The sequence below is a fragment of the Abramis brama genome, assembly GCF_963993115.1.
Source record: "Abramis brama genome assembly, chromosome: 1".
Taxonomy (NCBI): Eukaryota; Metazoa; Chordata; class Actinopteri; order Cypriniformes; family Leuciscidae; genus Abramis; species Abramis brama.
This window is the reverse complement of record NC_139963.1, coordinates 11,206,444-11,428,195: the sequence shown is the minus strand read 5'-3', so window position 1 is coordinate 11,428,195 and position 221,752 is coordinate 11,206,444. Positions and strand designations below refer to the sequence as shown.

The 221,752-nt window shown below is 39.4% G+C and overlaps 4 protein-coding genes across 7 annotated transcripts; 1 reads left to right on the top strand and 3 right to left on the bottom strand.

Moving 5' to 3' along the window:
• The first annotated feature begins 2,664 nt into the window (after nucleotides 1-2,664).
• Nucleotides 2,665-39,091, top strand: radil2a (Ras association and DIL domains 2a). The gene is made up of 16 exons (XM_084118719.1): nucleotides 2,665-3,186; nucleotides 4,523-4,831; nucleotides 6,308-6,543; nucleotides 7,898-8,226; nucleotides 12,533-13,207; nucleotides 14,297-14,334; nucleotides 15,779-15,954; nucleotides 16,113-16,225; nucleotides 21,173-21,392; nucleotides 21,912-22,084; nucleotides 29,299-29,443; nucleotides 30,099-30,277; nucleotides 31,698-32,046; nucleotides 34,904-35,031; nucleotides 36,915-37,054; nucleotides 38,154-39,091. The coding sequence occupies exons 1-16, from the start codon at nucleotides 3,059-3,061 to the stop codon at nucleotides 38,239-38,241; spliced, it is 3,426 nt and encodes a 1,141-aa protein (XP_083974845.1). The 5' UTR covers nucleotides 2,665-3,058; the 3' UTR covers nucleotides 38,242-39,091.
• A 4,711-nt stretch (nucleotides 39,092-43,802) lies between these two features.
• On the bottom strand, nucleotides 43,803-122,080 carry LOC311086380 (NACHT, LRR and PYD domains-containing protein 12-like). Its single transcript, XM_084119246.1, has 10 exons — nucleotides 121,995-122,080; nucleotides 117,687-118,157; nucleotides 107,092-107,214; nucleotides 91,027-92,961; nucleotides 88,339-88,512; nucleotides 87,140-87,301; nucleotides 82,786-82,959; nucleotides 67,654-67,815; nucleotides 59,316-59,362; nucleotides 43,803-44,351 (listed from the first exon to the last, which is right to left on the bottom strand). The coding sequence occupies exons 2-10, from the start codon at nucleotides 118,100-118,102 to the stop codon at nucleotides 43,804-43,806; spliced, it is 3,741 nt and encodes a 1,246-aa protein (XP_083975372.1). The 5' UTR covers nucleotides 118,103-118,157; nucleotides 121,995-122,080; the 3' UTR covers nucleotide 43,803.
• A 6,727-nt stretch (nucleotides 122,081-128,807) lies between these two features.
• On the bottom strand, nucleotides 128,808-206,199 carry LOC311085971 (NACHT, LRR and PYD domains-containing protein 3-like). 4 transcript variants are annotated; one of them, XM_084118590.1, is made up of 11 exons: nucleotides 206,091-206,199; nucleotides 202,138-202,595; nucleotides 196,490-196,612; nucleotides 187,059-189,023; nucleotides 183,880-184,053; nucleotides 183,183-183,344; nucleotides 182,804-182,974; nucleotides 173,859-174,032; nucleotides 144,693-144,854; nucleotides 133,203-133,249; nucleotides 128,808-129,637 (listed from the first exon to the last, which is right to left on the bottom strand). In XM_084118590.1, the coding sequence occupies exons 2-11, from the start codon at nucleotides 202,557-202,559 to the stop codon at nucleotides 128,907-128,909; spliced, it is 4,131 nt and encodes a 1,376-aa protein (XP_083974716.1). In that variant the 5' UTR covers nucleotides 202,560-202,595; nucleotides 206,091-206,199; the 3' UTR covers nucleotides 128,808-128,906. The 4 variants fall into 4 exon arrangements, with proteins under 4 accessions (XP_083974716.1, XP_083974717.1, XP_083974719.1 ...); XM_084118591.1 differs by lacking the exon at nucleotides 173,859-174,032; XM_084118593.1 differs by lacking the exons at nucleotides 128,808-129,637; nucleotides 133,203-133,249; nucleotides 144,693-144,854 and adding an exon at nucleotides 182,275-182,380 and having other exon boundaries at nucleotides 173,904-174,032.
• Nucleotides 190,846-192,748, bottom strand: LOC311097294 (uncharacterized protein; the record flags this gene model as incomplete). The annotated part of the gene is made up of 2 exons (XM_084136887.1): nucleotides 190,846-190,978; nucleotides 191,548-192,748. The coding sequence occupies one exon, from the start codon at nucleotides 192,746-192,748 to the stop codon at nucleotides 192,149-192,151; it is 600 nt and encodes a 199-aa protein (XP_083993013.1). The 3' UTR covers nucleotides 190,846-190,978; nucleotides 191,548-192,148.
• Nucleotides 206,200-221,752: the final 15,553 nt, after the last annotated feature.

The following is a 221,752-nucleotide window of genomic DNA, read 5'->3' as shown; positions in this document are numbered from 1 at the left end:
CTTTGACTTCCCATATTCATTAAATACTTTTTTTTGGGTACTATTTAAATTAAGTACCTTTTTTCTCCAGTGGGGAGTTTGCAGGTCTGGTGTGTCAAAAACAAATAATTGATTATGGTATAACGTGTTTTTAATGGTAAACTGTATGGCTCAAATCATTTTTCTGGTTCAGTTAATGAGCCTGTATTTGTTTTACACTAAACAAATGATGAAAAATGAGCCACCAAGTGGCTCATAACACAAAGTACTTTTTTTTGGTTCCTGACTATGAGTCAAAGATACACTATAATGGACAAAAGTATTGGGACACACCTATTAATTATTGACTGGAGGTGTTTCAATCAGACCCATCACCACAGGAGTGTAAAATCAAACTCCTAGACATGCGGTCTGCGTTTACTCTGATGGGCGAGTCTGGATTTGGCGGATGCCAGGAGAATGTAAAGTTTGGTGGAGGGCTGTTTTTCAGGGGTTGGGCTAGGCCCCTCTCTTCATTTTGGACAATGCTCTTTCCAACTTTATGGGAACAGTTCAGGTATGGCCCTGTACTATTCCAGCATGACTGCTCCAGTGCACAAAGCAGGGTCCGTAAAGACATGTTTGGATGAGTTTGGTGTGGAAGAGCTTGACTGGCCCGCTCAACCCCATCCAACACATTTGGGATGAACTGGAACAGAGGTTGTGAGCCAGTCCTTCTCGTCCAACATCAGTGCCTGACCTCACAAACGCTCTACTGAATGAATGGGCAAAAATGGCCACAAAAACACTCAAATCTCGTGGAAAGCCTTCCCAGAAGTGCTGCAAAGAGGGACCAACTCCATATTAATGTCTGTGTACATGTACACACAGCTCTTTTTATACATGAATAATGTCCAAAGCTTTAAGTGTTGTAAGCTGGGCAAATTACAAGGCATTTTTGGGGATAGTTTAAATAGAAGCACGTGTCATTTATAATAATGTAATAATTATGTGCGATCTTAAATCACACTTAAGCAAGCATTAGAACCGCAGTTCAATGACGTCGTACACCTTTGTCACGCATTACTCTTCTAAGTGCTGTAAAAGGGTGGACCAATCACAGTCGTTCGTGGTTACTTTGGGGTTTTACTTAAATAACCTGTAAATGACTTGGTATGGAATTAATAGCCCTAAATGAATGAATGATTTCAGTGTACAAATACCTTCAATAAGAGAAACACCTGTGGGTATTTGAATGCTGTCCAGTGGAGAATTGATTGGTTTTCTGAGGTTCAAAGCACCCCTTGCTGGAGGAAACGGACCGTCCCATGGGAGTTACAGCTTCTGCCACTAGATGGAGGACACCTCATCTCTGCTATGTGGATTAAAACGGGGCGTGTGGAAGTTATACACACAAATACTTGAAGAATGAGCTAATATTATGAGAAAGCGGAGAAATGGAATATTTTACGTTGTTGAGTTCTTTCACACCCGGGCAAGGGAAATCCTCTCCCACCCTTCCCTTTTCCTCTTGGGAAAGTTGTACACCTCACATCAGATCTTCTGCCTGTCCCCGCATTTTCACATACGGTGAAGGTATTAATGGCATAAAGCATATCTGTATGTATATTATAATTGAGTATGCCAATCATTTCAGTGATGATACTACAGAATAGTTAAGGTCTCTGCTGTGGTGAAGTTTGTGCCCATAATTTCATGTTGTACACTCTTGGGAAAAATAAAATGGGCCAAGCTTTTAATGGTCTTAACCATGAATTATTGACCAGGAAATTAGCTGAATGTAAGCAAATGCACAGCTTAACTAATACTGTTTCAGAGAAACATGAAAGACAGAATGAAGTTTCTGTCAGATATGGGAAGGGAAGTGGTGTGTGGAGTGATGAATCACAGTGAAACACGAGTTGCATGGTGAAGCTCCAGACCAGTGACTTTGGAAATCTGCTGAGAAATATAATAATAAATGAATCTCATAGTGAAACTCGAGGAAGAGGAGTCAGCTGCTGCTGGTATTGGTAAGGTGCTTCCCTGTGAAAGGTCATTTAATGCTTTCGAGTACATGGACATATTGCAGAATGGCTTATTTCCCATAAATGAAAGAGGAATGATCAGATTTTTCAACAAGACAATGATCCTGCCCAAATTGCAAAGAAAACCCAGAAGTGGCTTGAGAACAAGTCCATCAGGCTCATGTCCAGATAAAGTGAATCTTTGGTCTCACATTAAACTGAATTTTCAGCTACTCAACTGTTTGAAAACATTGAAGAACAACATTGCCTCTAATTCCTGTAAAAAGCAGTCTGTAGATGTACCCTCATGGCTTAAACATTTAAAGAAAACAAATGAGAATTTTATGTACTTTATGTAGGCCTACAGTATTTGTGCAATTCCTGCTAATTTCCTGACCAGTGATTTGAGATTAAAGTGGTCATTAAAAGACCAGTAAACATTTCTTTTTTTTTTTTTTTGGCTTGGCCCTTATTTTTTCCCACTACAACTACACCCTCTTGAACACAGGAGTGTGTGTTGTGTTCAAGCTGATGATTCCTCCTCGTGCGTCCAGTCACATAACCCAATATTCATGAGCTAAACCCACACCATAGTAGGATTCGACTTCCGGTTAGAGTTCCCAAACGCCCTCGTGACGTCAGTATAGTATAGTAGCGCTTAACTTTTCAAACGGGACCCAAACACACACACACAATCACACGGGACAGGACACAGTCAACACGGGCAGTGAACGCTGTGGTTTACTGTATCGGATTATCTTTCGTTTTAATGTCTAATTAAAGAGGACTTCTTCAAACCGTACTGGATAATACAGCAACAATATTTTTTTTTTATTTTTTTTCATAAACGTCGCAATGGAATACGTTTATAGAAGCGTTCACAGGACATGAGACAGGACGTCTGGTGATGTTCAGCGCATAAAGTTTCTGTGTATTCTAGTAGCGCGACTTGTTGGCGCAACATGTGTTTCACTGACGCGGGTTATTCTGACAGCGCGCGCAGCAGTCATATATAGCTTTGGGAAATTATCTTGGCATTTGTAATAATACATGATATTTGTGCACATGTTAAAATGATCTCGGAGGAGAGAAGCAATCACATCTCTAAGCAAGCTCTCGGCTTCCCTGTTGGGTTATTGATCCGCTCGCCCAAGAGACGCCTGGCGATGCTGACCAGAAAGCCGAGCAACGGATCTCTACAGTGAGTTATTAATATACTCTCGTGCATTGATTGCATTCATTTACTTATAAAACAAATAAAGTGACCTCTAAAGTATGTATGGGGATTAAATCACACTTAAACATGTATGTGATAATCATGGCATTAGATAAGAAAATAACAAATCAAGTGCCATTTATTTATTATTATTTCAAAAAAATATTTTATTCATTATTTATTTCACAAAAATGCATTTGTTAGAATTCAATTATGAAACACACAGATATAGTCTAGAGAATGCACTGTCTCTGGCCCTTGACCTGGAAAACGCTACTGTAAAGTTATAGAAATTACTGTACATTTGAGACCTGGCACTAAATTGCTATATTTGTTGCCTTCTGTAATAACAGAACAAAAATATAGGCTATACACCATTACAAATATAGCCATCTTTTGGTATAAGAACTGAAACATACAGGTGTACTACCAGTCATAGTAATATTAAAATATTTACATTACATATGAGGAAAAACATAATCAATCTGATTGATCAGAATGTCACATTGGCTTATGTTACATAAAAACCCTACAGAATCTCACATAAAAGAATGCCTTAAAATAATATGATTATTATATAATAATAATTTCATTTGTTAACGTTACTTTAGGAATTAGTTAGCATGAGCTACAAACAATGTAAAACTGGATTTTTAATAATTAACATCAACAAATGTTTATAGATGCTGTAAATATTTATTGTTCATAGTTCAAGTTCACATTAACTAATGTTAACAAATGAGTATTTTTTTATAAAGTGTTACCAATTTTTTTAATACTTATTCATATTTAATATTTATACATATTTTTTATTAATTTTATATTTCTTTAATGTAATATTAATATCTATGTATAGTTTTTGTCTTTATAAAGTATGTATTCCTTTGTCTGTCAGGAATAATACAAGTTTAAAGCAAACATCTATTACTAAAATACATGAATTAGCTGATGAGTAAAAACAAAACAAGAAAAACATTGTCCGATTTTTAAAAAGTGTTATAATTCACCCAATCTAGTGATAAAGTAAGCATCTGTCATTCATGTTACATTATAACCAACAACCTAAAGATAAAATTGATTCAAGTTTAAATTGACATGCAACTTAACTGTAGACATCATACGAAAAGTCTCAAAACTTAATATATATTACATTTCTAACAGTATTAAACACTCACAGCTCTTTTTCTCAAGCTGTGAACTGTCTTCTTACCAGGGGTTTGTATTTGATCTGCCGCCTATTCAACTCAATCTAAAGTTGACTGTGTGCAGATGTGCACATCTTTACAGTGATGTTAACCGTGTGTGTGTGTGTGTGTGGCAGGTCCAGCGCGTCTGACAGCACGGCTCAGTCTGTGGAGAGCACCGGAGTCAGGCAGCCGGCCAAGAGCAAGATACGCCGACACAACAACAAACTGACCACGGTCTTCAACCGGAGTCCTATTCTGCCAAACGGTGGACAGGAGGGCAGGACCCTGGAATCGGATGACCCTGCAGAGCTGTCCAGTCAGAGGACCGTCCCAGGGATACTCAAGATATTTGGCAGTGACATTTGTCAGGGGACCCACTATAAGAGCGTTCTGGCCACCGGTCACTCCAGTGCCAAAGAGCTGGTCAGAGAGGCTCTGGAGAGGTGAGGATGAAGGGTCAGATGAGTCGGTGCATTGTCTGTGCGATTGGGTGTCGCATCAATACACTCTTAAAAATAAAGGGGGGTTTTCACAGAGAAGTGCCATTTTGGGTTCCCCAAAGAATATTTCAGTGAACAGTTCTTAAAAGGACTATTTTTAATCATCTAAATCTACCATAAAGAGCTATTTGCGGAATGGAAGAGTTCCATGGAAGTTAAATATTCTTCATGGAAGCATAAAAGACCATAAAGAACCTTTGTTTTTAAGAGTGTATGTGTCGATGTAGTGATGCGCTTAAATGTTTTTTTTTTTTTTTTTTTTTACCAAAACACTGAAACAGAAATTAAAGTTTTCATTTAGCTAAAGAAATCGAAAGGATACGTCTACATTAATCCGGATACATTTGAAAATGGCGTTCATTTCAAAACTATCTTCGTCCAGACTAGCGTTTCCTAGCGTTTTCCAAAAGTTTCTCATCCACAATGAAATGTCAGAAAACACTAAATTCACCTTACTGCGCATATACGTAAACCCTCATAAAAGCTCACTAAGATGATACAGACGAACAAGAAATAATCAAGTTATCACGCAATTCTTCTGACAGGATAATTTTATTTATTTAGCACAATATCTCAGCATTCACTGATGTGTCCAGGCCGCTCTCAGTCACCATTATATGTTTGGTCTAAAACTCGACTGCGTTCATGATGTATTGCCGCAGGACAGCAAATGGGAGGAAATGTTCTGTCATGCAGGACTGTGATATGAAGAGCGTACAAAGAAACATATATTTAGCAACAGTGTGAAAGTGAATAGCACATAACAGGCACAATAGCAGTATAAACATAGATATCTATTGGTTTAATATGCGTCACATGACTAAACATGCGTCATCGTTTTCAAATGCCTCCGTTTTAACAGTCCACACTACAACGCGAGAACGGCGTTTTCAGATTTATCCACTTGGGAAAGCATTTTCAAAAAGCTGTTTTTTCAGGACAAAAACACCGTCTCAGTGTGGACGGAAGGCCAAAACGGAGAGAAAAAGGTGCATTTTCAGACAAAAATGTATTAGTGCGGACAAGGCCGAAGTTTCTGTTATTAAATTTGGGTAATTGGATAATGAGACTCTACGACTTTATAGACCTTGAGCTTTTAAAGTGGCAGATGACATAACTGCACCATGCGCATAATATTAAACAGAACATTATCATTCATTGGTGCGGATGCTAATATAGGCTAGTTATCATTCTTAGTGTGAATGAACCTTATCTCTTTCAGTCCATGATTTTGACCCTTCAAAACTATTTTGGGCGACACCGAAAAAGAAAAACTGAATATTTTCGGTTGCTGAAATTTCAGTTCAAACCCAAGGCCAGAAATGCTTGCAACCTCAAGTCACTGGTCGCTTCCATTGTTCCATGACTCGTTGTTAGTCCAGCCAGCGAGTTCAACTGAGCTGTTCTCCGGTCTCACAGGTACTGCTTGGAAAAAGAAGACCCCAGTGCATATGTGCTCTGCGATGTGATTGGCCGAACTGGGTTGGACCACGAATGGAAGACTGAGTGCATTCGGGTTGTCGGCGACCATGAGAAGCCCCTCGTGTTGCAGTCGCTCTGGAAACCCAAAGAGGGATTCTCCAGGCGTTTCGAGATCCAGAGAAGAGCAAGCGTGGAGGCGCAAAGTGCCAAGGATACAGACACCATCACTGCAGGTACTGCGGCAATATCAGTTTGGCTGAGTGAGTGTGAGTGGTACTTTCAATAGTTTAAGGCCCCTTTACATCAAGGATGATAAATAGGGCTGCACGATTTGGGGGGAAAATCTAATAATAATGTTTAAAGCGACTCAAATCTAGAACAGATGCAGAGAGGGAATTTACGTGGAGCAGCATTTCAAGTGTAAAAGAACACAGTGCCGCATTTCATGCGAAAACACATTGCGTATATATTTATTTAATTAAATCACAGCCTTTGCAATTTGTTAATCATCATTCATATCATGATTTTAGTTGTATTTAGATTAATCCTTAGATTAGCCCTAACGTTAACTATAACTATAAAGTTTTAATAAACGTTGTAATTCTGTGAATATACGACTATAATGATAACAAACACAGAGAAACAATATCATTGGAATCACTTTCAGACTGATTTTTGCCAAGACATTGTCAGCCATTCAGAATTAACCTGACTTTAACGAGCTTGAGCTTTTAAAGATGACATAACAGCACCACATTGCAATAAACAAAATGGTATTGTGTACTGGTGTGGACGCTAACATAGCTATCATCATAGTTATCGGCATTGGTGTGATTTAGAGATGTTTTGACTAGCTGACTTTTGATCTATGTTCCAGTTGACACAATTTAGGAATGTTTTAACAGTCTGAGGTGCCTCGTAGCTTATCCCAACAAAAGCTCGTCAGCAAGAAGCTTAGTGAAATTGCTCTCTCTGAAGTATGTTTTATTGGGATAGTCCTATCAGCACTCACACTGCGCTTTCCCACCGCGCTCCGGCCGCCAGCATCGAAATGGCTGCTTGTTTTTCTTTTCTGAGCGTGTTTCCTGCACTCTTGAGGGTGTTTTTTGGCGCGGGGCTGTGCTGTTCCACAGGGTTCTCTTGAGAATCGGTGACGGGGGGAAGCTGTGTGTTCTGGCAGAACAATGTAGACGACCGCCCATTTCCACAGCTGATAACGCCCAGAGTGCCGATGGGTGTGAAAGCCTGACCTCTGAGAACCTTTCACAGCACTTCAATGCTGTTTATGTTTACGTCACTACCATCCAACCAAAGAGTCATCTAATAGCCGAGCATCTGAAAGAAATGTACAGCTATATTTAGAAGAATGTATGCAAGCATTATCTCAAAGCATTTAATAGTATCTCCCTCATCATTTAAGGCAGTCATGACATTGCTCATGCAGTAATAAGTCTGACTAAGCCATAATCAGTGCTATTATCCTCTTCAGCAAATATGCTCCATATTTTGTCATTATGACACTGTGAGAATGTACGCATTTTTTTCTGTGCAAATCATAGTTTTTATTTGTTTTATTTAATCCCCTAGGCCTCAATGCCCAGGCCCGAAAGCTGCAGCACGCCCGTTCGCGGGTCACCTCCCTGTTTGTGGATGGGACGAATGAAGGGGTGGATGCTCTGGATATCTGGAGGAGCTTGAGTGAAATGGATGTCTCCACTATGGGAAAAGAAGCCAGTGAGACCCATAATGCACCTCAGCAGGAGGATCCAGAGGCAGAGGCTGATAAAGAGGCTCACCGCCTCAACGCAGAGAAAGAGGAGACGGAGAGCAGCGATGACAACAACACGCAGTACTCCGTCCACCTGCCCTTTGATTTCCCATATTTCCTTCTGCTGCAAGGATACAGCCACAGACAGGTAGGACAGTGGCTCCTTGGACCTTCAGTGATGTTGTTATTTGGATTAGGGTGCTAGTTATGGTTCTGAAACTGTAGGTAACCCCGGGTTCAGACTACACAATATCTTTGTCTTGTACGATAGTAACTGTGTCGGATTATGCGATTTTGACTCCTAAATTCTTGTTGTGTCTTCGACAAGATACATGTCAACTACACGTTGCTTCCCGACCAATCATCTCTTGAGGTCTTTAATGATGTGCATGATGTCTCGAGAAGGTGGAACTAGCGACTGACTTTTGGAAACAAGAGCCTAAAACAAACTATGGTTGTACTAGCCTAATGCTAGTACTTCACCGGGTTGCTGAAGCGCCTCCACTATCGTTCGCCAGTATTTATCTTTTTTCACTCTTTTGAGGTTGTCCCTCAAGGAAACACCATAAAGGTAGGAGTATTGTGGACATACTGTTGACATAAGTCCACCTAGCAGCACCAATACCAATCTCTCTTTCATTTCGCCATGTTTGAAAGAGCTTCTGTGCTTCAACCTGTTTTTTTTTTAAACATGCTAGGTTTTTAGTCGTGACGTCGTGAAGCATATGCGGCGCCACTATACGAGATAAAACTATCAATTCTTGCGTCACCACGGCCATTGTCGTTTACGAATCACCATGAAACCCTACATCAAACATTGTGCCAAAATATCATGTAGTCTGAACCCGGCATAAGACTAGCATAACTTTTTCTGGTACTTGTACTCTTATTTAGGATTTTTTTTCTATAACCTTTAACCTAAATAATCGAACTTTGGAACGCAGCTCTTCCCACACAGTTGGCATTATGGACATTGGTGATTTATCCAATCATGTGGCTCAATGTAATTTGCCATGTTGAAATGACGTGATCCGCAGTGTTTTGCTAAACGTTGGAAAGAATCCTCATGTTCGTCTGCTGCCACATCCGTAGATACGCTAGTAGCGTAGTGTTGGATGCTAATGCAACCAATTAGGGTCAATTTCGAACCAAATAGGCATACAAGGGCTAGTGACCAGAATATCATAGAGTGTTGAGAATATAGGCTCTTTTTATTAGAGCCAGTAAGCAACTACATAGCAATTTTTTAAACTGAGGCTTGTGGCTTGTTTTTTCAACAATGACTCAAGTGTAAAAACCCTTGAAGAATAATTGTTTGGCAGCAGCTATTGTTTTTGCACACCATTGAACCATTTCAGTGTTATTAGCCTTGATATCTTTGCAGCAGCAGTCTGAAATGCTACATTGCTACACATGTTTCATATAATGGTCAAAAATCACAGTTTTTGTCAAAATAATGATTATAATGCTCTATGTGTATTCTGCTAGTACAAACCCAACTAAGTGTTGCGGTTTTATTGTAAATGAATCAAAGAAAGCACAGTATCCCTGACAGCAGATCTCAAACCTTACATAAGACATTGGCACATTCATCCCTTGTTGATGACAGTGGTGTAAAGTCTTGACTTAAGCACAGTTTAATCTGGAGCCACTCACTGTGGAGAGAGTGTGTGGTGTGTGGTAGTTTTCTATAGGATTAGCCCAGGTCAGAGCAACATGATTTGGACAGGCAGGCGGACATATGGACGGCAGATGATCCATGTGTCTCAAGGCATCCTGGGACTGGCCATCAGTGAGTGAGAGCTAAACTGGAGCTCTGCTCAACATGAGCTCTCACACAGGTGGAGAAGATTTGAAGAAACCACAACACGCCAAAGTGCGTGAGACAAACACTAAGAACACACAGAATCCCAAAAGCTCTTAATAAACCCAGAGATCCAACAGATTAAAGGCAACAGTGAAGGGAAAATTGAGTTAGGCCTGTTTCGCACATCAAATGTCCACATTTTGAGTTCTTTTTGTGAAATTGTTTTTGCATGAAAAGTGTGCTTGTGCCATTTGATTCCATCACAGAACCAAGATACCACAACAAATCAATATAATCAATTAAATTACAAACAAAATCAGTTGTTCATACAACTAAAAAAAAGGACAACGGCGTCAAAACCAACTACAGTAGTTTTTCTAGTGTTTGTAGAACATTTTAAACATCTCTGTGGAAAACTGTGTGGAAAAGCCACACATGTTTTCAGAGACAGGAAATCTGCTACCTGGCTATTCCTCACAGTCAGTGTTGCTGAGTACGCATTGTCAAGGGTGTGTGAGTTTTTGCATGTACACACTAAACTGGCAAACTGCAACCTTAGAACATAACCACATTTTTTAGCCTTTTCAATGCGAAATATTCACAGTTGAAACAGAATGCTCAATGATAATCCATATACAGTTGATTGGATTGTGAAAAGTGGGCATTACACACCAGAGCAGAGACTGTGATATCACCCAGAAAAAATTAGCAGAGGCAAAAAAAAAAGTTATTATAATTTGTTAAAAGATTATGAAGACAAACATTTAATTCGCTTGCCGAAAACATGCATGGGAGAAAGGAATAAACAAGTTTGCGGTTATAGCAGTAATTATATGAGTATTGTCTCGTTAAAATGCTGAACTATAATCAGGAGTAAAAATTCCAGTGCCATGAGGATACGTGCAGCACTGCAGTTTACTGTAGGTAATAATCAGCATTGTTTACTAAGTCTGCGGTCAGTCATGGCAGAAACACAACTCACTCTGCCACGCAGTAAAGTTTCTCTTTATTGTTTTTGCTCTTTGTCCCTTGAGTCTCTACATTTTTAGCTGGAAATGTTATGCACAGTGTCTTTTCTCCCATTATAGAGTGCAACAGTCGGGTTCCGGAGAGTAAATACTCCATTAATTTTCTCCATAGGGAAATAGATTTTTAATGCTAACTTATAAACCGTTAAAGACAACCCTACTGAGGTTGTTAATCTATGGTATTTGCTTCAGTTGAAGCTGCCAGCCCGCATAAATTCAACTTCTTTTTTAAAATAATCATGTTCAGCAGCAGAATTAGTGGTGGAAAACTACATTACCCCTGTGGGGAATGTTCCACCAATCGGAGAGTCGACACAAACAAAACGCACAAAAAGAGCGCTTTAGCTCCGCCTACTCCCATGAAGCACTCCAAATGACTTTTGAGGGATTGTAGTTATTTCCCTCACTTAGGCCGTTAAGTACACAGTCTTGTACCTCTGAATTTGTGACTAATTTTCAATTACGTTTTGATTGGAATCAAAGTTTGTAATGTTGTGATTCACCTCTTAGCTGGTTTGGCTTTCATGCTTTATGACGCTTTAGGAAAGACCTTTTTAAAAAATCCCTATGGGAGAAATTAATGGAAAAAATATTTCAGGAACCAACAACGCTAAAAATGTGCAATAATGTACTCTATAATCCGCAGAGCACTGTACACCGGAAACTTGAAGAGATGTGTTAAATTAAAATAAAATATACATAATACATTCAAGTCACATATGAGGTTGTTTTTTCCCCCACACCATTTTATTACTGTTTGTATATGAATTCAAGGAAATGTTGATCATATGACTTTGATATCAGTTATTATGTTCCAACAGCTAAAGTATAATGAATTATGATGATTAAGTAATACCAAAGGATAATTCATTGTGCATAAAAACTCTTGACATTTACACTGAACCTGGCCTTAAACATGGGCTTTAATTTTGGTCTACTTTAGCCTCAGTCCTCAGTCCATTTCCACAAGAAACGAGTGACGAGTAGAGCGTTGTGAGTGACAGATGTTGCTCTGCTCATCACATGTTGCTCATGTCAAGCAAAAGGGTTTTATAAAGGGGTGAATGAGAGTGAGTTTTTGGCCTAAAGCAGGTGCTTGGGAGATTATCTCTGGTTAAGGGACTTAGATCAGCTCTATGTCAATCACTTCTCATAGTGCTGAGAGGTGCTTCTTTCAGATCAGAATAATCATGTGGTTTAGCAGCACTAAGTGGATCAATCTATTAACAGTGCGGTCTGTTTTGACACCACAATAAGCAGATGAAGAATTTAGATAAGACCGTCCTCACTCAGTTCACTCATATTACATAACACATTGATTCTTGAGACATTGAACAATGCATGTCCCACACCTTTAACTGCCATGCGTTTTGAATATAACAGAGAAAATGAAAGATGCAGGAAGTTTCACCAAAACAAAGGTGAATACATGTTTTACAGATTCATCCCAATATCTCTAATCCTTGGTATATAAATAATTTTCCCTCATACTGTTTTGTCCCAGTACTCAACCATTAGTTAACTCATTGCTTGTTAGTTTGGTTTAAGATTCTGTTAGCCCAAAGTTATCTTGTTTAATTTAACGAAATCTCCTGTTTCTTCTGCTAATCTCTTGTCAGGACTTTCTGATCTATCTGATGAGTGGGAACAGTTGTGTGTTTGGCTGCTCCAGTGAATCCTCCGCTGGTAAGAATGAGGAGACCCTGAAGGTGGACGTCTTACTCTTTGCCCCCGACATCCTACCTCAGCATTGCTGCGTACAGCGCCTAGACGCCGCCAAAGACCAAACTGAGGGCGGCAGTAAGATGCAAACCGTGCTCAGACCCCTCCACAGCGCATGTGTAACACACAACGGCGTCCCTCTTGATGACGAGGTTGAGTTGTGTCCAGGTGACTTGGTGGGGCTCGGTCAGCACTATCTCTTCATGTTCAAGGACCCTACGGCCTCAGGAGCCTTCCAGACCCCGTCCTGGATGGCCACCCTTTGTCCCCCTGCCACGTCGTCACCCTGTAAACTGTGCGGGACGTCTGTCAGGAGGAGGAGGACTCAAAAAATGGCCGCCCGCTGGAGGGACTTGGATGGTAGGGTGGTGTCGCTGTCCTATCAGGTGCAGCACGAAGATCAGGTCTTGGAGAAGATTCTCAATATGGTGGATTCAGGAGGGGAAGAACCCAAACTCACTCCAGCCTTTCTACTGTGTCTGTGCATTCAACACTCCGCCACCAACTTTGAGTTGGCTCACCTTCGAAAATTGCTGCTCTCTATCGCCAATCAGATCCAGCTCACCATGTGGGTGAGTGAGAAAAAAAACACATGCCAAAAACAAGAAAAGCACACTATTATAATGTTGTACCACAAGTAATTGTGTTTTTTGGACATATACCATGGTAGTCTTTGAAATAACTTTGAGTACCACAGGTACTGTAGGGCTTTTCACACTGCACTTAACCCTGTGTAGAGGACCATTTCACACTTATAATTTATAAGTGGAATTAACCCCACATTGTGGTGCGAAATATGTATGGTGTAAAAGAAAAGTGGTGTTAGATTGTTAAGGCTAGATGCTTAGCCACAGAAAACCAGTCGCATGCTTTATATTCACATGCTTTGGACAATCACAGAAACACAGCGCTTTGTATAAACAGTAGTTTCAGCATTTGAGGAGAAAAATGTCAAATGGTGACAGAAAACACCACAATTGAATTGAAGAAGAAGATGTTTAATTCTTACCTTCATAGTCTGAAAAGTCCATTCAGGAAAAACTTGATTGTACAGTCGACAATTTACATTATGATGATGCGCAACACTAGAGCCTTTGTGTAAACAGGTCACCTGCTGCGTTCATCAATGACACTGACACCGCAAATATTAATGTTAACCCAGGGTTTAGGAATGTACTGTGTGAAAAGTCAGCGCATGGGTTTGAGCTATTTGTACCATGATTAATTGTTAACCCAGGTCAATTTTGAGCAGTGTGAAATGTGAAGCGAGATAACTCAGGGTCCCATTTACCCAAGATGTAGATTGACCCATGGTGTACTATTTCAAGTGTGGAAAGCCCTTCTGTTTATGTTTATAACTCACTATGTGGGGTGGTGGAATAGACTAGGAAACAGCCAACAAGTCCACTAACTAACAAGAAAGTACAGTGAATTGCATGAAGCTTTGGAGTAACATATATATATAGTCCATGATGATGATATCCATATGATGCATATTTACATTTACCAACAAAAAAGAGTACTGGACACAAGAACTTGTCCTGTTTGACACCCTTTTGGAGAGCTAAAGTAGGTCAGTATTGTCATCAGGGGATTAAAGGTTGTGGCACACTTAACAGAGCTGTTCTTCTGAGATTCTTCTTTTTTTCCCTCCTCCACAGGAAAGAACAAAAGAACTTGCAGCTCTGCAGCCAGACATGTGAGAGAGCTTATTTCTTCTTGAAACCATTCTTCTTTCACACGCCTCTGAAATAAGAGCAGGGAACTTAAAGTACGGCTTTAACTAGCGTATTATCACCCATGGTGCTGTGTATGTTCAATTCACTTTTGTTTTCTTTGTGGTGCCCGATCTCGACCCGGGACAGGGCCACTTGAGCATGTCATTAACTGTTGATTTGTACAGTAATAAATCTGTCTGCTGACAGACAGCAGTGTTAAAGCGTTTCAGGCTCTGATTGTCTTGTGTTTAAATTGTGAATTTGGCAAGCAGAGAGCTGGTATTTTCTATCAGCTGGTATTTTCCTCTCAGTCTACATCCTGATTTTTAGTCATTTCCCTCCATATTGTGGTGAGATTAGTATTTAAAGCGTAGGTATTAAAGGGGGAAACTTATCCTCAATTCCTCAATGATTTGAACTTTGATTTGGCTTGCTGCTATTCAAAGTATTAAAGTGAAAAAAAAGACAGGTTTTACAAGCATATAGGTTTAGAAGGTTGTGAATCCAGTGATATCATTGGACCATTCAGTTGTTAGGATGGTTGTTTGGTTGGACATTTAGACAAACAGACAAATGTATGGACAGACAGACAGATGGTTGGTTGTTTGGACAGACAAATGAATCGGTGGATGAATGGTTGGTTGGACAGACAGATACATAAATGGTTAGATATGGTTGGTGATTGCTTTGTTGGTTGGACAGACATGTAAAATACAGAAAGGTTGATGGATGGATGTATAGTTGGTTGGTTAGACAAACAAATTGATATGATACCAATGTTATGTATGATATGATAATTGATACCAATGCTGGGTGATTGGTGATTGAACAGACCAATGAATAGGTATTAGATGAATAGAGATTGGTTAGTTGGTTGGTTGGATGGACAGACATTTTAATGGATATATAGATGTTTTGTTAGACAGAAAGATAGATGGATAGTTGTTTGTTGAGTTGGTTGGACAGGCAGATAAATAAATGGTTAGAGAGATGGATGTCAGGTTTTTTTTATTATTTGTTTTTTTTAAATGAATATTTAGACTAACAGGCAAAAAGGTAGATGGATGGTTGGCCAGAAAAATGGATGGATGTATGATTGTTTGTTTGAACGAGCAAGCTTATACATAGGTCTATATAGACAGAAAGATGGTTGGTTGGTTGGTTGGTTGGACAGATATTTTTATGGATAGACAGCTGGTTGGTTAGTCAGACAGATGAAGGGATGGTTGTTTAAATGGTTGGTTGGTTAGTCAAATTAATCGTTGGGTTCTTGTTTGAGCAGACAGATAGATGGTTGTTTTGTTGGTCGGTTGTCCTGATAATTAATGGATTCTTGGCTTGTTGGATAGGCAGACAGACAGATGGATAAACTTGTGTGAGTCTATATTTTGATAACATGTGAACACTGTGCTCTTTATGCAACAGAAGCTCCAGTGATATGTCAGCAGAGCTGCATGTGTTGAACATGAAGGATCTGATCCCAGGCCTGGAGCCGCTGGTACTGTGGATGTCCAACTCCATTGAGCTGCTGCACTTCATCCAGCACGAGGTCCCTCTGCTCTTAACATGGAGACAGCAGGACAGACAGGAACAGGACAAAGGTATCAGCCTATATTATTTGAAGTATGTGTTAGATCACTGGCCTCGTTGGCTCATTGCTTTAGTTACTGTTTCATTATTTGATCTTCCAGCCACTGGTAGATCTATACTTAGAAGTCTCTTGCGAATGTGCAGTAACATCATGTCTCCATCTGCTCAGAATCATTGGATTGTCAGATCCAGTCCACGCGTGTTGCCAGTGAGGAGGCCATGACGGTCCTAGAGGAAGTCATCATGTTCACCTTCCAGCAGTGTGTCTACTATCTCACCAAAGTAAGTATAAATTAAAGGCCATTAGGTCTGCCAATTGATTTAAATATTTGCATATATTTCTTGTGGTTAAGTACTATATTTATTATATATTCATTCCAAATATGTAATGTTTGTTTTACATATGTTAAATATTATTAAATATTATATATTTAAATATGTTCCTCATATCCCTGAAAGGATGTAAAATACGTGAAACAGGACATAACCGTGTAAACAGCATTTTGTACTTCCAGTCTGTAAGCCAAAGTAAAGTCATAACAAAGCAGTGGAGACACTGGGATTGGCCATAGCTATTGGTGAGCGAGATAACTTGTCCTCTCGTTCACAAAGAATCAAAAACAAACACATTAACAGTGTTTTCTCAAGGCTCAAGTTAATGGCAAATCCCTGCCCCTCTCAGATGAGCGGGAATGTTTTGGAACATTTATTTTCTTGCTGGATTTGTCTGTTGCTGTATGTGATGAATGTCTTAAAGGAATAGTTCAATCAGACTGAAATTGTTATTTTCTGTCCATTGTTATTTTCTCAATGGAACATAAGGAGAATTGTTTACTTTTCTATGAATCTTTGATGTGCCTCCATGGGAACCTCTCAAGGAAACCAGTCTTGTTATGGTTTACTCTAAAATAATTAAAAATCGCCAGTTGAAAATGAAAGGAAACATTGTGAAACTCATTCTCCATTATATTATATCAATGTTACATCCGTTTCGATTGGTGCGGAAAATCCACGCAGTGAAGTCACCTCAAGTTGGAGACAAGAAATATGTGACGTGTTTGTTGCAGATTAACTTTGTGGATAAATAGTCAGTGGAGAGGTTAAGTCCTTCACGGTTCAAACACTCCAGTCCTAAACTAGAAAACAACCGGCATGTAAGGGGTTAAGAGGCATTGTAGCGGACAGGAAGGACAGAGGTACCCATCGTCTGCCTGATGGGGAAGCAGATGTGCACCTCCACATTTCATCTGTTTCCTGACCAGGAAATATTCTGTTCTCATCACCAGAAAGGGAGATGAGTGTCCCGTTAAAGCAATCATTATGCCTACCAGAAAGTTAACGGTTATCGGATAATTAGCATGTAAATGTTATTTAACAAGCCATAAACTCTGTCTTTTTCTCTTGCCTCTGATGTCAGACTGTGTAAGGTGATTGGTTGGTGTTAGGAAATTGTATTTTTTCCTGTTAAAAGAACGTACGTAATATTAAACGGGTTATAATAATGAAAATAAACTGCTTTCCTGTTGACACATGTTTTAAAGGTCTATGTTTCATCATGCATTTAGATATTTCAGTCATATCGATTGTTAATTGTTGTGAATGGTGCGATTCTTCCATGTCTTATGCCCATGAATGCTGTGATGTCATGGATGTTTGAAAGGCAAGAATGTGTCATTCAGTGATGAGTCATCGGAGGCGGGACCTTTGGCTCTGGTTAGTTCCTCAATGACCTCATACGACTGAAGTGCGTTGAGTTTGAAGCACTTATTTCAGCTTCATTAACTTCTGCTGTGCCCTGACAGACTGGCAGTGTGTTTATGTGTGTTTCAAAGTCGGCATTGAAACGGAAGTTACGATAATCTTTTGTGACGTATATCTGAGTGAAACGGCTTCTAAAACAAGAACAAATGTAGGAACTTTTGTCCATGGGGAGTTAATTGAACGGTTGGATGCTTGTGGTTGGCTATTGGTGGATCTCATGTGAGTGACAGGTTGTCCCGCCCTCGCCCCAGTAAACACGTCATCAGAAAAGAGAAGAGATATCACTGCAAGTTATTCTGATTACAAAGGCACATGAATTAAAAAAATAATAATACGTGCATAGATAAAATCATTTATAATCAATACTGCAATATTCCTTTAAAAAACAAGAACTGTCCATTATGATTTCACAATGACTTAAAGAATTGTGTTAGGTGCAGTTGCATTTACGATTGTTCAATGAATTTTCACAAGCGAAATGCAGTCATTTCAATGGGAATCCACACGATGGAGAATTTCGTGTGAGGGCGAAAGATCTCAGATTTGCCGCATTTACCGACAGAAAGACTTCTGTGTGAGCTGTGCTTTATACATAACTGCACTATTGATAGTAGACAATTGTTAAAATTTCGCCAACATTTTGCCAGTGTCACCGCATCTTTAAATTTAAATCTGACGTTTTATTCGCAATGGATGATCACAGTGATGATGAGTTGTGCTTCACACATTGCTACACTGTTAACAATAGACAATGTATTTTTTGCCCATGAAATTTCGCCAAAATTGTGGTAATGTGACCACATCTTTACATTGAAATCTGACGTTTCCTTCGAAAATCAATGGTTATGAATCAATGAGCTGTGCTTTTTACATAAATACACCGCATAGTTCATTTGGTTGGCAATTTCGCCAACATTTCGGTAATTTGACCACACCTTTAGATTGAAATTTGGCATTTCTTTCGCAAATCAGTGGCCATAATGATGATAAGCTGTGCTTCATACATCGCTACAGTTCTGACTATGGAAAATGGGCCATTTTTTCTCATGAGTTTTAATAATGAGCTGTGCTTCATATATTGCTACACTGTTGATAAGAGACAATGAACCATTTTTGCTTGGAAAAATTTAGTAATATAACCGCACCTTTAAATTGAAATCTGACGTTTTATTGGCAATGGATGATCACAGTGATGATGAGTTGTGCTTCATAAATTGCTACAGTGTTAACAATGGACAATAGATGAAGTTTTGCCAACATTTTTGTAATGTAACCACATCTTTACAGTGAAAATTGACGTTTCCTTCGCAAATCAATGGTTATAGTGATAGTGAGCTGTGCTTTATACATAAGTACACTGCTGATAACAGGCAATGGACCATTTTTCTCTTGCAAAATGTTGCCACAATTGTGGTAATGTGATCATACCTTTACACTGAGATCTGACGTTTCATTCGCAATGGATGATCATAGTGAAGATGAGCTGTGTGTCATACATCACTACACTATTGACAATAGATAATGGACACTTTTTGCTCATTAAATTTAGCTGAAATTTTGCTAATGTGCCCATACATTTAGTTTGAAACCTGACGTTTCATTAGCTTCTATGGATTGTCATGATCTCTAAAACATTTAGACATAAATTGGCAAATCCTTTGTCTTTTCTTGTGCTTAAATAATCATCAATATTTTCCTTTATTTCAGGGTTATAGTTCAGGATGCTGTGTTTTTGTCAGCTTTGTGATAAAACACCGTTCCCTGTAGGCTCTTAGCCTTTCCCGAGTTCCCGTCTGGCACAGTTATCTGCATGGCCCTTATTTGTTTACAGAATCCTTTTATCTCTTCCAGCAGTGGGAAAATTGAGTGTGGATGTGAGATTCATCTGCTGGTCTAGTCTTATCTGAATGATTCTCAAGACTCTCACTGGTGCTGTAACAATGGCCAGTCAGGGCTGAGACATTCTCCAGAGTCCAGTCACAGTCACATATCTCCCGCTGAGGGGAAGCCGGCCCGTGCCGCTCTTCCTGTCGGCTCAGACGGGACGCTCAGTATGTCCTCTCTACTGAAAGCACAAAAAATGTGACCTGCCTTAATCTATCCTGTGTTTTCTCCTATGTTTTAGGGTTGCATTTGCACATTCAGCATTTACAAATATATATTCGTAGTTACATATGTATGTATTCCGCTGCACATTCAGGATTTATAAATAATTATTGAGCTTTAAACTTTATATTCAGATATTCAGAATTTATACATGTACACTCCCGTTCAAAAGTTTATTTGATAAAAAATACGAAGAGATTGGCATGATTTTATTTCAGTTAGCCTAAAAGCTAGTTTGATTTGCATTGAGAGATGATCTTATGGAAAGTACCCCATGCCAATCTCTAGGTATGGTGAAGGCTATGTGATGATGTGGGGCTATTTTAATTCCAAAGGCCAAGGGAACTTTATCAGGATGCATAGTATCCTAAATTTTTTTTTTTAAAAATACTTAAAAATAAAAATCTGCCTGCCTCCATGGGAATTTAACATAGGGGTGTACTCACTTATGCACCATGTATTTTAAGGAAGAACATTTATTTATTTACGATACATTATTCATTCACAAAGAAAATTGGTGTCCTTAAAGGTTGGATTTTTCCTAATTTTTTTAATTAAGGCATTAAGTTCAATTTCCAAAATATGATTTTTTATTCCTCTTTTTAGTCAACTTTAGCATGGGTGTATTCACTTATGCATTGCACTGTATATATTTCTTTATTTCTTTCTTTCTTTCTTTCTTTATTTATTTATTTTATTTTTTACACAGAGATGTTTGTAACATTATAAATACCTTTACTATCACTTTTTAACTTCAATGCATCCTTGCTGAGTAAAAGTATTAATTTTTATTAAAAAAAAAAATGTTTTTAAAAATCGTACTTATCCCAAACGGAACAGCAGCATATATTTAGATTTACTATTCAACTATAAAAGATTTTCAAATATAGATATTTTACAACTTATATTTTACATTTACAATTTGGATAAAATTTGGGATAATTTTATTTAGATATTTTCAGGGTTTTAAATTATATATAAATTTATAAATTATATATAAATGTATATTAAAACTTACAACTCTATACATACATTTTTCTTTATGTCCTGTGTGCCTCCCATGAGATATATATATATATATATATATATATATGTTGTAGATATTATATGACTGCATTGTGCGCAAAATAATGCATGCATAATTTTCACTTATTATAACTACACCATTCACGCTCAAAATACAGGGTATATACTTCAGGAAACAATGTGTTATATATGGGGTGGTCCTCTTAATAAAGTTGTTTTTGATAAAGCTACTATTTAGCAAGTATTTAAGCTATTATAAGATTCTGTACAGGATACACCAGTTAACGGATTGTTAAGCACATTAATCAAACATTATGTCCCCGTCCCCTCTGTTAGAGTATGTATGCTGTGTTGCCGGAGCTGCTGGACAGTAACCCTTTCTCTGAGAGCGGACAGCTGCGCACGCCTGTGGGAGTCAGCCAAATCCTGGACGTCCTGAAGGAGGCCCTGACACTGCTCAACACTTTCCTGGTGCACCGCGAGATCACGTCTCAACTGCTGACCTACCTGTTCTTCTTCACCAACGCCTCGCTCTTCAACGCGCTCATGGAGAGAGGTGAGCACATGCGCGCACTGTCCTTCTGAAGACTCAACAAAACCTGATGGTGATTCACACTCAAGAATAGAGTAAATTTACTGTGCGTGAACTCTTTGATTTTTTTTAATGCAAATCACCACTGAGGTTTCGATGCAAGTTATGTGGATTCACACACCAAAATAAGAGCGCAAGAGAAGACGAGAGAGTGCGTTGTAAACTACTTTGTAGAACCGGCTGTTCTCACCCCAGTGGTCTTGCTTCTCTGGTGGGACGTGTTTCTCACAAGGGTGTGAATTTTACAAAGTGAATATTTGCATCCAGGTGTAAATATCATTGGCCACACAGAAAAGCTGTTTGCGCGCATTAGTCTGCTGAAGCCAGACAAAACTATGACAGAATGTAAACTGGTTGAGTTCAAATCCTACATGTGACTTTTGATGATTATTGAAAAATAAAGAGAAGCTTAATATGATGAACATGTTGCCACTTGCACTAATTGGGAGTTCAGAATAAATATAGTTGTGGTTGTGTTTGAAGGGTCTGGCGGTGGTTTCTACCAGTGGTCTAGAGGAGTGCAGATCCGGGCCAACCTGGATTTGCTGATGGACTGGACTCAAAGCATCGGGCTGGGAGATTTGGCTGCTGAATCCTTCCAGAAACTCTCGTCAGCCGTCAACCTGCTCGCGACTCCCAAAGAGACCCTGCTGCAGGTCAGAAACCCCAGAGCTGCTCCACAAGTGCTTGCACAGATGCTAAAGGGTTGTTTTAGGGATGATTCCAGTGCCATGCTCATGTACTTGCACACAATAAAATGTTCTGGCACAAAAAAAAAAATAAATCAGATTTTTACAGGATTCAAACAACATTCAGTTTTATAAACTCGGAGCTAAACAGTAAAAAATACAATATTTGTACATTTAGTAAAGCTCTATTTGGCATACAGATATAAGATTAATAATGTGCCTTAACCTGAGTTCATCCATTCATTCATTCATTCATCCATCCATTCATTCATCCATTCATTCATTCATTCATTCATTCATTCATTCATTCATCCATTCATTCATTCATTCATCCATTCATTCATCCATTCATCCATTCATTCATTCATCCATTCATTCATTCATCCATTCATCCATCCATTCATTCATTCATTCATTCATCCATCTATTCATTCATCCATTCATTAGTACAGATGAGAAAATGAGAATTTGGGGAAATTGTTTCATTTTCTAAAAGCTAAAGATAATTTTATATTTTATATAATTTCTCTTTAAATTTTGAGGCAAAATATGATTTGAACCATCTGAGGTGAATCTACCCAATATGTTGTTTCCTATTGTCATGGAAAACCTGGAATTATCTAGGACTTTTAAAATGGTGTTTTCCAGGCATGGAAAAGTCATGGAAATTAATTAAATCTAAGGGTGTGTTCACACTTGTGGTTGGGTTCTCTTGGTTCGTTTGATCCGGATAAAAACAAAGAAGAAGATACATTTAGTCCTGGTTTCGCTTCGTGTTTTTAACAACACACATAAAGATACAAAACAACAACAAAAACAGCTTTTATGACGTATATTTTACGATGGAACTTACCAAACATCCAAAACAATGCTGTGTTTGGGGATAAATGTGCTTGTTGTATGTGCGTACACACAGTATGATGGTATTTTGACCAGCTGAGAACTTGTGAGGAGCTTGTGTCATGTGGCAAAACAGTGGCAGGAATCCCTTCGTCACACACACAAACCAAGATCTGCTTCAAGAAGACTGTGTTTTTGTGCCTGAACTGAACTGTGATTGTCAACATCACGACTATGATAAGATAAAACAGGTTTGCTTGAGCATTCTGTCCTTTTAAGGGTCACATCTTGTGTCATCAGGACCTGTTTTTGGTTCATTTAGATGTCTTTGTTCTGTGTTGAGTTCATATTTCACTTCGAGAGTTTGTTTAAAACGAATCAAACCTGCCAAGTGTGAACACACCCTTTAAACATCATGGAAGTTTCTCTACTGAATATAAATTTCTAACATTTCACAATAATGTCCTATTATAACATTACTTAATACATTAACTAACAATGAGCAATACATTAGTTAAAACATTTATTGATCTTTGTTCATTAACAGATACAATTTTTTGTTAAGTAATGTATTAGTAAATGTTAAACTTAACCCTAACTAAAAATAAATGTTTAATTGTTAGTTCATGTTAGTTATACCAGTGATAACAAATGGCACCTTATTGTAAAGTGTTACCTGTACATCTTTGTTGTTACACACTGAAATATTCCATCAGCTATAGATATTTCTCTTGTGTAGAGTAAACGCTACTTGCAAACTATAGTGTTGTGAGAGAAACTTTATCTTGAGTTGTTCCCGTGAATGAATAAGTCAAAACAGTTCACAAATCAGTCTGAATGATTCATTAGTGAAGGCTAAATCATTTTAAAGGCCCTCATCCAGAGATAACAATTCACCAGAAAGGAAATGCTCCGGCCATAAAGTGAGTGCACCCTTATATTGTTTGTTCAGTTCACTTGACAAACAGCTCGATCGAGTTTCCTTGTGAATAAATAAGGAAATTCTTCAGTTGCAAAGAAGAATTAACTTGGATTTGACAGCAAGGTGTGCTGGAGGTTGTGATCTGGGTTTGACTGCTGATTGGACAGGTGTGACTATCAGTTATAGAAACACCAATAAAACCCTTGGAAACGACATAAAAATGACGTGATGTTCCAAGAAATACAGAGCAAACCTGTTTCACAAGCCAAGTTAATTCAATATAACCTCATGATGGCATCAAACTCATGACAAACGTCATATTTACTTCTTGAGTCATGCCATTTTTCCGTTCACCACGTAAAAAAAAACCCGTTCAGCTTGCCACAACATGCCACCACGTTCAGCCTGTCATATAATCCTAAATAATATGCATTATTCAAAGTTGAATCATTTTGTAAATACAATGTAGACGGAGCGAAGCTGGCAGGAGGGACTTTAGGACCTGATGAACAGGACATGGAAGAAGTCAAAACTGCTGTTTGTCTGGTCTTAAACCTGTTAACTTTCTTCAAAAGCCATTGATAGTGGGGAGACGCATTGTTTACTCTTTTGTGCATAAGGAAGTGAGTTTCACTTAACTTATCATACCATAAAAGAAAGGCAGAATAACAGAGGACAGTATAAGGTTTACAGCACGTCACCCAAACACATCCTGTACCGTGGGGGTTTACAGGTCTCGTGAAGTCTCTGCAGTAAATGAACTTTGACCGGTAAGCCTCTTAGCCTATCAGAGAGCTGGATTACAGCTCTGGGTGGGAGGGGCTAGTATGATCTCATGTCTTAAGTGACTGAGTTTACTTTAAACACACTCCAAACAAACATATACATGACTCAGTCTGTCACATGATCTCTGTGTTTATTTGTCCTGCATTACGCAGTCAACCTTAACAGTAAATGAAGGAAATGTAAATATTTCAAAAACTGAACCACATTTCATTCCCAATTGGATTAAGGGTGTTTCTCCATTATTAAAACTATGACGGACTCGGAAAGATAGCCTTGTGAAAAAGAAGTACACTTTAGCTTACTTTTAAAAAGAGTACTTATTACAGAAATAATGTAGTAAAATAATATTTTTAATTGCATGTTTGTATATAATTTATTAATACAATATACATTAATAATACAAGATCTTTTTTTTTTTTTTTTTATGTGGCAGATTTTAATGTGCCAAATTGGCAAACATATTTCATCAATAGTCGCTAGGAATGTTGAACTTATTAACAAAGAGTAAACAAACAAACAAACAAACAAACATTCTACACACAAATACAAAACTACAATACCAGAATGTAATTTACAATTGAATGAAAATGTGTTATAGTTTAAATTTAAGTATGACTTAAGTAAACCTTTATATGTAATTTCATATTTTTTTTTATTGCCAGGTTAAAGTGTACTATTGAATTTACTGACAAGCATTTTTTTGTAAACTAAAATATATTTTAATGAATTATATTCATTTATATTGAAACTTGTATATAAATTTATTTGTAATTACACTCTTAAAATTACAATTTTGAAATTAACTTTAAAGATAATTTAAACAGTTAAAATTATATTCAAGTACTTTATATGTGCTTTAGTATGTTAGTCAACACATCAGAATAAGTGCACTTTAAAACATGACAAAATATTATTACAACAATGATTTAAATGTTCTTTGACGTAAAAATGTACTAGCTTTACTGAAGTGAACTTTTAAAAGTGTACTAAAGTGTGTACATAGTGCATAATATTTCATTAATATTATATTATCTGCAAGTAATTTAACACGCTTCTTTTTCAGAAGGGAATATAACCCGTGTAAATATTTATAAGCACACATACTGATATTTTATAAGTTTGTGCTAAGACTTGAATCTGCCAAACTCAGCACAGTCTTTCAGCCTGTTCTAACACTGTATGCTTTATTTTTTTATAACTGATTGGACTTTCTCTGATTCTGTCCATCTAAGACTTTTCACACTACATGTTGGTCACATTCCCAAAGTCGCTGCTGTTACATACAAATACGTTAAGCGGAGTATCTGTGCTTTTCTATAAACACCACCTACTGTCAGAGAGAGAGTTTGCATTTTCATTCAGGCCGTCTGCTGTTCGCTACGAATTGGTCGGAACAGAGAAATCACATGTGAATATCAGACCGAGTTTTTGTGTTTGTATGAAAAGGCTGTGACTCTGGGTTAACGTCTATTTATACCTTAAGTGAAGGTGAAATTTAACTTTGGGTTCAGCAATGTTTCACACATTTCCACAGATTCCATTTAAACCGGTTGCGTGCTCGTCGAGGAATAGTTTACCTAGGATTTTAAATCATCTAGGATTAACAATTGTAAGTGTGAAAAAGTAACCTAAAAACACCCTATCAACCTCTACGGAACACCATAGCTACAACACAGACAACCGTACCAACCACTCCGAACACTCAATCGATCTAACCCATAATACTGTATTGATTTGAAACTTTTAGGTCAAGCCAACATCAAAGTTTGTCTTGAGGAACTGTACTTTTCTGGCTAATAATATGATCACATGTAGCACTTGTTGAGAGTAAAGAGACAGCATGTGTCTGTCAGAATCATCCAGTGTGCAATTAGAGAATGTTAACTTCCTCTATCCGTCAACAAACAATGGTTGCATGTCAAAGTTGCTGGGAGACTGGTTGTTAAGTTTCCACCCATGGCATGAGCGCACAGTTTGTGGTTTGTAAAACATCCATTTCTGCACATAGTTGCAGATGTCTTTTCCCCTTTTCCATCCATCTATTTTGGGACAGCCATTCTGACTATTCAGTCCAGCCTTTTGTGGGTGTCTATAGCAAAGAAAAAGCACAATATGACACAAGTTCTCTCAACAGTCTCTTAAACTGTGCTTCACAGATTTGTCACATATTCAAAATGCAGTCAAAATCAGAGATCTCCAGCATTTCTCATCAAATTATTCCAGGACCAGATTATCTGAGCTTCTATCCACATTCATTGCCATTTGTCTCATTTGTGTTTTTTTATTATTATTTTTTTTTTTTTATGTTTAAGAAAGCTTAGGAGTAAGATTTGAAACAAATTTGATATATTTCCATTCATTTCCATTTTTGGTCTCTGAGCAATATTTTATTTAATGGTGAACCAAGACGTAAATCCAACATCTACACCAGACCTGTTTTACTCATGGGACTGGTTACTTGTTTAGCCCTTTTACAGTCAAATCCTAGGAGAAACCAAAACCAGACCTGGCTACGGATAGAAGGGAAACGCAAATAATTTGCACATTCAGCTGAAGAAAATGAGTTACTCATAAACATGCGTCTGATGCACATGCACGACTGTGTTGTGGCTTTATTAGCCGAGAGTGAGTCCTGCGGTCCGACAGATCACAGCCCCTCCCAGACTCATGTAACACCACCCATCACATGTGTTTGAGGCGTCTTAAAATGTCTATGCATCAGCTAAATGATTTATGAAAAATCTCTCATGCTTCATTTCAGGGTATAATAGTGAATCTTGCCACGTGACATTTCTTTCCCAAATCAAAATAAAGAAATAAGAAGTAATATTTAGCAATGTTTGCAAACTTATTATCATAGTGCTACAGACATTGTAACTTTCTCTCTACTTTCACCCTAAATATATTTCATTACTTTGATTTATATTTAATTGGTAAATTAAATTAAGTAACTATCAGTATAATTGGCATTCAACCCTCAAAAATGTATTAGTAGGTATTTAAAATAGGTTAATGCTTTCATGTTTTCAGATTTCTTTAGTGTATAATGTTGCTGTTTGAGCATGAAAAAGCTCTGCAAAGTTACAGTGTCACTCCAGAGGGAGTCTTGAGTTTTCTTCAAGGAACAAACCTGTCAATATTCCTCATTTAAATAATTCCCACCCAAGGCATACGTAAAATAAATGAGTATGTTGAAACTTGCGGTTATGGTATCAGGCATGGCATTTCTGAAACTTTCGGAAAGGAGAGGCTTCATAACTAAACAGAGTGTTACTGACAGACTAGGAAGAGAGGTGCTGCAACAACGTAAAATATGTGAAAAATAATGTGTCTTTTGAACTTTCAAGCATGAAAACCTTTTCTAGAAGACCCCAAAACCAAAATCAAGACTTTGTAAAAGAGCGTTATAGGTCTCCTTGAAACTTTGTTTTAGTTCAAGGCATATGGACTCTATTCTGTATTCAAATTAAATGAAACTAAAATAAACAAACCTAAACAAAACTCTAAAGATAAACTCTCTGTTGAATGAAACTAAGCTGTAACTGTAAGGAAATGCCTAACATATCCTGTCAGGTTCAGCAAGAGTCTGTTGTTCTAGTGAGTTTGTACAATGTTCATTCCCAGCCACTGCTTCCTATATAATTTTGTGAAGAGATTGGTTTAATTACATACAAGTAGTGGATGTTATTTTGTTCTGGATGTGAAAAAAATGACACAGAAGAAAACACTACTCTGTTATTTAGACAGGCTATTCACAAGACACCAGTAAAGGAGAATGAAACAATAAATGTGGAGTGATATTTGGTGAGCTGTCTTTTGTTCAAGTGTTTTGGCTGTATTTCCTTTGCGGTATTTTAAAGATGTTTTGTTTGGTCGACAATAGAGTTTACTTGTCATGCGTTGTCAGAGAATATGTACCCTTGAGAAAATAATTTTTTCATCAAAATACTGGAAACTGTTGCGTCCACCCAATTATTCTCCTTACTACATAGAAATGTACTAAAACATTCAGACCAAATGATATTTGACCAGGGTTGCATATCTCTGTTAGTGCTACTTGAACTAAGTGCTACATTTGACACATTCATTTTACATTGTGTTGCCATTTCTGGACAGACACTAACCTAGTTTAGATTCTACCCGTTTGTATGTGTAAATGTGATTGTGTAAAACATCTTTTCGATGGTAAAGGAGGGTACACCACAAGGCTCAGTCTTGGGTCCTTTGCTATTTTCTTTGTACATGCTCCCTTTAGGTGCTATTACTAAAAATGTATTTTCATTGTTATACAACACAACAATTTCATCTGAACTGATTTGTGAGATGTGTGAATGAGTAAACTAACTGAAAGCAGTTTTTCACCAACAGTTACCGTTGCTAAATCATGCTGGGCTGTGTTTCCCAAAATCATTGTAAGCCATATACAATTCTGTGCCCATTGTGTGCTGCAAAATCAAGATTACAATCTATGTGACCAACTGTGAGTCAACACATCTCTAAAGACATTTCACCAGCACATTTCTCCTGTCCTGAATAGTTAGCTAACCCTGCTGAGAAATCTGGCTGGGCCCAAAAAGCTCTTTTAGTTTTATGTGAATTTTTCATTCTTCTATGCATCTGTGTGTGTTTACAGGCATCATGGTCGACTCTGAGAGCTGAGTTTGTTCATCTGAACCCTGCACAGCTGCATCATATGCTGAGAGAATACAACACAGCCCGTACGTGCCCTCCATGCTGGACCCCGGCTCCAGAGGATGCAGCGGCGGCCCTCCATACATGTGAGCTCAAATATGAACACACACATCATCCTGTAATCACAGATGAACAGTGACATTTGACCATTGTCAGTTCCATAATATAGTATACCTACAGATTAAATTGATTAAATACTGTTTTATATGTGTATTTTAAAAGGGTTGCCTTAAGACCCTGATATACTCATGCCAAAGTTATTTTTCTTTATTCACTTGGAGGTAAAAAGAAGTTTGAAATACCTTTTCAGCAGTATAATTTAAGCGAATGTCCACGACACCACCCAAACAGAGCAGTGTTTAGATGAATATGTTATATGTAATGTGTGCTTTTCTCTCAGTAACAAAATAAACATACAACAAAAATGACAGCAGTGAGAAAACAGCAGTTAAGAAAGCATCTGATCATAGAGATGTGGATATATTTGCTCTGCAATTCAACTCTCTAGTAAAGTCACATCACATTTATTTGTATATCGCACATTATAAAATTGATTGGTTTAAAGGAGGAATCTTTAAAGTAATAAACATTAAAATACAGTGTCAGTGTTGCTTTCAACTAACCTTTTTAGCATTGGGTGATTCATTATCAGGGGAGGCTTACGTATAAAGGGCTCAAATGATGTCTTGAATGCTCGCTGAGATTCTCTGTGCCTGACAGCAAAAATATTTTTTGTCTTAGCTAATATCCTGGAAAGTTTCGACAACCATCCTCCTCTAATCCTGCCCAGCAGCATCTTTCATCTGGAGCTGGGAAATCCCATCACAGAGCCAGGGCTGTTCCCGCCATTGCAGAATCTGCAGGAGTTTATCCAGTCTCTCCCAGAGAGCCAGACACAGTCTGATCATCAGCCCTCACAGGTAAACCTCCTCCATGCTGTGAACACTCTAGACGCCACACAGAATGCACAGACATTTAGTGCAATGGTTAGTTGAAGGGTGTAGAGGTTTTTATTTAGTATATTTTGAAATGTTGGCCTATAGTTTAGAAACAAATAATTGTCAATTTTCACAATAAGGAACGCCATCACGTTATAGTTTTTCTGCCTGTACTCAGAGACTTTACTAAATGAAATTAAATCCATAACCCATATTTCTCAACACTGTTGGTTAAATTATGGTTAATTTAATAATAAAATATTTAACTCGCATAAAACTCTTTGACAACTGGCTATTTTTCACTTAAGACAACCAAATCATATCTTCAATGATGCTTTTTGAGAATTGTTTAGTCTTGTTTACAACAAAACCAACCAATATTTAAATCTCCTAATAAAACAAAACTGAACAATATTAAAATCTCTTAATAGAACGATACTGACCAATATTTAAATATCTCAGTAGAACAAAACCGACCAATATTTAAAGTGGCCCTATTATGCTATTTTTAAGGTTCCTTATTTAGTTTTGAGGTCTCCTACAATTGGTTTACATGCATCCAAGTTAAAAAAAAAAATTCGTAATATACATTGCACATCACTTCATTTCTAAGAGTCTGAAAACGGTTTGTTTGAAGATTTGGTCTCACTAAAGCCCTCCTTTTCGCGAGCCTACTTAAGATTGGTCAGATGGCCCAGTCTGTCGTGACTGGTCTACTCTGCTCTGATTGGTCAGGTGACCCAGTCTGTTGTGATTGGTCTACTCTGCTCTGATTGGTCAGGTGACCCAGTCTGTTGTGATTGGTCTACTCTGCTCTGATTGGTCAGGTGACCCAGTCTGTTGTGATTGGTCTACTCTGCTCTGATTGGTCAGATTTCCCAGTCTGTTGTGAATTGTTTTACTGAGCGGTTCGGTACGGTACAGTACAGTACACACTGCGTGAAGAGTAATATTGGGTTGTAATATGCCTTGCCTTGCCTAATATTCTAAAAAGCATAATAGGGGCACTTTACATCTCGTGATAGAACAAAACCAACCAACATTTATATCTCAAGAACAAAATTCAAAATCGTGATAGAACAAAATTACACATATTTATATCTTAATTGCCTTTGAGCGCTCAGATGTCATTATGCCACTGATATATGTGCTAGACAACACTACAAATACAATATAGATGGATCTAAATCTGGGGGATCACCTGAATCCTGGTTTTATATTGTCATATCATCCAAGATCACTTGATTTATGGTAAAGCACAAAGGCATTACTGACATACCAGTATGACTTTTTCCAAAGCTGCTTTGAAGTGATGCATAATCTGAAAAGTGCTCTACAAATAAATCGAGCATGTCTTGAAATATGGGCTGATAATTATTTTTGTCATTTTGGATTAATTCAGGGCTCCAGCAGTAACTTGAATGAAGAGATTGAACCAACGACTGAACCAATCACCTGCCAGGATTCAGAGGCAACAGATCAACAGCCCGCCACCATGACACCTCCTCAGCTCCGGGAGTCTCACAGCAACCTGAGCTCGTGTGAGGCCGTCCTGACCCAGAAACTCAAGAGCCTGGAGCTCCAAAACAGCTTGTCTGGGAGTACAGACCTGGGCTACCACAAGAGTCTGGCCCTCGACCCCTCCTGCCTGCTTACGCCTCCCAACACCCCTCAGAATCTCGACCAGGCCGAGCTGGAAACCGGCCCGCTGGAGGGGGCGACGCAGCAGACGGCACGCCAGCACAGGAAAGGTAATCCGCACATCTGTGAATAAAAAAAGGTCCCTGAAGGACCTCAGCTTTGTGAAATTTAAAGTTATAAAAAGTCTTTAATATCTAAAATAGTATAGCTAACGTAAATTTGTGGATGGAAAAACCAAAGGCAAACATTATAATTATATATATTACATAAATATAATAAATATGACACGTTTCAATGTAAAAATGCACTTTCTACAGGCTTGTGGTTTCAGAGTCTCAAACAATGAACACCGCACATTTATGCCAAGCGATTGCTTATGATCTACTGTTGATGAATGAAGATTATGTTTACATTATGGTGTTTATATTGTAATATGATGTGGATGGCTGTAGATGGTTGTAAGAGTGCTTATTTTATCTCCCTCGTCTTTCTGAATGAGCAGCTGGCAATAGAGCCCTCTTTTTCAGTGGCACTGGTTCCCAAAGTATTTTTTCCCCCATTCATTTTTTCCCATAGGGATTTTTAAAAAGTCTTCATTAAAGAGTTATAAGCCATGAAGCAAAGCAACCAGATACGAGGTGAATCACAACACCACAAACTTTGATTTAAAGTAAAAAACAAAAAGTATTTGAAAATTGAACAAAAAGACTTAAGTCTGTGTACTTAACGGTTTAACTTAACGGTTTAACTTAACTTAACGGAGTCTGTATACTTAACGGTTTTTGTGAGGGAAATTAATGTCTGAGAAATATAAAACTTAAAAATGATCAAACTCAATTTTCTTATGGAGAAAATTTTTGTTTACTTCTGGAACCAGACTGTTGCACTCTATAGTAAAACATAAACATTTCAAAATAAGTTTTATTATAAATAAAAGTCCATTATGACTAAAGTTTTTCCTGGTTACCGGTATTATTGGTATTTTGGTTACACAATAAACTGTATCTGGCATTAAAGTCAACGCAAATTTTTGTAGCTTTTGTCTCGGCTGACCTGTACAATTATACATTTTAAGTAGGCCTATAAAAAGATTCAACTTAGGAGCAAATGTGGACCTTGGGAAAAATGTAAGCATCAATCCCTGACTTGACCATGATCAAGCAAGACACCAAGACACTTGCTGATCTGCTTTTCTCCACCAGATTCTGGATAAAGGTCTGTTTTGTCACTAGGGTTGGAAACAACAACAGAAAAAACAGCGTTCCTTGCATATGCATGATTTTACACTGATGTAAAGCTATGAAAAGAGATGTAGCTCTTGTGCTACTTGTCTTCTATTAGTTTGTGAGCTGTACTCTGAGAAACACCTCAGACATGTTCACCCTGTAGTGTGTTCCCTGATTTCAAAGGCAGGGTGTATTGTCTTTGGAGGCGTATGGGTTGTGCTGGTGTTGATGTGGAGTTGGGTTTGTGTGCTCTGGCTCCATCGGGTGAAGAAGCTGGAAACCAGCATATCTCCTCTCCAGAATGTTTTTCCCACGCATAATATATTTATAATATGAGCAATGGTCAGGTGAGAATTAAAAAAAATAACCTATTCGGAATTAAGCAATCCAAATTGTGCCTCAATCTCTCTCTCAAGATCAGGTAAATCATAGAGTTTCTTCAGCGCTTTAACACTTATTGTAGCGGCAGTTGGAGGAATATGTTAAACTCTTGCGGTTTCATCAAAGACGAGGAATGATTTCCATGATATCAGGTCATACATTTTTAAAGGATGAGAATCCAATCAACAGGAAGCCTTTTTTTTTTCTGTGTTTTAACTTGCACGGATTAATTGTTCACCACAAGACTAGTAATATGCGCTAACAAAGTAAATAAGGGTCCATTTTGATTTCAGTTGGACTTTAAATGAAACCTAAGAGATTTTGTCCTCCATTAAAAGCCCATTCCAACAAAACTTCAAAAATGTCATAAAGTCATTGTAATGGTTGGACTCCCATTGACTCCCATGGTTGAATCCAGATCTTATAAAGCAATGCAAATGCTTTGTATTTGTAAAAGAAAAAAAAGAAAAAAAACTTTTTATTCACAAATGATCTCAACTTCCACAGAGTTTATCTCAGATGTGTGTTGTGTTGACGTTCTCTCCTATATGGCTGTTTATGTTGCCAAGCAAATTGTTGCATTTAACAACAGCTTCAAACACAGTCCAATCAGAATATAGAGCTGAAACAAAGAATGAACTAAAATAGTGTGTAAACTGGACATTTGTACATTTAATATATAGTTAATGAATGGAAAGCTCTACATGTGGCACCCCGTTCCCACTGGTTTCCCGCCTCCTCTCTCTGAAGACTAGTGTGGGTTTTCCTAATCAAAGGGACTCTGCTCAGATCACACTAGTTTTGGCTGCTTTTTTTTGGTACTGGCACAAATCCTATAATCTGGTTCAAGAATTACAGAGAGGTGGTGATGTCAGGAGAAAAAAGAGCAATGGATAAAGCATGATGGGAATTTACAGTTGACTTGCTGGGTGGAATCTTAATCGGGACGGGCATTGTTCAGGACGCGGGCCGGGTGGCCGAGCGCTGGAGGAAAGCCCTTTGTGTTTCCACCAGCCCACAGCAGAAGATCTTCATGGGAACAGGAAAACAGTCGTTCTTGTATCATCATCATGCAGAATTATCTGATGTTTATGTCAGTTCAGTTGTTTACGGGTGACTTTTGACCTTTCCCATTTGGCCTACAATTCTGATTTCATTTTGACTTTAATGCCATGAAATAATCACTATGATAATAATATTGATAGTCCTGAAAACAACCTGCAAAATATAATTCTTCTGATTTTGGGATGATGTTTGGGATGACCTGGACGTTCAGTGATATTTGAGTTTGTTTATGCTTTATTTGATCGAGTGAAGACCTTGAGCTGATTATATGATGTGTTTGATGTTGTTTTCTCAGTAAAGAACGGCCTGGAAGGAAACACAGACCAAAGAAAGGAGGAAGATGAGGAGGACAGAGACGAGGTGTTCACCGTAGAGCTGATGAGAGGACCTCATGGTCTTGGTCTGGCACTGGTGGATGGAATGGTGAGAAATATCTTTGTCCTATTTTTATATTCTATACTTGTCTACTCTTTCTACAGTGTATAGTATGTAAACTTTTTTGTAAAATGTTTGTGCTTTGCGGTAATGGGAATTTAGCAGGAAAATATGGAAGCTTGTTTCCGCCACTGAATAATAAATAAATAATAATAATTGCGACTTTTTTTCTCAGAATTGCATGTTATAAAGTCGCAATTGCGAGATATAAAGTCAGAATTGTGAGATATAAACTATTCTGAGGTAAAAAAAAAAAAAAAAGTCATAGAATTTTTTTTCATAGAATTGGACTTTATATCTCACAATTGTGTGAAAAGATGTCAGAATTGCGAGATATAAACTCACAATTATGTGTTATAAAGTCAGAATTGCGTGATATAAAGTCGCAATTGCGAGAAAAAAAGTCAGAATTGTGACTTTATTTTACGCAATTCTGACTTTATATCTCGTAATTCTGAGCAACAAAGTCAGAATCGCGAGATGTAAACGCAATTGTGAGATAAAAAGTCGCAATTATCTTTTACATTTCTTTATTTTGTGGCGGAAACAAGCTTACATAGGAAAATGACCTGGACAAGTTTTGTTTAACACACACTCTCTATTTACTGTAGACGATGTAACATTTGAAGCTGATAAATAAATGATGGTTCCTCTGGTGAGTTGATTGGCATATTGACTGTAATAGTTGGTCCTTCATTGTGATCATGCTTATGAAATTACCCTGTTTTATATATAGAAGGTATTTCATATCCATTTCTCTGTAGACACACGGCTGTATAAGTCGAATGCAAACTGTAATGCCATTTGAGCTGCACAACACCTTCAAATCAAGGCCAGTCAACAGCTGTTATGATTAAAAATAACAGGGCTAGATTAGATCCGGACATGTAGTCTGTGCTCCAAAACCTAGAGAGCTGCCTACATAGACAGCATCCTAATCTTTGAAGGGAAATACACCCCAAAATTAAACCCCTGTCAGCATTTACTCAACCTCATGTTGATCCAAACCCAATAAGTATTTTGTGTAAATGAGGGATTTCCGTCCTTCCATTGAAAGTCCATTCACCCAAACCTTTCATAACGTTCATAAAGACCTCATATAAGGAATCCATATAAATCGAGTGGTTTAATCCACGTCTTCTAAAGAGACGTGATCATTTTATATAAACATGTTTTGTGTAAAATAGACCTTTTTTTATTATTATATCTGGCTAGATTTGTTCACTGAACTTGTTGCGGTGCATTATGGGATTGTCTTCTCTGCAAAGGATACACGTGTTGCTACCTTTGGTTTTGGTCGATGATGTCTTGGACGGCAGGACAATGCTTTTGCAGATTTTGCATCATGTGAGACCTTAAAATACTGCCTACATAGGCAGCTTACTATGCTTTGGAACAGAGCCATAGTTACTTTGAGCTATTTTGTTCACTTGCTCAGAGACTTTGGCCCTGTAAATGACTTGGAATTGCTGACTTAGGTGTTAGCTATGAGGTACACATGTGGGGGGTTACATTTACGAGAAACTGCTCAGTAGGGGACGAATGGGTTTGCGTTGGCCACACCGATCGTCTTTTGAAGCCAACAATGAGTCCAGAGCTTGAGTGAACGTGAGATCTCCTGTGTTTCCCAGACATTGAGGTTGATGTTAACAATCAGATGAACTGAGAAAGAACCTGATGACTGTGTGGTTTAGCATTCAGAGACAATAAAACATCTACTTTCTCCATGTGACTCAGGGCGCTCTCAAACAAATGCATCAGTGGTGATTAAGGTGATACAGAAACCAATCATTCACTTCCTGCTGGTGCAGATCCTCATCTAGTCATCGCTAATCTCGAGTCTTCTCTTTGTTTTGGCTTGTTGGTAACAGAAAACTCCCCTGCGAGTGAGCGGGATCTACGTGAAGTCAGTGGTGCCAGACTCCCCAGCAGCGCTCAGCCAGAGACTGCGAGTGGGCGACCGGATCCTCGCTGTGAACGGAGTCAGTCTGGTGGGCGTGGACTACCACAGGTGAGCACTTCACTTTTAAGAGACAGACAATGTTCATGGTATGAAGTTATCTTTGAAAATCAAACATGGAGATGAAAAACAAGGATTGTTGCTGCTTGCATTGCTAAATGCTAAACAATCCATAGTTGCAAAAGACTACCTGTTACTCATTAGATGAACACAAGTTTTAAGTTGACTTTAATATGAGCAAATCCATAGAGTTAACTTCAAGTTGAGTGTGATAGTTTGCCTTATTTATAAAAAAAAGTTAGCTCTACTTTTGTTTTTACAGTGCAACTTATCAAAACATTTGACATGCTGACCTACCGTCATCTTGTCTCCATTGATTAAAAAAACAAAACATTCCCATTGTTTTTGACTAAATTTTCACTGATTTTGAGACCAAATATATAGAATATTGTCAAAAAGCTGAAAAATATTGTATTGTTTTAGTAATATGGCCCAGTCATAGGGAGGGCTACTTGTTTTATTTTTTGCAATTGCCACTAGTGGTGCAAAAATTACATATTTTAATTATATTATAACTTCCATTATAAGAAACAAAGCATATTTTAGGACCGTTAAAATGTTTTGCATTTTGACATTGACAATTAAGTGCCAAAATTATTGATTTTATAATGTTTCTGATTGTTGTTGTGTTTAATTTGTTCTCATTTCACACTATTCTTACATTCTTACAGTAGTTTTTAATTCATTACCACTTGTATATAAATCAGCATTAAAGCCAGCACAACTAATTACTAGCATGTGTAAATACTCAAGTTCCCCATTTTCCCACAGTCTGTCTTTCTTTTACTTCCCAATTTAAACTATTATTTTTCATTATTATAATCATTATTGTTTGCATTATAGTACAAAAATTCTAAGTTATTATTTTCTTTAAGCTAAATTTTCTTTTTCTTTCTTTTTGAAGAGAAATAATGTCGTATGTATGTATGTATGTATGTACCCAGAGCTCCTGAAATTCTGAAATAAGAAACTTGAATATGTTCATAAGATTCACTTTATAAGATTTAACACAGGTGTTTGAGGTTTCACAGACGTTCTTGACTCTGAAACGGACAGAATAACCCTCCTCTGCTCTGTCTTTCCCTGTCAGTGGAAGAGAACTCATCCGGACGTCCAGCGATTCGCTGCGATTACTGGTGGCCAAAACCCAATCCAGGAGCTTCATCACCAGATGCTGAGAACCAGAACAGACTCGCCTGGACGCTCGACTCCATCATTGAGCTGATCTTTCCTCATTGATCCATTCAGACAAATCTGCAACTCTAATATTGTGCAGAAACCAAAGTAAAGGCGATTCAACTGGATTCATTCATGCTGTTATTTAAGTTGTTCTTGTTGTTGCTTCTGCTGGCAAACTCTTTGTCTCAAAAGGCCAGAATAATATGTTGAAATCTCCCATTCACAGTAGCGTTTATTTCACACTTTTCTTTCTATCTTTAATGTAATATAGTTTAGCACATGTTTTAAACCGTTGTTTACCAGTGTTTTATTTTCGTTCAGCATCTGTCCGTCTGTCATCTTCTGGTTTCGTGAGAAATAGTTGTGGTCCTGACAGGGTTATTTCAGTTTCCTTAAAGCTCAAACTGGAAACACACAATTACAGCTTCATTCTGTTCATAACATCCAAACACTGCTGTAAATATCAGCCAGAACTACATTAGTGTTAATATTTAACCAAAGTATCTCTATGAAAGTGCTGTTTTAAATGGTTCATGTTGCTGATGTTATGAAACCGTTTTCATATTGATGACATTTCATATTGATATTACTTGTGCGGTTCCTGATGTCTGTCATAAATGATGATATTCTCCCTCAGTGCCAGAGAAACAGTGTTATAGTGTCATCTGTGTTCATGATGGCATTAAAAAACAATCTGTTGTAATATTTGTGTTATTGTACAAGTGTAATAAATATTATTTTGATTTCTTCTTAAAGAAAAGAGGTAAACTGTGTTTTTCTGTCTAGTGAACGGGAAGTTGTGTGTCGCACAGTCATAACAGCTTTCTGGCTTTAGGGATTTTAAATAAATGTGCAAAAATATAATTTTGTCAATGTTTTGGAGAACACAAGCATATCAATGGCTTCAAAACTAACAGACATGGACTAAAAGCCAGAAAACTCTAGTTTGTCGTTCACAGGGTGTTGAACTGAGTCTCGTCCTGCTCTGCTGGGTCTGTTAGTCTGAAGAGGGTTTAGAAATGAAATCTAAATAAAGTAACAGCACACTTGTGTGTGAACGAGGAGTCCAGCTGCTGTGAGGTGTGTGTGTGTGTACGAGGAGTCCAGCTGCTGTGAGGTGTGTGTGTGTGTACGAGGAGTCCAGCTGCTGTGAGGTGGAGTAGAAGAACATGAGGAGCTCAAGTGTGTGTGCGTTAGAGATGCTGCTCACCGCAACACTTTAAAGACATTTATAGAGTATTTAATGACTGAGTTTCCACTGCGACACACACACACACACCATATACAGGAGCTCATGCTGAGACATTATGCTTGAACATGATCTTTACACACGTTCATCTCTTTAAAGAGATTTAACAAATGCTGCAAAGCTGCTGAGTCGAGTTAGTTTGATTATTCAGAGAACAGTAGAGCTAAACTCTCTCTGTCATCTTGTTTTCTCTCGCTCTCCTCTGAGTGTTCAGATCCTGCTGGTTTATTTACCCGTATTTTCCAGACTATAAGTCGCATCAGTCTAAAAAAATGCGTCATGAAGAGGAAAAAAATATATATAAGTCGCATTTATTTAGAAATTTATTTCACAAAATCCAAGACCAAGAACAGACATTTAATCTGGAAAGGCAAGTTATTCAACTACACAGTAGCACACAGAACAACAGGCTGAATAGGTGTCCGGTATGTTAACGCAACACATTAACAGTTCTTCAGCTACACAATAGCATAAAGAACATACACCTGGGAGGCTGAATAGGCTAAATTAACATAAGCCAGCGAGTCCAACAAGCAAGTTACCAGTAAACAAGTTCACCAAGCTCCCGCGACCTCATTCCACATCATTTTCTTCATCCTTGGTGTCGCTTCTGAACAACTCCGCCATAGAGCGCCTCTCGCGGCTGTAGACGGTAATGTTTTCTCTTGGTTCATCTCAGTCTGAATTAATTTTGATATATAAATCGCACCTGACTATAAGTCGCAGGACCAGCCAAACTATGAAAAAAAGTGCGACTTATAGTCCGGAAACACAGACATTGGCTTTTGTGGCTGTCACTCCATGTCTGGTCCAATATGAACATAAGAGTTACATCCACTTTTTAATAACTACTCTTAATATACAGCATGTGAACTCGTAGCACATTTTCTGTTTGGATTATTCAAATGATCAAATACATTTGCTAGAAGAGCCCACTGAACTGAATATACTAATGCACTGTGCTTGACTTGGACGATTGGCAAATTTTTAAATTAAATAAAAAAAATTTAACTCGAAACTGAATAATGCAAAATAATTAATTTCCGAGATGAAAACTGGACTCTGAATTAAATATGAATTATAATGAGGTCATGTGACAATATTCTACTTTTTGAAATGTTTATTGTCGAATAATGCCTACTGATTCACTTAATAAAATAGTATTATATTATATTATTACACATTCCTACTTGATTTGTTGGATTAAAGCGAATGGAGAGGAACTGCCTCACTCGAGCCTCAGTGACGGCAGGATAGTGGAGCTCATGTTGTGTTTCTCTAGTATTCGCTGCTGTGTGAATAATGTTTGTCTCCCTCTGCTGGATTGAGTGGATCAAACCTTCAGCCCGATCACACACTTGAGATTGAGGACTGGAAAAGACACCAGGAGTGACTTTACAGTTTATGATCATGGCAAATGCTTTCTTACCGATGATGAACAAAAGACAAACGCAAGACTGTTAAAGCAACAATCATTGCTGGAGAAACAGAGACTGAAACTGCAGAATCACAAGGAGAAGAGACTCATCATTTATAGTTCAACTACAGCAAATCTACCATTTTAGAAGATACTAACAACATTTACACCAATATCATTTAAAATATATAACTATTGGATGGATAATGAAAGTTATTTCTGCTATGAAAGCTTAATATAGGATGAACATTTATATTCACACTAAATACATCTAAAACATCTAGAAAACGTATTCATATTTATAACTAACATAAAGTGTAGTGATGACAGCAGAACATTTATTTGACATTTGGTATTTATTAAACATAAAAAAGTGTTAAGCGTGTTTAATGATTAGAGAAACAGAAAATAAAGAGATTGATGCAGTGTGTGTTTCCAGCTGAACATCCAGTCAGACGGAGTTTGATCATCATTGACTCTCCTGCGCGCGCACACACACACACACACACACACACACACACACACACACACACACACACACACACACAGATGAAACCAAACCAGAGCAAACAGAGACTGATCCAGAGTCAGAACACACTCATGAGCTGTTCGTTTAAGAAAGTCTTCCTGCTATTGGAAATAACAAATCACATCTGTTAACCTGAACAATCACTTCTGTACAGAAACTATTATACATATTATAGTTAGTTTTATATGTGATTCAGTGAAAGAGAAAGAAGCATTGTCGTCTTTTTTCTCAGTGTCGTCACCGGAGTAGATGAAGTATGTTATGAATGATGTTTAAAGAAATGCATTTAATAAAATAAGACATCTGATCTCTCATTAAGAGCATTTCTCATTTATTTCAGAGAAAAGAGAAACACTAAATATAAAATACACTTGAGACACTGATTAATATACAATTTATTATAAAGTTTCAAACGGAAATACATGATGACTGCTATATAGATTTGAACTTAGTTTTAATAATTTTTTAGAATGTTTTAACAAAATACTAGACAAATCAAGTTTGTAACGTATTAATATATATTTTGTCAAATTTAAATTCTTCAAAGGAATGAATGTGCAGCAAGAGTCAAATCAGATTTAATACAGTCTAGAGTTCAGTCATAAACACGTGTTTCTCTAGCAGTGCTTCTGAATGCCTGAGACCCGCAGTGACGGATTAATTGACAGCTGCTGTCAGACTCTAAAATGGAGAGTGGCTCACAGGGTCGCAAGACGACGTAAAGTACAACTGCTTCTGCATCTGATGAGTTTTATCGAGTTGATGTCAATAGCGCGCATATTCATATTTTTCTGCTGTGTGGAAAAAAATCCAGCAAAATGCGCCGGCGCGTTTGTCGACCCAAGATTAACTTTAGCCTAACCATAAATTGTGATTATGTATATGATCACTCACATCAAGACGCCGCTGCGGTGGTGGAGTCCATGCAGGAGGAGTAGCGTTTGGCACTGCGTCGCTTTTCAGCGCGAGCTGTGTGGAGAAGCCCATTTCCACCTCAGGTTGCACACTTGAGCTCCACTGGCGCCTAATTTCCAAGTCTTCTGGAAAGCTATGCAGTCCAGCAGTGCTGTTGCAACCAGCAACACTACACCTACGTACCCTCCTGACCACTGTACTATACAGATAAATCTATGCTAACTTGAAGCTATCCTAACTCATGCAATACTATGCGTGGTGAGCTCGTACCAAGGGAGGGCGTGGTGAACTGGAACCTGCCTATGTCACGCAGCACCGCAAGCATCCAATAGGAAAATTCAACTGCAGTAGCCACCATTCAACCTGAAGAGGGCAGCACAGACGTTTTTACACCATATATTGTAGAATTAAAACACTTTATACCCAAATGTCAAAAAAGTTACTCGAATCACTGAACAGCACTAATAAAGCCCCATTCTTACAGATCATTAACTAAAAAAAGTTGGTTTAGGGTTTAGTTACCCTTTAAAGAAACAGCAAAAACCCAGAAAACATCCTGCTGATATTCTTAATATGATCAACAAGATCTTCAAACCAACATCAACAAACATTCAGACACAACACACACACACACACACACACACACACACACACCCACAACAGGACAGTGAGTTTATACACTGATCACAGAAAACACACACAAGAAAAGAAACAACAAGAACAGCAACACTGTTTTTTAATGCGTGTTACACCGTGTCCTAACTACACGCGACCCGACGCCGCGACACGCGATAAAAGGTATCTTTTCCATGTTAATCAGAGTTTTTGTCCTAACCAGGCGCGACGGCGACACGCGACGTTTCTAATTTAGAAACGGTTTCTATTTTTCTGCGACGTCGCGCTGGAACAACAAACACAATGTGCGGCAATGATAATCTCAGGTACTGTTTATGTGCTTTATTTAATGTTAAAAGCGTGAAATGTGACTTTGAATATCATTTAGTGCTCCAGCTTTGTAGCTGTAAAAGCAACAATGGACATATTTCACCTCAGATCTTGAAATTAAACAAATGGAAACATGAACGTTAAAACTGTGAACAAACAAGTGTATTATTTGACAAAGATTGTTTTAGTAACTCAGTAGCCTATGCATTTTTAAATGGTGTAACATTTGTGAATTAGATTGTGTAGCTACTTATCCATTTTCTTGCGAGTGCCGTCAAGTTTACTCTCTAGTGTTGTGCACTTGCCGCGAGACTCCGCCCACACGCTGTTCTGATTGGTTGTGATTTTTGATTGACGTTGTGGCGTCTCACAGTCGCGTCGCGTCTAGTGTGGACAGACACACTGCCTGTCGCTGGAATTTTATCGCGTCGCGTGTAGTTAGGACACGGTGTAAGTCTGTGTTTGTGTGCCAGTGTGTGTTGTGTGTTTCAGTCAGTGTGTGTTAGTCAGTTGTGTGTGTGTTTAATGTGACACAGAGACACTGAAGAGTTATTAAAAAGTCTAAATCCAGCATAGAGGGGTTCGGTGAATGTGTGTGTGAATGTGTGTAAGTGTGTGAGTGTGTGTGTGTCAGAGACACTGTAGAAGGACAGAGTGCCGGCCGACACGTCCACACACACTCCTACTCTCTTACAGGATCCTGAACCAGCAGAAACAGCAGTGGAGTTATTATTGTGACGGACAGTGAATCTGTGATCAGAGCATTCAAGACTCCAGGACTTCTGATTATCTCCAAACCCACAGTCACTCCATCCTTTTCTCTGGATTCCTTTATATGACACTGATATTCCAGGATAAGCTCCACTCCATTCAGCCTCCCAGTAACAGCGTCCAGTCAGACTCTCTCCACACAGAACCTGAGGACGCTCTTCAAATCTCTCTGGATGATCAGGATACGACTGACTCTCTAACACACGCGTCACCTTTCTGTTCTCCTCAGACAGAACGAGATGAGAGTTTGCTGTGTTTGGATCCAGTGTGAGATCAACGGCATCTGAACACAAGAACACACATTACAACAGCAACATTTACAACTAGATCAAAAAGTTCAAGACAAACTTTGATGTTGTTGACATATGAAAGACTGGCCAGAAAGTTTTGAAGGAAATGATAGATAGATAGATAGATAGATAGATAGTTAGAACTATCATCAGCATATAGATGAAAGGATACTCCGTATTTATTAAAAATGGAAGCCAGAGAGGTAGCATATACAGGGTAAACAATACCGGCCTGAGGATTGATCCCTGTGGGACTCCACAGTTTAGAGGTACACTAGAGCAGGGGTTCCCAAACTTTTCCATGTCAAGGCCCCCCAAATACCACTAGGTTCTGGCCAAGGCCCCCCGTATTGAACCCATCGACAATACTACGGCACGGCACATGCAGAAATAAATAAATAAAACATCTAGGTGAACATCAGATTATGTGATGGTGTTTGATACCAGCCAATCAGAAAGATGAGATGCACCGATTACAATTTTCAAGGCAGATTACGATTTTTCATTGAGTTTGACCTGCCGATACAGATTTAAGCCGATTCTGATTTCATTTTTTCTAACCACTTTACAGCACACACAAATATGTATTATATATATATATATATATATATATATATACCCAGCCAGCACAGCCATGTGGGGCCCAAATGGGTTTGACCTGGGTTATCTAACTGGGACCCAGCCAGTTTTGCACCCAGTTTCCATGTAGGCCCCACATGGATTTGCCCAGATGAAATGAACACTGCTTAGTGTGCACACTAAAGGCTGTTTAATGTAACACTTAATCAGTGTTGGAGGTAATGAGATAATTAAGTGATTGAATAATGATTGTGCATTATTGATGAACACCTGCTGTTAACAAGCATAATCACTGAAGGAAAGAGAAACACAAGAACTACTTCCAGCCACTGCCTTGGATGAAATCAACTGAAGATAAAATACATTACATCTCTCAAGATCGGATTAAACAACTCCACAAACAGCATTACCAGCTTCACTTATTACTAACCAGACTGACTTTATTTCTGTCAGACATCTACAGAAGTTCGTATTAAGAATTAAGAAGAGGCTTAGATGTTGATTACTTATTTAAAAGTAATAGTTTGATTTGATGTTACCATTGTGGCGATCAGTGTGTGCTTTAGTCAGGCTCTTGACTTTTTAACATTAGTTTTTCTCTGGCAGTTGTGTCTGTTTGTTATGGCGAGAACAGCAAGAGAAAATATAATCAGATGCTGTAAGCTGATTGATGATAAGAATATAATCATCATATATTGGCTTAACTCATTGATATTATGTTGGAGGTTTATACGGGTAGTATGTTATTAGTTCTGTTTTATTGTTGTGATTCTACAGCAAGAGAATAATAGAATTTAATCAGAACATCAAACAATTTTTAACACACCATTTACATATTTTGGGCTCCTGTGAGTTTTACTCGCACACAGACATCAAGAATCAGCATATGAATCTCAACAATGGTGACATGCTTCAATGGTGCAATGCATTCTGGGAGCCATGGATAAGTTTCGTATGATGCACTCAGAATGCATTGCACCATTGAAGCATGTCACCATTGTTGAGATTCATATGCTGATTCTTGATGTCTGTGTGTGAGTAAAACTCACAGGAGCCCAAAATATGTAAATGGTGTGATAAAAATTGTTTGATGTTCTGATCAAATTCTATCATTCTCTTGCTGTAGAATTAAAATAAATAATAAAACAGAATTAATAACATACTACCCGTATAAACCTCCCACATAATATCAATGAGTTAAGCCAATATATGATGATTATATTCTTATCATCAATCAGCTTACAGCATCTGATTATATTTTCTCTTGCTGTTCTCGCCATAACAAACAGACACAGCTGCCAGAGAAAAACTAATGTTAAAAAGTCAAGAGCCTGACTAAAGCACACACTGATCGCCACAATGGTAACATCAAATCAAACTATTACTTTTAAATAAGTAATCAACATCTAAGCCTCTTCTTAATTCTTAATACAAACTTCTGTAGATGTCTGACAGAAATAAAGTCAGTCTGGTTACTAATAAGTGAAGCTGGTAATGCTGTTTGTGGAGTTGTTTAATCAGATCTTGAGAGATTTAATGTATTTTATCTTCAGTTGATTTCATCCAAGGTTGTGGCTGGAAGTAGTTCTTGTGTTTCTCTTTCCTTCAGTGATTATGCTTGTTAACAGCAGGTGTTCTTCACTAATACAAAATCATTATTCAATCACTTAATTATCTCATTACCTCCAACACTGATTAAGTGTTACATTAAACAGCCTTTAGTGTGCACACTAAGCAGTGTTCATTTCATCTGGGCAAATCCATGTGGGGCCTACATGGAAACTGGGTGCAAAACTGGCTGGGTCCCAGTTAGATAGCCCAGGTCAAACCCATTTGGGCCCCACATGGCTCTGCTGGCTGGGTATATATATACATATACATATAATTATAATAAAACACCACTTTTACCCAAACTGGTTAATAAAAACAAGTTTAAATGGATACATTCTCTATAAAAAATTTTGTCTTCATTTTCTTTTCTGACATAGCCTACTCCTTGTTAAAACACACTATACATGTAAATTATGTGAATTTTTTTTGAGTGAAATCATATTTATTTTGTCCATCAAAAGTGTGCTTTCACTTTAACTGAGCGTGAGCAGCGCTACAAAAATAGACTCGGCGTCGAAACCCTCCGTTTCACTGCTGCTCATGCGACGCTCCTGCTTGATGCTCACGCGCTGCTCCAGCTCGCGGTGTGAATGCACTCACTGAACATGCACGGCGAAAAAAATTCGGCTGCTCACGCGCCGCTCGCGATCTGAAACGTCCATAATTCACAAGGTTTCCTACATGTGCGTTCTGTGTGCATGTGTGATGTTGATGTTGCGCGATGTTATTCATGCGGCGCCCGAGTGCATTTGAATCGGCATATGTCAGACTGAAAATCACTTGAAAATCGGCCAATTCTTGTCACTAGCCGATCAATCAGATATCAGATAGGCTATGCAACAAATTATTATAATGTTTTTTCATAACAATACTCATATTAGCAAATATTTATTTTTTAACTTTTTTTAACTTTTTTTTTTCAACTTGCTGCGGCCCCCCTGGCGCCCCCTGGCGGCCCCCACTTTGAAAACCCCTGCACTAGAGGATGACTGATGACCAATACAAACACTAAAACATTTGTTGGTCAGATAAGAACGGAACCACTGTAAGACTACGCCTCGAAAGCCCACAGATATCTCCAGACGTCTCAACAGGACCTCATAGTCGACTAAATCAAATGCAGCACTCAAATCTAATAAAACTAAAGCCATTGATTTCCCAGAATCAGTTTCTGTGAAAATATTGCTTGAAACTCTTAAAGATTCAGATTCAGTACTGTGTAAAGCTTTAAAAACAGATTGAAACGTTTCGTGGAGAGAATTTACATGTATGATTGTAATTGAGTCAGTGCAACTCTCTCAAGGATCTTCGAAATAAAAGGTAAATTAGAAATAGGACGGAAGTTAGAGAGAGAGGAAGGATCCAAATGAGTTTTTTAAAGATATGGCGTCACCACAGCAACTTTAAGACTGTTAGGGAAGGAACCAGTAGACAGGCCAGGACCAACTGTGTCCATAATTTGTCTCAGGAAAAAAGGTGGAATAATATCCTGAGGACAGATACAGTAGGTTTTAAGTGACCAACAATTTCATTACATGAGTCCAGATCAATCGGCTCAAACTCAGACCAGATGGAAGAACATAATGGAACATCATGAATAGTATATACAGAGTTAGACAACTGAGATCTTAAAGTTGTGATCTTATCAGAAGGCAAGGCAAGGCAAGGCAAGGCAAGGCAAGTTTATTTATATAGCACATTTCATACACAGTGGCAATTCAAAGTGCTTTACATAGAAGAAATTAGAATAATAAAAAGAAATAAGAATAATTAAAACAGTTTAGAAAAATAAAAATAAAATACAGTACAGTACAAACAGTCGGACGAACATTGGCACAGTGCTCATTCATTAAATGCATAGCTAAACAGATGTGTTTTGAGTCTGGATTTGAAAGTGACTACTGTAGGAGCACATCTGATCTCCTCTGGAAGCTGGTTCCAGCTGCGGCTGGCATAATAGCTAAAAGCGGACTCGCCATGCTTAGAGTGAACCCTTGGTATTTCTAGCTGATATGATCCTAGTGATCTGAGTGATCTGTTGGGTTTATATTCAGTGAGCATATCTGCAGTGTATTGAGGTCCTAGGCCATTGAATGATTTATATACCAGTAATAATACTTTAAAATCAATCCTAAATTTAACTGGGAGCCAGAGTAAAGACCTGAGGACTGGTGTGATATGTTCATATTTTCTGGTTCTGCTCAGAATCCTGGCGGCAGCGTTCTGTATGAGCTGCAACTGTCTTATGGTCTTTTTGGGAAGGCCAGTGAGGAGTCCATTACAATAATCCACCCTGCTGGTGATGAAAGCATGCACAAGTTTCTCTAAGTCTTGTCTGGAAACAAAGTATCTAATTCTTGCAATATTTTTCAGATGATAGTATGCTGATTTAGTTATTGCTTTGACATGACTACTGAAACTAAGGTCTGACTCTAGTGTCACACCAATATTCCTGACTTGATGTTTAGTTGTTAGACCCCTAGAGTGAAGGTATGCGTTCACCTTGAGAACTTCATCTTTGTTTCCAAATGCAATGACTTCAGTTTTGTCTTTGTTTAACTGAAGAAAGTTTTGACACATCCAACTGTTGACTTCGTCAATGCATTGGCACAGGGAGTCAATGGGGCTGTAATCGTTAGGCGATAGGGCTAAGTAGAGCTGTGTGTCGTCTGCATAGCTGTGGTAAGCAATTTGTTTCTTTCTCATTATTTGGCTCATTGGGAGCATATACAGGTTGAACAGGAGTGGCGCAAGAATTGAGCCTTGAGGGACTCCGCATGTCATGGATGTCCACTCAGACTTATGATCTCCTATACTCACATAATAACCTCTCCCATCTAAGTATGACCTGAACCATTTTAGGACTATCCCAGAAAGCCCCACCCAGTTTTCCAGCCTGTCAAGAAGTATGTTATGATCGACAGTGTCAAATGCAGCACTGAGGTCGATTAGTACCAGCACTGATAATTTGCCTGAATCAGTATTTAAGCGAATATCGTTTATTATCTTTATGAGCGCAGTCTCTGTGCTGTGGTGCGGTCGGAAACCAGATTGAAAATTGTCAAAGTATCCATTCAAGCATAAGAATTTGTTCAGCTGGGTGAAGACAACTTTTTCAATGATCTTGCCTATGAAAGGAAGATTTGAGATCGGCCTATAGTTGCTTAATATGGTCTTATCCAGATTGTTCTTTTTCAGGAGGGGCTTGACAACTGCAGTTTTCAGGGAGTTTGGAAAACTCCCAGAGAGAAGTGAGGCATTTACCACTTCTAGAAGATCTGCTTCTAAACTGTTTAACACACTTTTGAAAAATGATGTGGGAAGTGTGTCAAGAGCACAGGTTGATGTTTTAAGGTGCTGTACAGTTTCTTCCAAAATTTTGCCATCAATTTCTTTGAAGTCAGACATAGTAACAACTTTCTCAGGTGGTTTGATGATCTGTCTGACCCCAGGGCAACTCAAGGATGTGCTGATCACCTTTCTGATATTATTGATTTTCTCAGAGAAGAAAGAGGCAAACTCACTGCACTTGTTGTCTGAGAGCATTTCACTGGGAATCTGTTTTGGGGGGTTTGTCAGTCTCTCTACAGTAGCAAAAAGAGTGCGTGTGTTGTTTAAATTACTGTTTATAATATTTGAGAAGAAAGTCTGTCTAGCTTTGCCTAGTTCCATATTAAAAGCATGAAGGCTGTCTTTGTAGATGTTATAATGGACTACAAGTTTTGTCTCCCGCCACATGCGCTCTGCTTTTCTGCATTGTCTTTTCATATTTTGCACTGCTGTTGAGTTTCTCCAAGGTGCTTTTTGTCTGCCACTCTTCTTCCTGACTTTCACATGAGCAATATCATCAATTACACTTTTAACTTTTGAGTTAAAAGAATTAAGGAGAAAATCAACAGAGTCTGCAGATATGCTTGGTGTTAAGGATATAGCCTTCATAAACAGTACACAAGTGTTCTCATTTAAGCATCTCTTCTTGACAGACACAGATCTAGCTTCAGTGGCAGGAGAGATCAATATATCAAAGAAAATACAGAAATGATCAGACAGTGCTACATCCTTAATAACAATCGATGAAATGTTTAGACCCTTACTGATGAGTAAATCTAGAGTGTGTCCACGATTGTGTGTGGGTCCATGTACATGCTGAGTCAGATCAAAAGTTTTTAAAACAGTATTGATTTCTTTTGCCATATTGGTTTCTGCATTATCTATATGGATGTTTAAATCTCCAGCAATGGCAAAACAGTCAAACTCTGATGTAATTGTTAATAACAGTTCTGTAAAGTCCTCAGCAAAGGCTGGAGAGTATTTTGGAGGCCTGTAAATAATGATAAGTAAAATGCGTGGAGCACCTTTTAACACAATACCCAGATATTCGAAAGACAAGTAATTCCCAAATGATATTTGCTTACATTGATAGATATCTTTAAAAAGAGCAGCTAAACCCCCACCTCTCTTGACAGCTCTGCAGACACTCATAAAAGTAAAGTTCGGGGGGGCTGCTTCATTGAGGATTGTTGCACTGCAGCTGTCTTCTAGCCAGGTTTCATTTAAAAGCATAAAATCCAGATTGTTTGTGGTTATTAAGTCGTTGACTAGAAGTGATTTATTTTTAAGTGAGCGAATGTTTAAAAGTGCTAACTTAACAGACTTACTTTTCCCCACAGCAATATTAGTTTGACGTGTAATAGGCACCAGATTAGTTAGGTTTGCTGTACGGCTATTGAAGGCCTTAGACTTTCTATCTTGTAATAGAACAGCAAAAGAGGAAGATACAGGCACACTGGGTTCCCGTTTGTTCTGTAAACATTTGAGAAAGTTACGGTTATCAAAACGGGGACCCGACACATAACACTGAGAGCTGGTATCAGTTGTTTTTGGTTCACCTCGAGCAGATGGAGGAGGGTGTGGGCCCTGGCGTTGTGGCAGAGGCCGAAGAGCTCTCACAGGAGGGGTAGGGAGAGCTGGGCCCGCAGGCTTTGCTGCAGGCTTCGAAGCGGGTGGTTGAGGTGCTTGTCTTTTTTTGGTTGGTATCTGAGGGCTTGCAGCAAAAGAGTGGGATAGTCTGGTTCCAGCATACACCAGTTCTTCCATTTTCTGTGAGAAGCACAGGAGTGGAGTTGCTGGAGAGAGGGAGAGAGTGTCTGGTGAAAGTGGCTGTTGCTCCGGTGTTATCGGAGGTTGTGATATGCTGTCCTGGCTTCCCTGGCTGTTTTCCAGGAAGTCGTCCTTGGGTGCTGAATCTTCAAGCAATTCTGATATGTCACAGTCTGTCTGTGGTGAGCTCTGTGGGCAGGGCTCAGCTGATATTGAGTCCGTGAGCAGAGGTTGTTGTGGCGGAGTGGTGTTATCATGTCCATTTTGCTGCTGAAGTGTCCCGTCGTCATTCATACTGTGTCCAGGTGTGTGTGTGCCGTTCAGATTGAGTGGATTGGCACACACTGCAGAAGGATGATTGAGGGAGAAGTAGATATTGTCCTTTAACACTCTTGAACCAAGTTTGTTTGGGTGATGGCCATCCCGATGAAACAGTTGTCTCTGACTCCAGAAAAGATTGAAATTGTCAATGAAGTTAACTTCTTTTATATTGCAGGTTTTTTGCAGCCACGTATTAAGCCCAAGCAACCGTGAAAACCTGTTTGTTCCTCTTGCTGGGAGAGGTCCACTGATGAATGTTTGAACTTTCAGTCTTTTAAGTGTTTCAAAAAGTTCATTGAAATCCTTCTTAAGGAGTTCTGACTGCTCTTTATGAATATCATTCTTCCCCACATGAATGATGAGTCGATTTGCAGTCTTATGTTTCATCAGAATGTTCTGAAGTTCCCTTTTTACATCAGATGTTGTTGCTTGTGGAAGGCAGCACGTAGTTGTATCTCTGCTGCTAATGTTTCTGATTATGGAGTCCCCCACTATCAGAGTCCTGGGCTCGGCTGTGCTCTGTGTCGCTGAGTGCCGCTGTCTGCTCGACCTTGAGCGCCAGTTAGCATCAGTGTTAGCCACTGGCCCATTCAGTCTGTGTTCGATCACATTCATCACGTTTGGGGATTCCTCATTTACATTCATTAGCACTTCAAATCTGTTCTCAAGATGTATAGGCGGTGGTAGGAGACCAGTGTTTGCAATCCTTGTCAGAGCTGTATCTGGGGTAGAGGATGCTACTGCGGCAATATGTGATGCTCATGACAATCTGATGTCTCGAGTGCCTTTGGGTCTCGCTCCCTGTTTGTGCCATCGATTTGTAAGTCGATCGGCTTGTTTCTCTACCTGTCGAGGAGCACTAGTTTCATGGGACTCACCGGCTGTATGCTGAGGGTGTCCATGACGAAGCTCTGTTGTGTGCTCCGTCTGGTTTGGTTGTCCCGTAAGTAACTTTGTTTCAAGAACTGCAATCCTTTGTAAAAGTCTGTGGCAGTTGGTGCAGCAAGTAGATTCCAGAAGAGGCATTTTCTCTTATCCTTGAGGCAGTTGTGTTTTCCTTTCCCGGAATGTAAGCTGGTCGGGTAAAAGAATTCTCAGTTTTTGTAGTAATCCAAACTTTGTCGTCTGAGCACTGTGCTGATTTGCTGAAGTTAAAATTAGGTGATAAAAGGAAATAAAATAAAGGAAATAAAATTTTAAAAAATAGGAGATAAAATCTAAAAGCGATAGAGCAAAGCGCGGAGCAGTAAGCAAGAGCGTCCGAACAGTAGCTGAGCAGGAAGTGTGCGAGTGTGTGTGTAGGATAAGAAAAAACTTCCCAAAGTTATCACAGAGAGCAGTAGAGGGCTCAAAAATAGAATGCACAGAAGGATTTAAAACAGAGTTAATAGTAGAAAAGAGAACTTGAGGTTAATGACAATTTTTTGTTATGAGTTCAGAAAAATATTTGCATTTTGCAGCTTTCTGAAACACCTTGTAAGATCAGCAAACGGTCCTTTTTCCATTGGCGCTCTGCCTGTCTACATACCCGTCTAAGGGTACGTGTAGTGTCAGTGTGCCAGGGCACTGGTGCAGGCTTGTGATTTTTGTACTTCAAGGGCACAATAGAATTCATAATATCTGCGCAGGTGGAATTAAAAAGATTAAGGTGTGCATCAGCGTCCAGGTAATGCATTGTCGTCAGACTCCAAACAGTTACGTACATCATGGTAGGCTGCAGAAAATTCTTCACTAGAACGTTGAGTAAGACAGCGAGTTAAACGTGCCAGCGATGGATTTCTGAGTATACGTCCAGTGAGAGGGACAGTAAAGAGTACAGGCCTGTGGTCAGAGAAAGATGCGCTGCTGATTTCTATGGTCGAAATAGAGAAACCATGGGTTAAAATCAGATCAAAGGTGTGGCCATGGATATGTGTTGGACCAGAAACCCACTGAGTAAAGTCAAAAGACTCAATCAGATTTAGAAATAAATATGGTTTGGAAGCACAGCAAACATGAATGTTGAAATCACCCAGCAGTAATATTTTGTCATGCCTGGTGACTTAATCACCCATTAGTGCAGCAAATTCACTTAAAAAGTCCCCGTTTTGCTTAGGAGGACGATATATTAGAGCTATAGTAATGGGGTTAACTAAGACTAGTTGTAAGAGTTGCACTTCAAAATTGTGGTATGAGCCAGTAGGTAGACGTCGACAGTGGAGAGTGTCTTTAAAAACAGTGACAAGACCCCCACCGCGGCCAGACAAACGCGGGGAGTTTAAAAAGTGACAGCCGCGAGGCACCATTTCCGAAAACTGAAATAAGTCGCCAGGCTTTGTCCAAGTCTCAGTGACACACAGAAAATCCAGCGCTTGAGAGGTAAAAAAAGTCTTGAAAAAAGAGAGGTAAAATTAAAGTTTTGTTTACCATAGACCGGGCATTAATGAGAGCGAACTTCAACCGCAATGAAACAGTCGCTGGCTGTGTTTCTCGGCACAGCGGACGAAGGTTGTAAAGATTCGCTCCACCACTGCGAGGATGATTGAAAATCCGAGCAGGTGCAGAGAGGAATATGGGGAGAATAGGGCGCAGCCATCGATAAGGGCCATACAGGGAACGCTGGCCAGCTGTGAATTGGTGAGCAGAATCAGATCCCCATCGAAGAGAAGCGTGTTGCGGATCATAAGTCCGTAGCAGGGCTGATCTGAGTCGTACAGCGATACCACCGCGCTTGCCGCGCCTTCTCCGGCGTCTCCGGCGAGGTAGATCCACTTGGAACCGGCACAGGTATGCAGGGGGGAGAGATGGACAAGGTGGAAGGCCGAAGCGCGGTCCACAAACATCGCACCTTACGTTAGGCAAAGCAGTGACCGTACTACGAATGTTTAAAAGTAATAAACGGTCATAGACCAATATAGCGTTACAATATAAAACTAAATGAGACATATATAAAAACATAGCAAGTGCAAGAGATAACAACAGGGAGGACCGCAGGCGGCATGCCACAGACATCTTCTTCAAGTCTAAGCATTAAGTCTGCATTATGTTCTGGTGCTGAAATAGGGCTTATTCGTGATGTTATATGGTTGCTAAGGAGCTCTAAATGGTTGCTAGGATGTGGCTAGACAGTTAGCAGGGTTAAACTAATAAACTGGTAGAATTATATTATAGATATAGTGGGGAGAAACAAGTATTTGATACACTGCCAATTTTGCAGGTTTTCCTACTTACAAAGCATGTAGAGGTCTGTAATTTTTATCATAGTTACTCAACTTTGAGTGATGGAATCTAAAACAAAAATCCAGAAAATCACATTGTATGGTTTAAAAAAAAATAATTTGCATTTTATTGCATGATAATATTGCAAGACATAAGTATTTGATCACCTACCAACCAGTAAGAATTCCAGCTCTCACAGACCTGTTAGTTTTTTTTAAGAAGCCCTCCTGTTCTCCACTCATTACCTGTATTAACTGCATATGTTTGAATTCGTTACCTGTATAAAAGACCTGTCCACACACTCAATCAAACAGACTCCAATCTCTCCACAATGGCCAAGACCAGAGAGCTTTGTAAGGACATCAGGGATAAAATTGTAGACCTGCACAAGGATAGGATGGGCTACAGGACAATAGGCAAGCAGCTTGGTGAGAAGGCAACAACTGTTGGCGCAATTATTAGAAAATGGAAGAAGTTCAAGATGATGGTCAATCTCCCTCGGGTCTGGGGCACCATGCAAGATCTCACCTCGTGGGGCATCAATGATCATGAGGAAGGTGAGGGATCAGCCCAGAACTACACGGCAGGACCTGGTCAATGACCTGAAGAGAGCTGGCACCACAGTCTCAAAGAAAACCATTAGTAACACACTACGCCGTCATGGATTAAAATCCTGCAGCGGATGCAAGGTCCCCCTGCTCAAGCCAGCGCATGTCCAGGCTCGTCTGAAGTTTGCCAATGACCATCTGGATGATCCAGAGGAGGAATGGGAGAAGGTCATGTGGTCTGATGAGACAAAAATAGAGCTTTTTGGTCTAAACTCCACTCGCCATGTTTGAAGGAAGAAGAAGGATGAGTACAACCCCAAGAACACCATCCCAACCGTGAAGCATGGAGGTGGAAACATCATTCTTTGGGGATGCTTTTCTGCAAAGGGGACAGGACGACTGCACCGTATTGAGGGGAGGATGGATGGGGCCATGTATCGCGTGATCTTGGCCAACAACCTCCTTCCCTCAGTAAGAGCATTGAAGATGGGTCATGGCTGGGTCTTCCAGCATGACAACGACCCAAAACACACAGCCAGGGCAACTAAGGAGTGGCACCGTAAGAAGCATCTCAAGGTCCTGGTGTGGCCTAGCCAGTCTCCAGACCTGAACCCAATAGAAAATCTTTGGAGGGAGCTGAAAGTCTGTATTGCCCAGCGACAGCCCCAAAACCTGAAGGATCTTGAGAAGGTCTGTATGGAGGAGTGGGCCAAAATCCCTGCTGCAGTGTGTGCAAACCTGGTCAAGAACTACAGGAAACGTATGATCTCTGTAATTGCAAACAAAGGTTTCTGTACAAAATATTAAGTTCTGATTTTCTGATGTATCAAATACTTATGTCTTGCAATAAAATGCAAATTAATTACTTAAAAATCATACAATGTGATTTTCTGGATTTTTGTTTTAGATTTCGTCACTCACAGTTGAAGAGTACCTATGATAAAAATTACAGACTTCCACATGCTTTGTAAGTGGGAAAACCTGCAAAATCGGCAGTCAAATCAAATACTTGTTCTCCCAACTGTATATTATATTATAGTATATATAAATAGTATATATTATTATAGAATATATACTATTAGAATAAACTAATAGACTGGATGTCTGTCCACATCAAAAGAGCCAAATCCACTCGTCTCTATGATGTTCTGATTCATACATGCACTGTAAACAAATAATCTTTCAAAAACTGTCAATGACTGACAAAAAACGTGAAATTACAGTAAAATATCCATAAAGTGAATAAAACTTTTCTAAAGTGCACAAGTTTTCATTAAAAGTTTTACAGAAAAACACTTATTTTACAGGAATTTCCTGAATTATTAATAACAAACACATTCACTGTAAAATAAAACACACACATGCATGAATGAATGCAAGTATAATTTAGTGCCTGTGAAATAAAGCATCATGCAGAATATCTAGGGTTGCAAAGGGGCGGAAAAATTCCGATAAATTTCCAGAAAGTTTCCGGTAAATTTCCATGGGAAGTTAAGCTGGGGAATTTTGGAAATTTTGAAAAAATGTACCCATTTAAACTTGTTTTTATTATTCAGTTTGGGTAAAAGTACTACATGGTGTTTTATAAAAAATAAAAAAAAATGAGTAAACTAGTCAGAGTATACACTACAGTATAAGCTTTCTTTTAGTTTAATTTACTTTTAATTTCCCACACCAGGAGTAATTTATATAGTTACATTTTATAGCGATTATCTGTTCAAAAAAAATTTCTATGTTCTATGCAAAATGTTCTATTAAAGACAAGATAGAAAATAAATATTTGTGGTGCTGTAAAGTGGTTAGAAAAAATTAAATCGGAATCGGTTAAAATCGGTATCGGCAGGTCAAACTCAATGAAAAATCGGAATCAGCCAAGAAAATTGTAATCGGTGCATCTCTAGTAGCTAGCATCTGCCTTATGTGGTAAATAAAGTTATGCTAGCTTATTTAGCATCTAACTTATCAGCTTGCTATCTACTAGATGAATACATTTGTATGTGATATTTGCAATTTAAACATTTAATAAATATATTTCCCCATAATATCATCAAAACTTACTTCACTTTGTTTAGTCCACATGCTCAAATGTGTGCCTTCAATAGTCTTATGCTTTGGGTTTCTGTACATGTGATGGAGGCATGCACAGTGCCAGTAGGGGGTGTGGTCTCAATAGCCATGCAGTAAGCAGTGTGCTATGTGCATGTGATTGAGGAATGGCATGGATATTCAAGTGTATTTGAATGGCATCTGTTTGTTTTAGTCAAGATTATGCTAAAATATACTTTCCTCAACTATATTTAAGTTCCCTATGAAGAGCCAACCTTCAACTTTGAAAATTCCCAGTTTATTCCCGTTTATTCCCATAAATTCCTGTTAATTCCCTTAAATTCCCATTAATTCCCATGGAAAGTTTCCATCTTTGAAAATTCCCAGAATTTTGCAACCCTAAGAATATCATCAGTGTTTCTCTCCTGAACTGAAGCTCAGGCTCGACTCTTCAACACAATGATGACAAACACAACACACACACATACAGAAACACTTTAAACCCCATCAGAACATTAAACACTCTGAACAGAACAAGAATAAAAAAATAACTATAAACAAGTCAAAACAAAATAATTTAAAAGCGAAAGTGAAAGTAAGCACCGTTGGGCTCACGTATCTCTCTCAATAGATGCAAAATGTTTCAACATTCGGGATGTATTTGGATGGTAAACTATTCTTTATTATAGGCTTTGTACTTCACTCACGTCCCAATATCGACGGGAAAAAAATCATCCTCTTCACTTGCACAAAAATGTGCTTGGAAACATCATAGTGGAGCTGTGCTTACGCTGAATGGTACAAATTGTATTACTGACTATTTAAACAGAGCAGTGTAATTTTTATATGTTAGGTTGACTATTTTATTATTATATTTTATTACGGCTATAATGAACAGGCTGCGATGTCAAGATTGCAATGCTGGAATATGTTGTGAGGCGCGGGCACGATCGAACAGTGGAAACATAAAAACATACTACGTCATGTTCATACAAGACATCATTCAAACTGCAAAGTGTTGCAAGACGTTGGAGGATATTTTTCAAATAATTTATTTAATATGTTTTGTGACAGTTTGTTTTAAGAAGTTTCAAAGAGTTAGTAAAAGAGTAAAGAAAAAGTTACAACTTTTTATTTAAGTATCTATTTTTTATTAAGTATTTATTTTGTATTAATACATAACCTCATTGTATTAATTTATAATGTAACATAGCATGACATTTGTGTCAATAATCGTCAAACAGGTGACTCCGCGTGGTGGGAGGGGGCCTCCAAATCAAATACTGCTTAGGGCCCCCAAAAGGCTCGGGCCGGCACTGTGTGTGAGTGTATGTGTGTGTGTGACTGACTCTGTGTGTGAGCGAGAAGGTTCCTAAGGCCCTGCGTCTGTGTGTGTGACTGTGTGTGTATGTGTGAGTGAGAGTGTGAGTGTGTGTATGTGTGTGCTAGCTTCGCAAGCACCACTAATAATAAGTAAAATAGCATTTCATTTGGCTTTCTGCAAGCCAATATAACAAAACACCAAAAACTAAAACTGTGTGTTTGTGGACTTACATCTGCGTGGTCCTGCTGACATCCTGATCTCTCCTCCGTGATCCACACTAGAAAACAAACAAACAGAAACACACACACACACACACACAGTATGTTTCATTATATTAGGACATTGCATAGACCATTGATTTTATATTAACAGTTAATGCAATATTCTATGGTCTCAAGCCTCACTCCCAAACACAGAAACAAAACAGAGAGAGAGAGAGTATAAAGACAGTAGAGCTGCACTATTAATCTTTAAACAATCTCGATTCAAACACCCACGTGATCTTATTCCTAAATGACAAAAACTTCACACCAGAACATTCAAATCTTTTTGCGCTGTCGCTGACCCAGATAGAGCAGTAAACAGCTTTACTTTCACAGTCTTTTCAACAACACAGTGTCGATATTTCTGTTACAAATATTCAAATGATCACAGAAGTACTGAGATAAAAGTTTATAGTTCGAGAATAAACACTGACCACTGACTGTCTACGGTAGCAACCAAAACAGAGTAAATCACCTTTTGAAAGTCGCTTCAAATAATGAAAATTCGCATTAGAATTTTAAAAAAATGTATATAATGAGCATACATCATGAATGCCTTTTTTCAAACCATGTTTTTGTCTTATCCTGAATCACTACGGTAAGCCTGCAATAGCCGTGTAGACTCGGGCTACTTTACACTGGTCGGTTCGGCACTGCTGCGGAGTATCCCAGTTGTACCTGCGTGATGTCTCTTACCCATAGACATAAACATAGAGAAGTAGCTCCGGCTACAATGTTCTTCCGCAAGACGCATGCAGTTCTGTTTATTTAACTGCTAGAGCGCTGATTCATCCAGTGATGAAACAAGTGACGTCTTTATGAATCATTCAAACCGATTTTAAAAATATTATGTTTCACCTGTCTGGATATATCATGTGTCTTACATGATGTAAGCATAATTCTACCCCTTCATTCTCCACTGCTGGAGATACAATAAGTAGGAGAGGTCCCAAATTATCCTTGAGAATGTAGAAATGTTTTTTTTTTCCTTCAGAAAAATTTATTATTTTTGCAAAAATTGCTAAATAATATGTTGAATCTGTTGACATTTCCAGTCTGTTAAACTCATTTGACAAGTATCAGAAATAAACACAAAAAGGATTGTGTATTTTCCCCTTACTACTATTTTTTATTAGTTGTTTTAATAATTTTTATTGAATGGGAACCAGAACGAAACTGGAATCGTTTGGCGGAACCGGAATTGGAAGACAGCCGAGGTGGTGTGATTAGACTGGGGACCCCATTCGTCATCACGACGTAACTCGTAGTGACCACGAAAGGGAACGTTTCGGTTACGTATGTAACCCTCGTTCCCTGAGTAGGGGAACGTCTCCCTGCCACTTCCGCTGTACCGCTGGAACGCCAGAGTTCAGTCTCGGCTCCTCAGCAAAGAAACATATCTGCATGTTGCCAGCGTACTTCCTTATATACCCACGAGGTGGGGCGGAGTTATGCTATGCAAATTCCGCAGACCTATGGCATTTTCTTGCCATTGGCTTGTTTTGTATTCTCGAAGGTGAGAGGCTTTCTAAGCGAAACCCCATTTGTCGCCACGTCGTAACGTCTTCGTTCCCTACTCAGGGAACGAGGGTTACATACGTAACCGAGACGTTAGTGTGTAATGTTGCTGTTTGAGCATAAACAACATCTGCAAAGTTACAACGCTCAAAGCAAAGGGAGATATTTTCTTTTTTTTAAATCACTTTTTAAGGACTACAACAAACGGCTGGAAGGCACTACATGACATTCCTCCCGGGTTAGTGACATCATGAACCTGAGAATTTACATAAACCCCACCCCCGGAACACGATTTATAGATTATCAAGACAGAATATGCTAATCAATGACTAGAAGATAATTACACATAAGCTACATAAATTCATCAACTAACCATTCAGAAATGTTGTCTACATGTTGTCACTTCTTCTTGAGTCTCTCCATCTTTTTGACTTCGGTTTGAACATAAAAGGCTAAAAGTTTTTGAAATATTCAGTGCATGTCTGTATGAGTGCAAGCTTTTGAAGCTCCGCCCTCTGTGCCGGGAGCAGTAGCTAATTTGCATTTAAAGCAACAGACACAAAAACGGTGCGTTTTTGCTCACCCTCAAAAAGTGACAATTTTAACATGCTATATAAAAATATCTGTGTAATCTAAAATATCTGAAGTTTTAGATTTTGATCTAAAACTTCACATGCACACTCTGGGGACATCAGAGACTTATTTTACATCTTGTGAAAAGGTAAACCACCCCTTTAAAAAATTGATGTAATGAAACAAGTTGCTAATTATTTGAACTTTGAGCTCCACTTTTCAAAGCTCAGCTGACCAGCAATGCGTCGCATGGTTAACGCTGAAGCCGATGCTTCCAATGGGAGACCAATGGCATTGATTCAATACATTGAACAGCGCTGCCGCCATTCATGGTAAATACCCTTAAATGTTAAGAGGATTATACAACAAAGATTTCACTTTCCTTAGACACGGCAACCTTTTCACAAATATATATGACTTGACCTCAAAGACAGATGCAGGTAATCGCACGCGTTCAATCGATCTCTCTCATTCACTGTCTGTTTAGGCTTGTTAACTGCAAATCCACAAAGCCTCTGTACAAATCAGCATGATAAACACAGTCTTGTTATCATTATTAACTTATTTAACATTCAATACACATGCACAAAGTTCAAAACAAGAAGGATATATACTTATGAAAAAAGGAAACGCGTATATCACGGTTGCTTGCATTCCTGTGCAGTTTGCTTGTCAGTATCGCGGCACTACAATATTGCGGTTATCACGACAGCCCTATTTTGAAAACAAGTAGTTAATTCAGAACTAAATGAAGCACATTTTAGGTTCCCTGAGAAAACATTTTATTTTATAGTGTTGTGTTAACGGTACCATTCTTTATAATATATAATTAGTACAGTCAATCGATTAAAAAATTAACTAGATTAATCAAGTTCAAGTTTCAAGTTTGTATTTATTTATATAGCACATTTAAAAACAGCAAACAAGGCTGACCAAAGTGCTGAACAATACACAAGATGAAGAACAAGGACAAACCACACATTCATGACAAAAACTCACAATGAATTAAAAGCTAAAAAATAAAAAATAGGTTTTAAGAGAAGATTTAAAAGCAGTTAAAGACTGAGCCGCTCTGATGTAAACCGGAAGGCTGTTCCAGCCTAGGACCAGCAATAGCAAAGGCTCTGTCTCTTCTATTCTTAAACCGTGATCTGGGGACGGACAAAAGACTCTTATCACCAGACCTCAGGTTTCGTGTGGGATTGTGTGGACAGAGTAGCTCGGACAAATAGCTTGGTGCCAGATTATTTTAGGATTTATAAACAAGGAGAAGAATTTTAAACTCAAAATGTACAGGTAGCCAGTGCAGCGATTTTAAGATAGGAGAAACATGATCAAATTTATGTTTTCTTTTCAGGAGCTTTTCAGCAGCATTCTGTACTAATTGGAGACGAGCAATAGAGTATTTGGAGATGCCATAGAGAGAGTTGCAATAATCCAACCGCAATGTAATGAGCGCATGGATAGCAATCTCTAAGTTTTTCTCAGAAAGAGAGGATTTGATCTTAGAGAGAAGACATAGCTGGAAAAAACAAGAACTAATCACCGCATTTGTTCATCAAATTTTAAGTTCTGATCCCAGGAAATACCTAAGTTCTTAATGCATGATGAAGTAGAAGGAGAAAGGTAATCCAGGTCAATGTTACTGCTCTTAAAGTTTTCATGGGGGCCAAAGACTATAACCTCGGTTTTGGATTCATTCAGAAATAAGAAATTGAGAAAACCACAATTTCACTTCATCTAGGCATGTAAAAAGAGATTTCAGAGCAGCATGTTTGTTGCGTTTCAGAGGCAAATAAATTTTGGTATTATCTGCATAGCAGTGAAATGATTCACCATGCTTTCTGAGAATGGAGCCCAGAGAAGTAAATACAATATATGTACACAATAAAGGATAAGGACACTTTTAGAAAATTTAGAGAAAACGACACTTATACAGCAAGACAATATAAATGTAATTTCAAAAAGCAAAAATTCACCCTTCCATCCTTTAAATGTCCGTGTAAAAGAGCATGTTTGGCCATTTACTGAAGCTGATTGCTGTAGCCTATGGGGAAAATTTACTAAATGGCAAATTAGCGTGAGAGCGCAGTTTCGAAACAGTGCCGATGGAAGTGGAAAGTTCTGTGCGTGATCTACTGACGACACGCAAATTAAAGAACACAGACACAGACAGATCATTTCCATAATAACCAACGCAATCTACCATTAGCAGTGCAAATTAGCATCTGGTTAAGATGTAGTTGTTTTCGGCAGTAAATAATGGTGTGAACACCAGTACATGGACGAGCGCAAACTTTAGTAAATCACCTTGTGTGAATCATTTAAATACTCCCTTCCTATAATTTTTGCATCTGAAAGGGAAACTCCATCAAATGTATATGCAATAAAGTCAGCCGCAAAAATAAATGTATCCACACCTTTCAAAGCTAATTTTTCACTGCGTGTCTTTAGTACATCCTGACAGTAGTTTTTTAATGCCAAAAGTGGGTTTGCGCTGGCGCAAGCTGTTAGTAAATCTGGCCCTATATCTTAGCTTAGACTATAGGTCTTCTCTAATTTTGTAGCTGTTGTGATCAAATATTTCTACTCTCCATGGCACATCAGTGCTAGTTAAACCTAATATTGACATCTCAAAGGAGGCTAGCCTCCTCTACCATGTTACTTTTCTCAACACTTCTAATCGCTGAAAGTGAAATACTCGATGGTGATTGGCAAAAAAAAAAATTCAATGGAGTTACACTTAAAGAGGTGAAATTACACACAATAAATACAAATTCTGAGACATTTTCACCTCAAAATGTTGGGTAGGCTGTGCCTCCCCTAAAGAGCCACCACTGGTTCCCTTTGTTCCTTGATTAACATTAATGACAGACAGCATTAGAGGCTGCTGTCACTTTAAGACCAGCCGCTGCTGCACATGATGCAGATCTCACACGAGTCTCATTCTCTCACTCTTTATGTTCATTTAAGACTTTATTTAACTCATTTAAGACTGCTCTTATGAGGATACTTGACAAAACTGACATTTTGGCATAAATGTGTGTAACTGCGCGAAAGAGAAGTCGATTCTGACGGGTTGTCTATGCGCATGATACTGGCGTGCGTCTTTCTATGCGCGTGTGTAAGGACATTCACAGACAGCCCAGAAAAAAACAGATGCTGCCTTAATTGCTTTAAATATTTTGAGTTAATGTTGACAGCACTAAATATAATATAATATAATAATATAATATAAAAAGCAGTTACACTGAGATGCTTTGAGACAACGTGTTTTTGTATGGTTAATTTTGTCTACAGACCGAATTCAACCATCAAAATTACATTTATTTATTTTAAATAAATTTGATAAATTGTCTATATTAGTGGTTTTTAAACTTTTTAATTCCAAGAAGCACTAAACATGACAATCCCTTTGAGAGATCATTGAGACTGCAGGTTGGTAGATCTCCAGGAACAGGATTGGACACCCCTGTTTTAAAGGGTTAGTTCACCCAAAAATTCTGTCTGTAATTACTCATCCACAAGTTGTTCCAACCCCGTAAGACTTTTGTTCATCTTCAGAACACAAATTAAGAAATTTTTGATGAAATCTGAGAGCTCTCTCACTGCTTCATAGGCTGCTAGGCAATTTCATCTGCTGGCCCAGAAAAGTTAGTAAAGACATCGTTACAATAGTCCAAGTGACTACAGTGACTCAAACTTAAAGGTATAGCGGAGGATTTTTTTACTTCCGGGTGGAATGCCTATACTATTGGTCCTCCTAATTGTCAATCATTCTGGTGAATCAATCAAACTTTTCAAAAAGTGGAGAGGGCGGGTCTTATCTAAAATTCGGAAAGATCCTCCGCTATACCTTTAAGTTTATCAAGCGACGAGAATACTTTTTGTGCGCAAAAAACAAACAAAAATAACGTCTTTATTAAACCATCTCTTCTCTTCCATGTCATTCTCCTGTTCATGTCTGTGGCACACTGCATTTCTACTATGGCAACGTCGCTGTCTACGTGCTCGCAACATTGTAACAACGCAGAATTGTAAGACGCGACAGGGCTGTAGCAACGTTGTTGCGCGACATTCAGCAACTGAGAGACGACATTCAGACAATTTATTTTTTTATATTCTAGATATAGATATCCCCCATTTAACATGTTATGTTTTGAGGTTACTTTTTTAATTAGTCAGATGTTAGATAATTATATACTTTTTAAATATTGATTATCCTTATTATCATTTAATGGGCCTAACAGTAAATTAATTATAATCAACACCTGCAAGTGTACACTTTGAAGAGAAAAATGACAAAAGGTTAAGTTAACTTTATTAAAACTGCATATAGTAATAAAATTGCACTTCCAAAATTCTTTTTTGAAAAAAAAATATATATAAAAAATAAACAAATTTTAAGTATAATAAATAAAACATAAAAAGAAAAGAACATTTAAAAACCGGGTTCTGTACATGGCAGACAGGGGAGCGTAGTCGAAAGCTGGGCGATAAAGGTCGGTGACTTAACCGGAATCATTCCAGGAAACATCAACAATTGTCTGGGGCTTCAAAGCGCACCGTATTTCTAGACTACATGTATGTAAACCAAGGTCGCTGGGCAGATTAGGCCCACCAAACTTCCAGCATTATTATTGGGCTATGAACTGCAGAGCCTTTTCACATTGGAAAAAATCTCATCTTTCAAAGCCTGCAGGTTACAAACCACTCTCTTTCTTCTCTGCTTTATGCGGTGCCTGTGCCACCCATTACAGTGGCAAACACAAACTTTATTCTTAGAAGTTCTCTTAAAATATGGTGTCAGATCCGGAAAGGGTTTAAGTTACCGTCTACTGCACTGTCGACCCAGATTGCTTACAATACGCCTTTAAGCCATCACTCCAGACTCCACATTTTTGGTTTGGTCCAGTAAAGGAATGGTCACCGTGAGAGACTTATACATTGTTGGTAAATTTGCCACATTTCCTCAGCTGAAAGAGAAATTTTATCTTTCACCTTCACATTTGTTTTAGATATCTACAGCTAAGAAATTATGTTTGCACATCTATCTCACACTTTGAATTACTCACAGATGAGAATGAAATATATATTCTACTTTCTGCCTCTCCTGATGCCCCTAGTTTGATTTACCATTTTACGGATGTCTTTACCAGTCAGCTTGACATATCTACCTTATATCTAAAAGATTCCTGGGAAAAGGATTTAGGTATTCAGATAACTGATGAGGAATGGACAGACTCTATCAAGGTCATAAAACATATTCTCTATTAACTCAAAGCACTAACTACTTCAATATATAGTACTACATAGGCTTCATTATTCTACCCCTCCATCTCCTCTAATTATAACAAAATGTGAATCTGCCGAGGGCTCCCTGGGACATCTCTTCTGGTCATGCCTGAAGCTTAATGAGTTTTGGAGTGAAATGATCAGATTCTACTCTGAGGCATATTCATATGACCAAGCTGGTCTAGCTCTCTTCATGGCTTCGGCCATCAAATTCAAAAAGCCGTCCAATATGGAATGGTGGTAGCTAAAAAAAATCATCCTCTGTTTATGGAAAAATACATCAAAACCACTTTTTAATTCTTGGCTGTCTGAACTCTGTACCACTTTGCATTTAGAGAGACTTAGACACAACCTTTCAGGTAACATTGCTGGCTTTGAGGCCACCTGGGAACCCTTTCTTAATCATCTATCAAATGTAAAGGATAACAGTTTAAATGTTTGATCCTTTTATTGTTTGCATGATCACCACATTGCTTATGCCCACTGGCCCAGAAATATATGTATGACATTATAAAAAAAATATGTATAAAACTGGAGGAAGTGATGTAATTCAACAGTTGTAAAATCACCCTTTTTTTTCTTGTCGTTGTCTTTTTGTACTGCTATATGTTGACCTTAAATACAAAATAAAAACATAATATTAAAAAAATATTTATACACTGATAGATTTTTACCAAACCCTATCGTATACTCCCAGAACAACTGAAATATACGACACGTGTAGCATCAGACCGTTCTCTGATACTTTTGCTTCTTTTTAAAAAGTTTGATGCTGATTCTCTTCCAATGTGTGGATGAGCACGAGCAGTAATTATTTTTTTAAATTCTCCTTTTGTGGTCAGAAAAGAAAGAAGGGCTAATAGCATTAGAATAACACCAGGTTGAGTAAATGATGACTTCATTTTCATGATCAACATACTTGAGTTTGTGCAGATGGTTGAGTGTATCAGAAAGCAGCTTCAGTCCTGATTCTCCTGGGTGATTGTAGCTCAGGTCCAGCTCTCTCAGGTGTGAAGGGTTTGAACTCAGAGCTGATGCCAGAGCAGCACAACCTTCCTCTGTCACCAAACAGCAAGATAATCTATAACAACAAGTGTTTATATTATTGTGCTTCATTTTTACAAATGTTTTAGATATTTTTTCTAGGATTTATTATTATTATTATTTGTGATACAGCGGCAGGAATGCAGGATATGGGGATACTGAGGGTCCTGCAGCACCCCTTATACAGGACTGTAAATACAACACTGCAAAATGTTTCAAAAACAAATCAATAAATTATTTTATGTTCTAACCAATATGCAGGTTTGTGGGCATAATTTTATATATATATATATATATATATATATATATATATATATATATATATATATATAGATAGATAGATAGATAGATAGATAGATAGATAGATAGATATCACAGTATAATTATTTTCACTTTAAAAGAGTCCTATAATGCCCTTTTACAAAGTCTTGATTTTGTTTTTGGGGTGTACTAGAATATGCTTTCATAATTCATTTTTATAATACATTTTTCACATATTTTACATTATTACAGCACCTCTCCCCCCTAGTCTGGCCCGAATGCACCGTTTATTGCTAATATTAAGATGTCTCTTACCTTAGTGAAAAATGTAAAAAAAATATATATATATATAATTAAAAAGAAAAACAATTTAATAATGGGAAGAAGAACATTAAAAGATGTCTTTTGAAGAAAAGTCTCGGTTGCGTGTGCAACCCTCGTTCCCTTAAGGAGGGGATAGAGACATAGTCGACGTTCGACTGAATGGGATCACGCCAGGGAGCCAGTAATCTTCGAGTACTATTGAAAACGAGCCAATGGAATTGCCGTGCGTGATTTGCATCACACACTCCGCCCCCGCGGCACGGGTATAAATACGGATGTGGATGCACGCACTAATTGCTTTTTCGCTGAGGAGCCAAGCGTTACTCGGAGTCAGCTGTGGTCCAGCAATAGTGGCAAAGGGACTACGTCTCCGTTCCCTCCTTCAGGGAAAGAGGGTTGCATACAAAACCACAATCCTTTTCAGTTGTTCATGTTCGATGTAGTTGACGTTCGACTGAATGGGATCCCCATGAAAACGCCACTAGTGCTGCCACCTTCCAGTGCCTAGACAAAAGCCTCCTGAGCCCCCCACAACCTGAGGCGGAGATGGGACATGGCTTAGGCAAGGGACAGGGACAGGGTTCCCACACCTTTGTTAACTTCAAATTCAAGAATCGTTCAAGGACTTTCCAGGTCCAATTCCCTCACAATCAAGGACTTAATGTGGGGATATATTTCAAGTGAGAGCAAGGTTACATTGTGTTACTTTGTAAGACACATTGTAACAGTTTTCATGTCAAACAACTACGCAAAAAAGATTTTTTGTGCATTAATTTTTGGCCATATGACAGATCTGATATTCTTTTTGTTGTATTTCTGTTTTGCATAAAACTGAAGAATATTCGGTAGATCCTGTTAAAAAAAAAAAAAAGATAATAATCAAATCAAATATTAAATAAAATAAAAATGGAACTGATTATTTCAACATGAAAATTTACAGCTCAACAATAAACCATGAGAAAACATGAGATCAAGTATGTGAACTTGCAACACAACACATTATTATTTTACATTTGATTATTGTATTTATTTCTACATAACTCTTCAGTATATGTTGGCATGCCTTAAGCAGTCATTCTGAGACAGTAATCATGTTTTTGTAAATTCTACAGGGATGGGATAATTTTTTCCATTTTTTATTTATTTACTACTTAAATTATGACTGCAGTATTATGTAATTATTTTTCACATATTTATTTATTCATTTTAAATAAAAATGTAAATGCCATAAATTGTGTATGACAGATAGGATCATGATTAATATTTATAAACGATAAATTAATAAATAACATTAATTATAATCTATTAATTATTCTGTCTAATAACGTCTACAAATATAATAGTTACCCGTCTACCAAGCTCTGAAAATGTATGGAATATTATATCTGGAGAAAACGTGAGCTCGACATGAGTTAAAAATTTTTTTTTACATTTTTACGGCGCATGTTCTCTAGACTCCGTCGTTATGGAAACAAAGACGCTAACATGCAATCACCCGCAAATGAATGTGTGGGTCTATGTAAAATACAAGACAAATCGTGTCCCATATTGATTTGATACGGGACGCATCATTTTACCTTCAAATACGGGACAATTCCGTATTCGACGGGATGGGTGGGAAACTACAAGCCATTCTTTGTAATCTTTTTTGGTGAGCCAAATATCTTGAAACTTGCATTCTCCAGGCATCATGTTTCAGCGGTTTCAGCCTATTTTTGCAATGCGTCACGGTGTGTTTGTGAAATGTTGAGGTACCATCCTAGTAGTTTTGTGCGCGTGTGAATGTCATGGCAACGTACAACACAAAGTACCTCACGCGGGAAACACTGAACACAATGTGTAAATGCGTGTAACTAAAGTAAATCAGTAAGCTAGTCAGGGCTGTACGCAGGGGTTAATAAATACTGATGTCCCAAAAATGATCTTACTAGGGTGGTTCGGTGGCATCCCCCCCTGAGAAAATTTAGATTTTCCTGATCTCAACATGTGCATTTTAAGGTGCTTTGAAGGACAAAAAAATTGGACACCAGTAGCTTTAAAAGCATGTCAGTGGGCAGTAGCATGAAGTATTTTATCAGATATTTTTAAACATGAGAATCAGTTTAACCCTCTGGGGTCTGAGGTGTTTTTGGGGTCCTTGAGATGTTCTGATATGCTCTTACATTTGTGCTTTTTTCAGTTGCTTATAAACATATTAATGGCAAAGGTGTAATTACACTATTTAGAACAAACAGGTCTACCATAATATGTTTCATTTTTGAGAGAATAATGTTTATGCATGGTTATTGAAAAAACTAAAAATGAACGTTTCTGAAATATGTGTCAATAAGACTTTTAACTAATGGATGTCGTCGCCTAGAGTTTTTTATTCAAAATGATGTGAAAATCATCCTGCCTAATCATTCACATAAAACGATACATTGATTTAAGTTTTGTGAAACACTTAGTTTGGAAAGCCAATATGCGGATGGGGCGTAAACGCTCCAACAGCATCATGCATATTTAGTAGTTCACACCTGATGAGACAATGCCCCTGCATACTTAATGAGCCATTCATTCAGGTGTGTCACCTATAGCTAACTTAAATATACAAGCTTCATAAAAATGATCATTCTAGAAGAAAATTTCAGATGGCATTTAGAGGCTTTTGCATCTGAACTCTTCATATATATATACACACACACACACACACACACACACACACACATATATATATATATATATATATATATATATATATATATATATATATATATATATATATATATATATATATATATATATATATACATATACACTACCAAATTGGTTCACAGTTGGAAGCGTCGCAATTTTTTTTATTTTTCCACAAATTTCGCTTGCAAATTGTATAATATCCTAGGTAAACATGTCTAGTAATTGTGCAGTTAATTCTCATACTGTATTTTCAGTTTTGGAATATTTATCCTCTCCCCAAATTTGTCACTAATAAAACACAATACAAATTATTTAAAGAAAAAGAACAATTACAACAACAATTCAAGTGTAATCTTTCTTTGTAAAAACTTAAGTATACAAAACGTATTATTTGATGACTATTTTTGACAAAACATACTATATTTAACATATGAGCAAAATTGGCAAACAAAAGCTTATTTGATGTGGCAGTCTATTATACAGTAAAAACTTTATAATCTATTCAAAACTAGTCAACGTCTTTCAAAACTAAAGTATACATTTTATCATACGTATTTCAAAGTAAAGGATTCATTAATTAGTTGATGACTTTATTTTTGACAAAACACATACAGTATATATTCCTCATCTCAGTATAGCAATAGAGTTTGCTAAAAGCTGTTCATTCAATACAGCAGTATTTGAAAATCGATAATATTTTGTAAAATTACATTTATATTTGCATTTATGTCAAAACCTAGACACTTTTAAACATCAAAATGACATTTATTAATATGTATTTGTGTCAAAATGACATATAAACAGATTTTCCTATTCAATTTTGCATGCAAACGCTTCCAAGACGCTTGCGTGTCGCGTGAAAAATAGGCGTCGGTTCTATTTCTAGCATGCACGCGTTTTCCGCGCGGCTCGTGCCATGCATGAGACGCGCGTCTCACGCAGGCAGTGTGCAAACTCTAAACTGTTAACATGGGAGCCAAAAAAAAAACGGACACGCCACGCAGCTGAGACGCTTACGCCACGCATCCAGTGTGTCACCGGCCTTATCCAGCTGATGTGGGCGTTTCACAGGTTTGTATGGATCGCCTCACATTTGCGTTTGTATAGCGCGGTCTCAGTGGGCGGAGTCACATTAAAACTTAATTAGCTGAGATGAGAATGACTGACATCTCTCTCTTTACATACATATTACATAAACTGTGAATATTTGTTTTTTATAAGTTACTTCATTTAAAAGAAGAGAATTTAAGCTTCATGCCTGTGTGTCTGTATGCCTGTTTGACTGAGTATTCGCTGAGTTAGTTCATTTTCGGACGCGTTTCAGAATTGTGACGACCTCTGCTGTAGGCTTGTTGCGATAGTCGGTGTTACCGGTGATACACGGTGTTTAACCCACCTACCGGTCATAGCACTTGACCACCGGCACCGTCACCATCGTGTTGAAGTTTTAGCCTATAGTAATAAAGCACTTAATTCAGTTAGTGACTACGTGCCTTCGTAATTTAGCGTAAGCGGAACGTTCACATATCGCGCCTAAAAACGCATAGAAAACGCTAGGCGCGCCGCGTTCTCCTTTTTCCAAAGCGCTCGGGTGGTTGCGCTCCGGAGGCATCTGTCGTTGCTAAGCTTGGTTCTTGTCACGCGACCTGCGGTGCGCTTGCGGCATTCTGAAAAGTTGAGATGTTTTTATCTCGATGCGGCGCGGACGCGCTTGGAAAAAACGAGCTTCCATTATGAGCGCGCCTACATTTGAAATAACGAACTTGCGCGCGCAAAAGACGCGATATGTGATCAGGCCTTTAAGCAGCAGGTGTCCGATTTCATTTATCATTTGAGGAGAGTGAGGCGAGCTAACTGGCAAAGGATGGCGGAAGATCTGGTTTCAAAGAGAAATGCAAACGTGAGTTTAATTTTTATATTAGTTTTTTTTTTTTTTTCACTTAAGTGTCCAGTGATTATTCGGGTAGGCTACCTTATTTAACGAAGTTTTTGATGTTTGTTCGTTTCATATTCGATGGTTGTGCGGTGTTTTTTTTTTTTTTTTTGCTGAAAAAGGCAGGCACTTTATTTAACGAATAGTGATTTTTTTTAATATAATTTCTTGTTTGATACTTGCACGATGTGTGCAGTGGTTCGTTTTAATAAATGCACTTTAAAGGTGTTTCATAAGTGCTTTTGTTTAGTTTTTACATGGTGTGTTAAGTTATTATTCATTTTGCAATAAAGATGTGTGTAATACAAGCGAGTGTCTTATTGTTTTGTGTATTTTTATTAAGAATAAAATAAATTAACCCATGATTAATTCAAACAAATGCTACTGAATTGCCGCTAATTAAAGTGAAAGTAAAATTGAGACGTGTGCACGTCCGCATTTTCGGCCACCCGAAATCCCTGACACGCAACCCCGGTGACACCGGGATTACCGGTTTTTTTACACGTCGATTAACCGGTGGAAAAAATCCGTCACCGCAACATCCCTACTCTGCTGTTGATTCTGAGAATTGCTGTTGCTACCTGAGCCCACTAATTACCTCAATTGACAGTCAACTGGAAGCACCTGTGTTTGTGCCTTAGACGCGGCTTAAGAGATCACCAATTCACCGGAGAGAGTCTTCTTTGGGTTGTTGGATTTGGGTTGCGTTGTATTTGGTTACCTTTTCATTTGCATTTGCATTTACATTTTTACTTCAACACTACATTACATTTCAACCCTGCATTTTGCTTTACACACTGACTTTACTGATGAATACAGAAACACTGTTATTTTCTTTAATTGATTTTCATTTTATTATTTAGTGTTGCCTTATTTTGTAATTAAATAAATATTATTTTTGAGCCTATAATTTGGTTTTCGTGTGTCCCTTGTTTTTGTTGCTTCCCTTGAGCCAAGGGTCGTAACAAATTGGGGGCTCGTCCTTGCTTAGGTTATTTGATTGTGCTAAAGTTTTGTTTTCGTATAGTTTGATAATTGATTTATTGAATTTTTTTTGGACATGCGAAAATTTGTTTGTACCGAAGTCAATTAGTTCACCGTGTAAAATCACCAGTTCGTAAGTACATGTGCAATATTGTTTTTTTGAACGTGAGTTTTCTCTGATAGGTATAGCGGCATGTTTCTTTTGAGATGTGTCGGATTTGTTATTTTTCTGTAGTGTTGCGGTGAAAGTGGGTAGAAGTAATTATCTCGGGAGCACATCCGTGGTGTTGAAGGCGTCGCTGGTTTGACCAGTTGCGTTTTTCACCCAGCGGGCTACAGTGCATAAATACCCCCCACCGGTAATCGCATGAAGACTAGGGTTGAGTTAGGTAGAGGTATTGGAAAAGTAGGTAGAGGGGAAAACTCGTTATTTGATTGCACTGTACTGATTAAATTATTCTGGTGATTTTTAGAATGGCTGATATTGATGAGTTTGTTAGTTCACCGTCGCATGAATTTTTGGACAGGTGTACTAAAGAGCAATTATTAAGTATTGCCGAACGTTATGAAATTGTGATTAAAGATAAAAGGCTCAAAGAAAATGTTAAAATAGCTTTGAAAATTTAGTTAATTGAAAAAGGTTTATTAGACACTGAGATGAAGGAATATGTACCAGTTGCATCTGAATTAAAAAGTAATTTGTCTTTTGAACAACAAAAAGAGCTGCTACTTTTACAGATGGATCACGAGAGGTTAAAACTGCGTTCTGAAGAGGGTAAAGTGGAGTTAGAAAAGGCAAAATTGGATTTGGAATTTCTCAAGCTCAACCTGATGAAAGAAGGTAAGCTTTCTAGTTCTGGTCAGGAGCAGAGTGTGTTTTTTTCGATCACTTCTAATCTAAAACTTGTTCCCAAATTCAATGAGGAAGATCCTGATACTTTCTTTACTCTATTTGAACGCATGGCAGAATTAAGGAACTGGTCAGATGAGAATCGTGTTGCACTGCTGCAGTGTGTGTTAACTGGGAAAGCACAAGTAGCGTTCACTTCGTTGTCGGTTGATGATTGTAAAGATTATGATATAGTTAAATCTCTCATATTAAAGGCATATGAATGTGTACCCGAAGCATACAGACAGCACTTTCGATTGCAGAAAAAAGACGAGTTGCAAACAAACTTAGAATTTGTGCGTGATCTGAGAAAACACTTTAATCATTGGTGTAAAGCATTAGACATTAAAACATTGGAGGATTTAATTCATTTGATGGTGTTGGAACAATTTAAAAATTCAGTTCCGAACCGTATAGCTATGTATATCAGTGAGCATAATGTTAAAACGCCAGAGGAAGCGGCTATGTTGGCCGATGATTTTGTACTGACGCACAAAACCACTTTTGTTGATTGGCATGCTCGTGATGTTCAGTATGCAAAGTCTCCGTCTACGTATAACCGTGTTTTCACAGGAAAATTTGACCCAAGCAAGATTTGCAATTACTGTCATGAGAAGGGACATTGGAAAGCAGAGTGTCCTGTTCTTAAAAATAAATCCAAACGTAATACACAAAGTTCACATGCTAAGCCTTCTGCTCTTGCGGCACCAGTCCTGTCGGTAGGGAGTGAAATAGTAGAAAATCAAAAACTTGTTGATGTTGATTTCTCTTCTCACTCACCTTTTATTACAGAAGGGCATGTATCTCTGGTTGGAGAGAAAGAGGAAATCCCCGTTAAAAGGTGAGCGTGTGTGGGCTGATACTTCACTGTTTCCCATAGTGACCACTGATAATAAAATTGAGACTGAACTGAGTGTTTTGTGCCAGGATTCATCATGTGTCGTGACTCGTGCAATGAAACGTGCCAATGAGGATGAAGTGTGTGATCAAAAAGAGATTCAATCTGATAAAGGCTGTACTAAGTTGTTTATGCCTGACTTGTCTGCCTTGTCTTTTCCTGTTTCTGCAGAGGATTTAGGAAAGGAACAGCGAACTGACTCCTCTTTGGATGAACTCTTCCAGAGTGCTGTTCTTCCAGTAGAGGAGTGTAATGTTGCCCGTGGATATTTCGTTCACAATGGAGTGTTGTTGAGAAAATGGAGTCCTCACAAAGATTTCGTTGGGGATCCTGTTTTTCAAGTAGTTGTTCCTACTAAGTTTCGACAAATGATGATCGAAGTTGCGCATGATCAGTTAGGTCACCAGGGGATGCGTAAGACTTACGATCGCCTGTTGCGATATTTTTTTTGGCCGCGTTTAAAACGAGATGTCTCTGCTTATATTAAGAGATGTAAAACCTGCCAGTTAACCAGTAAGCCGAACCAGGTGTTGAAACCTGCTCCATTGAAACCAATTCAGGCTACTGGTGAACCGTTCGAGCATCTTGTTGTCGATTGTGTAGGGCCACTTCCCCGTTCGAAGTCTGGTAGTAGTTATTTGTTTACTGTGATGTGTTTGAACACGCGTTTTCCTGCGGCATATCCACTACGTACAATTACATCTCGTTCTGTTGTGAAAGCTCTAACCCAGTTTATATCTGTTTTCGGAATTCCGAAAATCATCCAGAGTGATCAAGGTTCAAATCTTACTTCGCATCTTTTCCAGCAAGTGTTAAAACAGCTGCACATTAAGCATAATCAATCTACTGCATTTCATGCACAAAGTCAGGGTGCATTGGAGAGATTCCATCAGTCATTAAAGTCACTTCTCCGTGCGTACTGTGTGCAGCTGGATAGAGATTGGGAAGAGGGTTTACCATGGATGATGCTAGCTGCACGTGAAGTAGTGCAGGAAAGTATGGGTTTCAGCCCTAACGACTTGGTCTTTGGCCATAATGTTCGTGGACTGTTGTCTGTATTTCAGCAGGTTGGTAAAGCTGTAGAGCCTCCTAAAAACTTGGTGTCATATGTTTTGGGGTTTAAAAACAGACTCATCCAGGCTAGAGAACTAGCAAAATTAAGTTTCGGAAAACATCAGAAAAACATGAAACGATTGTATGATCGTACGGTTGAACGTCGAGTGTTTGCACCAGGCGATCAAGTCTCAATGCCATCGCGGAAGAAGTCAGTTAAACGGTGCCATGTAAATCTATTAAAACCCTATTATGAAAAAGAAAATTAAACATCTTTGTATCCAGCACTTTCGGCCGTTTCCATCGGTGGGGGTAATGTGAGTTTGGTGGGTGAGGAAGAGGAGACCATTTCGCCCGATGATTGTGTTTTCCGGGGTCGTTTGAATAATTCTGAGTCATTGCACAACTTGGAGTTTACCCCCCGTCATTTATCTCATGTAAGATGTCAGGAGTTATGTGACTTATTACGTAGTTTTCCTGAATTATTCGGTGACGCACCATCGCGTACTGATTGGGTTGAACATGATATCGATGTGGGGGACGCAAAGCCTATTAAGCAGCATTTTTATCGTGTTGCACCTGAGAAACGGGAATTGATGGAGAGGGAAATTAAGTATATGCAGGACCACAATATTGCAGTACCTTCATTTTCTGATTGGGCTTCCCCATGTATTTTAGTTGGAAAGTCAGATGGTACTGTGAGATTTTGTATGGATTTTCGCAAAGTTAATGCTTTAACAAAACCAGACTGTTTTCCTCTGCCCCGCGTCGAAGACTGTGTGGACCAGGTTGGTTCAGCCAAGTTCGTCAGCAAGTTTGACTTGCTGAAGGGCTATTGGCAAGTGCCTTTAACCAAGAGAGCACAAGAAATTTCATCTTTTGTCACTCCGTCAGGGTTACATTCTTACCAGGTCATGAGTTTTTGCCGTCTATTTGGGCGACTTGGTAGTTTTTAGTGACAGTTGGGAGTCTCATTTAAAACGTTTGCGTTCGGTGTTGAGACGTTTGGCTGATGCTCGACTTACAGTGAACTTGGCCAAATGCGAGTTTGCGAAGGCGACAGTGACATATCTCGGGAAGGTGGTGGGGAACGGCGAAGTGCGTCCGATGCAGGCTAAAGTGCAGGCCATTCAGAACTTTCCTTCCCCAACAACAAAGAAAGAGCTTATGAGGTTTTTAGGGTTGGTCGGATACTATCAATCTTTTTGTCGAAATTTCTCTACTGTGGTGGCACCGTTTACAGACTTGTTAAAGGGAAAGACAAAGTTTATCTGGTCTAACACTTGTGAATTGGCTTTTGAGAATGTGAAATCTTTGCTGTGTTCAGCGCCCGTGCTTATGGCTCCGTGCTTTGACAAACCTTTCACGTTGCACGTCGATGCCAGTAATGTGGGAGCTGGAGCTGTCCTGCAGCAGTCTGATGGGGACGGAGTATACCAGGGATAGGCAACTCCGGTCCTGGAGGGCCACTATCCTGCAGAGTTTAGCTTCAGCCCTCATAAAAACTCACCTGCCTGTATCTATCTAGTAATCCCGAAAACACTGATTGCCTTGTTCAGGTGTGTTTAATTAGGGTTGGAGCTAAACTCTGCAGGACAGTGGCCCTCCAGGACCGGAGTTGCCTATCCCTGGAGTATACCATCCAGTCAGTTTCTTTTCGCGGAAGTTTAACACATACCAATGTAATTATTCTGTTGTTCAGAAGGAAGCATTAGCCCTTATTTGGGCAATACAGCATTTTGCGGTTTACCTCAGCTCGAGTGCACCTATTGTGATCTACACGGATCATAATCCATTAACTTTTTTGAATTCTTTGCAGTGTCCGAATCAGAGGTTGGTTCGGTGGTCCTTGTTCCTGCAATCCTTCTGTCTAGATATTCGACATATTCGAGGATCGGAAAATGTGGTAGCTGATGCGCTGTCACGTGCCCCAGATGCAGTTTAATCTACTGGATTTGACGTTATTCCTTTTTAGTGTTTTCGGGAGCTGTCTTTGGTTCTGAACTTGAGTGTACCCTATGACTGAATTCTGTTTTGTTACAGGGATCTTTGTGGGAGTCCCTGTCTTATGGGGAGGGGTGTGACGACCTCTGCTGTTGATTCTGAGAATTGCTGTTGGTACCTGAGCCCACTAATTACCTCAATTGACAGTCAACTGGAAGCACCTGTGTTTGTGCCTTAGACGCGGCTTAAGAGATCACCAATTCACCGGAGAGAGTCTTCTTTGGGTTGTTGGATTTGGGTTGCGTTGTATTTGGTTACCTTTTCATTTGCATTTGCATTTACATTTTTACTTCAACACTACATTACATTTCAACCCTGCATTTTGCTTTACACACTGACTTTACTGATGAATACAGAAACACTGTTATTTTCTTTAATTGATTTTCATTTTATTATTTAGTGTTGCCTTATTTTGTAATTAAATAAATATTATTTTTGAGCCTATAATTTGGTTTTCGTGTGTCCCTTGTTTTTGTTGCTTCCCTTGAGCCAAGGGTCGTAACAGAATTGACTTCACTGACGGAGAGTAGGCAGAACTCGCATCATGTTTATTTTTCTTTATTTGGTGAAAAGCACAACACTTTGTTTTTATTATGAGTATACACAAAAAAATACACACTAAACAGGATCGATTGATGTATAACACAAGCATATAAGATAAAAATTAATATTAGTATTTAGATTTTTTTTTTTGCACTGATAAGGAAAAAAACGAGCGGCGCGATAGCCGACCTCAGGGGGTTAAATGTCGCAATGAATGATCCACACAACAAAATGGAAATGCAGAATGTTTATGCTTATTGTTGACAATACACAATCAAATATTCCAAATGGGAATGGACTTAAATAAGAAAAGATTCAAGGATTATTTTGCATAGATGTTACATTTCAAACAAACACCAATGCAATCCTTCTGTGTCCAGAGGCATATGAGCAATTAGTATGAGCATCAAAGATTAGTTTCAGCTACTTTTTCTTTCCTAAATGAATAAATGTTTTTGGACTAATCTGTTGATTTAATCAATGGTTCAATTGCTCACTCATAAAGACAGTCACTTGTCGCCACCTTCTGGCTTAATGATGCAAGTTGCACAAACACAGACAAGCGCAGTGATACAAACAGTGAAAGGTCCCAGTGCTGATACTGGGAAAATATTCGAACACATTCGAGGCAACGTTATACAAATATATTTATACATTAATAATGGCAATATATTTAACAGGGTGCTTGTGCTGTTAAATTGAGCTTATAGTTTCCACTGTCTTTGATCAAATTGATTATTTCTGTTGGTCACTTAAAACTTCTATCGAAAAACAGCTGTTTAGTTCAGCTACTTGCATCTTATCTCACACTGTATGATCGTTAACTGAAGCATGAAGCGTCGCGTTGGGATTTGAGTTAATATTAGGCAATTATTTCACAACTATAATTATATACACTCAAAAAAATTACTGCGGTCCGGACCTCGGGGACCTCAATGGTGTGTACGGCCCTCAAGTTAGTATGCATAGGCCACAAAGTGTTGGCGAAATAAAACATTAGCAAACCAGATAGAATAATATGTTGTTGTTTTTTTGAGAAAACTTGATAAATTCAAACACTTTCAAGGACCTGTATCGATGGATGTTCATTTTCAAAAACTTTCCAAGGCCTTGAATGTTTTTTTTTTTAGATTCAAAAAATGTCAAGGATTTTGAGGACCCGTGGGAAACCTGCAGGGAAGTCACTGCTGTTCCACAGGACCACTGGGAAAGCATACCCTATCAATGGAAGGAAGGGACGCTGCGGAAGCCACATCCTGCCCGAAGGGAGGTAACCCTAACCCTAACCCTAACCCACCCACCCTTTGACGGGGGGGGACTCAACCGAGGGAAGACACAGGGAAGAATCCGTGGAAGAATACACATATGGGATCGCCATAGGGATCACAACATATGGACCCAGCCAAACACAGGTTCCACCAGTGCATACAAGTGATAGGCCTGGCCTCGGACGTTCCGCCACGTCCGTTGCCGAAGGGTATGGAGGAACTCAACAGGGTTCGGCAAATAAGAGGATTCAGTTTCCTTGCTCCCCTCAGGAACCTGCGATCAGGAAACTGACGATCAAGTCGTGCTTCCCACGGATTTGTATCTATTGCATCATGATGTTCGTCAATACAGAGGCAACAACATTTTGAGGTGGAGGAGACAGCCCTCACTCCAACCCATTAGCAGGAAAGAAGCACTGAAGAGATCAAACACCTTTGAGATCTCCTCACGGAAAGAAGACTCAATTCAACAAATAGGTTACACTTCTAAGGGGGAGCATGCCTCATTTGAGTGGGTGTTCTCACAGAAGTGATGGTCTCTATGGCATAAAAATTATTGCGCTAGTAACCAGAACCTCCGTGTCCCGTTCTTTTCAAAACCAGACCTGGAACTCTCCAAGGTCTAAATGCGGGTGACATCATGCCCCACCCCTGAGAATGTACTCAGAGCTTCCTCTGCCCTAATGCCCTTTGTATTGAAGTCAGGATGGCTGTCGAGAGGAGAGGTCCGGTTGGGCAAATAAGGGGCAACTAGCAAGACATGGTCCATCTCTTCCCTGACTTTAGCACAGTTGTGTGCAAGAAAAATAACTGGGGAACGCATTTCTGCGGGGGCCCCAGGGCCAGTTGTGGCCAACTGTGGCCAGAATTTTTTCTGTGTCGAGGGATGTCCACTCAGAGCGGAGAAAAAACAACTGACGGAGGGATGAGTCCGGAGGGGCAACAGATGTAACTGTGCGGCCCAGAGGGTGTCCCAAAAAGCTGGAGCGCCTGGGGACGGAGACTCCACTCTCCCTGGGCCAAAGGCTGTCGTGGGGCTCGTCAGCGGCACGATTGAGCAGGCCGGAAGTAATAAGTGTAATGAAGCAACCTCAGAAGCTTCTGACTCCGAGGAGGAGGTGGCGGGCGAGTTGTGACATGCGAGGGAAGCGTAGCGCAACGGTCACAATGTTGTCTTTTCAGACCAGTACAAATTTCGCTGAGTAGCGGTGTCTCAAAGCGAGATGAACTGCAAGCAACTTGAGGCAATGGATGCCAATGCAGTCGGAGGGCCGCACCAGACCTCCGTTACTGCATGCCCTTTGTATGTGGCCCCTCAGCCAGTATTGATGGACACTCAATCTAGGGAACGTTGCCCCGAAGAAACAAAAGGTCTGTTACGGACTGAGGGTTTCACACGGAGCGTGCCGCTTTGCCACGGCCACCTCGGGACTCGGCCGTGAGGTCAGTGCTGAAGCGGTCTTCATATGGAGGAAGCCGAGCGGCTGCGTCTACCATATGCCCCAGGAGCCTCTGAAGAGTTTCAGTGGGACCCTTTCTCACTTCTATACAGCACTAACCATCCACACACTCTTTTTCAGAGATGCGGTTGACCAAATCCCTCTCCAAACTAGAAAAGAGATCCTCAGCCCGTGGACGAGTTTACTCTTTCCCAGTTGACCTGAGCACCCAACTGGCTATGAGCACTTGAAGGGTTTGCATTTGGAAATGCATCTCTGTATAACAAAATGAATGAAGGCTTTAGAAAAAGGGCCCGTCTCAATTAACACAGGGGCCAAGATGGTCGTGACCCACCTCTCTAGGGTACAATGAAGTACGGGCTTATAGAAGCCGGCTTCATTTCAGCTGGCTGGGCATCCTTACTGCGGCCGGCTCCATGCTGAGGCCGGGCTTGGAGGCTGCTGCGAATGCCCAGCGGGAGCAGCAGCAAGGGAACACCCTCGTTTTCAATAGTACTCGAAGATGACTGGCTCCCTGGCGTGATCCCATTCAGTCGAACGTCGACTACGTCGAATGTGAACAACAGAAAGGGAACCCCACTTACTTTCAGGCAATACTGTTAAAGTGGGACACTTGGATTGTCAAAGAATAGTTTATTTTTCTTCTAAAAAATTACAGACAGGGAACTGTTCTTGAATATTAATATACTGAATGAATAAATGTGTAAGTCAAACCTCAATATGATGAGTTGACAGTTTGGACTCTTTAGTCCCTTACAGAGCAGCTTCACCCCTGAATCCTGCAGGTCATTGTAACTCAGGTCCATCTCTCTCAGGGGGGAGTTTGGTGATTGTAGAGCTGAAGCCACAATTTCACAGTGCTGATCAGTGAGATTACAGGCTGTTAATCTGAAAAAGGAGAATAGTATTAATTTGGTTGAAAATGAAATCAACATATAACTGCAACAATGTACATAGTATTTTGCTTGTGAATACAAACCCATAAATGAATCAGTAAAACTAATAACTAATTCTTACAAATTATGTTCACATAGGGTTGGTCAATATGTCCAAAAAAATACAAATATATATATATATATATATATATATATATATATATATATATATATATATATATATAATAATAATAATAATAAAATAATATATATATATATATATATATATATATATATATATTCTACTTTTTAAAGAAATGTCTTGATTAAAAAATATATACATTTCAAATTGTTTTTGGAATGCAGGATATGGGGATACTGAGAGTCCGGCAGCACCCCTTATACAGGAATATAAATACAACACTGCAAAAGGTATTTTAAAAAAAAAAGTCATTAAATTATTTTATGTTCTAACCAATATACAGGTATGTGGGAAGCTAGGGGTGGGTGATATATCACAATATGAGTAAGTTTAATTCACAATAACTATATAAATCACGATATAGCTATTTTTACTTTAAAAGGGTCCTATTATTCCCTTTTACGAAGACTTGATTTTGTTTTTGGGGTGTACTGGAATATGCTTTCATATTTAATTGTTCAAAAAAGACCTTATTTTTCACATATTTTACATTATTACAGCGCCTCTCCCCCCAGTCTGGCCCGAACGCGCCGTTTATTCATAATATTAAGATGTCTCTTACCTTAGTCAAACAACAAATTTGAAAATGCTGGAAGCATTTGTAAGCCTTTTTTCACAGAAACTGCAACCACAGCTGCTATTTTTTTAACGTAAATTTAACACTAAAATTTTGATATTTTCAATCCCCCGTTGTTAAAAAGTTGTTTAGATAAAACCAGATTAAAAACTTAGCATTTATACCCAAAAATTGCCATAGCAATTCAGATTTACCTCCTATTTAATGCCTTTATTTTCACGCTGTGTTTCAGCAACGTGTAGATTTACTGTAAACAGTCACACAACACACGTTCAAATGAAGATGTTTTAGCCTACTCATAAAAATTCAAACTTTGGATTAATTATACATTTTTGTTTTGCAAATTTTATTGTTTATTGTTCGCTACTGTGTTGCTATTTATTCAAGTCTGCCCATTTCCTGAAAAAAATATTATAATCATTATCATTAATAATGTTATTATTTTTTGGGTTCCTTTAACCAGTGTTATAAAACCAATACATGAGTAATACAGCACTATTGTGACTGCAAAGTGTCCCACAACAAACCTTTTGTCAACGCTACACTTTGACTAAACAGATAAATTACATATTTAAAATAACTAGCCAACTTGGAACTTTATACTACGGTCTGTCTGAATCCTCAGTTCTGATTGACTGAATGGTGTGTGTTAAATCCATTTAATGCACCGTTTCCAGTCAGTCACCAGGCAGTTCCAGAAGCACATGCACACATTATACAGACAGTCACTCGCACACACAGAGATGACCATGCACACACTGAAACATTAAAGGAACACGCCAAATTTTTGGGACTTTAGCTTATTCACCGTATCCCCCAGAGTTAGATAAGTCCATACATACCCTTTTCATCTCCGTGCGTGCCATAACTCTGTCTGACGCACCCACCGCTAGCCTAGCTTAGCACAAAGACTGGAGGTTATCGGCTCCAGCTAGCATAATGCTCCCAATAAGTGACAAAATAACGCCAACCTTTCCCTATATACATGTTGTGATTTGCATAGTCATAGCGTGTACAAATAACAAGGTCACATAAGACACAACCATCTTCTAAACGTATACATACTGGGAACTATATTCTCAGAAAGCGAAGCACTGCTACTTCTGCGGAGTGATTTGCTCGCAGCACCTGAGAAGCCCCGTGGTGAGGAGCAGAGAGTTTGCTCAAGAGTGTAACGCTAATCACTCTGCCCAAGTAGCAGTGCTTCCACCATTGTGTGAATGAGCACAAACAGGATTTTTTCAAAATTCTCCTTTTGTGGTCCGAAAACAAAAGAGGGGCTAACAGCATTAGAACAACACCAGGGTGAGTAAATGATGACTTCATTTTCATTTTAGGGCAAACCAACTCTTTAACCCCCTGAGGTCGGCAAACACGCTTAGATTTTTTTCACATAGCAGCAAAATAAACTTACAATACTCTGTAATTTATGGTCATACAGACTTAAGAAATATGAAAAAATAAACTGTTAAATGTCTACTTTTTTATGTATCCACTTACAAGCGAAAAAAAACATTGTGTTTTTGTAAAATAAAGAAAATAAACAGGGTGTGCTTTCTGCCTGTCCGTCTCGGTGAACTTTTTTTTTGGAGCACGTCTCTAAACTTAAACAAAACTCAGCGAATACTATTCACCCAGGCATGAGCAATATATCTTTATAATCATTCAAGTGTGTACTTTTAAATGATCTAATTCAAAACTAAATCAAACATTCTCTGTTTATGTAATCTGTGTGAAAAGAGAGAGATGTCAGTCGTTCTCATCTCAGCTCATTATTTTTAATGTGATCCCACCCACGGAGAGTGCGCGCTATTCAAACGCAAATGATCTGAGGCAATCCATGCAAACTGTGAACGCCCCCATATCAGCTTGAGAAAACACATCAAGTTTAATCAGATCATTGTACTTGTTTACACCGTCTCGCGGCGCTATGAGGAATACTACTATCGTAATAATAATAATGGAAAATGTACCTTATTCCTTACTGGAATACTGTACTTTTCTTTTCATTCTCAAGTGAATCGCGTTTGTGTGTGTGAATGAATGAACGGCAGAGATGCGCGCTGTTTACCACAGCTCGCAAAAAGACGTTTAAATTTGAATTGCGTTTCTGTGTGTGAATTGACCGGCTTTAACAAACTATTTTGCTATACTGATATGAGTAAAAATCGACTGAAATATGTTGAAATAAAATGTATTTGTATAAGCAACGTATTAAATTGCAAACTAGCATTTATATTCCCTATAATAAAAACGAAAGACCTATGTTACAGACATATGAAAGACAACATTTTGTTGACTAGTTTTGGATAGATTATACATTTTTACTGTAAAATAGACTGCCACATCAAATAAGCTTTTGTTTGCCAATTTTTGCTCATATGTTAAATATAGTATGTTTTGTCAAAAATAAAGTCATCAAATAATATGTTATTATAGTGTTTGTTCCAATGTAGGCTATATTCAAAGTAATGAATCCTTAACTTTGAAATATGTATGATAAAATGTATACTTTAGTTTTTACAAAGAAAGATTACACTTGAATTGTTGTTGTAATTGTAACCTTTTTAATAAAAAATATATTTACAAGGTAGATGTAAACAAACTATTAAAAGGTAAATATAAGCATTTTCTTTAAATAATTTTTATTGTGTTTTATTAGTGACAAATTTGGGGAGAGGATACATATTCCAAAACTGAAAATACAGTATGAGAATTAACTGCACAATTACTAGACATGTTTACCTTGGATATTATACAATTTATAAAAATTGAGATGCTTCCAACTGTGAACCAATTTGGTAGAATATATATATATATTATGTGGGCCATTGTCTCCTCAGGTGTGAACCACTTATTATTCATGATGGTGTTGGATTGTTGATGCCCCGGCGCATATTGCCTTTCCAAACAGAAAGTGTCTTACACAATTTAAATCAATGTATTGTTTTATGTGAATGATTAGGCTGGATGATTTTCAGATCATTTTGAAGAAAAAAACTCTAGGCGACGACATCCATTAGTCAAAATTCTTGTGGACACATATTTAGTATGTGTTTTGTGGCCTTATTTCAGAAACTTTAGTTTTTAGTTTTTTCAATAACCATGCATAAACATTATTCTCTCAAAAATACAAACATGTACATACGTGTTGCTCACATATTATGGTAGCCCTGTTTGTGCTAATAGAGTGTAATTACACCTTTGCCATTAATATGTTTATAAGCAACTGAAAAAAACACAAATGTCAGGGCATGTCAGAACATCTCAAGGACCCCAAAAACACCTTAGACCCCAGAGGGTTAAAGGTAGTTGGATTTTCTGTGAAAACCAGAAAAAAAAAAGTCTCTTGACAACCACAAAAACAATGAAATACAACCATTCTCATACACACAGCAGACATGATCAACATACTTGAGTTTGTCCAGATGTTTGAGTGTATCAGAGAGCAGCTTCACTCCTGAATCTCCTGGGTGACTGTAGCTCAGGTCCAGCTCTCTCAGGTGTGAAGGGTTTGAACTCAGAGCTGATGCCAGAGCAGCACAACCTTCCTCGGTCACCAAACAGCAAGATAATCTAAAACAACAAGTGTTCATATTAGTGTGCTTCATTTTTACAAATGTTTTATATCTTTTTTCTAGGATTTGTGATACAGCGGCAGGGATGCAGGATATGGGGATGGGGATATCGTTTCGGGAGATAAGACCCTTATTTCTCGACTGGGATCGTGTAGAGACTTTGAAGCTGCATTGCGACTGACATTTGAACCTTCTTTGAACATTGGAATAGTTGATTGCAATTGAAGTCCATTCTGTGTAGAAAAATCCTGGAATGTTTTCCTCAAAAACCTTAATTTCTTTTCGACTGAAGAAATAAAGACATGGATATCTTGGATGACATGGGGGTGAGTAAATTATCAGCAAAAACTTTTTTGAAAGTGAACTAATCCTTTAATACAGGACCTGCACCCCAGTCTGGCCTGGATGTGTGATTTATTGCTAATATTAAGATGTCTCTTACCTTAGTCAAAAAGAAAAGAAAAAAAGTAAAAAAAAAAAAATTAATACTGAGAAGAACATTATAAGACATTGTCACGTTGTCAGTTTGTTTTGATTTCTGTTCTTATCTGGGTTTTGTTAAACTGATAATTAGTGCCATTCTGTCTTTCTCCGCCCCCTGCCTGTTTGTTTCTATGGTTTCTGATTTGATTTGAGTTTCAGTTCAGATGTGTCTCATTAATTAGTCGCATTAGTTCCCTGTTTTCTGTCTATTTGAGCCTTGTGTTTCTCTCTGTTCTTTGTCAGTTCTACATTCCCTTGAATTGTTTTTTCTGTTCTTGTTCTATAGATTATTTTGTGAGTTTGAGTTTGTTTTTGATAAAGCTGCTGCACTTAAATCCTGTTTCATCTCTGCTGCAACCACTGTGTAACATACGTCTTCTGAAGAAACCCCAATTACTTTCATGCAATACTGTTAAAGTGGGACACTTCATTATCAAAGTGGAAAGCTTTCATTTTTCCAATTAAAAATTATATACAGGGAACTGTTCTTGAATATTAATATATTGAATGAATACATGTGTGTAATATATTGAATGAATAAAAAAGTCAAACCTCAATATGTTAAGTTCACAGTTTGGACTCTTTAGTCCCTTACAGAGCAGCTTCACCCCTGAATCCTGCAGGTGATTGCAACTCAGATCCAGCTCTCTCAGGGGGGAGTTTGGTGATTGTAGAGCAGAAGCCACAATTTCACAGTGCTGATCAGTGAGATTACAGGCTGTTAATCTGAAAAAGGAGAACTAATAGTATTAATTTGGTTGAAAATGAAATCAACATATAACTGCAACAATTTATATAGTATTATGCTTGTGAATACAAATCTATAAATTACTCATTAATCTAATAACTAATTCTTACAAAATATGTTCATATAGGGCTGGGCAATATGGCCAAAAAATATCTTTTCTTTTTTTTTCTTTTTTTTGTGACAAATTACAATAGTCACTTTACAGCTAATTCTATTATTAAAATACATGTACTTGTAGGTTTAAAGTTCAACATTTGCCACATTTAATGTGCACAACAAATATCCCAGAAAAACATATGGTGCTCCTATTCTGTTGCGCTCTGTCTGTTTCGTGTGCAGCAGAGCTCGTTCACTGAAGTCTGTGAAGTTTATTATAGACTCGATTGCATAAGGTTCGTCCACTCCTGATAGCTAAATATTTTTGCATGACCTTTCAACATTTACAGATGGAGAAATGCACTACTTACATCTACTGTGAATCTACATCTACTGTGGCATTTTGAAATATTTCTGTGTTTATTTGGCCGTTTAAGCGCGCAACCGGAGACAAGGACTACTATGCTTGTCCGTGTTGCGCTCGGAGCGCAAGCACAGCATCCTGTCAGTATAATTCAGTTCTCTTTCGTGACTTATCATGCTTTTACTATTTCTTTTCAATATAAAGCGCATCCTGCTCTTTTCTTTCTCTTTCATTCATGATTTGTTATTAATAACTTTAAACAGAATCGTCAACTGAAATCTGCGGGGATTATCAAAAATACGACACATTTATAGGACATAAAGGGTCTCTGCGGCAAAAGTGAAAGTAAAAGCAAAGCACCCATTTCAATAAAAGGATATATTAAAGTTTATACAGCCTACTTTTACATTTTTGCTGCTATTCTAAAGTGATTTTTAGACCTTAAACAAGCTGTAGCTGCTTGAATCCAGTGCAGGAGCTGTAGGTTACAATTTACCACAGAAATGTTAACAGTTAGTTAATTGTTGTGGTGACTCGTGACACTTGCGAACAGCACTGAACATGCACTTTTGCCGGTAAAACTTGAATATTATTATTATCAGAAACTTTCCATTAACTTCGGTAGGCTGTACAACAAGGGCATTGTAATTGGGTGCTTTTTCTGCAGAGAGCCGATCTCTGTTGATGTGTCTTAACTAGGGCTGAACGATACATCAAATTTTCATCGTCATCGCGATGAACACATCGCAACAGACAGCCTGACACGATGAATAAATGCCTGGTTCAGATTACAAGATTTTTGTGTCTGTTAAGATAGTCACGGTGTCAGATTACACGATTTTGACTACTAAAATCTTGTCGTGTGTGGACAAGAAACGTCACTACACGTTGCTTTCCGACCAGTCATCGCGTGTCACAAGCACACATTCACTCGCGCACACGCGCACACACACACACACACACACACACTGTCCCTCGCTCACTCACTCCCTTGCGCTCGCTCACTCACTCGCACACACTCGGTCCCACACACACACTCACTGTCCCTCGCTCACTCACACGCGCGCACACACGCTCACTGGCGCACACACACACTTACTGTTGCTCGCACTCTCACTCACTCGCGCACACTTACTCTCGCTCACTTACTCAACCCGTTGTGGAGGACGTTAAAAAATTAAACATGCTAGTCTTTCTGTCGTGATGTCGTGAAGCATCGCAGACGCGACGTAGGTTGTCGCCCACTATGACACTATACGAGATGAAACTATCGAATCTTGCGTCCCGATGCCCGTGGTCGTTTACGAATCCCCACGACACCCTACGTCAAACGGATCGTGCCAAAATCGTGCTAAAATCGTGTAATCTTAACAAGCCAGGTAATAAACGTTTGACCTATCACGCAAAGAACCTATTAAAGCACTAAGACATGGGAACAGTATAGCTAACATTCACATTTGAATATTTATCGCAAGTCATATCGTCATCGCAATATTAAACAATGTTATCGCATATCTAAGCTTTTCCTCATATCGTGCAGCCCTAGTCTTAATTTTTTTTATTGTTTGTTGGTAAAGGGTGAGAGACATTGCGAGCCACATGATTTTTGACAAAGAGCCAGGTATGGCTCGCGAGCCATAGTTTCCCAACCACTGGTGTACACGAATCAATAGATATACATGACCCAGGGTACGGGGCGTGGCATCACGATGGTGGCTCTCCATCATGATATCGTCCATCGGCACAACCCTAGTGTTAAACTATATACATTTACTTTATATTAAGGCCTTCCAAATAACTCATAAGGTTTTTTGGTTTTGTAGGTTTGTAACAAATTGTATTTTGCATTTTTCTTGCAGCAGCTCACTCTGTGTTTTTTTCAGATGTGCTCGTAATATCAATCTAATGTGTATCAATATAAACAGTGTTTCATTCTATATAGTTTATAAAAATAAATAAATATCTTGTACAAACTCAATATACCGCCCAGACCTATGTTCATACTGTAATATTTTTATATTTTCACACTCACAGAGCTTTTCTGCAGTTCCTCACAGCAGGAAGCAGTCTCCATTTACCCTCTTTTGATTTGATGTTCTTCATGAAGTCTAGCTCATCCAGTGCCTCCTCTGACATCAGGATCATGTTTGCCAATGTTGAGCATTGTGCAAGAGAAAGACTTTTTCTTTTTGTTTCAGAGCTTAAAAATACCTGCATTTCTTTAACAACAGAATGATCCTTCATTTCAATCAAGCAGTGTGACAGATTCATCCATCTTTCAGGACTGATATTGTTTTTTTGACCTCGTTTGAGGTTCTGGATTATTTTCTTGATGCTCTCTGGGTTGTTCTCTGTGTGAATCAGGAGATCCTGTAAGAGTCTCTGGTTGGACTCCAGTGAGATGCCATGAAGAAATCGAAGGAAAAGATCCAGGTGTCCATTTTTACTGTCCAAGGCTTTATTCATTACTCCCTTCAGGAGCTCGTCCAGAGGAACATTCTCACACTGAGTTCTGGACTTTTCTGTCAGGAACATTTTCAGAACTTCACTGTTCTTGTGTAAAAAGCAGGAAAACACATACAATGCTGCAAAAAACTCCTGAAAGCTCAGATGTACAAAGCTGTAAACCTTCCTGTGATAAATCACAGATTCCTCTCTAAAGATCTCAGTGCAAATCCCAGAATACACTGAGGCGTCAGTGACGTCTATGCCGCTCTCTCTCAGGTCCTCCTCATAGAACATCACATTGCCCTTCATCAACTGATTGAAAGCCAGTTCAGCAAGTTTCACAATCACGTCTCTGTTGGACTGCAGGAGTTTCTCTGGATCTCTCTCTTCATACTTCTGGTTCCTCATATGAGTTTGAATGAGGAGGAAGTGTATGTACATTTCAGTCAGAGTTTGAGGGATTTCTGCACTGAGATCTTGTTTCAGGATGTTCTGAAGCACAGTGGCTGAGATCCAGCAGAAGACGGGTATGTGGCACATGATGTGGAGGCTTCTTGCTTTTTTGATGTGTGAGATGATTCTGCTGGCTTGATGCTCATCACTGATTCTCTTCCTGAAATATTCCTCCTTCTGAGGGTCATTGAATCCCTGAATTTCTGTCACACGGTTGATGTAGTTTGAGGGGATCTGATTGGCTGCTGCTGGTCTGGTGGTGATCCAGATGAGAGCAGAGGGAAGCAGATCTCCTTTCATGAGGTTTGACATCAACACACCCACTGATGAAGTCTCAGTCACATCAGAAACTTTCTCACTGTCTGAAAACATCAGTTTCAATCTGCTTTCATCCAGACCATCAAAGATCAACAAAACTGTACATTCATCGTACATCTTTGAGTCCAGATCTTGAAGTTCAGGATGAAAGTCCAGCAGAAGTCTGTGAAGACTGTACTGATGATCTTTAATCAAGTTCAGCTCTCTAAATGGAAGCACAAACATGAAATCTACATCCTGATTGGCTTTTCCCTCTGCCCAGTCCAGAATTAACTTCTGCACAGAGACGGTTTTTCCAATTCCAGCGATGCCTTTAGTAAGAACAGTCTTGATTTGGTCTTTCTTCTCTCTTCTCTTCTCCTCATATCCAGGTTCAGGTGAAGGATCAAAGATGTCATTGCAGTTGATTGGAGTGTCTTGGAGTGTCTTGTAACTTTTCTCCATCTGTAGCACCTCATGTTCTTCATTCACTCCTTCACTCTCTCCCTCTATGATGTACAGCTGCGTGTAAATCCTGTTCAGGAGGGTCTGATTCTCTTGTAGTTTGATTCCCTCAAAAACTATCTCATATCTGTTCTTCATGCTGGTTTTGTGCTGGTCTTTGACTCTCTGAAGATCATCATGCACTGGTTGGTGAGAATCGAGCTGCAGGGCTGCTTCTGTGTCATGATGACTGATGTGTTTCTGACAGGAGGAGGATGAGCTGGTCTGACAGGACACATATCTGATCTGGTCAGATCTCCAGTCACTGAAAAAAAGATTGAGAGACAAACAAAAAAGACATTTATCAAAATAGAGAAAATATTTAAATATCTTTAATATTGAAATATGTTATTTAAAATCATACCACAACCACAATGATAAAGAAGTATTTGTTTAATAAACCTCTTTTACGCATTATAAATCTATTGTGGCCAGTTGATTTCATGACATAAAGTTCCTCAAGGTTATGTTCCCCCTCCAATATTGCACAATTTGTACGTCTCCCCCCTTACAAAACAAACATGTATGGCAATATACTACAAAATATAATATGATATATTACATAAAACATTTCCATATATGGGAAACTAGTGCTCATATATTTCAATAAACTGCAATATATCCATTGGCCATGTATGGCTATATATTGATACATATAAAACTTTCCACTGAGTAAATGTGTCTTTAGCCCTATTCGGACAGGACTAGTTTTCCATGGGGACGTTAGAGAAATTTGTGTTTCACAGATGTACTTTGCGATTATAATCATGTACGAATCTGCCATGTCTCTGTTTTTCTCACACAACTTTCCAAAAAAATTCTATGGAAAATTATCTACTCATGGCTCCAGACTAACTTTTTTTATTAGGAGTAGGGCTGGATGATTTTGGAAAATAATCTAATTGTGATTTTTTTTTACCAATATTGCGATTGCGATTTAATATGCGATTATTTTTTAAGCTCTTTATCTTTTCTATTATTCAACAAAAACAAGCAATAAATCATTGTAAAATAGGGAAGGGAATCTTTAGGCACCTCATGAGCCGATACATTTTTTTTCTTTAATTGATCTTATTAATAAAACTTAAAATATTTAATTACATAATTATAAGTAGGCCTACTTATAATAATTACACATTAAAAAAATAAATTAATACAATTACATGTTAATAATTTTAACAAATATAGCTTCAAAACAAATAACAAAGAGGGAAAAAAATATTACAAGCAATAAACAAAGAGTGCTTTCAGTAGCCTATTTAAGAGTAGGCTGTCTGAACTTTTTCATCTCTTTTGAAATTATAAGATGTGGTTTGTCCTGTCTGTTTAATAACTGACTGTGTCACATTAATTTCGCGTCATAAAAGCATTTTGAGATGCTACCACGTAGACAGAGTCGCTCACAGCCGCATGCTCAAACGCTCTTCGCAAAACGCACGCGAGTATTTGAAATTGAAAGCAGCTTCTGTCGGTGATTTTCATATTTTTAATATATAAGCCAACTGCATTCCAAGACATATGATGCCTTCGTAGAACAATTGTAAGTAAAATACCGGCGGGCGAGACCGCGCACACTACAAAGTAACATCACGCAGACCGCGCGTATCTCATTTCTTGTGCAATGAAGCCCGCGAATGTCCTTGTAATTCGCTTCAACTTTTCCGAACTTTATTAAAGAGTATTTCTCGTAAGGTCCGAGTGGTGTCGCGCGCGTGTGTGTGTGTGTGTGTGTGAGACAGAAGCAAGCAGAATACGATTGTTTATAAAGCACGCGCGTCGTCACGTCTGTGTTTAAAACTAAGCTCAGACATAAATCTGAAATCATCTTAATCGATAAAGAATCGTTGGAGAGAATCTATAACACAATATCACATAAATTAAACATAAACTTATTTCCTGTAGCCAGGTCTATATGTGTCGCGTGCCAAGTTGATGCTTCATTTGCAATACAGACTGGTTTACTCTCGCGTCACGTGACCAGACTATAATCGCAGCTTTGCTGTTAAAAAAAATCGCATTTCATCATATCGCGATATTATCGCAAATGCAATTAATCGTTCAGCCCTAATTAGGAGCGCTGTAGCCCCTGACTTAAAATTTTAGGAGCGCAAGCAGAAAATTTAGGGGCACACCTTAAATCATCTTGCAATGCAATTATTCATATTTTCCTCCCACATAACTGTATTACTGACAAATGCTTTGATAATAAATAGACTTAACATACAGAAATTACAATGTGCAGTGCAATGCGCAGGACTCCAGACTAACATTTTAGGGCAGCAGCACTAAGTTCTACAGAAAGTATTTGGTAGCACTGTGGGATGACAAAGCACTGAGCTTAAATGAGTGACAAAATAGCTATTAGGGAGTGAAAATAGCCAATAAGCGTCCTCTATGTTTACAATGGTAATTTAATCTTTTTTTTTTTTTTGGTATTTTGAGTTTTCCTACTTCTTGAAACTTTTAGTTTTATAAATAGGGACAATTTTTAAAGGATGAACAAAAAATTATTTGGTCAACACATTAAAAATAACATTTAAATATGATATTATATAGTTTTCAAGTGTTGGAAAAAGATGTGTGTAGGCTACTGTTATAACCATAGTTACAGTTAGTGTTACTACATTAAATCCATGGTGAATGATGCTAATCTGTGGACCTAAAGCCTTCTATAACTTGTTCGTTCATGGCACAATGTTTCTCCTGGTTTCCACGTCAGCGCTGTTTGATCTGATATGGTTTATAACAGAGAATTCTGCGACGAATCTGAATGTTTCTCACTGGATCTCGCAGCGATGTTATTAATTCTGTCGCGAACTCAATGGTTTTCTTCACTGGATCTCCACGATGTAACAGTTTTGCGTGATCGAGATCCGCCCGCGACTGGCAAGAGAAACTCTGCACTCTCTATTATTGGTTCGAATTATTAAACGGTCTGTGAAGCAGAAATGAGCAGCGCAGTTTTTTTCCACTTTCATTTTGTTTTGATTTATTAACATGTCACGGCATACTCTATGCTTGAGGCTGAGATTGTGTCTAACTAGCGTATTGTGTTTAAACTGCAAAGTGCCTGCACTGTCTGCGTGTTCCCCGCAGTTCTGGGGTAGCGACTGCAACATTCGCAGTTCATTAAGTTTGTCTCCTTACAGTACCTCAACCAGTTGAATTCTCTCAGCCAGTCTTCCCGAAAATGGTGGGTTCAGGACTTTATCACCTCACAAACCTCTGACTCTGAATCATCATCCGACTGTGTCTGTGATTTGTCTCCGTTAGTCTGTTTCCTTCCCACAAACGTTTACGCACGCTGGATTATCTCTAGGACCCTCCCCCTCCACACATTAGCCAGTTACAGTGGCCATTCCCTATTCTTCTCACACTCGTCATCATTGGCCTGCTACACATTCCGGATTCATTGACGCGCCCCTTCTACGTTTAACGTTAAAAAATATTACTGGTCGCACATGTGCGACTGGATGTAAAATTCAGTCGCACACTCTCAAATTTTGGTTGCAAAATGCGACCATTTGGTCGCAGTCTGGAGCGCCCTGCTACTGTTTTTCGGCAAACTGAACGGTCCTCTGAGAAATCTAATACTGTCAAATGCGAAGGTCAGTGATTGCTGACATTGTATTATACTAACGCTTCTCCTCATTTGCATGCTTTCTTTTCATTTCAACATGGATGGTATCTCATGAAAAAAAAAAAAAACTATAAAATTAATAAATAGAGCCAAATCGTGGAAACTGCAAAGACTGCCCATTTTAATATCAGTGTCACATACTTATTATCACATACATCTAGAGTCACATCTACACATCTAGATGTCTCTGCTCACTTATATGGGTTTATTATAAAGATACACTTCTATAAAATTACACAAAGTATATTAAATAGGGTTTTAAATATAAATAAAAGTTATATCAATAAGTAATTCATCAAAAAACAAACAAACATATACTTCATCCATGATGCGCGCAAGTATAGCAGATGTCCTGTAATCGGTAAATAAAATCACAGACATCGGGTGATAAGAATTGTAACTCAAACTCAACGGTATACAGCACATAATGGTAAGTACTTTATTACTATTTTGTTCTACTCACAAGTCGCATGAACAAACGTTCGATTCAGCCAGCGCCCGATGCATTAGTGAACCGACTGAAGTATCCTGTCTGATTCAGACTGAAGTGACTGACGATTCGTTCACCAAACCAAATTCATCAGGAAAGTTCTTTGATTAACTCTCGACTTGCATCTGGATTGCAATGTATCATTTCAAACTGTTTGCCTTCTTGTTCATATGTTAACAAACCTCTGTTGAATTGCATTGTTGGACTCTGTTATTGTCAAATGTGTATTGATACCCATACCTAAAATATAAAAAAATGAATTGTCCTAATCAATGGCTTTGACATGGTCGACTTACTATATATAGTTGGTTAGTCTTCTATAGAATATATAGTTCATATAAAATATGTAGTTAATCGCTAGTTAATCAAGAATATCAAAACGCAATTCCATTTAATCAAATTTTTTAAGGTTCTAAATCTTTAGTAATTAGTATTACAGTAATTAAAGTTACTGTGACAACCAAAATCTATTCTCTTTAAATAGCAGATATCTTTTGTTGCCAGCATGAGCACCATACTTGTAATTCATAATTAGCCTGTATTAGGGCTGTTGGAATTAATTCCGAAATTTGAATATAATTCGAATAAAAAAAATAAAAAAAAATCAATACCATTTGAATGCTGAAGTTACTATTCGATAATTGCTTTTTTATGTATATTTAAAAAAAAAATTTTTTATATGCAATCTTGCCTTTCTCGCTGCCTTGGCTTACACGCATGTGAAAATGAAATGCTTTTGTTTTTGAATCGTAACACAATTGTGCATGTTATCCACGCTGTATCATCATAATACTGTCAAAAATGGCGGAGAGCAATGTCTCCACGGAAACGGAGATCAACACTCCTGACAATTTGAGAAGCGATGTGTGGAAGGTGTTTGGATTTCAAACCATAAATGGAAAAATTACAAATAAAGAAGTGGCAATCTGCAGAATATGCAAAATCCAAATGAAATATCACTCCTCAACTAGCAACCTGAGGGCACACCGGAGAATGTTACACCCTGACAAGCTAGGCGATCTGTCCGAGGAACCGCCGCTAAAACAGGCAAGAATTACTTCTTTTCTGCCTCTCTCCTCATCACGGGGCTTACCAGCTATCCGCCAAAAGGCATTAACAGACAAACTGACACAGTTTATCTGTAAAGATATGAGACCGATCAACATCACGCAGGGGTCTGGATTTAAGATTTTATTCACAAGCTTGAGCCAAGGTACACAGGCGGTTCCTAACCGCGCAAAAATCACTGACAGAGTTTTGAAACTGACACAACATCAGACAAAAGTTGACAAATTAAAGTCATTCATTTTGTTCCGCTGTTCTCTTACGAGAGGTTCTCTCGTATTGCGTAAGTTGCTTACGCATCGTCTTTCTTCGAGATCTGAAGCCAAAAAATTATCCTTAATTTTGTATTCATTGTCAACGCAGTGCGGCAGCCGGCAGACCTAGGCAGGCTGTATAAGCGTGCTCATTGGCTGCTCGGCGGCAACTGCTTAAGCCTATCAGTGAGCACTCTGAAACGTGGCCACCAATGAGGGCGCTTCGCGCCCTCCACACCCTTCTAACCGTCAGAATGGGTGTGGCCAGCGTGTATATAACCAGTGCTCAGAGGCTAAAAAATCTGATTTTCTTGTCTTCAGCGAAGCTCTTCGCGTCGCTGGATCTTGAGAGCCGCCGCCGTTGAAACCAGCGACCAGCAAGCCTAGGACAGCGCCTGGAGAAGCCGGCCGCCTTCGCCGCCTTCAGCCTTCCGTGCCTGCTATGCTATCCGGCGTCATATCCTTTTACTGCTGTGTGTTCGCCTACTGCGACACACTTTTCTCTCTATCTAAAAGAGCACGGGGCGTTTTTCTCAAAATGCCCTGTTTTTCCTGCGGCTCGTGCCGCGCTCCGCTCAGCAACGGAGACCGCCACCTCATTTGCGCTCTCTGCCTGGGCCGCGAGCACGCCGCCACCGCACTCTCCACGGGCGGCTGCCCTGAGTGCGAGGAACTTTCAATGTCGACCCTGGGGGCTCGACTTGAAGTTTTCGACCAGGATGTCGCTCCGCCTGTCCCTGCTGGGCCGCGCAAAAAGAAGCGCCGCTCACAGCGACCGCCGGAGACCGACGAGGCGCTTCGAAGCTCGCCGGATCCTCTCCCTCGAGCTTCCCTCTCGCCTTCCCCGCCCCCCCTCCCGGCCGCGCAGCCGCCGGCTCCCGCCCGCGCCGCCGCCGCTTCAGGGGATGAGGCGGACGAGTTTGATGAACGCGCCGCAGACAGCTGTTCCATCCTGGCCTCTGACAGCGAGGAGTGGTCTACTGCCTCCTCTTCAGTCCAGGAGACGGGCCGTACTCGAGCGGGCGAGGACGCGGAACTTTTACGCCTCCTCACGCGAGCTGTTGAACAGCTGGGCCTTGATTGGTCTCCTCCTCAGGAGCCAGCACCGAACAGACTCGACGGCTGCTTTCTTCATCATCGCCGCCGACAGCCAGCGGCCAGAACCGCGCCCTTCCTGCCTGAGCTTCACAGCGAGCTCTCTAAATCGTGGAATGCTCCATTCTCCGCGAGAGTTTCTTCACACGCCTCATCGACGCTCTCACAGGTTGACGGCGCCGCTGAGAAGGGGTATAATGCCATTCCCCCCGTGGAAGAGGCGGTCGCAGCGCACCTTTGCCCGCCCTCTGGTTGGCGCTCAAAGGCTGCCCTTCCGTCTAAGGCTTGTAGGACCACATCAGCCCTCGTCGGCCGCGCTTTCTCCGCCGCCGGACAGGCTGCTTCTGCACTCCACTCTATGGCCATACTGCAGATCCTCCAAGCTAACCTCCTCCGTGATCTGGATGAGAAGGGCTCGGAGTCTGCTTCCATCACGGATTTGAGGAGCACGACGGATCTCTCCCTTCGCGCCACGAAATCCGCTGCCCAGGCCATTGGACGGTGCATGGCCTCTCTGACTGTCGCAGAGAGGCATCTCTGGCTCACGCTCGCGGATATGAGGGAGTCTGAGCGCGCGGTGTTCCTTAACGCCCCCCTCTCCCCCACCGGCCTGTTCGGCCCAGCGGTAAACGGGATCGTGGACCGCTTTTCGGAGGTTCAGAAGACCACACAGGCTATGAATTTGTTTCTGCCTCGGCGCTCCAGGCCTGCTGCACGCCGTCCTCGTGACCAGCCTGCGCAAACCTCAAACCGCGCCGCGCCCGCCCCTCCGTTTCGAGCTCTTGAGCCCGCGATCAGCGGCGATCAGAGCCCGGAGGTCATTTGAACAAGGCTCTTATGAAAAGACCGTTCAAAATGCTCACAACCAGACAAATTCTCGCGCAGATTCGCCCAAGGGACTGGTTTATATCTCTCGATCTAAAAGACGCGTACTTTCAGATCCAGATAATACCCCGTCACAGGCCATTCTTGAGATTCGCCTTCGACGGTCAGGCATATCAGTACACCGTCCTGCCGTTCGGCATGTCTCTGGCACCCCGTACGTTTACGAAGTGCATGGACACGGCTCTCGCTCCCCTGAGGGGACGGGGAATGCGAATTCTGAACTACTTGGACGATTGGCTGATTCTAGCACAGTCAGAGGCCGAACTCATCGCCCACAGAACAGTGCTTCTAAGCCACTTGGACAGCCTGGGGCTTACGGTCAATTGGACCAAGAGCTCGCTAGTGCCCAGTCAATCAACCTCTTTTCTGGGTTTGGATCTGGACTCTGTGGCAATGACGGCCCGCCTGTCGACACAGCGCGCGCGCTGCATTCGACGCCTGGCCGCGTCCTTCCGGCCGGGCAGCACCGCACCTCTCAAAACATTTCAGAGGTTGCTGGGTTGTATGGCCTCAGCTGCAGCAGTGCTTCAGCTGGGTCTCTTGCGGATGCGCCCGCTACAACGCTGGCTGAATGCCCGAGTGCCTCACAGAGCCTGGGCTTCCGGCGGCATCCGAATCAGTGACTCAGAGCTGCGTTTCAGCACTGAAGCCCTGGTTAGCGGCCGACTGGTACCAGCGGGGAGTGACAATGGGAGCCATCTCACACCGCAAAGTTATCTCGACGGACGCTTCCACCTCAGGTTGGGGCGCCCTGTTCGAGGGCAAACCGGTTTTTGGCCTGTGGTCAGACCAGGAAAAATGCCTCCACATAAACTGTTTGGAGATGATAGCGGTCGAGAACGTGCTCAAGCGCTTCCTCCCATTCATACAGGATCACCATGTGCTAGTCCGCTCGGACAACATGTCCGTGGTATTCTATGTGAACCGACAGGGCGGTGTCAGATCCAGGAATCTGTGCAAGCTGACAGAACGCCTTCTTGTGTGGGCTTACCGCTCGTTGCGCTCGCTGAGAGCCGCGCACGTGCCGGGCCACTTGAATATCGGTCCAGACAGACTGTCCAGGGACAACATTCCCCCGGGAGAATGGTCCCTGCACCCCCAGACAGTCCAGTTTCTCTGGCGCCTATTCGGCAGAGCGGAAATCGACCTCTTTGCGTCGGAAGACAATGCTCACTGCCCGAGATTCTTCTCGAAAAGCGAGGACGCGCTGTCCCAGACATGGCCCAGCCTCCCGCTGTATGCTTTTTCTCCGATCTCCCTGTTGCCACAGGTCATTTCGAGGATCAGGGAAACGCACCACTCAGTGCTTCTTATAGCCCCGCGCTGGAAGAAACAGACTTGGTACCCAGAGCTAGTGAGGCTGTCGCGCTCATCCCCATGGCCGATCCCGGTGAGAAAGGATCTCCTCTCCCAAGCCGGTGGATCGATCTGGCATCCCCATCCAGAGCGCTGGTCTCTGCATGCATTGGTGATCAACGGATACCCGTTGACCTGCCAGAAGGGGTCGTGAACACGATCACACAATCTAGAGCTCCCTCTACGAGACGGCTCTACGCATCTAAATGGTCAGTGTTTTCTAAATGGTGCGCTACTAAGAGCTTGGATCCACGCGCATGCGTGGTCCCGCGGGTGCTCTCCTTCCTACAAGAGCTGTTGGAAAAGGGCAGGTCCCCTTCCACGCTCAAAGTATATGTGGCGGCTATTGCAGCGTTCGCTGAGACGACGCGCGGCCGGGCAATAGGAAGGAACGAGCTCATTATCCGCTTCCTCAGAGGAGCTAGACGGATGAATCCCCCGCGGCCCCCCTCGGTTCCTATTTGGGATCTGTCCTTGGTCCTGGAGGCCCTGAAGGCTTTTCCCTTTGAACCGCTCGAATCCGTGGATTTAAAGTACTTGTCGCTTAAAACCGTTTTTCTGATAGCCCTGTCTTCAGTTAAACGTGTGGGGGATTTGCATGCGCTATCTGTTAGCCCTGCATGTCTTGAGTTCGGACCGAACGACTCGAAAGTCATTCTCAAACCGAGACACGGTTACATCCCCAAAGCGATTGGAACCCCTTTTAGGGCACAAGTCATTTCCCTTTCGGCTCTGCCAGCATCCGATAATGGGGACAGTGATAACCTCCTATGCCCTGTCCGGGCACTGAGAGTTTACATCACGCGCTCCGCTGCTTTCAGGCATTCAGAGCAGCTCTTTGTTTCCTTCGGCGGACGCACCAAGGGTCTCGCCGCCTCGAAACAGAGCCTGTCCAGGTGGATAGTGGACGCGATTGCAGCAGCTTATGCCTCCAAACACCTGCAGTGCCCTCTGGGTATCAGAGCCCACTCTACTAGAGGCATGGCCTCTTCGTGGGCCTGGTCCAGCGGAATTTCTATCCACGATATTTGTATGGCGGCGGGCTGGGCCTCCCCATCGACATTCGTGAGGTTTTATAACCTGGAAGTTCCCGCCTTACAGGCAAAATTACTGTCAGTGTAACTGACATATATGCTCTGCCCAGCCTCTCATGTGCAGACTATGTTTTCATGCTGACGATATGTCTGGTGTGGTACTTGGGGTGAAGTGTTTTATACTCAGACCGGCTGGACCGCTCTGTTTCTCATTCCCCTTTACGCGCTGCTTTCCGGTGTTGGCCCGCGCTGCCGGCCGCCCGTATTCCACTCTGTGGCGCGGGGGTCTATTCTCTTCATGAAAGACCGACTATGTCGCTCTTTTCTTACCCTAATAAGTGCTTGTGTACTGTATGGGCTCGCTCTGCCGGCCCTACCATTTTGCACTGTTATACGCTTATAGACCGGCCGCGCCGCTCTATTTATATGTACTGAGTTATGTGCTTGTACTGTGTTGGCCCGTCTCTCCGACCGGCCACCTATTCTAGCATACGTACTGTGTGGGCTCGCTCTGCCGGCCCTACTAATTTGCACTGTTATACGCTTATAGACCGGCCGCGCCGCTCTATTTCTTATATTGTGTGAAGTGCTTTGTACTGTGTTGGCCCGTCTCTCCGACCGGCCACCTATTCCAGCAGAATGTTTTTCCCCGGTCTCCCTGGGATTCATGGGCTGGATGCTCGGCGCACACGGCGTTGACAAAGGGTTCCCGATGCGTAAGCAACTTACGCAATACGAGAGAACCTCTCGTAAGAGAACGTACTCGGTTACCTAATGTAACCTTGGTTCTCTCTAGAAGAGGGAACGAGTATTGCGTAACCTGCCGTGTCGCGCCACGAGCTTTTGCACTTCTGACTGCGAAAACCAGATTTTTTAGCCTCTGAGCACTGGTTATATACACGCTGGCCACACCCATTCTGACGGTTAGAAGGGTGTGGAGGGCGCGAAGCGCCCTCATTGGTGGCCACGTTTCAGAGTGCTCACTGATAGGCTTAAGCAGTTGCCGCCGAGCAGCCAATGAGCACGCTTATACAGCCTGCCTAGGTCTGCCGGCTGCCGCACTGCGTTGACAATGAATACAAAATTAAGGATAATTTTTTGGCTTCAGATCTCGAAGAAAGACGATGCGTAAGCAACTTACGCAATACTCGTTCCCTCTTCTAGAGAGAACCGAGGTTACATTAGGTAACCGAGTACGTTTTGTTGTTAACAAGAAAGTGGTCACCTGTTTCTAAATGTTTATTGTAATGTTAGATGTCCCTCTAGTGGACAGAATGTGTAACAACAACCACATGCTATAGTGGCATTGGCGATCCATAAGCCTGTGTAATGTCGTAAATATTAATAATAAGATGAATTTGAGCATTTAATATTCGAATATTATTTGAATATTATTTGAATATTAAGTTAAATAAGGAATGGAATTCGAATAGTATTATAGATGAAGATTGACAGCCCTAGCCTGTATACCATATTCTTCTAATTATCTGAGTTAAAGAAGGCTATAATCAAACCTTGTTTATAGTGAAGGGCTGGGCTTGTTGCACAAAGTTCAAGATTAGTTTTTAGCAAAGTCATTTTTTTCGGGCTCAAAAGATGGGTTGGTTTTTAGCGGTTCATCGCCATGGTAAATTACACCTGTTTCACACACTCCGTTTGCACGTATGCGGTGCAGGAGAAGGACACGCTCATGGGCTTTCACATATGCTGCGTTTGCAGTTCGCAACTGATCCACTGTAGACTACAAACACAACATCTATTCACTTTTTTAATTAAATTTAATTTCAAATAATTTGTCAGAATTGCAATTCTCATGACACAGTACAGTTATAAAGTCTTTCATAGACTTATTCACGTTTAAACACACTAAATTATTATTCAGTGCATTACTTATAGATTTATATATTAATTTGCTCAAGCAAGTGGCAAGAACATTTAAACATAGTTAAAATCACAAACATTAAATTAAATCTTACAATTGACAAAAACAGTCGGCTCTCATGTTAGTTATTCTTTATTTCAGACTCAAAAAGGTCCATAAAAAACATGTAAAAGAGACAGACAGACAAATAAAAACAAAGGATTACTATAATCCATATAAACAATTTCTCCAGTGCCTCCAAAGCAGCGAACTGTACCTAGGTACTGCTCTGGTCAGGCCATATCAAAACAATTATAATTTCATTTTGCGAGTCCATAAGTCTCATCATAAATTTATACACAACATTTCTTATTACAGCATTTAGTGTGGTCACATCATTCTGCACAAACAACTGGCTGGCACTGGTCCAGCGAGGGACTTTCAAAAGAATCCTAAGAGCATCATTGTATGCTACTTGTAACTTGTGAAATACAGCTTTTGTGTAGCAACACCACAGGTGAGCAGTGTAGAGTGGTGTGCAGTAGGCTTTAAACAAGACTATTTTTACATTTTCTGTACACATTCCAAATTTCCGTGCCAGCATATTAGCTTGTGCATACAATTTACAGTACTGCCTCTGGATGTCATCATTATCAGAGAGGTCACTCCTTATAATGTGACCGAGGTACTTCACTTTTTCCACAACTGCCAAATCCCCTCCTGACAAATGAAACATGGGAAATACAGACTTATGCTGCTCTCTAGTCCTCACAATCATCACAACAGTCTTTTTTGGGTTAAATTTGATGTCATATCGTTCACCATATTCAGTACACACATCAAGCAATTGCTGGAGGCCTGCAGAGCAGGGTGACATAATGACCAGGTCATCAGCATAAAGTAGATGATTTAATAGTCTTTCCCCTATCATGCAGCCGGTCTTACAGTTTTTCAATGTTCGGGAGAGATCATCCATATAAAGGTTAAAAAGCATGGGTGACAGGATCCCACCCTGCCTCACCCCATTAGTCACAGAAAAGGATCTTGATATCACACTACCCCATCTAACCTGCATTGTTTGATGTGTGTACCAAAAACCTAGGATCCGGATTAGGTAGGGAGGAACCCCTCGCTGTTGCAGTTTTTCAAACAGTTTGCCATGGTTAATGCGGTCAAACGCTTTGGAGGCATCCAAGAGCCTCATAGTAAGTGTCATGCTTTTTTCTTTAGCATTTAAATCTTTATATAAAAAGTCCCACAGGTCATACAGAACTTTGTTTCTCCACTTCAACAACGAGTGTCATCCATTGTGCAGCTTTCTTGTTCAGTGTATTTCTCAGACCAGGAGATGCAAGGCCCTTCTCCACACATAATACAACAAGCTGTGCAGTGTATTTCACAATATATATATTTTTTTACTCATAGTAAGTGTTTTGCTTTTCTTTGCTTTACCCCGGGCTTAAAGTACAAGATGACTTCGAAAAATAGTAGTATAATAGGTAACACTTTACAATAAGGTTCCTTTATTAAACATTAGTAAATGTATTAACTAACATGAACTAACAATGAGCAATACATTTACTACTGTTTTTGTTAATCTTTGTTAATGTTAGTTAATGAAAATAAAGCTGTTCATTGTTTGTTCATGTTAGTTCACTGTGCATTAACTAATGTTAACAAGATTTTAATAAAGTATTAGTAAATGTTGAAATTAACATCAACAAAGATGAACAAATGCTGTATAAGTGTAGTTCCTTATTAATTAATGTTAACTAATGTAGTTAACTAATGAACCTTATTGTAAAGTGTAACCGTATAATTTAATTAGATGCAATTATGGTGAGATTACATTTTCATGTCAATCTGTGTTCATTTTGACCACGAACCATGCGCTGCCTTTTAAATTTAGCGTGTGCAGGACAGCTAAAATGGACTCTGTGCGGAAAAGATTGCTGCACTGCTGTATACGAAACTCTCCTGGAACGCATTGCCGGACCGCATCCGTGTGCAGTGTGAACGCTATAACTTGTTAGCATGGGTATGGGAAAAAATAAAAAACACTGCAATCGGAGTATGTGTGAAACCGGCGTTAAGCTACACGGCTCGCCTGCTCTGAAACAGGTTTTATTCTGGGTTAGAGATCGCAAACCCAAACTGGACCAATCAGCTGTGAGTAAAGAGACATGTATCTGATGCGATAAAGCCACTCCCCCTGTATCTCTCGCTCCAGATTAAAGCAGTTTATAGTGGAAAAACTTTAGAGACAATCGATAATCCTTTGCCAATTATTTCTTACACAATATTTATATTATATGAAACATAATTACTTTTAATTCATATAATATATTCATATAATTATTATATTAATTGACAAGTAATATTAAACTTTCCTTTTAAATTAATATAATACATGTATTCATATATAATGCTTATGTGTATTTATTTGAGCTCTTTGTGAACCTATAGGCTAATTATAAGGCATATTTCTTTGATTTACAGCATGTATAAATACTTGCATCATGTATTTAGGAACGTTTTTAAACGTGATTTAATTAACTTTATTCAAATGAAGTCATCATTTATGATATAGCCAATCTGACTATATCATAAATGATGACTTCATTTGAATAAAGTTAATTAAATCACGTTTAAAAACATTCCTAAATTAAATTAAGGATAATGAATTAATCTTTAAGTGTAGATGAATATACTCACACAGGGTCAAAGGACACGGCTTCATTACAGAGATCAGTGGGGTGAATCATGGATCTGTCACTCTTCATAGACACACATCTGGATACTGGAGATGCTGCTTTCTTTCTCTTCCTGCTGATGATACTGAGGAAAACAGAGATGTATTTCAGATCATTTCTGAAGCCAGAAAAATAGACCACATTTACCTATTTGCTATTAATGCAATTTAAGAAATATAAACAAAAGGTTGTAGTTGTAATGTTGAGGACAAATTTTACCACTAATTCTTCAATTGATTTGCATTTGTAAGCCCTTGTCTCTTCCAGAGAACTCGGGACAGTAGATGGAAATCTCACTGGCCCGATTGTGTCAGTACTGCATTGTTACAAAAAATCTATATTTGCATATATTTTTAAGTCTATGCAGTTTAAACATTCAAGCAATGTTAAATTCAAGCACAAATATAGCTGCGAGCAGCGATTACGGGCCCAAGCCGGTGGCACCGCAACCCCGGTGCCTTTAGTTACCTAAAGGCACCGGGGTGGCGGTACCGCCGGCTTGGGCCCGTAATCGCTGCTCGCAGCTATATTTATATATATATATATATATATATATATATATATATATATATATATATATATATATATATATATATATATATATATATATATACATACATACATACACACACATACATATATATATATATATATATATATATATATATATATATATTATTGTTCAAAAGTTTGGGGTCAGTAAGATTTTTAATGTTTTTAGGAGAAGTCTCTTCTGCTCACCAAGGCTGCATTTATTGATTAAAAATACAAACAAAAACAATAATATTGTGAAATATTATTCCAATTTAAAACAGCTGTTTTCAATTTTTAAATATTTTACATAGTAATTAATTTCTGTGATCAAAGTTGAGTTTTCAGCATCATTACTCCAGTCTTCAGTGTCACATGATCCTTCAGAAATCATACTAATATGATGATTGATGCTCAATAAATATTCATTATTATTTTCAATGTTGAAAACAGTTGTGTACAGATTTTTTTTTTCAAAATGCTTTGATGAATGTTAAGTTCAAAAGAACAGCATATATTTCAAATATATATATTTTTAACATTATAAATGTCTTTACTGTAACTGTTGATCAGTTTAACTCATCCTTCATAAATAAAAGTACTGATTTATTTTATTTATTTCCCCCAAAAATAAAATTGTAATTATTACTAACCCAAAACTTTTGAGCGGTAGTGTTTAACGTTACAAAAGCTTTAGATTTCAGATAAATGCTGTTCTTTTGAACTTTCTATTCATCAAAGACTGTACACAACTGTTTTCGACATTTAAAATAATAATGAATGTTTCTTGAGTATCAATCATCATATTAGAATAATTTCTGAAGGATCATGTGACAGTGACGACTGGAGTAATGATGCTGAAAACTCAGCTTTGATCACAGGAATAAATAACAGTTTAAAATATATTAAAATAGAAAGCAGCCGTTTTAAATTGGAATAATATTTTACAATATTACTGTTTTTGTTTGTATTTTTAATCAAATAAATGCAGCCTTGGTGAGCAGAAGAAACTTCTCTGTTATGTGCGCGCCACAGACTGCACGCACGTCCGCTTAGAGTTCCGCCTTTTGCCTTCCGTCAATATTACGTTATCAGAAAAATATTTTTTTAGAGAATCGATTTTTTGACATTTGTGAATCGATTCAGAATCGTCCACGTCCGCATCGCGATGCATCTAAGAATACATTTTTTCTCCCACCCCTAGATTTCATACAACAGGTTAATAAACAGTTACAATTAAGTCACTTACATTTTAGATTCAATGTTGACTGTTTTTGTTCTGTTTCAGCAGCGAAAATAGTTAAACAAAGATCACGGCAGAACCATCACGTGTTTTCTCATAACTGAACGATTCAGCATTTTTAACGAATCGGTTGACTCAAAGATTGAATGATCAATCCATAAACATCTGTCTTAATCATGATCGACTCATTCGAACGAATCGTTTGAACGAATGAATCAATGACTCGCTTATTAAGATGGATGCCTGGCGACACCTAATGGCGGTTTAGTGTTGTTTAAAAGCATCATTCTTTCCCACATGTGTGTGATTTGTGTGTGCAACATTATCATTATTTTTCTTTCACTATTATATTAGCGATTTAAAAGCACCCACTCGTGTCACACGTCGATTAACCGGTGGGAAAATATCCTCAGACACATACCTAATACATGTATATTTAAATACAATATTGGCCTACCTGGTAAAAAGTTTTATATACTATTTTGATGTCCTTTTGGACACAAGAGGCCAGTATAGCCCTATGTTTGCTTTTTTGTTGAACCAAATAGCACTAAATAGCCTGTTTTAACTTTTTCATTCTTCTTGAATTGCAAAAACAGAATAAAATGGGTTTAGTTGTGATATTTGTATTCTTTTATATAGAAATAAATGGTATATAATTACATTTTTAGAAGATTTTTAGTGTTTCCTTTTTGGACATTACTTTAATCCCTCGCCATAGCAAAACCATTTGAGATATTTATTATCCATTCACAATTTAGCATATTTAATGTAGTTTCATCATGTTGAAAAAGTTTGGTACGAATAAAATAAATAGTTTAAGAGGAGTGGCTAAAAATTCAGAGGCTGATTTTGCAAAAAAATTCACATTCAGACCAAAATATCTGACTTCCTGATGGCCAGAGCTATTGAATGTAAATTAGAAAGTTGTCCGGCTTGATGAGAACAATATACAAACTGTTTTTTCTTTACTGTAGTTAAAACTAACCCCCCCACTTTTGTCAAAAGCATGTTGAAAGTGACACACTTCCTGCTGCCAGTTGGTGGCGCTATAACTTTGACTCACAATAGCTACATCCATCTGATCGGCCTCTTACCACGAACACACTGCTGAAGTTTCATCAAGATCAGTTAATGTATGCAGAAGTTATTCCACTTCCGTGTTTCTCTTTTCTCGCCATAAATTCGATTCCTCGCCACAGCCAAACCGTTCGAGATATCAAAAATCCGTCCGCAATTTAGCATCCTCAAAGTCTTGACTACATGCACACCGAGTTTGAAGGGGACACGGTGAATTTTCTAGGAGGAGTATTTCACATTCCACAGCAAGCGTTTTCCAAACAACCCATAATAGCCGACTTCCTGTTGGGCTGGCGTAAAACTTGACCGGGGTAAAGTTGTTCGGCCCGATGAGATCTATATGTGTACCGAGTTTCATATTAATTCATGCGAGCGTGTTTGATATATGGATCAAGTTTTAGAACCCCGTTCAAGGGGGCGCTGTTGAGCCCCCCAGCCACGCCCGGGTACCAGCTTCAGCCCGGCCCTGATGGCCGTGGGTTCTGACCTGTGTGCAAAGTTTCAAGAGTTTTTGAGCACGTTAAGGACCCCAAAAGCCCCTGAAACCTTGATTAACAATATAAAAGCAATAGTCAAATCCCCCCCTCCCCTCACACACACACAGACACAGAGAGTGAGAGAAAATTCTTCAGAAAATCCACATTCAAACCAAAATATCTCTCTTCCTGTTGGTCGGAGATGGTTCATGTAAATTAGAAAGTTGTCCGTCTTGATGAGAACAATACACATACCAAGTTTTGTTGCTGTTGATAAAACTAACACCCCCACTTATGACTAAAGGTGGCGCTACTGAGCCCCTCACCACGCCCGTTTCTGAAACTTTGCACATGTCTACTGGATAATAAATGTGATGTGTCTGTCGAGTTTCATGCAATTTCAAGTATGTTAAGAGTCTCAAAAGCATAAAAAAAGAATATTAAAGTTTGATGCGTTGCCACGGCAACAGTATCTAAGATATCAATAATCCTTTCACAGGTTTACATCTGCCGTGTGTCTACATTGTACACATAAAGTTTGAAGCAAATCTGGTAAAAATAAGACAGTGATTTCAAAGCATTTTAATAGTGATGTACTTCCTGCTGCCTGTTGGTGGCGCTATAACTTTGACTCACAATAGTCACATCTGTGCGATCGGCCTCTTACAACGAACACACTGCTGAAGTTTCATCAAGATCAGTTAATGTATGCAGAAGTTATAACACACTTCCTGTTTCATTTTTTCGCCATAAATTCGTTTCCTCGCCACGGCCAAACCGTTCGAGATATCAAAAATCCGTCCGCAATTTAGCATCCTCAATGTCTTGACTTCATGCACACCGAGTTTGGAGGCGAATCGATGAATTCCCTAGGAGGAGTACATTAAATTCCACAGCATGCGTTTCCAAACAACCCTAAATAGCCGACTTCCTGTTGGGCTGGCGTAAAACTTAGAGCACGAAAGTTGTTCGGCCCGATGAGTTCTATATGTGTACCGAGTTTCATATTATTACATGCAAGCGTGTCTGATTTATGGACAAGTGTTCGGATCCCGTTCCAGGGGGCGCTGTCGAGCCCCCCTGCCACGCCCGGGTACCAGCTTCAGTCCGGCCCTGATGGCCGCGGGTTCTGACCTGTGTGCAAAATTTCAAGAGTTTTCGAGCATGTTAAGGGCCCCAAAAGTGTCCGAAAGGTTGACAAAATAATAATAATAATAATAATAATAATCCTACCGAAAACAATAGGGCCTTCGCCCTTTCAGGGCTTGGGCCCTAAATATAGCTGCGAGCAGCGATTACGGGCCCAAGCCGGTGGCACCGCAACCCCGGTGCCTTTAGTTACCTAAAGGCACCGGGGTGGCGGTACCGCCGGCTTGGGCCCTCCATCGCTGCTCGCAGCTATATTTATATATATATATATATATATATATATATATATATATATATATATATATATATATATATATATATATATATATATATATACATACATACACACACATACATATATATGTATATATATATATATATATATATATATATATATATATATATATATATATATATATATATATTATTGTTCAAAAGTTTGGGGTCAGTAAGATTTTTAATGTTTTTAGGAGAAGTCTCTTCTGCTCACCAAGGCTGCATTTATTGATTAAAAATACAAACAAAAACAGTAATATTGTGAAATATTATTCCAATTTAAAACAGCTGTTTTCAATTTTTAAATATTTTACATAGTAATTAATTTCTGTGATCAAAGTTGAGTTTTCAGCATCATTACTCCAGTCTTCAGTGTCACATGATCCTTCAGAAATCATACTAATATGATGATTGATGCTCAATAAATATTCATTATTATTTTCAATGTTGAAAACAGTTGTGTACAGATTTTTTTTTTCAAAATGCTTTGATGAATGTTAAGTTCAAAAGAACAGCATATATTTCAAATATATATATTTTTAACATTATAAATGTCTTTACTGTAACTGTTGATCAGTTTAACTCATCCTTCATAAATAAAAGTACTGATTTATTTTATTTATTTCCCCCAAAAATAAAATTGTAATTATTACTAACCCAAAACTTTTGAGCGGTAGTGTTTAACGTTACAAAAGCTTTAGATTTCAGATAAATGCTGTTCTTTTGAACTTTCTATTCATCAAAGACTGTACACAACTGTTTTCGACATTTAAAATAATAATGAATGTTTCTTGAGTATCAATCATCATATTAGAATAATTTCTGAAGGATCATGTGACAGTGACGACTGGAGTAATGATGCTGAAAACTCAGCTTTGATCACAGGAATAAATAACAGTTTAAAATATATTAAAATAGAAAGCAGCCGTTTTAAATTGGAATAATATTTTACAATATTACTGTTTTTGTTTGTATTTTTAATCAAATAAATGCAGCCTTGGTGAGCAGAAGAAACTTCTCTGTTATGTGCGCGCCACAGACTGCACGCACGTCCGCTTAGAGTTCCGCCTTTTGCCTTCCGTCAATATTACGTTATTAGAAAAATATTTTTTTAGAGAATCGATTTTTTGACATTTGTGAATCGATTCAGAATCGTCCACGTCCGCATCGCGATGCATCTAAGAATACATTTTTTCTCCCACCCCTAGATTTCATACAACAGGTTAATAAACAGTTACAATTAAGTCACTTACATTTTAGATTCAATGTTGACTGTTTTTGTTCTGTTTCAGCAGCGAAAATAGTTAAACAAAGATCACGGCAGAACCATCACGTGTTTTCTCATAACTGAACGATTCAGCATTTTTAACGAATCGGTTGACTCAAAGATTGAATGATCAATCCATAAACATCTGTCTTAATCATGATCGACTCATTCGAACGAATCGTTTGAACGAATGAATCAATGACTCGCTTATTAAGATGGATGCCTGGCGACACCTAATGGCGGTTTAGTGTTGTTTAAAAGCATCATTCTTTCCCACATGTGTGTGATTTGTGTGTGCAACATTATCATTATTTTTCTTTCACTATTATATTAGCGATTTAAAAGCACCCACTCGTGTCACACGTCGATTAACCGGTGGGAAAATATCCTCAGACACATACCTAATAAATGTATATTTAAATACAATATTGGCCTACCTGGTAAAAAGTTTTATATACTATTTTGATGTCCTTTTGGACACAAGAGGGCAGTATAGCCCTATGTTTGCTTTTTTGTTGAACCAAATAGCACTAAATAGCCTGTTTTAACTTTTTCATTCTTCTTGAATTGCAAAAACAGAATAAAATGGGTTTAGTTGTGATATTTGTATTCTTTTATATAGAAATAAATGGTATATAATTACATTTTTAGAAGATTTTTAGTGTTTCCTTTTTGGACATTACTTTAATCCCTCGCCATAGCAAAACCATTTGAGATATTTATTATCCATTCACAATTTAGCATATTTAATGTAGTTTCATCATGTTGAAAAAGTTTGGTACGAATAAAATAAATAGTTTAAGAGGAGTGGCTAAAAATTCAGAGGCTGATTTTGCAAAAAAATTCACATTCAGACCAAAATATCTGACTTCCTGATGGCCAGAGCTATTGAATGTAAATTAGAAAGTTGTCCGGCTTGATGAGAACAATATACAAACTGTTTTTTCTTTACTGTAGTTAAAACTAACCCCCCCACTTTTGTCAAAAGCATGTTGAAAGTGACACACTTCCTGCTGCCAGTTGGTGGCGCTATAACTTTGACTCACAATAGCTACATCCATCTGATCGGCCTCTTACCACGAACACACTGCTGAAGTTTCATCAAGATCAGTTAATGTATGCAGAAGTTATTCCACTTCCGTGTTTCTCTTTTCTCGCCATAAATTCGATTCCTCGCCACAGCCAAACCGTTCGAGATATCAAAAATCCGTCCGCAATTTAGCATCCTCAAAGTCTTGACTACATGCACACCGAGTTTGAAGGGGACACGGTGAATTTTCTAGGAGGAGTATTTCACATTCCACAGCAAGCGTTTTCCAAACAACCCATAATAGCCGACTTCCTGTTGGGCTGGCGTAAAACTTGACCGGGGTAAAGTTGTTCGGCCCGATGAGATCTATATGTGTACCGAGTTTCATATTAATTCATGCGAGCGTGTTTGATATATGGATCAAGTTTTAGAACCCCGTTCAAGGGGGCGCTGTTGAGCCCCCCAGCCACGCCCGGGTACCAGCTTCAGCCCGGCCCTGATGGCCGTGGGTTCTGACCTGTGTGCAAAGTTTCAAGAGTTTTTGAGCACGTTAAGGACCCCAAAAGCCCCTGAAACCTTGATTAACAATATAAAAGCAATAGTCAAATCTCCCCCTCCCCTCACACACACACAGACACAGAGAGAGGGAGAGAAAATTCTTCAGAAAATCCACATTCAAACCAAAATATCTCTCTTCCTGTTGGTCGGAGATGGTTCATGTAAATTAGAAAGTTGTCCGTCTTGATGAGAACAATACACATACCAAGTTTTGTGATTCTAGGAAAAACTAAGCCCCCATTTTTGACTAAAGGTGGCGCTACTGAGCCATTCCACCACGCCCGTTTCTGAAACTTTGCACATGTCTACGGGCTAATAAATGTGATGTGTCTTTTGAGTTTCATGCAATTTCAAGTATGTTAAGAGTCTCAAAAGCATCAAAAAATAATATTAAAGTTTGATGCGTTGCCACGGCAACAGTATCTAAGATATCAATAATCCTTTCACAGGTTTACATCTGCCGTGTGTCTACATTGTACGCATAAAGTTTGAAGCAAATCGGGTAAAAATAAGACACTGATTTCAAAGCATTTTGAAAGTGATGTACTTCCTGCTGCCTGTTGGTGGCGCTATAACTTTGACTCACAATAGTCACATCCATGTGATCGGCCTCTTACAACGAACACACTGCTGAAGTTTCATCAAGATCAGTTAATGTATGCAGAAGTTATAACACATTTCCTGTTTCATTTTTTCGCCATAAATTTGTTTCCTCGCCACGGCCAAACCGTTCGAGATATCAAAAATCCGTCCGCAATTTAGCATCCTCAATGTCTTGACTTCATGCACACCGAGTTTGGAGGCGAATCGATGAATTCCCTAGGAGGAGTACATTAAATTCCACAGCATGCGTTTCCAAACAACGCTAAATAGCCAACTTCCTGTTTGGCTGGCGTAAAACTTAGAGCACGAAAGTTGTTCGGCCCAATGAGATCTATATGTGTACCGAGTTTCATATTATTACATGCAAGCGTGTTTGATTTATGGACACGTGTTTGGATCCCGTTCCAGGGGGCGCTGTCGAGCCCTCCTGCCACGCCCGGGTACCAGCTTCAGTCCGGCCCTGATGGCCGCGGGTTCTGACGTGTGTGCAAAATTTCAAGAGTTTTCGAGCATGTTAAGGGCCCCAAAAGTGCCCGAAAGGTTGACAAAATAATAATAATAATAATAATAATAATAATAATAATAATAATAATAATAATAATAATCCTACCGAAAACAATAGGGCCTTCGCCCTTTCAGGGCTTGGGCCCTAATAATAATAATCCTACCGAAAACAATAGGGCCTTCGCCCTTTCAGGGCTTGGGCCCTAATAAGACGCAAAAGATAACTGAAGCACACGCGTCTTATTGTGCTTCTACATGATCAAATACACACAAAAATGTGTCAAAAATGCCCATCACGGTTCATATTAATGTAAACACAGTCGGTTATGTCTTAGGTGAAAGAAAACAGTTGGGGAAATATATGGTGTCATCTCAGATCTGTCCATCAGGTCTTGAAGTGACAGCAGCCTAATAACCCTGGTGCTGTCTGTGACATTAAATCAAACAATGAAAGACAGAAAAGAGAAAAACACTTACTAGCTGTGTTTCCATTATAGATTTGTGCAAAACTTTTGCGATATTTTCTAAATGTTGATAAAAAACTATTGCGAAATGATGGCGTTACACCAGGTGACTTGTAAATGTGAAAAAACTGTTTCCATTGCAGTTTTGCAAAATATTTCTTTATTATTTATTTTTCTTATTTTTTGCGATATATGAGAGTTTTAGCAAAATTGACGTGTTTCCATTGTCCGTAATTTCAATTTGCGGAATTTGAATGGTAATGGAAACACGGCTACTGCTCTTGACCGAATAACTTGGTAGCTTTAATAAGAATCAATGCATATTTAATTCACACAATAGGCCTATAGAATATACATTTTATTTTTACATTTGATGACTTATATCTGTAGTATTTTATTAGTTTATAGACCCACCTGGAAAACTTAAAGCATTGTTTCATTTCTTTTGGATATTTGATCTATTGTATTTATTGTCCTATTGCTTGCAATTAGTAACTGTTAACATGTCTTCAAAAAGCTTTGTAAATAAAAACTTTGAGAAGTTTGTAAATAATGTAATGTTTTAACTATAAAAACATTAAACATGCTAACATCATATTTATCTTTTGACACGAATGAAAACAAGGCTGTATATTATGAATAGGAGTACAGTGTTTTCGATGGATTGTACAGTTGTTCTGCTGACAAAACATCTTTCCAAAACATTTTGTAGACAAAAACAACCATAAAAAAATAGTTTTGAACTATTTTGATCTTTGATCTTTATACACACTGAATGCCATTGTAAAGGCTGTAGGTTTGTCCCTCACCGTCTCGTTTTTATCCACGTAACATTCAATATGGCGTCTACTGACCAAGGTTATAACCTGTCATATAACCCCACACAAACGCACAGCAAATATAGAGAAAACGGGAGCAAAACAGGATTTTCATCTCTTCAGATCCCAATACACTGTTTCCATTCTCCAAAATAACCTGGTTATCGGTTGAATTTTTATCACTGGAAAAAGTCAAGCCCCGCTCTATAGTTTTTCACATTAGAAAAGCTTTTTACTCAGAAAACAAAGGAGTGAGTGATTTATCTTGTTAAATAATTTCACTTCAAATAAAGATTGTATGAATTACATTGTTACACCATTAAGTCGCGACAAGAGACTGTAAAAAAAAAAAAAAAAAAAATTGTACATCAAACATTCATTCAAGAGATGAAAAAAAAAAAATCCCAAATTCCCCCCCCCCCCAAAGATTAGACATTTTTTAAATAGACTGCAGTGCAGCAATTAACATTTTGTCAGAAGCTCTAGTAAATGACATGTTTTTTTTTTCAGTCGTCTATTCAGAATCGTGCAGCTCTAACAGATATGAATGATACTCACACAGAGTCAGGGAGTCCATCACTGAACATAGGGGGATTAAACATTGAGTGGTTACTCTTCATAGACACACAGCTGAATCCTGGAGATGGTCCATCATTGAACATCGGGGGAATAATCATGGAGTTGTTACTCTTCATGGACACACAGCTGAATCCTGAAGATGGTCCATCACTGAGATTAGGGGGCTGATGAATCATGGAGTTGTTACTCTTCATAGACACACAGCTGAATCCTGAAGATGGTCCATCACTGAACACAGGGGGCTGAACCATGGAGTTGTTACTCTTCATAGACACACAGCTGAATCCTGGAGAAGCTGCTCTCTGAGTGTGAACAGACGCCTCCTCCTCTCTCTCCTCATACACACTCATTTCACAGGTACGGTTGTCCTCCTCTCTCTCCTCATACACACTCATTTTATAGGCAGGTTTCTGTTTCTCTTCTTCCTAGATGACAGATATGATTTCAGGCCTGTATTTGGCAAGAAAAAAACAAGAATAATACATTGAATTTTTACAATTAAATTAAAATGAATCTCTTGGGTTTTACTAGATACTGGGCGGTATACCGGTTCATACAGAACACCGGTTTTTATTTTTGCTATGATATGAATTTTTAATATACTGCCATACCAGTGTATGTCGCTTACACAACGTTCAGAACGTGGCGCGACACTGTTTGAGAGGAGTCTCTTATCCCGTCTAAAGTATTGCGGTCACATAGTCTCTTTTCATTGTTGCACTGTGGTGATGATGGCACAGCCAAAGATGGTCCTATATTAGGGAGATAAGAGGGTCTGTATCTCTTACCACTGGAGAAAGCGTAACGGCTAACTTGGATCACATGATGCACCTCAGCCTATTGTGTAATGGCAGTGACGTCAGTGCACACAGTTCAAAGTTTTATGACAGTCAGTTACAGCTTACGTTAATCAGTTTCATGTGGATTATTAGCGCGTTGGTCTTGTGAATAAATGTTCTATAATTGGTGTTATATTGTTATATAGTGTTATATGGTGTTCCCGACAAATATATTGTTTAGCGTAAATCATGTTGAAGATTAGCGTACAAGCTGTCGATTACTTAAATGATAAGGTGTTTCCTCACAAAAGCGGTTTATTCAGTGCAGTGAAGCCTCCTCTCCATTGACATCCATTCATAAAAAACGTCCTCTCTTCGGCCTGTCCATTAGGCGATATAGGCGGTCGCATTCAGCGTGTTAAGAATTATCTACCCATGCATTTTGTATAGATTTTTACCCTCTGATGAAGTTATCGTAGTTGTTTAAATTAAGGCGGGCCATCTCAGGCCTAGGTGAAGGGTAGGTTGTAAAGAGCATGCAAAATGGCCGTTTTATCCCCTTTTGATATGCTAATTATGCAATTAATTTACGTTAACTGTCTCTTTCTCTGCAATTTCTCAACTGAGAATAATGGTCATTAATAATCACTATTATAATTTTGAGCAAAAATATTATAATTCTGTCTTTTATGTACTAGGGGCTATGCTGAAATGTCTTAGTTTCTTAGTGTTTTTTCATATGTACGTTGAATGTTACACTTTTATACACTTAAATATTGAGCAATCTATAGCCTAATTTTTTATATGTATATATATATATCTATATATATAATTTATAGTATATATAATTTTTTTTATGTACAATTCATACATTTTATTTCATTTATTTGAGTTTCATGTAAATATTTTTTCATATGCATGTTGAATGCTACACTTAATACACATTTACAAACTTAAATATTGAAATTGTCATCATGTGCTTTCTCTTCCTTCATAAAATTGTTATGAGAGTTTTTTACTCCAGAGGGGCCAATTTTCATGATCTTGCCTAGGGCCCCACAACCCCACGGGCCGGCACTGATTAGGGGTTATGCTTTTTTGATAAAGGTTGCAGGCTTGTCATCTAGTGGCTTTGGCACAGCTGTATGTGTTACTAAGTGTGACGGTAAAGATGGATTGGTTAAACTATAATTGATAGCTGTCAAATTATATTACAGTGTTTCCCATACACTAGTTCACAATATCAACACAGTCCACCACAAATAGATTTTCCAAAAGCCTTTGACATCGTTGAATAAACACGAGCACTGCACGTTTCAAAGTCAAAATGCGGTGCTGGTGTTTTTATATGAATGCATCTTTGAAGGGAACAGATTGTCTTCAAGTTAGTTTCGATGTAATTTTCATTTAATCTTTCTTGATCTTTACTGATAAAGCAGTGTTTATGAGCCCTGCGCTGCTTTGTATTCAGCCTTTACCGAGGGAAACCGCTGTTTCTGGCTCCTGAAGCACCTCTTTGTAAACAGCATCATAAACAGCATCATTTTCTGGGGCCTTACTAACCTGTATTAATACTAGTGTGGAATTATTCTACAATATTCACTCATGACAGTAAAATAGGGCATTCTAAGTATTTCCTATCTCAATCAGTAGAAAATGTGGTTAAAGGCACACTATGCAGCTTTCCGTTTTTGTCAAACAGCGACCCCTAGAGTCGCTGTGGAGTACTTGTATTTAACGTTACTGTCGTAAATACCACTCGCGCAGAGCCGTCTCTGCACTCACGGCCTGATCCCTTCCTCCCTCTATACCGGTACCTGTTCAGTAGGATGGAAGCTGTAATGAGTGGAAATAAGGTGTGGCCCCTTTAAGAGCTGCGCGCGCCCTGTTGAACTGTCGTCGGCAGTCTGTGTTGTATGTGCACCTCGAACACCCGTATGCGGGTTATTTCAGTTTGATGCTCATTCTTATCCTACTTTTATCAAGTAAAGATGTGGATGGTAGAACGGGTGACAGACAGTTACACGAGTTCGACTGGGGAATAAAGTGCAAGTTGTGAGATGCCAATCGCCTCCGTGAGTCTGTCTGGCCTCTGTAATAACTTCATCTGTGAGCTATCCCTATTTCTCCTCCTGACAGAACGCGTTACAAAGCGTCGGACATCGAACAGGCACAGATAACCTCTGAAGATGTCTACTAGTCCATCAACAAGAACGATATTTACTCGAGTCTGACTCCTTGCTCGGTCAGTCTGCCGTTTCCTCTTTCTTTCGTCCTCCGCTCCGACAAGCTTTCCTAGCTTTGTGTGCAGTGCCGTAAAGCAATTCGTTACATCGCGAGACCTGATATCACGCGATACTTCCTGACGGCGAGGCCACCGACCCGCCAGCCCAAAGTTGCAAGTGAGTTTTTTCCGCTCTCGGCACCAGGGGGGTGCGAAACCACCACCATTCAACCCAAAATAAGGAATATAACCATTCCACTGACTCCGAAGCTGTTCAGTTAAGGTTAAAAAGTTACCTAGTGTCCCTTTAACACCCAGTCATGAAATACCAAATATACAGTGAAACCGGTATAATTTTGAAAAATACTGTGATATAAATGTTTGGTCATACCGCCCAGCAATACTAGATTATTCTAATTTCATAAACTTTCTGACCTGGACTGTTTCATTTAACTATGTTTTTTTCCTATTGTGCATTGTGTGACAAAGTTTTGTATTTTCAATATTCTGATAATGTACCCATGTGTGTGTGTGTGTGTGTGTACCTGGTTTTCCCTACTTGGGGACCAAATGTCCTCATAAGGATAGTAATGGAAACAGCTAATAAATCATAATAATTAGTGTGGAAAACAGCTAATAAATCATAATAAATGAAGTGTTTATAGATAAAATAGAACCAGATAACATTGAACAAACGTTCTATTAACGTTACAGGAAGAACATTTGTTTATAACTTTGAGAACGTTAGAAAACGTTAGATATGAGAATGTTTCCAGTTAGTTGGGATACAGTGATGTGAACTACTCAAAAAATTTGAATGGCATTTCGCTATTTGTAATTGAAAAAATGCTATAATTTACATGATCCATGTTATTCATAAATGAATGTGACGAGACAAGAAACGTGTTGTGTTTTTAACATATAAGACACAAATAAGAGTGAATGTAGGCCTACGTTCAAGGCATGGTTGCCTTGTTCTCAGCCCAGTATATTTTGCTCTTAGGCTACTTGTTTCTCGTTAACGTTTCATCGTTTTATTTAGTTTATGGATGTTTTCAGGTTAGAGCACAGCAAATTACAATCAGAAATACAATCTGTGTACGTTTATCCATTTTCATGAGTAAGTTAAGATAGGCTATTACAGTTCCCACCGTGAAGTAGCAGTTAGCTAACAGTTAGCTTTAACGTGTTTGAGTTCGACATATTTACACGCAAAGCTCTATCTATAGATAGATTTTATTGTTACTGCTATTGATATTATAGATAACGTTTTAACAAACTTACCGTGACATTTGAGGCCATTCCTGATCTTGAATTTTCTGAAATGGCGCCTGTTTGTTTGAATCGACCGCTTTCGGTTTCACTCTGAGACAGAGACAGGTATTGATTGGGTGACAGGTGAGTTCCGAGTCATCTTCAACATCAAGCCCCGCCCCAAACTGGACTGAACGTGATGACGTCGAGCTACGTGCTCTACGCACTCTACTGCACTAAACTAGAGACTAGAAGTGAACTTAAAATGAAATAAAGAAGTGAGTACTTATTTATTTCAAAAGTAAAAATATAAATGAATAAATCGCTTTTTAACTGATAGATGAATTGGGTTAATTAGGGCGATGTGGGACACCTAAGCTTTAATATACCTCTTCACAAGCAGGTCTATGTAAATATCGCCATACTATAGCTGGATTGTAAAGTGTTTTTCATGTCATTGAGGAGAGCGGGACAGTTGTCAAAGAGCAGGAACCCCATGTTAAAAAAAATATTTGTATCCATGCAATATAATGTAAATTAACATTGTGAAGCTAATTTAAAAAACATCAAATAATGTTCAGAAGAACGATAAAAATAAAAATAAATTATAACTTTTATTCAGCAAGGACACAGTAAATTAAATAGATCAAAAGTGACATTAAAGACATTTTTATAATGTTACAAATGTTCTTTCAAATAAATTGTGAAGTTTTGATCTATTTGTAACCTTTGGCTAAAAGTATTAAGAAAGCCAGGCTACAGGTAATAGGTTATTTCACCATCCAGGAAAATAAAATATAAACACCCCAAATGCGGTTACAATGATATGAAGGACCCTGGATTAAGGGTCTGGATTAAAAGGCAGAGACGTGACTTCCAAACAATACAAGTTTTAAGTTTATTTTCCACTAAAAGCTTTCTGAGAATGGAAAGGTGTAGCACCAAACACTAGTCCCAAACAGAATAATGAACAAACTTGTGTGTAAAACAGTGTCCAAAAAACCTCAAAAATCAGAAAAAAGATCCGCATACGAAAATTGGCCAAAAAGCTCCAATATTTTATTGTCCAGAGGCCACAAATAAAGTGCAATTTAATTTCTTTGCTGGTGTAAATACATCCACGCCTTTTGGAAACGGGAGATCTTTTTCTTTTTTTTTTTGCAATTGCCAGAAGTGGCATTTTATACATTTTAATTTTATCTTACAACTTCCATTGATAAGAAATTAAGCATATTTTAGGACTGTTACGTTTTGCATTTTGACATTTACTATTACGTGCCAAAATTACTAATTTGATTTCATAATGTTTCTGGATGTATTACTTTTGTGTTTTATTTGTTGTCATTTCACATTATTCTTACATTCTTACAATAGTTTATGTTTGTATTTTTTTTTAAATGTAAATCAGCATTAAAGCAGCACAACTAATGCTAGCACTTTATAAGATTAAACACTATCGGTTTCTGAGGTTTCACAGATGAGATGATGGACGTTCTTGACTCTGAAACGGACAGAATAACCCTCCTCTGCTCTGTCTTTCCCTGTCAGTGGAAGAGAACTCATCCGGACGTCCAGCAATTCGCTGCGATTACTGGTGGCCAAAACCCAATCCAGGAGCTTCATCACCAGATGCTGAGAACCAGAACAGACTCGCCTGGACGCTCGACTCCATCATTGAGCTGATCTTTCCTCATTGATCCATTCAGACAAATCTGCAACTCTAATATTGTGCTGAAACCAAAGTAAAGGCAATTCAACTGATTCATTCATGCTGTTATTTAAGTTGTTCTTGTTGCTTCTGCTCTCAAACTCTTTGTCTCAAAAGGCCAGAATTATATGTTGAAATCTCCCATTCAAAGTAGCGTTTATTTCTCACTTTTCTCTCTATCTTTAATGTAATATAGTTTACCACATGTTTTAAACCAGTGTTTACCAGTGTTTTATTTTCGTTTAGCATCTGTCCGTCCGTCATCTTCTGGTTTCGTGAGAAATAGTTGTGGTCCTGACAGGGTTATTTCAGTTTCCTTAAAGCTCAAGCTGGAAACACACAATTACAGCTTCATTCTGTTCATAACATCCAAATACTGCTGTAAATATCAGCCAGAACTACATTAGTGTTTAATATTTAACCAAAGTATCACTATGAAAGTGCTGTTTTAAATGGTTCATGTTGCTGATGTGATGAAACTACACCTGTACCGTTTTCATATTGATGACATTTCATATTGATATTACTTGTGCGGTTCCTGATGTCAGTCATAAATGATGATATTCTCCCTCAGTGCCAGAGAAACAGTGTTATAGTGTCATCTGTGTTCATGATGGCATTAAAAAACAATCTGTTGTAATATTTATGTGTTATTGTACAAGTGTAATAAATGTTATTTTGATTTCTTCTTAAAGAAAAGAGGTAAACTGTGTTTTTCTGTCTAGTGAACAGGAAGTTGTGTGTTGCACAGTCATAACAGCTTTCTGGCTTTAGGGATTTTAAATATATGAGCAAAAATATAATTTTGTCAATGTTTTGGAGAACACAAGCTTATCAATGGCTTCAAAACTAACAGACATGGACTAAAAGCCAGAAAACTCTAGTTTGTCGTTCACAGGGTGTTGAACTGAGTCTCGTCCTGCTCTGCTGGGTCTGTTAGTCTGAAGAGGGTTTAGAAATTACATCTAAATAAAGTAACAGCACACTCGTAGCACATTATGCACATTTTCTGTTTGGATTATTCAAATGATCAAATACATTTGCTAGAAGAGCCCACTGAACTGAATACTGTATCCCACAATGCATTGTGCTTGACTTGATGAAATATCAGCCGTGATATTAGTGGACGATTGACAAATATAGTTTTTTTTTTTACTCAAAACTGAATAATAATTCATTTCCAATATGAAAACTGGACTCTGAATTAAACATGAAGCATAATGAGGTCATGTCATGACTCATGTGACAATATTCTGTTTGAAATGTTTATTGTCGAATAATGCCCACTGATTCACTTAATAAAATAGTATGCAGTGATTAGTAAGTGATGATTCAAAAAAACAGTTTGTGAATGTTCTCCTAAAAGGTACACAGCAAAAACTCCAGTGATAAAAGTTAATGAGATAATTAAGTGATTAATTGAGCGATGAGTGACCATTATTGAAGACACCTGATGTTAACAAGCAGAATCACTGAAGGAGAAAATCACTATTTTAAGTCACCATTGTGGTGATCACTGTTTATTTTAGTTGGGCTTGTGACCCTTACATGTTTAACTTTAAATTTTGTTTGGCTGTTGTAACTGAGTTATAACTCCCAGATGAACAAAGAGAAAAGATGATCAGACGTTGTTGATTATGTTTTGATATAATCATCATTTGACCTGAATCACAAAACTCATTTAGATCCTAATCTCTGACTTAAATTTATATTTTTGATTACATCATCAAGTGATTCTACAACATAATCCAGAATTTTCAATTTATTCCAAAGGATTTCTTAAAAGTTGTTTTGATAAAAAAAAAAATGTTTAGGCACAAACAGACATCAGGAATGAGTGTATGAATCTCAACAATGGTGACAAACGAAATATTTAATTAGGAAAAGAAAATTACTAAGACAATTCAGATCATAATTTATTCATAACGCAATGCATGATGGGAGCCATGAATGAGTTTTGATTGGTGGCACCCAGAATGCACTGCAACATGCTTTATTATTGTCACCATTGTTGAGATTCACAGGCTGAATCTTGATGTCTGTGTGGCTAAATAAAATCTTTTGAACAGAACTTTTAAGAAATATTTTGGATTCTATAGAAAATGCTACAAATCGTATGCTATAAAACCACCAGGCTGCTGCAATCAACACTCTCTAAACTTTACTCCTCTGTTGTAAGTCGCTTTGGATAAAAGCATCTGCTAAATGACTAAGTGTAAATGAGTTTAGTGTTTCAGGTCAAATGATGATTACATCAAAACATGACCAACACCACCTGCTCACCTTTTATCTTTGTTCATCTGTCAGTTATAACTTAGTTACAACAGCCAGACAAAATCTAAAGTTAGTAGTTTAAGGGTCGAGAGCCCAACTAAAGCAAACACTCATCACCATAATGGTAACTTAAAATTAGATTTTCCCCTTTGGTGATTCTGCTTGTTAACATCAGGTGTCTTCAATAATGGACGATCATCACACAATTAATCACTTAATTATCTCATTCATTTTAACACTCTTAAGTGTTCATTTAACACTCATATTTTAACACTTTAACCATTTGAGTGTGGAGTCAACACTCAAAAAAAAAATTGTGTCTAAACATAAGATTTATGTATTTGAATTGCATGTAAAATTCCCATGCATTTGGATTACATAGTTGTAACATAAACCAATCAATACTCTGAATGTGATTCAAATTTTTAAGTCATATATAAATGAAACAGATAAGATTTATGTAATTGTATTAATAAACTGAATGTGATTTATATTTGTCAGTCATATGTAAATGAAACAGGTAAGATTTATGTAATAGTACACAGAAAAAAACCCATGTTAAATTAACACTGCTCAGTTTTCATATGTGTGCACACTACAGAGTTTAAGCGGTGTTGAAGTTAATGAGATAATTAAGTGATGATTTAGCATTACTTATGAACACCTGCTGTTAACAAGCAGAATCACTGAAGGAAAGAGAAACACAAGAACTACAACTGACTTCAGACACAGCCTTAGATGAAATCAACTGAAGAGAAAAGAAGACATTAAATCTGTGAAGATCTCATCAGAGGAGGATTAAACAACTCCACAAACAGCATTACCAGCTTCACTTATTACTAACCAAACTGACTTTATTTCATTTCCGTTTGAATGAAAACAATAGGTGTATTTTAAAGTCACCATGATGGTGGTTAGCCTTTGCTTTAGTTGGGCTCTTGACCCTTGACTCTTTAATATAAAATTTTCTCTGGCTGCTATAATTATGTGTTTATAAAACACGTTTGTTGCAGCAAAAAAGCCATGAGAAAAAGAGATCAGGTGATGTTGGCTGTTTATTGATGAAGGTGTAATCATCATATTGTGGCCTGAATCACTTATCTTTTTCAGTGTCTAATGCTTTGATTATTGGGGTTATGTGATTTTGTTTTATTTATTATAGTAGCTGTGTGACCTGACAGTATTAGATCCAACAGTTAATCAAATAATATAAAGAATTTTAAAAACATTTAGTGCATTAAACTTTCTACATTGTTACTTGGACATCAAGAATCAGTGTATGACTCTCAACAATGGTGACAATCAATGAAATGCTTCATACTGCAGTGCATGCTGGGTACCACCAATCAAAACTCACCCATATCTCCCAGCATGCATTGCGGCATTAATAAATTATGCATCAGGATTTTTTGTATCTTTTGTCACCATTGTTGAGATTCATATGCTGTTTCTTGATGTCTGTGTGAGTCTAAGTAATGCCATAGATGAAAGGTTTTTGTGCACTAACTATAAAAATAAATAAAAAAGTATATTGTTTGATAAACAACACTGTTAGATTTCATGCTGTAAAATCAAATGGCTTCTGTTATGAATAAAACAATATTAAAAAGCATTAGACACTGAACAAGATCAGCGAATGAGGCAATTACATGATGATGACTTTGTCGTCATCATCATCAATAAACAGCCAACATCATCTGATCTCTTTTTCTCATGGCTTTTTTGCTGCAACAAACATGTTTTATAAACACATAATTATAGCAGCCAGAGAAAATTTTATATTAAAGAGTCAAGGGTCAAGAGCCCAACTAAAGCAAACGCTAACCACCATCATGGTGACTTTAAAATACACCTATTGTTTTCATTCAAACGGAAATGAAATAAAGTCAGTCTGGTTAGTAATAAGTGAAGCTGGTAATTCTGTTTGTGGAGTTGTTTAATCCTCCTCTGCTGAGATCTTCACAGATTTAATGTCTTCTTTTCTCTTCAGTTGATTTCATCTAAGAATGTGGCTGAAGTCAGTTGTAGTTCTTGTGTTTCTCTTTCCTTCAGTGATTCTGCTTGTTAACAGCAGGTGTTCATAATTAATGCTCAATCATCACTTAATTATCTCATTAACTTCAACACCGCTTTAACTCTGTAGTGTGCACACATATGAACACTGAGCAGTGTTAATTTAACATGGGCGTTTTTCTGTGTACTATTACATAAATCTTACCTGTTTCATTTACATATGACTGAATGTGATTCATATTTTTAAGTCATATATAAATGAAACAGATAAGATTTATGTAATTGTATTAATAAACTGAATGTGATTTATATTTGTCAGAGTATTGATTGGTTTATGTTACAACTATGTAATCCAAATGCATGGGAATTTTACATGCAATTCAAATACATAAATCTTATGTTTAGACACAATTTTTTTTTTTGAGTGTAGGATAACATTCTTCATTCATTCAACATTTAATACAGTCTAGAGTTCAGTCATAAACACGTGTTTCTCTAGCAGTGCTTCTGAACGCTGGATCATTATGTGACTCTAATACAGTAAAATTACATGATCTCCTGAAAATACATCCTGAGAAATATTACACAATATTAATGTTGACAATACAGTGAAGCCTGAGCATCAAGTGTGTCTCTATTTGTGTCTCTTTCCTGTTAGACTGACAGAAACATCTTCATCCTGATGCTGTGTGCGTGTGTGTGTGTGTGTGTGTATCAATAACAGTTCCAGTCAAACTCTCTCTCTTTCTGTCATTCTCTCTCTTTTACAGACTTCAGATCAACACAATAACTCGACAACAAAAGTGACCAAACAAATGAAACTGGAAACAGAAACTCAGCGGCTCGTCTTCCTCTTCTGGAACCGACAGATGATCAAATATATTTAAAGAAACAACAAAAAACCAGAAAACATCCTGCAGATATTCTTAATATGATCAACAAGATCTTCAAACCAACATCAACAAACGTTCAGACACAACACACACACACACACACACACACATACATACACATACACACACACAACAGGACAGTGAGTTTATACACTGATCACAAAAAACACACACGAGAGAAGAAACAAGAACAGCAAAACAGTTTTTAATGCGTGTTAATCTGTGTGTTTGTGTGTCACTGTGTGTGTGTTTAATGTTACACAGAGACACTGAAGAGTTAACATAATAAACACTAAATCCAGCATAGAGTGGTTCAGTGAATGTGTGTGTGAATGTGTGTAAGTGTATGAGTGTGTGTGCGTCAGAGACGCTGTAGAAGGACAGAGTGCCGGCCGACACGTCCACACACACTCCTACTCTCTTACAGGATCCTGAACCAGCAGAAACATCAGTGGAGTTATTATTGTGATAGACAGAGAATCCGTGATCAGAGCAGTTCAGACTCCAGGACTTCTGATTACGTCCAAACACACTGTCATCTCTCCATCTTTTCCTCTTGATTCCTTTATATGACACTGATATATCAGTATTATTTCCACTCCATTCAGCCTCCCAGTAACAGCGTCCAGTCAGACTCTCTCCACACAGAACCTGATGAACATCAAATCTCTCTGGATGATCAGGATACGACTGATTATCTAACACACGCGTCACCTTTCTGTTCTCCTCAGACAGAGCGAGATGAGTGTTTGTTGTGTTTGGATCCAGTGTGAGATCAACGGCATCTGAACACAAGAACACACATTACAACAGCAACATTTACAACCAGATCAAAAAGTTCAAGACAAACTTTGATGTTGACTTGAGAAAGAAAGAAAGAAAGAAAGAAAGAAAGAAAGAAAGAAAGAAAGACAGACAGACAGATAGTGTTCTGGATGGTTGACAGTTGCTAGGTGGTTGCTACACTGTTAGACCTTACCAGGTTTTTTTTACAGTAAAATACTGGCAACACTGTTGCCAGTAACATACTGTTAATTGTACAGTTATTTACTGTAATCTACAGTATGGTACTGTAAAAATGCACTAAAACTCAAGTTAACTAATTACACTTGCAGAAACCGACTGCCTTAAATTGACCAACTGTCATTTTAATGTATTAACTAAAATGTATAATGCATTAATAATGTGAGCAAAGTATTACTGTGAACTTATTTAATTTAAGACCACTAAAAAAAACTATTGTAAATAAAGAGATTTCCACTGGACCAGTAACTACACACAAATCATCACTGTTTGTAGATCTTCTCCTGGACTGAAGCACAGGCTATACTCTTCAGCACAATGGTGACCCAAAAAATACATTTTACAGTAAACTACTGGCAACAGTGTTGCCAGTATATACCTGTTTTATAACTTTCAGTTTATTACTGTTAAAATACATTTCATGGGTGTGTCTTTTTATCTTACACTCTTAACCCTTTCAACCCCACAGGGAAATACACACTACAAAGAGTAAAAGTAACACTGATGCAGTGTTGCAGTGAGATAATTCAGTGAATATGTTGAATAATAAGTGAATAAGTGAAATAAGTGATTGTTGAGCATTAGTGATGAACACCTGCTGTTAACAAGCAGAATCACTGAAGGAAAGAGAAACACATTTCACCGCTGCAAACTGTGTGAAACGCCCATAAGGAATCATGCGGCGCGGGATTAAATTTTAAAGTATAAAGACAGTAGCGGTCGGAACTCTGGTGTACATATACTTTTGACGGAGAGGGCGGTCTGTGAACAACGACTGAACACAACTGTCTCTAACTCGCCGTGTTTGGCCGTGATCAGTCGTAAGTATCAAATTACATTCATAATCGGCCTTACAGTCGTTAAGTGTGTCCCCGGCTTAAATCAAGAACGAAAAAGAACTTTGCCGGGAGTACAGGGCTCTACAGTGCGCCCATTTCACTCGCATATGCGAGTAAATATTTCGGCGTGCGAACGTGAAAAAATATTTGGGCGCACTCGTGCGAGTGACACACAGCATTTTTCTATAGAAACAGCTGTAAATACATCATCATGAGGAGGGGCAGAGTAGGACACTATATTACCGGGAGATCAGTCATTTAGGCCTAAATCTTCAGTAGCTAGTCTGTAGCCTCGTAAAAAAAAACTACAGTGCCCACACACAAGCTATTTTAGGGCCCTATACGGAATCGCGGAGTTGGCAAATTAACGCGGAATCTAGTGTCATCGCGGAATTTTACATCTGTTTTTGTGTGGGTGAAAAACGTATGTCTGAACTCTGAGGAAAATCGCATATTACTGAAAGAACGAGCAGAGAGAGAGGCCCGGTCGCGCGCGCGTCTTCAAACTGTCTTGCTCTCTCTCACTCCCTCGCGCTTATTAATCTAAATCAATTGAGAATTGACACAATGGTAAAAGATCGGAAGAACGAGGTTTCACGTGGAGCATTCGGATATTTTTTTTCTGAATTAGGCTACCGCTGTGTGTGAATTGTGCAAAAAAAAAAAAAAAAAAAAACTTTTTTACCTTTCCTTCTTCTCTGAAAAGCGTTCCGCCCATTCAGCTGACATAAAAAACACTTTCAATAAACTAAACAAATCCTATCCAATGATGAAATGTTTTCTGTGTTGACAAATCTTGTGCGATGTACTAAAACTGCCGGGATAATCACACAACGTCTGCTACTGATACGTCCGATTCGCGAACTAATGACTCCTTTAAACTGATTCACTTTAATGAATGGTTAAAACAACTGATCTGTCCAACACTGAATCGGTTCGGTGTATAACAATTGGTAAAACTTTACAATAAGGTTCCATTTATTAAACTCTAGTTAACTAGATCAGTTAACATTAACTATTAATAAACTGCACTTCTACAGCATTTATTAATCTTTATTAATGTTAATTTCACCATTTAGTAGCCTACATTATTTAAATAAAGTTGTATTTGTTAACATTAGTTAGCTTAATGCACTGTGTGAAGTAACATTAAAAATACAGGGTTAGGGTTGACTAAGATTAACAAAGATTAATAAATACAGTAACAAATGTATTGCTCATGGTTCATGTTAGTTAGCCTACATTCATTCACTAATGTAAACAAACCAAACCACATTTAACATCTCTTAAAATGAGAATTTTGTTTGTTACCTCAATAAATTTAGGGTCATTCCTATTTTATTTGTGTACATTTTAATCATTAACATTAAAAACACTCTTTTTACGACTAAAATTACAGTAAAGGGTAAAAAAAAAAAATGAATTCCCAAAAATTAAAACGGAAAAAACTGAATTTGCAAAAATTAAAACGGAATTTGGGAAAAAATAAAACGGAATTTGGGAAAAAATAAAACGGATTTTATAGGGCCCTACTAATTCGGATCAGCACAGAGGGGCCCTCCCTGGAACTGTTTGATCCTACAAAATGTGCTGAAAATTGGGTGTCTGCTGGAAAGAGGTCAAGGCGACCAGGCTACAAAGCTTGGCCAAGTGACTCAGACATGATCTTCATTTCAGATAAAATGTGAAACATACATAAGGCCTACATACAATTATAAATGAAATCTACATGACGATAAAGTAGAATTAAATGAAAATCTTTTGTTTGAAAGTTTTGGTCTGATGTTCTTAACCTTACAATGAGCATTGTAAATGTAATTGTTGAATAATTCTAATAATAAAACTATAATGATAAACTTATACAACAAAAATGACTGTGCCCACAAATATTTGTCTGTGCTCCTAAATTTTTTTATTTAGGCGCACCAGTGCTCCTTGTTCAAAAAGTAAGTGTAGAGCCCTGGAGTATATTGGGACCTTAAGGCCCTGTGTGTGTGTGTGTGTGTGTGTGTGTGTGTGTGTGTGTGTGTATGTGTGTGTGAGAGAGAGAGAGAGGGCTCCTAAGGCCCTGCATTTCTGTGTGACTGTGTGTGTGTGACTCATTATAAAGAAATTGTTTTTTTAGAAAATGACCAATGGTTTGTCTAGATAAGACTCTTATTCCTCGGCTGGATCGTGTCGAGACTTTGAAGCTGCACTGAAACTGATATTTGGATCTTCAACCCGTTGATAACCACTGAAGTCACTATATGGAGAAAAATCCTGGAATATTTTCCTCAAAAACCTTAATTTCTTTTCGACTGAAGAAAGAAAGACATGAATATCTTGGATGACGTGGGGGAGAGTAAATTATAAGAAAATTTTAATTCTGAAGTGAACTAATCCTTTAATAGCATTGACAACTATTAACAACTTTAATATTATGTTTGCTTTCTCAAGCCAATATAATAAAACACCAAACACTAAAACTGTGTGTTTGTGGACTTACATTTGTGTAGTCCTGCTGAAATCATGGACTCTCCTCCGTGATCCACACTAGAAAACACACACACACACACACACACACACACATACACTTTGTTTCATTATATTTGTGAGGACATTAGCATTAACCTGATATAAAATCAATTGGCCTAGGCCAACTCAAGCCCCACTCACAAACCTACCAAACACAGAAACAAAACACTAGATTTAAATAAAGAAATGTTTTGGCAGATTTTTATTTATTTATTTATTTTTACTACAGTGCATGCAGAATTATTAGGCACTTTGATTTTCTTATCATTTTTTTCCCCAGGCACATATTACGAATTCCAAAACACATTCATCTTAACTACTATTTATCCTCATTTATCTACTACTATTTATCCACATCCTCATCTACCACTGTTTGAAGTTCATCTTCCAGAATCTGGCAGTAAGTTTTGGGCAGGGGCGGATTAAGGTGGCCAGGGGCTCCTAGGCTGCACTTTGTGTGAGGCCCCCCCCCATACATGGTCCACACTCAACTACGGTGAACTGGCATACACACACATTGAGACAGCCAAAACTACAGTGTTTTCTTTACATTCCTTCAAGTGGTGGACCACAACAGTAAGACAATTACCACCACACCACATAGGTAAAATGAAAAATTTAACATTACAAACAAAACACAAATACAAACAAGCATAAGGCCCAGTGCTTAGAATCAACCATTTAATTATGATCAAGAAACACTGGCAGTACAACCAAAACTAACATAAACAGAGATGTAAGTGGAAAGAATATCAGATATTATCCTCTGCCACCACAGCCCCAAAACAAATGTAAACAGCAAAGCAACAAAATACCTTCACATTTCAACTCTCACCACTTGCTGTTGTCTCTCTCAGACTAAATAAGCTAAAACTAAATAAGCTATGTATTAATATTAAATAAATAAATAAAAATAATATATATATAAACATCCTCACCATCAGCATTGGCGTGTTCCACCTCTTTGTGACGGCTTAAGAAATCTCTCTTATGGAGCTGATCACACCAAACGCGTTTTTCAGGTTCGATCACACAGAACGAGCAGTGTGCTGTGCATTTTTTATTTTGCTAGGCAACCACGACCACCGAAACAGCTGTCCTGTCAGTCACTATGGCCAGTCAAGTAAACGTCAAATCAGCCTTTTAAATTTTGCACGGTAGAAAGCTCCCTGTCACGTGACAACGGAGCGCAGTGAAAGGGAGTGAGAGTGATTGACAGCTAATATTAACCAATTTAAATTGGTTATGTAACATTGAATAGAATGATGGTCCACCACCGCGTATCAGCGCACATAAGGTACACACTCTGCAGTAATTTGCAAACGTTTTTTTGTAGGGAAATGAAAACAGGTCGCACCACAACCATTATTTGCACTCGCACAAATGCTCCCAAATATATTTTTAGGTCACACAGATTAAATTTCAGGAGCATATGCGACCAAAATGGTCGCAATTTCGAGCCTTGTTGTTGTTTCTTGTAATGTTAGCCATAGTTATTTATTTCTTACCTTGATTTTGGTGTCTGCGTTTTAAAGCCATCTACCGCGGTGACGTTTTTGGTGGAGCTGTTTGTTTAATAGTCGACTCAGAAGAAAGTGAACATTTTGACAATAAACTCCATCAACACAACAGAGTATGTGGAGTTAAACTGGTCCAGCAATAGCAGTGACATATAATTTAAAATAATAAAAAAAATTGTCTGGCCAATCCGAGGCCCCTGCACACGTAGGCTGCAGCCTACGCAAGCCTGTGCATTAATCCACACATGGTTTTGGGAGTTCATTTTTAGTCTCCTACCATGAAATCCGTATTGCAGAGATGGACTAAAAATTAACTCCCAAATTTTGCTAACCACTCCACAACTGTGCATGAAAGTCTCACAAATCTTGTTTCTTGCTTAAAACTGAGATATACACTTGTTGGGGATTAATGTTTTTCCATAAAAATGTATCTGCCATTCAAATAATCTGAAAACCTACTTTTTAAAACTCCTCCAAGGCCGTTTGTCAGGCAGACCTTCACTAAAGTTTGCAAACATTAGGTTCCCAACCAGGGTGTCGTGACCCCCACTAGGGGTCACTAAAGATTTACAAAGGTCACTAAGCTCACTCCAGGTTGGAAGCACGAGTTTGTGGACAGCAAGATAGTTTGTAACGGAGTTTGTAACAGCACGATAAATAATTCCATTTTGAATATTTTAATAATAGTTTATATATGAAAAGGGAAGTAATTTACTTAATGTCGAGAATCTTTAGCTGTGTATCGTGAGAGTAGGACGCAGCAAAGCGAATATGGCAAAGCGCCTGGGAGAAAAGAAAAATGTATGTGCTAAAAAGAAAACAAAGATATATTTGGACAGTTATTTCATATTTGGTTTAACTGAAGCAATGAACAAGGTGAAAATGAGTGTGTAATCTGTGGTGAGAGACTAGCGAATGAAAGCATGAAGCTCTGCAAATCCTGAAGGCATCAGAACACCAAACTATGAGGGGCCGTACAAGCCAAAATCCATTCTTCTACTCTCACACACATACATTCTCCTTTCACATACATACATTTCTACTGTCACACACATACATTCTCCTTTCATACCCGGAAATACGCAAGACTTGCTCAGCTCTTCATCACAACTTTACAATGATGCTAATGCTATTCAAAGTAATCCTGTTTTCTTTTCAGTTACAGTTTAACATTTTTGGAGTAAGTAGCAATGAACATGGAATCAGACATTTTTTTAATAATGTCCTGACCAATGTATTGACCAAATGCAAAGAGAAACATATTATTTTGTGCATGATAGGCTGCATTGAGATCCCTCTAATCACATTCAAACCCTATGTGGATTTATGTCAGTCTCAAGATTTGTTGAGGATTCAAGAAATAGAGCAGCAGTATACATTGTCATTATATGGATGTCTAAATGTAGTGCGGACTGCTTATGAATCCAGACAAAGAATCAGGTCTGAGAACAGTTATGTCCTGTTGCACACACAGAAGAGGCTGTTTTTCTGGTGGCACATATACTTTTTATTTCTGTCACACACTGTACAATCTGCAAATTCAACAAAGACAATAATAAATTCGTTTTGTTTCACCCCACTAAGCAAAACGATGTCCAAAACACGTCTTTTCAACGTCTTTGTCACAAAAGTCGGACGTTGAAAAGACGTCCACTGAGGAGCCAGAATGAAAGTTTTTATGACGTCTTTTTTTGACGTGTTCTGCACGTCCGATATCTAGACGTTCATCGAACCTTCGTACAAGGTTAAAACTAGTTCAGATGTGGCCATTGTGGACATATTTCAACATCATTTATGATCTCATTTAGACATAATTACTTTGACTATTGCTGTCAGATGATCTTAGTGAGAATTAACAGAGGTTTAGATGTTGATATTTGTTTAATTTGAAGTGTCACCATTGTGGTGATCAGTGTTTGCTTTAGTTGGGCTCTTGGTCCCCGTTACTTTTACTTTAACTTTTATTTGACTGCTTTAACTGTGTGTTTGTAAAACACAATTGCGCCATCAAGAAAATCCTTTTCGTCTTTATTTATCCTATAACAAGTCATCTAACAAGTCTGTCTGCAATATTGAAGGATGCGGGGCATAAGTAACCAAGAATCACAGAGGTAACTTGCAGAGGCACATTCAACGTAAACATCCAGCAGACTATGCTGATTCAACCAGCAATAAAAGACCAGCATCTACAGCAGATGGACAAACAACTCTGGATTCGGTCATAGTTAAGAAGCCAAAGACAACAGGCCTACATATTCAACTGAATCCTGATGTTCTAAAAGATGTGTGCATAGAGCTAGTAACTGTCAACAGGAGACCATTTACATTAATGGAAGACATTGGCTTCAGAAAAATTATCGACCCATTACAACAGGCTATAGAAAATGATTTCACAATCAACTCCTCAAATATCCGTGATATGGTGTCAAGTGTTGCTCAGGGAAGGCTACTAATGCTTAAAATTGATTCAGCCACATGCAGAGATCGATCTGTTCTTGGCATAAATGTACAGTACACTGACAGAGAAAAAATTGTGTTGCGCACTTTGGCTGTAAGGGAGCTAACTGAACGACACACAGCTGCATACATTTCATCCATTCTGAAGGATGTCTTGCACAAATATAATGTTGAATTACGGCAAGTTTACTCAGTAACGTAAGATAACGTCGCTAACATGTTACTAACATGGTAAAGCAGTGTCTTTACTATCGAATATGCAAGAGGGCACCCCATCTAATGAAGCGAATGAAACTGATCCCTTCGGCGCAGGAATGGATGAGGATGAGCTAGATGCAATCCAAGGCGAAACACCGGATGTGGTAACTGAACTTGACTGTGTGATGTCAGGACATGTGTTGCGCAGTGTGACGGGCTCGGCTCATACCCTGCAGTTAGCAGTTGACGACACATTAAAAGAGCAACGGTCATCCAAATTGATTTCTAAAGCAAGACGTGTTGCAAAAAAGTTGCGCACACAGAACTTTGTCACTCTTCTTACCAGAACGGGACACAAAAGGGCCATTGTTTACTGTCCAACATGCTGGCATTCTACACACGATATGCTGGAGCGGCTTTTAGAGCTCCAGAAAATTGCTACGAAAAGCCTCCCGTCGGACCAGCTCACAGCAGGTGACTTCTATGGTGTTTGGCTTCAGTGTGTACTGTGCACAGACAGAAGTGACAATCCCTTTGCAAAACGCCTAGTTCAGTGTCTCAAATCACAACAAACAGCTCTCTTTGACAATGACGCCTTTGTGGCTGCTTTATTTCTCGATCCTAGATTCAGACTCTTTCTCAGCAAACTTCATTCCGAAAGCGCAAAAACGGACTTATGTCGTGCCTGGGAAGCCATTCAGACTTCATCCGGCAGCAAAGCAACTACACAGTACACTGCATCCCAGTCATCCGACGATGACGACGAGGTAGAACAGCTGTTGATGGCAAAAGAAAAAGAAAGCACAACAGTAAAACATACTTGTGTTTCCATCTCATCTGTTTTGGATATGTATTCAAGAGAAGCACGCCTTAAGAGGAGTGGGTGTGTATTTAACCCCCTGGGGTCGGCGGTATCGCCGGCGATACCAGCTCACTTTTTTCCTTATCAGTACAAAAGAGAGTCTAAATAGTCTGTTGATTTTGATTTTACATGTAAGTGTTATACATCAATCAAAATGCTTAAATGTCTTCTTTTATTTGTGTACACTCATAATAAAATCAAAATGTTGTGTTTTTCATAAAATAAAGAAAATAAACATGATGCACGTTCTGCCGTCTCTCTCAATGTGAAACTCATTCTGAAACTCAGCGAATGTTTGTCACACAGACTTGAAACGCATGTCTATACAACGCTTGGAGTCTCTAAATTTTTAAAGTATGTAAATTATATAAAAAACAAATATTCTCTGTTTAAGTAATCTGTATGAAAGCAGCGGCATGTACAGTTTCTCAAACGCTTCCTCATTAACTCTAATGTGACCGCGCGCACGAGCGATTGACATGCAAATGTTCCATGCGGAGAAAAGCAGACCTGTAAACGCCCTCATCACCTCAAAACAAAGAATCAGAGACTTCGGTAACTTACTCCTCTACTTTTCATCGAGTTTGGAAGACTGTGTTTGTGCTGTGCTGTGCTGTTTCACTTGGATTTACCTCAGAAGAATTAGAAAAACGCGATTTGAAGATGAGAAGATTTTTAAGGTAAGACATGTTAAACTAGTGTTGCCAGATTAAAATGTATGTTATGAAATGAGATTGAAGTAAAAACATGAACTAAGCCTAATATCGTACATGTATATGTATCTATAAATAGACAACATGTTGAAATGTGAACTAGACTGGTAGGCAATACATGTCCGACACAAGGATGTTTTTATATTCTATAATAAAACACAGCATGATAAAAGTAGGCTAGTATGAGTGTACTGTATACTATGGTGAATATTAGGCCTATAATGTTTAGAACTGTGTTTACTGTTAAATACTGTGTTTATGGATATCTGCTGAAACACAGATGTATAACAATAATTAGTTTAATAGTTTTGAGCGGCTTGATCGCTTCAGTAAATGTTATCTGCACGCGTTTGGAAAGCAAAATGCCAAAGCCAAACAATCGGCATCATTTTTTTTTACTCCAAATGTTTATTTTCGTTATGACATTATGAAATGAGATTGAAGTAACATATGATTATCAATATATGTTTCTCTAGTGCAGTGAAGTGTTGAAGTGTTCCTTTTTAACGATTAATAGGCTATTGTTATTATTATTTTTATGCAGCACAGTACATAGCTTATGCCTACAAGGCACAACAAACCTTTTCTTCATTTTATATATATAAATGTGTGTGTGTGTGTGTTCTGTACATTTTAAAAAGCAATTTTAACCTGAAAAATCTAAAATGTATTCCCCAAATCGTGCAGCCCTAGTTTCTCTTGATATCAGTATGTTCACAGCGTTTTTTTTTTTCAGGGATCAGATGCTCCACTGAGGAGTCCTGCTGACTTCAACATTCACATGAGTCTCTGTACATGAACATGGTAAAGTGAAAAATCAAACACCTTGGAAATGAAAGGTATGTACTATGTTTCAGGAATGGCACAAAGGTGTATAAGTCTGGTTAAGTCTCTGTCTTTAGTTCAGTGTGTTAAATAATGTGTTTTTTTGTCATTTGTTGTGTATCTTTGGATTATGTTGTGTTGTAAATAAATCCAAACAATCAAAAAGCCATTCTTTTTTAAATCTCCTCATTCTTTGTGCAAGGTTGCTCAGAATGATAGGGCCTGATAGCTCATGATAGGGCCTGATAGCTCCTAATAGGGCCATTAGGGAGGGTCTTTGTCTTTCTCAGGTGTGAAAGAAATTAAATATTCATGATGTTCATGCCTCTTCACCTAAAGCTTTCTCACACAAAACATGTCTTGCAAATTTTAAATCAATATATTGTCTTATCTGAATGAGCAGTCAGGATGATTTTCACATAGTTTTGGAGCAAATATACTAGGCTACGTCATACAATTTCCAAAAGTCTTGTGAAGAAATAATCAGTATGGGTTTTATGACCTTATTTCAGTGAGAATTGTTTTGTGTGTTTTCACAAATCACGCATAAATGTCATTATCTCAAAACTACAAACTTTTACATACATGATGCTGACATATTATTGTAGCAGAGTTTGTGCTGAATACAGTGTAATCAGACTTTAGCCATGAAAATGTCACAAGTAACAGAAATAAGCACAAATGTCAGAGCATGTCAGAACACCTCCAGGGCCCAGAAAACAGCTCAGACCCCAGAGGGTTAAGTACAGGGCAAGTGTTGCTCCCAGATTTGCACAAACTTTCTATGAATGTAGATTGCACTACCGGTAACGCAAGTCAGTCACTGAGGTCTTCAATGAATGCACAGGTATTGGAGGACATTATTTTCGTATGTTTAAACAAGCAGTACGGACTTTAAGCTGAAATAGACTGATTTAGTTTGTGGATTTCGTTTAAGCCTATCCAAATACTAGCAACTATCGGACATTTTTCCTATACTCTTTCAGCCAAGACAGGACAGGTCAATGTTTTCTTTATAGACTATTAATGCTTTGTATTAAATGGTAGAAATTTTGCTGTAGTTTTACAATGTTATATTGCATTAAATGATTGAGCTTTATTAGCTGACTGAATTTGATTATGTGATGCAGGACGTGTTGCGCAGCGTTTGCTTTGAAATTAGCAGTTGACGGTCCATTAAAAGAGCAATGTTTATCCAGTTTACCGTAAAACTTCAAATAATAGCTCGGGTTTTTATTTTCTCAAATCGCCGTACTGCACCGGCTTGTATTTGAGACAGGCGTCTATATGAGACAGGCCTTTAATTTAGTGTTGAGCTGAGCATGACAGTAGGAGGTTACCAAATCTGTGTTTGTGTTTAACAAATCAGTTAATGTAAGAATTAGCCTACTGTATTTCCGTATGTTTAAAGGAGGTCACACACCAGATGAGAAGCGCAGCGGCACGTCTTTAAAATTCGAACACATTATTCTCTATGAGTGTACATTGTCTCAAATCATCGTTAATGTATATACTGACTTCACCCTGTGCTGCAATATAGATTCAGTTTTACATTCATTAACAGAAATCAGCTGCTTGAATGAAAATAGGTGATAGGTGATATTCTCAATTCATTCAGTTAATGGACGCTCTGAGGTAAAGTGAATTCAGACTGCAGACTAAGCAACGATTGTATTTAATTGTACAGTACAATCATAACATAGTACAGACATGATCTTCATTCCATAATATCCTTAAACATAACTATATTGCTGGCCATAAACTGAGAAAGTGCGTGTCTGGTGTGCGATACCTCGAGTTGTCATAGATGCGACGCGGCGCTGTATATGGTGTGCGACCCCTTTTAGATTATTGGCAGCATAAATAAACGAAACGATGTGACAGCCATGGGCTGAACAATACAAGTTACCCATAATATCCATCGAGCCTATGAACTAGTTGCCAGAAACACATCAACAAGAAAGAATGAAGGCTACCCTGTAAAACAACTGCAATCATGTGATACAAAAGGACCCTATATTCATCACTATCTTCATCACTGCGATCCCCAACTACAAGTTCATTGGTGAATTCCTTCTCCTCGTCGCTCTCCTCCACTTCCCTCTCCGGCCTCCGCTGACTCTGCCTGCCTTGCTTGCGCTAACAGCTCCCGCCCAGATGCGCAGGGCTCTCTTGCGTACGCAATCTGCTCCATAGAACTGGCTTAAACAGACGATCTGACGGGTTTTAGAAAATTAAATACAACCCGAAACTAAAAAACAGACCAGGCCTCTATTTGAGACCGGCCTTTATTTATCCAAACCTGTAGCCACACCAGGCATGTAAAAGAGACAGGCGTCTATTTGGAACTCTGCTATTTTTTGAAGTTTTACAGTATTTATTTTTTATTCATGCAATTTCTACAACAAATCGTGTTGCAAAAAAAGTTAGGTACAAAGAATGTTATCACTCTTCTGAAAAGAATTAGGCATAAGAGGGCCACTTTCGATTGTCTAACGGTCCAGTAAAACAGGTCAATATTTTTCCTTTGTAATTAATACAGGTATTTCTGTTGTGGTTTTCACAATGTTATGAAATAAATGTTCAAGTTTAATTATCATGTGTTATCTTATTTTTGAGTGAAAATTAGTCTTTATTTATACATATTTGTTTAAAGTATAGGCTAAATTAAAATAACGTTATTAACAGGTATTTTTTCTAATCAAACTGTTTTCGGAACAGTAGAACTATAGTCTCATACAGCCAACAAACTAACACATAGAATAACATTATGGGCCCTATCTTGCACCCAGCGCAATTGACTTTGTACACCGACCAATGTATCATTCCTATTTTGCACCCGCGCAAAGCGCGTTTTTCCCTCCACAGAAGCACGTCGCTAAACTAGGGAATGAACTTGCGCTCCCTGGGCGGTTCAGCGCAAAAAAGGAGGCGTGTTCAGGCGCAAACGTTCCTTCATGCTATTTTGCAGGTTTAGAAAACAGTCGCGCCACTAACCAGGAAAAAATAGTTTAAAGTCAGTGGCGCGTTGCGCATGTTATTCATATGCTATTTTAAGGGCGCATGCTTGGCCATAATCAATGTAGCGTGTGCACAACGCGCATACACTTTGATTCTCTCATCTACACAGAAGCAGCAGTTTTAATTTTTGCAAATCATACATTACTACGATAGATAGATAGATAGATAGATAGATAGATAGATAGATAGATAGATAGACAATTTATTATAAAAGCATACATCTAGCTTACACATTTACCCAAATTATCATACGCCTTTTTAACCGAAGTTAATTTGGGTGGGTTTCTCTATCCCCAACGTCCCTGACGAGAGCGTTGCTCTCCTTGGCTGTGAACCGATCCTGGCGCGCGCCTGGCAAATCCGCCGTTACAATAGGAATCCGCTTTAGAACAAGCACGCCTGCTCTTAAAGGGAATGTGAGATGTCGCTCTGATTGGTTTATTTCACGTTACGCCCAAACCACACCTATGAATAATGAAGCTACTTCAGACCAACCCATTTTAGATTTCCCGCCGGGAAAATAGCAACAGCGCCAAGACCCGCCCACAAAGTTACTTGCGCTTTGACACTTGCGTTTCAGATCGTTAAAATAGGGCCCTATAACTTTCAAATGCAGTTAAGTATGATAGTGAAGACCAAATAAAACAGCGCTGCGTTGCCTCACAAGTTTCATTCGTCTAATAAACTGACCTGTGTGAGTGGTAATTCAGCACGGGTAGTGTTACAATTTATTTGTCGTAATTGATATTGATTTATACTGGGTAATGGTAAATATAAAATTATTATGTTTACTTTAATGTTTGACCGTTTTGTTCTAAACCTTTACAATATATTCAATCGAACTACATTATCCATGAGCAGTGGCGCAGGTGACGAGGAAGGAAGTGAAGCTGGGAGCGTCAGTCCACTAAGCGCACTGCACTCCATGCTTGTTTTGCTATGCTTTTCAACGCCTGTCTCATGATTTTTCTCAGGTGGTTCGGTAGAATGAAATGTCCTCATTCCTTTATATCCCCTGAGACTTGCGTGTGGTGCTGATTTCTGTCTCTCATTAGCAATCATGCCCTGCTTCACACCACAGTTAAATAAACATGAATGTATTCACTCACCCATAAAAATTACTTCCCCATAACTATTATTAGATCCATCGGCATCAATTCTGATTGACTGGATCCTTTTAATGCACCAGTGTTTCCAGTCAGTCCCAGAAGCACATGTACACATATACAGATAGTCACTTGCGCACACAGAGATGATCATGCACACACTGAAACATTAAAGAGCACACAAACTGTCAACACTACCCTGTGACTGGTATTATATCAGAGAAGCAAGTACATGGGTTGTATTTAATGTCAAGATTTTTTTTTTTTTGTCTTGATTTCTCACAACTTCTCACAAATTTTCTGGATGAGTCAGCGTGAACTGTGGCGCTAATAGATTCTCACAAACGGTCAAGGTCACGATTTTCATTAATAATACACTGATCAAACCAAATAAACCAAACGGGTATACCCCCCGAACACTTATATATATGATGTGTAGCATCGGACCATTCTCTGATACTTTTGCTTCTTTTTTAAAAGCATTATGTTGGTTGCTATTCTCTGCCATTGTGTGGATGAGCGCGAACAGGACATTTTTTTTAAATTCTCCTTTTGTGGTTCAAAAAAGAAAGAAGAGCTTACAGCATTAGAACAACACCAGGGTGAGTAAATGACTTCATTTTTTTTATTTTAGGGAGAACCAACTTTTTAAAAGGTAGTTGGGTCTTTTTGTGAAAAAAAAAAAAAAAAACTCTTGACAACCACAAAAACAATGAAATGCAATCATTTTCATACACACAGCAGAGATGGTCAACATACTTGAGTTTGTCCAGATGTTTGAGTGCATCAGAGAGCAGCTTCAGTCCTGAATCTCCTGGGTGATTGTAGCTCAGGTCCAGCTCTCTCAGGTGTGAAGGGTTTGAACTCAGAGCTGATGCCAGAGCAGCACAACCTTCCTCAGTCACCATACAGCCAGATAATCTATAACAACAGCAAGTGTTAATATATAATAACCAAAAGGGCTCATCAACTGGCAACCTGTGGGTCAAATCTGTGACAATCTGTGATAATTTTTGTAAGGCTAATTGATTTTAATAAAATCAAGGTTCAGTCATGAGATACTCTCTGTGCAAATCTCAGCAGCAAATTCAAAAGTGCACAGCAAAATCCCCGGTGTTAAATTAACACCCCTCAGTGTACATATGTGTCCACACTACAGGGTTTAAAAAAGTAACACTGAAGCAGTGTTGAAGTTAATCAGATAATTAAATGATTAATTAAGTGATGATTGACAAGTAGTGGTGACTCCTGATGTTAATAAGCAGAATCACTGAAGGAAAGCGAAACAAGAACAGAAAGAAAGAGAGACACAACAACTATAACTGACTTCCAGTACACATTATTGCACTTATTGCTAAACAGTTTGACTTTATTTCTGTCATCCATCTACAAAAGTTCTTATTGAGAAAAAACAGAGGTTTAGGTGTTAATTATCTATGGAAAGTTTGGTTTCATGTTTTAATATTAGTTTTTCTCTGGCTGCTCCAACTGTTTTTAAAGTACATTTGTTATGGCAAGATAATCTATGTCCTGGTCACAATATGTTTTGATTGACTTTATCATCATGTATTGGCCTTTTTTACTGTTGTCATTCAGAGTTTAAATCTCTTACTAAATGCTTGATTTGTAACTTTAGTATTGGTGATTGTAGCCCTGTGATTTTACTAGGGCTGCCCCCTAATAGTCGACTAAATGTTAGTCGTTAGACTTTACAAGTCCGCTCAGTCTAAAGTTAACCTAGACAAATGTGCGCTACTTTAGGCACATACAGTGGGTACGGAAAGTATTCAGACCCCCTTAAATGTTTCACTCTTTGTTATATTGCAGCCATTTGCTAAAATCATTTAAGTTCATTTTTTTCCTCATTATTGTACACACAGCACCCCTTAGTGACAGAAAAACACAGAATTGTTGACATTTTTGCACATTTATTAAAAAAGAAAAACTGAAATATCACATGGTCCTAAGTATTCAGACCCTTTGCTGTGACTCATATATTTAACTCAGGTGCTGTCCATTTCTTCTGATCATCCTTGAGATGGTTCTACACCTTCATTTGAGTCCAGCTGTGTTTGATTGTACTGATTGTACTTGATTCTGAAAGCCACACACCTGTCTATATAAGACCTTACAGCTCACAGTGCATGTCAGAGCAAATGAGAATCATGAGGTCAAAGGAACTGGCTGAAGAGCTCAGAGACAGAATTGTGGCAAGGCACAGATCTGGCCAAGGTTACAAAAAAACTTCTGCTGCACTTAAGGTTCCTAAGAGCACAGTGGCCTCCATAATCCTTAAATGGAAGACGTTTGGGATGACCAGAACCCTTCCTAGAGCTGGCCGTCTGGCCAAACTGAGCTATCGGGGGAGAAGAGCCTTGGTGAGAGAGGTAAAGAAGAACCCAAAGATCACTGTGGCTGAGCTCCAGAGATGCAGTCGGGAGATGGGAGAAAGTTGTAGTAAGTCAACCATCACTGCAGCCATCCACCAGTCGGGGCTTTATGGCAGAGTGGCCCGACGGAAGCCTCTCCTCAGTGCAAGACACATGAAAGCACAGCTGAAGGACTCCAAGATGGTGATAAATAAGATTCTCTGGTCTGATGAGACCAAGATAGAACTTTTTGGCCTTAATTCTAAGCGGTATGTGTGGAGAAAACCAGGCACTGCTCATCACCTGTCCAATACAGTCTCAACAGTGAAGCATGGTGGTGGCAGCATCATGCTGTGGGGGTGTTTTTCAGCTGCAGGGACAGGACGACTGGTTGCAATCGAGGGAAAGATGAATGCGGCCAAGTACAGGGATATCCTGGATGAAAACCTTCTCCAGAGTGCTCTGGACCTCAGACTGGGCCGAAGGTTCACCTTCCAACAAGACAAGCACACAGCTAAAATAACGAAGGAGTGGCTTCACAAAAACTCCGTGACTGTTCTTGAATGGCCCAGCCAGAGCCCTGACTTAAACCCAATTGAGCATCTCTGGAGAGACCTGAAAATGGCTGTCCACCAACGTTTACCATCCAGCCTGACAGAACTGGAGAGGATCTGCAAGGAGGAATGGCAGAGGATACCCAAATCCAGGTGTGAAAAACTTGTTGCATCTTTCCCAAAAAGACTCATGGCTGTATTAGATCAAAAGGGTGGTTCTAGAGTTGGGGTACTCGAACTCGGACTCGAGTCCGGACTCGAGTCCAATTTTTAATGAACTCGGACTTGTCACACACTCGGATGAATTTGTACTCGGACTTGACACGGACTCGGACATTTTAGACTCGGAAAATTTGCCGAGTACAGTCGAGTCCGGGCACTGGAGGACACGATATTATTCAAAAACGAAACGAAACGAAACGAAACTGCTTACATTGTGTTGTGTCAGTGTTGAGCATTGTAGCCAATCACAGATATGTATATTAAGCACATGAACACAGTGGCCAATCAGAGGCGTTTTGAGTCACCATGCGGAGAAGTCGCTCAAAACGTTCAGAATCAGCGCGAGTTTTATCCTTTCGCAAATCTCCTCATAAACGACAAAGTCTTGACGCGATATAAATAAGAGATTCGCTGTGCAGTGCGGACAACTTCAGTGTTTATGACGAGAGTTTCAGTGAGAGTGCAGAACGTAAGTGAAAGAAGTAAGTGATGGCTTAAAGTGAGCGCTATTGATAATCTAAATAATATATTTTTTTCATGCTTGTAGAGGACCAGTGGTTACGTTCACACTGTAAATTAAAAAGAGTGATAACTGCATTTAAATGTGGGAGAGAATCCGCAGAATTTTAGTCCTGTGAGTCATGAAATTGCCATGATTGACACAGTAACCATAGCAACATGAGAACGTGATAACCAAAGCAACATTTTGGCGTCTAATAATGTTATGATTTTTGTTACATTGATTTAGCCTACACTTTAGTCATAAGTTTACATACACCTTGCAGAATCTCCAAAATGTAATATTTATTTATTTTTTAAGGAGGATGATCATAAAAACATTGTTTCTAGGCTATTTATTACTGCCCTGAAAAATCTTTTTCACATAATGAATGTTTAATAGCCTAGTCGACAAGAAAAAATACAAACACAAAATACAAGACAAATTACATAGGCTTGATTTTAATATTGTGTTTCTTTACCTGAATGATCCACAAGTTTTTTTGTTTTTTTTTAATGGTTGTTAATGAGGAAAAATCCTCCAGCTCCTGCACATTCTTTGCTTTTCCAGCATCTTCTGCATATTTGACTCCTTACTAGCAGTGACTATGATTGTGAGATCCATCTTGTCACACTGAAGACAACTGATGGACTCATACACAACTATTACAAACCCTGCAAACATTTAGTGATGCTCAAGAAGGAAGCAACCATTAGGAGCCAGGGGGTGTAAATTTTTGAACTGGATCATTGGTGTAAATTGCTCTTATTTTATTTTAAAAATCATTAATTAATTTAGTCCTGCCATTTAGAGGCTAAATAAGATATTAGCATGTAAAACAAAATAAGATCATCAAAATAAATAAAAATAAAAAAATCAACGTCATCTTGCTCAAAAGTTTACTCCTGGCTCTTAATGCATCGTGTTATATTCTTGAGCATTACCTTGCAGAATCTGAAAGATGTACGATAGGTAAACGTATGACTGTAACTATACATTGGAATCATTTTGTAAGGTTTAACATATTAATTTAAGAGCTCAGTGTTGAGACCTTTCACTGGAATTTGATTGACATGCGATCTGACCAGATAATGCAGATACCTGCCATTTTTGTCCGACAAACAAACCAAACCAGATAGTAGATTAAAGTCATTGGACTTGAACTTGAAAAATGGTGTGTATTGAATTCTTTTTGCAGTTCTGATGTTCATTCATGTTTAATTCGTGCTATAACTAGAAGATATTATCAGTTCATGTGCTGCTTGAGTTGAGGCCTATATTAAAGCACCACAAAACGGTGTGTATTGTTTTAATTTCATAAAAATTACAAAATTTGAAAGCTGAGACTTTATTTCATACCAGAAGTAGCCTTGTCTTGTCTGTTGGCGCATTGTCAGTGTCCTCTTTGCTCCGCAATATATATTTCACTGTGTGAGAACATATTTCCGGAGTGAGAGCGGAATGGCTTGTCAGACGTAGCGACAGTAAGAGGGGCAGGTCTTTGTGAAAGGTCAATTTAAAACCATTTAAATCTTTGTGGACTCGGCCGGACTCGACTCGGACTCGGATGTTAAGGACTCGGACTCAAGTGCGACTCGGCCCTCTTTGGACTCGGACTTGGACTCGGACTCGATTGTTAAGGACTTGGACTCGACTCGGACTCGACAATGGTGGACTCGGACCCAACACTAGGTGGTTCTACTAAATACTGAGCAAAGGGTCTGAATACTTAGGACCATGTGATATTCCAGTTTTTCTTTTTTAATAAATGTGCAAAAATGTCAACAATTCTGTGTTTTTCTGTCAATATGGGGTGCTGTGTGTACAATGAGGAAAAAAAATGAACTTAAATGATTTTAGCAAATGGCTGCAATATAACAAAGAGTGAAAAAGTTAAGGGGGTCTGAATACTTTCCGTACCCACTGTATATTATTGTTTGTGTGGAGAGAGCGCTTTCTGCATGACAAACAGGTGCCGGCGCGATCACTTGCATTTAACTTAAAATACAATTTTTTGGTCATACAGATAAGAGTACTGTAAACTGTAAAGAGTCTACTTTTATTTTTGTAAACTCTCAATAACAAAACGTTGTGCTCTGGTAAAATAATGGCGATTTCTGTCGATTCGGTCTTGAACTTGAGCGCATCACATAAATTAACCGAAACTCAGTGTATACTTGCCTCACAGACATGAGAAATATCTAAAGAAAGCTTGAAATTTTTACATTTGAATGACCAGATTCCAAAGGAATATAAATATTCTCCTATTATGTGATCCGTATGAAATGTGCATATAGGCGCGTCCACTACTGTAGAAATGACACAGAGTCATCATCGTTGATTTAATGGGCTTACACACTTAGTACGAAATTCTCCTCTGAAATTTTCGCACGTTCAAAAATAAATACGACCTCACGTTGTGTCAATCACGCCTCCGAAACTTTCGTCTGAGATCAGAGAACAGATCAACTCTGAACATGACAAAACAAGCTACTAAAGTCACAACAAAACAACAGCAAAATAAAAGCAAACAGGAACAATTAATGAAAACTACAGGACAATTCAGCTGCATAATTTATTCATGTTGCAATGCATGATGAGAGCCACGGATGAGTTTTAATTGGTGGCTTACATCATGCACTGCAATATTAATAATTTTGTTTGATTGTCTCCATTCTAGAGGGTCATATGCGGATTCTTGATGTCTGTGTGTTTTTCAAAAACTTCTGATTATAAAAGCACTGCTGGATCTCAAGCTGCAACATGACTGGTCATCAATAAGTGGGCCGACAACGTCCATATCTAGAGATCCATATTAAGAGTCTATCTTTTTTATGCTCACAGTTCAAGTTTCTCAAAAACAAAGCATTAGGCTCAAAAATTCTATCACTTATAATATAATAAAATAAGAAAACTTCAAAACTTCATTGGTACATCAAGCTCATGAGTACAATGTCACAGTGCTTCGTTGATACAGACTGAACCGTACATTTAGTGTAATATTTCTTCTAGCTGAACAGTAAGTTTGTTCCGTGTTCTGCATGACAAAGACTTTATTTCTCAATTAATGAATTAAAGGATTATAGGAAAAGTAAAGAATAAGTATTCATTTTTAAATTTCTGTGTTTTAGAATACTTTTATGTAAAATAACATTACATTCATAACATTCTACATTAGATGGTGATTTTGTCTTGTGTTTGTTATTTTATGTCAGATATGGGTTGCTGCAGCAGATTTTTTAAATGCTCTTCAGTTTTCCTTATTTGTTAACAATAGAACTAAAATGTTTAAATCACTTTTTTATTTTTCACATTTTACAACATGCGTTTTGTGTTTCTCCACTTGCTGTCAGTTTTTCAAAATATCTTTACTGAAAGATATGGCATTGTCAAGCATTTAATCCTCAGTGTTAACACAGGTAAGTACATTAATTTTTAATCTCACGCCATGTTTACACTGGAAGCGAGAAAGCGAACCTTCCAAATTAATTTGAGGTATCAGTTTACTGTCAGGGAATTGTTGTGTCACGCCTCATCCAGTGTAAACAGCATCACTGGTTATAATGGGTTTGATTGTCTTTGTTGCATTGTATTTGTAGTAAACTTGAAAACCGTATTTAATGGTTTTAAGTTGCCAAGTGTATCATTGTTTGAGTGTTGCTAATATAATCAGTAGATAATAGGGTGAGGGGAAAAATTTAATAAAATATGAATCATCATGATTCTATCTTCTACAGATTCGAATCAATTCGCAAAGTTCAAAGATCGATTTTCTAAATGTTTGTTAAGAACATGATGTTGTTGGAACAAAGGCAGCAGCAGTGCAGCACCCGGACAGTTTAAAGAGCTCATGGGCTTGCAACGGAAGAACCATTTTGAATAAAACTTTCTTGACAACAGGAGTTGCTATAACAATATCTTAACAAATATAAAATGGCCATAAATAATGTATAGTTATCGGCACAAGTCAAGCTTTTCTTGCAATTTTGCCACCTCATATGTATACAGGTACTTTTTACACCCGAGAAGAGTGCTCAACGTGGACACCCATGCAGTTGATGTGGTAACGAACAATATATCTGCTTGTAAAAGTGAATAAACATATCTTGTATCAGAAGCTAAATCACTAAATATCAAGAATGCAACAGTGTGTATTATATTTTTCTATGATAAACTGATTTGATTAGATTCGACATCTCCCAACAGGACGCTCACATATAATTATCACATTTCAAATTATGCAAAAGACATGCGTTAGCTCACGCTGTGAGAAGCGAATATGAAAGGCTGAGCGGCAGTGACGGTGCCTCAGTCTCCACCAGGCTAGAGTATAATAATAATGCGGTTACAAGGTGTGTATAATTCAAACCACTTTATTAAATAACTCCCGAACAATCAGCACTGACAGTAGCTGCTGTTCAGGTTGCATACTGCAGCTCTACTTTTACTCTCTTCTGAACTCCTCTCTCTTTATTTAAGCTCCAGAAATCTCTTTAAAAGCAAAACAAGCCTCTTAAAAATCCAATATACTAAGCAGATATGGTAAAACTGTATAACGTACTCGGTTACTAACGTAACCTCGGTTCTCTCTAGAAGAGGGAACGAGTACTGCATAATATCTTACGCTAGGGGAAAATCTCTTTTCCGTGAGATACTGAAGCCAAAAATGATCCTTAATTTTGAAATAATGTAAAACGCGTTGCGGCAGCATGCATACATAGGCAAGACGGCTCGCGCGCCTATTGGCTGCCCTGCAGCAACTGCAGCAGCCTATCGAGAGAGGCCCCTCGTGATGTCAGATCCAATGGTGGCGCTTCGCGCCCACTGCATCACGTCCCGCCGAAACAGGCGTGGCCTGGGCCTAGAAATACAGCTCGACAGGCTGATAGAATCTGGTTTTTCATCGCCGAAGCGAACCAAAGCGTGTTGAGGGCACGGCAAAGATACGCAGTACTCGTTCCCTCTTCTAGAGAGAACCGAGGTTACGTTAGTAACCGATAGGGCTGTCACTTTTGTGAAAAAATTCGTTCGATTTTTGAGACATAAGTGTTCATTGAATCGATTGTAAAATCGATTTTCCATGTCTAAAGACGTTTCCATTTTTAACGCAAAATATGGGCAAATCCACGGACAACGAACAGGCATTAGGACGAACGTAAAGAGGGCGCTTGAAACGCGCACAAGTCTGCAATATTTCTGATGATTTATTGGCGTGAAGTTTCATACACAATGACAAACAGGAGTGCAACATTCTCGAAATCAATAAGCAGAGTGGACTGCCATAGCATAAATGAAAAACATTACCTCAGTCTTCAACATGGCTGTGTTTACGATTAGAAATGTCAAACAAATTTCGCCTACGTAGGCGATTGTAGACGCGTAGCCCTTAATTTGTATCTGAATGCATGAGACTGTCTGCATACCGGCAGAATTCACAGTTTTGTAGTAAAAAGAGACGCATTATGCAGAAGGATAATTTGCTGTTATGCGTGTTTGTCAGAGCCTGCAGTTGCTGTATGACGCGCGTTCGCTGCGGGCGTATCATGACGAGCTGGACGCGCTCCGAGAAAAGACCGTTAAAATCGATTCCCTATTTTCGTTTTCGAAACTTGCGTTGGTTGGTCCAATCGATTGTGCAATCGATTTTCGAACGTAAAGTGACAGCCCTAGTAACCGAGTACGTTCTCTTACGAGAGGTCTCTCGTACTGCGTAATATCTTACGCTAGGGGAACACAGTGTAAAACGGCGTGCATGCTGAGATCCCACACCAAAGTCCCAAGGGCAAGTGCCCGGGGCTCATTTAGTGCATGATCATCAGGGACTCGCAGAGAGTTCAGGAAAGAGGGGCTAGAACAGCATCATTCCTATAATAAGTAGCGTCCTATAAGGAGCAAATTATATCAATAGTGTTCCACACAGTCAGGATGAAAAACTCGGCCTGGTCTGAAAAATATTATGGGTCTTACACACTGCCCATTGAGTTATTTAATCGATCAGCGAGCGGCGCTCAAGCAGTTTCAGTATTCTGAGCCGATAGCATCGGGGCAGACAATACTGATTTTTTTAGACCGAAAGCAGCTTAGCCTGCAAGGTGGGAACCTCTAGGTTATAAAACCTTATAAATGTAGACGGGGAGGCCCAGCCTGCCGCCATACAGATATCTTGCAAGGCAGTCCCACTAGATCAAGCCCACGACGAGGCCATGCCTCTTGTGGAGTGCGCTCTGACACCTAACGAGCACTGCAGGCCCTTAGAAGTGTAAGCCAGCGCTATAGCATCAACTATCCACCTGGATAGACTCTGTTTCGACACAGCTAGTCCCTTAGAACGTCCGTTGAACGAAACAAAGAGCTGCTCCAGCTGTCTGAAGACAGTCGAGCGAGACGCGTAAGCCCTTAATGCCCTGATCGGGCAAAGGAAGCTTGTGTCCTTCTCCTCATTAGAGACCAGCAGGGCCGACAGGGAAATCACCTGAGGCCCTAAACGGTGTGTTGAGGTATTTAGGAACGTACCCATGCCTTGGTTTGAGTATGACTTTCGAGTCATTTGGCCCAAATTCCATACATGTCGCGCTCACAGAGAGGGCTTGCAAGATACGCTTTACTGAAGCAAGAGCCAGAAGAAACACTGTCTTAAAAGAGAAGTGTTTGATATCTATTGATTGGATTGGCTCGAATGGGAACCTTTCATGGCTTCCAGAACCGTAGAAAGGTCCCACATGGGGACTGAGGGAGGTCTGGGAGGATTCAGCCTCTTAGCTACTCTAAGGAAGCGAATGACCAGATCGTTCCTTCCAAGTGACTGGCCAAGTGTCGGTTTAGTAAACGCTGCTATGGCCGCCGCGTAAACCTTGAGCGTGGATGGGGTTCTGCCCTTATCCAGTAGCTCTAGCAGGAAGGAGAGAACCTCCGTCACCCCACAGTCTAGGGGTGATATGCCACGAGCTGTGCACCAGCTAGAGAACACAGACCATTTAGAGGAATAGAGCCGTCTAGTAGATGGGGCCCTAGCCTGCGTGATCGTGTTTAACACTCCCACCGGGAGGTTAGCGTGTACCCATTGATGGCCCACGCATGTAGGGACCAAAGCTCTGGGCGAGGATGCCAGATCGAGCCCTTGGCCTGAGAGAGGAGGTCCCTCCTCACTGGTATCGGCCATGGGGCGGTGCTTGTCAGCTGCACCAGAACCGGGAACCAAGCCTGGTTCTTCCAGAATGTAGCCACAAGTAGCACTGAGCATCCGTTTTCCCTGATTCGCTCTAATACCTGAGGCAGGAGCGTGATGGGGAAAAACATTGAGAGGGCAGCGGGGCCAGACGTGGGCCAGCGCATTCCTACTCTTGGAGAAAAACTCCGGACAGTGAGAGTTTTCCTGAGACACAACAGGTCTACCTTCGCTCTGACGAATTTCGAGCAGACATTCAGGTGTAGAGACCATTCTCCTGCCGGAACATTGTTCCTGGACAGTCTGTCTGGTCCATTTTCAGATGGCCTGGCACGTACACTGCTCTCAACGAGTGCAGATTGTGCTGAGCCCAGACCAGGAGGCGCTCCATCAGCCTGTAGAGGTTTCGGGACCTGACACCTCCTTGGCGATTTATATAGGCCACCACCGACATGTTGTCCGAACGGACCAAGACATGGTGTCCTTTTATCTGGGGACAAAAACGCCTCAGCGCGTTGTCGACTGCCATCATCTCCAGGCAGTTTATGTGTAGAATCTTTTCCCTATGGCGTCAAATGGTGGACAAAACAGCGCAAGCGCATAAACACAGCGCGCAAGGGAATTACAACAGTGTGAGCAACGTGACAAAGCTTGCACGTAAAATGTAAACATGCAGAACTCTCAAATCCCAAACTGGAGGACAAAAAATATGATTGTGCGCACAAATTAACAAGTCGCAAGCAGAAATAACAGCCGCGAGTCCTGACAGGTTCTACATGCTCGAGTTCTTTTCTACACGCGCGCACAGATTTTAACACACGCTCGAGTTCCTTTCTACACGCGCGCAGCTGAAATCTTTACGCACACGAGTCAGTTTTAACACTTTAAGGGGCGGGACTCAGACCTTCCTGTTAACAAATGCCATATCGCAGCTTCTCTGAAAATCTTTTGATTGGTTGCTATGCCGTGAATGATGTCCTCCTGTTGCGATTGGCTGTTGTTGGCTCTCTCCGAACGAAGACACTCAAAACAGAAAGCGGGATGACAGACCTTAAGAAGTTTTTTTACTTTTTCTTTCAAAGTTATACACATGTGTTTATATGTTAAATGTATCGTTTAGGTAGAATTAACACTAAATTGTTAATTTACAAATGCTTGATTTTTTTTGTGTTTTTTGTTTTTGATACAAGGATCTCTTTTGACCTGATTCGAAGTTTGTAAGCGATTTAAATATTTAGGACATTTTTACATAATTGACTTGTGTAATTACATAATTGACTTGTTGTATAGGTAAGGTAACACAGACAACTCTTGATGTTATAAACTAAAAATAGCTAGACACATTCATTTTTTTTCTCCGTGTAAGTAATTAATAAATGTATTAAATATATTAACATTTTCCTTTATGTCAGCTGTTTTCTCACAACATGCTACTTCTTGCTTAATAGCGATATAAGAGTCACATGACCTCAGCATTTGCAGGAACCAAATTTTCAATAATTTTATCAGAAATGTGGCCCACTCACAGCTCCTTCCCTTATAGTCCAGTCATTTTATGAAAAAAGGTTGAACAAATTGCAACAGAAGCAAACTCAACTGATTTTGTATCCTCAATATGTCCTGAGTTAGGGAAAAAAAGCCCCGAAGAATCCTATTAGGGGAAAGTTTCGAAAAAGAGCCAAATATAGCCTATTCATACGCCTATACTTCTTTTTCTTATGTGAATAGGGTAAATATTTTAACCTTTAGATATCACCATGAAAATTACTGTTGAGTTAGTTACTTACATCAAGACAAACAAAAAATGTATTACAAGTTTTTGAAATTGTTTGTTACCATGGACAAACTCTTGAAAAATATATTGTTGAATCTTGTTGACATACAGTAAAATACTTAATGTTAAGGTCTGTATGGAACCCATTTAGGCTACCCATGAGCATTAATACCTAGAGGCAGGAAGAAGTACTTTAGAAACCAGCCTTTATTAATTTTTAAGAGATTGGGTTTGAGGCTGGGTCTGTGGGACTGTTTCTGGGGGACGAGTGTGTATAACTTTGAAAGAAAACGTAAAAAAACTTCTTAAGGTCTGTCATCCCGCTTTCTGTTTTGAGTGTCTTCGTTCGGAGAGAGCCAACAACAGCCAATCGCAACAGGAGGACATCATTCACGGCATAGCAACCAATCAAAAGATTTTCAGAGAAGCTGCGATATGGCATTTGTTAACAGGAAGGTCTGAGCCCCGCCCCTTAAAGTGTTAAAACTGACTCGTGTGCGTAAAGATTTCAGCTGCGCGCGTGTAGAAAAGAACTCGAGCGTGTGTTAAAATCTGCGCGCGCGTGTAGAAAAGAACTCGAGCGTGTGTTCAAATCTGCGCGCGTGTGAAGAAAAGAACTCGAGCGTGTGTTCAAATCTGTGCGCGCGTGTAGAAAAGAACTCGAGCGTGTAGAACCTGTCAGGACTCGCGGCTGTTATTTCTGCTTGCGACTTGTTAATTTGTGCGCACAATCATATTTTTTGTCCTCCAGTTTGGGATTTGAGAGTTCTGCATGTTTACATTTTGCGTGCGAGCTTTGTCACGTTGCTCACACTGTTGTAATTCCCTTGCGCGCTGTGTTTATGCGCTTGGGCTGTTTTGTCCACCATTTGACGCCATATTTCCCGTTCTGACCACTGGCCAAAGAACGGTCTGCCCTCGAGCAGCGCTCCCCATCCCGAGGTGGAGGCGTCCGTAGACACCACCTTCACACTCGAGGAAGTCCCCAGGCTTACACCTGACCGGAACCAGTCGGTCACTCTTCAAGATTTCAGAGCTGAGACGCATTTCTGATCGACATTGAGGCGAAAAAGACCGGAGGTCCACGGTCAACGCGGTACTCACGCTTTCAACCAGAACTGCAGTGGGCGCATGCGAAGCAAACCCAACTGGAGTACTGATGATGCTGAGGCCATAAGACCCAGCATTTTCTGAAACTTTCTGAGCGGGACTATAGTGCCACAGCCTGCGCTGTGGCGATAGTTGTGCTGTCATAGACAGCGAGTCCAGTTCTGCGCCCAGAATAGATATTCTCTGACTGGGAGACAGTGAACTCTTCGCCCCCAATTGGCTTTGAAACCTAGAGTCTCGAGATGTTCGAGTAATATGGTCCTGTGTTCTATGAGCTCCGAGTGAGATCGAGCTAGAATCAGCAAGTAGTTCAAAACTCGCATGCCCCGGAGTTTCAGGGGTGCAAGCGCCGCGTCCATGCACATTGTAAATGTACGGGGTGCTAGGAACAGGCCAAACTGCAGGACTGTGTATTGGTATGCCTGGCCCTCGAAGGCGAATCTCAAAAATCGCCTGTGACGTATGGAAGCTTATGTGTAGCAATATTCAATTTGAAATGTAATATGCAAAATGACAATGCAATATGTAAAATGGCCCGGTTTCCTTCCAACACCTCAAAATACGCACCAAAGCCTATGTTTACCTGTTGCCGAGGTAACGGGCACGTGATCCATTTTCAAATTGCACATTGAATTTTGCTACATTCATTGCGTGACACTTAATGGAAATGCAATCGCAAGTGTCTTAACTGTGAGTGTAAATGCAATTAAGAAAAAATTACATTTAAATTACAATTTTGCCACAGTTTTTGCTTGAACATGTTAAACATATCTAATCATTTCTGTAATACATTTTAATTTTAATTTTGCAACTTATAAAGCGTTAAAATGTATTCAATTTACATATTAAAACTAGTGTATGAAATGGCAAATGTAAATTATATAATTGAATTTTCATTTTCATTTTGCACCAAACATTGCACAAATGTATGGGGAAATTAAAATTTAAAATCAGAAATGCATTGCCATTTTACATATTGCATTGTCATTTTGCATATTACATTTCAAATTGAATATTGCTACACATAAACTTCCATAGTGACGTGACGCTATTTGTATTTGGAAATATGCGTCCTTCAGATCTATTGACATAAACCAGTCCCCTTGGTGAATTTGCGTGAGGATTTTCCTGGTTGTGAGAGGGGGAACCATGCACATGGAGGCACCTAGCCAAGCGTGAAAGCTGCCAGTGGCATAACTCTGGCGTTGACGTCGTCAGTGCTGGAGGAGACTCAGGGCTTATTAGGCTCACCTGAGGAAAATATCGCACGTATCCCGTCCGTGGAGAGGAATGGCGAGCAAGCGAAGACACCTGAACAGAATCTAGTACAGGCTAGTTGAAGCGAGTACATGAGAAGAAACTGGCTCCACTCGGAGATTGTAGAATCTCGCAAATGTGTTAGGTGTCGCCCAGCCTGCAGCTCTGGAGATGTCTGTTAGCGAGGCGCCATGCGCTAGAGCCCAAGAGGATGCCACACTCCGAGTGGAGTGGGCCGTCACACCAAGGGGGCATGGTCGACCTTGCTGCTGGTATGCCAAAGCAATGGCGTCCACTATCCAGTGAGACAACCTTTGCTTGGAGAGAGCCTTTCCCTTCAGCTTCTCACCATGACAGACAAAGAGCTGGTCTGAGGTCCTGAAACACTGCGTTCTGTCTACGTAAGCATGGAGGGTGCGTACTGGACAGAGCAGTGCCAAGGCTGGGTCTGCCTCCTCCAGGGGCAGTGCTTGCAGGTTCACCACCTGGTCTCGAAAGGGTGTGGTGGGAACCTTGGGCACATATCCAGGCCGGGGTCTCAGGATCATGTGAGAGTTAGCCGGTCCGAATTCCAGGCACGCTTCGTCAACCGAGAATGCCTGCAGGTCCCCTACCCTCTTGATGGAGGCCAATGCAACCAGGAGCGCTGTCTTCATCGAAAGGGACTTAAGCTCCACTGATTGCAGAGGCTCAAAGGGAGCACTCTGCAGGGCAGTTAAAACCACTGAGAGGTCCCAAGAGGGAACGAGAGGAGAGCGAGGAGGATTTAGTCTCCTCGCTCCTCTCAGGAACCTGATGATCAGGTCGTGCTTTCCCAGAGACTTACCATCAACTGCGTCGTGATGTGTGGCAATGGCGGCAACATACACTTTCAGGGTGGAGGGAGACAGCCTTCGCTCCAACCCTTCTTGCAGGAAGGAAAGCACGACACTGATCGGGCATTTCGTGGGTTCTTGTCTTAGAAGAACACCAGTTGACGAAGAGGTTCCAATTCAACGCATAGGCATGTCTCATGGACAATGCTCTAGCAGAAGTGATGGTAGCCACCACCGCTGGTGGTAGGGTACTCAAACCTGCCTCGTCCCGTCCAGGAACCACACGTGGAGGTTCCAAAGATCGGGACGAGGGTGCCATAAGGTGCCCCGTCCCTGAGAAAGCAGGTCCTTCCTCAGAGGAATTGGCCAGGGAGGTGCTGTTTATAGGAGTACTAGTTCTGGGAACCAAGTGCGGTTGTGCCAATACGGGGCAACCAAAATTATCTGCTCCTCGTCCTCCCTGATCTTGCGCAAAGTCTGCGCAAGAAGGCTCACTGGGGGAAACGCATACTTGCCAGTGCATCCGTGCCGAGCGTGTCCTCGGTCAGGGAATAAAACAGGTCGCAGTGGGACGAGTCGTGGGAGGCAAACAGGTCTACCTGTGCGTCGCCGAACTGATCCCAAATCAGCTGAACCGTCTGGGGATGGAGTCTCCATTCTCCAGCGAGAGGCCGAAGCCGAGACAGCTCGTCGGCCGCCTGGTTCAGGTCTCCCGGGATATAAATGGCTCGAAGCGACCTCAGATGCTTCTGACTCCATATGAGGAGGTGGCGGGCGAGTTGTGACATACGGTGGGAGCGTAGACCACCTTGACGGTTGATGTACGCTACAGTCGCGGTATTGTCTGATCGGACTAGTACGTGTTGACCCCTGAGCAATGCACAGAAGTGGAGCATAGCAAGACGTACAGCCAACAACTCGAGGCAATTGACATGCAAAAGGCGCTGGGGTCCTGTCCAGGAGCCCGCGGCAGCATGTCCATTGCACATGGCGCCCCAACCCGTGGTGGAGGCATCTGTTGATACAACAACATGCCTGGAAGCTCGTTCTAAGGGCACACCGGCCCGAAGAATGTTGCCATGCCCACCTCGAGACTCGATCGCGAAGCCAGAGCTGAAGCGGTCTCATATGAAGCAATCCGAGCGGCGTTACTGCGGCTGCGGCTGCCATATGCCCCAGGAGCCTCTGAAATAGTTTCAGTGGAACCGCACTCTTGCCCTCGAATCGGCGAAGGCAAGTCAGCAGTGACTGCGCGCGCTCGCTCGTAAGCTGCGCGCACATGGCGACCGAGTCGATTTCCATACCGAGAAAAGAGATCCTCTGCACGGGGTTTGCTCTTCTCCCAGTTGACCCGAAGGCCCAGACGAGCTAGGTGCCGGAGCACTAGGTCCCTGTGTTCGCAAACCTGGTCTCGAGAGTGAGCTAGGATCAGCCAGTCGTCGAGATAGTTCAGGATGCGAACCCCGTGTTCCCGTAGGGGAACAAGGGCTGCCTCGACGACCTTCGTGAAGACGCGAGGAGACAGGGCTAGCCCGAAAGGGAGAACCGCGTACTGGTATGCCTGTCCCTCGAAAGCAAACCGTAGGAACGGTCTGTGTCGAGGAAGAATGGTGACATGGAAGTAGGCGTCCTTCAGGTCGATCGCTGCCTTCGGTACAATGAAGTAGGGGCTGTAGAAGCCGGACTTCATTTCGGCTGGAAGGACAATCTCGATCGCACCCTTCGCCAGTAGGGTGGCGACTTCCGCTCTCATGACAGGGGCATTGCCACCGACCATAGTGAAGCGGACTCCCCTGAAGCGGGGAGGAGACCGCGCGAACTGAATCACGTAGCCGAGCCTGATGGTTCTCGCGACCCAACGGGACAGTCTGGGAAAGCTCCCAAAAGTTGTACCAGCGGGGTCAAGCGAACCAGATGTACACTGGTGGTGCAGTGAAGCTGAATGACCGGCCCGGACGTGGGTGGCATAGCGGCCCGGTGTGGGGGCACGGTCATTAGCCGCGCCCTGCCAGAGGAGGCCAGGGGAGGACCAGCGTCCCACGGGGGCGTGCTCTGGCAGGGGTCTGGTGACAGAGGGGGACGAGAGTGGTGAGGCTCGTGAGCGGCGCGCACTGTCATCCACAGCCTCTTGGGGCTCGGAGGAAGGGGCATCAGTTCTTGAAACAAGAGATTCTCCCCCGGCCCTCCACCGGGGGACGGAGTGGCCCTGCTACCAACTCCTGAGAAGAACTGAGCCCTAACTCCAAGCTGCCCGTCTCAAAAGTGCTGCTTAGCCTGGTGTTTGGCCAGCTAAGGGGCGGAGACGGGCAGTGCCACCCTCCTGCATCCTCCTCCAGCCCGGGGCCAGTAAAGGCTCGAGGGGAGGAGCCGCAGGGAGGCGGCCTCGGCGGGAAGCAGACTAAGGAGACCGCACGGACGGATGACCGTCGGTGCAGAAGGCCTCAGTCTGCTTCTGGGGGGGTCAAAAACTGTGGGGTACAGTCCTCAACCACACCGCCGAGGAGCCCAGCCTGGGACATGGGGGAGCTGAGAAAATGAAATCTCAGACCCCCTTACATCAACCTGGCTGAGCCCATTCCTGGACCACAGCTGTGGACATCACCTGGCCCCGGGATCACGCAGGTACCGATGTCGCCCGTAGAGCGAGGTCAGTAGTGTGCGTGGCGGATCGACCAGCCCAGACATGGGAGGCATAGCGTCCCTGCGTGGGGACGTGGTCGAGTTTCCGCGTTCTGTCAGTGTTGGCCAGGGAAGGACCAGCGTTCCACGGTGGCCTGGTCTGACAGAACTCCCGAGTCAGCACTGCCTCGAAGGCGACACACAGCACTGTATGCCTGTGCCACGATAGTGACAGAGAACATACAGCCCATGATCGCCATGCGATCGAGTGCAGCGAAGGCGGAGGACGCCTGCGGGGCGCGATAAGTCACGGGACTCTCGCGAGCCGGAGGCGTCCTGATGCATGTCCGGTAGAAAGGCACTGGGAGCGAGTGCTGAGAGCAACACGCGCCCAGGAACCAATCGTAAGCCTACACCGCTCGGGGGGAGGGCGACGCCGCTCCAACCGATGCTTTCAGCTGCCCGGGAAAGCATGGCCATCAGCTCTGGATCTGACCTGACTAACGCTGACACTCCAGAGGGAGGCAACGCAGTCGAATCCTCATTTCCAGAGGAATCAAGCCCGCCTTGTGATGCTGTGAGTGACATGACACCACCTGCTGGAGCCCCGAATGAAAACACTGGGTCCCCGAGAGGAACCAGGCACACACGGAAGCCCCACGGTTTGCGATGTGGAGGGGGGCGTGGCCCGAGGAATGCTTGTCGGTATTATGCCACACTGTAACCCTCAGATCACCCTGGCCACCAGCCAAAGTATCCCCTCTCGAGAAAGAGATAGATTGGGGTGTGGCAGAGGGGACTCTACCCACACGGAGATCATTGAGTCTCGATCTATAAACATCGCGATGGTCACGTTCCCGCAAAGAAAACATGACTCACCCACGAGCGCTGCCGAGCGTGAATAAGCCCAACACGCGAAACAGCGCTCGTGACCGTTAGGCAGATGAATCACGCGCCCACATCCAGTAAATACACGGGCGAGCCATCTTGAAAAAGACGTGCCGCGTGCAGCTCTTTTAGAGAGAGGAAAAGCTCAGCAGAGTGCTGAAGCGCCCAGGGAGAAACACACACACTGTCGGCAGATCACTGCACAGATCAGCAGCAGGCAATGCGATCTCGCTGGAACACGCCGTCACACCAACACACTGAAGAGCCGCTCGTCTCGTGGAGTGAAGATGATACAGAATGGCTTGTAGGAGTGAAGAAAACTCTTGGCTCCGAAGCGAAAACATATCTGCATGTTGCCAGCGCACTTCCTTATATACCCCCAGGGTGGGGCGGAGTTACGCTATGCAAATTCCGCAGACCCATGGCATTTCCTTGCCATTGGCTCGTTTTATATACTCGAAGATGACAGGCTTTCTAAGCGAAACCCCATTGGTCGTCATCCGACGGAGTGACTACGAAAGGGAACCAGAATTGTACTCTTATGAGATTTCTCTGAGTTGCCATAGAAACGGTGTTTGGGTGCAGGCACGCTCGTTGGCTGCAAAATACACATCTGCAGTCGCCTTTTTAAGGGGACTGACAGAGCAAAAAGCTTTGACGGCATAATTTTTATCTGCCGCCAGACCCGGGATTTGAACTCGGGTCTCTGGCGCAAAAGCCTAAGATTCCGCCACTGAGCCACAGGGGGAAACACATAAGCTTTCAGTTAGCGCGAGCATATAAGAGAGCGTCATGTTTTGTGTCGGCGTTTGTTTGCAGGCGTGCGTGTATTATAACAGGCTCGTTTACTGCAATATTAATATTTCCAGCCTCCTGAACTTAAGAGGGGACTGAGAAATGTGTGAGAATTAGAGGTTGGTCCAGCCTCGGCGGGACTAAAAACACTCTCTCTCCTCCCTTCGCCGGTGAGTGAGGCACGCGGGGTGCTGAACATTGCTCGTGACTGTCCGCTTTGACATCCCTTGTGAACGGCGCACTTTGCGCGGCTCAAGCAAAGAGAGAGAGCGTGAAGAGGGGTCGTAATAGGCGAATAGCCAGAGAGCGTCAACATGTCTTGTGACGGCGTTTGTTTGCAGGCATGCATGTATTATAACAGGCTTGTTTACTGCAATATTGACATTTTCAGTCGCCTGAACTTAAAGGAACACTTCGACTTTTTGGGACTTTAGCTTATTCACCGTATACCCCAGAGTTATATCCATACATACCCTTTTTCATCTCCGTGCATGCTGTAAGTCTGTTTGACGCACCCACCGCTAGCCTAGCTTAGCACAAAGACTGGATGTAAATGGCTACAGCTAGCATACTAATCCCAATAAGTGACAAAATAACATGTTGTGATTTGTATAGTCACAGTGTGTACAAATAACAAGGTCATATGAGACACAGCCATTTTTTAAACGTTTAAATACTGGGAACTATTTTCTCAGAAGGCCTTGAAGCACTGCTACTTGGGCGGAGTGATTAGTGCAGCACCCGAGAAGCGCCGTGGTGAGGAGCAGAGAGTTCGCTCAGAGTTGGAGCAAGTCAGCAATTACTAGATAGTAAATGCAAAGTTTACAATCATGGGTGTTCACTGTAAAACATGGAATTTGCCACATGGACCATGAAACGTGTGCTGAAGGATACGGCCATCCCATCGATAGTAAAGACAGGACAAAGTGGATTACCTGCGGCTGCCGCAATGTTAAGTGTTCCGTTATGTTTTTAGATGACTAGCCTATTGTTACGGTGCCATTAGCTAGATGTAATGTAACCTAAGTGACACTATTACATGAATAGGGTGCTCACTACTATTACAGTTGTTCCCGGGCTCCATGTATCCCCTGTAATGTTAGTATTGTGTTGTCACAAACGCGTTCTATCACCCCAGTAACAAATAAGCGGCGCTAAAGGTAACTTTCAGGACTGTAGCCTTCAACTTGCTAATGAATTGGAGGGGGGGTGGGGTGGGCAGTTTTCATTTTTGAGAAACATTGACCTTGTTTGTGAAATAGTAGGCTAACGTTACTCCCGTTCTGATTCTCCCCTCGACCTCAGTCTGTTCGGCATCTTGTCTATCAGCTTCCAAAGTCTGTAACTCCTCGTCTGTGTATTCTGGCTCAAAACGATATGGTTCTGGATCTTGGTTTGATACCAAATAAAAATCCTCTGACAATTCCTCAAAGTCAGGCATGATCACGAATCACATTCGCTACTAGAGAGAAAGCTAGCCCCGTGGCGTCCGCTTCTGACATCCCCTATGAACGGCGCAGTTCGCACAGCTCGAACAGAGGGAGAGAGAGAGCGGGAGTGTGTGAGGCATTTGAAACAATGCCTCGTAGGAAATTACTCTTTTAGAAGAGTGTGTCGCAGTGGCGAACACACACTAGCAGAGAAAAGGATATAATATGCCGGATAGCGTAGCAGGAACGGCGACTGAAGGCGGCGAGTTGTCGACCAGCGGCTTCAGATGCAAAGGCTCGTCCCGCAGAAGGCTTTTTCTGACGGCGCAGCTTCTTCCTCTCGGAATCCAGCGATGCGAGAGCTTCGCTGAAGAGATGAAAAATCAGATTCTATCAGCCTGTCGAGCTGTATTTATAGGCCCAGGCCACGCCTGTTTCGGCGGGACGTGACGCAGTGGGCGCGAAGCGCCACCATTGGATCTGACATCACGAGGGGCCTCTCTCGATAGGCTGCTGCAGTTGCCGCAGGGCAGCCAATAGGCGCGCGAGCCGTCTTGCCTATGTCTGCATGCTGCCGCAACACGTTTTACATTATTTCAAAATTAAGGATAATTTTTGGCTTCAGTATCTCGCGGAAAAGAGATTTTCCCCTAGCGTAAGATATTACGCAGTACGAGAGACCTCTCATAAGAGTACTAGTATTACCCATATCCAACAAAATTAAAAGGCAGGACATTTAATTTATTATTAATAAACTTGTTTAATATAAAATATTTGGTTCATATTATATTATAAATTGATTGATATAATAAAACTGACATAAAATAGACTTTAATTAAACTTGTATTTAATATCAATCAATTAGTGGCACAGGTTTTCTTTTACATATAATAAGGGGAGCTTTAATGACAAAAGGTTGTGATCCACTGTTTTAGATCACCCTTTTCTGTAAAGAATCCAGTAGAGGACATCCGCTCCACTCTGACACACCACTGCACATTTCTTTCATTTTTTGCTGAACTAATCCTTTAATCTAAATTAATCATTTAATTTCCTTTATTTTTTTCAGTTTCATTTTAATTTGAGTTAAAATAAACAAATTAAAATTCAAAGTTTACTATCACATCTAAAATTAAATTATGCATATATCGAATCGAAATTCGATTCAAAATCGAGAATCAATTTGTAATTGAATTGTGACCCCAAGAATCGATTTGAATCAAATCATGAGAATCCAACTTCTTCTGCCTTGGGGTCTGTCTCGGGCTCACACATTAGTATCAAAACTTTCTGTAAAGGAGGGCATGGATACAGTGCAATGATGTTAGCCAATCACAGCAGTGGGTATTTACTTCCATTTATTTAAGAGGTGACCCCACTTGAAATTGAGTTTTTCCGCAGATAGTGAAAATGAGCATTGAAAATGATCCTTTTTACAAATATTGGACCTTTTTTGTTGCAAAACATTTCACAAACTTTATAAAATAACCTTGAGAAACATAATATAAAAATCTGAAACTGCATGTCATGACCCCTTTAAAGAATAGAACCAAAATTTTGTTGCAAACATGTATGAATGAAAATGCATATTTTTCAGATTAAACAGAATTTGGAGATTTATGGGCTGATGGTGTGAGACATTATTGGTAATTCAGTACTTTGGTGAAAAAGTCTAACCATAATAACAAGATTAAGAACATGCTAAAAGATTTTTTTTATCTATTAAAACATTAACTGACATCAGTAAAAAGAATACTACACATTTTTATTACGATTTTCGTTAGGTAGACAGCATATTGTCAGTAAAGAAAGTAAAAATTTCACATTTACACAAATTATCATACACCTGTTTAACCGAAGTTAATTTGGGTGTGTTTCTCCATCCCCAACGTCCTTGACGAGAACGTCGGTCTCCTCGGCTGTGAACAACTCCTCGCGTGCGCCTGGCAAATCCGCCGTTATAATAGGAATCCGCTATGGCACAAGCGCGCCTGCTCTTAAAGGGAATGTGAGATGACGCTCTGATTGGTTTATTTCACGTTACGCCCAAACCACACCTATGAATAATGAAGCTACTTCAGACCAACCCATTTTAGATTTGCGTCGGGTGCAAGAGTAATTTATCCCGCCGGTATAATAGCAACAGCGCCCAAGACCCGCCCACAAAGTTACTTGCGTTTTGCGCTTGATACTTGCGTTTCAGATCGTTAAAATAGGGCCCACTGTGTCATGTGATTACCCCACAAAATTACCGGATTCATATACAAACATTCACATCCAATATTGCACCGTGCCCATGTATACACAAAACACTTATCAAGCAAAAATACAGAGAATAAATATACATATCAATACATCAATATATAAATATCTAAATATAAATGAATACACACGCATATGGATTATTGCACATTGTCCGTGTAAAACTCACATCCATCAAAAAAATGGACATATCAGCTATTATACCATGTCCATGTATCCACCATATATACAAATAATCACATATCATATACACATTAACATCAAAACACGTTACAGTCTAACTCTTAAAGGTGCATTAAGCAACTTTTCATGTTAAAAATACCCGTTTTCTAACCCATACATGCTTAAACAATTGCCTGATGGGCTGAATGAGCCCTTCTCTGATCACTGAGATTGTCTCTATAATCCTGTAAAGTAAAATAAATAAGAGGGATTCGGGCCGGAATTTTAGACTGGGCGTGACGTCATGCGCGTTCACGGCACGCTCACATAGCTATGTCTGGCAGGTTTGTGTATTCGCCGGCATTCTCCGTAGAAGATGGATTGTAAGAGACCTGCTTGTAGTTCATTTCAAACACCAACGCAAACTCCACGTAAGATAAAAAAAAAGAAAACTTTTGTCTAGTGCAACCAAAAGGGCCAAATTGGACTCAGACAGGCGTCGGAATAAGACGAGAGTAAACATAGGGAAGGCTTTCAACAAATGGAGAGATCTCCGGTCTGCTCTGTTTAATGATTTGCTATTCGATTAAAACAGTTCAAATATCTTGAGTGTGATATAAAATGCTGATATATAAGTTAGATAATTAGACACAAATTTTGAGCAAATTACTGCTTAATTAGGATGTATTGCTATTGGAATATGCTACTTAGCAGATCAATAAAACAGGCTAAACCCCCGCAAATCTTCGGCGGATTAGCCTGTTTGGCTTTTATGGTAACATCATAGTGCCATTTAATTGTTTATTACCTTGAGACAATTGAGTGTACTTTTTTGACCGACTGTGTAGCTTTGAGCTTTTACAAAGTAACAACTTATATTGTTCATGAACGTGTTTCCATAATAATACAATCATAAGTGGATACAGTAAACACATAACACAGTTCAACATGGAGATAGATGGAAATAAAAAACTAAGTTTTCTACTACCCCCGTTTTTCCCTCACACATAAGTGTGTAATTTACTCAATTGCCTTTCCTTTCACATATTTAAAATGACTTGCAGATTTATAACTTTATTACCTCTGAAGACATTATGATTGTAAACAAAAGATTTGCGGCTGATGCTCCTTTGGTTATGAACAGCTCGTGCTCGTGCAAGCGTGCGTGTGCGTGTGGTCCATGAGCGTGCACATCTCTGGCTGCAGTTTCGCTTGCCGCCAGAGGTGGCATAGTTCTGCAAAAACTCAGAATCTTGCTTAATGCACCTTTAAAGTGAGTGTATGAAATCACAAATCCAATACATATCTTTACCGTATTTAAATTCACAACAACATCAGGTAAAGTAAAAATTTAAAAAGGTGAACCCTTTTATCCACTATATAAGACAGGTTAGAGCAGGGGTGGGCAAACTTTTTGGCTCAAGGGCCACACTGGGTTTTAAAATTTGACAGAGGGCTGGCCCAGTATCAGATTATGAAACACGATCTCATGAAAGTGTGTATCTATACCATGAATTTTATTTCTCGTGCCATTTTTTCTGTGCATATGCTATACGCACTGTAAACCCCTTGGTTAGGATTAGGGGTGCGGAGTGCGTGCCTATTACATGCCATAAAGTGCGTATCATATGCACGCGAAAACTGCGTATCATAAGCACTACAAATACAATTCGTGGTATTCGCACTTTGACGAGATTGGGCTGAGCAAACACCAAATGAGCAAACACATTTACGTTGTGGCAACGTCTGCGCGAAATTCAACAACTGAGAGACGACATTCTGACAATACATTTTGTATGCTAGATATCCCCCATTTAGCATGTTATGTTTTGAGGTTAATTTTTAATTAGTCAGATGTTAGATAATTATAGCCTATACTTTTTAAATATTGTTTATCCTTATTATTATTTAATGGGCCTAACAGTAAATTAGAAACAAAACACCTGCAAGTGTACACTTAGAGTAAAAATGACAGAAGGGTTCATTCAAATTTATTAAAACTGCATACGGCAATCAATTTGCACTTCCAAAAGTCATACATTTGTGGAAAAAAAAACGAAATAAACGAATATACAAATTTATTTTAAGAATAATAAAATAAAACATAAAACGCAAAGGCAGATCAGAACATTTAATGAACAAAACCGGGTTCTATAATGTTAAATGGCAGACAGGGGAGCGTAGTCGAAAGCCGGGCGATAAAGGTCAGTAAACGGAATCAGTCAGGATACATCCACAAATCCAGAGGAGCAAAGAAACTAAATAGCAGACAAATCAAAGGAAAAACTAAACAGGTGTGCAAGCGGTTACCAAATATTTTTTTCTCTGTTAGTTTCCAAAAAAGGAAAAAACATTAACGTGCAACAAGTCTATGCGCTTAAGTCGCTGTCTGTTTGGTTTCCATGTTGACGCGTCATTTCTTGTTACGTGACACACACCGCAGCCACAACAGCGCTGAATGAATGATGATCTGCTTTTATGTCATTTTTCCTTTTTTACATTTGTTAGCTATGGCATGAAATATCTGATATTCCGATTGTCAAATATATGCAACGCAATATATATATATAATGCAAAGTATTGCAAGAAAAAGGCTAAATGAATGCGATCTTAAGACAATTTTTTAAATACTCGACGGGCCGGATTAAACAGCCTAACGGGCCGTATGTGGCCCGCGGGCCGTAGTTTGCCCACCCCTGGGTTAGAGGCATTTGCCATTCTCTCAAAAATTACATCATTAGACAATGAGGACCAAATATTCAGTGAGATTATACCAGTCCATATTACAAAATTACATAAAGACAGAGAAATGTGGATAACAATAGAGAGTCTCAGAGCATGAGAAATACTACTCACATGGCAAATTACCCTAAAAAAGGTCTGATATCAAATTCTTCATTGAGGCCTTTAGGAGCTAAAGTATTTAACGTATATATCCAAAATAATTCTCTCTTTAAGAGTATGTTATCAACGTTACCGCCCCTACGTGGACACTTAATAGTCTCTATTCCCACATGTTTTAAACTAGATACATTGTGTTTGGCATTCATGAAATGTACAGCAACAGGGCTAGATATAACACCATTTCTGATAGCACTGCGATGTTCCGAGATAACATTTCTCTTAAAAATAAACTAAAAATGTATTTTGATCAAACTTGCCTGGGCGGGCCAGTGAGTAATGTGGGCGGGCCAGTGCCACCCTGGCCCATTACTGGCTACGCCCCTGGTTAAAAGCATGCAATGTGAATACACACGCAAACTTTTTTTTTTTTTTTATGGTGCGGCTTGGACGCGGCGTCTGTCGAAAATAGACTAGGCGCCTATCTTTATCGAAGCGGCGCGGAGAGACGCTTCTGAAACGCGCCGCGTCGTGGCTGTTGTAAACACAAGCATTGACTAGAGTGGGCGCGATCAGCTCCGGTAGCCGCGTCGCAGCCGTAACGCGCCACAGAGTGTAAATAAGGGGTTATATAGTCAATAGCCTACGAATGGAATGTTATTATGTGTCATGGAACAACTTGCGAACTTGCGAAAGGTCGGATTTGCTCCATCTTTTGATAAGTTTTGTTAAGAAAACCTTGAATCCATGTAAGACACAATGTTATTAGACACAATCCATATCATTAGAATCAATGAATCCATGTCATTAGACACAACGTGAACACATGTGAAGGCCAGTGTTTATTATTTTATTTTTATTTTTTATTTTTTTTGTGGTGATGACGGTGACAAGCTCAGACCCGCGGTAGGCGTCACGTGACCGCGGTATTGCGGTAATGCGGTAACCGTCCCAGCCCTAGTGGGGTAATCACATGACACAGAGACTAGAAAAGGGCAACTGTATTGTATTTCCTGTTAGTCTGAGGAAGGGCCGCGAAAGGCCCGAAACGTCACATTAATAAAGTATGTAAATGGGAGCTCTCCGGTGTGCGGATTTTTACTTTGTTTACTTGCATTATATATTGGATCCAGCACCCGTACTTGACTGGGATGTGCGTGATCAAACTGCTCTTTTAGACAGCATATTGTCAGCAGCTAATTGCATCAGTCGCGCTAATACGTGGCTGTCTGTTGCGCTCATGAATAAAAATCACGTATTGATATGGTAAAATCACAGTGCAGGTATTGAAAGGGTGTGTAGCTGGAGTGAGGGACCAGTGGGCAGAGATTTCTGCTTGGTCTTCAAGCCCTCTGCGAACTTTGTTCACAAAACAAATAATGACTTGTCCAAAAAATAATTATTATTTCTCACTATTTCCAGTTTGAGTTTGATAAACATATGGCATCACATATTTAGATGTGCATTTGCAGAATCCCTTAAAAAGTAGGTGGGTCATACGATACCTGCATATACCCTAGACTAGACTACTGATTACGGAGTACTGCCCTGATGAAGCTATCTGACATATCAGTTATTTTCCTATATTCCATAAGACAAAATTATTTGATTAGTAAAACGATTCTGTTCAAAAGTAGATGTTAATGCAGTGATATATATGTATATATTTTTTTACTTCATTTTATTTTTATAGTGGACTCAAATGAAATAAGTTCACAATACTAATATACTCACTTAACTAAGACAATAGAAATATTAAATGGCAATTGACCAATTTAAGAATATCTGTTACCTAAAATGAAATGAGTTAACACAGGTTTTAATTCAGCGCATGGCATTATTACAGTAACAATGTTAAGTAGATTACAGTAAAGAACTGTAAATTCACAGCAGCTCTTGTGTACCTGTTTTTACAGTTGTGCTGTGTTTTTACAATTGTAGTTGATGATTTATGTTACTTTTGTTCATTTACAGTCATCACTGACTTTTTGCATTCTTTTGTGATAGTTGTTCACACATTTGTCACACGCTCTCTTTATACTTGTCATTAACATGATCACTGTGATCTTAAAGGGATACTTCACCTCTGGGAAGATGAATGTGTATTTAAAATAGGTCATGTGGATGACAACAACTCCCAGAATGCACTTGCTTCGCTGCCTTAGGAGGCCACGCCTACCGGTAAGGGAGCGCAGTTGAAAACAAACAACAAGGCTAGCCAGGGATTTAGAGATCGCCCAAAATGTCTGGGATTCGGCTTTTGCGTTCTACAGTCGCCATTCATTCATTATGTTTACTGTGGCGAGCAGGACGAGGCTGACGGCCGCGGGAGAACGGCGCAAGGCTGGTGGCGTCATTACTGAGACGCGCCGGGTCTCGCATCTCTCACGGATGAGCGGGAATTTTCTTAGCAATGGTAAAACGCACATCAACCGATCACTTGTTTAGCGTTCATGTAAACACTACATTCAGATTCACCAATCCGAATGAATTCAGTTAGACTGAAACAAAAGGTGTGCATGTAAACAATGAATGGCGACCGCAGAACGCAAAAGCTGAATCCCGTACATTTTGAACGATCTCGCCCGCCGGACAAGTCCGGGAAAAGGAGGATGGTAACCCCTACTTACTCAGCTTTCTCCTACTATTCAGCTTTCTCCACAGAACAAGAGCCTGCTAGCTTAGCTTCCAAAGAAAGACGGCTGACACTGTGTACATTCTGTGAGTGAGATCCAACCCTCTATGGGCGGGCTGAAAACATGCGGAACAACGCCATCTACTGGCTGTAGTCTTTAGCCTCTGGCCAGAAAATCCTCCGATGATGCAAAATGACGATTTTTGCGTCATTCGGAGGATTTTTTCCAGACAAAAAATACATAAATCTCTTGTCTCAGGGGGATATGAGGGTGGAAAGCATGGTAATTTGAAAATTCTACAGGTTTTCTACTAATACAAAGCTTAATGCTAAATCCTGAAGTATCCCTTTAAGTACGCTGGATCATCTCAAAATCAAAATAGATCACTTTTAAATTTGTCCACATCAAGTACCTTTAGTAACCAGAAAACTGATATTGAAGCTACCCACTGTACTTAACAAAATTCCTACATGTTCTTTGGTTTCCCAGCATGCTCTGTACTGTGAGTTGAATGCCCCCTTTAATACCTCAGTACGTTGAGGGGACAGTTTGGACTCTTCAATCCAGCAGCGAGCAGTTTCACTCCTGAATCTTGCAGGTCATTGTTACTCAGGTCCAGCTCTCTCAGGGTGGAGTTTGATGATTGTAGAGCTGAAGCTATAGTTTCACAGTGCGGATCTGTGAGATTACAGATGGCCAATCTAAAAAGGGTAATGAGGAAAAAACACTAAATAGACACTGTATAGATACAAAGTATGAATTGTATTGATTACCCAATGTGATCACAGCTTCATAATATAAAATTCAACAAAAACTTAAATGCATTTTTGCATGTTTTTGATAAGTGTAGAGTACGTATAGAAGTAAAGGTTTATATCCCATTGTGATACTCACAGTTATCCTTTATAAAAGTAACAATGATCATATGTGGAGTAACTGATGATGGATCCTTAATGGAAATAGTATCATACAGTTTCTTAAAACACTCATGAGATAGAAAGAAAAAGAAAATTTTGTGTTCAAACAATGTTTAATGTTTAAAAAAAAAATTTTTTTATTAACGTTTAATTTGAACATTCCCATAACCAAAACAAGATTATTTGGAAAATAATCTTCCAACAAAAATGGGTTAGCTGGGTGCAGCCTCAGCTTTATGTTGTTTGCTTTCTGCTGATGTAGCCCATTTCTAATCATTCTAATTACACTCAAGAGCAGAGTTTCTTCAAATCCAGCCCTGGAGGGCCACTGTTCTGCAGAGTTTGCTCAAACCCTGATCAAACTCACCTTCCTGCAATTTTATAGTAACTCTGAAGACTTTAATTATTAGGGGTGTGACGAGACACTTATCTCACGAGACAAGACGAGACACGAGATTGGGTTCATGAGAACGAGACGAGAAGAGATTTTTGCACAATATTTAATAGAAATCCTCAATTTCAAAATTAAGGGACCGTTCGGTATTTATGGAAGGGGCCACCGGAGGAAAATAGGGGAGGGTCATGTCTTTTTATTCTTTGTTGAGGGGAGGGTCATCCAACTTTTTTTAGTCTAGGGGGAGGGTCACCCAACTTTTATATTCATGAAAACAGCAACATTTCAAAGTGGCTTGTTTGGTGCTATTTTTTTCCATTTAGCTCCATGTTGATTTCGCGTTATCAGCCCCCCTTGCTTCGATATCAGATGGGTCTGACCCAACAAAAATCCTGTTTGGCGCTGTTTGACAGTGCGTGCGCACTAGTTCAGTTCGCGCTTAGAAAAAGTGCATCATGTTAGAACAGAATGCCAAAGAAATGTTTACCCGGCAAAGCTTTAAAGTACGAGCAAATAATGAACTTTTGTTAAGTGCACAGTGTCCTGTGAGTTTAACTCTACCGCTGCATTAGGCTATGTGATGTGAATGTACGTCGAGTTTTACAGTATTGAGACTGAGGCGCCAGAACTGCAGCTGATAGAATGTGAGCTGTAGGGCGATACTGCATATTTTAGTTTCCATTCTTATTTTGTTTCCACGATGTGTAAGATGTAGGGCTACCACATCTTTAAATTACTATTAGTATTATTTAAGTTACAGTTTTTCTGAATTGCTAAAACACATTTCTTGAAACCATCACTCACTTTCTCAAAACCTTAAACACAAAACCAAATTTTCACACCACATTCAGAGAACCTCTGGCTCTTCTGGCAAAATTAAACAATTGCCTCAAAACCATTTTATCTTTGCTCAAAATCAAACAATGCTCTCAGATCATACACACAACGAGTCAATATTATAAACACTACAGATCATTCATTAGACACTACATCAAAAAATGGAGAACACAGAATCCAAAGCATGCAGTTAAAGAAAAAAAGTATATTGTAACAAAGTAAACAAAATTTGCAATTACGTAAAAAAGTATAGTAATGACTACTAACATTAGTAAGGTGAATAAATTACTGTATGCACTGCAAGTATAGTATTGTACAGAATATTGTATAGTATTGAATGTCTGGATATTCAGCACTTGCATACTGTAAAAATACAGTGACCCAACTGCAAAAGCCATAAAGGTTACAGTAAAAAACTCTAAATGAAAAGCATGTTACAGTCACTCAAAAGAGTTGTGCAACTGCAAAATCAAGGTCAGTGAGAGAGATTTTACATGTATTCTGCTTCAGCATCGCGTCTTCATGTTCTGGCGGAGGAGTTTGTCCACATCACAGACACACTGTCATCTCTGGAGGCAAAGAGAAAAACCCTAAAGCCAGATCCAGCCTTGACAGTGTTCTCCACACATGCTCTTCATCATCATCATCCTCATCCTCTTCCTCCTTGTTCACCACCTCGCTTACACGCACTCTTCCTCCTCTCTCTCTTATATCTTTTCAATCCATAAGGTATCAACATTCAGTGCAACATTTTGAGTCAATTTTGGCTCTCTAAACGGACTTGTATTATGTACAGTTGGTTTGGTCACATCATTAGAAATAAGTGTGAACAATTTTGAGTCGTTGTGTGTAAATGATGACAAGAGTGTTGTAGTTGTGTTTAACTTTTGCCTGTCTGTGTTTAGAGTTTTGAAACACACGTGCATCACAGTGTGAAATGTGTTTTAGTGAGCGAGAATGTGTTTAGAGTTTTGCAAAAAGGGTGCATGAGATTTGCAAACAGTGTTTTAACTGCCTGAACTTGTTTAATGTTTTACAGAAAGAGTGATTTAATTGACAACTTGGTTTAGGCTATTGAGAATTTGGTTCAGAGAATGGGATTTAGTGTTTTAGCAATTCAGAAAAACTGTAACATAAAATACATAGACCTACACCACAAAAACTAGTTGAGGATAAATTCGTTAAAATTGGGCGATTCCAGTGTTATGGTCGTGACATTTGCAGTCAAAACTTAAAATAAAAATTCTCAGAAAATGCATTTAATACCAATATTTTGAAACGTCTGAAAGGAGTCAAGACATTAGACAAATATCAGTCTTCACACGAGTTTTATATTTAATATGAGGGAAATACACATGTGACGTGACACAAAAAATCTTTAACTTTTAGGTGGCAAAATATTTTTTAGTAATTCTATAAATTACACTGTGCAAACCAAAAGATATATACCCACCGGATAAATAAAGATCGGCCTCCACAGAACATAAAATATTATATTATTTTTATTTTATTTTTCGTGTTCGCATTTATGTGAAAAAAAACAAAACAAAAACAAAAAAAAACAATGTTACGGGCGTGACAGTTCTCCATTGCAGACATGACTGCTCTGAAGCAACTTTAAAAATTTCACAGAAACCTCAAACAGAAAGCACAAAGCCTTTCTTTAAAGTGAATTTCGTTTTTTTATTAATTTTATCTTAATTTTAATCATTCTTTCATCTGGATTTAATAAATAAGAAGTAGTCTAAATATAGTAGAAAATAGATAATCATGACACGGAGGCGCGGGCGAGTGAACTGGACTCTTGTCTCATAAATGAACCAAAACTCAGCGTAAGGTAGGCTATGCTACTTGCCTCACAGACCGGAGAAATATATAGAAAGCTTGAAATGTCTACTTTTAAACAGAACAATTCATAACGAAAGAAAACAGACTGCTTTCTCCTTATGATATGTGCATTTCTCTCTGGCGCGTTCTGAGAAGATCGCGACGCATCGTCAACTTCATCTTTGCAGTAGACACAGAAAACACTTGTTTATTAATAAACAATTAAAATGTCTCCTTGCTATATTTGACATATTAATAATCATTACTTTTGCCGGTTCTTTGTGACAGCTTTTAGATGCTTTATTGGCAGCGCCACCCACATGTTGATCGAGTCACACCGCATCAGCACCGAAAACATGATTTTTTTCAAATCTAAAATCAAAAATCGTGATATGAACCGAATCGTAGGTTTGGTCTATCGTTACAGCCCTAGTAAGATGAGAAAGCAAGAGTTTATGGTTTAAAAAACAAACAAACAATGGCTATCTGAACATCTTTGCCAAGCGCAAACTAGTACAGAATTAGGCTAATCAATAAATTATCGGGGAGGGTCATGCTTTTTTTCACAATTATTTTGGAGGGTCATAGAAAAATTTATTGCTGGCGAAGGGAGGGTCATGTCTTTTTTGACAACAGATCTCAAAACTCCTCCGGTGGCCCCTTAAATAAATAACGAACAGTCCCTAAGAACTGGAAAAATAGTCTACAGGTGCATTTTGAAATGTTTTATCTAATAATCTTGTAATGAATGTCATTTCAATTCTATTTTATGAGTATGAATGATCAAATGCATTGAAAGACAACAATATACAAGCACTGTTTTTGCCACAAACTCAACTTACTGGCTTCTCTCCTGTATGAGTCTCTTCAGACCTTACTGTACATGAATTATGAGCTTTCAGAACTTCTGATTGAGGCTGTGTGTGACCTCCTAATTGAACTCCTTTCCACAAACTGAACATAAAAACAAAAAATAACAGTTTTTTCTTAGTCTTATTAAGTACAAACAATAAGTGCAAGTGCAACCATAATCAAAGTACTCTCTCAGTATTCAAAGTGCAAACAGAGACCAAAACAGAGACCAGAGTCACCAGAGCCACAACTACACAGTCCAAAGATAGGTTTGATATTGAGGGACAGGCTATTGTAAGCAGCATAATTTGGAATGGTAACCCAGCTAGCAGGGAACGTTCTCAGAACGTTGGCTAACATACCCTACAAGTTTGGTTAATGTTTTAAAGAAAACATTTGAATGTAATGTTCAAAGACTGTTTTGAGGATGTTTTCTCATTCCAAATAATGTTTCCATAAGGTGAAATGTAAACTAAGATATAACGTTTTAACTGTAACATTTTGAGGATGTTTTTAGAGAATGTTATCCACAGCAAAAACTCCAGTGTTAAATTAACTCTCCTGGGAATTTATTTGACTCCACACTCAAAGGGTTAAATTGTTAAAATATGAGTGTTAAATGACCACTGAAGAGTGTTAAAATGAATGAGATAATTAAGTGATTAATTGTGTGATGATCGACCATTATTGAAGACACCTGATGTTAACAAGCAGAATCACCAAAGGAGAAAATCTAATTTTAAGTTACCATTATAGTGATCAGTTGGGCTCTTGACCCTTAAACTACTAACTTTAGATTTTGTCTGGCTGTTGTAACTAAGTTATAACTGACAGATGAACAAAGATAAAAGGTGATCAGGTGGTGTTGGTTATGTTTAGACGTAATCATCATTTGACCTGAAACACTAAACTCATTTACACTTAGTCATTTAGCAGATGCTTTTATCCAAAGCAACTTACAACAGAGGACTAAAGTTTAGAGAGTGTTGATTGCAGCAGCCTGGTGGTTTTATAGCATACGATTTGTAGCATTTTCTATAGAATCCAAAATATTTCTTAAAAGTTCTGTTCAAAAGATTTTATTAGACACAAACATCAAGATTCAGCCTGTGATTCTCAACAATGGTGACAATAATAAAGCATGTTGCAGTGCATTCTGGGTGCCACCAATCAAAACTCATTCATGGCTCCCATCATGCATTGCGTTATGAATAAATTATGATCTGAATTGTCTTAGTAATTTCCTTTTCCCAATTAAACATTTCGTTTGTCACCATTGTTGAGACACAAAACAATTTTTTTTTTTTTTTAATCAAAACAACTTTTAAAAAATCCTTTGGAATAAATAAATTCTGGATCTTATGTTGTAGAATCACTTGATGTTGTAATTAACAATATAAATTTAAGTCAGAGATTAGGCTCTAAATAAGTTTTGTGATTCAGGTCAAATGATGATTATATCAAAACATAATCAACAACGTCTGATCATCTTTTCTCTTTGTTCATCTGGGAGTTATAACTCAGTTACAACAGCCAAACAAAATTTAAAGTAAAAAATGTAAGGGTCAAGTGCCAAACTAAAATAAACACTGATTAAAATAGTGATTTTTCTCCTTCAGTGATTCTGCTTGTTAACATCAGGTGTCTTCAATAATGGCCACTCATCGCTCAATTAATCACTTAATTATCTCATTAACTTTTTATCACTGGAGTTTTTGTTGTGTACCTTTTAGGAGAACATTCTGGGAACCAAAATAAAACTACCTGCTGAAAACATTATTAGAACTTCATGGTAATGTTGTCAGAATGTTTTTAAAACAAAACATTTCTAGTTGGGAAAACGCGTTCTGTGTAAACTGCCCCTAAAACATTTATCAGATGCTCTGTTGCGCAACGAATCCTCTGCCATCGTCATGCGATCAGTGAACTGTGATTCCTACTGCACTGTGTGCGACTGCAACTCGTGCTGGATGAGCAGGTAGACGTTTACAATAGTTTACAATGGTTTTTATTTTTATAAAAACAGCAAAACGACAGTGGAGGTGGTGCCACGGTGTACACCGTAATGTAATGTGAATGTAGCGCTGGCATATTGTATGCTAATTTCACCTTCACGCTTCGTCATGGCGATATCGCGAGACAGCTTTTCACTCGACGAGAGATATCTCGTCACATTTTATTCTTGTGGCACGAGATCTCATCACACCCCTATTAATTAGCTTTTTTAGGTGTGTTTGATTAGGGCTGGAACTAAACTCTGCTGGGCAATGGCCATCAAGGGCTGGATTTGATGAACCCTGTTCTAGAGATTGGTGTGCGTGGAAATCCCAGATCAACAATACTCAAACCAGCTCACGCAATGATTGAAATCACTGAGATCAAATGTTTGATCAAATTGCTCATTCTGATAGTTGATGCAAACAATAACGGAAGTTCTTGACCCATATCTGCATGATTTTATGACTGCTGCCACACGATTGGCTGATTAAAAGTAAGTGAAGAGGAATCCATAATAGATCACAAATTTTTATTAACCCCCTGGGGTCGGCGGTATCGCCGGCGATACCAGCTCGCTTTTTTTTTTATCAGTGTAAAAGAGACTCAAAAATACTCTATTGACTTTGATTTTCCATAGGAGTTTCATACATCAATCGATCCTGTTAAGTGTGTATTTTTTGTATATACTCACAATAAAAACAAAGTGTTGTGCTTTTTGCCAAATAAAGAAAAATAAACACGAAGCGAGTTCTGCCTTCTCTCTGTCAGTTAGATGAACCATAACTCAGCGAATACTCAGTCAAACAGGTATACAGACACGCAGGCATGAAGCTTGAATTCTCTTCTTTTAAATTAAGTAATTTTTATAAAAAACAAATATTCTCAGTTTATGCAATCTGTATGAAAAGAGCGAGATGTCAGTCATTCTCATCTCAGCTAATTATTTTTAATGTGACCCCGCCCACGGAGAGCGCGCGCTATTCAAACGCAAATGACTGAGGCAATCCTGCAAACTGTGAACACCCACATCAGCTCGAGAAAACACATCAAGCTTATTCAGATCATTGTACTTGTTTACACAGTCTCGCAGCGCTGTGAGGAATAATACTATAATGGAAAATGTACCTCAGAAGTGCTGGTATTTCAAGGAGCAACAGATCCTGAGCTATGGAATACTGTAGTAAGTTTTTTTTTTCATTCTCAAGTGAATCGCATTTCTGTGTGTGAATGAATGAACGGCAGAGATGCACGCTGTTTACCACAACTGGCAAAAGATGTTTTAAATTTGAATCGCGTTTCTGTGTGTGAATGAATGAACGGCAGAGATGCACGCTGTTTACCACAACTGGCAAAAGATGTTTTAAATTTGAATCGCGTTTCTGTGTGTGAATGAATGTTTCGCTTTTAGCAAACTGTATTGCTATACTGAGTAAAAATCGACTGAAATATGTTGAAATAAAATGTATTTGTATAAGCAACGTATTAAACTGCAAATTAACATTTATATTTCTTATATAAACGAAAGACCTATGTTACAGACATATGAAAGACAACATTTCGTTGATAAGTTTTGGATAGATTATACATTTTTACTGTAAAATATCTGCCATCTCAAATAAGCTTTTGTTTGCCAATTTTTGCTCATATGTTAAATATAGTATGTTTTGTCAAAGTAATCAAATAATATGTTATAGTGTTTATTCCAGTGTAGCCTAGGCTATATTCAAGTAATGAATCCTTAACTTTGAAATATGTATGATAAAATGTATACTTTAGTTTTTACAAGAAAGATTACACTTGAATTGTTGTTGTAATTGTAACCTTTTTAATAATAATAAAAAAAATATTTACAAGGTAGATGTAAACAAACTATTAAAAGGTAAATATAATCCTTTACTTTAAATAATTTTTATTGTGTTTTATTAGTGACAAATTTGGGGAGAGGATAAATATTCCAAAACTGAAAATACAGTATGAGAATTAACTGCACAATTACTAGACATGTTTTCCTTGGATATTATAGGCCAATTTGCAAGCACAATTTGTGGAAAAATAAAAAAAAATTGAGATGCTTCCAACTGTTGCTCTTGCATTCTTTCTTGTGGCTCAGTGACACACCTGAATGAATGGCTCATTAAGTATGCAGGCCCCATTGTCTCCTCAGGTGCGAACCACTAAATATGCATGATGGTGTTGGATCGTTGACGCCCACTCCGCATATTGCCTTTCCAAACAAAAAAGTGTTTTGCAAAATTTAAATCAATGTATTGTGTTATGTGAATGATTAGGCAGGATGATTTTCACATCATTTTGAAGAAAAAACTCTAGGCGACTCTAAAGTCTTATTGACACATATTTATTATGTGTTTTGTGGCCTTATTTCAGAAACTTTAGTTTTTAGTTTTTTCAATAACCATGCATAAACATTATTCTCTCAAAAATACAAACATGTACATGCATGCTGCTCACATATTATGGTAGCCCTGTTTGTGCTAAATAGAGTGTAATTACACCTTTGCCATTAATATGTTTATAAGAAACTGAAAAAAGCACAAATGTCAGGGCATGTCAGAACATCTCAAGGACCCCAAAAACACCTCAGACCCCAGAGGGTTAACATATTAATGAATCATTGTGAAAATCAAACCTCAGTATGTTGAGTTGACAGTTTGGACTCTTCAGTCCACATAGCAGCTTCACTCCTGCATCATGCAGGTCATTGTTACTCAGGTCCAGCTCTCTCAGCTGGGAGTTTGATGATTGTAGAGCCAAAGCCACAATTTTACAGTGCTGGTCAGTGAGGTTACAGCCTGCCAATCTGAAAAATGTGACTTTGGTTAAAATGCATCTTGGTGTCCACATCAGATTGCAAGAAATCTTTGATTAACCAGGTTCACCAAAAAAAGATCAAGCTGATTGACCATTCACTCTCTGGTCTTTACACATGAAGGTGCAGCAATAAAAAAAGAAAATAAAAGATAAACATAACACAGTATGATTCTTAACATACATTCTGCTCAACATACTTGAGTTTGTCTAGGTGGTTGACTGTATCAGAGAGCAGCTTCAGTCTTGAATCTCCTGGGTGATTGTAGCTCAGATCCAGCTCTCTCAGGTGTGAAGAGTTTGAACTCAGAGCTGATGCCAGAGCAGCACAACCTTCCTCAGTCACCATACAGCCAGATAATCTACAACAACAGTAAATATTCATGTTAGTGTGCTTCATTTTTACAAAGGTTTTAGATATTTTTTCTAGAATGTGTGACACAGCGTCAGGGATGCAGGATATGGGGATGCTGAGTGTCCTGCAACACACCTTACATAGGACTAAAAATACAACACTGCAAAAAGTATCAAAAACGGAGCTTAAATCTTATATTACAATATGAGTAATTTTATTTCACAATAACGATATATTTCACAATATAGTTATTTTTACTTTAAAGGGGTCCACCAGAACGTGCCATTCATTGCTAATATTAAGATGTCTCTTACCTTAGTCAAAAAAAAATAATAATAATAATTAATTAAAAAGAAAAAAATATGTATACTGGGAGGACGTTGAAAGACATCTGAAGAAAACCCATTTACTTTCAGGCAATACTGTTAAAGTGGGACAGTTGTATTGTCAAAGTGGAATAATTTATTTTATTCTTAAAAATTCTATACAGGGAACTGTTCTTGCACATTAACATATTAAATGTATAAATGGGCAAGTCAAACCTCAATATGTTGAGTTGACAGTTTGGACTCTTTAGTCCCTTGCAGAGCAGCTTCACCCCTGAATCCTGCAGCTCATTGTTACTCAGGTCCAGCTCTCTCAGGGGGGAGTTTGGTGATTGTAGAGCAGAAGCCACAATTTCACAGTGCTGATCAGTGAGATTACAGGCTGTTAATCTGAAAAAGGAGAATTAATAGTATTCATTTGGTTGAAAATGAAATCAACATATAACTGCCACAATTTATATACTATTATCCTTGTGAATACAAATCCATGAATTACTCATTATATATATATATATATATATATATATATATATATATATATATATATATACACACACAGGCATTTTATACTTTTTAAAGAAATTTCTAAATTAAAAATGTATTTCATATCCTGCCCAGTGTTGTCCTACAAACAATGTTCATGTTTAAGGCTATGAAAACAATAGTCAATGTAACCATGTAGGTTATGCTATATATTCATATATTGTGCACAATATATATACATTTCATTCTAACATTGTAACAACAACATTACAATCAAAAAACAAAAATAATGTTTTTTTTAAACCTGAAGCTAAATTCACTGCAAATGAAAATGAATAATAAAACACAGACTAAATGGTAACTGGTAAGAAGCACTAGAGCCCGACCGATATGGATTTTTGGGCGCCGATGCCGATACCGATAAAAAAAAGCCAGATACCGATATATCGGCCGATATTATTTATGTGTATATTATAATACAGTAGCAATATTATTTATGTGTATTATAGTACTGTAAGTTTGGACACACTTTCCAATTGGTGTGTACAAACTTTTGATGGGTACTGTATATAGAGTACACAGTATAAACAGAATAAATATATAAACGTTTTGCAATGATCACTCAAATGTGGTGATCAAACACTTGTGTGACAAAGATATGTAATGGAGGCAGGGTGAATGATAGAATGAGAATTTGAGCTGTAACCAAACTAGTTTGCATTGCATTTTATATTATATTATATTCTAAATACTGTTGCATAATCTTCACTAACGACTTTGTCTTTTAATTTAGTCACTTTATTTAAAACATAACTTGTATCAATAAATATATCAAAAGTGTCACTGACAAAACCTTATCTTCTATTTTTAATCTTAATTTCTCTAATATCTACCAGTGGAGGAAGAACTCAGATCTTTTTAGTAAAGTAAAATTAATAATATCATAATGAAAACGTTTAATTACATATGTACAGTAGTTTTATACTATTTTAAATAAGTAGTAAGCAAAATGTACTAAACGTGAAACTAGGCTATAGGGCTGGACCCGAATATTTGAATATTCGTTCGGTGGGTTGGTATTCGATTTGAAAATTTGACATTCCAATATTCCTTTTTTTTTTTTTTACATCTGGGATCCCCCGCGAAACGGTTCTCATTCGCGCTTGAATAAGGCCGGCGACACACTGACTGCGTGGCATGGCCATTTTTATTTCGGTTCCCATGTTAACAGGTTGGAGTTTGCACACTGCCTGCGTGAGACGCGTCTCTCAGGCACGGCTCGAGCCACGCGGAAAACGCATGCAAGCTAGAAATAGAACCGACGCGCAAGTGTTCCAGCAACGGGAGTGTTCTCTGGCTAGAGCGCAGAACAGCGGAGTTTGAGTTTCTATGGATGAAGTGCATGTCTGAGCTTGTGTTTTGGATTAAGCTGTGTTGCTTTGACATTGTGGAAAATAGAATAATAGAAACAAAATGTATTCGCCTTTTTACCCATTATTATCAATCTAAATTAATCTCATTTTTAATTTAACTTAATTTCGTTTTTCTTTATTTAAATTTCGTTTTTTCTTTATTTAAATTTCGTTTAATTTCTTTATTTAAATTTCGTTTTTTCTTTATTTAAATTTCGTTTTTCTTTATTTAAATTTCGTTTTTCTTTATTTAAATTTCGTTTAATTTCTTTATTTAAATTTCGTTTTTCTTTATTTAAATTTAGTTTTTCTTTATTTAAATTTAGTTTTTCTTTATTTAAATTACTGTGTCAGTAATTTTGTTAGTCAGAAAAATATTAGACTACCTTAAAAGTATTGCTTAATTTAACAGACCTGTGTGTGTGCGTTTTATATCACTGTCCTTATATCAGTGTCCGTTCTCTGCCCGCGTGAGGTGCGCCGCTTCCCGCTCGCGCTGTTCTGTAGTCTACTAAAAGTGTATTAATTCTGAACGTGTCGCATCTCGCGTGTCCATCTGGCTACTCTTAATGCAAAATGGCACTATATAAAGTGTTATAATTACATAAATTATTGGAATATTGCTTGATGTTGTAACGTAGCAGAATGAGCTTTAACACTGTGTCTACACCAGATGCGGCCGTTATTTTTTTCCACTTTTGCCAGTTCTTTGTGACAGCTTTTAGGTGCTTTATTAGCAGCGCCAGCGCCATCCTTACATAAATCACTGCATCGCTGCATTTTTTTTTATATTAATTTATCGGCCATTATAAATGCCGATACCGATAGTTAGGAAAATGCCTTATATCGGCCGATAATATCGGCCCGCCGATATATCGGTCGGGCTCTAAGAAGCACACATTTACACATCTGAGCTTAGTAATTATATTAGCCTACATATGATTACCCCATTACAATAGTCACTTTACAGTTACTTATATTATATAAATATTAAATATAAATTATTTAAATACATTTACTTGTAGGGTTAAAGTTCTACATATAGCACATTTAATGTCCAACAACAAATATTCTAGAAAAAGTTATATTTTAGTCAGAATTATGGCACTCCTATTCTGTTGCGCTCTGTCTGTTTGGTGTGCAGCAGCGCTCGTTCACTGAAATCTGTGAAGTTTACTATAGACTCGAGAGATACTATATTCAGAGCATCTGAAGGGGCAAGCAGTGTTAAACCATATGCATTTACTATATATTAAGGTTCAAAATCACTCATAAGATAAAGCATATCTCATATGGGACAATGGCATGTTTTCCTGCAGCAGCTCACTCTGTGTCCTTCGTTATTTTTCAGATGTGCTTGTAATATCAATCTACTGTATATCAATATAAACGGTATTGTTTCGTTCTATATGGTTTATAAAAATAAATCAATATATTGAACAAACTCAATACCACCCAGACTTTTGTTCATACTGTAATATATTTAGATTTCACACTCACAGAGCTTTTCTGCAGTTCCTCACAGCAGGTACCAGTCTCCATTTACCCTCTTTTGATTTAAAGTTGTACTTCATAAAGTCTAACTCATCTATCACCTCCTCTGACATCAGGATCATGTTTGCCAATGTTGAGCATTGTGCAAGAGAAAGACTTTTTCTTTTTGTTTCAGAGATTAAAAATGCCTGCATTTCGTTAACAACAGAGCTATCCTTCATCTCAATCATGCAGAGTGATAGATTCATCCATCTTTCAGGACTGACATTGTCTTTTTGACCTCGTTTGAGGTTTTGGATTATTTTCTTGATGCTCTCTGGGTTGTTCTCTGTGTGAATCAGCACATCCTTTAAGAGTCTCTGATTGGACTCCAGTGAGACGCCATGAAGGAATCGAAGTAAAAGATCCAGGTGTCCATTTTTACTCATCAAGGCTTTATTCATTACTCCCTTCAGGAGCTCGTCCAGAGGAACATTTTCACACTGAGTTCTGGACTTTCCTCTGAGGAACATTTTCATAACTTCACTCTTCTTGTGTAAATAGCAGAAAAAAACATACAGTGCTGCAAAAAATTCCTGAAAGCTCAGATGTACAAAGCTGTAAACCTTTCTATGATAAATCACAGATTCCTCCCTAAAGATCTCAGTGCAAATCCCAGAATACACTGAGGCGTCAGTGACGTCTATGCCGCTCTCTCTCAGGTCCCCCTCATAGAACATCACATTGCCCTTCATCAACTGATTGAAAGCCAGTTCAGCAAGTTTCACAATCATGTCTCTGTTGGACTTCAGGAGTTTCTCTGGATCTCTCTCTTCATACTTCTGGTTCCTCATATGAGTTTGAATGAGAAGGAAATGGATGTACATTTCAGTCAGAGTGTGAGGGATTTCTGCACTGAGATCTTGTTTCAGGATGTTTTGAAGCACAGTGGCTGAGATCCAGCAGAAGACGGGTATGTGGCACATGATGTGGAGGCTTCTTGCTTTTCTGATGTGTGAGATGATTCTGCTGGCTTGATGCTCATCACTGATTCTCTTGCTGAAATATTCCTCCTTCTGAGGGTCATTGAATCCCTGAATTTCTGTCACACGGTTGATGTATTTTGAGGGTATCTGATTGGCTGCTGCTGGTCTGGTGGTGATCCAGATGAGAGCAGAGGGAAGCAGATCTCCTTTCATGAGGTTTGACATCAATACACCCACTGATGAAGACTCAGTCACATCAGAAACTTTCCCACTCTCTGAAAACATCAGTGTCAATCTGCTTTCATCCAGACCATCAAAGATCAACACAACTGTACATTCATCATACATCTTTGAGTCCAGATCTCGAAGTTCAGGATGAAAGTCCAGCAGAAGTCTGTGAAGACTGTACTGATGATCTTTAATCAAGTTCAGCTCTCTAAATGGAAGCACAAACATGAAATCTACATCCTGATTGGCTTTTCCCTCGGCCCAGTCAAGAATGAACTTCTGCACAGAGACGGTTTTTCCAATTCCAGCGATGCCTTTAGTAAGAACAGTCTTGATTTTGTCGTTCTTCTCTCTTCTCCTCTCCTCATATCCAGGTTCAGGTGAAGGATCAAAGATGTCATTGCAGTTGATTGGAGTGTCTTGGAGTGTCCTGTAACTTTTCTCCATCTGTAGCACCTCATGTTCTTCATTCACTCCTTCACTCTCTCCCTCTATGATGTACAGCTGCGTGTAAATCCTGTTCAGGAGGGTCTGATTCTCTTGTAGTTTGATTCCCTCAAAAACCCTCTCATATCTGTTCTTCATGCTGGTTTTGTGCTGGTCTTTGACTCTCTGAAGATCATCATGCACTGGCTGGTGAGAATCGAGCTGCAGGGCTCGAGCTGTTAATCGAGCTGTTAATTTTCTTTCTGTGTCATGATGACTGATGTGTTTCTGACAGGAGGAGGATGAGCTGGTCTGACAGGACACATATCTGATCTGGTCAGATCTCACACCACTGAAAAGACATTAAGAGACAAACAGAAAAGACATTTATCAAAACAGAGACAATATTTAAATATATTTAACAATGAAAGGTGTTATTTAAAATCATACCACAACCACAATGATCAAGAAATGTTTGTTTAATAAACCTCTTTTACATATAATATATTGTGGCCAGTTGATTTCATGACATAAAGTTCCTCAATGGTCTGTTCCCCTCCATTATTGCACAATTTGTTTGTCTCCCCCTTACGGAACAAAAATATTACATAATACATTTCCATATATGGGAAACTAGTGCTTATATATTTAAATAAACTGCAATATATCCATTGGCCATGTATAGCTATATATTGATACATATAAAACTTTCCACTGAGTAAATGTGTAAATGTGTCTTTAGCCCTATTCGGACAGGACTAGTTTACAAGGGGGACGTTGGAGAAATTTGTGTTTCACAGATGTACTTTGCAATTATAATCATGTCCGAATCTGCCATGTCTCTGTTTTTCTCACACAACTTTCAATGGAAAATTACCTACTGTTTTTCGGCAAACTGAATGGTCCTCTGAGAAATCTAATACTGTCAAATGCGAATGTCAATGATTGCTGACATTGTATTATACTAATGCTTCTCCTCATTTGCATTCTTTCATTTCATTACAACATGGATGGTATCCGACGAAAAAATTATAAAAATTATAAAACTGACATATAGAGCCAAATCGTGGAAACTGCAATGACTGCCCATTTTAATATCAGTGTCAGGTACTTGTCTAGATATCTCTGCTCACTTATGTGGGTTTATTATAAAGAGTCACTTCTATAAAATTAAACAAAGTTTATTAAATAGGGTTTTAATTTTAAATAAAAGTTATATCAATAAGTAATTCATCAAAAAAAAAAACACATACTTCATCCATGATGCGTGCAAGCATAGCAGATGTCCATCTGTAATCGGTGCATGAAATCACAGACATCTGGTGATAAGAACTGTAACTCAAACTCAGCGGTATACAGCACATAATGGTAAGTACTTTATTACTATTTTGTTTTACTCACAAGCCGCATGAACATTCAGCCAGCGCCCGATGACTGACGATTCGTTCACCAAACCAAATTCATCAGGAAAGTTCTTTGATTAACACTCGACTTGTATCTGAATTGCAAGGTATCATTTCAAACTGTTTGCCTTCTTGTTCATATGTTAACAAACCTCTGTTGAATTGCATTGTTGGACTCTGTTATTGTCAAACATGTATTGATAATGAATTGTCCTAATCAATGGCTTTGACATGGTCGACTACTATATATAGTTGGTTAGTCCTCCCAACTCCAACATGTTGCCTATGTAGTTAATCGCTAGTAATCAAGAATATGAAAACGCAATTCCATTTAATCCAAATTTTTAAGGTTTTACATCTTTAGTAATTGCAGTAATTAAAGTTAATGTGACAACCAAAATCTATTCTCTTTAAATAGCAGCTATCTTTTGTTGCCAGCATGAGCACAATACTTAAAGGAGGCTATAGCCAACAAACCTTGTTTATAGTGAAGGGCTGGGCTTGTTGCACAAAGTTCAAGATTAGTTTTAGCAAACTCAGTTTTTTCTGGCTCAAAAGATGGGTTGGTTTTTAGCGGTTCATCGCCATGGTAACTTACACCTGTTTCACACACTCCGTTTGCACGTAGATCACTTATAATTCAATGCATTACTTATAGATTTATATATTAATTTGCACAAGCAAGTGGCAAGAACATTTAAACATGTACTTTTGTTAAAATCACAAACATGAAATTAAAACTTACAAATGACAAAAACAGTCGACTCTCATTGTAACGATAACCAGCTGGAGTGCCCTTGAGAGCCACCAGAGGGCACTCCACACCTGACTCTCATGTTCACTCACAGACTACATCTCCCATCATTCTCTGCCTGGACTCATCAGCACTCATTATCACATTCACCTTGAAGACTAAAATTTTTATCTAATATTGTTTTTAGTATTATTATTACTCTTTTATTAATATTCATTAACAGTAATATTATTAATCTTTTATATCCACTCATTTATCCATTGTAATGAATTGTATTTTGTGAATCATGGAGGAGAGACTTTGTGAGACTTCGAGTGTGTTGGAGTTAGACTGAAATGTATGTGCAGTGTTTTCACTGAGCATAGCATAAGAGATACATTGTTAATGGAAACCACATGTTTCTCTGGTGATGTACTGTTTTAGTTACATTATAGTCATGTGTTTCACATCATGTGTTTTTCTGATAATGCAGTTTTCTGGTCAACATATACAATACGAGATGTTGGCTATAAAAACCAAGCCCTTCTGTCTGAAAAGCAGGAAGAGATGGAAATGTAGGAAAGATGACTGAGAAGCTGAATTAGACCTTTGCTTGGTCCATTGTCTCTTCCTCCTATGTTTTATAAACCAAATAAATAAGAGATCTCTTGGCAAAATCACTGGTGTCTGATTCCATGAAATTAAACAACAGGGGAAAGCCAGATTTTTAAATCAACAACCTGTATCTCATCTTCTTGTTTAGTTCACCCCATATAAGCCTGGTTCACCCCATCACTCACTGCGAAGTTTTGTATGTTGTTGCACTGCACTTCTGAGCGTTCTTCCCTGGTTTTGTGTCTCTTGGTTTTTGGATATCTTGCCCTGTTCCCTGGATTACTCTCTTGCCTCTGGTCCCTGGATTACTCTCTTGCCTCTGGTCCCTGCCTGTTTTGTTTGTTTGTTTTGTTTGTTTGTTTGGACTGCCTTCCAGTGTATGACCTATTGCTTGTTCTTTGGATTACCCCTAAATAAAGCTGCGTTTGGATCTTTACCTTCGAGTCTCGGAGCAGATCGTAACAGAAAACTTCGCCATACCTAGATCCAGCAGCGATGCCATCAGATACAGCAGTACAAATCCTGCGTCTCCGTCAGGGGAATCGGCCGATTGAGAGGTATGTCGAGGAGTTTATTGAACTGGCAAATCTCACCTCAATGAACACAGAATGCCTTAAGATCTTTTTTTGGGGAGGGCTATCTGAACCGCTCAGTTCATTCATGCCCTTGCATGATCCTCACGAGACTTTGGAGCACTATATTGATCTGGCCCTTTTGTTAAGCGGATCATCGTTTACTGTGGGCGGGGTAGAGGAGGAGCTCCGTGAGCCTGCAGTATCCCCTCAGCCTGAGCTTCTCCTCGTCAGCCCTGCCGAGCCTGCACTTCACGCCAGTCCAGCCGAGCCTGCACTTCACGCCAGTCCAGCCGAGCCTGCACTTCACGCCAGTCCAGCCGAGCCCGCACTTCACGCCAGATCTGCCCTCAGCCAAGGCAGTATGCGTCATGCCCGCCGCGCCTGAGACAGCAAGCGACATGCCCGCCAAGCTAGAGTCTTCACCGCTGGTCCCGTCCAGCACAGAGCCCTCTTCACCGCTGGTCCCGTCCAGCACAGAGCCTTCTTCACCGCTGGTCCCGTCCAGCACAGAGCCTTCACTGCTGGTCCCATCCAGCACAGAGCCCTCTTCATCGCTGGTTCCATCCAGCACAGAGCCCTCTTCGCCGCTGGTCCTGCCCAGCACAGAGCCCTCTTCATCGCTGGTTCCGTCCAGCTCAGAGCCCTCTTCGCCGCTGGTTCTGCCCAGCTCAGAGCCCTCTTCGCCGCTGGTTCCGTCCAGTTCAGAGCCCTCTTCATCGCTGGTCCTTTCCAGCAAAAGGGCCCTCTTCATCGCTGGTCCTAACCAGCTCAGAGTCCTCTTCGCCGCTGGTCCTACCCAGCTCAAAGCCCTCGCCGCTGGTCCCGTCAAGCTCAGAGCGCGCTGATCCTGAGCCAGAGACTGTTCACGTCACTTCTGCCGAGCCAGAGCCAGAGCTTCACGTCAGTCCTGCCGAGCCAGAGCTTCACGTCAGTCCTGCCGAGCCAGAGCCAGAGCTTCACGCCAGTCCTGCCGAGCCAGAGCCAGAGCTTCACGTCAGTCCTGCCGAGCCAGAGCCAGAGCCAGAGCTTCACGTCAGTCCTGCCAAGCCAGAGCCAGAGCTTCACGTCAGTCCTGCCGAGCCAGAGCCAGAGCCAGAGCTTCACGTCAGTCCTGCCGAGCCAGAGCCAGAGCCAGAGCTTCACGTTAGTCCTGCCGAGCCAGAGCTTCACGTCAGTCCTGCCGAGCCAGAGCCAGAGCTTCACGTCACGTCTGCCCGTCCAGAGTCTCGTCCCGCCGAGACTGAAATTGTTCCTGAGCCTGAATCTGATACTGATCCTGAGCCTGAATCTGTTCCTCTTCCTGCGCCTGTGTCTTCGGACAAGATGGCCGACTCCACGCCTGTGTCTTCGGACAAGATGGCCGACTCCACGCCTGTGTCCTCGGACAAGATGGCCGACTCCACGCCTGTGTCTTCGGACAAGATGGCCGACTCCACGCCTGTGTCTTCGGACAAGATGGCCGACTCCACGCCTGTGTCTTCGGACAAGATGGCCGACTCCACGCCTGTGCCTTCGGACAAGATGGCTGAAACCACGCCTGTGTCTTCGGACAAGATGGCCACCGCCGAGCCAGTGTCTCAGGACAAGATGGTCGCTGCCGAGCCAGTGTCTCAGGACAAGATGGTCTCCGCCGAGCCAGTGTCTTCGGAAAAGATGGCCGCCGCTGAGCCGGTGTCTGTTCCTGAGCCGGTGTCTGCTCCTGTCCCTGAGCCGGTGTCTGTTCCTGTCCCTGAGCCGGTGTCTGTTCCTGAGCCGGTGTCTGTTCCTGTCCCTGAGCCGGTGTCTGTTCCTGTGCCATGGTCGCCTCCCTGGCCGCCTGAAGGGTCGTTTCCTCCCTGGCCGCCTGAAGGGTCGTCTCCTCCCTGGCCGCCTGAAGGGTCGTCTCCGCCCTGGCCGCCTGCACAGCCTGCTCCGCCCTGGCCGCCTGCACAGCCTGCTCCGCCCTGGCCGCCTGCACAGCCTGCTCCACCCTGGCCGCCTGCTCCGCCCTGGTCGCCTGCACTGCCTGCTCCGTCCTGGCCTCCCGTATTACCGCAGTCTCAAGGTCCTCTTCCGCTCCACGGACCTGGCCCTCCATCCCGCCCCCGGATCCGCCTCCGGGCCACCTCCCACCTGGACAGTTTTGGAGCGTCTGGAAGCCGCTCTTTGGGGAGGGGCTATGTGACGATAACCAGCTGGAGTGCCCTTGAGAGCCACCAGAGGGCACTCCACACCTGACTCTCATGTTCACTCACAGACTACATCTCCCATCATTCTCTGCCTGGACTCATCAGCACTCATTATCACATTCACCTGTATCTCATCTTCTTGTTTAGTTCACCCCATATAAGCCTGGTTCACCCCATCACTCACTGCGAAGTTTTGTATGTTGTTGCACTGCACTTCTGAGCGTTTTTCCCTGGTTTTGTGTCTCTTGGTTTTTGGATATCTTGCCCTGTTCCCTGGATTACTCTCTTGCCTCTGGTCCCTGGATTACTCTCTTGCCTCTGGTCCCTGCCTGTTTTGTTTGTTTGTTTTGTTTGTTTGTTTGGACTGCCTTCCAGTGTATGACCTATTGCTTGTTCTTTGGATTACCCCTAAATAAAGCTGCGTTTGGATCTTTACCTTCGAGTCTCGGAGCAGATCGTAACACTCATGCTCTTTACTTTAGCATTTAAATCTTTATATATAAAGTCCCACAGGTCGTACAGAACTTTGTTTCTCCACTTCAACAACGAGTGTCATCCATTGTGCAGCTTTCTTGTTCAGTGTAGTTCTCGGACCACCAGCCTGTCACATGATTATCACTTTCAGAGGAGATACAAAGCCCTTGTCCACACATAATTTTACAAACTGTGCAGTATATTTCACTTCTTTTTTTTTACCAAATTTTTTATTTTTTTGCTACTCATGGTAAGTGTTTTGCTTTTCTTTGCTTTACCCCAGGCTTAAAGTAAAAATATGACTCTGAAAAATAGTATAATTTAATTAGATGCATTTATGGTGAGATTACTACATTTTCATGTCAATCTGTGTTAATTTTGACCACGAGCCATGCGCTGCCTCTTAAATTTAGCATGTGCAGGACAGTAAAAATAGACTATGTGCGGAAATGATTGCTGTATACGAAACTCTCCTGGAACGCATTACTGGACCGCATCCGCGTGCAGTGTGAATGCTATAACCTGTTAGCAAGGGTACGGGAAAAAAATATACACTGCAAACGGAGTATGTGTGAAACGGGCGTTACGCTACATGGCTAACCTGCTCTGAAATAGGTTTTATTCTGGGTTAGAGATCGCAAACCCAAACTGGACCAATCAGCTGTGAGTAAAGAGACATGTATCTGATGCGATAAAGCCACTTCCCCTGTATCTCTCCCTCCAAATTAAAGCAGTTTATAGTGAAAAACTTTATAGACAAAATTGATAATCTTTTGCTAATTATTTCTTAGACTATTTTGATATTATATGAAACATAATTACTTTTAATTAATATAATATATTCGTATAATTATTATATTAATTGACAAGTAATATTAAACTTTCCTTTTAAATTAATATAATACATGTATTCATATATAATGCTTATGTGTATTTATTTGAGCTCTTTGTGAACCTATAGGCTGATCATGTATTGATATAGTCAGATATTTTCTTTCAGCTGCTTCTCAAACTGTCGCTGCAGCAGAAGTGTTTATTCCTGTCTTGTAAACGCTTTTAATTTCATGATAATGTTAAAAATGATCTCTTAACCTTCGGAAGGGAAGGGAATTGCGCCGTTTCTCTTTCGAGAAGTGAATCAAACAGGTGCATATGTGTGAAACATGTTCAGTGTGATTGACGTCACACTTTCAGGTGCACGCACTTCAGAGTTAATCACAAACTCTGGAGCAAACCTGAGTTGACAGAGAACGTTTATACTGAGCTTTGTGAAACCGCTGAACCTGATCTACATTAGGCTGGATTTATCTGGATTTGTCAACTCTAAACCTGCTCTGAAACTCAAGAGTTTGTTCAGCTAGCTTCATGCAACAGGACACTTTTTTTTCTTTTTTACCATAGTTCGCTCTTTCTGTTTTTGTTCTTTATTTTTGATCCTAAAGTAATAACCATTACACAATTCCTAAAAATGTCATAATTTCATTACAGTTATACTAGATTTTTGAATTAGACCAATATAAGTCAATTAATTAAACATTTGTAAATTAATGAAACAATATAAGTTGGACCAAACTAAGACGATTAAATAATAGTAAATTGATTAAATTAAATAGTATCAACAAAATAATAATAATGAATTAAATATACCTTAGCACATTAATTAAATTACATTAAATGATGTAAGAAGTTTACATGTTTATATCTAAAAATAAAACAGTCAATGTAATCCAACTAAATATTTTGACCCAATGAAAAAGAATTTGAATGAAGTAAATTGAATAGAGTTTAAAAATGTTCCTAAATTAAATGAAGTAACAAATTATTTTTTAAGTGTACATGAATATACTCACACAGGGTCAAAGGGCACGGCTTCATTACAGAGATCAGTGGGGTGAATCATGGATCTGTTCCTCTTCATAGACACACATCTGGATACTGGAGATGCTGCTTTCTTTCTCTTCCTGCTGATTATACTGAGAAAAACAGAGATATATTTCAGATCATAATGAGATATACACTACTGTGCAAAAGTCTTAGGCACATTTGTATTTTCATCCCTAGCAAATATGTTTCATGGTGATGTAGCTACGTCATGGATAGGAGTTCAAAAGATCATAGTTGATCCGTGATCCGTACAGACCAGGCCCCACGGTTCGGCCACGGTTTACCCATCATAGGGTAAAAGTTTATCATTTGCACGTTTCACTGTCGGTGAAATTCGCTTGGGGAAATAGACAGAAATCTCACTGGCCTGATTGTGTCAGTAATGCATCGTTATGAAAATATATCTTTTGCATGTGTTTTGCCAGTTTAAATAACAGGCAATGTTAAATTGTTCAATGCGAACTATCCCTTTAAAACACACAACAAAAATTTAAGAGAAAATCACTTACTGCTCTTGAGTGAAAAACTTCATAGCTTTAATAAGAATCATTGCATATTTCATTTACAGTGTAGAATATGCAGTGTTTTATTTTTTTTATTCAGTGATTACTTTATTAAATATCTGTAGTATTTATTAGTCATATAGTGTTTGCTTATATTGCTCTCATTTGTAAGTCGCTTTGGATAAAAGCATCTGCTAAAATATTACATGTTAAAGGGCCTATATGCGTTTTTCTGAAATTTAAACTCGCGACTGACACCTGTGGTCAAAAAATGGAACTGCTCTTCCTTTCTGCTCGCTCTCGTACGTGCACACTTCACAAGTCATCCGCTGCAAAGAAGTCAACATTATGTTTACAGAGGTAAGAACAGTCAAATACATATATTGTTTGAGAAACTAAGGCTAATTGCTGACTAGCGGTGGTGGCAGAGTGATCTGAAACGTTTAACATGAACGCGCTTGACGTCACATCCGCAGACAGCGCGCGAAAAATCCGACCCGACAGAAAATAGGAAAAATAGAATACAGGCTTATAGGTGCACCCACTGTGAGCGGACAAGGTGTCAGTATGCTCATCAGGAGATGTTTGAGTCATAAATGGTCAAATAAAAAGGCTATTGTTACGTTTATTTTGGGGAAAAAGTTGCATATAGGCCCTTTAATGTAAATGTGAACAATGAAGAAACTGATCCACACACTAGGGGGAGCTGTGATACAAGTGACTGCCACGCAGTCTTTTCTGTCAGAGTTACAGCAGCACACTGACTGAATACTGTTGTTTACATGATTCTTGCGAAATCCTGTCATTGCCACTGCCACAGAAAAAAAGAAAGTCACTCACTGCTCTTGATTAAATATATTGTCATAAAATATACATTCTGCAAACGGCTTGCTCCGAGGCACTGCTTATGATTTATGGGGATTAAAAGAAGAGCAGTAGGTGGATTTTTACCATTATAGGGTGGTTGTGTACACACACTGCTGACATAGATTTATGTCCAAACACCATGTTAAAGTGAATTTTGCATAATAGGTCTCATTTAGCGGAGCAAGGTGCAAGGAACATCCGTTGGCCCAACGACGGAATCCAACGGCCTGGCGAAGGTTTAATGTGTGTATGTTAGTGCTGCACGATTAATCATATCGCAATCGCGATGTCAAGCCTACGCGATTATATGACGCAAAATGCTGCGATTTTATATTAAATAAACAAATCAGCGCTGTTAACACAATTAACGCAGCATCTGTTCATTTTTGGCATCCTTTGGCTAGTGTTACATGATCCCGCTCTTATTCATGCAAATGCTTTTAAACCATTCATGTTCATAAGACAAAAAAGAACTCGCTGCCTGTGAATGTCCTCATGACACACACACACACACACATACACACGACCCACAGACAGACGCGCGCCAGTATCGCACAGCCAGTATAAAGTTCTCTTTCGCGGTAGAACAAACAACACACATGTATGCCAAAACGAACGCGCTGCCTGTGAATGTCCGGACTGTGACACACAGAAAGACTCGCGCTAATATCGTGCGTGCGCACAAAACAGCATGCCAGAACACAGTTCTCTTTCGAGCTTGAACGAACAATACACAATTTTGCCAAAATGTGTTTTTGTCGAGGATCTTTATAACATAAGAGTAGTCTTATGATGAATGTGAAGAGTTGTGATGACTCGTGAGAGAATGAGGCGCGTGTGAGATCCGCATTCCGCTCTGACAGCAGCGGCTGGTCTTAAAGGGACAGTACACAGTAGCCACTAATTATATCTGTCACTAAAGTTAATCAAAGAACAAAGGGAACAGAGAAAAACACTCACTGACTAAAGAACTTTTTTTCTTTAGGCAGATTATCACTAATCTGTGTGTGCATTTATTTTCCTTGAGAACCAAGCAAGTTGACTCATGAAACCGTTTATTATATCGCATATCGCAATATTGACCTCAATTATCGCAATATGACATTTTCCCCAAATCGTGCAGCCCTAGTGTATGTCTTTTCAGCGCTCCAGTAAAGTTCACTTAATTTATTGGAATTTAGTTTTAGTATTACTTTAGCTCTATGCGTAATCTGACTCCAATTTCAAATTATAATCAAATTTAGATCGTGTTTCTGATTAGAAAATAATCATAAATATTCACGTCGCGAATGTGCGCTCACGATCACAAACTAGCCAGTTCTGAAATAGTTAGAGGGTGCAGTGCAAGTATATTACCCTATGCAGCCGCTCACTGCAGACCCATAGGTGTAATTTTTTTATAATATTTGCAGCGTACAACATGCTAAGTCAGGGAATAGTCAGAAATCAGAAGGTCTTCCTAAGATGTGCCCCATGCTCCATTCAAAGTGCCTTCAGTATGATCTATCCTGGACAAAGATTTGCAGAAACACCAGACTACACTTTTAATCTACTAAAATGAATGATTTCTGAAATTGTCAGGTACAAATGTATCATGCTAATTACAGAAGTAAACGATTAAAAGCCAATTCAGACAAATACATGACATAATTTACTCAAAGATGACTCTAAAAGTAAGTAATGTTTTCCTGACAGAGACACACAGTGGTGTGTCAGGGCTCTCCAACAGGAAAACACTGAAACATCACTGTATGGGGGATGATCCTGGTAAAGGGTCCCAAAGAGTGCTCTGACACCCAGCCTTAAATACCAGAACAAAAAGGGTTATGCAAATATTGTTTAGAGTTGTTTGGGCCAATCCATTTACCCCAGGGGGGTAGCACCTGGTTTCTTGAGATATCGTAAAGAGAGGGGAACCGGATTCTCCTAAGTTCTCAACCTTTTTCATTAAACCAATGACTGCAATGAAATTAAGACCATTTTACCAATCACACTGAGACACTTAAAATGATACCAAACATGAAAAGGAAAAAACAACATATTCACAAGATACACAATATGTGATATATAGACATTCTTAATGAACTTTCAGTGACTTGAGGAGGGAGAGGGGGAGAGAGAGGGGGATGCAGAGATAAGGAAGAAGGACAGTTTGGACAGGCGATGTCCTCTGTCTTTGCTATCTGCTGTCCAGGGTGCATTTTATGGCTTTATTGCAGGGTGCGTTTTGTTTTAGCAGGAAAATCACTTCTTACAAAGGGCAGCCTCCGCAACTTTGGTAAAGATGCAGAGTGCATATGTGTGATTGGCAAAGGACAAAAAAGCAGGAAAATATATGGCGCACCAACCATGATTTTTCTCGTTGTGCAGCTGGCTCTAGAGGCAGTGTTTTCTAACCATGTCGGGGGAGTTTTATGTGTATGCGTTTTAAAATAATGTCACTTGCCAGGTCATGTAAGGGGTAGACTACAGAATTTATTATACTTGTCAAAACGAAAATAGAAACTCCAAAATGTCTCTCTTTACATTTATTTTGTCCCGTTGTCGGCTTCAGCTAAGAAAAGAAATAGTTCGCCCCACAAGTCCAAAATTCTTAGCACACTTTAGATAGCCTTCCACAACGAGTGCAGGCTCTTTGGTGGAGCTCTGCTTTGAATGAAGTTCCATCGTGACAAATGAATGGACTACTTGCGGAGTGACATGAAGACATGAATCAGAGGCACAAAAAACGTTGACAGCGGTGAGGGGTCATTATGTTTACCAATACCCGAACCGTGCTTTGAGCGCGACCCGCAAAAAAAAAAAAAAAGAATTTGCATGATTTACGAGAGCATCATTTTCAGGTCAGAAAAGCCAGATATCCGGATTTATTCAGAAGAATCACACCCCTGAGGGAGACAGGGACAGCCCAAAGGGGAGGGCAATGTACTTGTACGCCCAACTCTCGAAAGCAAACCGAAATAACGATCTGTGTCCAGGCAGAATGGAGATGTGGAAATATGCATTCATCAGATCAATTGCTGCGAACCAATCTTGGGGTCAAACGCACGTGTAATGTGTTTCTGCACAAGTATCTTGAAGGGGAGCTTGTGAAAGGGCACCAGTTCAAGACTTGCTAATCCAAGACCGGTCGTAACCAATCTTGTAAAACCCTGACTTCTTCTCGGCTGGAGGGACAGGCTCTATTGTGTCCTTCACCAAGAGGACCACAATCTCCGCTTCCAGCACAGGGGCGTCTTTGCCTGCGACTGAGGTGAAAAGGACGCAGCTGAACCTTGGGGGGATGCCTGGCAAACTGAATCATGTAGCCGAGTCTGATTGTTTACATGAGCCAGTGGGGAAGGACTGGGAAGCGCTAGCCAGGATCCCAGACTCCATATGAGCGGCACCTGAGGGACAGCCCACATACCCGGGGTAATTCCAAATAGCTTCCTCACTCAGAAGAACCGAGTTGGGTGTTAACCACCTCAGCCTGTGCTGTCCAGAGGAACCGGTCTGGGTAGCAGCAGAAATCTGAATGAGTGAGCTGCCGGCCAGCTCATATAACCGTATGTCTGGGGGAGTGGACCGGCACGCAAATCTCAATCACCAAATTCATTGGCCATTTTTCTACTACTCAGAGGTGACTGGGGCTCCCATTTAAGACCACATTTGTCAGTATCGACATCATGTTGAAAATGCCTGACAGATAAGGAACTTGACACTTATAGAAAGATAAATGAATTACATCATTACACCAGTAGGTGGCGAGAATTGTCTGTTAATAAAATGTATTTGTCACTGAATCATTAATTCAAGAGAATTGTTCAAAAACACTGACTCCTCCAGTAATGAAACAAGTAAATCATTCGTTCAAATGTAAAAATTAAAGTAATAATAATAATAATTTAATTTAATTAATTAGATATTTTAAAAAAAAATTCAGAACCTCTGGTAAATTACACATTTTGTTTAATTGTCTATTCAGAATCGTGATCTCTATTTAAAAAAAAAAAAAAAATCTTGAATCTTAATTCATCGAATTGAAGAATCAATTCAAACTCTAGCACAGTGGTTCTCAAACCTGTCCTGGAGGACCCCCAACACTGCACGTTTTCTTTGTCTCCCTAATAAAACACACCTGATTCAACTCATCAGCTCATTAACCCATGTGATAATGAGCTGATGAGTTGAATCAGGTGTGTTTGATTAGGGAGACAAAGAAAAAGTGCAGTGTTGGGGGTCCTCCAGTGAATGATACTCACGCAGGGTCAAAGGTCACAGCAGGTCCATCACTGAGATTAGGAGGCAGAGGCATGGAGTTGTTACTCTTCATAGACACACAGCTGAATCCTGAAGATGATCCATTACTGAGATTAGGGGGCAGAGGCATGGAGTTTTTACTCTTCATAGACACACAGCTGAATCCTGAAGATGGTTCATTACTGAGATTAAGGGGCTCAAACATGGAGTTGTTACTCTTAATGGACACACAGCTGAATCCTGAAGATGGTCCATTACTGAGATTAGGGGGCAGAACCATGGAGTTGTTACTCCTCATAGACACACAGCTGGATACTGTAGATGCTGCTCTCTGAGTGTAAACAAATGCCTCCTCCTTTCTCTCCTCAGACACACTAATTTTACAGGTCCGGTTGTCCTCATTTCTCTCCTCATAGACACTCATTTTACAGGTACGTGGATGAGAGATTTGATTTCAAGCCTGTATGTGGCAAAAAAAACAAAACAAACAAGAATAATACACTTAATTTTGAAAATTAAATTAAAAAGAAACTCTTTAGTTTTAGATTATTATAATTTCATAAACTTTCTGACATGGACCCTACATGGACCCTAAACAGACTAGTAGCACAGTTGAAATAAAAAAAGTTACATGTAACCATGTAAATTGGAACGGATTGGCCAAATCCAATTAAAATTCCATTCGGATTGTAAGGGGTGGTTTAAATCTCTTCTAATCTAATTGAAAGAACATGTAAACACTTGTTCAGATTGAAAACCGAAAAGGAAAAGTTCTGAGCATGTGCAATGACGTAAAGATGGTGTAATGACGTATGTAGGGGTGTGTGATATGTATCATTTGTGAATGTATCGTAATTGTTGTTTTAACGATATGCAAAATCAAATTATCGAGTGTGTCACTATTTTCAGAAAACCAATCAAAACACTGCATGAAGTGTTCACGAATTCACTGCGTGTAGACAAGTATACTCCTGCACGCGCACATTCTGAGGATGGTGCAGTCCGACAGATTGCCATGTTTGAGAGTAGTTAAAATGAGTGAAGAACCTGTGAGAGGAGAAGATATTCAAATGCAAGCAACCGCTCAATCCACACTAGATTTAACTCCTAGACGTGGGTCTACATGGAGGTGATTTGGTTTTGAAAGTTCACATGTTACACTGTTAACCCTTGCTGTAAAAAAAGGCCAAATTCTGACAATATCATACCATTTTCCATTAAAACAGTAATATAACGTAGAAAACAAAAATAGCCTACAGGAATATACTGTGAATTAACAGTGCTCAAAATCGACACTCAGAGGCTGTTTTCCCAATCACACCCTTGACCCTCATTCACTGTTCCCTACATTAGTTCACTAATATAGTCCCCTTGACAGAGAGAATGAAAAGAAGTGAGTGAACTGAGACACTGATGAACACCTGATAAGCAGAATCACTGAAGGACAGAGAAACAAGAACAGAAAAATGAGAAATACAAAAACTACAACTGACTTCCAGCAACACTGAGTGTGAAACCAGTTTACAAACCAGTGTACCATTATTTCTTTCGTACAAAAGTTATTGTTGAGAATTAACAGATATTTAGTTGTTGATGTTTTATTGAAAATAATAAAGTTATTATCACCATGATGGAGATCAGTATTTGCTTTAGTTGGGCTCTAAAACCATTGACTTTATTGTATCAGTTTTTCTCTGGCTGCTTTAACTATGAGTTTATAAAACACATTTGTTATGGCAAGAGGAAGATAATAAGGTGTTTATGACTGTTGTGATGATTACATAATCATCCTGAACATGTCTGATTATCTGATCTTAACTAGTGAATAAGCATTGAATTTGTGGGTATTTCATATTTATCATATCTGTATATCTACAACATGAAATAGAAAAATGTTTCTGTAATCAATTATTCTGAAGAATATTGAAATCATATAGTGCTTTATAACATTTTGAACTCTTGCTTAACTCAGACACACACAGACATCAACAATCAGCATATGAATCTCAACAATGGTGACAATCAAAAGTCTCATGTCGCAATGCATGCTGGGTTCCAGGAGAGCATAAAACTCCCAGCATGCACTGCTGCATGAATAAATAAATACAAATAAATTATTGCCACCATTGATGAGAGACGTGCAGATTTTTGATATCTCTGTGTTTCTACAAGACAGTGTAGCTCTGTTTCTTTTTTAGATTCTGCATGTGTTAAAAAAAATCATCGTAATTTATTACTGTAGTTTCACAGTGGTGGTAATGAAACACTTTTGATACAGACCTAAACATTGAACGCAATTTTGTGAATGAACAGGCTATATTATGATTTTGTCATCATAATCAATATAACCACAATCTTTTACAAACCGTGAGTTTACACAACAGTGACCTGCAAAATCACAGTTCAAGCAGTCAGAGAAAAATCTACTAATTAAAAGTGTTAGCATCCCAACTAAAGCAAGCACTGATCTCTATAATGGTAACTTCAAACCAAACATTTTCAATTAAACATCTCAATAACAACTTCTGTAGATGTACGACAGAGTCAAACTGGGTAATAATAAGTGTATGATTTGTAATGGCTGGAAGTCAGTTGTAGTTCTTCTCATTCGCTTATTTCTCATTCGCTTATTTCACTAATTTACTTATTATTCAACATATTCACTTAATTATCTCACTGCAATACTGTGTCAATGCTACTTTTTAATCTTTATAGTGTGGATTTCCCTGTGGCGTTGAAAGGGTTAACATTGTAAGATAAAAAGACACACCCACAAAATGTATTTTAACAGTAATAAACTGTAAGTTATAAAACAGGTTTATACTGGCAACACTGTTGCCAGTAGTTTACTGTAAAATTAATTTTTTGGGTCACCGTTGTGCAGAAGAGTAGAGCCTGTGCTTCAGTCCAGGAGAAGATCTACAAACATTGATGATTTGCTGCATGTTGCTTTATTTAACAGGCGGTGACTGTGTAGTTGCTGATCCAGTGGAAATCTCTTTATGTGCAATAGTTTTTTAGTGGTCTCAAATGAAAGAAGTTCACAGTAATACTTTGCTCACATTATTAATGCATTATAAATTTAAGTTAATACATTTAAATGACAGTTGGTCAATTTAAGGCAGTCGGTTTCTGCAAGTGTAATTAGTTAACTATAAATTTAGTGCATTTTTACAGAAACAAACTAGATTACAGTAAAGAACTGTACAATTAACAGTATTTTACTGGCAACAGTGTTGCCAGTATTTTACTGTAAAAAAACCCGGTAAGGTCTAACAGTGTAGTAGTGTAATGTAGACAGACACTGTTACTAAAAAAGGTTTGAATTTTTCTTTGTTTAATTTGCACACTGAATATGGGTTGGAGCTTTTAATTTTGAACTCTCAAAGTGCACCAGATTAATGAATTCAACATTAAGAAGCACAACATTTTCTTACGGGGGAGCATGCCCCCGAACCCCCCTAGAGGGACAGAGGTTCACCCAACAGTAGATTTATCACTGTGAAGTATAGTTCAATTTTATTAATAAATGACCATTTTATACTTATTTCATCTGTTAGCTATCACTCGTTCCCCAGTTTTTTTTTTTTTTTTTTTGGCGCCAAAATTGTTGCTGCATACCCCTCTGACACTGGGTAGTTGCTCCAAACTTAATTACTATTGGTTACTATTACTATTTACTATAAAAATATATGCACATATGGTTTATTTAAAGTCAAACCAAACCACGACCGATTCTATTTAGACCAGGATTTCAAATAAAATACCAAGTTTATCCATTCACAGGAGTGTTAGTTTCCACCGTGAAGTAGCGATCACCTTTAGCGTGTTTGAGTTCGACATGTTATAACGCAAATGCTCGACCTATATATAGATGCTCTTGATGGGCCTATTACATTGATTTTACTGATAATAATATTGATATTATAGCTATTAAACGTTTTAACAAACTTACCGTGACAAGTGAAGCCATTTCTGATCTTGAATTCTCTGAAATAGCGTCTATTTTACTGATTCGACCGGTTTCGGTTTCACTCTGAGACAGACTAGCCCCGCCCCAAACTGGACTGAACGTGATGACGTAGGGCTACGTGCTCTCTAGATGTGTCCACTTAAAAAATAAATAAAGAAAAAAAATATTTATTCATTTCAGAAGTAAAAATATAAATGAATAAATCACTTTTTTCCTGACAGATGAACTGGGTTAATTAGGGCACTGTGGGGCACCTAAGCTTTCATATGTAGCTATGGGCCGTACCATTGAGGTCCCGAGGTTTTTGTGATGCTCAGAGTTTCTGTTTAAATTAATATTTTGTCGATTGTCACCGTTGTTGAGATTCACACGCTGATTCTTGATGTCTGTGTTTAACTAGTTTCTGCTGCAGCTCAAAACTTTCTGAAAACTTTTTATTTTTTTAAGAAATCGTTCTGCTCTGCTGGATAACATGATGTAGTTTCAAAAGACTGTTATAACAGCAATAAATTATCCATATACTCAAAAACTTGATCAGATCAGTACTTGATGATTATGTCATCAATAAACATCTGATCATATTTTATCTTGCCATAACAAATATACTTTATAAAAATACAGTTACAGCAGCAAGAGAAACATTTAAAGTAAAGAGTGATTCTGGTGACTTCAAAGAAACATTCAATGAAACTTCAACATCTAAACCTCTGTTGACCGTTCGGTTCAGATTGATCAAAAATAACATCTAACACATATCTGACACAAGTTGTGTAACTATAACACATTAGTGTGTATTGTAAAAGGTTTCAACACACATCTGTGTAAAGAGGAATAACACATTAGTTGAGTTACAGGTAACACAAAATGTGTAGTCCTTATATAAACACAGATATGTGTTAAGAAATTACACAGGTTGTTTGTTAAATTCTACAACTTTACATCTTTTTTTACAGGTTGAGTTTTTTATAAGAGCGAGCAGACACTCACCACCAATGTGCATTGTGTGCAGTGCTTGTACAGTATTTTCTCAAACAGCTCAGTCTCACTGTTAGAAAAAGAGGTACAATACAGGTCCATTTTTGTTCCCTAAGGTACAAACTTTGCATATGTACCCTTGAAAGTACAAAAATTTATCTTTAAGGTACAATTATGCACCTTCCATTGTACATTGTGGGCTTTTCGAGGTGTAAGGTACATATTTGTCCCTTACATATTTGTACCTTAATGTTTGAATGTAAAATGGCAGGAATTAGTGGATTCTGAATATGTCATCTCTCAATATAGAAACACAAGTTAACCTATACTATCAAACTCAATAACTCAATAATTGTCTATGGGGTTCCATTTGTGCCGAAATTATGTCGACATGCTGTCTGTCTATGCTATGTGTCGTCTTCCATGTCTATGTGTCTGTTCACTGTCTATGTCCATGTCTGTCTGTCTATGCTATGTGTCGTCTTCCATGTCTATGTGTCTGTTCACTGTCTATGTCCATGTCTGTCTGTCTATGTCTATGCTATGTGTCGTCTTCCATGTCTATGTGTCTGTTCACTGTTTATGTCCATGTCTGTCTGTCTATGCTATGTGTCGTCTTCCACCATGTCTATGTGTCTGTTCACTGTTTATGTCCATGTCTGTCTGTCTATGCTATGTGTCGTCTTCCACCATGTCTATGTGTCTGTTCACTGTTTATGTCCATGTCGGTCTGTCTATGCTATGTGTCGTCTTCCACCATGTCTATGTGTCTGTTCACTGTTTATGTCCATGTCTGTATATCTATGCTATGTCTATGTCATTTCAACGTCTCGGTTAAATATAGACCCGATATAGTCCGGCTATGTGTAACCCACTTTTAGCCCAAATAACATTTAATCTGGATAAATGTATTTTTTTCCAAAATAACTTGTGAGATGTATGATATTCCATCATGTAAGCAAAGTCAACTGTGATTACAAGTTGTTTGGTTTGCTTTATTTTACATGTTATATGTGTAGGCTGTGCGTAGCCACGATTTAGCTCGTATTCAGACTCGGCTATTGTAGCCCACTTTTAGTCAAAACTGATTAATTGTATTTTTTTTGCCAGGCAGTGCATGAAATGGTTGATATTTCATCACGTTCGCATTGGTAATGATATCTACAAGGTTCAATGTGTCATTTCACGACATGGTCTATCTGTAGTCACTATTTAGCTCCGAATTGGACGGGCTATATGCGGTCTGCTTTAGCCCACCTGACGAAATCAAAGCAATCTGGTCTACGTACGGCTTGGCTATAGCCCTGATTCAGACCAGCGAGCTAGTATAAGAATATTAGTCTTAAAAATGTTTTCGCTCACACAGCTTAATGTTTGCTGTCACACATAAACAATCTACGATATGACTGTCTATCATTTCAAATTAAATCAAATGCAATGGCATTTCTCAACCGCTAGATGGCACAATCGAAACACCACTGAGACATGACTACTGGGACTACTGGCATGCGACTAGATCACTTTAGCCAGATCTCGCGATAAACATTTCCGCTATTTTCAATTTTATTTTACACGAGGCAGCTGTTGGAGAGCAACGGGTGAGCAACACTCTGAAAACCTTCAAATTTCTACTTCGATCTTGTAAGTATGCGTGTTATTTTGATTTTGTTCATTGTTTAAATTAGTTAGTTTTTATAATGTGTAGAAACCGTGACATTTTAACATTACCATTGCAGAGTACTATTTTTCTCCAACAAGTTAACGTTACCTGCACGTGTTATTGCAACTGTGTGCCCTTAATCTAAAATGTATCTAAATTCAAGGTGGTAAGCATGAAACTATGAATATTATCATTACTAATTTTTATTATTATTAAAGATACCAATATATTTTTGTTTTTAGATTAGAGTAAGAAATAATAGTTTTTGATTTAATGCAAATTTTCAAAGTACTTTACATAAAACTTAACAGCAACATAGTGCAACATGAAAAGAAATTATAAAAGAATATTTTTTTCCTTTCCAATTAATAAAAGGTAGTGGCAAACAGTAAAGTCTTTAAACTTGATTTAAAAGAATTAAAATATGCAGCATACATTCAGTTTTCAGTGAATTTGTTTCAGATATGGTGCATAAAAACTGAATGCTGCTTCTCCGTGTTTTGTTTTGACTTATAACTTTGACTTATAAATTTGATATAAAAGTAGCTGGCTACTGTCCCAGATGACCTGAGAGGTCTGCTCTGGATGGTTCATAATGCATCAGAAGATTAGAAATGTACTTTGGCCTTAAAATGTTAATTAATTTAATAACCAGCTGTAGTATTTTGATATGAATTCTTTGACAGACAGTTAGCCAGTGTAAAAACCTCAGAACTGGAGTGATGTAATCCACTTTAATGAAGTTCCTAAACGTAAGTTAGGGAGGAGTGAGCCCATCTAATCTTTCAATCAACAGCCTGAGTATATAAGCAGCCGCTTACCTCTCTCTAGTATCAGCTGTTCCAGTATCCGGTATTGCCGCATGGAATAATGTCCGACATCCCGGAAATCCAGCTCTTTCCCTCAGACGACGAACTGACTAGTCTTCCTGAGACACCGACTGTCACTCCTCAAGTAAGATTGGATCTTACGGATCCAAATACGGATCATCTTCATGAGCGTTCTGGCCGGGAAATCCAGCGCTCATACAAACCACGTTCCAAAAGGCAACGCTCTCCTCCACCTTCAAGATCGCCAGTTTTAACTGAGCCTCGTCCATCTTCTCAGACTTCATCTCTCCATTCTACCGCTGCTATTACATCGATTCCACCCATTTCAAAATGTTCAGTAAACAGCCTACGTCAAGTCCTCTCCAGCTCCGGAATCCATTTCTCCCGCAGATCATCAAAAGCTCAACTCTACGATCTTTTCATCAGTTCCAGCATTCCTACAATCATTCCAACAGCTCCTACAAGCAAGACTCGCCCCTCTTCTACCTCCGTTTCTCTCCCGGTCCGGCGTTCTGAACCCACTCAATCCCAACGCGCCGATTCAGTAGCCGCCGGCGCTGCTAGGGCTTGCACTTCCTGGTCCGCCGGTAATTCCACCCGGCCAACAACAACGGCCGCAAAAAACAGTTCCGCTTCTTCTCCAGTTTTCACAAACTTCATGCAGTCAGCCCCACTCCTCAGGCAAGAACCAAACTTACAAACACATTCCACCGCACTTCCCTCTGCTTCTCCAGTTCTCTCTAATCTTCATTATAATAACCCATGTGCCAGGTCACCCTCACAGACAGTTACTTTTCTCTCACCCTCAAACCAACCTACTCAGAGAGCAGATACTAGCGCGAGGTTGCCTTCGCTAGCCATCCCCCCTCCTCTTTCCTTCCATTCCAATTCACCCCATTCCTTTCTTCCTCCTTCTATCCTCCAACTGCCTCCCAATATCCTTCCCAGTTCACATCCGAGCGTGAGGTTGCCTCCGCAAAGGATTTCTACACCTTTTTTTCCCACAAATCCTCCTCTTCCTCTCATTTCAGCCCATGCCAGCCATCTTGGACACCAGTCAGTAATGGGACCCTCCGATCAACATTCATCAACTTTTCTTAACACTAATACTTGCTCTTCAGATACCATCCGCTTGCCAGCCCATTCACTCTCCACAGCAGTCCATCTTCCAGCTCCTCCCAACGCAGTCGCCATGGAACCACCTCCAGTCTCAGCCCATCTCCGTTCCCTAATTCTATCAGGTGCAGATATTGATCTTCCTTCTCTACTGACTTCTGTCCCTCTCAATGAATCCCATCGCTCTTTTGACTGCGGCCCATTAACCATCAATCTAAAAAATTCCATCCAACCTTCAAAACGAGTTCTCACACTCGCAGAATTCTGCATTGCTTTTGCTAGATACACAGAAGTAATTTGCACTTCCTTTCCAGCCAGACGCAAGGAATTAAACGACTACCTCTCTATCATAGCAGAGCTCAGTCTCTCTTTCGGAGGTAGTCATTTTTATACATATCATAAGCTTTTTTCAGCTAAATGCACTGCCCGCGTCACCCACTGGAACCAGTGTCCTTACTGGGGAGCCTTGGACCTTGAACTATATAACAGAGTCTTCTTAGGCGTTCGAAGCCTTTCTTGTGCCATCTGCAGGTCTATCATTCATTCTACTTCAGATTGTCCTCAAACCAGCCCAGATCTTCCAACCCATTCAGCTCCAGTCCAAGAAAAATCCACTGCACATGTCCCTCAATCAAGGAATGACCGTAACCAGATTTTTACCTCAGTCTCAGGCAGACAAGTGTGCAACAGCTTCAATTCCTCAGGCTGCAACAGACAAAGATGCCGCTTCCTCCATGTCTGTAATTTCTGTGGCGGTGCTCACGCCCGTTCCATTTGCCCTGTGCGCCGCTCCTCAGCTAACTTTAATACAAAATTTCAAAAGTACCTCTCTAGTCCAATCATTATTTCCTCATTAGCTAGAGAACTGGACAACTATCCAGACAAAAACTTCACCCAGTTTCTTCTTTCAGGCCTGAAAGAAGGTTTTGACCCCGGCCTGGAAAGCATACCTGATTCCAGCCTGATCTGCAACAATCTGCAATCCGCAATAGCCGAACCCGATATAGTGGAAGCCCTCATTAAAAAAGAACTAGATTCAGGATTCATGGTTGGTCCTTTTGATTTTCCACCTTTCGAATTATTCCGTATAAGTCCTATCGGAGTAGCCACCAGAAAATTTTCCGGCAAAAAACGAATGATCATCGATCTCTCTGCTCCTCATGGAAATTCCCAACCCAGTATCAATAGCCTAATTCCGCTAGATGAATTCTCACTGCACTACCACGACATAGACCAAGCAATCACTCTCATTAAAAACGCCGGTTTCGGAGCCTGGCTAGCAAAGGTTGACATTACGTCTGCCTTTAAAGTCATGCCAATTCACCCAGATTTCTGGCACCTTTTCGGCATTCGTTGGAACGAAAAATACTACTTCGCAGTACGTCTAACTTTCGGCTGTAAAAGCAGTCCCAAAATTTTTGACATGCTTTCAGAAGCACTCTGCTGGATCCTACAAAACAATTATGCAATCCCATACCTCATCCATCTCCTCGACGACTTCCTCGTCATCTCACCAAGTAATTTTCCCCCAGCAAAACACCTAACCGTCATCCAAACAGTGTTTTCCAAACTAGGAGTTCCCCTCTCTCTTGAGAAAACCGAAGGCCCATCTACATCATTGGAATTTCTCGGAATCCTCCTAGACTATGTCAAATTCCAAGCTTCTCTCCCCAAAGAAAAAATAGATCGCATAATCACAATCGCATCAAATTTGTTGGAAGCTAACCATTGCAGCAAGCGTGATCTGCTCTCTCTCTTAGGCCACCTAAATTATGCAATGCGCATAATTCCCCAAGGCCGGCCTTTCATTTCACACCTGCTAACTCTCGCTACCTCAGCATCAGGTTTAGAAAACATAATTTCACTAAGCCAACCATGTCGGGCAGACTTGAAATTATGGATCACGTTCCTCAAGCAATGGAACGGGATTACCTTTTTCTACAACGACTTTTTGTCCCGACCTTGCGACATCACCTTGTTCACTGACGCCGCCCCCTCCATAGGTTTTGGAGGTTTCTACAGAGGACGTTGGTTTGCATCAACCTGGCCTCCTGAGCTCACTCATACACCTCAAACTGCCGAATCGTCTGCCCTGTTCGAGCTATATCCCATAGTAGTAGCAGCCTATCTGTGGGGATCCGAATGGTCAACAAAAAACATCCTGTTCCACTGTGATAATTCTGCCACAGTTCACTGTATCAACAAGAGCCGTTCTAATGCTCCAAAAATCATGCCATTTCTACGACGTCTCATTTGGATCTCTGCTTGTCATCAGTTTGTCATCAAAGCTGAACATATTCCAGGTCACCAAAATCAAATAGCTGATGCTTTATCCCGTTTTCTTTTTCAGAAATTCAGAACATTGGCTCCGGAAGCAGACTCCGATCCAACTCCAGTTCCACCTTATTCAGAACTCATATTCCTCTAGACCATCCCCTCAGATATCTCCATACACTTTCCACGAATACCATCTTACAAGCCGTTTCTCCCAGAACACTTCAAACCTACTGGACAGCTTGGGGTTCCTTCAAAAACTTCCACAGTGCTCACAACATGGTTTTTCCTGAGTTTTCCCTCCTCTCAATATCCTCCTTCATCACATACCTCCATCACACCAGTTTAATTCAACCAGGATCAATCAAAGTCTACCTTAGCGGAATTCATTTCTTTTTTAAGCTCCTCCACGGCCAACAGTGCCCCAACATTTCGAATCCTCAGATATCCCTCCTCATCAAAGGTTTACAAAAAAACAATCCCCCTCGTCCAGACTCTAGACAACCTTTAACCATCGACATTCTCAGCACCTGCCTAACCACTCTCCGCTCCGGTCTTTTTTCTCCCACCAAAACAAGAACCCTAGACGCTATGTTCAACTTGGCTTTCTTTGGTTTCCTCCGAGTCTCAGAATTCACCACCAACTCAAAATTCAACCCATCCATCCATCCTACATTCTCCGACCTTCAAATAATCAACCATGACACCATACGTTTCAACATCAAACAAAGCAAAACCGATCAATTGAAACATGGTCATTCAATTTTCATTTTCAATTTGCCAACCCCCATCCAACCATACCAGTCCTTAAGCCTTTTTCTGCACCAGAGGAAATCCCAAATCACCTCTTCTCTTGACCCTCTTTTCATCGATGATAAAAGCCTCCCTGCCTCCAGACATTGGTTTCAAAAGAACCTCAAATCCATACTCAACAGTTCCGGCATCCCAACCAAACATTTCTCTTCACATTCCTTCCGAATAGGTGCAGCCACTACAGCAGCGCAAAGGGGCCTTTCCGATCACCAAATCAAAATGCTAGGTCGATGGTCGTCCCACGCCTTTGAAACATATGTTCGTTCAGATCTGCACAGCATTAGACAAGCACAACAAACACTAGCATCCTTCTGAGTCCGGACCGCTTCTCCCTACTATTTGCATCTTCCCGCTTACCTAGCCCCGCAGGGCGTGCATTCATCTGGATGCAGTGAGAGCTCTCCCTTTTCAGATGCGTGTGACATACCACTCCTGGAGTGGGGTCCCCATCTGAATCGCCGTGTGGGCTCCCCCATCCAGATGCATCGTAGGCTCTCCCGTTCGACTTGCCGTGTGGGCTCCCCCATTTTGATCACAGAGTTGAACTCCCTATTTAAATATGGGGGAGGGCTCTCTCCTTCGAAATGCAGCGGGAGCTCTCCCGGTCGAATCGCAGTATGAGCCTTCCGTTCGGGCGCCGTGGGGGCTCTCCCTTTCCGAATCGCTGTGTGACCCTTCATGTTTTTTAACCATGGAGGCTCTCCCGTTCGGATTGCAGTGTGGGCCCTCCTATCCGAAAAAAGAGGACTGGAGGTACCAAGGATAGCACGTCCCTCAAGCGCAGCGGGCCATTTATGTTTCTGTGATCTAAGCCCCCTGCGTCAGAAGGACGGTAGTTCTGCATTTCCTCTGTATACCGTAGGCTCCCTCTTGCTGCGTAGGGAGTTTCGCTTCAGATATTATTGGCCCGTTCGCCTTTAGGGACGAGGACCCCTTTCCCCGTTCGTGACATCTGGAGGCCCTATGTTCTTTAACTCCATGGGGCTCCATGTCATGGATGCGGCAGGGCGTTCTCCAACCTCGTACTCAAAACCTCCAGTCCCAAGATACTCCCGCAGGAGTAATTTCTGAAAGTCACTGCCGCAGCAGTACAGCGGTGAGATGTCGTTCCACTCCACAATGAACACACTCTTTCAAACATAGCTCCCGCCGGAGCTCCACTCATAGCCCCACATGGTGGGCATAGTAGGGAGACGCAGTCCAGCCAGAGTTACCACAGGAGCCCTGTTAAACATCCCTGCTGCAGCAGCGTCTATCCATGCCCCATACAGCTTTAAATTTCCACTTTTTTGGGGGGGGGGTAGAATGTTTTAAAGCTCTTAGGCATATTGTATTTTCTAAGTTCTTAATTATTTGATCATGCTATTCTAACTTGCTGTCCCAAATATTTGATTCAACACTTTTGGGGGGTATATCAGAGCTCGAGTTGAAGCTGCTTCATCGAGCCCCTCTTCAGTGGACAGCAAGCCAAATAAGTTTAACCTAATATCTTAAAGATTTTATGGGCAAACAAACTCGTTAAATGAAGTTCCTAAACGTAAGTTAGGGAGGAGTGAGCCCATCTAATCTTTCAATCAACAGCCTGAGTATATAAGCAGCCGCTTACCTCTCTCTAGGATCAGCTGTTCCAGTATCCCTCCACCTCCCCAAACTCCACCTTCATCTCAGGTTCCTTGCCCTTCAATTATTATATCCTACATTTAGCCACTGGGGGGGTATATCAGAGCTCGAGTTGAAGCTGCTTCATCGAGCCCCTCTTCAGTGGACAGCAAGCCAAATAAGTTTAACCTAATATCTTAAAGATTTTATGGGCAAACAAACTCGTTAATTTGATTTAAAGACACTGTTTATTGCAAATTATCCAGCAATCAGTCAACAAAGTACAGCAATTGAATATACAGAACACTTGTCACTGACTACCATTAAATGTCTTGTTACCAACATTCTTCAAAATATATATTTTTTGTGTGTGTTCAACAGAAGAAAGCCATACAGGTTTGGAACCAAGTGAAAGTGAGTAAATGCTTACATGATTTTTTTTTAAAGTGAACTACCCCTATAAGTATCTTTTTATGTTCATTAGAGTTATATGAGTAAGTGATAAAGAATGATTTATAGGGATAGTTCACTTTGAAATTAACCTTAACTTAACTTACCTTAAGGGAATCTAAGATGTAGGTGTCTTTGTTTCTGAAGTAGTTTAAATTTTGATATTTTTAAGTCAAACTGTTCTTGTCTGTCAGTCAGTCATATAATGCAGGTCTATGGTCAGTCACTACCTGAAAGAGCACGATTGTTGTCACGATTTGTTATGATTTCTCTTACATTATGAGCGTGCTTTTTGACGTGCCTACATTTGTAATTAAAAAATTTTGGTCAGCAGTAAAAATGATCTTACGAACAGTTCTGTTTAAAAATCCGTACTGAAATCGAACCGAAAGCCTCGTACAGAATGGTTCAATACGTGTATTGTTACACCCCGAAAATATATGTATGTGTATATATATATATATATGTATATATATATATATATATATATATGTGTATATGTGTGTGTGTGTATATATATAATTAGTGCATCACCATTATGCAGGCAAAAAATTTTTCAATTATTGATATTAATTTATTAATAATATTGATATAAATTATTGTCTATATTGATCTAAATTATATAGTCTCAATCTATATTCCGTTAACTCTATATTGGCCAGCTCTAGTGTGCATCCTAGCAAAAGTGAATGACTGTAATTAGTTAAAAATGATTGTCAACAATGCTTTTCTTGAGCAATAATTTTTTTCTTTTTCTCATTTGGCAGACGCAGTTATGACCAACTTTCCTTCAGCGACTGAATGGGAAATAAAAGATGCAATTTCTGGTCATTTTAAACAAGCACCAGGGAGAGCAGGGGGTGGTGGTTATGGATATAAAGCTAACAATTAATTCTTAAAAATTTTAGTATTGTAAGAATTGATAAATTAGGAAATTCCAAACAGTCTGTTTTGGGGGTGACCAGGCCCTGAGAGGACAAAAGGACCTCTCTGGAGATTAGCATTTGAACTGGCCCTCGTGCACCATCGAGACGAAAGTCTCACCTCCGAGTCATCTAATCTACATCTCTTTCCCTATCCCCTCACCCCATCTCTCTCATGCTCAAATGATCACCTGATTTCTCCCAAGAAAATGTATAGTTTAATGTAAATGATTATCACAGAGTATTTTCATGTTTGGTATCATTTAAAATGTCACAGTGCGACTGGTACAGATGTCCTATTTCCAGAATAAGTAAAACACAAGGTAATAAGGTTTTTGAAGGTTTATGGATAACTAGCATACAAGGAGGGGTTGGTCTCTCAAGCAAATGGTCACGCACCCCCAAGAGGTGCTACAGAGTACCTCTGAATGCAAATTTCTATTGTTAGCACATGGTTCCAGGTGAAAAGGCTTGTCTATTTAAAGAAGTGCAGCAGGGAGATCGGGGCCTTTTTCTGTATTTCAGATGGGTCCGTTAGGCTGGGAGATGTAGATTTCTTACGGATTTCTTTTGTAGATTTCTTAACATTTCTTAAAATGTTGGGTTTGCATCTTATCTCTATTCCAGAGCATTTGATGTTTTGTATCGATTATCTTTGTGGTTGAGGCTCTTGTCCTCTCCGCTGAATTGTGATGTGCTGAATAGACAACAAATTCATCCATTTTAATTTAAAAAAAAGTTTCCTCCTCTGTACATAATCATTTTACATTTTAACATTCATCCATTATGTTAGTCTATAGGATTGACTACACATGTGAGGTATTTATGCCTGCACTGATATAATGAAGAGTGTTGAACATTGACTAGTGAGCTGAACTCACTGCTAAAAAAGGTCAAATCATGTTTCTATTTAAATCTAGTGGTCTGCAGAGGTTTTTGTTAGGGTTATGTTTAGGGGTACATAATGGGTTATGAGATATAATATAAATAACAGAAAAATTATAAATATTACATTAAAATTGATATTAAAAATAATAAACTTAACAAGCAATGCTTTTTCAGCTTTTCTGTGGAGCTTTTCTTGTTTTCTTACAGCGCACCTCACACTCAAACACCATTTCATATATAAAGGGAGTGTGTTCTGGACTTAATGAAAACGTTATTTATCCAAAATTATTATAGTTTTTAATAATTTTTTAATTAGATAAAATTTCCAGTTAGATTAATGTGCACAACACTTTCCTTAAAATGTATTTATAGTTATTTTTTGTACATATTAGTACCTATATACCCCCCGGTTTCACAAACAATTTTAAAGCCTAGTCCTAGACTAAAATGTAAGTCTGAGCTGTTCCAACTGAAATAAACTTGCACTGACTGATCTTAAAATATATCAGTGCCTTTGTTTTGTCTCTTTTTTTTCTAAGCATGTTTATGAAAATTATTTAAATGTCCTAATTGAACTATGGACTAATCCTGGTTTAGGCTAAACCCTGTCTGTGAAACCGGGCCATAATGTCCTGGGGACATAAATGGCACCTATTCGGTGGAATAGTCCATTAACATTTGTTTACAACTATTGTTTTCTAGTCTGACAAGCTAACTATTTTTTTTATATTAGAATACTCCGACAGGAAAAAAATAAGCAAACTACCACTATCAACACTAAAGTAACAAACTTATGCACCAAAAAGTTAGCGAATGTTTGCAAATGGTTAGCGATAGATTGTAAGTGGCAGACCTCTTGGAGCTTTTTCTGTCTAATCATGTTGCAAGCAAATTTACACAAACTAATTAAAACATTAACTTAGACAAAATGAGAATTTACAAAAATCCACTTACATCCATATGCAGGACAGGTGATCTCTCTCCTCATTTCACCGCTTTCTCGCTTTATCACTCATAGGCTATCTGATGGGAAAAGCATATTCAAGTATTAGGAATCGCCCACTCAAGTTTTAGCAAACCAGGCACAGAGGTTGTAAAACGCCTACCCAGTTGGAAAACGCCCCAAAATTGAGGAACGCCCTTTGTTGCTCTGCAGAGACCTCATTCTCCCCAGAGCTGATGAGACGTGCACGCAGCTGGAGGAGACGTGTTGAAAAAGCAGACATTTTCATTTCTATCATATTTTTCACATATACTGGGTGTATTTAATATCTTAAACACACAAATACTGACAATTTGTGTGTATGATTTATGTATGTATTTACTTATTTATTTAATGAGTGTGGCTCATAAACTGTGGTCTGGCTCATGGGGGGGGCGGCGCCCTAGCGCCCTCTATTGGCCAGCCGCCCCTGGTTCTGACTTACATGAGCTAACGTTAGCTGGACTGCGTCAGAGAACGATGGAGAAAAAAAAAAAAAAAAAACGTTTTTGCCGCCCAACACTCTTTTGTTCTGAAATATTTTAATGCTAAAGCAAAGCCATTTGGGCGGAATGTGACTATCGATAGCCAGTGAGTGTTTGAAATTATGATTTAGTCTTTATTTTGTCGTCAAACTGTCTTAGAACATCTTCGTAAAATCAGGTTAACTGACAGAACCGACCAACGGTTGCTAACCTCCCTTTCGAGTAACGTTAACATTACTAACGTTATCTAGCTGCTGTTATAAAAATAAACCGATTACTATCATTAATGGTTTTAACTTCTTTCAATACTTTCCCCGCTGTCCTGGAAAAAAAAACAAGATAGGCCTAACGTTACATTATATTAATATTCAGGGCTGTGTGTGTGTGTGTGAGAGAGAGACGCATTTCTAGCGTCTCTAATGAGGTAGCTACGCCTAAATACTTTAAATGTGTTTTTATATGGATATTAGGGCTTCTCAAAGTCCGGACCAAACTGCAAGCCCATACCTCTGGATATGAGAAAAATACCCAATGAACCAAACTGGATCAAAACAATTTTTCCCCCCATTGACTTACATTAATGTTAAAGTCTGACATAATGTGCCTTTTTAAATTGTTGTATGCTGTTACCACAGTGGAGGTTAACATTGCTGTTTTTCTTTTCTCTATTGTCTAAATAATGAAGTTGACGGAGAAGCAGTGGACTATGGATTGACTGAGAGGATGGTTTCATGCCTCTTTGAAGGATCGTTTAAGAAGCAAGCCAAATTCAACCGATTTGTTCAGCAGTGGAAAGAAACCGTGACACTAACCCTCGAGCCTGTCCCGGTACAATCAGAGAAGGCTACAGCGGAATCAAGGTACCGGTAACAGTAATGTTATGTCATTGTTATAACATTAGGCCTAAGTAGAACCATGGAAAATAACTCTATAATCTCATAGCAATATAATATAGCTTTAAGGTTAAATTTAATTTTAAAATCCTATGATAATGTTGTGACATGTTTCCCGTTTGTTTGTGCTGTGTTGCAGCTATTTCAGGAAATGGGCCGGCTTCATGATGAAATGAATATCTGCCGAAGATTCGAAGATGGCTTTAAGGTCCTAGTACCCAAAGTGCTTAGCTTGACTCAAAAGAAATCTCCCCTTGCAGATCTGGCTTTGGAGGACAGAGAGGCTGCCCTCACCGAAGATGTCCCTGGTAAGTGACTCACTGATCAGCCATGGTCACCCCTAGTGTTGTGGAGCCATTTAAGCTTAATTTCTTTTCTATTTGTCTTCAGACAAGATAAGGTCTAACTAACCAAAATACACTGTACATTCACGTAATACACTTCCTTCCTTTTTTTTTTTTACTTAATTTTCAGGGATTGATTTCAGAGCTGCAATCCTGCTGTTGCCGATCCTGTTCAGGGAGAAAAATGACATTCTCGTCATACTTGGGGAGGTGTGTAATTTGCATATACTTATTTTGTTTACAAAATATGGTGTTTTTTGAAAATTAAACCATGTAAACCTATTCTGGTACAACCTTAAAATACAGTTATGAATCTGAAAAGGAGCATAATATGGGCGCTTTAAGGTCTTTACTCACCGTAGACGTTTTTTTAGTGTGTTTGTGGTAGATTTCTGCATTTGAACTACTTTATGATCTCTTGCAGGATCAGCCACCATCGCCATATCCTACTGTACAACTCGACGCTGTCGCTGACTGGAGGAGTGTGCTGACTCAAAGGGTCGAACTGGATGGGCAGTGAGTCTGCAGGGCGCTTGGTTTGGAGGAAGGTGTTATTGCTGCTTTTTGTGCTTACTTCATCTACAACGTGGTATATCCATCTCTGAAGAACACCCTGATTTTCATTCAGCGATATGTTCTAAAAATGTCTGAGGTTGGTGATAAGCCTCTACCTGTTAGTGTGACCAGGGTAATCAACATTTTAGCTTGATAAACAACCGCAATGCCTACACCATTCAGCTGTCCTAAATGCTCTCGAAGAGCCTTCACATTGGTGAAGTTAATCCAGCACATCGGACTTGTTCATGCACATGAGCCACATTTTACCATAACGTGTGGCCTTAACAACTGTCAATCAACATTTTCTAAATACGAGTCCTTCCGACGACATATTTACAGGAAGCATAAAGACATTATAGCCAGACGAGCCACTGCTCATGATATCCTGCCATGCATCTATTCTCTGATGTCGCTGTTCATTTTGTTTTTGGAGTGGCAGTATGAAGTTGTCAGTTGGTCAATGAAATGCTTCTTAAAAAATGTATTTAATTTTTTTTTATGTTTTTTATATCAGACATGACATCCTAAACATTGTGGCATTTTATTTTGGGATGTTACATTGTATGGTTGTGAGATGAATTATTATTGAATCTGTGAATTAAACTGTTTTCCATTTAAGAACTAAAATAAATGTCTAAAATTCAGTTAGTTGTTGTTTGCCTTTATTTTCTTTCACTCCTTAAGAAATAAAAAGGAACTTTTTTGCCACCTAAAGGTACAAAATGGCTTTGTCACTGGGGCGGTACCTTAATGGGACAAAAATTTTACCTTTTTCCAGAGGTACTTTATTGTACCTTTGTCTAAGGTAAATTATTGATCCTCAAAGGTACAGTATTGGCCCTTAAAAGGTACAA

Excerpts from the sequence above, each read along its gene's own strand:
- radil2a (XM_084118719.1), top strand. The coding sequence starts at position 3,059 with ATGATCTCGGAGGAGAGAAGCAATCACATCTCTAAGCAAGCTCTCGGC. Across the intron at positions 8,227-12,532 it reads AAGGATACAGCCACAGACAG|GACTTTCTGATCTATCTGAT; the intron begins GTAGGACAGTGG and ends ATCTCTTGTCAG. Across the intron at positions 37,055-38,153 it reads GTGGGCGTGGACTACCACAG|TGGAAGAGAACTCATCCGGA; the intron begins GTGAGCACTTCA and ends TTTCCCTGTCAG.
- LOC311086380 (XM_084119246.1), bottom strand. The coding sequence starts at position 118,102 with ATGAGTGTGTATGAGGAGAGAGAGGAGGACAACCGTACCTGTGAAATG. Across the intron at positions 87,302-88,338 it reads TGTGAACTTAACATATTGAG|ATTATCTTGCTGTTTGGTGA; the intron begins GTTTGACTTTTT and ends TTGTTGTTTTAG. Across the intron at positions 82,960-87,139 it reads AAACATCTGGACAAACTCAA|ATTAACAGCCTGTAATCTCA; the intron begins GTATGTTGATCA and ends CTCCTTTTTCAG.
- LOC311085971 (XM_084118590.1), bottom strand. The coding sequence starts at position 202,559 with ATGAGTGTCTATGAGGAGAGAAATGAGGACAACCGGACCTGTAAAATT. Across the intron at positions 183,345-183,879 it reads TGTCAACTCAACATATTGAG|ATTATCTGGCTGTATGGTGA; the intron begins GTTTGACTTGCC and ends CTGTTGTTGTAG. Across the intron at positions 144,855-173,858 it reads TGTCCCCTCAACGTACTGAG|ATTATCTGGCTGTATGGTGA; the intron begins GTATTAAAGGGG and ends CTGTTGTTATAG.